Source organism: Heterodontus francisci, chromosome 5, assembly GCF_036365525.1.
Source record: "Heterodontus francisci isolate sHetFra1 chromosome 5, sHetFra1.hap1, whole genome shotgun sequence".
In the NCBI taxonomy this organism is placed as follows: domain Eukaryota; kingdom Metazoa; phylum Chordata; class Chondrichthyes; order Heterodontiformes; family Heterodontidae; genus Heterodontus; species Heterodontus francisci.
In genome coordinates this window covers 24,892,407-25,180,764 of record NC_090375.1, presented here as the reverse complement: position 1 = coordinate 25,180,764, position 288,358 = coordinate 24,892,407, and the positions used below count along the sequence as shown (strand labels likewise).

General features: G+C 44.1%; 5 protein-coding genes and 1 non-coding gene across 17 annotated transcripts in view; 2 read left to right on the top strand and 4 right to left on the bottom strand.

Moving 5' to 3' along the window:
- The window catches only part of LOC137369778 (guanine nucleotide-binding protein G(s) subunit alpha), a 709,287-nt gene extending 665,469 nt beyond the window's left edge, over nt 1–43,818 (top strand). For all 4 annotated transcript variants that reach the window (XM_068031231.1, XM_068031233.1, XM_068031234.1 and 1 more), the window contains exons 6-12: nt 7,173–7,227; nt 20,643–20,716; nt 21,952–22,010; nt 27,241–27,361; nt 34,297–34,427; nt 40,510–40,577; nt 41,911–43,818. In XM_068031231.1, coding sequence (XP_067887332.1) covers nt 7,173–7,227; nt 20,643–20,716; nt 21,952–22,010; nt 27,241–27,361; nt 34,297–34,427; nt 40,510–40,577; nt 41,911–42,057 — 655 coding nt within the window. In that variant the 3' untranslated portion in view covers nt 42,058–43,818. The remainder of the gene's footprint in view (nt 1–7,172; nt 7,228–20,642; nt 20,717–21,951; nt 22,011–27,240; nt 27,362–34,296; nt 34,428–40,509; nt 40,578–41,910) is intronic.
- Nucleotides 43,819–54,961: 11,143 nt separating this feature from the next.
- trnat-agu (transfer RNA threonine (anticodon AGU)) lies at nt 54,962–55,035 on the bottom strand. The gene has a single exon. It is a non-coding gene; the product is annotated as a tRNA-Thr (tRNA).
- Nucleotides 55,036–62,827: 7,792 nt separating this feature from the next.
- On the bottom strand, nt 62,828–166,098 carry mppe1 (metallophosphoesterase 1). 2 transcript variants are annotated; one of them, XM_068031230.1, is made up of 10 exons: nt 165,773–166,098; nt 165,130–165,525; nt 144,308–144,416; nt 123,851–123,954; nt 98,140–98,220; nt 90,742–90,850; nt 82,742–82,813; nt 77,966–78,088; nt 69,057–69,197; nt 62,828–63,242 (listed from the first exon to the last, which is right to left on the bottom strand). In XM_068031230.1, the coding sequence occupies exons 2-10, from the start codon at nt 165,384–165,386 to the stop codon at nt 63,123–63,125; spliced, it is 1,116 nt and encodes a 371-aa protein (XP_067887331.1). In that variant the 5' UTR covers nt 165,387–165,525; nt 165,773–166,098; the 3' UTR covers nt 62,828–63,122. The 2 variants fall into 2 exon arrangements, with proteins under 2 accessions (XP_067887331.1, XP_067887330.1); XM_068031229.1 differs by having other exon boundaries at nt 63,149–65,877; nt 165,773–166,096.
- Nucleotides 166,099–171,352: 5,254 nt separating this feature from the next.
- Nucleotides 171,353–194,457, bottom strand: LOC137369523 (centrosomal protein of 290 kDa-like). The gene is made up of 7 exons (XM_068030793.1): nt 194,256–194,457; nt 188,006–188,145; nt 186,762–186,845; nt 183,747–183,840; nt 175,643–175,817; nt 172,712–172,806; nt 171,353–171,518 (listed from the first exon to the last, which is right to left on the bottom strand). The coding sequence occupies exons 1-7, from the start codon at nt 194,286–194,288 to the stop codon at nt 171,372–171,374; spliced, it is 768 nt and encodes a 255-aa protein (XP_067886894.1). The 5' UTR covers nt 194,289–194,457; the 3' UTR covers nt 171,353–171,371.
- Nucleotides 194,458–210,142: 15,685 nt separating this feature from the next.
- Nucleotides 210,143–256,870, top strand: impa2 (inositol monophosphatase 2). The gene is made up of 8 exons (XM_068031227.1): nt 210,143–210,321; nt 214,995–215,128; nt 224,057–224,161; nt 225,566–225,611; nt 237,155–237,263; nt 249,778–249,886; nt 253,431–253,582; nt 255,509–256,870. The coding sequence occupies exons 1-8, from the start codon at nt 210,235–210,237 to the stop codon at nt 255,649–255,651; spliced, it is 885 nt and encodes a 294-aa protein (XP_067887328.1). The 5' UTR covers nt 210,143–210,234; the 3' UTR covers nt 255,652–256,870.
- Nucleotides 218,819–285,111, bottom strand: LOC137369775 (cathepsin Z-like). Of its 8 annotated transcripts, none has more exons than XM_068031221.1 (7): nt 284,954–285,111; nt 275,380–275,543; nt 273,276–273,455; nt 265,649–265,799; nt 263,838–263,992; nt 249,083–249,178; nt 218,819–218,986 (listed from the first exon to the last, which is right to left on the bottom strand). In XM_068031221.1, the coding sequence occupies exons 1-7, from the start codon at nt 285,088–285,090 to the stop codon at nt 218,910–218,912; spliced, it is 960 nt and encodes a 319-aa protein (XP_067887322.1). In that variant the 5' UTR covers nt 285,091–285,111; the 3' UTR covers nt 218,819–218,909. The 8 variants fall into 8 exon arrangements, with proteins under 8 accessions (XP_067887322.1, XP_067887326.1, XP_067887324.1 ...); XM_068031225.1 differs by lacking the exon at nt 218,819–218,986 and adding an exon at nt 247,446–248,434 and having other exon boundaries at nt 263,827–263,992; XM_068031223.1 differs by lacking the exon at nt 218,819–218,986 and adding an exon at nt 247,446–248,434.
- Between the last annotated feature and the right edge of the window lie 3,247 nt (nt 285,112–288,358).

Below are 288,358 nucleotides of genomic sequence, written 5' to 3'. Positions count from 1 at the left end.
TGCATGAAAGAACACAAACATGTCGGTTAGGCTGTGCAGATCTCGTCATGCCAACCACATGTGATGTGGGTCTTAGAAGTATCACAGAAGCACACCTTCTCCCTGTAAGCCTGCACAGTCTACCTTTTCATATAGCAGTCTAATTCCCTTTTGAATGCTTCAATTGAACCTCTTTCCACCACATTCTCAGGCAGCGCATTCCAGACCTGAGCCACGCGCTGTGTGAAAATGTTTTTCCTCATGTCACTTCTGCTTCTCTTACCAAATACTTTAAATCTGTGCCCTCTCATTCTCGATCCTTTCACTAGTGGGAACAGTTTCTCTCTATCTACTCTGCCCAGACCCCTCATAACTTTGAATCCCTCATAACTTTGAATCCCTCTATCAAATCACCTCTCAGCTTTCTCCTCTCCAAGGAAAACAGTCCTAACCTCATCCCTGGAACCATTCTTGTGAGTCTTCTCTGTACTCTCTCCAATGCCCTCGCCTCTTTCCTAAACTCTTGCTTGGAAACTCCAGTCTCTCCATCTGATATGTCACAGCCACCCTGTGTCCTTTCCAATTCTAATGCCTCTTCCTCAGCTGGGGTGATAGACTAAAGATCCAGAATGCCTCCACCTGTTCGGGATGTCTCCATCCTGTTGTGGGCCCTCTTTGCCTGCAATTGGAAAGATGGAGATATTCATACTTCACATAGAGATCAACGTGACAATTCTGCTAGTGTCAGCCCCTCGTCCCCTATTGTGATATCCTGTATAGCTCATGCTGCCCTCCGCTCTCAGGGGAGTTAATGAGGGTGAGCTGTGAAAGAAGGTGGCCTGTGGTCGAGGTGCAGCCATTCATCTGTCAGGATGAGGTGATACCTAACCCCCTCTACCAGCAGTTGCAGTGCCTCCCTCCCCATGTCCAGCTTCCTCCTGTGTAGCCACTTGCAATCCCTAAAAAGGAGAGAGGTATGGAGCAGTCACCACCATGGCAGAAGGAAGGAAGCCAGTGACCCTCTTGCAGCACTGTACCCATGCCTTGGGGGCTGTTGACCTCCTCAGTGATCTCCATCGAGGCTTGCTTGGTCAGGTGGGAGGACCTCTTCTTGCCATCACTGGGGAAGAGAGGCCCCCCCCCCCTTTCCCTTGCAGCTTGGAGGAGAATCTAGAAGGAGGCATCTTGGCTCTGTCATCCTGCGTGTCTGTCTAGGAGCATCAGCAGGGTGGTGGGTTGTGGTCCAGAGTCATGCAAAACAGGCCATGGTTTTGAGCTGTTAGCAGCAATGAATGCAAGCAGGGCTTTAAATATGGCGCCAGCACATGTTGTGGAGTCACCTGACACTCTATTCAGCGGCTTGCCTCGTGCCCCGGCCATATGATTGGAGGCAAGGCTCAGCGCATCGATTGTGTAAAATGGCCACCAGCCACATGATTGCAGTGGGGTGGCCATCCATGTGACAAATGGGAGCGGCACCCATTTCCGGGTCAGGCTCACTAAATTCAGCCCTTTGTTTATTTTCTCCCCTCCCTCCTTTTGGTGTAGCTACAGGTGTATCTGTTGTAAGAATTAATGTCAGTGTTGCTGAAATTTGATGTGGCCTAAAGTGTACGTATCACCTCTCAGCGTAGCTCTTGGGCCCTACTGAACTGTACAGTCTTTGTGACCCAGTGCTTAGCATCAAACCCCATAACTCATACTCTATATCCAGGACTGCTTGTTTCCACCTCTGGAATTTTGCTTACCTCCTGTACCTTACGCCACTGCCTCCAAAAACCCTGATCCACACTTTGTCTCTCCTGACTTGACCTATCCCACTCCCTCCTTGATGGCTTCCTCACCGCCACCTTCCGTAAACTCAAGGCAACCCAGAATTCTGTCTCCTGCATTTATTTAAAGGTAATTTTTCCCCCCTCGCCCTGTACATTTCCTAATTCAGAATACATTACACGATTAAAGCAATTGGGGTCACATGGCTAATAATTTAGTGTTGTATCTGAAAGAGGCAACTCCACATGTAGCAGGTTTACAGTAAACACAGTTCAGATAAGAAGTGCTCTGTTGCCCTCTGCCGGTTGAACACAAAATAGTTCCAGCATTTTTTGTATTTTTAAAACACTTAAGTAAACTGACAGCAATATCCAGCTCACTGCTCAATTAGTTAAAATAATCCATTCAGTACCAAAGGTTTATTGGGTGTAATTACTTGGCAAGTGTGTGATCATAGGAAGCTGTCATGTTTGTGTTACAAATTGTGTTCACTGTTTTATACAACAGTAATTTATCAAACATATAGTTAGTTGTGTAAAACTAATTTGTGTTACAGTCGTGTGCATTTATGTACCTGCTATTATATGAAGCTATGTATATGGCCATTCCTCCTCAATTGATTTTTCAGCGTTGTGCTGTCAGATCCCTTCCTTAGTGTAGCCATGTTAGAGAAATTGGTGCATTATAACATTAAACAGCAACTTTTTCACAGCATGTGGTGGGTTTCTCGGTGTTGTCCACAGTCGAGAGTGGTCAGCGTGATTACTTTTACAATTGTCTGTACTTATCAAAGTCTAAGTTACAGGAAGCTGGACCTAGATTACAGTGCCACTTAACTAACATTTGAAGGTGCATTATCACAGCAAAGATCACCACATTTTGCAATTCGATTCATTTTTCAATATATTGTGCAGTTTAAACCACATTTGTTGCATTCACCACAACTGCTTTTTTGTGAGAAAAAATTCGTTATTTTATGTACTATTTTGTCAGATGTTTGCGGTTTATTGAACAGAGTAACACTACTGAATGGTCGCTGTATTTGTGGATAGTTTCTAAATTTTTCTCTCAGTGGTGTAACACAGTAAGTTACTTCGAGTAGTGAGAGGGTGATATGCTCTCGTCACTTTTGAGTTCCCATTTTTCGTGTCAGAGGAACTTAAGAACAGGAGCAGGCCATTCAGCCCCTCGAGCCTCTTCTACCATTTAATTAGATCATGGCTGATCTGTATTCAACTCCATCTACCTTGGTTCCATAACCCTTCATACCCTTGTCGGACAAAAATCTATCACTCTCAGTTTTGGAATTTTCAACTGGTCACTCCGAGCTTCAGCAGCTTTTTGGGGGACAGTGAGTTCCAGATTTCCACTGCCCTTTGTGTGACAAAGTGCTTCCTAGCATCTATTATTAGGAAAGTTGTGTACTAGGAAAATCATGATGTGATTGGCCAGAGCCAGCGTAGATTTATGAAAGGGAAATCCTGTTTGACAAATCTGTTAATATTTTTTTGTGGATGTAACTAGCAGTCTAGATAAGGGGGGACCAGTGGATGTAGTATTTCTGAATTTTCAGACAGCATTCAGTAAGGTTCCACACAAGAGGTTATGACACAAAATTAGACTCATGGGATTAAGATTTGGTTAACAGACAGGAAACAAAGTAGGAATAAACAGGTCATTTCCAGGTTAGCAGGCTGTAACTAGTGGGGTACCGCAAGGATCAGTGCTTGAGCCTCAGCTATTTAGAATCTATATCAATGACTTGGATAAAAGAACTAAATGTAATGTATCCAAGTTTGCTGATGATGCACATTTGGGTGGGAAAGTAAGCTGTGAGGGGATGCAAAGAGGCTGTAAAGGGTTATGGACAGGTTAAGTGAGTGGGCAAGAAGATGGCGGATGGAATATAAAGTGGAAAAGCGTGAAGTTATCCAATTTGGTAGGAAGAATAGAAGCAGCAGAACATTTTTTAAATGGTGATAAACTGGGAAGTGTTGGTATTCAGAGGGACCTGGGTGTCTTTGTACATTGAATTACAGAAAGTTAGCATACAAGTACAGTGAACAATGAGGAAAGCAAATTATATTAGCTTTTGTTACAAAGGGATCAGAGCATACAAGTAAAGAAGTTTTACTGCAGTTATACAGGACATTGGTGAGACCACACCTGAAGTAGTGTGTACAGTTTAGTATCCTTGTCTAAGGATGCTTTAAACGGTTCACTCGACTGATTCCTGATATGGAGTGATTGTCCAATGAGGAGAGATTGAATTGACTAGGCCTATATTCCCTAGAGTTTAGAAGAATGAGAAATGATCTCATTGAAACATATAAAATTTTTAAGGGGCTTGACAGGGTACAAAGAACAGTACAGCACAGGAACAGGCCATTCGGCCCTCCAAGCCTGCGCCGATCTTGATGCCTGCCTAAACTAAAACCTTCTGCACTTCCGGGGCCCATATCCCTCTATTCCCTTCCTATTCATATATTTGTCAAGATGTCTCTTAAACGATGCTAAGAGGGTGTTTCCCCTTGTTGAAGTGTCTGAAACGAGGGGACACAGTCTCAGAGTAAGGGGCTGGCCACTTGAAGTTGAGAGAAGCAGAAATTTCTTCACGCAAAGGATTGTGACTGGAGTTCTTGACCCCAGACTGCTGCTGAGATGTTCAGGTCATTGAGTATGTTCAAGACTGAGACTGATAAATTTTTGAATACTAAATGAATAAAAGGATGTGGGGATAATATGGGAAGATGGAGTTGAAGTAAAAGATCAGCCATTGTCTTGTTAAATGATGGAGCAGGCTCGAAGGGCCGAATGGCCTACTCCTGCTCCTATTTCTTTTGTTCTTATGTTCCTGAAGTCGCCCCTGAATGGCCAAGCTTTAATTTGAAGGATATGCTCCATATTTCTGGACCCCAGCAGAGTAAATAGGTTCTCCATCAAGCTGGAGTAAGGAAGATTTCGAGCAAAAGTTGCACAGTTCACACCTCCTCGAGTTCTATCACAGACCAAACCCCTGGATCAAGTCACAAGCTTTTCCTCTTGGCCCAATGTATAGTGCAAGAAGATCTAATATTAGTGAATGAAAAATTAAGAATTGTTTTAATTCTTTTGCCCACTCTCCCTATTTTCCAGTCACACAAACCCCTTTATGAAGTTGTAATCCTTTGCAGTGCATCACAGTAATTTTCTTTAGATGTAAACTAATGGTTGTTGGACTCTTTGTACACTTCCTGATACCTGAGGTAAACTGAATTAGTGAGGTTTTGAAATAATTTTTTGAAGAAAGAATTTAAAGGGAACATCACAATGTTTGTGAACCATTTCAATATGAACTTCTGCACAAACAAAATTCCAGAACAAGAGGTGGAAAACTCAACAATGTCTTTAAATTTGGCAAATGCGGCAGTGTTTACAAACTTTAAGGTATTGATGAAATGGTCACCTATAATAGCCACGTAGAGGTATAATCTGTGTACGGCACGACAAGTGTAAAAGCCTTACAGTTATTGATTCCAAATCAGTGATTTTAAAATCATTGGCAGAAGATCTAGAGGAGAGTTAAGAAGAAAGGATTTTACCTGGAAAGGTGGTAGAACATGATTCCATTAATAATTTTAAAAGGGAGTTGGACCAGGGCGGCACAGTGGCGTAGTGGTTAGCACCGCAGCCTCACAGCTCCAGCGACCCGGGTTCAGTTCTGGGTACTGCCTGTGCGGAGTTTGCAAGTTCTCCCTGTGACCATGTGGGTTTTCGCCGGCTGCTCCGGTTTCCTCCCACAGCCAAAGACTTGCAGGTTGATAGGTAAATTGGTCATTGTAAATTGCCCCTAGTATAGGTAGGTGGTAGGAGAGTTGAGGGAAGGTGGGGATGTAGTAGGAATATGGGATTAATATAGGATTAGCATAAATGGGTGGTTGATGGTCGGCACAGACTTGGTGGGCCGAAGGGCCTGTTTCAGTGCTGTATCTCTCTGACTCTATGACCAATACTTGAGGATGAGGAACTCTCAGGGTTATGGATAAAAAGCTGGGGTGTAGATCTAAACGCAACTGTTCTTTAAAAGAGCCAGTGCAGGCATGACAGTCCGAATGGCCTCTCTTCTGTGCTGTAAATTACCACGGTTATGCGTTGACCCATTTAATGCCGGTGGACTGTTCAAACATGGTATCAAAGGAAAATCCCAATTCTGTCTCATTCAACATCCATTTGCACCAGGGGTCACTAGATAGCAATCAAGAAGATAAACCCCTGGCTGTTTCATTCTTCTCCCCCCTTTCCTAAATTTGAGGCTCAGTTGATCAATTGTAGCAACTCTACCATGACCCCAGCTGAAATCAGCCAACAGCACAGGCTAGGGCTCAAACCCTACTCTGTACCTATATGATTTGGTGCCACATAGGATGGTACCCTTAACCATAAAGCCATGGTAAGGCTGGTTAAAGCAGTTATCATTGCAGAGTGCATCAAACCTCTAGGCCCACAATATCCCAGCCAGTGAGTAATAAGTAGAAGCACAAATATATTTCTGTTGTCTGGGCTTAGTGAGATAGAGTTCTGGGGCTCAATGGTTAGAACTGGTCCCCTGGCCATAGCTAGGACACCTGTGGTAGATAAAAATAGTAAGGCTTAAAGGTGCATTACACCTTGCTATGGAGAAAGTGTTCATTCAAATCTTTGGCTGTTATCAAGGCAAAAAGAAAGACAGCATGGAAATGAGAAACAAAAGGAAATGTAGAGGAGGTCAGTCAGCATCTGAAAGAGGAAAGATTAATGTTTTGGATGTTCTTTATCAGAGCTGAGTCAGCCCACCTGAGACTAATGTACTATTTAAAATTAATGGGAAATGCTGGAATTCTGAAATAAATGCAGAAAATGGTGAAAATACATAGGGCAGTCCGTATCTGTAAGAAGCATGTTTTACCCTCATCAGAACATGCCTAACAAAGTGCTACACACTAGAAGCAGCATGATCAGTCTATGGACTGACTGCTGTGATTTTTAATTTTTACTTTATTGGATTCTTTGTATTCACTAGCCTCATTGGACCCTCCTTAAACTATCGGCTGAGCAGAATTTCCCACCCAGCTGCATGGTTAAGTCAGTAACTGCACAGTTATACAGTCGCTGCAAACATCACCTGCAGTGAATGGGAGGGAGGAGACTTATGTGGAGCATAAACATCAGCATAGACTGAATGGCCTATTTCTGTGCTGTCGATTCTATGTCATCAATAGTAATGCATTGGTAAGCTCCAAGTGACTGACCTAGAGTTTATGTTGAATTTATGTTGCATTGTTTATTTATAATTTGTGCCTGTTCTCTGTCTCATTAAAAAAAAATTATCAAATGCATGTTTTGCTTTCTGGTTTCAGACGGAAAACAAAGAATTAAACTGGTATTTTGTTTTCTCCTTCCAGCTTTTTAGACAGAATTGACCAAGTCCGACAAAATGATTACTCCCCATCAGATCAGGTGAGTGACTTAAGCCTTTAACTAAAGGAGGTGCGCAGTGTACTAAATGCACTCCTCTGTGGGTTCTGTTTTGGAACATAGTTGGGTAAATAAAGTAGTAAACTGTGAAGGTACTGTAAAACCTACATTCATGACTGCTTTATTTAGAGAGATAAAATTTTTCATGCATCCATTAACCACTTAAATCTTAACAAAACAAGCAACTCTGAAATGTGTGATTAAACTGTCTACATGCTAGAATGGTGCCCCCTCCCCACACACGCCATTAGTGACTAATATACAGGTAGGTGCTAATAGGAGGCTCCTCTTGTATTTCTGGCCTGTTATTCTGGTTAACAAACATAATAAATGGCAAACGCCAATATATTGTAGAAATTGTAGTACTGAACACTGTTGCTATATACAGTTACTAAATGCTGAATTTTGTTTTCGTGCCGCTGCTCCCGGCAGCAGGCAAAAAAAAGCCCAGAGGCTCATTATCATATGCAGAGTACCCCCACCCCCACCCCAATCACGTGGCAGGGGCAGCATCAGCTGTTTAGAACCGAAGAAAAGTTATGTCACAGAAAGAGGCCATTGAGCCCATCGTGTCTGCGCCAGCAGAAAAAAAACTAGCCACCCATTCTAATCCCACCTTCCAGCACCAGGTCCGTAGCCTTGCCGGTTACAGCACTTCAGGTGCAGGTCCAGGTACCTTTTAAATGAGTTTAGGGTTTCTGCCTCCACCACCGATCCGAGCAGCAAATTCCAGACATCCACCACCCTCTGGGTGAAAAAGTTTTTCCTCGTGTCCCCTCTAATCCTTCCACCAATCACCTTAAATCCATGCCCCATGGTAATTGACTTCTCTGCTAGGGGAAATGGGTCCTTCCTATCTAGTCCCCTCATAATTTTGTACACCTCAATTAAGTCACCCCTCAGCCTCCTCTATTCTAAGGAAAACAACCCTAGCCTATCCAATCTTTCCTCAGAGCGGCAATTTTCCAGCCCTGGCAACATTCTTGTAAATCTCCTCTGTGCTCTCTCCAGAGCAATTACGTCCTTCCTGTAATGTGGTGACCAGAACTGTACGCAATACTCCAGGTGTGGCCTAACCAGCGTTTTATACAGTTCCAGCATCACATCCCTGCTTTTGTATTCTGTACCTCGGACAATGAAGGAAAGCATTCCATATGCCTTCTTCACTTTATCTACCTGTCCTGCCACCTTCAGGGACCTGTGGACATGCACTCCAAGGTCTCTCACTTCTTCTACCCCTCTCAGTATCCGCCTGTTTATTGTGTATTCCCTCGCTTTATTTGCCCTCCCTAAATGCATTACCTCACACTTCTCCGGATTGAATTCCATTTGCCACTTTTCCGCCCTTTCAACCGAACCATTGATATCGTTCTGGAGTCTACAGCTATCCTCTTCACTATCAACTACACAGCCAATGTTTGTGTCATCTGCAAATTTCCCAATCCCTCCCCCATTTAGGTCCAAATCATTAATATATACCACAAACAGAAAGGGACCCAACACTGAGCCCTGTGGAACGCCACTGGAAACCACTTTCCATTTGCAAAAACATCTATCGACCATTATGCTTGGTTTCTGGTCACTGAGCCAATTTTGGATCCAACTCACCACATTCCCCTGTATCCCATGGGCTTTTCATTTTCTGACAAGTCTGCCATGTGGGACTTTGTCAGATGCCTTACTAAAATCCATGTAGACCACATCCATTGCACTACCCTCATCAATCTTCCTTGTTACTTCCTCAAAACATTCAGTTAAGTTAGTAAGACTCAACCTTCCCTTAACAAATCCATGCTGACTATCCTGATTAATCTGTGCCTTTCTAAGTGACAGTTTATCCTGTTCCTCAGAATTGATTCTAATAATTTGTCCACCGCCCAGGTCAGACTGACCAGCCTATAATTATTTGGCCTATCCCTTGCACCCTTTTTAAACAATGGTACAACATTCACAAACCTCCAATCCTCTGATACCTCGCCTGTATCTAGTGAGGAATTGAAAATAATCCTCAGCGCATCCGCTATTTCCTCCCTGGCTTCCTTTGACAGCCTGGGATATTATCCATCCAGCTTTGGGGATTTATCCACTTTCAAGGATGTCAGACCCTCCAGTACTTTCTCTCATATTATGCTTATCATATCAAATATTTTACACTCCTCCTCTTTAACTACAATGTTTTTTTTAATTCATTCACGGATGTGGGCATCACTGGATAGGCCATCATTTATTGCCCATCCCTGATTACCCTTGAGAAGGTGGTGGTGAGCTGCCTTCTTGAACTGCTGCAGTCCATGTGGAGTAGGTACACCCACAGTGCTGTTAAGAACAAAGAACAAAGAAAATTACAGCACAGGAACAGGCCCTTCGGCCCTCCAAGCCTACACCGATCCAAATCCTCTATCTAAACCTGTCGCCTATTTTCTCAGGGTCTGTATTTCTTTGCTTCCTGCCCATTCATGCATCTGTCTAGATACATCTTAAAAGACGCTATCGTGCCCGCGCCTACCACCTCCGCTGGCAAAGCGTTCCATGCACCCACCACCCTCTGCGTAAAGAAATTTCCTCGCATATCCCCCCTAAACTTTTCCCCTTTCACTTTGAACTCGTGTCCCCTTGTAATTGAATCCCCCACTCTGGGGAAAAAGCTTCTTGCTATCCACTCTGTCTATACCTCTCATGATTTTGTACACCTCAATCAGGTCCCCCCTCAACCTCCGTCTTTCTAATGAAAATAATCCTAATCTACTCAACCTCTCTTCATAGCTAGCGCCCTCCATACCAGGCAACATCCTGGTGAATCTCCTCTGCCCCCTCTCCAAAGCATCCACATCCTTTTGGTAATGTGGCGACCAGAACTGCACGCAGTATTCCAAATGTGGCCGAACCAAAGTCCTAGACAACTGTAACATGACCTGCCAACTCTTGTACTCAATACCCCGTCCGATGAAGGAAAGCATGCCGTATGCCTTCTTGACCACTCTATTGACCTGCGTTGCCACCTTCAGGGACAATGGACCTGAACACCCAAATCTCTCTGTACATCAATTTTTCATTTTCTGTATAGTTCACTCTTGAATTGGATCTTCCAAAATGCATCACTTCGCATTTGCCCTGATTGAACTCCATCTGCCATTTTTCTGCCCAACTCTCCAGTCTATCTATATTCTGCTGTATTCTCTGACAGTCCCCTTCACTATCTGCTACTCCACCAATCTTAGTGTCGTCTGCAAACTTGCTAATCAGACCACCTATACTTTCCTCCAAATCATTTATGTATATCACAAACAACAGTGGTCCCAGCACGGATCCCTGTGGAACACCACTGGTCACACGTCTCCATTTTGAGAAACTCCCTTCCACTGCTACTCTCTGTCTCCTGTTGCCCAGCCAGTTCTTTATCCATCTAGCTAGTACACCTTGGACCCCATGCGCCTTCACTTTCTCCATCAGCCTACCATGGGGAACCTTATCAAACGCCTTACTGAAGTCCATGTATATGACATCTACAGCCCTTCCCTCATCAATCAACTTTGTCACTTCCTCAAAGAATTCTATTAAGTTGGTAAGACATGACCTTCCCTGCACAAAACCATGTTGCCTATCACTGATAAGCCCATTTTCTTCCAGATGGGAATAGATCCTATCCTTCAGTATCTTTTCCAGCAGCTTCCCTACCACTGACGTCAGGCTCACTGGTCTATAATTACCTGGATTATCCCTGCTACCCTTCTTAAACAAGGGGACAACATTAGCAATTCTCCAGTCCTCCGGGACCTCACCCGTGTTTAAGGATGTTGCAAAGATATCTGTTAAGGCCCCAACTATTTCCTCTCTCGCTTCCCACAGTAACCTGGGATAGATTCCATCAGGACCTGGGGACTTGTCCACCTTAATGCCTTTTAGAATACCCAACACTTTCTCCCTCCTTATGCCGACTTGACCTAGAGTAATCAAACATCTGTCCCTAACCTCAACATCCGTCATGTCCCTCTCCTCGGTGAAAACCGATGCAAAGTACTCGTTTAGAATCTCACCCATTTTCTCTGACTCCACGCATAACTTTCCTCCTTTGTCCTTGAATGGGCCAATCCTTTCTCTAGTTACTCTCTTGCTCCTTATATATGAATAAAAGGCTTTGGGATTTTCCTTAACCCTGTTTGCTAAAGATATTTCATGACCCCTTTTAGCCCTCTTAATTCCTCGTTTCAGATTGTGCCTACAATCCCGATATTCTTTCAAAGCTTCGTCTTTCTGCAACCGCCTAGACCTTATGTATGCTTCCTTTTTCCTCTTAGCTAGTCTCACAATTTCACCTGTCATCCATGGTTCCCTAATCTTGCCATTTCTACCCCTCATTTTCACAGGAACATGTTTCTCCTGCACGCTAATCAACCTCTCTTTAAAAGCCTCCCACATATCAAATGTGGATTTACCTTCAAACAGCTGCTCCCAATCTACATTCCCCAGCTCCTGCCGAATTTTGGTATAGTTGGCCTTCCCCCAATTTAGCACTCTTCCTTTAGGACCACTCTTGTCTTTGTCCATGAGTATTCTAAAACTTACGGAATTGTGATCACTATTCCCAAAGTAGTCCCCTACTGAAACGTCAACCACCTGGCCCGGCTCATTTCCCAACACCAGGTCCAGTATGGCCCCTTCCCGAGTTGGACTATTTACATACTGCTCTAGAAAACCCTCCTGGATGCTCCTTACAAATTCTGCTCCATCTGGACCTCTAACACTAAGTGAATCCCAGTCAATGTTGGGAAAATTAAAATCTCCTATCACCACCACCCTGTTGCTCCCACAGCTTTCCATAATCTGTTTACATATTTGTACCTCTATCTCACGCTCGCTGTTGGGAGGCCTGTAGTACAGCCCCAACATTGTTACCGCACCCTTCCTATTTCTGAGTTCTGCCCATATTGCCTCACAGCTCGAGTCCTCCATAGTGCCTTCCTTCAGCACAGCTGTGATATCCTCTTTGACCAGTAATGCAACTCCTCCACCCCTTTTACCTCCCTCTCTATCCCGCCTGAAGCATCGGTATCCTGGGATATTTAGTTGCCAATCATGCCCTTCCCTTAACCAAGTCTCAGTAATAGCAATAACATCATACTCCCAGGTACTAATCCAAGCCCTAAGTTCATCTGACTTACCTACTACACTTATTGCATTAAAACAAATACACCTCAGACCACCAGTCCCTTTGCTTTCATCATCTGCTCCCTGCCTACTCTTTCCCTTAGTCACGCTGACTTCATTATCTAGTTCCTTACAGGCTTTAGTTACTACATCCTTACTCTCTACTGACCTCTTTTGGTTCCCATCCCCCTGCCACATTAGTTTAAACCCTCCCCAACAGCGTTAGCAAAAGCACCCCCAAGGACATTGGTTCCAGTCCGGCCCAGGTGTAGACCGTCCAATTTGTAATAGTCCCACCTCCCCCAGAACCGGTCCCAATGTCGCAAAAATCTGAACCCCTCCCTCCTGCACCATCTCTCAAGCCACGCATTCATCCTGACTATTCTTTCATTTCTACTCTGACTATCACGTGGCACTGGTAGCAATCCGGAGATTATTACCTCTGAGGTCCTACTTTTTAACTTGGCTCCTAATTCCCTAAATTCTGCTTGTAGGACCTCATCCCGGTTTTTACCTATATCATTGGTGCCTATGTGCACAACGACAACTGGCTGTTCACCCTCCCCCTTCAGAATGTTCTGCAGCCGATCTGAGACATCCCTGACCCGTGCACCTGGGAGGCAACATACCATTCGGGAGTCTCGTTTTCGACCACAGAACCGCCTATCTACTCCCCTTACAATCGGATCCCCTATGACTATAGCCCTTCCACTCTTTTTCCCGCCCTTCTGAACAGCAGAGCCAGCCACGGTGCCATGAACCTGGCTACTGCTGCCTTCCCCTGGTGAGCCATCTCCCTCAACAGTATCCAAAATGGTATACTTGTTGTGGAGGGAGATGACCGCAGGGGACTCCTGCGCTGCCTTCCTGCTCTTTCTCTGCCTTTTGGTCACCCATTCCCTTTCTCCCTCAGCAATCCTAATCTGCGGTGTGACCAATTCGCTAAACGTGCTATCCACGACCTCCTCAGCATCGCGGATGCTCCAAAGTGAGTCCATCCGCAGCTCCAGAGCCGTCATGCGGTCTAACAAGAGCTGCAGCTGGACACACTTCCTGCACGTGAAGGAGTCAGGGACATCAGCCATGTCCCTGAGCTCCCACATTGAGCAAGAGGAGCATGTCACGGGTCTGAGATCTCCTGCCATTTTTAATCTTAAGCTTAAACTTAGTTAAATGAAAAATGAACGAAAGGTTTTTAACTAATCACACGATAAAACAAAACGAGAAATAGAAAAAGCCTTACCTTATCTACACACCACCGAGTCCTTTTTTTTTGGTTAGAGGAGGAGGGCGGGTGGGAGACACTACAACTGTAGTGTCTCGGGTTCAGAAACGGCCCAAATATGTAGGGTTTTACTTACCCAGCAGCCCCCTGGTCTCCGCCGAAAACAAAAGGAAATTAAGTTTACTTTAAACTGACCTTCCCAGCGGCTCAGTCGCTCGCACTCTCTGCTCCCGAAAAAGCTGCTGCAGTGAAAGGCAAGTTATTTGAAACGGCCCAAATATATAGGGTTTTACTTACCCAGCAGCCCCCTGGTCTCCGCCGAAAACAAAAGGAAATTAAATTTACTTTAAACTGACCTTCCCAGCTGCTCACTCGCTCGCACTCTCTGCTCCCGAAAAAGCTGCTGCAGTGAAAGGCAAGTTATTTGAAACGGCCCAAATATATAGGGTTTTACTTACCCAGCAGCCCCCGGTCTCCGCCGAAAACAAAAGGAAATTAAGTTTACTTTAAACTGACCTTCCCAGCTGCTCACTCGCTCGCACTCTCTGCTCCCGAAAAAGCTGCTGCAGTGAAAGGCAAGTTATTTGAAACGGCCCAAATATATAGGGTTTTACTTACCCAGCAGCCCCCTGGTCTCCGCCAAAAACAAAAGGAAATTAAGTTTACTTTAAACTGACCTTCCCAGCTGCTCACTCGCTCGCACTCTCTGCTCCCGAAAAAGCTGCTGCAGTGAAAGAAGTTCCAGGATTTTGACCCAGCGACAGTGAAGGGACGGCAATATTGTTCCAAGTCAGGATTGTGTGTGGCTTGGAGGGGAACTTGCAGGTGGTTGTGTTCCCATGTAACTCTTCTCCTTCGAGGTGGTAGAGGTTGTGGGTTTGGAAGGTGCTGTCTAAGGAGCCTTGGTGCGTTGCTTTCAGTGTATCTTGTAGATGGTACACACTGCTGCCACTGTGCTTCAGTGGTGGAGGGAGTGAATGTTTGTGGATGGTTTGCCAATCAAGCGGGACGCTTTGTCCTGGATGGTGTGGAGCTTTTTGAGTGTTGTTGGAGCTGCACCCATCCAGGCAAGTGGTGAGTATTCCATCACACTCCTGACTTGTGCCTTGTAGGTGGTGGACAGGCTTTGGGGAATCAGGAGGTGATCAGAAGGTCAGAACCTTCTCTTGTAGTCACGGTATTTATATGGCTGCTGTAGTTTCTTGTCAATGGTAACCCCCAGGATGTTGATAGAGGGGGATTCAGCAATCATAATGTCATTGAATGTCATGGGACGATGGTTAGATTCTCTCTTGTTTGAGATAGTCATTGCCTGGCACATGTGTGGCGTGAATGTTACTTGCCATTTATCAGCCCATGCCTGGATATTGTCCGGGTCTTTCTGCATTTCTACACGAACTGCTTCAGTATTTGAGGAGTCGAAATGGTGCTGAACACTGTGCAATCATCAGCAAACATCCACACTTCTGACCTTATGGTGGAAGGAAGGCCATTGATGAAGCAGCTGAAGATGTTTGGGGCTGGGACACTACCCTGAGGAACTCCTGCAGTGGTGTCCTGGAGCTGAGATGATTGACCTCCAATGACCGCAACCATCTTCCTTTGCGCTCAGTATGACTCCAACCAGTGAAGTGTTGTCCCCCTGATTTCCATTGACTCCAGTTTTGCTAGGGCTCCTTGATGCCATACTCGGTCAAATGCTGCCTTGATGTCCAGGGCAATCACTCTCAACTCACCACTGGAGTTCAGCTCTTTTGTTCATGTTTGACCCAAAGCTGTAATGAGGTCAGGAGCTGAGTGGCCCTGGCAGAACCCAAACTGAGCGTCACTGAGCAGGTCATTGCTAAGCAAGTGCCTCTTGATAGCACTGTCAATGACACCTTTCATCACCTTACTGTCCGCATCATCCCTCTCCTTTGTGAAGACAGAGACAAAGTACTCATTTAAGAACCCTGCCCACATCTTGTGTTTCCTTGTACACCTCTGATAGGTCCTACCCTTTCCTTAGTTGTCCTCTTGGTCTTAATGTACTGATAAAGTATCTTTGGGTTTTCCTTGATTTTACCTACCAATATTTTTTCATGTCCTCTCTTAGCTTTCCTAATTTCCCTTTTTACTTCACCCTGCACTTTCTATACTCTTCTAGGCTTTCTAAAGTATTAAGTTTTTTGTGACTGTCATAAGCTTTCTTTTTCAGCTTTATCATATCCTGTATGTTTGTGGCTACTCAGGGGCTCTAGATTTGGCAGTACTACCATTTTTTTGTGAGCACATGTCTACATTGTGCCCGTAGAATATTGCTTTTGAATGCCTCCCACTAGTTTGCCACTGATTTTTCCTTCAAGTATCTGTATCTAGTCCACTTTCCGAAGCTCACTTCTCAGCTTCGTAAAATTTGCTTTCCCCCAATTTAGAACTTTTACTCCTGTTCTATCACTGCCTTTTCCATAATAATGCTGAATCTAACTGTATTATGGTCACTATCTCCAAAATGGTCACCCAGTGCTACTTTATCCACTCGCCCAGCTTCATTTCCTAAGACTAAATTGAGAATTGTGCCCCCTCTCGTTGGGCTTGTTACATGCTGGCTAAAAGAGTTCTCTTGAATGCAGTTCAAGAATTTTGTGCACCCGTGCCCTTCACACTGTTCGTATCCCAGTTGATATTAGGCTGGTTGAAATCCCCAACTATTATTGCCCTATTTTTACACTCAGAAATTTGCCTACATATTTGTTCTTCTGTCTCTCTCTCTCACACACACAATTTGGGGGTCTATAGTACACTCCTAGTACACCCCTTTTTATTTCTGAGCTCAACCCATATGGCTTCATTTAATAATAAAAGCAAAATACTACAGATGCTGGAAATCTGAAATAAAAACAAGAAATGCTGGAAATACTCAGCAGTTCTGGCAGCATCTGTGGAGAGAGAAGCAAAGTTAACATTTCAGGTTAGTGACTTTTCATCAGAACTGGCAAAGGTTAGAAATGTAATAGGTTTTAAGCAAATAAAGTGGAGCTGGGGCAAGAGATAACAAAAGGGAAGTTGGTGATAGGACAGGGTCACAGAGAATAACTGGTCTCATTTGATGATTCAAATAGCATATCATCCCTCCTCACAACTGTAACTGATTCTTTAACCAATAATGCTGCACCCCCTCCTTTTTTATTTCCCCCCCCCCCATCCCGTCTGAAAACTCTATATCCAGGGATGTTGAGCTGCCATTTTTGCCCCTCTTTTAAGCCAAGTTTCTGTTGTAGCAATGATATCATGCTGCCATGTGTCTATCTGTTCCCTCAGCTCATCGGCTTTATTTGCTATACTCCTTGTATTTAGATAATTATCTTTTAACACTGCCAAATTCCTGTGCTGTACACTTTTTAACCTTTGCTTCTTCTGTCTTTCAGAGTCACTCGCTAATATTCTGCCTCCCTTTCCCTGCTCTGAATTTGTCCTATCTGAAACTGCCCTCAGCTTCCCATCCCCCTGCCAATCTAGTTTAAACCATCCCCAACAGCACAAGCAGACCATCCTGTAAGGATATTCGTCCTAGTCCTGTTCAGGTGTAGACAGTCCAGCTTGTACAGGTCCCACCTTCCTCAGAACCGGTCCCAATGCCCCAGATATCTGAAGCCCTCCCACCTGCACCATCTCTCCAGCCGTGCATTCATCTGGTGTATTCCCCTATTTCTATACTCACTAGCACATGGCCTTGGGAGTAATCCGGAGATTACTACCTTTGAGGTCCTGTTTGCTAATCTCTTACTTAACTCCCTAAACTCAGCCTACAGGACCTCATCTCTTTTTCTACCTATATCATTGGTATCAATGTGGACCAGGACTTCTGGCTGTGCACCCGCACCCTCCAGAATGCTCTGTAGCTGCTTGGTGATGTCCATGACCCTTGCACCAGGGAGGCAACATACCAGCCTGGAATCACATCTGTAACCATAGAAATGCCTGTCTGTTCTCCTAGAATCCCCCACCCCAACTATTGCTCTCTTGTCTTTTCTCCTCCCTCCCTGCCAATGGTGCTCTGATCATGACTCTCACCGCACTCTTCAGAGGAACCCCCTTTCCCATCAGTACTCAAAACTGAATACTGGTTAGAAAGTGGGATGCCCCCTGGTGTCTCCTGCACTACCTGCCTTGTCCTTCTTGTCTGGCTGGCAGCCGCCCAGTCTCTCTGTACCGGCGCTCTCTTAAGTTGCAGCAAGACCACCTCCTGAACTGTGCTGTCCATGTATCTCTCATCCTCACGACTGCACCTCAGTGACACCAGCTGCGCCTTGAGTTCCAAGATTCAGCGCTCGAAATTTTGCATTCTGCACGTTATTGTCCAGGACATGAGTAGGGTCCTGGAGTCCCCACATGGCTCAGGATGTGCATTTGACGGGTGTGAGCAGCCCTGCCATGCCTCAAATTATTTATTGCGCTAAAATTGGAAGTTAAATAAATACAATAGAATGGTTATAAATAGAACAAACAAATGAGTAACCACCTACCCACTACTGGCATTTTATCTTCCACAGCTGAATGGCCAACTCCATGTTCTGTGCAGTCTTGCTTGGTAGTGCACAGGTGTTGACGTCAGTTGAGGAACCAGACTCTTCTGTGATCATCTCATGTTTAACTAGGTTCTCACTGCCTTGGCCCACACATGGACGAGCTACAGGATAGCTAGTCCTTCAGGGATGTGGGGGGGTGGGGGGTGTGGTGGGTGGAGAGTAGAAATTTTAAGACCCTGCACTCAAGTGCTGATGTAACGTGTTAGAGTTGGCTGTGCACTGATTGAGGGTAATAGTGCTGGGATGCAAGGTGTTCTTCCGTCATCATCCTGAATTATTCAGGTCCAGTACCTTCCCCAGCAGAGGGGCATATTTGGGCTAATTTACTCATTTTACAAGCCACCTGATTCTTTGCTTGCTGAGTCTCTCACCTTGATCTTGCTCCTTTTCTAATGTTTCTGACTCTCCCCTCCCAGTTTTTCTCTTCCTCTCTCTCTCTCCCTGTTTTGTTTTCTCTCTCTCCCTCTCTATCTTGTGTCTTGATTTTCTCTCTCGCTCCCAGAACTGTGCATAGTTATGGTCTCTATAGAAAGATATGCTGAAAGGCTGAGATGAGGTAGCCAGGACGGGAGCAAACTGATGTGGAATATAAATGCCTGCACAGATTAGTTGAGCTGAATGGCCAGTTTTGTAATTGGCCCCAGTCTGCCCATGTTCCCCGCTGGTCCTTTTCTCACACTTTTTAAGTGTGGTTTATACCCTCCCACCTCCTTAACTACTTTAAATCCACATTCACTTCATAGTGAGATTTGCCTGAGTTTGGTTACTTTAGAGTTTTGCAGTGACCTGAGTAGCCTGTTAGGCTTAACTTCGCAGTTCTGGTAGCATACCGAGAAAGATTGAACAAGCTGGGGCACTTTTCTTTGGAAAGGAGAAGGCTGAGGGGGTGACCCGATAGAGGTCTTCAAGATTATGAAAGGGTTTGATAGGGTAGACATAAAGAAGATGTTTCCACTTGTGGAAAAGACTGAAGCTAAGGTCCATAAATATAAGATAGGCATTTGAGGAAAATAAATCTGCAGGGCTACAGGGATCGAGCGAGAGGATGGGACTGACTGGATTGTTCCACACAGAGCTAGCATGTCGAATGGCCTCCTCCTGTGCTGTAATAACTCTATGACTGTAAATCAAATGGGAATTCAGGAGAAAGTTCTTTATCCACAGAGTGGGTAGAAAGTAAAACTCACTACCGCCTGAAGTAGTTGATGTGACTAGCATAGTTGCATTCATGGGGAAGCTAGATAAACATGAGGGAGAAAGGAACAGAAGGATATATTGATGGGGTTAGATGAAGAGGAGGCTCATGTGGAGCATAAACACCAGCATGGACCAGTTGAGCCAAATGGACTTGTTTCTGTGCTGTAAACACATTGTAATTATTACAGCTTGTGACCTGCTTCTCTTGACATGTGGCAGGGTGAGTTTGAACAAACCAGTGCGAACAGTTCCTTGCTGCTGAATGGAGCCGTATCCCAGTCAAGGGCATTTTGTTGTGTCTTCAGGAGCTTTGAAACTCACATTAACGAATGCGAATCCTTGTAAGAGTTTTCAGTTCTCTCAGAAAAACAAATTGAATTGATAGCATGCGACTCCATACAAGGAGAAAGCCAATGTAATTAAAAAGAAACTTAATTTATTCAGTCGCCTTGAACATTGGTCTTGGACACAGTTTTTTATTCAGGCTTGTTTTTTTTCTGTTGTAAGCTGCTTGTTGATTTGTTTGTGTTTTGTTTGTAGTTTGAATTGTCAGTATAGCTGAAGAGAATACAAATCATTTTAGCACCAGGAGACACTTAGATCCCATCTCAACACAGAGTTCATTTGGCCTTCAGCCTTTAATTGACCAGCAATGCATGTCAACATGGTTAAGAATTATTTCAGGAACAGTAAAAAGCCAGTAAGCCCATATGTTTTCAATGGATCAGCCCCATCTTACTTGCCTGCTCACTGTACCCTACAATGCATTCTCTCTCTAGAAACCAGTTTGCCTTTTGAGCCCATCTGTAAGGACGGCATTCAGTGGCCTTCCGAGGTAACTTTGGATGAAAAAGTTTTAAATCTTAGCTTCCTAAGTTTTAATTTAGGAAGGAATATAATATAGAAAGTTTGTTCTTCCTCTCTTTCTCCTACCCACTCACAGAACCAGAATGACTGTTCTCCCAAAAGGTCATCGCCCTCAAATGCTAACCCTGCATTACTCTCTCCACAGATGCTGTTTGATTTCCAGTATCTGCTAGTATTTATATATTTTGGAATGATCATGTCCAATTTCAGTATTTTGATCATTTCAATCAATACTGAAAAAACCTGCCATCACCAATCCTGTTCTGGTGAAGCTTCATGTAGAGGTGTTCATCATGATGACTTCGTCTGGCCTTGATGGGAGTCTGTTGTATAGATATGGTAGCATTTTTATCAGCCAGAAATATTTGTGAATATCCTTCTTGTCCTTCCACCAGGATTTGCTCCGATGCAGAGTTTTGACATCAGGGATTTTTGAAACAAGATTTCAAGTTGACAAAGTAAATTTTCAGTGAGTATGTTTCCAAGATTACTCCTATAATTTCACTGTCACAAGGTCATCGCAACTTCTCTAGTGACAGTTCCTTCAACTGAAATACAAAGAAAATAGGGAGGGAAAACCGACCCAGAGGGAACTCTGTTGAACTATGTTTTAAAGAGTTTTTGCACTGTTGATAGGATTGTTTTACTGAAGATGCCTTAAATAATAATTAGATATTCTGAATGCCGTACTGAGGTATTGCTGCATTGTGGATGATGATGTCTTTTGGATGAGACGCTGATCTCCATCTGTCTGCACAGACACGGATAACTGATCCCATGCCAATGAACAGGGAGTTCTCCACTGTCCTGACCAGCATGTGCCCCTCATCTAATGTCACTAAAAAATTATCTGGTTATCTGTCCATTTGCTGTTTGTGGAATCATTCTATGTGCAAACTGGCTTGCACCTTTGCCAACACTGCTGTGACTATATTTCAAATGAGTGGTTGAAAAGTGCTTTGAGATGTCCTGAGTACATGAAAAGGTACTGTACAAATCCAAGTTATTTTAATAGTTCCTGTTGGAGAAGTACTGAAATTCCACCCTTTACTTCTGTACATTTATGGTGTTAAATGAAGGCACCTTTATACATTTTCTCATTGTTTATACTGTTCTCAATCTCTTTTCCTGGCACACTGGTTCCCAATTGGTTTTCTCCGTCATGGGTGACAGATGTATATAATGCAATGACTTTCTGGTTCTTGCTAATTGGAAGGGACACGTTACAACACCATTATTTTCTGATAAAGAGTAAGGACTGTCCAAAAAGGATACTGCTGATGCTAGTTTGACGGTAGGAAGCAGTGCTGAAAATTCCTGGCTGTTAGTGGGATATGTAGAAATTTTGGTGGAGAGTGGGAATGGCCTTGAAGTTTCAATCATAGAGGAAACTGTTTAAACCCTTCTCTGTGGTTTAATTGTGGATAGCATTCCGCAGCAAAAGATAAGGTGATACATCTTAATTAACAGCATCCAAGTCATTACAAGGACAAGAAAATCATTGCATTATTAAAACACATCATAAAAATGTCCTACCTTCACTGATAGGAAGTCATTGTGTAGTATTCCTTGTAAACTATTTCCCCTGCTCCATTTAACAAGCTACACTTCCTCCCACCTCCTTGCCCAATATCCTGCATTTATTTCACTATCTAGTACACTGAACAAAACTGCTGACAATGTCGTCTTGTCTTTCTCTTCCAGTATGTTTGATGTGGGAGGACAGAGAGATGAACGCCGAAAATGGATCCAGTGCTTTAATGGTTAGTAATCATGGCCTTTATTATGAAAAACTCTCAATTATTCTCCTGGTGCCTCTCTCTTATTAATGCTCCCCAATTACATGATCACCAGTTGGAGCACCCACTAATGAATTTCTTCCTGCCATTTTCTCCCCTTATCTTCCTCTATTTGATACAGTGACAATAGGGTAATTAGTTTACAAAGACCTGTTCAGATTCCAAAGGGGATTAGGTGATGACCATTATCTAATTCCTATTCTTGTATGGGAGAGGTGGTGGCATAGTGGTAATGCCATTGAATGAGTAATCCAGAAGCCCAGGATAATGCCCTGGAGACACAGGTTCAAATCCCACCATGGTGGAATTTAAATTAAATTAATTAATAAAAATCTGGAATTGAAAGTTAGTTTCAGTAACTGTGCCATAAAACTATCATCAATTGTCATAAAAACCCATCTGGTTCACTACTGTCCTCTAGGGAAGAAAATCTGACTTCTTTACCTGGTCTGGCCTATGTGTGACTCCTGACCCACAGCAATGTGGTTGGCTCTTAACTGCCCTCTGAAATGGCCTAGCAAGCTTGTCAAGAACAATTAGAGATGGGCAACAAATGCTGGCCTTGCCAGGGATGCCAACATCCCTTAAAATATATTTTTTTTTAAATCATAAACTAGCTCATTAATCTCCATGCATTCTGCACACTGCACAACTACATGTGAAAATATGCAGGATGTGAATGGAACATGGTTATGTTAAAACCATTGACTTCAGTTCCTTAATCAACTGGTTTTGTAGGAAGTCCAGTGTAGCAGGTAAGTTTGCATGGTGCAAAACGCAGGTGGAGAAATGTCAATTGACACCATTCTGAACCAGGACTTGAGTTACTGGTTAGCTACTACTTAACACATTGCTGTCACTAAAGGGTAGCTCTTCCAGTAAATAGCAAAGGGAGGACTAGTAGAACAATCTGATTCCTTCTTTCAACACAAGCAATAACACACTCTTTGCCTTTGCCCCATGACAGCTTTCTTATTTAATCTCTCCTGCCTTCTGACCTATCACACACCTTCCCTTTTGTTCTTTTCCCCACCAAACCCCAACCCCCTCCACTCCCACCCCCTTCACTTGCTTAAAACCTAATTCTTTTCTAACCTTTGCCAGTTCTGATGAAAGGTTACAGACCTGAAACATTAATTCAGCTTCTCCCTCCACAGATGCTGCCTGACGTGCTGAGTATTTCCAGCACTTTCTGCTTTTATTTCAATCTTGATTCCTGTTGGTTTTTGGGGGGGCGGGAGGTGCGGGTAGATTTAGCCCTGTCGCTCACCCATTTCATCAACGAAGAGGTCAAACCCATTTTGTGGCCCAGCCCTCATTGAACGTGTCGAGGGGAGGGTGGCTGCCTGCCCCAGAACTGCCACATTCATGCAGGTCGGCAGATTCAGGCCAGAGCAATATCAGGGACCGGCAACTGGGTAACTTCTGGAGATGGTGGTGGTCATGGAATGGGGAGAGCCCAGGGCAGCAGTGACACAGATTTATTTTTGTGTGACCTGGAGGATCGTTCCTAATCTTCCTTACCCTGCTAAAATAATTTTGGTGTAATCCAGTAATTGGGGTCGTATTTGCATCATGGGTTCCAATTTGCATATTAAAAAGTGCCTACTGCCTAAAACAATTTGGTTCTTCAGTCATAAAAACAAGAAATGCTGGAACCACTCAGCAGGTCTGGCAGCATCTGGAAGGAGAAGCAGAGATAACGTTTCGGGTCAGTGACCCTTCATCGGAACATCGGACCCTTCATCGGTTCTTCAGTCAGTCAGCAGTAGACCTCCATACAAATGGCATCATCTGCATTACAGATTAGCAGGTCTACTGGCCCCTTTTTCAAGGCCATTACAGAACCACAGAATAGTTACAGCACAGAAGGAGGCCATTCGGCCTGTCATGTCTGTGCTGGCTCTCCGAAAGGGCAATTTACCTCGTGCCATTCCCCTGTCTTCTACCCATTGCCCTAGCCCTGCACATTCTTCCTTTTCAGATAGTAATCCATTTCCCTCTTGAATGCCTCAATTGAACCTGCCTCCACCACAATCTCAGTGTATTCCACGTCCTAACCACTCACTGCGTGAAAAGGTTTTTTCTTTGTGTTGCTTTTGCCAAGTACCTTATATTGCTGTCTTCTGGTTCTTGACTCTTCCACCAATGGGAAGTTTCTCTTTTACCTAACTCTGTCCAGACCCCTCATGATTTTGAACACCCCTATCAAATCTCCCCTCAAACTTCTCTTCTCCAAGGAAAACAGTCCCAACTTCTCCAATCTATCCATGCAACTGAAGTTCCTCTTCCTTGGAACCATTCTCACGAACCTTTTCTGCACACTCTCTAATTCCTTCATGTCTTTCCTAAAGTGTGGTGCCCAGAACTGGACACAATATTCCAGTTGAGGCTGAACCAGTGTTCTATACTAGTTTAACATAACTTCCTTGCTTTTGTACTCTGTGCTCCTATTAATGAAGCGTAGGATACTGTATGCTCTATTAACCACGCTCCCAACCTGTCCTGCCACCTTCAATGATTTATGCACATATACACCCAGGTCCTTCTGCTCCTGCACCCCCTTTAGAATTGTACCCTTTATTTTATATTGTCTCTCCACATTCTTCCTATTAAAATGAATCACTTCACACTGCTCTGTATTAAATTTCATCTGCCACTTGTCTGCCCATTCCACCAACCTATCTACGTCCTTTTGAAGTTCTACACCATCCTCCTCACAGTTCATAATGTTTTCATGTTTCGTATCATCCACAAATTTTGAAATTGTGCCCTGTACACCAAGGTCTAGGTCATTAATATATATCAGGAACAGCCAGAGTCCCAGCACTGATCCCTGGGGAACTCCACTACAAACCTTCTTCCAGTCCGGAAAACACCCATGAACCACTACTCTCTGTATCCTGTCACTCAGCCAATTCACTATCCATGGTCGTACTGTCGCTTTTATTCCACAAGCTATAACTTTGCTCACAAGTCTGTTGTGTGGCACTTTATCAAATGCTTTTTGGAAGTCCATGTACACCACATCAACAGCATTACCCTGATCGACCTTCTCTGTTACCTAATCAAACATCTCCAGCAAGTTCATTAAATATGATTTGTCCTTCACAAATCCATGCTGGCTTTCCCTAGTTAACCCGCATTTGCCCAAGTGACTATTAATTTTGGCCCGAATTATTGTTTCTAGAAGCTTCCCCACCACCGGGGTGAAACTGACTGGCCTGTATTTGCTGGGCTTATCTTTACACCCTTTTTGAACAAGGGGGTAACGTTTGCAATTCTGTAGTCCTCTGGCGCCATCTCTGAGTCAAAGGAAGACTGCAAAGTTATGGCCAGTACCTCTGCAATTTCCACTTTCACTTCCTTCAGTATTCTTGGATGCATCTCATCCGATGCTGGTACCTTATCAACTTTAAGTACAACCAGCCTATCCAATACTTCCTCCTTAGCAATTTTAAACCCTTCAAGTGTCTAAATTACCTCTTTTTCACCATGACCTGCGCAGCATCTTCCTTGGTAAAGACAGATGAAAAGTATTCATTTAATATCTCAGCCATGCCTCCTGCCTCAATGTGTAAACCCCCTTTTTGGTTCGTAATTGGCCACACTCCTCCTTTTACCACGTTTTTACTGTTTCTTTGCCTGGAGAAGACTTTTGGATGCCCTTTTATGTTAGCTGCCAGTCTCTCTTCGTACTTCTCATTTGCTTTTTCATTTCCCCTCTGAACCATTTATATTTAGCCTGGTTCTCGGTTGTGTTAGCTACCTGACATTATTCTTTTTCATCTTTATCCTTTTCGTCATCCAGGATTTGTTTCTCCTACCTTTCCCCTTCCTGGCAATATACTTTGACTGTGCCCAGAACTCCCTCGTCCTTAAAGGCTGCCCATTGTTCAGTTACCGATTTTCCTGCCAACCTTTGATTCCAGTTTATTCGGCCCCAATCCATTCTTACCCCATTAAAGTTGGTATTCTCCCAGTTATATATTTTTACTCTTGGTTGTTCCTTGTCCTTTTCCATAGCTAACCTAAACCATGATTCAATGATCACAGTCCCCTAAATGTTGCCCTACTGACACTTGATCCGCTTGGCCCACCTCATTCCCAAGAACCAGGTCTAGCAGTGCCTCCTTTCCCACTGGACTGGAAACCTACTGCTGTAGAAAATTCTCCCGAAGACACTCTCGGAACTCTTATCCCTCTCTGCCCTTTACACTACTATTCCCGTCGAAATTTGGATAAAGTTCCCCATTATTCTATAATTCTTGCACCTTTCTGGAAATGTCTTTGCAAGTATGTTCCTCTACATCTTTCCTGCTAGTTAGTGGCCAATACACTACACTGAGCAATGTAATTGCACTTTGTTTTTTTTGTTACAGTGCTGTTAACACCCAATTTCGGTGAGTTTTAATCAGTCCCATTGGTGTGTGTTCCTGGACAGAAACAGATAGATAGACCTGTTGGATGGGTTGGGTTGGGTGTGGGGGTTGGGGGGGAGGTGGTGGTGGTGTCACGGTGAGGTTTGATCTTTCAGTAAGAGCAGTGGGCCCAACAAGTTCATCCCTTTTTTGATAGATCACAAAGCTGCCTACCTGCCGCCTTACTGTATCCATCAATCCCCCTTTTTTTCCCCCTCCAAAAACACATTAATTACCTAGTGAGCACATTGATCCTTATAGCCTGGCCTGGTAATTGTTACCTTTTTCTTTAACTGTGAATTAAATTACTTCCCTGAGCTGCTGACCTGTCATTGCACAACAAATTGTCATGACTGCAGTGCATTTAAGTTTGCTTCTTTAATATCACAGCAGAGGCATTCACAGCAAGCTAGAGTTTAATCGGTGCTCAGTTGTAGAAATGTTCAGCTCTGGATGGTCATATTAGGTGCAATCAGTCTGCTCAGCATGCTGCCTGTGCTGGTAAGGCCACTGATATCGCTTCAGTAATCAGTCATCACTGGGTTCTACTAAAGACCAATTGGTTGTATAACTAGCATCAGAGGCAACAAAACAGGTTCTTTGTTACCAAAATAAGTTAATAGGTGAATTCAGCTATCACGGTTTTTATTTTCTGCACCCAATAATTCTGTTGTCTTCTCTTCCTCTGTCTTCTCGCATCCCTATCTTTTTGTCTCCCTGAACTGAACTGAATTGACACCGTTTCCTGGTCTGCAACAACCTATCGCATGTAGATGTGACTGCTATTATTTTTGTGGTGGCCAGTAGTAGCTACAACATGGTGATAAGGGAAGACAACAACACCAATCGACTCCGAGAAGCTCTTGATCTCTTCAAAAGCATCTGGAATAACAGGTAAAAAAAAATCTTGCCTTTTTTTACACACAGACACTCTCTCCGTCATTTGGTTGTCAATAGGTTTTGAAGTTTTCCTGTTGGAAGGACAATTGACGCTCTTTTTAAAAAATGTTTAGAGTCGCACTTGCTGCGATTTTCATTCTCTGTCTGTTCTGATGTGTGGTCATTAGGAATTGGACCAAAGCTTCACAAACTTAATTTGCTTTTGGCATTTTTTTGAGCATGGAGGAGAAGCACCGTTAACTGCAGGTCCCTGGGCTGTGACAGGGTGGGGCCTGGTGCATTTAAATCAACGATATTTAGATCGTTGGACACCCACATTTTTAATTCTGCAGAGTATTATGAATATTTTTTGATCTGCTTTAATGTGGTATTGACTCCTTGTGATTGGGAACAACTTTCAGTTCATTCTCTTCCAGTTTCAATGGGAATTCTGGTGGTAATATCCTTGAGGAACAAGTTGATGTCACCACTGATTATCATCAATACTGTGATCATTTCAGCAGTGCTCCACTTGTTTTAAAAAATATATAAGAATTAAACTATTTTTAAACTACGAGGCACCCTTTTATTCACAATTTATATTAACAATTTAGATTTTGGAGTCAAAAACACAAGTTCTAAACTTGCAGATGACAACACATTGGAGAATATAATCAATACTGAGTAGTGCAACAAGCTACAAGAAGATATTAACATTGCAGAATGGGTATATAATTGGAAAATGAATTTCAACACAAATAAATGTGAGGCATTACATTTTAGTAAGAAAAATAAGGAGGTCATTACTGAAAAATAATCTAAATGGGGTAGAGGAGCAAAGGGAGCTGGGAGTACAAATACATAAATCACTAAAAGTTGTGACATATGTCAATAAGGCCATGATAAATGTCAGCCAAGCACTAGGGTTTATATCCAGCTAGCCACAATTGAAGAGTGAAGTAGTTATGCTAAACTTGTATCAAACCTTGCTTAAACCACAATTTTACTGCAGGCTTCGGGACTCAGACGTCAGGGCAAAAAGCTTGTCCAAGGCAACGGGACTGGCTCGCTGATTTTACTGGAGGCAGCCCATTGTCCAATTAGGAATGGCAGGCGAGCTCCTCAACAGCACCACTGGGAGAGATGGGCACTGCTGAGGCACCTTCCTCAGCTGATGAGTCAGTACTCCTCCATGTTGAACACCATTTGGAGGAAGCACTGAGGGTGGCAAGGGCACTCTGGGTGGGGGACTTCAATGTCTAGACTGGGTGTGCGGCAGGTGCTGGGGGAACCAACACGAAGGGAAAACATACTTGACTTTATCCTCACCAATCTGCCAGCCGCAGATGCTTCTGTCCGTGACTGTATTGGTAGGAGTGACCACCGCACAGTCCTTGTGGAGACTAAGTCCCCCCTATACATTGAGGATACCGTCCATCGTGTTGTGTGGCACTATCACTGTGCTAAATGGGATAGATTTCGAACAGATCTAGCAATGCAAAACTGGGCATCCATGAGGCGCTGTGGGCCACCAGCAGCAGCAGAATTGTACTCAATGACGATCTGGCCCAGCATATCCCCCACTCTACAATTACCATTAAGCCAGGAGACCAACCCTGGTTCAATGAAGAGTGCAGGAGGGCATGCCAGGAGCTGCACCAGGCATACCTCAAAATGAGGTGTCAACCTGGTGAAGCTACAACCCAGGACTACTTGCATGCCAAACTGCATAAGCCGCATGCAATAGACAGAGCTAAGCGATCCCATAACCAACGGATCAGATCTAAGCTCTGCAGTCCTGCCACATCCAGTTGTGAATGGTGGTGGACAACTAAACAACTAACTGGAGGAGGTAGCTCCACAAATATCCCCATCCTCAATGATGGGGGAGCCCAGCACATCAGTGCGAAAGACAAGGCAGAAGCATTTGCAACAATCTTCAGCCAGAAGTGCCAAGTTGATGATCCATCTCGGCCCCCTCCTGAAGTCCCCAACATTACAGATGCCAGACTTCAGGCAATTCGATTCACTCTGCGTGATATCAAGAAATGACTGAAGGCACTGGATACTGCAAAAGCTATGGGCCCTGACAATATTCCAGCAATAGTACTGAAGACCTGTGCTCCAGAACTTGCCACACCCCTAGCCAAGCTGTTCCAGTATAGCTACAACACTGGCATCTACTCGGCAATGTGGAAAACCGCCCAGGTATGTCCTCTACGGAAAAGCAGGACAAGTCCAACCCGGCCAATTACCGCCCCATCAATCTACACTCAATCATCAGTAAAGTGATGGAAGGTGTCATCAACAGTGCCATCAAGCAGCACTTGCTTAGCAATAACCTGCTCAGTGATGCTCAGTTTGGGTTCTGCCAGGGCCACTCATCTGACCTCATTACAGCCTTGGTTCAAACATGGACAATAGAGCTGAACTCAAGAGGTGAGGTGAGAGTGACTGCCCTTGACTTCAAGGCAGCATTTGACCGAGTATGGCATCAAGGAGCCCTAGCAAAACTGGAGTCAATGGGACTCTGGGTAAACTCTCTGCTGGTTGGAGTCATACCTAGCACAAAAGAAGATGGTTGTGGTTGTTGGAAGTCAACCATCTGAGCTCCAGGACATCACTGCAGGAGTTCCTCAGTTTAGTGTCCTAGGCCCAACCATCTTCAGCTGCTTCATCAATGACCTTCCTTCAATCATAAGGTCAGAAGTGGGGATGTTCACTGATGATTGCACAATGTTCAGCACCATTCGCGACTCCTCAATTACTGAAGCAGTCCGTGTAGAAATGCAGCAATCCCTGGACAATATCCAGACTTGGGCTGATAAGTGGCAAGTAACATTTGCACCACACAAGTGCCAGGCAATGACTATCTCCAACAAGAGAATCTAACCATCTGCCCTTGACATTCAATGGCATTACCATCGCTGAATCCTCCACTATCAACATCCTAGGGGCTACCATTGACCAGAAACTGAACTGGAGTAGCCATATAAATACCGTGGCTACAAGAGCAGGTCAGAGGCTAGGAATCCTGCGGCGAGTAACTCACCTCCTGACTCCCTAAAGCCTGTCCACCATCTACAAGGCACAAGTCAGGAGTGTGATGGAATACTCTCCACTTGCCTGGATGGGTGCAGCTCCAACAACACTCAAGAAGCTCGACACCATCCAGAACAAAGCAGCCTGCTTGATTGGCACCCCATCCACAAACATTGACTCCCTCCACCACCGACGCACAGTGGCAGCAGTCTGTACCATCTACAAGATGCACTGCAGCAACACACCAAGGCTCCTTAGACAGCACCCTCCAAACCCATGACCTCTACCACCTCGAAGGACAAGAGCAGCAGATGCATGGGAACATCACCACCTGCAAGTTCCCGTCCAAGTCACACACCATCCTTACTTGGAACTATATCGCCGTTCCTTCACTGTCGCTGGGTCAAAATCCTGGAACTCCCTTCCTAACAGCACTGTGGGTGTACCGACCCCACATGGACTGCAGCGGTTCAAGAAGGCAGCTCACCACCACCTTCTCAAGGGCAATTAGGGATGGGCAATAAATGCTGGCATAGTCGGTGACACCCACATCCCATGAATGAATTAAAAAAAGGTTGGAGATCTCAGGGGCGCCTCCAGGTAAGTAAATTAAAAATTCAGGGGGCCGAGGGTCGGAGGGGAAACCCCTCCAGGGGGGATCGTTGGACAGCCTTCTGTGCCCACAGCTCTTTGGCCCACACAACCTCGGCTGCCTCAGGGAGGCTGCCTCCATCAAGTTGGCGGCTGCTCTGCTGAATGGCCACTAACTGGCATCTTAACGATGCAAATGGGCTGCCCACCTCCATGGAGTGGACAGCTGATCCGCACCCTGGCCCACCTCCTGCCCACCATTGGGGAACGTTCCCAGCGGCAGGACAGAGGGTGCTGGGTGTCTGGAATTCACTGCCAGGAATGGTGGTGGAGGCAGAAACACTCAATTCTTTTAAAACGTACCTGGACCTGCCCCTGAAATGCTGTAACCTGCAAGGCTATGGACCAGGTTCTGGAAGGTGGAATTAGATTGGGCGGCTAGTTTTCGGCAGGCACAGACATGACTGCTGAATGGCCTCCTTCTGTGCTGTAATTTTTCTATGGTTCTGTTGACAGCATCAGGAGCTGTCCCGATGCAGCTCTCTGCTATTTTACTGGCCCCGCCTCCATTCCCGCCACCCAGGGTGCTGGTAAAATTCAGCCCCACATTTGGAGTACTTGAAAAGAGAAGGCTGCTGGATGATCTAATAGAAGTCTTTGAAACTATGAAAGGTTTTCATAGGGTAGACACAGAGATAATGTTTCCACTTGTAGTGAAGAGCAGAACTAGAGGCCATCTATAAATCAAATAGTAAATTCAGAAGAAACGTCTTTACCCAGAGAGTGGTGAGAATGTGGAACTCGCTGCCACTGGGAGTAGTTGAGGTGAACAGTATAGATGCATTTAAGGCAAAGCTGGTTAAACACATGAGGGAGAAGTCTGATATCCAAAACTGCACACCATATTCCAGACTTAGCCTCGTCACTGGTCCATGTTGCCTGGCTTGGGAATGGCCTCCCAATGGAGGGGTGAGATTGGGGTTGATTTTCCTCTTCTGAGCTGGTGGCACACTGAGTTCCCAGCCACCCACCCTAATTCCCTGTTGTATTACTAATTTGGAGAAGTTTCCCAAAAGAAGCAGGTCTTATGGCTTTACATTGTCAACCAGAACCTTCAATCTGAGTGGAATCTGGGTGCCGCCAGCAGGCCTGCCAGAAGCCCCACAGCCAGCCCCCATTACTACTGCTGCAGCTTTCTGTTCCCAATTATGTGTGCAGATCCTTGGCAAAGCTCAGGCCTACGCCTGCAACAATCAGACTAATACCCTGGTGGTCACCCAGTTGGAAGAGCGCCCAGATAAAGCAGACCCTTACTATCTTAACACGTAGAATGCGAGAGAGCTTGAGCAGGGCCTGGGTGCCACAGAGATGCAGGTGAGTTCAGACCATATTGAGCAGAGGGCATTTTGGGTGGGCTCCATCTAATCTGTACCCGGGTGAAGGGGAACCAAGGAAAATTGAGGCCATATGTTTTCAATTTGGAATAGGAATTCAGAAAGATTCCTGCACAATTTACTCATAGTCTGACCTAGAAATAAAATAGAGAAATCGTCGCAATTCTAAGTGAAATTCTCACTTCCACGTGAAGGAAGGAATATTTAACTTTCAGAAATCTGTCCACACATTTTCACATGTAAGCGTCTTTCCGTTCTTATATTTGAAATGTCGGGGAGTTGAGGGGATATGAGGAATGGCACGAAAGAGGAGTTGAGGTCTGGGGCAGATCAGCCATGATCTTATTGAATGGCGGGGCAGGCTTGAGGGGCCGAATGGCCTACTCCTCCTATTTCTTATTTTCTTATTGGAGGGTGGGGAGCGATTGTTCCCTCTGCTTTAGCAAAATATCCTGTATGGACTTATTTCAAATAAATATAAATGAAAAAATATGTCTGGAAAACATTTATTTATTTCCCCATATGTGGTTATAATAGTTTGTGAGTATAAAGTGCTTTTAAATAGCATAATGTTGATGCCCTTTAATGCCTCACTTTGTATTTATGGTAATGAACTACGAAGATAGGAGGTCCGAGGTTTGATATTCTGTCTGTGCTGAGTTAGTTGGTCTCAGCAAAGACAGCAGTGCAGGTGCCAGAATTGGCCTTAGTTTGCCTGGACTAGGAAACAGAGGGGGGGAAAATCAGCTATGGTTCCCACCCTTGCTCATCATCCGGTATATCCTGCTGTGAAGTGGGTGTGTGTGAACTTTAAATGAGGATAGAATTAGGTTTGGCAGTGATACCTTCTATAGTTGAATACCCAGCATTGACTTGTAGCTGAAGAATGGACACATAGACAACATGTTTGAGAATGGTCAACACCTCGTGAGGAAGCATAATCACAGCAGGAGAGGAGTGGGGAAGAAACAGATTACATGACGTAAGTTCAGGTACATCTGTTTATTACATAGAATTTGCAGCGCAGAAACAGGCCATTCGACTCAACAGATCCCCACCAGTCTTAATGTTCCACATGAGCCTCCTCCCACCCTTCTTCATCTAATCCCATCAATATGTCTTTGGCATTTGTTGGACTGCTCGACTAAGAAGCTTTGATCTAGCTGCCTCAGAACATTGCTGTACTGATGCTGTAATCAACTATAATCTCCAAAAGTTAAATGACTGATAAAAAGGTGTGCCTTGTGTAATGCACTTTTTAATCACTCTATTATGTGGGTAGCATCACTCCAGGACTGTCATCCCTTGTGACCAATTTCAGATACAGCATAAAATCTAACTAAAGTCCCCCACCTTGAAAATATATTTAATGATCCACAATCTAAGAGGTCTGGCAGCAGAGGGAGTCTGTGTTTGCAGAGTAGCTGCCTGCAATGCAGTTTGATGGTGCATCTTTTCCATGTCTGTGACAAACCCACTGTTGCCTCACTCCCATCTGCTTGCTGCCTGTGAAGCAAGTTCTGTTTGTGGATGTTTGTTAAGGCACAGGCATGTTGGGCCAAATGGTTTCCTTCTACACTGTATCATTCTAAGGGCCACAATTCTATTCCAGTGCCTTGTTTGAGGGCTACTCAGATTTGTGGCAGCATGCTGTGTACTATGCGGTGGTGAGCCTACACATCCTGTCACTGCTGGAAAGACTCCATAGCATTATCTTCCATACTAGAAAACACCATTAAATTCAAGCTCAGGCAGTATTCCACAGACAATATTGAGTCCAAATGTGCATTGCGCAACAAATCTGATGAAAACCACAAATGGGAAGGGAGTGAGCTGCAAGTAATCCTTAGGCCATGTTAAAAGTGTACAGACAGACTACTTGAGCACTTTCACTGTATACTTACTGTTGTCCCTTTATGCTAGGTGGCTGCGGACCATTTCTGTCATCCTCTTCTTGAACAAGCAAGATCTTCTGGCTGAGAAAGTGTTGGCAGGAAAATCCAAAATTGAAGACTATTTTCCAGAGTACACACGCTATACTACACCAGATGATGGTAATGCTTCTAGTGTCTTATAAGCTGCACAGATCCTTTTTAGGAAACATAGGAACAAGAGTATGCCATTTAGCCCCTCGAGCCTATTGCACCGTTCAGTGCGATCATGGCTGATTTGTGGCCTAACTCCATCTAACTGCCTTGGCTCCATATCACTGCGTACCCTTGGCTAGCAAAAATCTATCGATCTCATTGAAAATTAACAAGTGACCGAGCATCAATTGCCATTTGCAGAAGAGGGTTCCAAACTTCACGGAGAACCAGTGGCGTAGTGGTAATGTCACTGGACTAGCAATGCAGAAGGCCCAGCCTGGTGCTCGGCAGATGGTGAAATTTGATTTCTATTAATAAATTTGGAATTAAAAAGCTAGTCTAATGGTGACCATTGTCAATTGTTGTAAAAAAAAACCCATCTGGTTCACTAGTAACCTTTAGGGAAGCATATCTGCCGACCTTACCTAGTCTGGCCTGCATGTGACTCCAGACCAACAGCAATATGGTTGACTCTTAAATGCCCCTCAGTTCAAGGGCAATTAGGGACGGACGATACATGCTGGCCAAGCCAGCGATGTCCACATCCTGTGAACAAATAAGAAACTTCCACCACCCTTTGCATGAGGAAATCTTTCCTAACCTCATTTTCACTTCCTGAAATTATATATTTTTTAAATTCACAAGATGTGGGCTTCATTGGCAAGATCAGCATTTATTGCACTGCTGTTGTTCATGATTCTGCCATAGACACCACCTCTAGACGCATCTTTTGTTTCTTTACTTGTCCCATTACCACTCCCTTTGGCCTTGCACCATACCATCAACTCTTTTGTCATTTAATTTTTCTTGCATTCCAGCCTAACACAGACCTTCCCTTTTGTTAATTTTCCCCTTTTCACTTGCTTAAAATCTATTACGTCCCGAATTTTTCCCAGTTCTGATGAAAGGCTGTCGAGCTGAAACATTGAATCTGTTTCTCTCCACAGATGCTGCCAGATCGGCTGTGTATTTCCTGCATTTTCTTTTTTTTATCTCTATAAACTAATTGCTCACATGCTGTGATTGCATTTGTAAAGATGAGACATATTTTAAGTGAATTCATTCCTAGTGGAATGTCAGGCTTTTTCCAGTGCATATATTATCATTCATGCCTGCCTCTATCTCAAAGAACAAAGATAATTACAGCACAGGAACAGGCCCTTCGGCCCTCCAAGCCTGCGCCGATCCAGATCCTCTCTCTAAACATGTCGCCTATTTTCTAAGGTTCTGTATCTCTTTTCTTCCTGCCCATTCATGTATCTGTCTAGATACATCTTAAAAGACTCCATCGTGCCCGCATCTACCACCTCCGCTGGCAACGCGTTCCAGGTGCCCACCACCCTCTGCGTAAAGAACTTTCCACGCATATCCCCCCTAAACATTTCCCCTTTCACTTTGAACTCGTGTCCTCTAGTAATTGAAACCCCCACTCTGGGAAAAAGCCTCTTGCTGTCCACCCTGTCTATACCTCTCATGATTTTGTACACCTCAATCAGGTCCCCCCTCAACCTCCGTCTTTCTAATGAAAATAATCCTAATCTACTCAACCTCTCTTCATAGCTAGCGCCCTCCATACCAGGCAACATCCTGGTGAACCTCCTCTGCACCCTCTCCAAAGCATCCACATCCTTTTGATAATGTGGCGACCAGAACTGTACGCAGTATTCCAAATGTGGCCGAACCAAAGTCCTATCCAACTGTAACATGACCTGCCAACTCTTGTACTCAATGCCCCGTCCGATGAAGGAAAGCATGCCGTATGCCTTCTTGACCACTCTATTTACCTGCGTTGCCACCTTCAGGGAACAGTGGACCTGAACACCCAAATCTCTCTGGACATCAATTTTCCCCAGGACTTTTCCATTTACTGTATAGTTCACTCTTGAATTGGATCTTCCAAAATGCATCACCTCGCATTTGCCCTGATTGAACTCCATCTGCCATTTCTCTGCCCAACTCTCCAATCTATCTATATTCTGCTGTATTCTCTGACAGTCCCCTTCACTATCTGCTACTCCACCAATCTTAGTGTCGTCTGCAAACTTGCTAATCAGTCCACCTATACTTTCCTCCAAATCATTAATGTATATCACAAACAACAGTGGTCCCAACACGGATCCCTGTGGAACACCACTGGTCACACGTCTCCATTTTGAGAAACTCCCCTCTACTGCTACTCTCTGTCTCCTGTTGCCCAGCCAGTTCTTTATCCATCTAGCTAGTACACCTTGGACCCCAAGCGCCTTCACTTTCTCCATCAGCCTGCCATGGGGAACCTTATCAAACGCCTTACTGAAGTCCATGTATATGACATCGACAGCCCTTCCCTCATCAATCAACTTTGTCACTTCCTCAAAGAATTCTATTAAGTTGGTAAGACATGACCTTCCCTGCACAAAACCATGTTGCCTATCACTGATGAGCCCATTTTCTTCCAAATGGGAATAGATCCTATCCCTCAGTATCTTCTCCAGCAGCTTCCCTACCACTGACGTCGGGCTCACCGGTCTATAATTACCTGGATTATCCCTGCTACCCTTCTTAAACAAGGGGACAACATTAGCAATTCTCCAGTCCTCCGGGACCTCACCCGTGTTTAAGGATGCTGCAAAGATATCTGTTAAGGCCCCAGCTATTTCCTCTCTCGCTTCCCTCAGTAACCTGGGATAGATCCCATCCGGACCTGGGGACTTGTCCACCTTAATGCCCTTTAGAATACCCAACACTTCCTCCCTCCTTATGCCGACTTGACCTAGAGTAATCAAACATCTGTTCCTAACCTCAACATCCGTCATGTCCCTCTCCTCGGTGAATACCGATGCAAAGTACTCGTTTAGAATCTCACCCATTTTCTCTGAGTCCAAGCATAACATTCCTCCTTTGTCCTTTAGTTGGCCAATCCTTTCTCTAGTTACCCTATTTCTCCTTATATATGAATAAAAGGCTTTGGGATTTTCCTTAACCCTGTTTGCTAAAGATATTTCATGACCCCTTTTAGCCCTCTTAATTCCTCGTTTCAGATTGGTCCTACATTCCCGATATTCTTTCAAAGCTTCGTCTTTCATCAGCCGCCTAGACCTTATGTATGCTTCCTTTTTCCTCTTAGCTAGTCTCACAATTTCACCTGTCATCCATGGTTCCCTAATCTTGCCATTTCTATCCCTCATTTTCACAGGAACATGTCTCTCCTGAACGCTAATCAACCTCTCTTTAAAAGCCTCCCACATATCACATGTGGATTTACCTTCAAACAGCTGCTCCCACTCTACATTTCCCAGCTCCTGCCGAATTTTGGTATAGTTGGCCTTCCCCCAATTTAGCACTCTTCCTTTAGGACCACTCTCGTCTTTGTCCATGAGTATTTTAAAGCTTACGGAATTGTGATCACTATTCCCAAAGTAGTCCCCTACTGAAACTTCAACAACCTGGCCGGGCTCATTCCCCAACACCAGGTCCAGTATGGCCCCTTCCCGAGTTGGACTATTTACATACTGCTCTAGAAAACCTTCCTGGATGCTCCTTACAAATTCTGCTCCATCTGGACCTCTAACACTAAGCGAATCCCAGTCAATGTTGGGAAAATTAAAATCTCCTATCACCACCACCCTGTTGCTCCTACATCTTTCCATAATCTGTTTACATATTTGTACCTCTATCTCACGCTCGCTGTTGGGAGGCCTGTAGTACAGCCATTGTTACCGCACCCTTCCTATTTCTGAGTTCTGTCCATATTGCCTCACTGCTCGAGTCCTCCATAGTGCCCTCCTTCAGCACAGCTGTGATATCCTCTTTGACCAGTAATGCAACTCCTCCACCCCTTTTACCTCCCTCTCTATCCCGCCTGAAGCATCGATATCCTGGGATATTTAGTTGCCAATCATGCCCTTCCCTCAACCAAGTCTCAGTAATAGCAATAACATCATACTCCCAGGTACTAATCCAAGCCCTAAGTTCATCTGCCTTACCTACTACACTTCTTGCATTAAAACAAATGCACCTCAGACCACCAGTCCCTTTATATTCATCATCTGCTCCCTGCCTGTTCTTCCCCTTAGTCACACTGACTTCATTATCTAGTTCCTTACAGGCTTTTGTTACTACCTCCTTACTGTCAACTGACCTCAATTGGTTCCCATCCCCCTGCCACATTAGTTTAAACCCTCCCCAACAGCGTTAGCAAAAGCACCTCCAAGGACATTGGTTCCAGTCCGGCCCAGGTGTAGACCGTCCAATTTGTAATAGTCCCACCTCCCCCAGAACCGGTCCCAATGTCCCAAAAATCTGAACCCCTCCTTCCTGCACCATCTCTCAAGCCACGCATTCATCCTGACTATTCTTTCATTTTTACTCTGACTATCACGTGGCACTGGTAGTAATCCTGAGATTACTACCTCTGAGGTCCTACTTTTTAACTTGGCTCCTAACTCCCTAAACTCTGCTTGTAGGACCTCATCCCGTTTTTTACCTATATCATTAGTGCCTATGTGCACAATGACAACTGGCTGTTCACCCTCCCCCTTTAGAATGTTCTGCAGCCGATCTGAGACATCCCTGACCCGTGCACCTGGGAGGCAACATACCATTCGGGAGCCTCGTTTTCGACCACAGAACCGCCTATCTACTCCCCTTACAATCGAATCCCCTACGACTATAGCCCTTCCACTCTTTTTCCCGCCCTTCGGAACAGCAGAGCCAGCCACGGTGCCATGGACCTGGCTACTGCTGCCTTCCCCTGGTGAGCCATCTCCCCCAACAGTATCCAAAACGGTATACTTGTTTTGGAGGGAGATGACCGCAGGGGACTCCTGCGCTGCCTTCCTGCTCTTTCTCTGCCTTTTGGTCACCCATTCCCTTTCTCCCTCAGCAATCCTAATCTGCGGTGTGACCAATTCACTAAACGTGCTATCCACGACCTCCTCAGCATCGCGCATGCTCCAAAGTGAGTCCATCCGCAGCTCGAGAGCCGTCATGCGGTCTAACAAGAGCTGCAGTTGGACGCACTTCCTGCACGTGAAGGAGTCAGGGACATCAGCCGTGTCCCTGAGCTCCCACATTGAGCAAGAGGAGCATGACACGGGTCTGAGATCTCCTGCCATTTTTAATCTTAAGCTTAACTTAGTTAAATGAAAAAGGAACGAAAAGTTTTTACCAATCACAATAAAACCAGAGAAATCGAAAAAGCCTTACCTTATAAACACCCCACCGAGTCCTTTTTTTTTGGTTAGAGGAGGAGGGCGGGTGGGAGACACGACAAGTGTGGTGTCTCGGGTTCAGAAACCGCCCAAATATATAGTGTTTTACTTACCCAGCAGCCCCCTGGCCTCCGCCGAAAAACAAAAGGAAATTAAATTTACTTTCAAACTGACCTTCCCAGCTGCTCACTCGCTCACTCTCTGCTCCCGAAAAAGCTGCTGCAATGAAAGGAAAGTTATTTTAAACCGCCCAAATATATAGTGTTTTACTTACCCAGCAGCCCCCTGGCCTCCGCCGAAAAACAAAAGGAAATTAAATTTACTTTCAAACTGACCTTCCCAGCTGCTCACTCGCTCACTCTCTGCTCCCGAAAAAGCTGCTGCAATGAAAGGGCATAGTCCTATCCCGTCCCTCTAATCCATCCTGTTTGTTTTACCGCATCTCCTAACCTGTTTGCAGCCCTTCTGGGCTAATTGCCACTTGAAGCCAGTTTTCACTGATAGAATGTCATCCAATACAGTATAATAACGTATTTATGTAGTGGTATTATCTTAGAATCATTCCCCTCCCCTCTTCCCCCATCCCCCCCCCCACCCCACCACTGCCCCACCAAAGTGTTTTGAAGAAGCAATCTGTCTGAAGTTTTATTTTAAGCTTTGTTTTACAATACCTGAATTCATTTAATCTTTGGAGCCCTTCAAAAGCCCGACTGGGTAATAGATGTTTCAATCCTTCAATTCATTGAACAGTTCAGTTCAGTGAGTCTTAGCATTATTGATAGCAAACCAGTAACAACAAACTATTTTTTCACCTGCACATTTGTTTTTAATTCATTGCTTCTTTGTTTTGGGAACAGCGACGCCAGAGCCTGGAGAAGATGCAAGAGTTACAAGAGCAAAGTATTTTGTACGGGATGAGTTTCTTGTGAGTATTTAATTGAGATTGATATAGTGCCAGAAAGAAATCCATGCAACAAAACTGTTGCTCATGGAGCCAAATGGGAGTTTTACAAAAGCAACATACTGTGGATGCTGGAAATCTGAAATAACAACAAAAAGTGCTGGAAATACTCAGCAGGTCAGGCAGCATCTATGGAGAGAGAAACAGAGTAAACGTTACAGGTCAATGACCTTTCATCAGACCCAGAAATACTCTTTCTGTCTCTTCACAGTTTCCAGCATTTTTAGTTTTTATTGGAGTGTTTTACATTTTACTTAGTAATTCAGAAATTGAACAGCAAAGCTTTGGCCTGTAGCACATCCTAGTTTGAAAAGAGTACAAGGGCACCGACCCTACCCAAGCTTTTGCACCTTTGTTACATCCTTTTCATACTTTGGCATGTTTTCTTCCCTCCTCTCCCTTTAGTTCAAGGTGGTTTTTGTCTCACCCCTTCTTTACCTACAATTTTATCCTGAAACTTTTTTTTTAATAGGAAATCAGCAGAGGTTAGTTTGGTCTGTGATATCCCTTTTATATTTTGATTGGGAATGGTACGATAAGAAACTATAGGTAATCCAGACCTTGAGATTAACAGTATAACTTGACTAGCCTGAAACCCTATAAGATCTCTGCTCCTCCGATTCTGCCCTCTTGCATATCCTCGATTTTTGACAGTTCATCATTAGTAGCCATGCTTTCAGCTGCCTAGGGCCTAAGCTCTGGAATTCCTGCCCTAAACCTTCCTGCTCCTCTACCTCGCCACTCCTTAAAACCTATCTCTTTTAATCTCTCCTTATGTGGCTCGGTGTCAGACTTTGTTTTCTCAGCGCCTTGGGACTTTTAATTACGTTAGAGGTGCTGGATAAATGCATTATCATTGGTAGATGGATTAGAGGGGACATGGGGGAAAACCTTTTCACCCAGAGGGTGGTGAGTGTCTGGAATTCACTGTCAGAAACGGTGATGGAAGCAGAAACCTTCAACTCATTTAAAAGGTACCTGGACCGGCACCTGAAGTGCTGTAACCTCAAGACTACTGACCAGGTGCTGGAAGGTCAGCTTAGAATGGGCGGCTAGTTTTTTCAGCTGACACAGACACGATGGGCTGAATGGCTTCTTTCTATGCCATAACTTTGCTATGGTTCTGTTGTTATAGTACTGCAGTAAAGACGGTTTGCATGTTTTTGTAGCTGAAGAATAAGAGGGTCAACATGTAATGCTGCAAAGGATGTATGTACCTTGTATTTCCATACCTGTATCTGAATAACTTGGCAGTGTGGGCAAAAGGGATAGTCACAACTGTTGTTTCTTCCTGCAGAGGATCAGCACAGCAAGTGGAGATGGACGACATTACTGTTACCCTCACTTCACCTGTGCAGTAGACACGGAAAACATCCGCAGAGTATTCAATGACTGTCGAGACATTATTCAAAGAATGCATCTTCGCCAGTATGAACTGTTGTGATGGAGAAACAACCTGAGTTCTTGATTTTTGGACTCCCTGATTCCTTTTTCTTAATGTGCCCACACAGGGTGGAAGAAATACGAGTGAAGTGTGTCAACTTTGCTCTCTAAACTCTCTTTCTTCATTCCTTATTTCTTGTGTTTCACCCTCCATTTTTTTATGCATTGCATTCTTTTTTTTAAACTTTGCTTTTCCCTCTCTGTGGTTCCACTGAGCCCTCTGGCTACCTCTGTGTCTGACAGACGCCTGAGTTCACCTTTGCCTGTCTCCCTGCAGGTTCATAGCTCTACCGTCTAGTCGTCTCTGCCCTTGGGCAGCACATGATGGCACTACCTTCAGACCTCTCCCTGTCTGGGTTTCTTTTCAACACAACACTTGAGAGTACTTGATGGGGAAAATATATTAGAATGAAAATGCACTTTTTGCATCAGGTAATTAAAAAAAACTGTTGAGGAAGTTCACACAATGTAGCAGCACCACAATATTTAATAGTTTCACAGTTTTCAGCATTAAGAAATGCAGGTTGGATGAAAGAAAAGGACCTCGTCTTAAGCCAGTGACGGCAAAGAAGTAAATAAAAAAAGAGGCAGGATGTCTAAGTCCTACAAGTAGGAGCAATTTTCTGAGGTCTTGGGGCTGTCGAGTCTCACCACATCTTAGGTCTTGAACAGGAACTGCTTCGGCCGATACATCTAGGCTGAAAACTACCACACACTAATGTTTGTTCAAGCTGTCCACAATGATCCCTTGGCTTAGATCATAAATGGACAAATAGTCCTACATTTGTTTTTTTGGTTTGTTTTACTGCTGATTATTATCTTGTACAGACTGTAAAATGTATTATTTTGTACAACTTTATTGAAGAAAAATACTTGTAGAAGATCTTTGTGCCTTGATTATGGCTGTACCTGTAAAATGAGCTAAGATGTAAGTATGTTTGATTGCGCTGTACAGCTTTATGTCCAAACTTTATGTCTACAGCAGTGACTGGAGATGGGGAGTTTATCTGTAGAGATTAGTTTTTTTCTGGTTTATAACGAAGGAAAATGCTCTTTAGTAAAAAAAAACTGTATAAATTATGCAAATTAACCACTTACCTTTACAAGAAGAGGTCAGAGGTGACGAGATGTTGCAACATCATGTCTTGTTTTGGATTCTCAGCTTTAACACATCGGAATCCATCCAAGTGTCCAAAATGCAACGTGGAATTATTTCTATGGGAACCAAGGTTTTTTTGCTAGAAGTATACATGTTTGGTAATTCTTCGGTCATTCATAGACCTTCACAAATGCACAGGCATTGTGAATGTGTGAGCACCATTAGATAGGGTCTTAAATCCTTGTACCAACAGCAGCTTTTATTGTGCAAGTAAATAGTAAGAAACGGGAAAAAAAACTAAGGTGTAAACCTTTGTGTCTGGCCTAAGAGAATTACATAATGACATTTTTATTTCTCTTTTAATAAAGAGATATGTTAGAAAAGTTTATTTTAAATATTGTAGAATTTGAGATGTGTGAAAATTTCTCAGACTTGAATAATTTATGCAAATCACATTCTCAGAACAAGTTGTGGTACAATACAGAAAAAAAAAGCAAAAATCGCTATAGCAATAAGGCATGTCCTTTTTAGTAACTATTACACTGCTTTATATTTTATACCTAGGTGTTTTATGTCTCTGTGAGTATATACTTTTCATGTGTCTGAGATAACTTGTACAGTTTGTACAATGTTAAAAATTACAGTTGCAATAACAGAAACCTAGTTAAGTGTTAGTTCTATATTACTTTAAAATGGAGACCTGATATGAACTACTTTTTCCCCTTCTGTGTATAATATCATTTGGAGTTTTATTTTTACATTCTCTACGCTTAATTAAGACCCACCTTTGGAAAATCTAACTACATTTACAAGTAGGAAAGGGAAGGAGAGAAACACAGCCTACCTATAAAATATCAAGTCAAGCCTCCCCACATTTTAATTTTCTATCAATGAATCAGTTCGTCATTGTGTCTATTGGTATAGAGGTGGTGAGATATGCTGTCTTCCTGTCTCCACCGCTGTGAAAATGAAATTTTCAAATTGAGATCTGGCTAGATTAATCAAGACAGACATGAAGGAAAATCGTAGCTTAACATTTATAATCTACACTGCAAAATGCTTTCACAAATCCAGAAATTGTAACTCATATTTTTGAAATCCACAGTACTCCTTTTCTAAGGGTAAATGACAGTTTATCTATTAACTGCAATCAGTTTACTGCCAGATCATATTTGACAACTATTGATATGAAATATACAATTTCAATCCAATGTACTTATAGGGGAATGTGTCCTCACTCTGTAACAAAATCCTAAACAAAGCATTCATAAATGTCTTTATGATTTCATTTCACAGTGTACAGACAAACCCTTCCCTGTCTTTGGGGATTACTAAGTTAAAACAGATTTTTGGGAAGTGTGTGCTGTAGTTGGTAGTCTTTCAGCTCCCTGACCTAGGCTTGGAATTCAGTACAGACTTTTGAGATCAAAATTTCATTTCTCTGCTGGCTGTAAAGATCCGATGTGTGAAATGGGCTTGGGTAATTATAATCCAGTTCATAGTGAGTACAGGTTCAGAGGCCATTGTTTAACACTGCCTCTCCATGACAGTAGTGAAAAAAGGAGTGCTGTGCCCCCGAGTATTGATAGCTTCAACCACAAGGAGTACAAAAACAACACAAAATTGCCAGTTTTAGCAGTTGGAATAAGCATCTTCTGGTGGATAAGTAAGCACATTACCATTTATTCAAGAATCCTGCTTTGGATCAGGTGATCTGTGCTCAAAAAGAGCAAAAAATCAAGTTGTGTCGATACACTAGTGTATATTTTTCAAAATGTTTTTTAATGAGTTGGTTTAATTAAACCTGCACTATGGGATTCGGATGTTTCTAGGATGACCTATTGCTCTTTGGCTCTCTGTAGCAGCAACAGAGGAACCATCTGTCTTCCAGGAAGACAACACTTACTAGGAAAGGCCCTCACTCATATGCACAGGGGCCAACCTGCCCCCCTCTAATTCGTGGCACTCAATTTTTCTGAAAAGAAAATTAATCTTTGTGAAAAGGGGGTTTCTAATGTTCTAGTGTAATGAAATTTCCAAAGAATCATTACATTTGCTGCTCAATTATGTAAATTAATAACTTTTTTGCAATTAGTTGAAGTCACCCACAGTAGGGCCACCCTTGAGAGAAATCAGAGCTCAGTGTGAAGAAGGATAAAAAATATAGATATTTATGAAAGGATCTTTAATGTAGAGTTTTGGTGATTTCAAACATTTTAAGGTATGAAAGTGAACAATTAATGTCCAGAGGTATAATTATTTCAATTCTTTCTGAAATGGAGCACCAACAATGCATTTTCAGATTAATAATGATAATATGGAACATACACAAGTTAGGATAGGTAATTATGTAGAACACAAAGATACTCGCTTGTGACTTGCCAATCGTTAGCAGAGCTGTAGAGATCAAGAGCATCCCAGGTTGAATCTGCAGTCTCTGTTTTGGCTGATCTTAGTTGGGGTAGTATTAGGGCATTACAGTAGCCTGAGCGCACCTTAGTTAGGAACAGGAAAATTAGCCAAGATTCTTGATCCTGATCACACTCCTGGAAATTGAATGGGTCAGTTGGGTGAGGAAGACATTTGGCTAAGCTGATTCCCCTTGTGTTTGAATAGACTATTCATGCACTTGTATGTGAATAATGACCATTGTCTGAAGAGACCTATAAAAAAAGATAATATCAACCATGAAACCTTGCACAGAGTCTGTGTGCCTGCTAGTAGTGTGGGCTTGACTGGTGATGCAAGTTTACCTCTACAGGCAAAGTCTTGAGAAAATTGAAGCTAAAGCCTGTTAGCCTCTCATAGACTAAGCCATACCCAGTTAAGAGTAGGGAAGCCTTTTGGTTATGGTACCAGACTAAAACGGTGAAATTTCCCACCATGTATTGAATAAATCTGGTAAATTGTAAACTGGCATCACAAATGAAAATGGCCATGAAAGCTGCTGGATTGTTGTCAAAGTCCACAACTGGTTCACCAATGTCCTTTAGGAAAAGGTCTGCCATCTTATCCTGGTCTGGCCTGTTGGTCGGTGCTGCCAGTCGCACGTTATGTTGCTGTCTCTGAATGTTATCAGGGAAACTGCAGATGGGCAATGAGTGTTGTGTGATCTCTTGTGTATGCCCCACTTTCATTGTTCTACCATTGGCAGTAATGCCTTGAGCCGCCTATACCCTAAGCTCTGGAATTGCCTTCCGAAACCTCTGCCTCTCCACCTTGCTTTTGTTTATACTTTTAGTCACCTGCCCTCATATCTCCTTTAGCTCTGTTTCAATTCTTGTCTGATTACAATAGTGTGAAGGGCCTTGGGATATTTTCCTACATGAAAGCTGCTATATAAATGCCAGCTGCTGTTGTCTGCCAGTGTTGTCCACTTTCCAAGAACAGTCTTTAGAAAGCAAAATGCTGGTGAGCAGTGCTGTGGAAGGACTCAGTGCCTGCAGGGAAAGACGAGGGGTGAGGTAAATGGGAAAAGAACATTTTGCACAGAGATACATTTTTGAACTGCCTTCACTGGAAGAATTTTTTTGAGGCAGAGACTAACCAATCGAGTGCAAGAGGGTGAGAGGGAGATCAGTTTGCACCAATAAATCAGGTTATAATTCCACAATAGCATTTGACTGTTGAATATACAGGCTGGATTCTATAGACACAGACCCAAAACTGGGCTTGAAATTTGCGACAAATTGTCATCATTTCGTATCTACTTTGTGGTCACAAGTAAAAGCTTCTCTATAAAGGTAATGCTGAGGTGGTTTTTTAACAAGGGAAGCAGGACTGAATGCTGGATGCACATTGTTCAGAATTTATTTGCCTAACTGTTGCCAGATGTGTAGATCTTGCATTAAGCCTCAGGAGGATGTCTGCAATTCTGATGCCTTGAAGCTCATTCCCATAGCTCAGATGCCAGAGCTGCTGCGTACTTGCAGCACTTTCTGCTTTCATTTCAGCATTTTTTCTTCAAGAATGGATTCTGGAAGCTTTCAGCGAACTGGAAGGAAGGGATTGTTATTTTACTCTGTACAAGGGCGATGATGAGGGCATGAAAGCAGAGGCAGCTAAAATGAACTGGCAAATTAGGTAAAGGGATAGATCAATAGAGATGCAGTGGCAGACATTAAGGGGATATTTCAGAATAGATACATTTCAACAAGAAAGAAAAATTCCAAGGGTGACCTGCCATCCGTGATTAACTAAAACAGTTGATAGTATCAAACTTAAAAGAAAAAGCATATAATTGTGCAAAGATGGGAGGCAGGTCAGAAGATTGGACAGAATATTAAAAACAGCAAAGAATGACTAAAAGATTGATGAGGAAAGTAAAATTAGAGTACAAGCGAAAGCTAGCTAGAAATATAGATATTTAAAAAAGAAGAGTTGACAAAGTGAGTGTTCGTCCTATAGAAAGTGAGTTTGGGGAATTGATAATGAGATGGCAGATGTATTGAACAGATATTTTGCTATTGAGGATACAAGTAATATCCCAGTATTAGCTGTAAGTCAGGAAATGGAAGGGAGGGAGGAACTCGAGAAAATTACAATCACCAGGGCAGTGGTAGTGAACAAATTGTTGGAGCTGTGGGCTGACACGTCCCTGGGTCCTGATCGACTTCGTCCTAGGGTGTTAAAAGAAGTGGCTAGTGAGATACTTGACGCATTCATTTTAATTTTTTTTAAATTCCCTAGATTTGGGGAAGGTTCTGTTAGATTGGAAAATACCTTTATTCAAAAAGGGAGGGAGACAGAAAGCAAGAAACTGCAGGGCAGTTAGCTTAACATCTGTCTTGGGGAAATGTGAGAAGTGATTATTAAAGACATTATAGCAGGGCATTTAGACAAATTCAAGGTAATCAGGTAGCGTCAACATGGATTTGTGAAAGGGCAATCATGTTTAACCAATTCATTGGATTTCTTTGAGGGAGTTACATGTGCTGTGGATAAAGGGGAACTGGTGGATGTATTGTACTTAGATTTCCAGAAGGCATTTGATAAGGTGCCACATCAAAGGTTATTGCAGAAAATAAAAGCTCATGGTGTAGGGGGTAACATATTGGTATGGATAGAAGATTGGATAGCTAACAGGAAACAAGTAGGCATAAATGGGTCATTTTCTGGTTGGTAAGATGTAACGAGTGGTGTGCCACAGGGATCAGTGCTGGGGCCTCAACTTTTTACAATTTATATAAATGACTTAGATGAAAAGACTGAAGATATGGTTGCTAAATTTGCTGATGACACAAAGATAGGTAGGAAAGTAACTTGTGAAGAGGACATAAGCGCAGTGGTTAGCACCGCAGCCTCACAGCTCCAGCGACCCGGGTTCAATTCTGGGTACTGCCTGTGTGGAGTTTGCAAGTTCTCCCTGTGTCTGTGTGGGTTTCCTCTGGGTGCTCCGGTTTCCTCCCACATGCCAAAGACTTGCAGGTTGATGGGGCAATTGCTAATGGCCAATTTACCTTAGTATAGGTAGGTGGTAGGGAAATATAGGGACAGGTGGGGATGAGGTAGGAATATGGAATTAGTGTAGGATTAGTATAAATGGGTGGTTGATGGTCGGCACAGACTCAGTGGGCCGAAGGGCCTGGTTCAGTGCTGTATCTCTAAAAAAAATAAGTGGGCCTCAAAGGGATATAGATAGGTTAAGTGAGTGGGCAAAGACCTGGCAAATGGAGTATATGGGCAAAGACCTGGCAAATGGAGTATAAAGTGGGAAATTGGCTATTTTGTCAGGAAGAATAAAAAAAACATTGTTTAAATGGTGAGAAATTGCAGCGTTCTGAGATGCAGAGGGATCTGGGTGTCCTAGTGCATGAATTGCAAAAGGTTAGTATGCAGTTACAGCACGTAATTAGGAAAGCTATTAGAATGTTATTGTTTATCACAAGGGGAATGAATACAAAAGTAGGGAGATTATGCTTCAGCTATACAGTGCATTGATGAGACCATATCTGGAGCATTGTGTACAGTACTGGTCTCCTTATTTAAAGAAAGATGTAAATGCGTTGGAGGCAGTACAGAGAAGGTTTACTAGACTAATAGCTGGAATGGGTGGCCTGTCTTATGAGGAAAGATTGGATAGGCTGGGCTTGTATCTGCTGGAATTTAGACGAGTAAGAAGCAATTTGATTGAAACATATAAGATCCTGAGGGGTCTTGACAGGGTGGATGTGGAAAGGATGTTTCCCCTTGTGGAAGAATCTAGAACTAGGGGTTACTGTTTAAATAGAAGGGGTCGCCCATTTAAGGCAGAGATGAGGAGAAATGTTTTTCTCTCTGAGGGTCGTGAGTCTTTGGAATTCTTTTCCTCAAAAGACGATGGAAGCAGGGTCCTTGAATATTTTTAAGACAGAGGTAGATAGATTCTTGATAAGCAAGGGGTGGAACGTTATGGGGGGGTGGGGGGGGGTTGGTAGGTAGAAGTGTGGAGTAATCAGTTCAGCCATTAACCTATTGAATGGTGGAGCAGGCTCAAAGGGCCGTGTGTCCTACTCCGAATTCATATGTTCATGTAAAGGAACAGTCCACATGCCGATTGTTGTGATTGCAGGCTTATAACTCTGCTTTCTGGTTGTGGAAAGTGTTCATTCGTCCTACTCGCTGAGGCTTCAGCCACTACCGAGAGAACCACAGTCCCCCTGAGCAATCGGTTTCCGACAGTAGCTGTCCTACTGTCTCCACCTATTGTCTGAGATGTAACCGTGAATACAACTGCCCACTGCACGTATGTCAACCTTTCTTAACAGAAATGTTCTATGGAAGGTTATTCAAGGCATCAGCTGTATTGGAACACCCGGTGCCATACATAGTTTGACAAGTTGAAGCAGTATGTTTACCAGGCACTGGTGAATTCTCGAGTGTGAACATGGCTCTACTATAATTGGCATCTACAAAGTGCTTCACGACCTTTTGTGAAATTTGTTTTGATCCTCTGAGATCCTCTACTTAATAATAGCCAGCTTCTGCAGTCCAGTCAGCATTTCTCATTCCTGCTACCTGGCTCTCCAATGACTCTGCCACCCACCAAGCTCGTTGCCACCAACTTCCCCTCTCCTAAATCTCATTTCCATGGCCTACAGTAGACCATGCAGCCAGCAATAGTCCCACAATATCCTGAATCCAGACGTGGGATGATAAAAGTACCAATACACTCCTGTTCATAATTAATGTTTATTGCTGCAAGAACATTGAAACCATTTGAGTCTCAGCAGTTAAACGTTGTTGTGATCCTCCTTCCCTCTCTTTGGAATTCTAGGACTTCTATTTTTATGTACAGACATTACTGTTTATTTTCCTCTAATTCTGTGATTGCCATTGTTTATTGCATCACTCCCCCTTTTCACATAGATTAAAATCTGGTCAGAATATCACAACATTCTAAATGTAATAAGTCTCTTCTCTTTCTGACTGAAAGTTTCAATGTGATGAATTGTGAATATAAATTCAGATTGTGTAATCTGCTATAAGCAGATTAATTTCTGCAGTTAAATACACCTTCCTATAAAGTATCAGCAAAAAATGTTTTCATTAGTTCTTGGATCTGATGGTAAATATATTTTCTTAAGTAATAGGAACATTTAAAAAAAAACACAACAATGGCAGGACGTGGGAGAAAAAGTCTTGGGATTTAAAACTCCGAATAACAGACAAATCGACAGAGACCAAGTTTATCAGGAATTGCTGTCAAGCCAGCTGGTGAATTGTGTAATGCGGGTATTGAAATCCATGACCAATTATACACTTCCAAGCTTGCATTACTCTAGAAATAACTGTATACGGGAACATGATCTAATTATATCTTTAAAATAAAGTGTACAGTCGTTCCCACTGAGAAACCTTGGTCATCTTTCCAATCTCAACCTATCAACATTATCCAGAATTGTTGCTGGCAAATGGATTACTATGTGAATTGGCTTTGATTCTGAAAGCATTTGATTTTGGAAGAAAAATACAAAAAAAGGTGGACCTTATATTGAAAGGTGAATGGAAACAAATTCAAAAATGTTAATTCTAATGACTACACAGTGCTGTGTGTGTGCAGTGTATATAATATAAGCTTTGTGTATTTGAGAATTTCTTGAAGCAATGCTTTCTACTTTGATACTATTAAATGTTGACCATAAAAATTATGAAGTGTTAACATCTTCACTCACCTGCACTTCAATAAAACCAGTGCCATCAACCATGCATGCTGTTGGTGTAATGAATGATGGGTGAGTGAGTGGTACTGAGAAGGGACAGGCACAGCAGTGATGGAGTGCAGTGGCTCTCAAATTGGGGTCTTTAAAGAGCCTTTCCAGGAGGTCCACGGAATAATGTAAGTTGGATTCCTTGGTGTGGTAACAATATTCCAGTTCAGACAGGCCGGTAAACAGTAAAAAAAAAAGCCCGAAAGCACTCAGCAGCTGTGTAGTGAGCAGTCAAGCAGTGAAGAGTCAAACCTGAAACTCCCAACAAGAGGCATCGAGCCTAACCCCACTCCAAGAAGTGCAGGGAGGTGTCCTGGGGTGAAGTATTCAACAGGCGTGTTTCATACAAGTTCCTTTAACAGGACATTGATGAACGTTACATTCAGAAATGTGAATGTGCTGGGAGTTTATATTATAATTTAGATGGTTTTCCATGACTACTAATCCATTTGAAAAGGGCCATTCAACCAAAATAAAGTTTGAGAACCACTGATATAGTGGATATTTTAAAGGTCGGGGATTTTTTCCCCTTGGAGGCATGCCAGTCTGCTCCAGAAAAAAAATATAATTTTGGATGTTTTGGTGTATTTCTCAGCATTTTGGTGTAGACTTTCTTGTGCCTATATTACTTCCTATGAGAGAATATCCCACTAAACTGGACAGAAAACTACAGTGAGGTGAATTATGTATATTGTGGTGAACTATTGAGTAATCAATTATTAATATAATTCAGTTCTTAATTCTTGTTTCTTGCTGTACCACAATTCTTTTATGACCTGTAAATTGTTCTTTGCCCATTTCGGTATGACAGTCCTTTCTGATTTATTGCTGAGTTATGGTCCTGGACTTCTCTACCCCCAGAAGTTATGAATTCAAATCCCATCACGGAAAATTGTAAAATTCAACTCAATCTGGTAATTTGTCAACTGACATCAGAAATGACCATGAACGGATTATTGTAAAAATCTTTAGGGAAATGAAACTGAACTACATTTTGTTTGAGTTCCATAAGGTGGTTGATTGTTAAATGCCCCCAACTCCTTTGCCAGGCAACTGGGATTGACATTAAATACCAAGGTTACCCGTATCCTGAGAACAAATAAAATAAAAGTAATGTATTTGGGGCGGCACAGTGGCGCAGTGGTTAGCACCGCAGCCTCACAGCTCCAGGGACCCGGGTTCGATTCTGGGTACTGCCTGTGTGGAGTTTGCAAGTTCTCCCTGTGTCTGCGTGGGTTTTCTCCGGGTGCTCCGGTTTCCTCCCACAAGCCAAAAGACTTGCAGGTTGGTAGGTAAATTGGCCATTATAAATTGTCACTAGAATAGGTAGGTGGTAGGGAAATACAGGGGCAGGTGGGGATGTTTGGTAGGAATATGGGATTAGTGTAGGATTAGCATCAAATGGGTGGTTGATGGTCGGCACAGACTCGGTGGGCCGAAGGGCCTGTTTCAGTGCTGTATCTCTAATCTAATCTAATCTAAATAGGTTAACATGAACCAGTTTATTATTGGAGAAAAGAATGTCATATGTACATGACAAACATTCACTAATGTTGGCAACAGTAATTTTGAGGCTTTGATCTCAAAATGAATCATGAATAATAGTAAGATTATTAACACTGAGCTTTATTACGACCCGCTTTGTATTATAGTGTGGTAGAAAAATGTAGAAATAGGGCATGATACAAATTGATGCCACAGTACAAGGAGCATGGAAAATGATGTCAGGTTTTAAAACACTTGCAGTAGCTAAAAAACAAAATCTTGTCAAAACTTCAAATTGCTTTCTTGGTTAAGCTAAAAGAGCAAATATGCTGGAGACTCTCTGAGATAAGAGACCACGGAATGTAGCAGCTGGAGATAAGAGGAAGTATAACAATGGTTTTTACGACCAAGTGAGGAAGGTGTCTCAGTCTTCCCCTACCCCACCAACCCCGCCCCCCCCCCCCCCCCCCACCCCCACTCTTTGCCCTTCCTCTAGTTTGGCTGTCACAGAGTTTATTCTTTCAACACAGTGATTTTTAGCTTACCACCTCAGTGAGCCCTTGCTCACTGTTCCTCAAATATAATTACAAATGAACCAATCAGACAGGTTTTCTTGGGTTTAAACAAGAAAGATGTAAGTTTATTAACCTTATCACTCTAAACCGGTTAAAATTACTAAAATCTGAGGTGCATCCACGCTCGCTTGCACACGAGAGGCATGCACATGCAAATTGATACAGAAGGGAAGAAAGAGTTGGGAGGATGAAGTAAAGTCTGTAATAAATGATAGTCAAACATTGAGTTGCAATGTCCTTAATTGAAGTTACAGTCTTGGAATCCTCGCTGGGGCCACGCCACCAATTCAGGCTTGCTTCGCTGGTTCCAGAAGGCCGAAGAGAGGTTTTATCCATCTTCTTGGTGGTCACCTGTAAGGTTCTGTAGTCTTGAGGCTCAGTTGCATGCCACCATGGTTTCCCTAGGACTTTGCTGGAGAGAGAGACAGAGAGAGATGCTTTCCTCTTGGAGTTCAGTTACAGTCTCTTCTTTCTGAGGCACAATTCAAAACCTCAGTGTTACACCAGCAGTTATGTCATGTGACCATCTCTGTTTGATACAGCACCTTCTGGAAGGATCTTTGAAATTCAAGGCTGTTCAGACATACTTGGTAGGGAGGGTTTTGCTCTTTCAAAGTCAAACGGTGTCGATGGCTTTTGATCATCACTATTGACAAAAGCAATCTCGCTAATTGAATCGGGAGCACCCTCCCCCCATCATTGTTCCAGCTAGACGGGATAATTTACCTCTGTCTCCCAGCCAGCCTTTGTCTTCTCATATGCAAATATGCGTGGCCATCTTGAACTTCAGTTCTACTTTTTTAAAGTTATTTGTAATGTCCAGTAAAAATTTTCAAGCAGTATTCCATATGACAAAATTAATATTTCCATTTGGCATATGTGGTTTCCGTCACGTGTGAATATGGAGAACCTTATGTGATCATGTTCAGGGCTAATACTGTTAACGTGGAATGTACATGATTGGTCAAGAAAAGCATGCACAGGGAAAGACCACCACAGGGATGAGCATGATTGGGCACTGGAAGAGGTTAATTGGATAAGAGCCAGGATAAAAGAGATCCTCCCGATTGAGCCCAGGCAGCGGAGAAGAACCGGAGACCAGAAAGCATGAGGTGAGACGAAAAGAGAAAGAAGCCTGAAGACCGCCAACCAAAGTGACAAGAGATGCGTGCTCCTCCACCCAGACTTAATATACGTAGTATAGCTCAAGTGAAACTGTAAATCACTGCCTGAGTTTATTTATTTATACAGCACTGAAACAGGCCCTTCGGCTCACAGTGTCTGTGCCAACCAACAACCACCCCTTTATACTAATCCTACGTTAATCCCATATTCCCCACCACTTCCCCTACCACCTACCTACACTAGGGGCAATTTACCTATCAACCTGCAAGTCTTTGGCTGTGGGAGGAAACCAGAGCACCTGGTAGAAACCCACATAGCCACAGGAAGAACTTGCACACTCCGCACAGGCAATACCCAGAATCAAACCCAGGTTACTACAGCTGTGAGGCTGCAGTGCTAACCACTGCACTGCCCCAAATGCCAACTGCACTGAGGCACCACTGAGATTTGAACTCAGGATCTCCTGTTTACTAAACAGGTCCTTTAACCAACTAAGCCACGGCACCACTTTATTGCCATAGTTTGAATGAAACTTAATAAACTTGTTCTTTTTTCCAAAAAAAATAGTTTCACAACCAAATGTTGTTGCCACGTGCATTCCTGCATTAGTAACGGGGACAAACAAACCTGACAAAACTACATCTGCCGACCGTGGCAGGATGTGGCTAAGTTGTGAAAACTTTTTGAGAGAAAGGAAGTATCTTGAGATTAGCAAGTCTGACCAGCATGTGTCTCGGGAGGGACACCTGATGGGAATGTGAGGATGTTAATCAGCCACCAGCGATTAAAGGCACTTACATGAGAATAGATCTCGTTATGTCGTCCAAAGATGTTAAATGGGTCTTTGAACAGAAACTAGATAAATTTCCTGACAATGAAATAAGGGAACCGATAGATGGATGCCTGAGTATAGGCCATCGAACATCATATAAGGAAATCATAGAGTTTATTCACGATAGGATAAGCCAGAAGTTAAAGATGAAGAAGGTAAGGAAACTTCTGGCTTACAGCACTCACGTTTACACTTAGAGAGATGAGATTATTAACTGAAAAGATCAGGAAACAGAATGGTTGAACCAACAGAGCCAAGAGTCCGTTGACCAAAAACCATCAGATTTGGAACCCTATAACCAGCTTACAACCACTTTGTTGCAGCAGCAATATGTCCTAACCTGAATGCTAGCATAGTCGCAATTGATGCTCGGGAAACTAAAAACCAGTTAAAACATCAAAAGGCTGAGAATGTATGTTTAAAAAGAGAATTGTCAGACATAAGGAGGGCACTCAAAGAGGTGAAGAGTAAACCTCAACAGGAGGCGGATCATTTAACAGTCTGGCACCCCCTCCAACTGTTTGGGCCCCCTCTTGGGCATTATGTGCCCATTTTTCCTGCAATGACGAAAGAGAGGGTGATAAGTCACTGCTGACCTCTGTGGCCAATGGCATCTATTCATTAGAAGCTGCATGTATCAGTGGTTACAGGTCCTCAGCAGCTCTATGGCTCTGACCGATTCTGAGGGTCAATAAGTGCCCTGGGTTCACACTCCTCCCATGTCTAGGAGCCAGAGGGTGAATACCCAGAAACCTGTCCTGAGGGGTAAGGGTTGCACTTACCTTGCCAGAGCATATGAGGTCATTGGACCTTTTCCTTCACTGGATTCAGGATCATCTAACGATTGACATCTTTGTCTGTATGGATGGCCTCCTGCTGCCATTGTTTGGGAAAAGGGCCTCCCTCCTCTCCCTCACATCCTCCAGCATCACTTCTAGGTCATTGTCAGAAAACGGAGAGGCTGCTCTGCCCTGCCCAGAGTTCCAGGTTCCACTCTCCCGACACATTATGGAATAGAGATGCTCCCTTAGACTCGTCTCTGTCGTTTCCCACAGTGAAACAACAAGCACACTAATGGCTGCAGTGATGAGTTTACACACTTCAGTTGTCCCGCCTCCATTCCCACCCCTGCAGCTGCTAACTGGCTGCCAAACCCAACTCCATATCAATTAAAGGGTCACAAGAACACAGGAAATAGGAGCAGGTGTAGACCATACGGCCCATCGAGCCTGCTCCGCCTTTCAATACAATGATGTCTGATCTTGGGCTTCAGTTCCACTTTTCTGCCCAGTCCCCATGTCCTTTGATGCCTGAGAAAAATCTATCTATCCCAGCTTTAAATGTATTCAATGATGGAGCATCCACAACCCTCTGGGGTGGAGAATTCCAAAGGTTCACAACCCTTTGAGTGAAAAAGTTTCTCTTCTTCTCAGTCCTAAATGATCAGCCCCATATCCTGAGACTGTGCCCCCATGTTTTAGATTCCTCAACCAGCAGAAACAATCTCTCAGCATCTACTCTATCCAGCTCCTTCAGAATCTTCTATGGTTCGTAGAAACATAAGAGCAGGAGTAGGCCATTCAGCCCATCGATCCTGCTCTGCCATTCAATACGATCATGGCTGATCATCCACTTCAATGCCTTTTTCCCCACACTATCTTCGTATCCCCTTTATGTCATTGGTATTTAGAAATCTGTCAATCTCTGCTTTAAACATACTCAATGACTGAGCTTCCACAGCCCACTGGGGTAGAGAATTCCAAAGATTCACAACCCTCTGAGTAAAGACATTTCTCCTCATCTCTGTCCTAAGTGGCTTCCCCCTTATTTTGAAATTGTGACCCCTGGTTCTAGACTCCCCAACCAGGTGAAACATCTTACCTGCATCTATCCTGTCTATCCCTTTAAGTATTTTGCAGATTTCAATGAGATCACCTCTCATTTTCTGAACTCCAGTGATTATAGGCTGAATTTACTCAGCCTCTCATCATAGGACAACCCTCTCATCCCAGGGACCAATTCAGTGAACTTTCATTGTACTGCCTCCAGTACAAGTATATCCTTTCTTAAATTTGGACACAGTGAGCTGTATTTTACCAGCCCCTCGACGTCAGGGTTCATAGTTGGGGGGGGCCCCGTAAAATATTTACGGAAGCAGCCCGTCATGACCCCCGATGCTGAGAAGGCCCTGCTGCATATTATCGGTGGCGACGAGGCCTCGGTGCAGCCCCTCCCCCACCCCCCCCCCCTCCGCCAGACAGCAGCGGGGCCTTCATTTGCATATTGTAATGAATGCAAATAAATGGTAAACAACTTACCTCGACTGGGCGACCATCCCATGGCGATATTCCAGCCTGTGGCCGCAAGTCCCCCGGCTTCTGATGTCCGTTTTGGGGGATTCAAGGCGAGATACTGGTAGTGGGGGGGGGGTTAGCGGGAGGAGGTTAATTTTCAGATTGGGAGGGGGGGAATGGGAAAAACACTTTTTATTGGCTGTGGGGATGGTGGGAAGGGGTTGAAGAGCAAAAGTGACGAGGTTGGGGGGGGAAGTTCGGGTTGGTAATTAAAATAAATTTTCTACATATAGGCAAATAAATAATCCATACAGGGGTCGGGAGAGGGTCTCCAGCTTTTAATTATTTTTTGAAATGAAAGTGCACGATAATATCACTCTAAAAGTTAAATTTCTTCCTAAGGGCTTGAAGCCCTTGAAAAATGGCACTAGCGCCTGCACGGTGACACCGGGCCCCACTACCGGGACAGGGCGGCTGCTCCGCCCCCTCCATTTAAATGAGCCCCCGTGCAAAATATCACCAGGCCTCAGTGGCGGCGCTTCCGTTTCTGAAGACCTTCAAAGCGTGCCGCCGTGATGTGCAGCACGCGAATAAAATTCAGCCCAGTTTTCCAGTTGTGTTCCAGTATAATTGTAGCAAGACTTCTTTATTCCCAGCGTCCAATCCCCTTGCAAAAAAGGCCAACATGCCATTTGCCTTCCTAACTGCTCGCTCTTACCTATGTTAACTTTCTGCGTTCCTTGTACCAGCACACCCAAGTCTCTCTGAACATTGACACTTGCAAGTTTCACACCTTATTAAAAATATTCTGCTTTTCTATTTTTACGACCGAGCAACTTCACACTTCCTTACATTATACTCCATCTGTCATCTTATAGCCCACTCACTTAACCTGTCTATATCGCTTTGCAGCCTGTCGATGTGTCCTCCCCTCAGCTTACCTTCCCATCTATCTTTGTATTGCATCCCCCCCGGCCCCCCCCCCCCCCCCACCCCATGAAAATTGTGACTCAATTCTGTTTCCCCCCCCCCAGGGCGGGTTTGGGACCGGGAAACAGTCCTGACTTCCATATCCTGTCCCCAATGCGAAAGTCCAGCCCAATGAGTCAATCAGTTAGTCAGTTAGATGAGAGGCAACTCCCCACAGGACAAGTAAGCCTTCAATCTAATTTAGTATATTGTATTCACTGCTCACAATGTGGTCTCCTCCTCACTGGGGACACCAAAGCAGATGGGGTGACCACTTTGCAGAACACCTCAGTCTGAAAGCATGACCCCGAGCTTCCGGTTACTTGCCATTTCAACACTCCCCCCTGCTCTCATGCTCACATCTCTGTCCTGGTATTGCTGCAGTGTTCCAGTGAACATCAACGCAAGTTCGAGGAACAGCATCTCATTTACTGCTTAGGCACACTACAGCCTGCCGGACTGAACATTGAGTTCAATAATTTCAGAGCATGACGGGCCGCCCTTTTCATTTTTAATTATTTTTTTCTTTTTTATTTGTTTTATCATTCATTTTTTTAACCACCTTTTTCATGTTTGTGCTTTGGACTAGGGCTGTTCAATTTTCTGTCCATTAACACCCTCTCTGCACTAACGCTTTGTCTTTCACCACACCATTAACATACCTTTTGCCTTCGCTCCATGACCTTCTGGTCAGTTATTCTCTGTGACCTTGTCCTATCAACACCTTCACTTTTATTATCTCTTGCCCCACCCCCACTTTATTTGCTTAAAACCTATTACATTTCTAACCTTTGCCAGTTCTGATGAAGAGTCACTGACCTGAAACGTTAACTCTGCTTCTCTCTCCACAGATGCTGAGTATTTCCAGCACGTCTTGTTTTTATTACAAGTAAGCCTTCACCTTGGCTGCAGTATCGCCTAAAGGCTTCTCCAGGGCAGAATGATTGTGCTCAGAATCAAAGACAGGAGGCCTTTGGCCCATCAATTCTATTCCGGCTCTTTCAAAGAGCAACCCAGTTGATCCCACTTCCTTGCTCTTTCTCCATATACCCGGAAATTTTATCTCCATCAAGTATTTATCCAATTCCCTTTTGAAGACCACCATTGAATCTGTATCCCCGTTTCGTTTTTGACATTCATCGTAAAACTGTCCCTCTGATTATTGACCTTTCTGTTAAAATTAACTTTTCACTAACCACCACCCCCGCAGGTCATCAGTTGAACTGTAACTCAGGAATTGTATCCGAAAAAGGGATTAAAATGTCCAGCTGGTGCAGATGAGTGGTTAGTCTGAGGGGCTGGGAAGGGCTGTAATAAAGGATAAGCAGCAAGTTAGCACAGTGAGCAATGACTGCAGACGGATGATAAACCCTCTGACATTAGTTAGATAGTTTACATTTCAATTTGTTAAAGCCAGAAAGTAACACAGTCCCGGGACAGTTTAAACCATTTTCAGCCCTGATGAGTGAAATTCAAAAAGATAATAATTTGAAAATAAATGTATTTGTACTGAAGTAAGACAACGTGTTAGAAACCAACAGATGCTCGGGTAAGATTAGAAAGCTGTAATCTCATCAAGGGTTCAAGACGAGGCCACAAGTTGTCACTGTGAGCACAGACAGATCTCCTGATTGGTTGCCAACAGTGGTTCTAAACTTTTTTGAATGAGCTCAGCAAAAAGCTTTCGGAGTGAATTTTATGCTCTCCCCCCACAGTGACTTCAAAGGCAGGTAAAGCATGTACTTGGGTGGGATAGGGGACCCCGTCACCTTCCGGCCTTCGCTGAAATTAAGTCCTGTGAATGGCCATCCTGCCCACTGCCAATTGAGGCCCTTAAGTGGGCAATTAATGGTGACTTGAGGGCCTCATCCAGCCACAAATAGCCCAGCAGCAGGTGGGCCTCCAGGGATGGGGGGCCCTGATTAAAAGGCACTGAACGAGGGACCCAGCATCGGGAAGTGGGTGCCTGCCGAGAGCCACCCTCTGCTTTTGCTGCCGACTCCCCTACAACCCCCTCCCTCACGAGAACCCTCCCACTCTGACATACCTGTGGCCTGAGTCGTCTGCCGCTCCCTGGCTTCGGGTAGATGTTCCACCAACAGCAGCCACTGCTTCCTCTGATTGGCTAGCAGCTCTCAGCAGACGGGACCTTTATCGCCAGGATCCTTGAACCTTGGAAGGCCCACTGTTGTCCAGTTAGGTGCCTAAATGGCACTTGATTCATTGGGCCTCCCACAGACGGGGCAATGCGGGGTTCTTACTGGCGCTTTTGCCAGACAAAAAGAACCCCATCACCCAGATATAATCCCAGCCACCAGATCAGCTGACGTCCAACTAAGAATTGATAATGGTAAGTGCAAAAAGGCTTGATTAGAGTGTGGAGAACATGTTCCAAGTTTAAGCACAGATTTTTTTTCATCTTTGGCTTTTCTGACTTTCCAGTAAGAATTATTACGAGGAGCTGAGTAAGTGTATTGAATGAGGTTGCATCATTTAATGGATCAGCTGTGCATCAATAATCCTGATGGCCTTTTCCTCACACTTGCATGTATACACAATTTTGTCACTTGACCGAACTCCACACACACAAAGGGTTAAGTGCAAAGTTAGACATAGCAGAGACTACAATGTCTTCCAATGTACCCACATTACATAAAATGCAAGTCTAGTGGGCAGAGGAAGAGGTAATTCTTCCATTATTAAGGAAGAAATCGCAGCACATTTAGAAAGACACAATGCAATCAGAGTCAACATGGTTTTATGAAAGGGAAATCATGTTTGACAAATTTGTTAGAGTTTTCTGAGGATATAACAAGCAGAGTGGATAAAGGGGAACTGGTAGATGTAGTGTATTTGGATTTTCAAAAGGCATTTAATAAGGTGCCACATAAAAGGTTATTGCACAAACTAGGAGCTCAGGGTATTGGGGGTAATGTGTTGGCATGGATTAAAGATTGACTAACACATAGAAGGCCGAGAGTCAGGATCAGTGGGTCTTTTTCAGGTTGGAAAGACGTAACTAGTGGGGTACCACAAGGATCGATCCTAGGGCCTCAGCTATTTACTATCTATATTAATGACTTGGAGGAAGGGAAAGAATGTAGTGTATCTAAATTTGCTGATGATACAAAAATAGGTGGGAAGGCATGCTGTGATGAGGACACAAAGAATCTGCAAAGGGATATAGATAGGTTAAGTGAGTGGGCAAAAACTTAGCAGATGGAGTTCAACATGGGTAAGTGTGAGGTCATTCACTTTGGTAGAAAAATAAAAAGGCAGATTATTATTCAGATGGAGAAAGACAGCAAAATACTGCAGTACAGAAGGATCTGGGTGTTCTTGTACATGAAACACAAAAGGTTAGCATGCAGGTGCAGCAAGTAATTAGGAAGGCAAATGGAATTTTGGCCTTTATTGCTAGGGGGTTAGAGTTTAAAAATAGGGAAGTCTTGTTACAACTGTACAGGGTGTTAGTGAGGCCACACCTGGAGTACTGCGTACATTCGAAGGGTCGAAAGGCTTACTCCTGCTCCTATTTTCTATGTTTCTACAGTTTTGGTCCCCATATTTAAAGAAGGATATACTAGCATTGGAGGCAGTTCAGAAAAGGTTCACTCGGCTGATTCCTGGGATGAAGGGGTTGTTTTATCAAGAATGGCTAAACAGGTTAGGCCTTTATTCATTGGAGTTTAGAAGAATGAGAGGTGATCTTATTGAAACATATAAGATTTTAAGGGGGTTTGACAGGGTAGATGTTGAGAATATGTTTCCACTGATGGGGGAATCTCGAACTGGGGACATAGTTACAGAATAAGGGGTCACACATTTAAAACTAAGATGTGAAGGAATTTCTTCTCTCAGAGGGTGGTGAATCTCTGGAATTCTCTACCTCAGAGAGTTGTGGAGGCTAGGTCACTAATTGTATTTACGGAGGAGGTAGATAGATTTTTGAAATCTTGGGGAGTCGAGGGTTATGCAGAGCAGGCCCGAAAGAGGAGTTGAGGCCTGGGATCAGCCATGATCTTATTGAATGGCGGGGCCGGCTTGAGGGGCTGAATGGCCTAGTCCTGCTCCTATTTCTTATGTGCTTATGTTCTTATGTAAAGCAACAACTGGCCATGCCATCTGATAGGAGAATGCATTGACATTTGTCACCTATTTTGTGTGAGTTTTAAGGAAAACAAGACAAGTTCCTTTTCCAGGTAATTATTTATTTCACTGAATATCTTATTACAGATTCTACCACTTTATTTTATATTGGAGCTGATAATCAACATGGCACTCACCAGGATATCGGAAAATATTCTTCTTGATAAAATAAAGAAGTTTAAATGATCAAGGAGCATCATTGGCTGAGCACATATTTAACTACAGACTAGTGCATGCAGGGCTAATGCTGGTGAATTCCTATTGAGTGAAAGCATCGGAGCTTTGTGCTTCTCTGAAAGTTTCACAACAGCCAATTAAAAACAAAATAAACTTGGACTTCACTCACGGCTTAGTAGGCAATTGCTCCGTGTAGGTCAGTACTGAGTCCTAGAATACTAACAGGTCCACATCTTGATCTGTGCTCGATGCTGGTTTCATCTAAATCCAGGTTACAACAACTGGCTCCACTCTGTAAAGGCAGTAAAGGGAACATTTGCAAGGTTCTGCTCCTGATCAGTGCAGTGAACCTCGCACAGGTAAGAAAAGATCACATTAAGGGTGGTCTGTGTAGCTTCCCACAGATGAGTAGAATGGCCACCTGGCTGAGGAACCAGTCAACACCCATGCCTATGGAATTACAACCCAGCAATAAGGAATTGCTTGGAACTGCCCTGATATTGACCTGAAAATCGTGGCACCTAGCCCAGTCATTTAAATGACTCTGTCCCATGAGTGCCCCCCCAACGTGTTTCAGACCCTTATACATTTAAAATGTTAATACACCTTACACTAAAAAGAAAAGTACAATCGGAGTGGAATTCAATTCGGCAAAACCTTTCAGAAAGGATGTGACTTCTTGTCTCAAAGCTATTGGTCTTTAGCTTACAATGTGCTTCCAGTGAATATAGTCAGGTTTACATTACGGGCCATGTAGTTTGATCAAAGAATGCACTGTTCAAATATTACACCATGACAAAAAATAATGTGCCTTTTTTAAAAGCAAAACTTGAAACATAAGACAGTAATCAAACACATCTGTTAGATGGAATGTTAAAAATGTCCCATTTATATGAAAATATTCCTTATCCAATGTTAAAGCTGTCCAGCTTACATATGGCTGAAACAGACTTAGAAATTTTCCGTTTAAAAAAGGGTTTTACGGGTAAACCGGTGAACAGGTAGGTCACTCACACACTGTGAACCAGTTAACGGGAGCTGTGGAACAAGAGTGTCTGAGACAAAATGAGGAGCAGATTTTCCGGCCCTTGGACTTGTGAACAGATCCAGGCTGTACATCACAGGCACAGTCACAGCTTGTTGTGTAGGGGAACAGCAAGCAGCCTCCTGCCTGGCACTGCTCTGTGCTGACGGGCTTGCTTTACGCTTTGTTTTGCATAAATACAATGATTAAAAGACCTATGCTAAGTCTTTGAATCACTGCCCTCCGGATCGCTACAATTAATAAAGACAGGAATGCAGGATGGTGTGTTCTGAATGATCTCACCCTGATTCTCAAACTCCTACCCTATCAATTTCAGCAACAGCTGCAGGCATCAACCTGCATGTCCAAACCTGTACATCATAGGATTATGAAAGGGTTTGATAGTGAACACAGACAGAAGTTGTTTCCACTTTTGGGGGAGACCAAAACTAGGAGCCATAAACGTAAGACAGTCACTGATAAATCTAATAGGGAAGTCAGGAGAAACGTCTTTACCTAGAGAGTGGTGAGAACGTGGAACTTGTTACCACAGGCAGTGGTTGAGGCAAATAGTCCAGATGTATTTAAGGGGAAGCTAAGTAAGCACATGAGGGAGAAAGGAATAGAAAGATGTGTTGATAGGGTGAGATGAAGTAGAGTGGGTGGAGGGTCGTGTGGAGCAGAAACTCCGGTGTGAACCAACTGGGACAAATAATCTGTTTCTGTGCTCTAGGAAATGTAACTCTATGTAATAATATATTTGGATGGGTGGGAGTGTGGGAAATATTGGTGCGTTTGGATTGGGCGGCAGCAGCAGTACTGACCACCTGAAGTCTCAAGATAGACAGGTCCAGCAATGGGATACTGGGCATATGTATTTGTTTTTGAAACGCACTGTAGTTTAATTTGCAAATTGTATATTATTGTATAAAGAAGTTTCTCCTGAACTCTCTGTTAGCAATACAAGCTGGGCAGGACAGCACATTTAACCACATCAAATTTCATCGAATAAAATTTTAATTAGGCGATTTTATACTAACAACTTAAACATTAGCAAAAGAGAAAAACGCAGTATTAATGAGCATCTGTAAATGTATCTGTTACTAGGGAATAATCATCTGTAAACCATTTATTTTCCACACAGTCTAATGCAATAAACATTAGTTTATTGCCACAATTTAAACGCCAGATAACTGTTTTATGCATACAATTCATTGAGCAACATAACTTACTCAATTACTAACAAATAAAGATGTTTTAGACCAAACTGGTTTCATTTGACTGTACTTCACTGTAACACTGAGATTCAATTAAACAATTTCTTCTTGTAAACACGAAGTGTAGCTGGTGTAGTCATTTGAAGATATTTTAGACTCCTGCTATTGCTTACAATGGATCACACTAATGAGATCAGTGCGATAGCCACTCACTTAGCACAAACTACTCGAGGTAGATCAGCCACATTAATACCGAGTATTGTTTCTGCTTAACTTGTTCGTTGGTACATTTAATGTCATTTATTTAACCAGGGAGACTTGCTCATTGTTCATCAATTCTATTATAACTTGCCGCAATCAGAAGAAATTCTTGTAACACCATTGTATTCAGAATTATTCAAAAAATAGATGCTTTTCTCAAAATACTAAGAAAATCTACACGTCTTCATACAATCTGGAGATCTATACACCAAGACAATAAAGAGGCTGGTGCTCAGGCCAATTCTCTTCTATCAAATGGATTTGTGCTTGTTAATCATGTAGTGCATCATCCATTGCCAGAAATGGAAGTGAAATAATATTAGGTTGACCGCCATAACACCCGCAGTGAGATAAATGGCAACTATGGTACTTTCACGTGGTATAAAACACTTGGCAAGTGTAAAGTCTGTTGCTGTTATACTGGCCTGGAGAAGGAAATGGAGATTGATTCAAAGTTAGTGCTGTCTGAGCTCACTGTGTTTATCAAAATAAGGCAATAAGCAAAAATGGCTACTAAACAACTCAAATATATCTTAAAACTGCAGGAATATTATTTCCTCATCTAAAAGGCTGTTTTATTTGATGGATAAAAAGCATACTTCCACATACAACCCAACCAACTCGTACTCATGGTTGCATTCATTCCAGAAAGTTGTCAGGGTTTGTTTCTGTATTGTGAGACCAGTAGAACTGAAGGTGAATCTCTATACACATCATGAATGTTTTTATCCCCTGCACTGCCGTGCTTTTACAAATAATTTCCCACCAGAAGCTCACACTGAGAATGTACCATTTCAGCACAAAAGCATCTCAAAATCCTGATGTGCAAGACTCAATCGCAACTCCACTTTTCCAACCATAACAAATCCTGCGAGTCTTTCAATCAGTTTTTCTTCTTTTCCTCCATTTTGTAAGGTATTTCCTCAATTACCCCATTCCACGAGAGCAGTTTGGATGGGCAGTTCAGGATTAGGACTAGGGACATAGTCTAAAAATAGAAGCCAGACCTTTTAGGCGTGAAATTCGGAAACACTTCTATATATAAAGGATGGTATAGATTTGGCGTTCTCTTCTGCAAATGGCAACTGGTGCTAGATCAATTGTTAGTTTGAAAGCTGAGATTGATATTTTGTTAACCAAGGGTATTAAGGGATATGGGGCAAAAGGTAAGTTGCAGATCAGCCATGATCTCACTGAATAGCAGAGTAGGCTGCAGACTGAAGCAGGGAAGATGTAAACTTTCTCTGTGGGGCCCAGAGGGTTCTCCTGCTCCCCAGGCCCTACAAAAGCAAGTTAAAAACTTACCTTGAATAGTCTCTTCTGCTTCCCACCCTCTTCTTGGCAGGAAAACTACAGTGGCTTCCCCACTCAGGTCAGCGATAAAATAGCATTTGAAATTAAAATAGCATCAGACCCCAAAATTTAAAGATCGAGACTGAACCAGGCCGGACACTGACAGGTAAGTCACCAGTTTCTGGGTAGAATTAAAATAGACCCATTGACCTTTAAACAAGATAGTGGAAATACCCCGACAATGCAGCGTACTATCACAAGCCATGGCTTTTCACAGAACTGCCAGAAGCAAACTTCACAGCAAAAACTACTTTTTGAAACCTGAGACGGTTTGTTCTATAGAAGCCATCAACTTAAGTTTTACCATTGTTGACCTTCCCTCCACATAAGGAAAGGTCTGCAGCCGAAAGCTGACTACAATATTGGAACGGTCTGTGTGTCAATGGTAGCGTTGTTTTCTTACAGTGCAAATGGGAAGATTTCTCTGCACCAAGGGCCAACGCAAACAGAATCACTTCGATGGAGAGAACAGTTCTGTGCAGTGTAAATTTACAGTTAATCTCAATGTTCAATATTTACTGATTTTTTAGGGCGTTTCTAAAGAAAGAACTAGAATTTATAAAGCAAGTCGCACAGCCTCAGGGCATCCTATTGCACTTTACACACACGTCACTGTTGTCATGTAGAAAATGCAGCAGCCAATTTGCTCACAGCTAAGGCTAACAAACCATAAAGTGATAATAACCAGATCATTTCCTTTTAAGTGTTAATTGAGTGAGAAATATTGACCAGGTCACTGAGGAGAACTACCCCCACTGCTTTTTTCCCCAAATAGTGTCATAGGATCCTTTACATCCACCTGAGAGACATCATCTCCAACAATGCAGCACTCTTTCAGCACTGTACTGTCAGCCTGGACAGTGTGCTCAAATCTCAGCAATGGGACTTGAACCCACAATTTTCTTTATTCGGAGGCGAGACTGCTACTGACTGAGCCACACCTGGCATTACACAGAAGCAGCTGTGGATTAGGAGTATAAATCCAGCTTCTCATTCTTTTACATACATCACAAGTTGCTTCCAATCTATCAATAGTGCTTAAAACAGATCTTTCCAAACTCAAAACCAACAAAATGCAAACTGATTACAGCGTTTCCTGGGCTTCAAGGGACAGATTACTAGAGCCCTCGGATTGGACATCCCTGCCTTAGGTCACATGGCTGAGCAGTAATGGTGCACTACTTAGCTTTCAACATTGCTCAAAGTGTCAGACTGCCATATCTAGGCCTTCTGCCTACAATAGTATAGCAGCCTCACTGTGGCAAGGGGGAAAAAACACTGCATAGTGTCAAGAAAACACTCTATACCAAATGAGAAATATTAATTCATCAGTTGGAAACTTTTTCTTTTATTCATTTGTGGGATGTGGGCATCACTGGCTAGGCCAGCATTTATTTTCCATCCCTTGAACTGAGAGACTTGCTCTGCCCTTCAGAGGGCATTTAAGAGTCAACCACATTGCTGCGGGTCTGGTGTCACATGTAGGCCAGACCAGGTGAGGACAGCAGATTTCTTCTCTAAAGGACATTAGTGAACCTGGTGGAAAGGGATGAGCACAGATACTGATCTCTCTGTCCTCGACCTCCTACACTGTCCGAATGAACATGCTCGAGGAACGGGGCGGCACAGTGGCGAGTGGGTAGCGCCGCAGCCTCACAGCTCCAGCGACCCGGGTTCAATCCTGGGTACTGCCTGTGTGGAGTTTGCAAGTTCTCCCTGTGTCTGTGTGGGTTTCCTCCGGGTGCTCCGGTTTCCTCCCACATGCCAAAGACTTGCAGATTGATAGGTAAATTGGCCATTATAAATTGCCCCTAGTATAGGTAGGTGGTAGGGAAATATAGGGACTGGTGGGGATGTGGTAGGAATATGGAATTAGTATAGGATTATTATAAATGGGTGGTTGATGGTCGGCACAGACTCGGTGGGCCGAAGGGCCTGTTTCAGTGCTGTATCTCTAAAAAAAAAACAGCACCTCATCTTTCAATTAGACACGATGCAGCCTTCCGGCCACTGATGTTCCGGCCGTTGAGAATATCCCTTGGAGTCGGGAAGCCACGGCTTTCTTCCCGATGTCATCTGCTGCCATTTAATAAGACTTCTCCCCTCCCAGCCTGTCTCCAGAGGACTAGTAAAAATCAGCCCGTTAACTCTGCTTCTCTCTCCACAGATGCTATGCCTGACTTACTGAGTGATTCATCAGATATTGTTAAATAGTTCAAACAAAAAAAAAAATGTTCAATTTTCATTTTACCAGAAGGAAGCTGGGATTGTTGCGATTCCTCCAGTTAAAGGATGGTATACTGATCTCAGGAAGGTGTTCATCGTGCAGCACCATACAGGCACTGTGGGTGTGACCACTGAGGATCAGGCGAGGACGGAACCACCAAAGTAACTAGAAACAAACAGAAAGAGTTTAGTTACCACCAATAATTAAACATGTTTGAGCAACAGTGCTGTACTGGGAACCAGTTAGTCCAGGACATCAAAGGACATATCACAAAAAAAAACCCAGAAGCTAAATACAACTGTTGATGGAAATCTGAAAAATAAACTAAATATGCTGTAAAAACACTCAGCAGTTCAGGCACAGCATCTAAGGGAAGAGACAGAGTTAAGGGGGAGTATTTTAACTTGCTTGACCCGCCAGGAGCGGGGGTAGAGAGTGGTGCTAGAGAGCGGGAAAACAGAACGTCAGGGTGTGGAGGTTTAGCACGTGAAGTCACTGACAGCTTCCCTGCCCGGAAGACAACCCTACCGACAGGCTTGGCTCCCAGTCGGGTAGCGAGCAGTCTGGAGGAGGCCACAGGGTCAGGTAAATCTGCACTCTGACCAGGAGCTGAGGCCAGAGATCAGGGGCCAGAGGAACTGGAAGTTGGGGTGGGGTGGGGGAATGGGATGGGGGAGGGGGGAATGTTGTAGGGGGAGATTGGAGGCCTGGGGAGAGATTGGAGGCCTTGGGTGGCGGAGTGGGACGGGTGGGAGGGGGGCGGTGTTGTTGGGGGCCGGAGGCCAGTGGTGGTGAGAGATTGGAAGTCTCTGAAGAGTTGACAAGGCAACATACAAACATACGGATTAGGAGCAGGAGTAGGCCACTCGGCCCCTCGAGCCTGCACCGCCATTCAACAAGATCATGGCTGATCTGATTGTAACGTCAACTCCACATTCTCGCCTGCCCTGCTAACCTTTCACCCTCTTGCTTATCAAGAATCTACTTACCTCTGCCTTAAAAATATTTAAAGACTCTGCTTCCACCACCTTTTGAGGAAAAGAATTCCAAAGACTCACAACCCTCAGAGAAAAAAATTTCTCCTCATCTCTGTCTTAAATGGGTGACTCCCACAGTGATCTCTAGTTCAAGATTCTCCCTCAAGAGGAAACATCCTTTCCACATCCGCCCTGTCAAGACCCCTCAGGATCTTATGTTTCAATCAAGTCGCCTCTTAATCTTCTAAACTCCAGTGGATACAAGCTTAACCTGTTCAACCTTTCCTCATAAAACAACCCGTCCATTCCAGGTATTAGTCTAGTAAACCTTCCAGCAGACTGGACCCAGCAGGTATTTGGAAAGGTAGCAACCTCCTGATTCAGCAGTATCTTGCCTCGGTTACTGGCAGGTTTCCTGAGGCCAGGGTTAAATCTTCAAATGCTGAATTAAAATGAGGCAGGCAGTGTCAAGCCACCCACGCACCATCTCACCTCCATTAAAACCAGAAGTGGGCAGCTTAGCGTCGGGGTCTAGACTTTCAACAGTTTAACCCCATGATGTGACCGACCAATCGTAAGGGGAACGGACAGGCGTTTCTGCGGCTGCTAAAGAGACTCCAGGATGGTATGTTGCCTCCCTGGTGCTAGGGTCAAGGAAGTCTCTGAGCAGCTGCAGGGCATTCTGAGGAGGTAGGGCAAGCAGTCAGTTGTCATGGCACATATCAGTACCAATAACATAGGCAAAAAAGGGATGAGGTCTTTCAAGCTGAATATAGGGAGTTAGGACGTAAATTAAAACGTAGAACCTCAAAGGCAGTAATCTCAGGATTACTATCAGTGCCACATGCTAGCGAGAGCAGAAATAGCAGGATATATCAGATGAATATGTGGCTGGAGAAATGGTGTAGCGGGGAGGGATTCAGATTCCTGGGACATTGGGACCGGTTCTGGGGAAGGTGGGACCAGTACAAGCTGGACGGGTTGCATCTGGGCAGAATCAGGACCAATTTCCTTGGGGTGGGGGAGGGGGGGGGATGGGTGGTGTTTGCTAGTGCTGCCGGGGAGGATTTAAGCTAGAATGGCAGGGGGATGGGAATTTGAGCAGGAGGATGGGAATCTGAGCAGGGAGACAGAGGAGAGGGAAACAAGGATAGAAATGAAAGACAGAAAGGTAAGAAGCAAAAGTGGAAGGCAGAGAAAACAAGGGTAAGAAACAAATGGGGCCGTACTGCAAAATAAAGCTAAGATGACTAACAATGTTAAAAGACAAGTCTAAAAGCATTTTGTCTTACTGCGCGGAGCATTCACAATAAGGTAGATGAATTAACAGCGCAAATAAATATCAATGGTTATGATACAGTTGCGATTACTGAGACATGCAGAGTGACCAAGGATAGGAACTGAACATCCAGAGGTATTCAATATTTAGGAAGGACAGGCAAAAAGGGAAAGGAGGTGGGGTAGCATTGTTAGTAAAGGAGGAAATCAATGCAATAGTGAGGAAGGACATTGGCTCGGAAAATCATGATGTGGAATTGTATATGTGGAGCTAAGAAACACCAAGGGGTAGAAAACATTGGTGGGGGTTGTTTATAGGCCCCCAAACAGTAGTGGAGATGTAAGGAATGGCATTAAACAGGAAATTAGTATTGCATGCAATAGGAGTACAACTGTAATCATGGGTGACTTTAATCTACATATAGACTGGTCAAACCAAATTAGCAATAATACTGTGGAGGAGGATCTCTTGGAGTGTGCACGTGACGGTTATTTAGACCAATACGTTGAGGAACCAGCTAGAGAACAGGTTATCCTAGACTGGGTATTGTGCAATGAGAACAGATTAATTAACAATCTTGTTGTGCGGGTCCCTTGGGGAGAGCGACCATAACATAATAGAATTCTTCATTAAGATGGAGAGTGAAGTAGTTGAATACAAAACTAGGGTCCTGAATCTAAATAAAGGAAACTACGAAGGTACAAGGTGCAAGTTGGCTATGGTAGATTGAGGAACTTTACCAGAAGGTTGATGGTGGATAGGCAATGGATAATATTTAAAGAACGTATGCATGAATTACAACAATTATTCATTCGCATCTGGCGGGAAAATAAAACCAGAAAGGTGGCTCAACCATGGCTTACAAAAGAAATTAGGGATAGTATTAGATCCAAAGAGGAGGCATATAAAATTGCCAGGAAAAGCAACAAGTCTGAGGATTGGGAGCAGTTTAAAATTCAGCAAAGAAGGACAAAGAGGTTGATTAAGCGAAGTATGAGAGTAAACTTGCGGGGAACATAAAAACTGACTAAAAGCTTCTATAAATATGTGAAGAGAAAAAGATTGATGAAGACAAATGTAGGTCCCTTACAGTCAGAAACAGGGAAAATTATAATGGGGAACAAAGAAATGGCAGAACAATTAAACACATACTTTGGTTCTGTCTTCACAAAGGAGGACACAAATAACCTCCCAGAAATGTTGGGGAACCAAGGGTCGAATGAGAGGGAGGAACTGAAGGAAATCAGTATTAGTAAAAAAAATAGTGCTTGGGAAATTAATGGGGTTAAAGGTTGGCAAATCTCCAGGGCCTGATAATCTACATCCCAGAGTACTAAAGGAAGTAGCCCTGGAAATAGTGGATGTATTGGTGGTCATCTTCCAAAATTCTATAGACTCTGGAGCAGTTCCTACAGATTGGAGGGTGGCAAATGTAACTTCATTATTTAAAAAAGGAGGGAGAGAAAAAACAGGGAATTACAGACCAGTTAGCCTTACCTCAGTAGTGGGGAAAATGCTAGAGTCTATTATAAAGGATGTGATAGCAGAACACCTGGAAAGCATAAATGGGATTGGACATGGGTTTACAAAAGGGAAATCATGCTTAACAAATCTACTGGAGTTTTCTGAGGGTGTGACTAGTACAATAGACAAGGGAGAACCAGTGGATGTTGTGTATTTGGATTTTCAGAAGGCTTTTGATAAGTTCCCACATAAGAGGTTAGTGTGCAAAATTAAAGCACATGGGATTGGGGGTAATATACTGGCATGGATTGAGAATTGGTTGACAAACAGGAAACGGAGAATAGGAATAAACGGGTCTTTTTTCGGGTGGCAGGCAGTGACTAGTGGGGTACCGCAGGGATCAGTGCTTGGGCCCCAGCTATTCACAATATATATTAATAACTTGGGTGAGGGAACTAAATGCAACATTTCCAAGTTTGCAGATGAAACAAAGCTGGGGGAAATATGAGCTGTGAAGAGGATGCAAAGAGGCTCCAATGTGATTTGGACAAGTTGGGTGTGTGGGCAAATGCATGGCAGATGCAGTATAATGTGGATAAATGTGAGGTTATCCACTTTGGTTGGAAAAACAGAAAGGCAGATTATTATCTGAATGGTGATAGATTGGGAAAGGGGGAGGTGCAAGGAGACCTGGGTTCCTTGTACATCAGTCGCTGAAAGCAAGCATTCAGGTGCAGGAAGCAGTTAGGAAGGTGAATGGTATATTGGCCTTCATCGCAAGAGGATTTGAATACAGAAGCAAGGATGTCTTACTGCTGTTATACAGGGCCTTGGTGAGACCACATCTGGAGTATTGTGTGCAGATTTGGTCTACTTATCTGAGGAAGGATGTTCTTGCCATGGAGGGAGTGCAAAGAAAATTTACTAGGCTGATTCCTGGGATGGCAGGATTGGTGTATGAGGAGAGATTGGATCGACTAGCCCTATATTCACTAGAGTTTAGAAGAATGAGAGGAGATCACATAGAAACCTATAAAATTCTAACAGGACGAGACAGGCTAGATGCAGGGAGGATGTTCCCGATGGCTGGGGAGTCCAGAACCAGGGGCCACAGTCTCAGGATATGGGGTATGCCATTTAGAACTGAAATGAGGAGAAATTTCTTCACTCAGAGGGTGGTGAACCTGTGGAATTCTCTACCGCAGAAGACAGTGGAGGCCAAGTCATTAAATATATTCAAGAAGGAGATAGATATATTTCTTAATGCCAAAGGGATAAAGGGATATGGGGAGAAAGCGGGAACAGGGTACTGAATTAGATGATCAGCCATGATCCTTTATGAATGGCGGAGCAGGCTCGAAGGACAGAATGGCCTACTCCTGCTCCTATTGTCTATGTTTCTATGTTTCAAACCTTTCTGCTTTCTGGGTTTAAAATTCCCCCAATGTTTCAGGTCAATGACCTTATATTAAAACTGAAATAGGTTAGATATCTAACAGTTTTTAAAGTAAGTACAGAGGCAGGAAAATGGGGAGAGGAGGAAAGAACAAAAGGGTACACTCTGTGATAAGACTGAGAGATTAAATGACAATGCAGAAGGTAGTGGTGTTGGGACAAGTTTATAAACTAGAGAGATAAATAGTTACAGGGCACCCAAGAGAAAATGGGAGTGATGATTAAGATCTAAAGTTTGTTTATATTATCACCTCCTTTGCATTGCAGGCTGATTCCATAGCATTGATGGCAATAAATTATTTTGAAACATCTGCACATGTCCAAGATTGTGACTTTTGTTTCAGGCCCCAGACCTTCCCTCCTGGTTGGGGAAGATATGCGTGATGAGAAGTTTATTTTTGTCTGCATTAGATTATTGAGTGAGCGTGTGAGGGGAACTTAATAACCTCAATTCATACAGAAAAATACCCAGCCATTCAATACAATTCAGCATTGCACCCAGACGGGTTTTCTGGATGGGAATTGATGGGAGTATTGCATACGTATCAGAAGTCACAACTGGTTTCTATCAACTAAACGGTGGTTTTAAATGCTAAAGTCCATAAAATGTCGAGGTGTTTGAGGTTAGCTTCCAGTGTTGTTAGGAAGGGAGTTCCAGGATTTTGACCCAGCGACAGTGAAGGAACGGCGATATAGTTCCAAGTCAGGATGGTGTGTGACTTGGAGGGGAACTTGCAGGTGGTGGTGTTCCCATGTATTTGCTGCCCTTGTCCTTCTAGGTGGTAGAGGTCGTGGGTTTGGAAGGTGCTGTCGAAAGAGCCTTGGTGAGTTCCTGCAGTGCATCTGGTAGATGGTACACACTATGCATCGGTGGTGGAGGGAGTGAATGTTTAAGGTGGTGGATGAGGTGCCAATCAAGTTTGTCCCAGATGGTGCTGTATGAACTGCACTCATCCAGGCAAGTGGAGAGTATTCCATCACACTCCTGACTGGTGCCTTGTAGATGGTGGACAGGCTTTGGGGAGACTGTATTAGATACTTGCTGCAGAATTCCCAACCTCAGAATTGCTCTTGTAGCCTACACTAGATGGTAGCCACTGCAGAGCTGAGAGTGTCAGCTAATTGCAAAAATTTCAGATTAAGAAAGGTGAGAGTTCAGATATCACTGCCAGTGTGTCAGCTGGGTTCAGTCAGAAATGAAGATCTAAGTGAGACAGATAACCCTCCCACAGAGTTACATCTACTCAACACTCCAGAAGAGAATGGCTGTGTCCCAGGGAAGGAAGGAGATTGTCAAGACCAAGCCACTCATGAGAATGAGGTCATGTACGTCCTTAACATTGTTAATCACACATTTGGGCTGGATTTTAAGAGCCCGCCACCGCGATCTACCGCGTGACAGTTCATTTAACTACTCAGGTCGGCCCGCACCGCCCCCACCCCTCCCCCAAATCACTTGGAGGGGGCAGATTGTCCAACGCTGGCAATGGCGTCAGCTGCCTGTGCGCAGGCACTGGTGCCATTTTGGAACGCCAGCCATCCCTACTGGTATATTTACATTTTTAAAGAGACACCACCCCCCCCACCCCGTCCCGCTGTTGCAAACAAAATTCTAATGCCCCTTTCCCACCCCACCAATAACAATAAAGTTAAGTATCTGCCCTTCCCCACCAAAACACTTACCTTACAAATATGACCTTCCCCCCGCCCCCCCAAAATGTACAAAGTTCACAGTTCACCCTTCACACCATCCCCGACAATCATGACGATTATCTGACCCCGTCCCCCCCACTCCTCACACTAAAAATCTTAACTCCCCCTCCCCCCACCAGTGTCACGCCTGTTTTTTCCCGGACTGGGAAGTAAAGGCACGGGAGTGCCGGCCACTGCTCAGAAGATCGCAGTGGTCCCGTAAGAAGGGAGGTAAGTTTATTTAAATGCATTCATGGTACGCATTTCAATATGCAAAGCCGGGTCCCATCGCCCAGCAGCTGGGGGGGGGGGGGGGGGGGGGCGTGGGTGGGGGGGGTGCTGCCACGGAGCCTCACTCCGCCAGGAGGATCGGGCCCAGCCTCCAGGTGTCAGGCTCCATGGCGGACCTCTGCCACTCAGCCACTGTCTCCGATTTTTGGGTTTGGTCAGTTTTGTCAAAAATTCAGTTGACTGTGGTTTCGGACTACCCACCGTATCAGCTATTACATTGTGGTAGCTTACGTGATCATTTGTCAAACTGTGTTTAACAATGTTTTACCACGTGATGAGGTTCCTGACGTTTAGGAGCGAATCTGGAAGCTGCCTCTATGTTCTAAGATAAGGTAAGCCTTTCACCACAGAGACATGTCCACCCAGTCCCACTGAGATGAACTTCAACCTTTTAGGAAGATAAACCCTGCTTTTAATTTTTTTAATCCCAAATTCATAGGAAAATAATTCTTTTAACCTTATAACCCGTTATTATGGCCGGATTCCTGAACACTTTCTCAATGATTTGGCAAGAAAGAGTTAATTTACCTACTGAGCAGGTTGAGGTGAACCAAATCGAGGGTTAAGTAAATAAAATTCATTTTGACTGGGACTAGATTAAATGTAAGACAGTTTACGCAGCTGAACCAGACACTTCGAGACCTCGACTGGGAGGTAAAATCCCAGATAGTTCTTCAGCAAGGACTTAAAAGATGGAAATAAGGATTTGTCTAGTTCTTTGGCATATATTTGTCAGGCTATCAAAACCCAGCTTTCTTACACACTGTGGTAGATATGAGTGAGAAGAGACACAGGATTTTACCAAACTGTATTCACAAAAAACATTATTAAAAAACAGTGAGAAAAGAATGCGGTGTGTTATCTGTGCTCCAAGTATTTATCATCCTGTTAATCTGCAAAAATTTTCACAGGACAGCTATCTGTAGACTTGCTTTGCGATTTATATTTCGTCCCCTTTGAAATATGTTTGTTTTGTTATTTGGATTGTATTAATCTTCAATCACTAGCCTACCAGCATACTTTATACCATATGCACAGAGCAGAATTCTGGGACACTAGATTATGTATCAATTTCTATTAACCAGGTGGGGAAGGTTTGCCAAGATTTCTTCCATTCCATTACAGCAGAATGTACAGTGAAATAAAAAACAGGTAAAACCCGTAAAGAAAGTAAGAATTTCCATTTCTATCAAGCCTTCCACAACCTCAGGACATCCCAAAGCGCTTTACAGTCAATGAAGGTTTAGTCACTGTTGTAATGCAGGAGACATGGCAGCGAATTTGCACAGCAAGCTCCCAGAAACATCAATGTGATAATGATGTGATAATGACCAGATAATCTGTTTTTGAACAGCACTGGTTGACGGACAAATATTGGCCAGTGGATCTCCCCTGCTCGTCTTTTGAGATAGTACCTTGGGATCTTTTACATCCATCTGAGACGGCAGACGTGCTCTTGGTTCAATGTCTCATCTGGAAGACGTCACCTCTGGCAGTGAAGCACTCCTTCAGTACGGCAGTAGCAGTATCGGCTTCACCTATCTATGAAGTCTCAGGAATGGGTCTTGCACCCACAACTTTCCAACTGTGAAGGTAGAGAACTCCCCACTGAGCCTCGGCTGACACACTAACATAGCACTAACTGCAAGGCACTGCTTTACTTCCACCTTATCCGGCTGAAAGAGCATTCAGTGGGGAGCGGCACACTGCCGAGCCCATGTAAAAAGTAGCGTTACCAAACAGACTTGTCTCAAGCTCCTACGCGTCAGTCTTACTTTTTTGGAAGCTTCCAGAGACAGCGTATCAAACTTCTCCCGGAATAGCAACTTCTTTTCCTCAGGAGATGCAGAGTCTTCACCCGTACACTCCGCATCGCTGACACGATAAAGAGGATAATGCTGGAAGAGTCAAATACAAACCGGGAAACTATTAATACAACAACAACCATGACTTGCATCGATATCAGAGTTAGCGAGCAACCCAATAGCGCAGTCAGGAGAAATTCAGAGTGGTTAGAATGGGAAACTGGCTATTTCTTTTACACAGAAAGTAGTTTAGATGCTTTCCAAAGGAAACTAGGCAAATTCGTAAGAGGAACAGAAACAGAAAGATATGCTGACAGGCTGAGATGAAGTAGATGAAATGGGAGGAGACTCGTGTGGATTATAAACACCAGCACAGAGTAATATAAAATAAAAACAGAAAGTGCTGGATATACTCAGCAGGTCTGGCAGCATCTGTGGCGACAGAAACACAATTGACGTTTCAGGTCTGTGACCTTTCGTCAGAACTGACAAAGTTTAGAAATGTAATAGGCTTCGAGCAAGTGAAAGGGGGTTGGGGGGAGAAGAACAAAAAAAGGGAAGGTGTGTGATAGGGCAGGAGAGATTGAATGACAGAGCTATCAGAGAACAAAAGGCAAAGGGAGTGCTAATAGTTGTAATAAAAGCCAAAACAGGAGTCCAGAGAGAGTGTTAATGGCAGAATAATGAACAGCTCTGTCCAAAAGCAAAAATATGAATAAGCAAGTTTAAAACAGGTGCATGATTTAAAAAAATTAAATTAACATTTTTTATAGCATTTTATTTTTTAACCATGTTCCTGTTTTAAACTTGGCTTTTCATGTTTTTGCTTCCCTTTTGTTCTTTTGACCTGAAACGTTAACTCTGTTTCTCTCCACAGATGCTGCCAGACCTGCTAAACTTTTCCAGCACTTTGTTTTTATTTGAGATTTCTAGCATCTGCAGTGTTCTGCTTTTACAAGCACAGACTATAAGATGGTCTAAATGATATTGCAGAGGAAGCTATTTGATCACGGTATCTGTGTCGGTTGTTTCAAAGAACAATCCAATTAGACATACTCCGCTTTCCCCATAATTCTGCAAATTTTTCCTTTTCAAGTATAAAGCCAATTTCATTTTAAGACAGCATTGAATCTGCTTCCACATCCTTTCAGACAGAGCATTCCAGATCCAAACAACTCACTGCATGCTTTTTCTTTCATGTCACCTTTGATAATTGCACCTTTAACATACTAAAACGTCATATGGTGTTTCACATGGGCGATACTGAACAAAATTTGACACAGCCCAGATAAGGACATGTTAGCACAGGCTGCCCGAAGAGGTAGATTTTAAAGAGCACCTTAAAGGAGGAGAGAGAGGTAGAGTCGGTGAGAGGTTTAGGGTGGGAATTTCACAGATTAATTATCTGATTTATAGAAATCCATAAATGTTAAAACGAAACAATTTGCCAAACTGCCTTTGCTATTGCAAGTGGAGTGCTATTGGAGTGCAAGATTGTACCGGTAGCGGCCCGCCACGGAGTCTGACACCAGGAGTGCTGGGCCCAATCTTCCCGGCCACGGCGAAGCTCCGTGGCGGCTTGCCCACTGCTCGGCAACGGGACCCAAATTTAAATATTGAAATAAAGAGCATGAGTACATTTACATGGAATTCTCCGTCATCTTACTGGCTGTCCGCAATCTTGCCTGCAGCGGTTGGCACTCACTCACCTTCACTCTCCTGTCCAGCTGGCACCGAGGTGGGAAGGGGGAAACTTAGGAACTTTAGTGAGGTGGGAGGGGGGGATGAACAGGGTCCAATCAGTAGCGGGGGGGGGAGGGGGGAGGGGAAAGAGGTGACCTTGCACTTTGAACAGCTGGGGGGGTGGAGAGGTCAAATCATCAATGTAAGTGTTTTGCGGGGGGGGGGGGGGCGGGGGGAGAGGGCAACTATTTTATGTAAGTGTTTTTGGGGGGGGGGGAGGCAACATTTTATTTGTGGTGTACTGGGTGGGGGGGAGGTACGGGTTTAAATATTCAAATTTTGCGACAGGTCTGGCTTCCCTTTAAAAATGGCGCCAAGTGCAGCTGACACCATTGCCAGTGTCGCAGAGCCCGCCCCCACCAAATGATTGGAGAGGGGTGGGCTGCCCAACCAGCATATTATAATGAGCCGCCGCACACTAGAAAGCGGCTGCATGGCGGCACGCATTTGTGGGCCGCCATATTTTTCACTCGCCGCCACTCCCAGTAGCGGGAACGTGAAATGCAGCCCAACACGCTGCCCTAGTTAAATATTTATCACTCGTAGTCATTTTCACTTCAATGAAAAATAACGATCATTAATTTCTAGAACTGACAGTTGGGCTTAAGAGGACCACAGCGTGGAAATTAAAATAAATGAGATAATTCCTCTGCTAAATTGAGGACAAAGTAATTTCACAGAAACTTATTAAATAGTCCATGTTAAAAGCCCACAATAGGATATTAGTCTCATATTTCAGTAGTGACAGTAGAACGTGGCCTGCATTATCTGTGCTCCAAGTATTTACCAACACCAGATAGAAGGTGTAAACACATAGGCCGGGATTTTATCCTGGCGACAGGGGTCTCGACATCCGGAAAAAGCAACACCGAGAACCCTGCGCCACCTCTTCTGTGGGCGGCCCGCTGAATCTAGTGCCAATCCGGTACTTAAGTGCAGAGCAGTGTGCCTTTCACAGGATCAAGGATCCCGGCAACAGAAGTCCCGCCCACAGAGAGATGCCAGTCAATCATAGCCTGGCAGCTCTTTCATTAAGCAGCACCACCATGGAGTGACTGCAGCCAGAGGAGCACCTACCCAAGGCCCAGGAATGATGTCCGACCTAGGCCACAGGTAGGTTGAGGGGAGAGGGGTGGGGTTCATGAGAGAGGTGGATGTAGGGTGGTCAGTAGCAAGGGCTGGGTGTGGATTTTATTAGGCCCCTCAGTTCCCGATGCCGGGTCCCTCGTTCAGGCACTAAGTGCCTTTTAACGACGGAACACTGCCACCCCCCTCCCCCCACCGGAGACAAGAAGCAGTCTGCATGGTTTTTATGCCGTGCTTCCCATGTGGTGACAGGGACGGCTGCCGCACGGCTAACTGCAGCAGTGGTGGGATGAGGCCCTTAATTGGGCATTAATTGCTCAGTTAAGGGCATCAATTGGCAACAGGATGGCAAGGCCATTCACAGACCTTCCTGCCACGGACTTAATTTTTGCGGAGGCGGCAAAGTGGCAGGGTCCCTTGTTGCCCACCCCTAATTGCCCTTGAACTGAACGGCTTGCTGGGTCATTTCAGAGGGCATCTAAGAGTCAACCACATTGCTGTGGGTCTGGAGTCATATGTAGGCCAGACCAGGTAAGCACAGCAGATTCCCTTCCCTATTAGTGAGCCAGATGGTCTTTTACAACAATCGATGATAGTTTCATGGCACCATTACTGAGACCAGCTTTCAATTCCAGATTTTTATTTATTAATTGAATTTAAATTCCACCTGCTGCCGTGGTGGGATTTGAACCCCTGTTCCCAGGGCATTAGCCAGGGCCTCTGAATTACTAGTCCATCCTCATGGCCCTGCTCTGCACCACTCTAAGGAGTTGGATATTTTCGTATGCCTTGGTGATTAGGCCTGAATGCAGTTTTCTGGGTGTGGATTAACCAGAGCACCATGCAGCTTTATAACAGTTGCCTCACACTGATAGTTTAATGACTTGTCAAAACTGTTCAGAATCGTTTACTTTATTAATTACTGGTTCACAATGACTGGAATTGGTCAGAAACAGTTGGGGAAAATATGAGAAAAATTCTTTACATGGAGATTGGATAGAATTTGTAATTTTTTGCGACAAACTGTTATTGAAGCAGATTCCACAAATTCTTGTAATAGGGAATTAGATAGTTACTTGACAAAGTGGAGTATTAAAATGGAGTGAGGTTAGACTACATGGCTCGTGTGAAGAAAAACACCATGTAGATGTGATGGGCTGAATGGCCTGCTGTAATATTCCATAATTCTACGTGCCTGCTATCATCTTCAAATCGCTTTCAGATTTTCACCTAGTTCAACACTTTCATAAACGACGTGCTTCCAATGTGTAAGACCGTGCACTTACCTGCTGTAAATTTAATCTACCATAGTTTACACCCACTTGCAAGAATTGTAATTTTGTAATTTTCGAATTCTTTAGCTGCTCGGTCAGAGTCTATGGCCCCTTCAGTTTAATATCTGCAAACTGGACCCACTGATATTGCATTCCTGAATTCAGATCAATTATGAAGGTTGCTAACAGTCGGGGTCCTTACATCGACCTATGACACTCAACTTCGTATACCTCGACACCATCTTTTTCAGACAATTCCTTATCCAACTTGGGTTATCCACCGCCTTAAGCTTGTGCGGAAGCTTTTCTGGAAATCTAGAAGCAAGGGATGTCACTTGCTCAAGAAAAAATAACAACGACATTTGGTCAGGCAGGATCTGCCTCTTCTCAAATTGTGCTGGTTGTCACTTAATAAGCTGTTTTCACACAGGTTCACCTCAAGCTGTTACTGAAGGTTGATACAGCAGAGCAAAGGAAACATTCCCTCACAGCGGAAGTAAAAACAATAAATCTGTTGAAGCCAAAACAACCTATTTTTATACTAATTATCCAAGAACAGAAAGGTCATCAAGATTCAAATGCCAATTTGCACCCTCAACCTTAAAGAAACAAATCAAAAACATAAATGAAACCAGATCCCTACCTGCAGTAAAATAGGAGCAGATGCTGGGAAGATCTTTTCTTTACAATTCTCATGAGAATGGTTTGGATCCAGCTGTTGACAAAAGTATTAGATGAACATTATTAAATAATGACCTTTTCAATTCAATTTTACACCATTTTATGTGCATAATAGAATATTATTTGGTATATGGTTAATGCTCAGTTTTCCTCTACTCATTGGAAAGACAGCAAACTCACGAGTGTCTTACTTCATACATGACCCATCTCCCTGATGATCAAAACCTCAAATCACTAGCCAAACATTTTTAGCATTTTAAACATGGAGTTGGGGAAAAGATAGGCACAGATTTGTGAGGTGAGAATACATCCCCAAGGACATCAGAGCGGAAAGGGAGGTTGAAGATGGGACTGTAGTTTGCAGGGACAGAAGGAGGGGATGACGGCAGGTTTGAAAGACAACCATTTACAAAATCAGCTTGCCTGGGGACCAGGAAGGGAAGTTGAGTCACCAGCAGATTAGTGGAATATATGGAACCAGCAGGAGGTGAGTCTTAAGAGACAAAAACAGCGCATAAGAGGAGATAGGAGAAAAAAATTAGAGAAAGGTGCTGGGCAGGGGGATCCTGGGGTGGGGAGGCAGTTGGGAATATTTTTTTATTTAGAGATACAGCACTGAAACAGGCCCTTCGGCCACCGAGTCTGTGCCGACTAACAACCACCCATTTATACTAATCCTACAATAATCCCATATTCCCTATCACCTACCTACACGAGGGGCAATTTATAACGGCCAATTTACCTATCACCTGCAAGTCTTTGGATGTGGGAGGAAACCAGAGCACCCGGTGAAAACCCACACGGTCACAGGGAGAACTTGCAAACTCCGCACAGGCAGTACCCAGAATCGAACCCGGGTCCCTGGAGCTATGAGGCTGCGGTGCTAACTACTGCGCCACTGGATGGTGGAATTGGCTTGATAGGCAAAGGGAACTTGGTAGGCATGAGGAAGGAGCACAGGTAGCTGAACTGATGGTCTCAGTCTCAATGACAAAGATGTCCATGAGCCCTTTGTATGAGATGAGGATGCAGTCAGCAGATTTGAGGGGTTTACGGGGACGCTCAGTAGAGCAGAGGGTGGGGTGGGGGAGAGGGTGGGGTGGGGGAGAGGGTGGAGTGGGGGAGAGGGTGGGGTGGGGGAGAGGGTGGAGTGGGGGAGAGGGTGGAGTGGGGGTTATCTTTGCTTTCCAGGATAATCCTTAAAGAGTGGATGGTTTTGGCAGACAAGAGTGAGTCTATATAGAGCTTTATCTGGTCCAGACAAATCTGCTGATAGCTAAATAAACCAGTTGTATGTCAGATATGCTGAAGTCTGCATCTCTTGGCCTTTAGAGAGCAAAGATTGCAGCCATATTATTCAGAATGACCAGAATTGGACAGAGTATCCAGATTTTGCTAGATGCAAGGGCAACAAAGATGTCGATGAGGAACATGATGAGAAAATCGATGGCACAAGTATGGTGGCCAATGGAAGGCTAAGGCCTAGGCCAGGGGTCTGCAACCTTTCTGACCTGTAGAACATTTTTTCAAAGAAATTGCCTAAAATAAAAATTATGGGAAGCTGCAAGATGAAAATTCAGCATTTCGAAAACAAATGCTTGACAAATTGCCAAGTATCTCTGGTCAAATGCATAATTTGCATATATAATAAATACAATATGTGTTGAATTTGTGCATCAATAGATAAAAAATCTTCATTAAAATAGACCTAACTCAGAATTAGCATATTTTTGGACTTTTTTTCAAACTATAATTTTGTCAGTAAAGTCATCTTTAAAACAAACTTTAACTTAAGATGCGTAGAATTAAGACTATTTTATCGGCTATTGATTCTCGCGATAAAAAAAGCTTTAAAAAGCTAAAGAAAAGCACATTCAGAATAATTGATCATCTCAGTTATATTAGAAACAATAATGGACCCAAACCGTAAAACCTGTTCGTTGATTCAAAGGCATTATCTCTAACCATCTATAATGGTGTAGCTATACCACTCAAACAGGTTTATTTAGAGAACAATGACATGACTCATTAAAATAATTATTTTAAACCTTAAAGTGCAGCATAATGATCAGCCTTTTATCCCCACAATAAAAACACAGCTATTACTTTTCTTGACTTAATTTTTTTTTAGGCTTTTTTTCAATGATAACGCGATCCAACTGGAAAAGGTTGGGAGCTGCAAATGAGATGTTAAAGAGTTGCGTGCGGCTCTGGAGCCGCAGATTGCAGAGCCCTGGCACAGGCAGCTGAGAGCTGAAACTCCAACTTGTGACTTGAGGAAGGGTTTTTTCCCCCAAGAGTGGACACAGAAGGAAGTGGGGTTGGAAGAGTGCAGGGGATTTGTGTGGTAGGAGATACACGGAAGTGGTCTGGAGCTGATCACAGATATCTATGACGATGTCCACAATAGAAGGGCCATAGGAGACAACAAGTTCACAAGGGTGGCCATGAATATGGGCAGGAGCACAAAGAATTCAGAGGATAGAGGGTACAGCTTTGCGATGGCATTAGAAAACAAGTATTTGAAAGGATAAGTGAGAAGGTTGAAACAAGGTGTGCTGCTCTAAGATAATAGAAGAGTAGGGGGAAAGACGAAGGTGTTGGATTGGTGATATGGGACACTGAACGGTTTGGGCAGAACAAGTAATGGAAAGTACTGCCAGGAGGAGAAATCTCTGTAAAGGGCAATGTCTTACCTAAAAGTCAAGTTTCAGGATGTCAATGTAATCATCCACAACAGAAGTGTAGAGAGTCAGGTCCTTGTTCAGGAATGAGTGAACATTCTGGAGGGAAATGTGGAGGGGGCAGTGAATGCGGCTCCTCTGGCACAGCCCAAAATTGCAATGGTGGATGGGGTGAGTGGGACGAGTAGGAAGTTGGAAAATTTAAGCCGCAGTGGGTCAGAACATCAGCAAAAGAGCAGGAGACAGTTGGAGTGGGAGCACAGAGTGGAGATGACGAGGAATGAGATTGTAACAAAGACAATAATAGTTGTGAGGGACTTTAACCTTTGTTTAGACCGGACCAATCAAATTGGCAAAGGTGTCTGGAAGATGAGATTGTAGAATGCTTCTGTGACCGTTTCCTGCAGCAATATGTCGTGGAACTCGGAATAAAGCTATTTTAGATCTAGTATTGTGCAATGAGGCAGGGTTAATTAGCAATGTCATAGCAAAAGATCCACTGGGAAATAATGATCATAATACAATTGAATTCCACATTAAGTCTGAAAGTTCCAATTAAGTTCCAATCATAAACAAGAATCTTAAACTTAAACAAAGCCAATTACATAGAAATGAGGGGAGAGTTGGCTGAGGTTGATTGGTTAATTAGACTAAAAGAGATGGTGGAAGATAAACAATGGGAAACCTTTAAAGAAACAAATCAAAATATTCAACAAAAATACATTCCATTGAGAAACAGAAACTCAGCAAGATCCATGACTACTAAGGAGGTTTAGGATAGTATTAGACTAAAAGAATAATGTTGCAAAGAATAGGAGGATGTCTGAGGATTGGGAGTGTTTCAGAAAACAGCAAAGGGCCACCAAAAAGTTAATAAAAAGTGCAAAAATAGAATGCGAGAGTAAACTAGCCAGGAACATAAAGGCAGATTGTAAGAGCTTTTACATGTATATAAAACAGAGTAGCTAAAGCAAACGTTGGTTCCTTAGACACAGAGACAGGTGAAATGATGATGGGGAATGAGGAAATGGCAGCGATATTGAACAAATATTTTGTGCCTGTCTTCACAGTAGAATACACAAGTTACATACTAGAAATAGGCAGTAACCTAGGGGTTAATAAGAGTGAGGAAATTAAGGAAATTAATATCAGCAGAGGAAAAGTACTGGAGAAACTCAAGGGACTGAAATGCAACAAATCCCCAGGACCTGATGGCCCACATCATAGGGTTCTAAAAGGAATAGCGGCAGAGATATTGCATATACTGGCTATGATTTTCCAAAATTCCCAATGGTTGGATTTTGTTCTCCCCCAGGCGTCGGGATCTGTGGTGGGGTCCGGGGGGGTGGGGGGGTGGGGTTGCTGAAGATGGCTCCGAATGAGGCCCGCCACGGACCTCGATGGCGGGAGAGCCCTGCCCGATCCACCCGACAACATTCAAGGCTCCTTGGTTACCCACCCGCCACTGGGCGACGGGGCCACAATTTAAATATTCAAATGAATAAAATTAATACTTTTACATCGACTTACCCGTGAACTTGAGGGCCCACCACAATCTTTAGCGCTGATGGGGAGGGGTTAAGTTTATCATTATGAGGGGGGTGGGGTCAAATACACATAATGGGTGGAGGAGATGGTGGGAAGGTTTGAACCTTAAACTTTGTGCAGTCTGGGGGTGGGGGGAGGGGGAGGTCAGATGTAAAAGGTAAGGGTTTTCGGGGTGGGGGAGGAAGGGAAAATAGTTATCCTAAGGTGCGTTATAAATGTATTTATTTAATTTGGGATGTAGGACTTCAGAAATTTAAATTTGCCAGCAGGACTGGCTGCCCTTTAAAAATGGAGCCAGTGCCTGCGCACAGGAAGCTGACGCCACTGCCAGGGACGGACAGCCTGCCCCCTCCACGAGATTGGAGGGGCGGGGGAGGGGTGGGAGGCGGGCCGCCCCTGTTATTTATATGAGTTTGAGATTGCAGCGGCTCTTTAGCCTGCGGCCTGCACAGGTGGACCGCATTATTTGAGCTCACTGTCAATATCGGCTCTTAAAATCCAGCCCATAGATTCTGCAACGGTTCCAGCACTTTAGAAATTAGCAAATGTTACACTGCTTTTCAAGAAAGGAAGGAGAGAGAAAACAGGGAACTACAGGCCAGTTAGTCTGACATCAGTCATTGGGAAAATGCTGGAATCCATTATTGAGGAAGTCTTAACAATGCACTTGGAAAAGCATAGTATGATTTGAACAACTCAGCATGGTTTTACAAAAGGGAAATCCTGCTTGACAAATTTATTAAGTTTTTTGAGGATGTATCTGGTAGGGTAAATAAAGGGGAACCTGCAGATGTAGTATACTTGGATTTCCAAAAGGCATTTGATAAGGTTACACAAAAGGTTAATACACAGGATAAGGGCTCATGAAGTTGGGGTGATATATTCGCATAGAGGATTGGTTAACAGACAGAAAGCAACAATTAGGGATAAATGGGGCATTTTCAAATTGGCAGGCTGTGACTAGTGGAGTGCTATATGGATTACCGGTGAGGCCTTAACTATTTACAATCTATATTAATGACCAAGAGACAGAGAGTAATGTATTTAAGATTGCTGATGATACAAAGCTAGGTAGGAATGTAAGCTGCAAGGGGGACACAAAGAGGCTGCAAAGAGATACAGACAGGTTAAGTGAGTGGGCACAAGATGGAGTATAGAGTGGAGAAGTGTGAAGTTATTCACTTTGGTCGTAAGAATAGAAAAGCAGAATATTTTCTGAAGGTGTAAAACTTGTAAATGTTGATGTTCGAGGACACTTGGATGTAGTCATACAGGAGGCACAAAAAGTTAGCATGCTGGTAAGCAAGCAATTAGGAAAGCAAATGGCATGTCGGCATTTATTGCCAGGGGATTAGAGCACAAGAATAGAAAGAAGTCTTGTTACAATTGTACAGGGCATTGGTGAGACCACACCTGGAATACTGAGTGCAATTTTGGTCTCGATATTAAAGAAAGGATATACTTGCATTGGAGGCAGTACAGTGAAAGTTCACCAGATTGGTCCCTAGGATAAGAGGGTTGTTCTATGATGAGAGGCTGAGTATACTCTCTTGAGTTTAGAAGAATGAGAGGTGATCTCATTAAAACATACAATATTTTGAAGGGACTTGACAGGGTGTCTACCAAAACTCGTTTTCATAGCCACATTTAATCTCTCCTGCCCTCTGCCCTATCACACACCTTCCCTTTTGGTCTTCTTCCCCCCTCTCCCTTTTCACTTGCTCATTTCTAACCTTTGCCTGTTCTGATGAAAGGTCACAGACCTGAAACGTTAACTGTTTTTCTCTCCATAGGTGCTGCCAGACCTGCTGAGTATTTCCAAAATGTTCTGTTTTGATTTCAGATTTCCAGCATCCGCTGTATTTTACTTTTGTTTTAGATACTGAGAGGGTGTTTCTCCTGGCTGGGGAATCTAGACAAGGGGACACAGTTTCAGGATAAGGATTTGATCATTTAGGACTGAGATGAGGAGAAATTACTTCACTCGAAATGTGAATCTTTGGAACGGTGGTTTGGGTTGTGGATGCAAAATCATTGAATATATCTAAGGCTGAGATAGACACATTTTTGGTCTCTCTGGGAATCAAGGGATATGGGAAGTGGGTGGGAAAGTGGAGTTGAAACCCAAGATCAGCCCTGATCATATTGAATGGTAGAGCAGGCTCAATGAGCCATTTGGTCTACTCGTGTTTCTATTTCTTTTGTTTCGATGCTGCTCGTAAAGTGATGGTGACAGATGCCTCAATGAGCCCTTTGGAAAATGTGAAGAGAGACACAGTAGCTGTAGGCCTATTCAAGATAGGTTCAGGTCTGGGTTGGCAGCTTGACAGCGGGAAGGCAGAGGAGGGCAACTGATTGGGGTAGAGAATGCAGAGTGGAGCAAAGTATCTGACAATGAAGAAATTAAAGGTGGCATGACTGAATGACAGAAAGAGAGAACAGGAAAGAAGGCCCGAGCAGAGCCAAGATAACAAAGAGATATAGAAGTAATGGTCTCAGGTCCGGAGTAGCAGTTTCAATTGGACACAGAGGGAATTCAGGTTACACAGGCAGAGTAGAGATTTGGAGATACATGTCTGGTCATAAAGAGGAGAGAGGAGAGAAAATATAAGAGAGAGTCCAAAGTTAAATGTCAATACTGAAATAAGCTGTGAAGTTTCCCTTATTTCCAGAACAAAAGCCTGTCTTTCATCATCTACTAGAATGATCCTTAAAAAACAAGATTTCAATAAAAGAGATATGCATGACTGAGTAAGTGTGCATGCTACAACACAAAAGCAAAATACTGCAGATGCTGGAAATCTGAAATAAAAACCGAAAATGCTGGAAATATTCAGCAGGTCAGGCAGCATCAGTGGAGAGAGAAACAGAGTTAAAGCTTCTGGTCGGTGACCTTTCATCAGAAATATCTGATTTCTAACCGAAAATGCTGACTATTTTATGAAACCATCTTCTGAGAAAGCCTGGGTTAGACTCTTTCGCTCCTTGTGCTGTTAGGTAGGCAGAGAAGTCCAGGAGGAACTTGAAACAAACTAAATCACCTCTGAGCTGAAGAGGCTGTGTGAAGTCTTCTAGTTTCATGATATCTTATGTCATGTATCCACAAAATAGCTCACACTTGCATTACATCTTTAGTGGTTCAGTGGGTAGCACTCTTGCCTCTGAGTTACAGGATTCTGGGTTTAAGATCCACTCCAGGGCTTGAGCACAAAATTCAAGGCTGATACTCCAGGGCACCATTGAGGATGAGGCGACCCCAACAGAAAACCTCTACTAACAATATGCCTTGTCAGTACACAGCAGAAATCCCTCATGTAATGGGAAGAGATGAGGAGGCCTATATCTTACACTGGATAAACACAGTGTAAAATTATAATGATTACACCTTTAATGTAGTTAAACACTCCGAGGTACTTCAGAGATGGACTGATAACACACCAGGCAGGGAATGTGATGTTAGGGAAGTACAAATAGACATGGTCAAAGACATAAGCTTAAAGGAGGCTTCTGAAAGCAGGGAAAAATAGTGAGAAAGGGGCTTTAGGAAGAGAACTCTAGAATGCAAGGCAATGATGTCCCTGAAACTGATTGGGGGAGGGGCAGGGGAGAAAGTTTAATTAGAGTGTAGTTGAGGCTTAGAACAGTAGACAGTGTAAGTTGGAACACGGGTATGCATTGCAGTTAGTGTCTATGAACAGCCCAGCAGTTTTGTAAATGGGGTTTAAATTACCTGTCGGGAGCAATTTAACGCCAAGGAGAGCTGATGAAGATCATTTTCTACTTTCTTGCAGATGGAACAACCATCTCCTTGCAAAGCAATGCTGTTCACCAGAACAAAACTGCAAACACAAACAGCAGTGTAACTCTTCCATCCATCTGCATTTTTAACGAGTAATCTTCCTCAAACATTCAAAAGTACGCTGGAGACTGGAACACTTGGCCTGCTCTGAATCCAGCTCTATTTTAACCCATAAAAACAACTTAATCGCAGCCTCATAGCATCACGCAATGTTCCAGTGTAATGCTTCTAATGCTGCACCAGCTGTCTTCACGATAGACCCTGCCATGGGCACATGTCCATTAGAATTAATTAAAACTGCTGAAACAAATATATGACATTAAGATATGATATTCTCACTCAACAGTTTACATTTGTGCACCAATTTGAAATAGAACCATGGAATAATATAGCACCCAAGGCCATTCAGTCCATCGAGTCTGCGTCAGCTCTTTCGAAGAGCAATTCCAGTTAGTGCCACTCTTTCCCCATGTCTCTGCATTTATTCTTTTCCAGCCATGGGTATAGGGACTCTGATACACGGTTCGGAAGAAGTTTTATTTTAAAGTACTGGTTTTGTTTACAGTATAAAGACTTTGACCATCTAATTTCTTACAAGAGTCATATTGAAAGTATCCCAGCATGTGACCATTTAGCTGAGAGAAGGGTGGTGATACTTGGTCTGTTTCTTTCAATGAAGAAATTCAAACATCTATGTTGTTTTCTTCTGTAAGATCGCCTTTTAATAAATCCAAAAGCACAAACCACAGAAAAGGTTTTTTTTTTGCTGAAAGTTACTGGCATGCTTACTTAGTGCATTGTCTTTGCTAAACTTTTGCATATTTGTGAAATTATCAAAATATTAATTTTGAGAGGGGAAATGGTCAGTTTTGTTTCGTTTCTCACCCAAGATAAGTTTGTTTCTAAATTCATTGGTAAAGGGAGGGCAAAAGGCAAGCTAGGGAGCTCATCAGGCTGAGATCTTGACCCATCTACTTACCAATGGCCCAGAACACTTGCAGGACACCTGTCGCAATTTCGTAACATTGGGATGGGATATCAGTGGTTGCCAAGATTACCATTACCCTAAGCAGTTATGTCTATACTTAATTCCTGGTTAGCACTGCAGTATCAGGCACTGGAATGACCATACATTCATTAAAAAGATACATTGCTCATTGTTACAAAAACATGCTACAAAAAGTTTTTTTATTTTAACTTAGATTTCTAGAATTAGCATATGAGGAGTTAAAGTGGAATTACAAGGTATTTCTCAATGGAAAACTCACCAGTTCAGCTCCAGACTAGACTGTTCATTTTAATGGAAAAGACTTAAGGACAACAGTTAGTTCACACAAAGGTTAGTGGAAATCTGGAACTCTCCCTCGAAAGGTGTTAATTGAAGAAGACTGATATTGTAAGGGCTGGAAGGCGAGGAACAGACGAAGCACTTGAGGAATATAAAGACAGTAGGAAGGAACTTAAGCAAGGAGTTAGGAGGGCTAAAAGGGGTCATGAAAAGTCATTGGCAAACAGGATTAAGGAAAATCCCAAGGCTTTTTATACGTATATAAAGATCAAGAGGGTAACCAGGGAAAGGGTTGGCCCACTCAAGGACAGAGATGGGAATCTATGCATGGAGCCAGAGGAAATGGGCGAGGTGCTAAATGAGTACTGTGCATCAGTATTCACCAAAGAGAAGGACTTGGTGGATGATGAGCCTAGGGAAGGGAGTGCAGATAGTCTCAGTCATCTCATTATCAAAAAGGAGGAGGTGTTGGGTGTCTTGCAAAGCATTAAGGTAGATAAGTCCCCAGGGCCTGATGGGATCTACCCTAGAATACTGAGGGAGGCAAGGGAGGAAATGGCTGGGGCTTTGACAGAAATCTTTGCATTCTCATTGGCTACAGGTGAGGTCCCAGAGGACTGGAGAATAGCCAATGTTGTTCCTTTGTTTAAGAAGGGTGGCAGGGAAACTATTAGAGAGGATTATTCGGGACAGGATTTACTCCCATTTGGAAACAAATGAACTTATTAGCGAGAGACAGCATGGTTTTGTGAAGGGGAGGTCATGTCTTACTAATTTGATTGAGTTTTTTGAGGAAGTGACGAAGATGATTGATGAAGGAAGGGCAGTGGATGTTATCTATATGGACTTTAGTAAAGCCTTTGACAAGGTCCCGCATGGCAGACTGGTACAAAAAGTGAAGTCACACGGGATCAGAGATGAGCTGGCAAGATGGATACAGAACTGGCTCGGTCATAGAAGACAGAGGGTATCAGTGGATGGGTGTTTTTCTGAATGGAGGGATGTGACTAGTGATGTTCCGCAGGGATCAGTGCTGGGACCTTTGCTGTTTGTAGTATATATAAATGATTTGGAGGAAAATGTATCTGGTCTGATTAGTAAGTTTGCGGACGACACAAAGGTTGGTGGAGTTGCGGATAATGATGAGGATTGTCAGAGGATACAGCAGGATATAGATCGGTTGGAGACTTGGGCGGAGAAATGGCAGATGGAGTTTAATCCGGACAAATGTGAGGTAATGCATTTTGGAAGATCTAATGCAGGTGGGAGGTATACAGTAAATAGTAGAACCCTTAGGAGTATTGACAGGCAGAGAGATCTGGGCGTACAGGTCCATAGGTCACTGAAAGTGGCAACACAGGTGGATAAGGTAGTCAAGAAGGCATACGGCATGCTTGCCTTCATCGGTCGGGGCATAGAGTATAAAAATTGGTAAGTCATGTTGCAGCTGTACAGAACCTTAGTTAGGCCACACTTAGAATATTGCGTGCAATTCTGGTCGCCACACTACCAGAAGGACGTGGAGGCTTTGGAGAGGGTACAGAGGAGGTTTACCAGGATGTTGCCTGGTCTGGAGGGCATTAGCTATAAGGAGAGGTTGGAAAAACTTGGATTGTTTTCACTGGAACGACGGAGGTGGAGGGGCGACATGATAGAGGTTTACAAAGTTATGAGCGGCATGGACAGAGTGGATAGTCAGAAGCTTTTTCCCAGGGTGGAAGAGTCAGTTACTAGGGGACATAGGTTTAAGGTGAGAGGGGCAAAGTTTAGAGGGGATGTGCGAGGCAAGTTCAGAGGGTGGTGAGTGCCTGGATCTTGTTGCCGGGGGAGGTGGTGGAAGCAGATACAATAGCGACGTTTAAGAGACATCTTGACAAACACATGAATAGGAAGGGAATAGAGGGATATGGGCCCCGGAAGTGCAGAAGGTGTTAATTTAAGCAGGCATCAAGATCGGCGCAGGCTTGGAGGGCCGAATGGCCTGTTCCTGTCCTGTACTGTTCTTTGATAGATTGTTTTGTTAGATAAGTGTACCAGTGGATATGGAGCAAAGGCAGGCAAATGGAGTAGAGACACTAGTTAGCCATGATCCTATGTTGCTATATTCTGTCAATTGGCCAGAGTTGTCATATTTAATGATAAAATATTGTCAGAGACGTTCTTCATTCAATATTAATAAAAGACTATTTGCTCTAAAGCAATTACGAGTCGTTTGTTGTTATGGTTCAATTTTGTGGTGAGTTTCACAAACCACCTCACTACAGATCAATGGTCAGGTCCCAGCCTGAAGTAGTGACTTTGATTCACAGCTATCTGGGAGACCTATACAGAAGAGGACAGGGTCACTGACTAGCTGGAGCCCACTGTGACAGGCACCTTAAGGAGAGCCAGCACGGATTTGTGAAAGACAGATCGTGCCTGACTAATCTAATTGAATTTTTTGATGAAGTAACAGAGAAGGTTGATGAAGTAACAGAGAAGGTTGATGAAGGGAAAGCAATGGAAGTTGTCTATTTAGATTTTAAGAAATTGTTTTACGAAGTACTACATAAAAGAGCGTTAACAAAATTGAGACTCATGGAACCAGAGGGTCAGTGTCAGCTTGGATAAGAAATTGGGACAGAAAACAGCGAGTCACGGTAAATGGTTGTTTTTCAGACTGGAGGATGGTAGACATGATGTTCCCCAAGGGGCAGTGCTGGGACCACTGCTTTTTTGTGTCTGTGTATATATACATATATATATATATATATATATATATAAATAACATAGATACTGGCAAACAGAGTAATTTTAACATTTGCCACAAATACCAAATTTGGAGGAGCGCCAGTGAGGATGATCCAAAGCAACTGCAACAGGACATAGATAGGCTAGCGGAATGGGCAGACAGGTGGCAAACGGAACATAATACAGAGAAGTATGAGGTGATGCATTTTGGCAGAAGGGATGGTGATAGGTCACATAGACTTAATGGTGCAGTTCTAAAGAGTGTGCAGGGACAGAGGGAGCTGGGGATGCATGTGCATCAATCTTTGAAGGTGGTCAGCAAAGCATATGGGATCTTGGGCTTCAGAAATGGAGGTATTGAGTACAAAAACAGGGAGGTTATGCTGAACCTTTATATAAAGCTCGGGTTAGGCCACAACTGGAATATTGAGTCCAGTTCTGGTCACCACACTTTGGAAGGATGTGAGGGTCCTTGAGAGGGTGCAGAAGAGGTTTAGCAAAATGGTTCCAGGAATGATGCAAAATTCTGACAGAGCTCGACACAGTTGATGCAGGAAGGATGTTCCCCCTTGCTGGGGAGTCAGGGGACACAGTCTCAGAATAAGGGGGAAGGAGGAGACCGTGGTTTGTAGGATTTGCCATTTACCTTGTAAAATGGCAGATTGGATTCAAACTTAAATGGATCACAAGAAACTGGAATAGCCACGACATGAACTTGGAGAAAACTAATGTCAAACAGATCCAAGAAATATTTCAGACTAAAGGTCACAAAAGATAGGAATATCAATACGATTACACAACTTTTTATCCCTTTTGCATTATAAGCTCTATCAGTGGATGTCCTGAAAGAGCTATTTAAAGTTAGGGAGACAGTGGTATAATGGCAATGTCACTAGACCAGTAATCCTAATGCTCCAGGGACATGGGTTCAAATCCCACCACAGCAGATGATGAAATTTGAATTCAATTAATAAATCTGGAATTGAAAAGTTAGCGCAATGGTAACCATGAAACCATTGTTGATTGTTGTAAAAACCCATGTGCTTGCCTGGTCTGGCTTATATGTGACTCCAGACCCACAGCAATGTGGTTGACTCTGAAATGGCCTACCAAGCCACTCAGTTCATGGGCAATTAGGGATGAGCAATAAATGCTGACCTAGCCAGCAATGCTCACATCCCATGAATGAAAAAATACAGTACCTGTCAGCTGGAATAGAAGCTTGGGTTCCAACAGTTTGCAACTTTCAAGAGCTAAGACATCAGCTGGAATATTCCCAGAGTTGGATGCAGTCCTTCACTATGTCCCCAACAAAGAAATTCCTCTTATAAAGCAATGGAACAATTACTGCTGTGATATGCAAGGACCATTGTTTGTGATGCCAATTTGGGGGTTACCAGTTATCAACTTCACTGTTTGTTCATAATTTTGAATTAACCATGGCAGTATGTGAATATCTCTACTCATAGCAGTTTCACCCATCTCCCACAGTGAGGGATGCAAATATAAAGACAACAATTGTATTTATGCAGTGCTTTTAACACATTATGATGTCAAAGGCAATTTGCAGAAGCATTATAGAGCAATATATGACGGCGAGCCACATTAGGAGATATTAGGGCAGACGACCAAAATCTTGGACAAACAGGCAGGTTTTAAAGGAGTGTTTTAAAGGAGGAAACATCAGGTTATGGCTCCTCAGGATAGTTTTCACTATCCCAAAGTCAGCATAGTGTGAAGAGATCCTACAGTAGTCTGTTGTGAGTTAAAACTCCAGTTTCTATTCCTCATTAGGTGCCTGTGTATATGTCGGTCTGACAACCAAAGGATTGCTCACTAGTGTGAGCATGAGTTCCAGAGAATATTTTTTGTTTTGTATTTATATCACAGAAACAGGCCATTTGGCCCAACTGATCAATGCTGATGTTTATGCTTCATACAAGCCTCCTCCCAACCTACTTCATCTATCCTCAACCCATATTCTTCTCTTCCTTTCTCCCTCATGTACCGAGCTAGCTTCCCCTTAAATGCATCAATACTATTTGCCTCAACTACTCCCTGCGGTAGCGAGTTCCACCTTCTCACCACTCTCTGGGTAAAGATGTTTCTCCTGAATTCCTTATTGGGTTTATTAGTGACTATCTTATATTTATGGATGCCAGAATAGTTATTTTCTGGAGGTCTGATGCCCTTAATTGCACCTTAACTTCTTGTGAAACCAGAAACGAAATACAAAAATCATGTTACGCCAGATAAATTAACAGAATGTTTGATATTCCAACATTTAACCTGTTTGTTCCAAACAGATAACAAGGCAAGGTCAGCCACAAGAAGCCAAGGATAAACTAACTGCTGCAATGACACAGGTCCTGATGTTTTATATGGTGTAGCAGTAAGATCCCACTCACCTGCAGTATCATGGAAATCACATGCTTCTGAAGTAGCAGTTACCGTAGAAACCATACAATGCGGGTTGGGCGGGAGTGGGCCACCCACACTCACATACGGGCTACTCGCCACCACCCTGCCCCGATCTTGAGCCAGGTGGGTCATTATCATATGCAGATTGGCCTGCGCCCCCTCCCTCACCATCCCCTGGCCTGGGGGGGGGGGGGGGGGGCGACCTCAGCGACACCGTGAATGGCCTTAACTGATTCTGCGCAGGCGCTGGTGCCATTTTTAAAGAGCTGCCAGCCCTGCGAAGAAACTGCCGAGTTGCCCCTGTCCACCGCCCTGCCCCACCTGCACTACTAATGCAGAGTTGCCCCCTTCCCCACCTTGGTGGTGCCAGCTCTCCCTGGACGGGAAGGTGAAGGCATGTGAGTGTCGCACATTGCGCTGAAGATCCAGAACTGCAGGTATGATTGCTCCAGTTTTCAATATGATTCATGCAAACAGGTAATTTAAATATCTAAAGTCGGCTCCCGTTGCCGAGTGGGGGATGACCCGCCACAGAGCTTCCCCGCCGCTGAGACGATCGGGCCCAGAAATCCTGGCATCAGGTTCCGTGGGGGGGGGCCACTGCCACTGCAATCTTCCAGCCTCCCCCCAACCACAGAGCCCGATGTCGGGAGGAGAACAAGATCCCGGCCACAGTGTGCAGCGGCGACCAGCATTTGACCCCGAAATCGGGCGTCCCGACCCAAACCGCAAAAACCCACCCCACGTTTCAAAGTATTGAAAGACAAATTCAGTAATGTCTCACAACCCCCCCCCACGCCACCCACTACCCCCAGTTAGCCTCCCTACGGAATACCAACTGCACTTTAACCTCTTAAATGTATCAAGCAACACACTTAGAGTTCACTTACTTTATTCCTTTCCTTGTCACCACTTTTGCAGAAGTAAAGTTAAATACTCCCTCAAACCTCTGCAATTTGTACCAATCCATCCTGTAAAAAGGAAGTCAAAAAAACTGGTTCAGCTTGACTAAAAAAAGTCATTTGCATAACATTTTTTCAAGCTAAAATGTCTTGAATATGTTCAACGACTGAGCATCCACAGCCCTCTGGGTTAGAGAATTCCAAGGATTCATAATCCTCTGATTGAAGAAATATTCCTCATCTAAATGGCCAATCCTGCACCCCGAGACTATGGGCTGGATTTTATGAGCCCCCACGCCCCCCCCCTCCTTGGCAGGGTCGGAGGTTGGGGGCGGGTGGCGGGTGGCGGCGTGGGCATCGAATCGCAATGGGTGGCCAGGGCTGAGGGCCTATCACCGTCCCATCACCATGTGATTTTGCCGGGGGCAGGATAGGCTGACAACAGCCTTCCTGCCCAGAGGACAATTGAGGTCATTAAGCAGCCTATTAATAGGTACTTAATGGCCTCTTCCCCCTGTTGCCATGCAGGGCGGGAACCTTGTCAAAACAAGGCACACTCCTCACAGGCTTGGGTGGGCAGGTGGGTCCCTCCTCCATGAGCCATCTGTGGCTGGCAAAACCTCCACCTCCATGGATCCCCTCCCCCTGGACTTCACGCCCAACCACCTTCACCAGGGCCTTCTGTACTGGCCCCTTGACCCTGCCTCATTTACCTGAGGTCCAGGCTCCAGCGCTAGGCCTGGGTCCCAAGCCTCTTGAAGTACCGGCATTGGTCACTGCTCCCAATGGCGCTGCCAATACTGCTGAGCTGCCGGCCCTTTGATTGGCCAGAAGCTCTTGGAGGCGGGATCCCCAACTTTAAAGGGACAGAGATCCCAGCGCCGGAAACCTTGCCTCCGGGACAATGGAGAATTGCGCCACGGGTAGGGGGCACAAAGAGGTTTATCGGCCCGGCACCAGGAACCCTGTCGTCTCCACAAGATCCTAGCCTGTGACTCCAAGGTCTAGGCTCTCCAGCAAGGGAAACAGCCTCTGAGCGGCTAAGAAAACGGAGGAAGAAATTAAATCTCTTATTGGCTAAAGGGAATGTCATGCAGGCCCCCACCTGCCAAGAATGAGTACAATAATTTCACCACATGGACATTAAACTTCAAATTGTTGCTGGGAAGAAAACAGGGCCTATTACAAGGAATTGCCAGGCGCCTCACGGGAAAGACATTTTTTGCATACTAGCAGACAGTGTTGGAACAAAGGAACCAGTCCCTGCTTCCCCAATACACAGCAGAAGTGGTCAGGCCAGTTTAGTCACATGACTAACTGGCTGTTGCAGGTTTTTTTTTAACTCGCCACAGAGAACTTGAACACAGAAAGCTGTTTACTCCTGGACTGAAAAGACCTCTCGTGGCTGGCTCGCCACAGCCTCTCCTGTCTGCTCATCTCTTTCTCATTAGCTTTGGAATCCAATGAAGACACAGAAACTCCAAGAGAGAAAACTCTTCCACAGTGAACAAGGTTTAAGAAGAATACTAGGCCCCAACGAAAAGCAAGATCTACCTACAAGCAAGAACTACCTAGAAATGGACTCTACAATGAGCTCGAAGCACAGTAACAAAAAACTCTTCTGATATTGCCTCAAACCTCTCTACTTTATTTTTCTTCTGCTCTTTTCTGTCTCTATTTGCATGTGTGTATCACGTAAGCATGCTAGCATGGGTCACGGCGTGTATCTATAGGCGTTAACCGAATTAGAGTCCTCAGTTTAAGTTTTAATAAATTTCACTTTTCGTCTTTAAACCTAAGAAGTTCTGTTTGTGCTCATTTCTTTGCCTTATAATTGGAAAGCAGTGAACAAGGATTCACCAAGGGGGAGCTCAAAACACGGTGTGTTTAAAATTAAACCCTGTTACAGTAAGACTAGGTGAAGGCTAAAAGGGAGCCCTAGACACCTTTCGCACCTGGTCGTTAACAGGAAGAAAATTGGTTAAAGTATAAAAGTTCAAAATGGAAGTTAGGAAGAAAGTGTCTTGAATTATTCCTCACAAGATTAAATGGGTGGGTATAGCTCAAGGTCGATAGACATATTGACTCGATGACCACAGACCTGAAATGTTAACTGTGCTTCTCTCTCTCTCTCTCTCTCTCTCTCCAAAGACGCTGCCAGACCTGCTGAGTATTTCCAGCATTTTCTGTTTTTATTTCAGATTTCCAGCATCTGCAGTATTTTGCTTTTATTTGACCTGATGAGCTTTTTCTCAAATGATAACATTCATTCCTGAATTAGCAGAAACCCGTAAGTTTAAATATGTGCAATTACCCTGTTGTTTCACATTTATATTTAAAGCAGTAATCATTCTATCCCTTCAAAGAAAGCAGGGAAGGGTAGAAAAGCATTTCTCCATTAGCAGTGCAGAATTTATAACTAGTACATGAACTAAGGTTTTGAAGAAGTGGGTTTATACTCCTTCTAAAGTTTTAGAAAGAAAAAAAGACTTAAATGTGTTGCAGGATCTAAAATAATTGAATGCAGCGACCTTGCACTAGCGAATAGACCTAACAACAGGTAGGCCTTCGTACAGCATGCCAGATTAATAGTTTATTTTCAGTTCATAAACTGTTTTTCAAGAGGAATAAGAGCAAACCATAAAGTCAGAAAATCTATGAGGTCATCTGAGCTCCACCCTGCTCCAGAAGTCAATTGTAGAGGGAATGAATCACTAGATTTAACTGTTACTTGAGAACTTGCTTAAAAACAATTATACATACCCTGGAATGTGTTACATGGCAGTTGAAGTATTTGGAGGCTGAGATCATGTCATAGGCCACAAGGAAAATCTCAAGTTCTTACTAATGCTCTCTCAATTCTAAAATGCAGCTCAGTTTCAATTTATAACAAACAAATTGAAGGACCTTGTCCCATTTTCTGGATTTCTGTAGCAGCAAAAAGGCTGTCAGTGCTCAGACTTGAAAGGCAGACTGTTATGAATATTACATAATTTGGCTGGCAGTGATCTCAAGACTGATCTTACTGTTACATTAAAATGGAAAGATTTACTGGCCATATTATTACACAGCAACGTTAAATATGGAGGAGCAAATGGATATTGATGTGCAGTTACTATCATTAATAGAAGCTGGCTTCTCAAGTAAAGTCATAAAAGGGACAAATTTAATCCTTGGCTTTGTATGTAAAAGCATAGATTACCAAAGCACGGAGCTTGTACATTACCTTATGTTCCAGTTGGAGTATTTTGTGCATTTCTAGGCCCCACATTATACAGGATATAAAAGCAATAAGAAAGGTACAGTGCAGATGTTACCAGAGATAAGGGGTTACAGTTATGAAGAGAGGGATGAGAAGTTTTTCCACTAGAGCTGAAAAGTGTAAGGGGTAACCTGTCAACGGTGATAGTTGTTTCTACTGGCACGATGGCACAATTTTAAGGTAAAGATCACAAAAAGAACTAAAGGAGGGATTAGAAAAAAAGATCTTTACAGAGGGTGGTTAACATGTGAAAACAGGCACGGAACCTGAGACTGGAATTGAAGTCTAGCTAGGACTACCTTTGCAAACACAAAAGTTGGAATTAGAGTTTCAAAAGGGAAAGGAAGGAAGAGAGACGCAAAAGGAAAGAGAAAGAGAGGCGGCAGAGAGATACAAAGAGAAATGCAAAGGAGAGACAGTTTGAGTTAGACAGGCCAAAGGAGCAAGTTGGGGATGCCAACAGCAATTCAAATATTAACCCCAATTCGGAGTAAAGCTTATCAGACACTCACAACTACTGCTGAAATTTAATGAGGAAGAGATCGAGTCATATTTTATCTCTTTTGAGAAAATAGCTGTCAGGTTAAAATGGCCAAAAGAATATTGGACCCTCTTTTACAGGGCAAGTTAGTGGGGAGAGCTCGGGAAACCTATTCTATGTTGTCGGAGGAAAGTTCTTTTGAGTATGAACAGACCAAAACTGCTATTTTAAAGGCCTACAAGTTAGTCCCTGAGGCATATTGACAAAAATTTAGAAATACTAGAAAAAGACCTGTCCAAACCTTTATCAAATTTGAAAGAGTTGAACACATGGCTTTCGATCCCTGGATTATATCTCTCAAGTTAGACCTTTCATATGAGAATTTGCACGAGGTGATTCTGTTAAAAGAATTTTAAAATAGTATTCCTATTAACATAAGGGCCCATATTGAGGAACAAAGGGCCACAAGGGTGAGAGAAGCGGCTGCAATGGCAGATGAGTATGAGTTCATACATAAATCCTTTTATCAAGGAAATCCTTCCATAATAATCCCCAGAGGTCCGGGATGGCCAGAAAGTGGGATAGTGACAAAAGTGGGGTGCCAGTGAAAGGGAAAAGAGTGAAAACGCAGAAAGCCCTCTGCAAGTCAGGAAAGAAAGCACAGAGGGTAGGAATGTTTTCCACAGACCCATGTGTTCTCATGGTCATAAAACAGGGCATGTGAAAACCAACTGCTGGCAGTTGAAGGGATGCTAGTAGGTTTTGTCAGGATTCAAAAGGCCAGCCCAGGGAAAGGATGCCATAGAAGGTGGCATGGCAGACAAGCCTGTGGCCCTAACCATGGTGATGAATCCCCTCAAAGAATACTGCCATAGCTTGCCTGTGGCAGAAACAGGAAACATTTCTGAGGGTTACCAGGATTTTGTTTTAAATGGAAAGGTGTCCTCGTAGCCCTTTAACGAGACAAGAAAGCCAGTTGTCCTGCTCAGGGATACAGGGGCCACTCAACCCTTAATGCTAAATAAAGGCATGAACTTCCTACCAGAGAGCTCGCTAAAGGCGAAGGTTCTGGTAAAAAGCATTGAAGACGGGTACATGTCCGTACCCCTATATCGGTTCCACAATGTAACCTAGTCTCTGGACCAGTTACAATAGGGATTGTTCCTAGTCTGCCTGTGGCTGGAATAGATTTACTGCTTGGCAATGATTTGGCTGAGGGTAGGGTGGTAGCAGCCCCAGTAGTCTTAGACGAGCCAAATGAGGCCAAGGCGATGGAACAGATACAAGAGGAAGTCCTTGGAATATTCCCTGACTGTGCAGTAACCAGGCCCATGGCTAGACAAGCTCCACCAGGGAGAGCTGAGCCTGTAATTAAGCCAGAGCTCCCAGAGGTCTGTCTGGTTGCAACTTTTTTTGGAGAATCAGCAGAGAAGGTGGTGTACAGTTGATCCTCCTTGGTTGAAGCTCAGCAGGCAGACACTGATTTAAAAAGAATAGCCCAGACCGCCCGTTCTGAGGCGGAAGCAGAGAAAGTGCCTGAATCCTATTAGTTTAAAAATGGGGTAGTGATGAGGAAATGGGACCTCTGCAGCAACCTGCAGAGGAAGAGTGAACAGTGGGCCACCAAATTTAGTTCCCCCCAAATATCGTGGGGAAATCCTGAAAATTGCCCATGAAATCCCAATGGCTGGGCACATGGGCATCTGAAAGATCCAGGCCTGGATCAACTGGAACTTTTATTGGCCTCATCACCACAAAGATGTGCTTAGCTTTTGTAGGACCTGCCATACCTGCCAAGTGGTTGGGAAACCACAACCTTCAATCAAGCCTGCTCCATTAATACCCATCCCTGCTTTCGAAAAACCCTTCAGCACAGTTCTGGTAGATTGCGTGGGACCATTACCCAGAACTAGGACAGGCCTCCAATACCTTGGAACAATCATGGAGACGGACACCCAATTTCCAGACGTCAAACCCTTGAGAAAAACTACAGCCAAAGCCATGGCCAAGGGGCAGACCCAGCTTTTCACCCGATCTGGACTGCCCAAAGAGATCCAATCAGATCAAGGGATCTAATTTTATGTCCAGGGTATTCCAAGAAATCATACATACCCTCAGCATCAAACAGCTAAAATCTTTAGCGTATCACCCACAATCACGAGGGGCTCTGGAAAGATACCACCAAATGCTGAAAACCATGATCAGAGCCTATTGTTGTGAATACCCCCACGATTGGGATAAATGGTTAGCTGTTTGCCACCAGAGACTCACCCAATGAACCCACAGGATTCAGTCCATTTGAATTAATTTATGGGCACGAGGTAAGAGGCCCCCTTAAATTGATCAAAGAAAAACTTTGAGATCAAAGGCAGGAAACCTCATTGCTAAATTACGTCTCAGCTTTTCACAAGTGACTTTTTACAACCTGTGCTGTGGCGAAAGAACACCTTAAAGCTTCTCAGCAGAACATGAAAAGGCAGGCAGACAAAAGTGCTGAAGCTCAAGCATTAAAACCAGGGGACCAGGTACTGGTACTGTTGTCATTACAAGGTGAAAGCAAGATTTAGTGACTCATACAGTGTGGAGAAAAAGATCTGTGAAGTAAATTACCTGATTACCACCCCAGACAGCAGAAAGAAACAAACACACACTATGCCACATAAATATGTTGAAGCGATACCAAAATCAGGAACCAGACAAACCAGTGAATATACGTCAGGCAATCAGAACAGTGGAGGAGAGAAACAATAGTGACAAAGAACTAGAAGAAGGGAACATAACCCTCTACTGTGAAATTGGACAACACAGAAATCTTAGGGAGAATAGAGACAGTTGTTAAAAAAGTGCTTCTATAGTTTTTGTTAAGTATCTTTTTTTGAGGACTTCTATTTAATTTGTGGGGATGGATTTGTGGAGAAGGCTGAAGATTTCATAGAAGTTGGACTTTGCTTTGTTGTTGACAGTTCATTGAAAGGACACCACTGAAAACACTGGAAGAATCAAGGAGTGTTAAAAACAACCTCTATTGGAGACCACCTGTCACCAATTAAGATAAACAACAGGCACCTTGGACTAAGGGGAGATATTTACAGAGAAGTGACTGGTCAAGATTTATAGGGGTCAGGAGGCTTGACACTTGAGATATTGTTTTTGGTTTCGCTTTGGACAGTGTGTTGAGGTGTGAACTGTTTTGGAGGCAGTTGGAGAAAACCAGCCAAGAGAGCAGTCACTATCAGCACCCTCTTCCATCTCTTCCATTGGCTACCAATTTTTCCATGTCTTTGGGAATCAAGTGTAAGAAATAGAGAAACTGATGCCACATTTCTCCTGAAAAGCCTGCCAAACTGATCCTCAACATCGCCTGAAAAGAACTGTTCTAGAAATATCCCAGTGACAGCCGTCTACGTGTATTTGGGAAGCCAAACCAAAAAGGGACAACTGACATCTTTCTATATCTTTACTTTTTTCTTCAAGAATTAGCAAGTATTTGGCCAAAGTATTCTTTTTTGCCCTTTTTTTGTAACAGAGCTCCAAAGAGAAAATCTCTATTTTTCGGTTAACCGATGTGCGTGTGTGTGTGTGGTTAAGGTAAAAAACGAACTTTCAATCTATGTGTGTTGATGCTTTGCTTCCTTACTGGTTAAGTCTTGTTTTATAATAAACTGATAATTTTGTTGTTTATTAAAGAAACTTGGCTGGTGTATTTTATTCTGGGATAAAAATAGAGTCTATTATTGACCGTATCAGTAACTGGGTAAACATTTAAATATATGTTGTGACCTGTGGAGAACTGGAACTAGAAAAACAGTGCACTCCTCCCACCTCAGTCGTAACACAGTATGGAACTATTTGATTAACAAACAAAGAAAGGACCTAGCAACACTGTTAAGAGAATTTGAGGAAGTTGGCAAGGACAAACCCAGTTGAGCATCTTTATTTACAATGTAGATGTAGGAGAAACCCCAGCTATAAAACAACACCCACATAGACTGAGCCCTGACAAATTGGCTCAAATCCATAAAGAAATCTAGTACATGCTGGACAATGATCTAATTGAACTCAGTCAGAGCAGCTGGAGTTCACCCATCGTATTAGTCCCCAAAGCTGACGAATCAAAAAGACTCTGTATGGACTACCACAAAGTTAATGCAGTAACAGGAACATATTCATGATTAATTCCCCAAATAGAAGACTGTATTGACTGTTGAACTACAAGAAAGCCCCCAGCAAGTTAACATCCGTAGCACTTAAAGTAGCCAGAAGCGCTGCACAAAGAACAGCCAGGTGCTGTGCAAATGACTACTGGCAACACCTATGCAGTCGTATTCAGCTGGCCTCTGACACTGGAAACATCAGAGGAATGTATGATGTTATTAAGAGAGCTTTTGGGCCAACAATCAAGAAGATCGCCCCCCTCAAGTCTAAATCAGGGGAACTGATCACTGACCAACGCAAGCAAATGGACCGTTGGGTGGAGCACTACCTAGAACTGTGCTCCAGGGAAAATGTTGTCACTGAGACCGCCCTCAATGCAGCCCAGTCTCTGCCAGTCATGGATGAGCTGGACGAACAGCCAACAAAATCGGAACTCAGTGATGCCATTGATTCTCGAGCTATCTAGCAGTGGAAAAGCCCCTGTAAAGGACGGCATTACCCCTGAAATAATCAAGAGTGCCAAGCCTGCTATACTGTCAGCACTCCATGAACTGCTTTGCCTGTGCTGGGATGAGGGAGCAGAACCACAGGACATGTGTGATGCCAATATCATCATCCTTTATAAGAACAAGGGTGACCATGGTGACTGCAACAACTACTGTGGAATCTCCTTGCTCAGCATAGTGGGGAAGGTCTTCGGTCGAGTCATTTTAAACAGACTCCAGAAGCTGGCTGAGTGTGTCTATCCTGAGGCACAGTGTGGCTTTTCAGCAGAGAGATCGACCATTGACACTCTGTTCTCCCTTCGTCAGCTACAGGAGAAATGCCGCGAACAACAGATGCCCCTCTACATTGCCTTCATAGATCTCACCAAAGCCTTTGACCTCGTCAGCAGACGTGGTCTCTTCAGACTACTAGCAAAGATCGGATGTCCACAAAAGCTACTAAGTATCATCACCTCATTCCATGACAATATGAAAGGCACAATTCAGCATAGCGGCACCTCATCAGACCCCTTTCCTATTCTGAGTGGCGTGAAACAGGGCTGTGTTCTCGCACCCACACTGTTTGGGATCTTCTTCTCACTGCTGCTCTCACATGCGTTCAAGTCTTCAGAAGAGGAAATTTTCCTCCACATAAGATCAGGTTGCAGGTTGTTCAACCTTGCTCATTTTAGAGCAAAGACCAAAGTACGGAAAGTCCTCATCGGGGAACTCCGCTTTGCTGATGATGCTGCATTAACATCCCACACACAAGAGTGCCTGCAGAGACACATCGACAGGATTGCGGCTGCCTGTAATGAATTTGGCCTAACCATCAGCCTCAAGAAAAGAAACATCATGGGACAAGACATCAGAAACGCTCCATCCATCAATATCTGCGACCACGCTCTGGAAGTGGTTCAAGAGTTCACCTACCTAGGCTCAACTATCACCAGTAACCTGTCTCTCGATGCAGAAATCAACAAGCACATGGGAAAGGCGTCCGCTGCTATGTCCAGACTGGCCAAGAGGGTGTGGGAAAATGGTGCACTGACACAGAACACAAAAGTCCAAGTGTATCAAGCCTGTGTCCTCAGTACCTTGCTCTACGGCAGCGAGGCCTGGACAACATATGTCAGTCAAGAGCGACATCTCAACTCATTCCATCTTCGCTGCCTCCGGAGAATCCTCTGCATCAGGTGGCAGGACCATATCTCCAACACAGAAGTCCTCGAGGCGGCCAACATCCCCAGCATATACACCCTACTGAGCCAGCGGCGCTTGAGATGGCTTGGCCATGTGAGCCGCATGGAAGATGGCAGGATCCCCAAGGACGCATTGTACAGCGAGCTCGTCACTGGTATCAGACCCACCGGCCGTCCCTGTCTCCGCTTTAAAGACGTCTGCAAACGCGACATGAAGTCCTGTGACGTTGATCACAAGTCATGGGAGTCAGTTGTCAGTGATCGCCAGAGCTGGCGGACAGCCATAAAGGTGGAGCTAAAGAGTGGTGAGTTGAAGAGACTTAGCAGTTGACAGGTAAAAAGACAGAAGCGCAAGGAGAGAGCCAACTGTGTAACAGCCCTGACAACCAATTTTATCTGCAGCACCTGTGGAAGAGTCTGTCACTCTAGAATTGGCCTTTATAGCCACTCCAGGCGCTGCTCCATAAACCACTGACCACCTCTAGGCGCTTACCCATTGTCTCTTGAGACAAGGAGGCCAAAGATGAAGAAGATTGACTGAGTAGGCAACTCCACTACATCAATAAAATTGATTTATTAAAAAGATACTGGCAAGTCCACATGACCACCCAAGAAGAAATCTCAGCTTTTGTAACACCCGATGACTTATTCCAATGTAAAGTCATGCCATTCGAGTTGCCCCGGCAACATTTCAGAAATTGAGGCATCAGGTGGCAGCTGGTTTAAACAAGTGTGTCGTCTACCTGGGTGACCTGTTGGTCTCTAGTGACACCTAGGAAGACCACCTAAACTATTAAAAAGGACTATTTTAGGGTCTTACCCTAGTGGCCAACTTAGCTAAAAGTGAGTTCACTAAGGCCAAAGTGACTTAATTAGGATATGTTGTAGGCCAAGATAGGGTGTTGTCAAGGACAGCAAAAGTACAAGCCCTAATAGATTTCTCCATTCCCAAGACCAAGAGAGAAATAATGCAATTCCTGTGGATGTGTGGTTTCCCCAGAAAATGTGTTTCCAACTTCAGCACCCTACCTGCCCCCTTAACTGACCTATTAAAGAAAAATGCTAAGATAGTGTGGTCAGAACAGTGCCAGATGGCTTTTGAAAAGTTGAAGGCAATTTTAACAAATGAACCCCAAAGCAACCCCAAATTTCAACAGATCCTTTAAGGTGGCTATTGGAGTCAGCGATGTAGGAGTAGAATAGCAGCAGTCTTACTCCAATATGACAACTCAGGCATTGTCAGGCCAATTGGCTCTTTTTCAAAAAACTGAATTCACATCAACATAAATATCTCACCATTGAAAAAGAAACATTGGGACTTCTGTTGCCCTTCAACATTTCAAAGTTTATGTCAGTAAACAGGGAAATTCTGGGATATGCTGACCACAGCCCACTAACCTTTTTCGAGAAATTCAAAGCTAACAACGCCAGACTGTTCAGATAGAGTTTATTCCTCCAGCCATTTTACTTGAAAATCACACACATTTCTGGGAAAAACACTGTCATCGCAGACGCACTGTCCAGAAGTTAAATACTATGCCACCAGGAAACTGTGAAAGACTAATGACAGTAAATCTGAGGAATGCCTAAGACGAATGCATGTAGAATGTGTGTTCTTACATTCCTTACAAAAAAAATGAACAAAAAGTGAAATACCAAGGAAATTCATTTTTTTTCTCCTTTTTATGGGGGGGTGTCACGCTCAAGGAAGGAACTGTTATGAACGAGAGTGAATTGGAATGAACTGATGAACTAAACTGCAAAAAATTGACATACTTTTACTGCAGGCAAGTTGGAGTAAGAGGTCAGGTGACCTCTCCTGTAATGCAAATACACATCATGACTGTTGTAGACTAAACTCATCATCATGCCTGGACTAGTCCTGGGGGATAAGAACAAAGAACAAAGAAAATTACAGCACAGGAACAAGCCCTTCGGCCCTCCAAGCCTGCGCCGATCCAGATCCTCTATCTAAACATGTCGCCTATTTTCTAAGGGTCTGTATCTCTTTGCTTCCTGCCCATTCATGTATAAAGAACAAAGAACAAAGATGTATCTGTCTAGATACATCTTAAAAGACGCTATCGTGCCCGCGTCTACCACCTCCGCTGGCAACGCGTTCCAGGCACCCACCACCCTCTGCGTAAAGAACTTTCCACGCGTATCCCCCCTAAACTTTTCCCCTCTCACTTCGAACTCGTGACCCCTAGTAATTGAATCCCCCACTCTGGGAAAAAGCTTCTTGCTATCCACCCTGTCTATACCTCTCATGATTTTGTACACCTCAATCAGGTTCCCCCTCAACCTCAGTCTTTCTAATGAAAATAATCCTAATCTACTCAACCTCTCTTCATAGCTAGCGCCCTCCATACCAGGCAACATCCTGGTGAACCTCCTCTGCACCCTCTCCAAAGCATCTACATCCTTTTGGTAATGTGGCGACCAGAACTGCACGCAGTATTCCAAATGTGGCCGAACCATAGTCCTAAACAACTGTAACATGACCTGCCAACCCTTGTACTCAATACCCCGTCCGATGAAGGAAAGCATGCCGTATGCCTTCTTGACCACATTAAAATGCTAAACAGTCCATTCAATGCTAAATGGTCCTATCTTCAAGAATTGGGTCGATAAAGGCCTTTGCAGACAGAGACACTCCGGGTTCAAAGTCAATATAATAGGTGGGACATACACCATTTTATCAAGATAAGCCACATTCAAACCCCATTGTGTAACAATGGTCACACAATCAACAACATTGTATGAACACACCAGGGGAGAGCGTCTATGGTCACCTGTTCGAAACCAAGCCTGATAAGATTTTTTTTAAAGAACTCTCTGAAAGACAGAGACAGAAAGCCAGGAAGCTGAGAAATCCATTCCAGCCAAGATGACCCTGCCTGTAACATCTTTAAACTACAGAGGCAGAGACTGCAAGGTGACCCTAAAAACTCCCCACCATAGAAACTGTAACAGGTTTCTCACTCAGTCTTAATCAAAGGTGTCTGCAATACTTAAGTGAACCAAGAGGAATACCAGGCCTACACCGCTGTTAAAAATTCTTCCCAGAAAACCAAGACGATTTCAAAGTGAACTCTTTTTACAACAATCGGACTTAAATGTATGCTATCCTCTAATCTCTACCTCTTCTTGTGTGTGTGCATATGTGAGAGTGGGTGAGGTTGCAAATATTTTCGGGTATTGCTTAATAAATAATTTATCTTCCTTTTAATCCTACAGGAAAACCTGTTGCTTGTCTGTTATTTGACCACTAAAACATTCAGGGACTTCCTTCTTTGGCCTCCTTATCTCGAGAGACAATGGGTAAGCACCTCGAGGTGGTCAGTGGTGTGTGGAGCAGCGCCTGGAGTGGCTATAAAGGCCAATTCTAGAGTGACAGGCTCTTCCACAGGTGCTGCAGAAAAATTTGTTTGTCGGGGCTGTTCCACAGTTGGCTCTCCCCTTGCGCTTCTGTCTTTTTTCCTGCCAACTGCTAAGTCTCTTCAACTCGCCACACTTTAGCCCCGCCTTTATGGCTGTCCGCCAGCTCTGGCGATCACTGGCAACTGACTCCCACGACTTGTGATCAATGTCACAGGACTTCATGTCGCGTTTGCAGACATCTTTAAAGCGGAGACATGGACGGCCGGTGGGTCTGATACCAGTGGAGAGCTCGCTGTACAATGTGTCTTTGGGGATCCTGCCATTTTCCATGCGGCTCACATGGCCAAGCCATCTCAAGCGCTGCTGACTCAGTAGTGTGTATAAGCTGGGGATGTTGGCCGCCTCGAGGCCTTCTGTGTTGGAGATATGGTCCTGCCACCAGATGCCAAGTATTCTCCGGAGGCAGCGAAGATGGAATGAATTGAGACGTCGCTCTTGGCTGACATACGTTGTCCAGGCCTCGCTGCCATAGAGCAAGGTACTGAAGACACAGGCTTGATACACTCGGACTTTTGTATTCCGTGTCAGTGCGCCATTTTCCCACACTCTCTTGGTCAGTCTGGACATAGCAGTGGAAGCCTTTCCCATGTGCTTGTTGATTTCTGCATCGAGAGGCAGGTTACTGATGATAGTTGAGCCGAGGTAGGTGAACGCTTGAACCACTTCCAGAGCGTGGTCGCCGATATTGATGGATGGAGCATTTCTGACGTCCTGTCCCATGATGTTCGTTTTCTTGAGGCTGATGGTTAGGCCAAATTCGTTGCAGGCAGTCGCAAACCTGTCGATGAGACTCTGCAGGCACTCTTCAGTGTGAGATGTTAATGCAGCATTGTCAGCAAAGAGGAGTTCCCTGATGAGGACTTTCCGTACTTTGGTTTTCGCTCTAAGACGGGCAAGGTTGAACAACCTGCCCCCTGATCTTGTGTGGAGGAAAATTCCTTCTTCTGAAGACTTGAACGCATGTGAAAGCAGCAGGGAGAAGAAAATCCCAAACAGTGTAGGTGCGAGAACACAGCCCTGTTTCACGCCGCTCAGGATAGGAAAGGGTTCTGATGAGGTGCCGCGATGTTGAATTGTGCCTTTCATATTGTCATGGAATGAGGTGATGATACTTAGTAGCTTTGGTGGACATCCAATCTTTTCTAGTAGTCTGAAGAGACCACGTCTGCTGACGATATCAAAGGCTTTGGTGAGATCAATGAAAGCAATGTAGAGGGGCATCTGTTGTTCGCGGCATTTCTCCTGTATCTGACGAAGGGAGAACAGCATGTCAATGGTCGATCTCTCTGCTCGAAAGCCACACTGTGCCTCAGGGTAGACGCGCTCGGCCAGCTTCTGGAGTCTGTTTAAAGCGACTCGAGCAAAGACTTTCCCCACTATGCTGAGCAGGGAGATTCCACGGTAGTTGTTGCAGTCACCGCGGTCACCTTTGTTTTTACAGAGGGTGATGATATTGGCATGGCGCATGTCCTGAGGTACTGCTCCCTCATCCCAGCACAGGCAAAGCAGTTCGTACAGTGCTGAGAGTATAGCAGGCTTGGCACTCTTGATTATTTCAGGGGTATTGCTGTCCTTCCCAGGGGCTTTTCCGCTGGCTAGAGAATCAATGGCATCACTGAGTTCCGATTTTGTTGGCTGTACGTCCAGCTCATCCATGACTGGTAGAGGCTGGGCTGCATTGAGGGCAGTCTCAGTGACAACATTCTCCCTGGAGTACAGTTCTAGGTGGTGCTCAACCCAGCGGTCCATTTGCTTGCGTTGGTCAGTGATTATGTCCCCTGATTTAGATTTGAGGGGGGTGATCTTCTTGATGGTTGGCCCAAAAGCTCTCTTAACGCCATCATACATTCCTCTGATGTTTCCGGTGTCTGAGGCCAGCTGAGTATGACTGCATAGGTGTTGCCAGTAGTCATTTGCGCAGTGCCTGGCTGTTCTTTGTGCAGTGCTTCTGGCTGTTTTAAGTGCTACGGATGTTAACTCGCTGGGGGCTCTCTTGTAGTTCAACAGTGCAATGCACTTAGCGGCTATGACAGGTTCCAGCTCTTCAATATGAGATTGAAACCAGTCTGCATTTCTCTTCACACGTTTGCCGTAGGTGGTCAATGCTGACTCATGGATGGCATCTCTGATGTGGGCCCACTTGGTCTCAGCATCCCCTGTGGGAGTGTTTTGAAGGGCTTTTACAAGTGAATTTAGAAATTTTTGTAACAACTGTGGATGAGAAATTCTGCTTGTGTTGATGCACGGGTGGCCCTTCTGCTTGGAATGATGCAACTTCTTTGGTCTGAGTCTAACCAGGGAGTGGTCGGTGTTGCAATCCGCACTGTGGAAGCTGCACGTGATTTGAACACTGTTTAAGGAGGCTCGCCTTGTGACGATGAGGTCTAGCTGGTGCCAATGACGCGATCTTGGGTGCCTCCAAGAAACCTGGTGACAGGGTTTAGTGTGAAAGAACGAGTTGGTGATGCAGAGGTTATGATAGGTACACAACTCAAGCAGTCTCTGTCCATTCTCATTCATCCTTCCAACACCATAGCACCCAAGGCAAGAGGGCCATGAGTCATGGTCGGCCCCAACCCTGGCATTAAAGTCCCCCAGCAGGAACAGGTGTTCGGTGTTGGGGATGCTACTAATGATATTATGGAGTTCCTCGCAGAACTGGTCTTTAGCTTCAGGTGGGGAGCAGAGTGTTGGAGCATAGATGCTGAGTAGGTGTACTGGACCAGAGGTGGTGAGCAGTCGGATGGACAGTATGCGTTCCGAGCCATTTGAGGGAGGCTCTACCATGCTGAGCAAGGAGTTTCTGATGGCGAAGCCCACTCCATGCTGTCTTGGTTCTTCAGGATCCCTACCCTGCCAGAAAAAGGTGTAGTCTTGCTCTGTTGGAGATCCACTCGCAGGGAGACGTGTCTCCTGAAGTGCTGCAATGTCTACAATGAGTCTGCTGAGCTCATTGTTAATATGGCGGTCTTCCGAGAATCACTGATTTGTGTAAGGTCTTCCGACAGGCCAGGACACATAGTTCTGACGTTCCAGCTCGCAAAGCGAAGGGCTGGTACCTTCTTTCATTTTTTCATGTTGTTTGGTGCGGTGTTGCAGTCCACTTTTCGGGCAATGACCCTGAGCTCCAAGCACCCATTGAAGCAGCTGGACTGTGGCGGGACAGAACCTTCTTGACCGGGGGCTGCCCGGTTTGAGGCGGGCGGTAGCTGTCCAGTGAGGTGCGATGACCTCTCCCACCGACAAAGGCAACCCGTGGCACCCAATCTCTACGCCAATTGAGCTGGACTTATAACCCATAACTGCTGCCTTCCGTGTTGTTTCAGTCGCTGTGAGGCGACTATGGAGTGACCTCTCCATGGCGCATGCCTGGACGGATGTATGGAGGTTGAGAGTTGCCCAAGCATCAAAGCCCCCCTCTCGGCCTTTCTGGTGGGGTCCAAAGGAGTGCAGAGCACAACATTTAGCACCGGTATGGCTGCAGGAACTGCCGGAAACATGCCAAAGGTGACACATGATCGCCTATGGGGTTCCGCTCCAGATTTTCTGTTAGGGTTTACTCCCTTAGCCTTGGTCTCTCCCGAGACGCCCACAGGGCAGTGGGGTTGTTAGGGCCCCTAAACAGGGGTAGGAGGATGCCGGTGGGAGGAGGGGGTGCGAGAGGGAGGGGTGGAGGGAAGGGGATGCGAGGGGGAGCTGGGAAGGGGGCTGTAAGGGGAAAGGGAGGGTGCAGGGGAAGAGGGTGCAGGGGGAAGATGGTGCGAGGGGGGAGCTGGGAAGGGGTTGCGAGGGGGTGGGGGAGGGCGTTGCGAGGGGGGGAGTGAGCCATGAGAGTGGAGCCGTGAGAGTGGAAGGGGGGGACGGGGAAGGGGGGGGAAAGGGGGGAATGGGGGTGCAGGTAATAAACCATTTCATCAGTTCCCACCATCGACGCTGGGAAAGCTCATCCGCGTCCTCCGGGAGGTGAGTGACAGCCTCGGACGCCGGTACCAGCAGTAATTCGCCGACATTGCGCTGCAGATGCTCTCCGAGCCAACTCCCGTGGGCGCTTTGAAGTTGCGGCCGAGGAGCTGTTCATGGCTTTTTGTGTGTTCGGGGCACCTTTTCGCAAGGCTTCCCCTCTGTGATAGACTTATTTCCCTCGGGTTCCGCTGCTCCTTCTTCTCTACAATGGACTTACCGCACGCCGTGGCCGCGGACACTCTGGATGGTGTGGACAGCAGGATCGGAGATCAAAGTATCACCAGCTGTACTTTGTAATTTCATCCGGATTACGTTCAATTTCATTGAGTGCTCAATGAGGAAAACAAAGAGCAGGTATGGCTGGGGGAGGGCAGTAGGCCCAGGTAACATTAAACTAGCTGTTAGCTTGTAGTTAGGGCTAAAATGTACTGAATAAAGAGCCAGGGGAGTTTCAACAGTTTAAGAGGGTAGATTGGGGGAGAAAACACTAAGAATGGGAGCAGATGGCCATGGATAGAGTTGAACAGCAAGGGAGCTTCCTTGGGAGCTTACAGCCCAGGAGCCATCTTGCCCTCTTGGACCCTCTTGGGTGAGGTTGCAAATATTTTCGGGTACTGCTTAATAAATAATTTATCTTCCTTTTAATCCTACAGGAAAACCTGTTGCTTGTCTATTTGTTTGACCACTAAAACATTCAGGGACTATAACAACAGTTTTAAAAACACCTTCTACAGTCAGTTGAGAGGTGAAAAGTGGAAGTTATCCACTCCATTTCCCCCCATTCATAACAGGTTCTCATTCCTTCAGATTTTAATTATTGTTAAAGTTTTTTAAAAAGTTGTTCACATTTTTTTTAACTTTTCCTTTGTCTCCTCTATCTCTCTCCCATATTACCAACTTTCTTTCCCTCTCTTTATTTATCTTTCTGTACATGATTTACACTGTATGCTGTAATTTACACTTCCTGGTTTAGAATCTGTGCCCTTGATCTTGACTGAGTGGGTTCTGAGAGAGGGTGGGGGAGCAATTCTGGTTGAGAACCCGGAATTCCTGGTTTCCCCACACGCTGTGCTGTTTTAATGTCACAGCCTGCGTCCTTATTTCAAGCAAGTTCGCTGCCGGAAGCCAGATTGACAATTGCTTTGAGTTCAAGGCACCCCACCTCAGGAAGGATGTACTGGCCTTGCATGGGGTGCAGCTCAGATTCACCAGGATGACACCAAGGCTTAGAGGGTTAAATTACGAAGACAGGTTGCATAGTCTAGGATTGTATATCATATATTATAGTGTTACCGTTTAGTGTTATCGTATATTATAGTTACAGTGTAGAAGGAGGCCATTCAACCCATCGTGTCTGCACCGGCTCTCTGAAAGAGCAACTCCCTCAGTTCCATTCCCCTGCCTTCTCCCTGTAACCCTGCACATTCTTCCTTTTCATATAACAGTCTAATTCCCTTTTGAATGCTTCAATTGAACCTGCCTCCACCACATTCTCAGACAGTGCATTCCAGATCTTCACCACTCGCTGCATAAAAAAGTTTTTCCTCATGTCACTTTTGCTTCTCTTACCAAATACTTTAAACCTGTGCTCTCTCATTCTCGATCCTTTCACTAGTGGGAACAGTTTCTCTCTGTCTTTCAACACACCATTAACATACCGTTTGCCTTTGTTCCATGACCTTCTAGTCAGTTATTCTCTGTGACCCTGTGCGATCAACACCTTTACTTTTGTTATCTCTTGCCCCACCCCCGCTTTATTTGCTTAAAACCTATTACATTTCTAATATTTGCCAGTTCTGATGAAAGGTCACTGACCTGAAACGTTAACTCTGCTTCTCTCTCCACAGATGCTGCCAGACCTGCTGAGTATTTTCAGCATTTCTTGTTTTTATTACAGATGCAAAGTATTCATTTAATACCTCAGCTATGCCTCTGCCTCCATTTGTAAATCCCCTTTATGGTCCCTAATCGGCCCACCCCTCCTTTTACCACCCTTTTACTGTGTATATGTCGATAAAAAACTTTGGGATTCCCTTTAGAGTTAGCTGCCAGTCTCTTTTCATGCTCTCTCATTTCCTCTCTTATTTGCTTTTTCACTTCCCTGAGGAGTATAGGAAGTGTAGAGGGCTACTTAAAAAAGTAATTAGGAGAGCGAAGAGGGGGCATGAAAAAATGCTGGCGGGCAAGATAAAGGAAAATCCCAAAGCGTTTTATAAGTATATTAAGGGCAAGGGGATAACTAGGGAAAGAGTAGGGCCCATTAAGGACCAAAGTGGAAATCTGTGTGTGGAGCTGGAGGACATAGATGAAGTTTTAAATGATTACTTTTCATCAGTGTTCACTATGGAGAAGGACGATGTAGGTGTAGAGATCAGGGAGGGGGATTGTGATATACTTGAACAAATTAGCATTGAAAGGGAGGAGTTATTAGCGGTTTTAGCGGGCTTAAAAGTGGATAAATCCACAGGCCCAGATGAGATGCATCCTACACTGTTATGTGAGGCAAGGGAGGAGATAGCAGGGGCTCAGACACAAATTTTCAAATCCTCTCTGGGCACAGGAGAAGTGCCAGAGGACTGGAGGACAGTGAATGTGGTACCATTATTCAAGAAGGGTAGCAGGGATAAACCAGGTAATTACAGGCCGGAGAGTCTAACATCAGTGGTTGGGAAAATATTGGAAAAAATTGTGAGGGACAGGATTAATCTCCACTTGGAGAGGCAGGGATTAATCAGGGATAGTCAGCAAGGCTTTGTCAGGGGGGATCATACCTAATACATTTGAATGAATTTTTCGAGGAGGTGTGTAGATGAGGGTAAAGCAGTTGATGTAGTCTACATGGTCCCGCATGGGAGATTGGTCAAGAAGGTAAGAGCCCATGGGATCCAGGGCAATTTGGCAAATTGGATCCAAACTTGGCTTAGTGGCAGGAGGCAGAGGGTAATGGTCGAGGGCTGCTTTTGCGATTGACCAGTGACCAGTGACCAGTAGTGTACCACAGGGATCGGTGTTGGGACCCTTGCTGTTTGTCGTGTACATTAATGATTTAGACGTGAATATAGGAGGTATGATCAGTAAGTTTGCAGATGACATAAAGATTGGTGGTGTCGTAAATAGTGAGGAAGAAAGCCTTAGATTACAGGACGATATTGACGGGCCGGTAAGATGGGCAGAGCAATGGCAAATGGAATTTAATCCTGAAAAGTGTGAGGTGATGCATTTTGAGAGGACTAGCAAGGCAAGGGAATGTACAATGGATGGTATAGAGGGTCAGAGGGAGTAATCCTGAGATTACTGCTTTTGAGGTCCTGCTTTTTAATCTCCCTCCTAGCTCCCGAAAATCTGCTTTCAGGACCTCATCCCCCTTCCTACCTATGTCGGTGCTCTGGCTGTGCACCCTCCCCGAGAAGAATTTCCTGTAGCCGCTCCATGACATCCTCTTGGTGCACTTGTCCATAGATCATTGAAGGCAACAGCACAGGTAGATAAGGTTGTTAGGAAGGCATTATGGGATACTTGCCTCTATTAGCCGAGGCATAGAATACTCCGGTTTCCTCCCACATGCCAAAGACTTGCAGGTTGGTAGGTAAATTGGCCATTACAAACTGCCCCTAGTATAGGTAGGTGGTAGGGAAATATAGGGACAGGTGGGGATGTGGTAGGAATATGGGATTAGTGCAGGATTAGTATAAATGGGTGGTTGACGGTCGGCACAGACTCGGTGGGCCGAAGGGCCTGTTTCAGTGCTGTATCCCTAAACTAAATAAGAGCAGGGAGGTTATAATGGAGCTGTATAAAACGCTAGTTAGGCCACAGCTGGAGTACGGTGCACAGTTCTGGGCACCACACTATAGGAAGGATGTGATTGCACTGGAGAGGGTGCAGAGGAGATTCACCAGGATGTTGCCTGGACTGGAGCATTTCAGCTATGAAAAGAGATTGGATAGGCTAGGGTTGTTTTCCTTAGTGCCGAGAAGACTGAGGGGGACCTGATTAAGGTATACAAAATTATGAGGTGTATAGATAGGGTAGATAGGAAGAAACATTTTCGCTTAGTGGAGGTGTCAATAACCAGGGGACATAGATTTAAAGTAAGGGGCAGGAGATTTGGTGGGGATTTGAGGAAAAAGTTTTTCACTCAGAGGGTGGCTGAAATCTGGAACACACTGTCTGAAGGGGTGGTAGAGGCAGGAACCCTCACAACATTTAAGAAGTAGTTAGATGAGCACTTAAAACACCATAGGCTATCGGCCAAGTGCTGGAAGAAGGGAATAGAATAGATAGGTGCTTGATGGCCAGCACAGACACGATGGGCCCAAGGGCATGTTTCTGTGCTGTATAACTCTATGACTTCCCCTCTGGACCTTCTATATTCAGCCTGGTTCTCAATAGTATTTTCTACCTGGCATCTGTCATAAGCACACTTTTTCTTCTTCATCTTAATCTCTACTTTTTTGCCTTCGGGAGCTCTGGATTTCTTTACCCTACCTTTTCCCTTCGAGGGAACATACCTTGACTGTGCCCAAACTCTCACTTCTTTGAAGGTAGCCCATTGTTAGGCTACTGTTTTTCCTGCCAATCTTTGACTCCAATTTATTCAGCCCAGCTTCATTCTTAACCCCCGTTTGGCTTTCCCCCCGTTAATTATTCTTACTCTGGATTGTTCTTAGTCCTTTTCCATAGTTAGCCTAAACCTTTTTTTTAAATTCATTCATGGGATGTAGGCATCGCTGGCTAGGACAGCATTTATTGCCCAACCCTATTTGCCCTCGAGAAGGTGGTGGTGAGCTGCCTTCTTGAACCGCTGCAGTCCATGTGGGGTAGGTACACCCACAGTGCTGTTAGGAAGGGAGTTCCAGGATTTTAACCCAGTGACAGTGAAGCAACGGCGATATAGTTCCAAGTCAGGATGGTGTGTGGCTTGGAGGGGAACTTGCAGGTGGTGGTGTTCCCATGTATTTGTTGCCCTTGTCCTTCTAGTTGGTAGAGGTCGCGGGCTTGGAAGGTGCTGTCTAAGGAGCCTTTAAGGAACCATTTATATGGTGACTGCAGTTCAGTTTCTGGTCAATGGTAACCCCAGGGATGTTGATCACTGATCAGTGATACAATGATCACTGTCCCCTGAATGATCTCCTACTGATACTTCATCCACTTGGCCCACCTCATTCCCAAGAATGGTCTAGCAGTGCCTCCTTTCTCGTTGAACGACAAACATACAGCTGTAGAAAGTTTTCCTGCACAAGCTAGGAACTCTTGCCCCTCACTGCTATTTACACTACTGCTATCCCAGTCTATGTTTGGATAACTGAGTTTGGATATGTCTGGGTACTGCCTGTGCAGAGTTTGCAAATTCTCCCTGTGACTGCGTGGGTTTCCGTCGGGTGCTCCGGTTTCCTCCCACAGCCAAAGACTTGCAGGTTGATAGGTAAATTGGCCATTGTAAATTGCCCCTAGTATAGGTAGGTGGTAGGGGAATTGAGGGAAGGTGGGGATGTGGTAGGAATATGGGATTAATGTAAGATTAGTATAAATGGGTGGTTGATGGTCGGCACAGACTCGGTGGGCCGAAGGGCCTGTTTCAGTGCTGTATCTCTAAATAAACTTTTTTTAAAATAAAATAAAATAAAAATTGAAGTCCCCCATTATAGCTAATCTATAATTTTTGCACCTCTCTGTAATTTCCTTGCAAATTTGTTTCTCCATGTCCTTCCCACTAGTTAGTGGCCTATAGACTGCACTGAGCAATGTAACTGCACCTTTTTTGTTCCTTAGCTCTAGCCAAATTAATTCTGTCCTCGGCCCCTCTGGGACATCGTTTTTTTCCAGCACTCCAATGCTCTCCTTAATCAATACCGTCACCCCTCCCCCTTTATTCCCATTCCTATCTTTCCTGAACAGCTTGTATCCAGGAGTATTTAACACCCAGTCCTGCCCTTCTTTGAGCCAGGTCTCTGTTAGAGCCACAACATCAGATTTCCACATGGCAATCTGCGCCTGTACCTCACCAGTCTTATTAACCTCACTCCGTGCATTCACATACATGCACATTAACCCTGATTCAGACTTTATTACCTTCTCTCTTACTCTGACCCCAACTAATAACTATTCCCTACTCTAGTGCTATCTATCTCTCTCAGTATTTTGTGCACCTTGGTATTCCTCTGATATTTCCTCCTGGTTCCCACACCCCTTGACAAGTTACCAGCTTTCCTTCCCTCCAATCTGAGCTCCCTCTCGGGTTCCCATCCCCCTGCCAATCTAATTTAAACCCTCCCCAATAGCACCAGCAAATCTCCCAGAGAGGATATTCATCCTAGTCCTTCTAAGATGCAACCCGTCCATCTTGTACAGGTCCCACCTGCCCCGGAACCGGTCCCAATGTCTCAGAAATCTGATGCCTTCCCTCCTACACCAGTTCAATCGCTCAATTCTCCTATTCCTATGCTCACTTGCACATGGGACTGGGAGTAATCCTGAGATTACTGCTTTTGAGGTCCTGCTTTTTAATCTCCTTCCTAACTCCCGAAAATCTGCTTTCAGGACCTCATCCCCCTTCCTACCTATGTCGGTGTTCTGGCTGTGCACCCTCCCCCAGAAGAATTTCCTGTAGTTGCTCCATGACATCCTTCAAAACTGAGATAGACAGATTTTTTGTTAGGTAAAGGTATTCAGGATTACAGAACCATGGCAGGTAGATGGGAGTCAAGATACAAATTAGCCATGATCTAACTGAACGGCAGAACAGACTCAAGAGGCTGAACAGCCAACTCCTCTCCCTATGTTACGAAATCATGGTGTCTACCTACACATCGCTAAACTGGCATCAAGAACAACATTTTACTTTCTTAGTAGAATTACTTTAAAAATTTAATCTTGATGAATTTAATTCATGGTTGATCTCCTGAAACTGCTGAGGTCCTGTGTATTACCTGCCAGATATGGAGCCAATCACCTCCTGGATTACCACACTGCTCTCTCACCCACTACTGTTTAAGTTTAATTCAAACAGGAATTGAATTTTGAAATTCTCAGGATAATGTGCTACTTCTCCTCACTGTGCCAAAATTCTCTTGCAGCCACCCGAGGATTGATTCCCTCCAGCAGTTTTATTTTTTAAATATCAAAGAACAAAGAACAGTACAGCACAGGAACAGGCCATTCGGCCCTCCAAGCCTGCGCCGATCTTGATGCCTGACTAAACTAAAACCTTCTGCACTTCCGAGGACCATATCCCTCTATTCCCATCCTATTCATGTATTTGTCAAGATAACTCTTAAATGTCGCTATTGTACCTGCTTCCACCACCTCCCCCGGCAGCAAGTTCCAGGCACTCACCACCCTCTGTGTAAAGAACTTGCCTCGCACATCCCCTCTAAACTTTGCCCCTCTCACCTTAAACCTATGTCTCCTAGTAACTGACTCTTCCACCCTGGGAAAAAGCTTCTGACTATCCACTCTGTCCATGCCACTCATAACTTTGTAAACCTCTATCATGTCGCCCCTCCACCTCCGTCGTTCCAGTGAAAACAATCCGAGTTTATCCAACCTCACCCCATAGCTAATACCCTCCAGACCAGGCAACATCCTGGTAAACCTCTTCTGTACCCTCTCCAAAGCCTCCACATCCTTCTGGTAGTGTGGCGACCAGAATTGTACGCAATATTCTAAGTGTGGCCTAACTAAGGTTCTGTACAGCTGCAGCATGACTTGCCAATTTTTATACTCTATGCCCCGACCGATGAAGGCAAGCATGCCGTATGCCTTCTTGACTACCTTATCCACCTGCGTTGCCACTTTCAGTGACCTGTGGACCTGTACGCCCAGATCTCTCTGCCTGTCAATACTCCTAAGGGTTCTGCCATTTCCTGTATACTTCCCACCTGTATTAGACCTTCCAAAATGCATTACCTCACATTTGTCCAGATTAAACTCCATCTGCCATTTCTCCGCCCTAGTCTCCAACTGATCTATATCCTGCTGTAGTCTCTGACAATCCTCATCACTATCCACAACTCCACCAACCTTTGTGTCATCCGCAAACTTACTTATCAGACCAGCTACATTTTCCTCCAAATCATTTATATATAATACAAAGAGCAAAGGTCCCAGCACTGATCCATTTTTGAAACTTCTTAAATAATTTTCTATTAACAAAAACAAGGAGATACCAACAGCAACTTTTAAAAAAAATATACAGCAGCTGTGTTGAAACAAACTTAACAGTAGGTGAGTTCGCTTTTAAAAAATAGTCATCTTTAAAGGGGTGTGGGGAGCAAAAAGATACGGCGAAACTTTAATGTATGATAAAAGCAAAATACAGCAGATGCTGGAAATCTGAAATAAAAACTGAAAATGCTGGAACTGCTCAACAGGTCAGGTAGCATCTGTGGAGAGAGAAATAGAGTTAACGTTTCAGGTCAGTGACCTGAAACATTAACTCTGCTTCTCTCTCCACAGATGCTGCCAGACATAATGTATGATAGATCGTTTGAATCTTCTGAGGGGGCTTGGTTCAGGTCAAAAATATTTGAGACTGGTTTGAGGCATTTATCACTTGAGCCCAAGATAACAAATTTGGCATAACTGGGTGAAGTATTTCTGATATGTTCTTATTTATAGACAGTAGATCGACAGGCAAACAGAAACACTGATTCCAATAGCTCCCATCAATTTGGATGCAGTAATTATTGTCTGCAGTTATACTTACTCATGATGAAAGCCAATATCATGATTCCCAACAACCACAAACAACTCTGTGCTGGCTGAACGCCTGAACATCATTTGAAAACGCTTCACATCATCTTTAAAGTCCTATTAAAAGATCAATAGCATCAGTACAGGATTTATAATTTAGCCATTTAATTAAATCTTAGAGCACCAGGATAATCCAGAAACAGAAAGGAAACAGACTGTATGATCTACCCCTACAGAACAAAAATATTCTTGTCCATTCCTGCTACTGACAAGACAGACCCTGCCCTAAAAGAAAGACTTGCATTTATATAGCACCTTTTATGACCACAGGATATTCCAAAGCACCTTACAGTCAATGAAGTACTTTTGAAGTATAGTCACTGTTGTAATGTAGGAAACGCAGCAGTCAAATTGCATACAGCAAACTCCCACAAACAACAATGTGATAATGACCAAATAATCTATTTGTGTGATGTTGATTGAGGGACAAATATTGGCCAGGACACTGGGGATAACTCCCCTGCTCTTCTTTAAAATAGTGCCATGGGATCTTTCATATCCACCTGAGAGCGCAGCCGGGGCCTTGGTTTAACATCTCATCCAAAAGACAGCACTTCCAACAGTGCAGCGCTCCCTCACTACTGCACTGGAGTGTCAGCTTTGATTTTTGTGCTCAAGTCCTGGAGTGGGAACTTGAACCCACAACCCTAAGGAACATTGCTCGATTAAACTAGTTTTCCATTCCTGTAGCCTTGAATATTTGCCAGAACATTTTTGGCCTAAATTGCTATGGAGACTGCAGAGTGAATGAGCAAATTGACTATAGCACCATAGTGCAGGAAGCCAATCAAGAGTGGGGAGTGAAAAGCAATGTGATAGGGGATAGTATCGTCAGAGGGATAGATACCATTCTCTTCAGCATGACCGGGTGCTCCAAAGCTTGTGTTGCCAGGCTTAAGGACATCTGCTCGAGGCTGGAGACAAAGTTGGAGTGGGAGGGGAGGATCCAGTTGTTGTGGTCCACATAGGAACTGACGACATAGGTAAAACTAGAAATGATGTTCTGCTGAGAGCGCTCGAGGTGTGAGGATCCAAATTAAAACCTCAAAGGTAATAATCTTTGGATTGTTACCTGAGCCACCCACCAATTGGCATAGGGTCAAGCATATTAAAGAATTAAACACGTGGCTCAGAGTGGTGTGGGAAGAGGAGGGGTTTCGATTCATGGGGCACTGGCACCAGTACTGGGAAAGAGGGAGCTGTTCCGTTGGGATGGGCTCCACTTAAACCAAGCTTGGATCAGTGTCCTGGAGAATCCTATAACTAGGGATAGGGCTTTAAACTAAAAGGTGGTTGGGGGTGGGGAGGGGTCAGGTGAAGGGAGATTTTGAAATTTAAAGAGTTAATGGAGCAGTAGTAGCGATTTGGGTAAAGACAAGCAGAGTGGGACAGGAAGGGACAGAGAGTTTAACAGTAATTGGGCATCAGTGAAACAAGTCCATGCAAAGAACAGTAGTTAAAAAAATAAAATTAAAGGCTCTTTATCTGAATGCACAAAGCATTCGTAATCAGGTAGATGAACTAGTGGAACAAATTGAAATAAATGGTTTAGATCAAATCGCCATTACAGAGACATGGTTACAAGGTGACCAAGGCTGTGAAATAAAGGACGAGATTTTATTGGCATGATGAAGTCCCGACGTTGGGACGTAAAGCAGGCAGCATGCTTCGTGGGCAGAGGGTGGAAGTGAGACAGCGATATTGTTAGGGCCGTCTCATAAACAAATGGCAGGCAGGGGAGGCAGCCAGTTAAGGCAGGGAGGCGGCCAGTTAAGTCAGGCATGCGGGCCTTCCATGCTGACAGTCCAATCAGAGGGCTGGGAGCTCTGTAACCTCATCAGCACCACCGAGATGGTGGCCGCTGTTGAGGCAGCAAGGAGAACGCAAGGATGCCTCCATTTTGAGGAGCCCTCACAGGGGTGCCAGGGAATCTATTTTGCCAAGACCAAGCAGGCAAGCCCTGCCGATTGGAGGGGTAACCCCTCCAGAGGAAACGTTTGGACCGCGGGAGCCGTGCAGGCCCCCTTCCTTGGGCCATGGAGCCTCTCATTCCAATGGTTATCCCTTCACCCGGGAAACTGCTGGGAGGCCACCTCCATGCAGCTGGCAGTCTCCCCACATAGCAGGGGACTGATCGCTGACGGGGAAAAATAGCCCTTAATCGGGACTTTAATTATTCAAATTGGCTGTCTTTCCTATGGTCAGCAGGCGGCTGAGTCACTGCTGTTCCCGCCGTTGGGAAACTTTCAAAGTGGCATGACTGCATTGGGGAACCACCTGAGGTTGCCCCCCCAGGCATTTTACTGGCAAAGTCACTTCCCAGCACATCGCCCCGGGGTGGGTAAAACCCCAGCCAAATATTCTAGGGTTCACAGCATTTCAAAAAGACAGACGGAATGGAGACATAGGAAGAGTAGCCTCAATAGTAAAAGATGACATAAGGACAGTAGTGAGAAAGGACCTTAGCTCAGAAGATCAGGAAGTAGAATCAGTATGGGTAGAGATTAGGAATAACAAGTGTCAGAAATCACATCGTGGTGGGAGTAGTTTGGAGGCCCACTAACAGCAGATATATCATTGGATAAAGCATTAAGCAAAAAATAATTGGAGCTTGTGCCAAAGGGAATATTTTATGCAGGACTTTAAGCTTCATATAGACTGGACCAATCAAACTGGCAATGGTAGTCTGGAAGATGAGTTTGTACAATGTTTGCATGACAGTTTCCTGCAACAATATGTGGTGGAACCAACTAGGGATAAAGCTATCTTATATCTAGTGCTGTATAATGAGGCAGGTTTAATTTGTAATCTCATAGTAAAAGATCCTCTGGGGAAAAGTGATCATAATACAATTGAATTCCATATTAAGTTTGAAAGCAACATACTCCAATCACAAACAAGAATCTTCAACTTAAACTTAAACAAAGGCAATTACATAGCTATGAGCGGAGAGTTGGCTATCGTTGATTGAGTAAATAAACTAGAAGCTATAGTGGTAAATAAAGAGTGGAAAACATTTAAAGAAACAATTCAAAATGTTCAACAAAAATACATTCCATTAAAAAACAGAAACTCAGCGAGAAAGATCCATCCATTGCTTACTAGCAAAGTTAAGGAGAGTATTAGATTAAAAGAATCTATAATGTTGCAATTTTTTTTTTAATTTATTCATTCATGGGATGTGGGCATCACTGGCCAGGCCAGCATTTATTGCCCATCCCTAATTGCCCTTGAGAAGGTGGTGGTGAGCTGCCTTCTTGAACCGCTGCAGTCCCTAGAATATTTGGGGTAGGTATACTCACAGTGCTATTAGGAAGGGAGTTCCAGGATTTTGACCCAGCGACAGTGAAGGAACGGCGATATAGTTCCAAGTAAGGATGCTGTGTGACTTGGAGGGGAACTTGCAGGTGGTGGTGTTCCCATGTATTTGCTGCCCTTGTCCTTCTAGTTGGTAGAGGTCGCAGGTTTGGAAGATGCTGTCTAAGGAGCCTTGGTGCATTGCTACACTGCATCCTGTAGATGGTACACACTGCTGCCACTGTGCGTCAGTGGTGGAGGGAGTGAATGTTTGTAGATGGGGTGCCAATCAAGTGGGCTGCTTTGTCCTGGATGGTGTTGAGCTTCTTGAGTGTTGTTGGAGCTGCACCCATCCAGGCAAGTGGAGAGTATTCCATCACACTCCTGACTTGTGCCTTGTAGATGGTGGACAGGCTTTGGGAAGTCAGGAGGTGAGTTACTCGCCTCAAGATTCCTAGCCTCTGACCTGCTTTTGTAGCCACGGTATTTATATGGCTACTCCAGTTCAGTTTCTGGTCAATGGTAGCCCCTAGAATGCTGATAGTGGGGGATTCAGCAATGGTAATGCAGTTGAATGTCAATTGGAGATGGTTAGATTCTCTCTTGTTGGAGATGGTCATTGCCTGGCACTTGTGTGGCGCAAATGTTACTTGCCACTTATCAGCCCAAGCCTGGATATTGTCCAGGTCTTGCTGCATTTCTACACGGACTGCTTCAGTATCTGAGGAGTCACGAATGGTGCTGAACATTGTGCAATCATCAACGAATATCCCCACTTCTGACCTTATGATTGAAGGAAGGTCATTGATGAAGATGGTTGGGCCTAGGACACTACCCTGAGGAACTCCTGCAGTGATGTCCTGGAGCTCAGATGATTGACCTCCAATGACCACAACCATCTTCCTTTGCGCTAGGTATGACTCCAGCCAGCGGAGGGTTTTCCCCCTGATTCCCATTGCCCTCAGTTTTGCTAGTGCTCCCTGATGCCATACTCGGTCAAATGCTGCCTTGATGTCAACGGCAGTCACTCTCACCTCACCTCTTGAGTTCAGCTCTTTTGTCCACGTTTGAACCAAGGCTGTAATGAGGTCAGGAGCTGAGTGGCCCTGGCAGAACCCAAACTGAGCATCACTGAACAGGTTATTGTTAAGTAAGTGCCACTTGATGGCACTGTTGATGACACCTTCCATCACTTTACTGATGATTGAAATAGTAGGACTGGGGGTGTTTTAGAAAACAGCAAAGGGCAACCAAAAGGTTGATAAAAAGGGAAAAATAGAAAATGAAAGTAAAACTAGCCAAAAATATAAAAACAGATTGTAATAGCTTTTAAAAGTATATAAAAAGGAGAGTTGCTAAAGTAAACGTTGGTCCCTTAGAGGCAGATACAGGAGAAATTATCATGGGCAATGAGGAAATGGTAAGAGACAGGTTTGAACTCTTCCTTCAGTTCGACATACGACTTCATCAAGTTCACCTTCAATCGAATATGCAACACCCTAAAGCTTAAGCCATCTCTCCGCTCATGGGTTGTTCCCCTTTTACTTCGATGACCACAAATTCTGCATCTACCTTTTCATCACATACTTGCACAACAGCCTTGAAACATCCCACAGTTTGAAGCAGTATCTTGGATGTGTATGGGAACAACTTCTTCAGACATTTCCATGATGTGCACGCAATTCTCTTAATCTATTCTTTCCACAAATCACATCGCCGTCACTCCCAGAATCCACAAGGATGGCCACCTTCACCACACCAATCAGCACTGGAACTTTTCCACATTTCCCATCATTGACTGCAAAAATGTATCCCGCATCATATTCACCATCATTCTTGCCATCATCCTCTACTCAGCATACATTTCTGCCTTGTTCATTCCTCTGTCCTCTGTTTTCCTTTCCAGCCTTTCCTCTCCTCATTTCTGCAAGTCTTGCTTTTAGCAGGGCAGAAAGAATCCTTCCCAAAATGTCCCAAATTTCCACATTTGAAGTGCACTTTCTCCCTCCAACTCGGGCTACTCCTACATTGCTCTCTGGAGGATGTACTTGTTCACTTGGCTTGAGTTTGCTCCAGGATGTCTGCATCCAACTTCATCAACTGGAATTGAGCTTCCTCAGCAACAAACGAAGCTGCCACCCTCAATGTTTCCGCCAATGTTAATGCATCTTTTTCAAGCAATTTGTGCTTCAAGTAGTTTGACCATCAACTTTGTACAACGTGATCCCTGAGCTAATTATCCGAATCATTTCCATAATTACATCCATAGATGCTTGACGCTATCTATTGACAAACTGTGCAACAGTTTCCCCACCTGTCTGCTTTATCTGCCACAAAAATTGTCACTGAAATGTCAGATTCATCTTCACCATATAATGATTGTTTAATGCATCCATGGCCTTGTCATAATCATCCCATTCTTCTGTGCCATTAAGTGTTTTGAATGTTGCTCTCACCGATGCCCCAGGATTCCACAGCAACAAAGCCCTCCACTGCACTCGCTGTGTCGACGTCACCCCATCGAGATACAGGCCCCTGCTGTCCATGTAAGTCACGCACACTCACCACACTGGCTTCACCAGTGGGATCAAACAGATTTACACCTCTAATCCCAGCAGATTCCAATCCTCCAAAAGCCATATCCGACTGTAACGATTCAGTAACCTAACATTTTAGATCTCGTCGCCACTGTCGGATCCTCCGGTAATGACACCTAGCAAGACTGAGATTTAACTTGCCTCACAACATTCATTTATTCAGCCATCTTCACTCTCCAGATACAGTTCTTCAACATGTGCTACCTAACCTTTGAACCCTCAGGCCAGGTGAGCTCCTAACGAGTACAGCATGTACCGTATTGTATGTAATATGCAAGTCCACATAACACTTAGTTATCACCATGACCTTGCCCTATAGCATTGTGTCAGTATTCCAATGCTCTCCTGGCCAGCCTCCCACCCTGCACCCTCTGTAAACTTAAGCTCACGCAAACTCTACTGCCCGCGTCCTAACTCATACCTAGTCCTGCTCACCCATCGCCCCTATGTCGGCTGACCTACACAGGCTCCCCATCTGGCAACACCTCACTTTTACACCTCTTATCCATGTTTTCAAATCCCTCTGTGGCCTCTCCCATCTAGATCTCTGTCACCTCTTCCAGCCCTACAAGCCTCCAAGATAGTAAATGCTCCTCCAATTCCGACAACTTGCACATCTCCGATTTTCTTTGCTCCATCATTGGCGACCGTGCCTTCAGCTGGCGAGGCCCAAAGCCCTGGAATTCCCTTCCTAAACCTCTCCGCTTCTCTTTCCTGCAAGAGCTGCAGTCTCCTGTCCTAATATCTCCTTATGAGGCTCGGTGTCAAAATTTGTTTGATAATGGCTCCTGTGAAGCATCTTGGGATATTTTACTACTTTAAAGGCGCTATACAAATGTAATTCTGTATGCTTAGGCTGGTACAAGGATAGAGGTGAGCTAATTTTTTTTTTTAAATTCCAGCAATGAATAATCCTGAGGCTGTTCCTGCTCACTTTCTATTGGCCAGCTTAACAACATTGATAGAAGGACAAGAACAGGTCTGCTTTCTTGGGTAAGACTGCATTGCTGACTTAGAGGAGGAGAGGAGATATTTAAAAAGATTGTAAATTAAAACAAAGCAGGCAAGAACAGTAAATTAGAATAATTGGATCACATGGTAGTTCTACAGTTGAGAACACCAGAGAAGGTTCAAACTCCATTGGAGGCGTTGCCAAACGGTACGAGGAACTGTGAAAGAATCCGGCATAATGAGAGGTTATAAAGGTTAAAATAATTATTTTCCTATGAATGAAGGATTAAAAATGTTTTTTTTAAAGTGTTTATCTTCCTAAAAGGTTAAATAAAAGTTCATCTCCATGGTACTGGGTGGACATGCCTCTGTGTTGAAGGGCTTGCCTCATTCTGGAACTATACAGGCAGCTTCAGATAAGAACGATTTACTGCTAAAAGTCACAAACTTCAACACACAGAGAAGTGTGCAAGATTATGACAGGCTTAGATAAGTTAGACAAGGAAAAACTGTTCCCTTTAACTAATGGTACAAGGACTAGGGGTCACAGATTGAAGGTTATGGGCAAGAGATGCTGCGGGAATACCAGGCAGCACTTTTGTTACAAAGCGGGTGGTAATGACCTGGAACTCACTGCCCATAAGGCTGATAGAAGTGAAGACGATCAATGACTTCAAAAGGAAGTCGGATGGCCACCTGAGAGAAAGAGACTTGCAGAGCTACTTTTTTATTTTATTTATTTATTTATAGATACAGCACTGAAACAGGCCCTTTGGCCCACCGAGTCTGTGCCGACCAACAACCACCTGTTTATGCTAACCCTGCAGTAATCCCATATTCCCTACCACCTACCTACACTAGGGGCAACTTACAATGGCCAATTTACCTATCAACCTGCAAGTCTTTGGCTGTGGGATGAAACCGGAGCACCCGGCGGAAACCCAGGCAGTCACAGGGAGAACTTGCAAACTCCGCACAGGCAGTACCCAGAATCGAACCCGGGTCCCTGGAGCTGTGAGGCTGCGGTGCTAACCACTGCGCCACTGAGCCGCCAAGATAATACTTGCAGAGCATTGAGCTGGGTAGTGGGACTGACAGCATAGCTCCGTGGAGAGCTGGCGTGGACTCGATGGGCCGAATGGCCTTTTTCCATAAATGACTCTATGTCTCTATAATAGTTAAGATGGTTTCATTTGGACAGCCCTAAACTACAGTAAACTGAATTTTTGACAAAACTGACCAAACCCAAAAAAACTGCATTATAATCTTGAAGCACAAATGACTAATAAATGGGGAGACGATGGAATAGGGGAATGTCACTGGACTAGTAGTACAGATACCCAGGCTAATACCCTGGGACACAGGTTCAAATCCCATCATGGCAGCTGGAGGAATTTAAATTCCATTAATTAATAAATTCAATTAATCAAGTAACATTCGCGCCACACAAGTGCCAGGCAATGACCATCTCAAACAAGAGAGAATCTAATCATCTCCACTTAACATTCATTGGCATTACCATCGCTGAATCTCCCACTATCAACATCTTGGGGCTCACCATTGATCAGAAACTGAACTGGACCAGCCACATAAATGCTGTGGCTGCAAGAGCAGGTCAGAGACTGGGAATCCTGCAGGGAATAACTCACCTCCTGACTCCCCAAAGCCTGTCCACCATCTACAAGGCACAAGTCAGGAGTGTGATGGAATACTCTCCACTTGCCTGGATGAGTGTAACCCCAACAACACTCAAGGAGCTTGACATCATCCAGGACAAAGCAGCCCGCTTGACGGACACCCCATCCACAACCTTCAACATTCACACCCTCCACCACTGACGCACAGTGGCAGCAGTGTGTACCATCTACAAGATGCACTGCAGCAACTCACCAAGGCTCTTTCGACAACACCTTCCAAACCCGCGACTTCTACCAGCTAGAAGGACAAGGGCAGCAGATGCATGGGAACACCACCACCTGCAAGTTCCCCTCCAAATCACACACCATCCTGACTTGGAACTATATCACCGTTTCTTCACTGTCGCTGGGTCAAAATCCTGGAACTCCCTTCCTAACAACACTGTGGGTGTACCTACCTCACAAGGACTGCAGCGGTTCAAGAAGGCAGCTCACCACCACCTTCTCAAGGGAAATTAGGGATGGGCAATAAATGCTGACCTGGCCAGCAACACCCACATTCCCCGAATGAATATAAAAAACCTAATGAAAATCTGGAATTGAAAGCCAATCTAGTCTCAGTAATGGTGATCATAAAACTACCATTGATTGTCATAAAAACCCATCTGGTTCACTAACGCCCTTTAGGGAAGGAAATTTGCTGTCCTTACTCCGTCTGAACTACATGTGACTCCAGACCCACAGCAATTTGGTTGACTCTTAACTGCCCTCTGAAATGGCCTAGCAAGTTAGTTGTACAAAACCGTTACACAGAAGTTGAAAAGGAATTAAAACCAGATGGAACACCCGGCATCGACCCAGGAATAGAAAACAACAAACCCAGCTGTGTTGACCCTGCAAAGTCCTCCTTACTAACATCTGGGGGTTTGTTCCAAAGTTGGGAGAGCTGTCCCACAGACTAGTCAAACAACAGCCTGACATAGTCATACTCACAGAATCATACCTTGCAGACAATGTTCCAGACACCGCCATCACCATCCCCGGGTATGTCCTGTCCAGGACTGACCCACCAGAGGTGGTAGCACAGTGGGGATGTTCGCTGATGATTGTATGATATACGATATCATTCGCAGCTCTTCAGATACTGAAGCAGTTCTCCATATTCAGCAAGACCTGGACAACATTCAGGCTTGGGCTGATAAGTGGTAAGTTACATTCACGCCACACTCTCTGCACTGAGTGTGAAGAGGGGAGTTTGGTAAGTGAGTGAATCTTAAGGGTTAATCTCTCAAGACTAGTTTTTGTTTTGTTTACATCTAGCAATTAATTGAAATTCCTGTTTTAGTTAAGAGGTAAGTTAGTCTGAAGAAGGGTCACTGACGTGAAATGTTAATTCTGCTTCTCTCTCCACAGATGCTACCAGACCTGCTGAGTATTTCCAGCGTTTCTTGTTTTTATTTCAGATTTCCAGCATCCGCAGTATTTTGCTTTTATAATGGAGATAGGTTAGGTTTCTTGCAGTTTTAAACTAATGCTCTGAGAATAGCTGTAGCTAATTAGATAGCTAGCTTAAACTGGTTTCTGAGCTGTAGCAGAGCTCTGGCAGAGGGGACACAGCATTGTTTTCGGAGTATAAATTCAGGGACTCTCAGTGCTGCTTGTCTGAATTGAGTGCTGCTGGAGGGCACAGAGTGTTAAGGGAGTTTTGTAATTGAGGGAGTTTGGTAAGGAGGGAAACATAAATTAAGAAGAAAATAAATTTGAGTACACAAAGTGTAAAGTGGGAGTTTGTTGCATGAGGGAGAGGTCCTTTTCTTTCTTCTACTTTTTTTTAGCCTCCAGTAGCTGCCTCTCTCTTCGGTACAGGGGAAAAAGTTGATTGGTGAGTAACTGGTAAGTTATTTTACTTCTCATTGTAATAAAAAGTTTTTAAAGTTACGGTATAGCAGGTCAGCTTGACCAAGTGGAATGTATGTCCTGCGGTATGTGGGAAGTCATGGACGCACCACGTGTCCTAGACGCTAGACGAGCACATCTGCAGGAAGTGTCACCGGGTGCAGAAGCTTGAGGTTTCAGAACTTGAGCGGCGGCGTGAGTTACTGTTGGGCACCCCACGAGACAGAGGACTAGGTGGATAGCACGTTTAGGAAGGTGGTCATACCGCAGGTTAGGAGCATGCAGGCATAGAGGGAATGGGTGACTGCCAGGCAGTCTGAGAGAACCAGGCAGGCAGTGCAGGAGTCTCCTGAGTCTATCTTGTTTGCTAATCAGTTTTCCATTTTGGATACTGGTGAGAGCGATGGTTCCTCGGGGGAGTGCAGCCAGAGGAAAGTCCGTGGCACCAAGGGTGGCTCAGCTGCACAGGAGGGGAGGAAGAAGATTAGAAAAGCAATAATGATAGGGGATTCAATAGTCAGGAGATCAGACGGGCGTTTCTGCAACAGTAAATGTGACTCCAGGATGGTGTGTTGCCTCCCTGGTGCCAGGGTCAAGGATGTCATGGAGCAGCTGAAGGACATCCTTCCGGGGGAGGGTGAACAGCCAGAGGTCATGGTCCACATTGGTACCAATGACATAGGTAGGAAGAGGGATGAAGACTTGAAAGCAGATTTTAGGGAGTTAGGAAGGAAATTAAAAAGCAGGAACTCCAAAGTAAAAGCAAAATACTGCGATGCTGGAAATCTGAAATAAAAACAAGAAATGCTGGAACCAACTCCAAAGTAATCTCAGCATTACTCCCAGTGCCACATGCTCGTGAGCGTAGGAATAGGAGAACTGATCGATTGAACACAAGGCTGGAGAATTGGTGTAGAAGGGAGGGCATCAGATTTCTGAGGCATTGGGACCAGTTCTGGGGCAGGTGGCACCTGTACAAGATGGACAGGCTACACTTAACAGGACCAGAACTAATATCATCGCAGGGAGATTAGCTAGTGCCGTTGCTGTTGGGGAGGGTTTAAACTAGCGTGTCAGGAGATGGGAACCTGAGGGGTAGTTCAAATTGGAAGGAAGTAAAGCTGGTAACAGGAGGTAGAAAAGTAGCAAGTGACATTAGAAGGCAGGTGAAACAAAGGCGAGCATCAACTAGATTTAGAATGCAGAATGTCAAGAAGACAAGGTTAAGGGCACTCTACCTGAATGCACGCAGCAGTCGTAACAAGGTAGATGATTTAAAGGCCCAAATAGAGGTAAATGGATATGATCTTAATGCCATAATGGAAATGTGGCTACAGGGTGACCAAGACTGGGAACTGAATATTCATGGATATTCGACATTTAGAAAGGACTGGCAGAAAGGAAATAGATGGTGGTGTTGTGCTGATAATAAGGGATGGGTTCAGTACATTAATAACGGAGGATCTCAGATCGGAAGAAGAAAATGTGGAATCTGTTTGGGTGGAGCTAAGAAACAGCAAGAGGCAGCAAACATTGGTAGGAGTTATTTATAGGCCACCAAACAGTAGTGGTAGTGTGGGGCATGGCATTAATCAGGAGATTAGAGAAGCATAGGTAATACAGTAATCAAGGGGGACTTCAATCTGCACAAAGACTGGGGAAACCTAATGAGCACTAATTCTATGGAGGACGAGTTTCTGGAGTGTGTTAGGGATGGTTTTCTAGAGCAGTATTTTGAGGAACCGACAACAGAACAGGCTATTTTAGATCTAGTATTATGTAATGAGAAAGGGCTAATTAATAATTTTGTTGTAAAAGAACCTTTAGGGATGAGTGACCATAATATGATAGAATTTTACATTATGTTTGGAAGTGAGGTAGTTCAATCTGAAGCCAGGGTGTTAAATTTGAACAAAGGAAATTATGAAGGTATGAGGTGCAAATTGGCTGAGGTGGATTAGGAAAATACATTAAAAGCTATGACAGTACATGGGAAATGGATAGTCTTTAAAGAAATATTACATAGTTTACAGCAACTATACATTCCTTCAAAACCTGTACAAAACCCCCAAAAGTAAAGGCAGTCAACTGTGGATAATAAAGGAAGTTAAGGATTGTATAAGATAAAAAGAAAAGGCCTGAAAAGTTTCCAGAAATAGTTGTAAACCTGAGGATTGGGAGGATTTTAGAATACAGCAAAGGAGAACCAAGAAACAGATAAATGGAGAACAGAATATGAAGGTAAGCTAGCACAAAATATAAAAACAGACTGTAAAAGCTTCTACAGGTACGTAAAAAGGAAACATTTGGCTAAGACAAATGTGGGTCCATTACAGGCAGAGTCAGGAGAATTTATAATGGCGAATAGAGAAATGGCAGAGAAGCTAAATGATTACTTTGTGTCGGTCTTCATTGAGGAAGATACAAGAAATCTCCCAGAATTAGAGAACCACGGGATTTGGGGGAACGAGGAATTGAAGGAAATTAGTATTAGTAAGAAGGTTGTATTGGAGAGATTAATGGGGCTCAAGGTTGATAAGTCCCCAGGACCTGATATTCTATATCCCAGAGTGTTGAAAGAGGTAGCTATGGAGATAGTGAATACATTGGTGATCATCTTCAAAAAGTCTATAGATTCTGGAGCAGTTCCTGCAGATTGAAAGGTCGCAAATGTCACCCCACTATTTAAGAAAGGAGGGAGAGAGAAAACAGGGAATTACAGACCTGTTAGCCTTACATCAGTCGTTGGGAAAATGCTAGGATCTATTACAAAGGATGTGATAAATGGACACTTGGATAATAATGATCTGATTTGGCATAGTCAACATGGATTTATGAATGGGAAATCATGTTTGACAAACCTGTTGGAGTTTTTAGAGGATGTTACTAACAGAATTGATAAAGGGGTGTTGGTGGACATGGTATACTTGGATTTTCAGAAGGCTTTTGATAAAGTCCCCCACAGGAGATTGGTTAGCAAAATTAAAGAACATAGGATAGGAGGTAATATACTGGCATGGATTAAGGATTGGTTAACTGGCAGAAAGCAGAGAGCAGGAATAAACAGGTCATTCTTGCATTGGCAGACTGTGACTTGTGAGGTACCGCAGGGATCAGTGCTTGGGCCCCAACTGTTCACAATATATATCAATGATTTGGATGTGGGGACCAAATGAAATATTTCCAAGTTTGCGGATGACACAAAACTAGGTGAGAATATGTGTTGAGAGGAAGATGCAAAGCGGCTTCAAGACGATATGGACAGACTTAGTGAGTGGGCAAGAACGTAGCAAATGGAATATAATGTGGAAAAATGTGAGGTTATCCACTTTAGTAGGAGGATCAGATGTGCAGAGTATTTCTTAAATGGTAAGCAATTAGAAAGTGTAGATGTACAAAGGGACCTGGGTGTCTTTGTCAATAAGTCACTGAAAGCTAACATGCAGGTGCAGCAAGCAATTGGGAAGGATAATGGTATGTTAGCCTTTATCGCAAGAGGATTTGAGTAGTGAAGTCTTGCTTCAATTGTATGGAACCTTGGTTAGACCGCACTTGGAGTACTGTGTGCAGTTTTGGTCCCCGTCCCTGAGGGAGGATATTATTGACATAGAGGGAGTGCAACCATGATTCACCAGGCTTGTTCCCGGGATGGCGGGACTGTCCTATGAAGAGAGATTGGGGAAACTGGGCCTGTAATAGTGAGAGTTTCGAAGAATGAGAGGTGATCTCACTGAAACCTACGAAATACTTCAAGGGATAAACAGGGTAGATGCAGGTAAGATGTTTCCCCTGGTTGGGGAGTTTAGAACCAGGGGACACAGTTTCAAAATAAGGGGGAAGCCACTTGTACAGAGATGAGGAGAAATTTCTTTACTCAGAGGGTGTGAATCTTTGGAATTCTCCAGCCCAGAGGGCTGTGGAAGCTCAGTCATTGAGCATGTTTAAAGCAAAGATTAATGCCAGGGTTGGGGCCGACCATGACTCATGGCCCTCCTGCTTTGGGCGCGATGGCATTGGAAGGATGAATGAGAATGGACAGAGACTGCTTGAGTTGTGTACCTATCATAACCACTGCATCACCAACTCGTTCTTTCACACTAAACCCTGTCACCAGGTTTCTTGGAGGCACCCAAGATCGCGTTGTTGGCACCAGCTGGACCTCATCGTCACAAGGCGAGCCTCCTTAAACAGGGTTCAAATCACAGGCACCTTCCACAGTGCGGACTGCGACACTGACCACTCCCTGGTGTGCAGCAAGGTTAGACTCAAACCAAAGAAGCTGCATCACTACAAGCAGAAGGGCCACCCGCGCATCAACACTAACAGAATTTCTCATCCACAGCTGTTACATAAATTTCTAAATTCACTTGAAAAAGCCCCCCAAAACACTCCCACAGGGGATGCAGAGACCAAGTGGGCCCACATCAGAGACGCCATTGATGAGTCAGCTATGACCACCTACGGCAAATGTGTGAAGCAGAATGCAGACTGGTTTCAATCTTACTTTGAAGAGCTGGAGCCTGTCATAGCCGCTAAGCGCATTGCACTGTTGAACTACAAGAAAGCCCCCAGCGAGTTAACATCCGTAGTACTTAAAGCAGCCAGAAGCGCTGCACAAAGAACAGCCAGGCGCTGCGCAAACAACTACTGGCAACACCTATGCAGTCATATTCAGCTGGCCTCAGACACCGGAAACATCAGAGGAATGTATGATGGCATTAAGAGAGCTTTTGGGCCAACCATCAAGAAGATCATGCCCCCTCAAATTTAAATCAGGGGACACGATCACTGACCAAGGCAAGCAAATGGACCGCTGGGTGGAACACTACCTAGAACTGTACTCCAGGGAGAATGTTGTCACTGATACCGCCCTCAATGCAGCCCAGTCTCTGCCAGTCATGGATGAGCTGGACAGACAGCCAACAAAATCGGAACTCAGTGATGCCATTGATTCTCCAGCCAGCCGAAAAGCCCCTGGGAAGGACAGCATTACCCCTGAAATAATCAAGAGTGCCAAGCCTGCTAAATTCTCAGCACTCTACGACCTGCTTTGCCTGTGCTGGGACGAGGGAGCAGTACCACAGGACATGCGCGATGCCAATATCATCACCCTCTATAAGAACAAGGGTGACCGCGGTGACTGCAACAACTACCGTGGAATCTCCCTGCTCAGCATCGTGGGGAAAGTCTTCGCTCGAGTCGCTTTAAACAGGCTCCAGAAGCTGGCCGAGCGCATCTACCCTGAGGCACAGTATGGCTTTCGAGCTGAGAGGTCCACCATTGACATGCTGTTCTCCCTTCGTCAGATACAGGAGAAATGCCGTGAACAACAGATGCCCCTCTGCGTTGCTTTCATTGATCTCACCAAAGCCTTTGACCTCGTCAGCAAACGTGGTCTCTTCAGACTACTAGAAAAGATTGGATGTCCACCAAAGCTACTAAGTATCATCACCTCATTCCATGACAATATGAAAGGCACAATCCAGCATAGCGGTGCTTCATCAGTCCCCTTTCCTATCCTGAGCGGCGTGAAACAGGGCTGTGTTCTTGCACCCACACTGTTTGGGATTTTCTTCTCCCTGCTGCTCTCACATGCGTTCAAGTCGTCAGAAGAAGGAATTTTCCTCCACACAAGATCAGGTGGCAGGTTGTTCAACCTTGCCCGTCTAAGAGCGAAGACCAAAGTACGGAAAGTCCTCATCAGGGAACTCCTCTTTGCTGACGATGCTGCTTTAACATCTCACACTGAAGAGTGTCTGCAGAGTCTCATCGACAGGTTTGCGGCTGCCTGCAATGAATTTGCCCTAACCATCAGCCTCAAGAAAACGAACATCATGGGACAGGACGTCAGAAATGCTCCATCCATCAATATCGGCGACCACGCTCTGGAAGTGGTTCAAAAGTTCACCTACCTAGGCTCAATTATCATCAGTAACCTGTCTCTCGATGCAGAAATCAACAAGCGCATGGGAAAGGCTTCCACTGCTATGTCCAGACTGGCCAAGAGAGTGTGGGAAAATGGTGCACCGACACGGAATACAAAAGTCCGAGTGTATCAAGCCTGTGTCCTCAGTGCCTTGCTCTACGGCAGCGAGGCCTGGACAACGTATGTCAGCCAAGAGCGAAGTCTCAATTCATTCCATCTTCGCTGCCTCCGGAGAATCCTTGGCATCAGGTGGCAGGACCGTATCTCCAACACAGAAGTCCTCGAGGCGGCCAACATTCCCAGCTTATACACACTACTGAGTCAGCGGCGCTTGAGATGTTTTGGCCATGTGAGCCGCATGGAAGGTGGCTGGATCCCCAAAGACACATTGTACAGCGAGCTCGCCACTGGTATCAGACCCACCAGCCGTCCCTGTCTCCGCTTTAAAGACGTCTGCAAACGCGACATGAAGTCCTGTGACATTGATCACAAGTCATGGGAGTCAGTTGTCAGTGATCGCCAGAGCTGGCGGGCAGCCATAAAGGCGGGGCTAAAGTGTGGCGAGTCGAAGAGACTTAGCAGTTGGCAGGAAAAAAGACAAAAGCGCAAGGGGAGAGCCAACTGTGAAACAGCCCCGACAACCAATTTTATCTGCAGCACCTGTGGAAGAGTCTGTCACTCTAGAATTGGCCTTTATAGCCACTCCAGGCGCTGCTCCGTAAACCACTGACCACCTCTAGGCGCTTACCCATTGTCTCTCGAGACAAGGAGGCCAAAGAAGAAGAAAATAAAAGCAAAGATTGACAGATTTCTAAATACAAACGAGATAAGGGGATATGAGGACAGTGTGGGAAAAAGGTATTGAAGTCGATGATCAGTCATGATCATATTGAATGGCAGGGGATGGGGTGAATGGCCTACTCCTGCTCCTATGTTCCTGTGTTCCACACAAGTGCCAGGCAATGATGATCTTCAACAAGAGAGAATCTAACACATCTCCCCTTGACATTCAACGACATTACCATCGCTGAATTCCCCCTCTATCAACATCCTGGGGGTTAATATTGACCATAAACTGCACCATGGACCAGCCACATAAATACTGTGGATACAAGAGCAGGTTAGATGCTGGGAATTCTGCAGCAAGTAACTCCCCTCCTGACTCCCATTTGCCTGGATGAGTGCAGCTCCAACAACACTCAGGAAGCTCAACAACATCCAAGACAAAGCAGCCCACTTAATCGCCACCACGTCCACCACCTTAACTCCCTCCAGCACCGACGCATATGTACCATCTACAAGATGCACTGCAGCAGCTCATCAAGACTCCTTCAACAGCACCTTCCAAACCCGCGACCTCTTCTACCGAAAGGAAAATGGCAGCAGGCACGTAGGAACACCACCTGCAACTTTCCCTCCAAGTCACACACCATCCTGACTTGGAACTATATCACCGTTCCTTCACTGTCGCTGGGTCAAAATCCTGGAACTCCCTTCCTAACAGCACTGCTGGTGTACCTATACCCCAGGGACTACAGCAGGTCAAGAAGGCAGCTCATTACCACCTTCTCAAGGGCAATTAGGAATGGGCAACAAATGCTAGTCTAGCCACTGATGCCCACAACTCATGAAACTAATTTTAAAAATTGACCACCATGCGATAGCCCAGCTTTCTTTGGAATCAATTTCTAGTTAAGATCCACCTTCTTGAACAGTTATACAGCCTTATTTGGGAAATAAAGTGGAACAAACTTACCTGCAGAAGAGGTAACACCCTCATATATAAGAATTTAGTTATGTAACTTGGAAACAGTACCAATATTGGAAGCACACAATGGACTTTTAGATTTGTTGGACATGCTCCAATGTCTCTCACAGTAAACGTAAGGCTGTTGGAGTAAGGTGATGACAATTCTCCCCTTAAGTGGGACGGGGTATTTCACTAAACTTTGCAGTCTTCTGCTAGATGATTCAAGGTAAATGTTACTTTAATAATACTTAAATATTTTACTGTACAATTGTTATGATCCTGTAGTTTTTTTTTTCCGGGAGGAATGCGGTGTGCCTTTAAGGCTGGAAAGGGAGCCGTACTGCTTTAAGAATCAGGAAGCCTCAGGAGTTAGAGAAAGTGCATTTTGGTTACCGTTGGATACAACCATAAGGAGGGGGAACCAACCAACTTCAAAGAATTCATCCTGGTCACCTGCCAACAGCCATTCAGAGACCAAGGACCGGATATACAATGTTGCAATTATCTTTTGAACTGGCTTTTTAGTTGAGACAGACTGTTCTAACGAGGAAAACAGACAGACAGCTGTCTGGTAGCACCTGAAAGGGGTGCTCTCAGACCATTTAAACAGAAGGAAGAGAATTTAGTCTATTTATTATTCTCTCTCAAAATTCTAAAATGTCAAACCAAAACAGAGATCTCTGATCATTTAAACTGAAGGAAGGGAAGTTAGACTGTGACAACCTTTAATGCCTCAAAAATTCTAAAGCCAAATTGATTCATTAAAAAGTGTTAGCAAGTTGTTAATTGTAGAAATTCATCACTGGAGGAGGAAAGCATCAATTTCAACTTCTGGATTAGACCACGGACTGTTCTACTGTTGAAGAACCTTTTTTTCCCCATCGGACAGCTGTGAGGACTTCAAGCAACCTTGGACTGTTCCACATGCGGCAGGAGTGTAAATCTGAAGGACACTAATTTTTTCTATTTTACATGTTGTTTATATCTTCATAGTGTTTAAAAAATTAGTTTTTCTAATTAAACAGTTAATTTGTTGATTTAAAGACTCCTTGTTTGGTTAGCCTCATTCGGGGGGGTTAATAGATGGTACAATTTGGCTGGGTCTTTCTTTAATTTGGAAAGTTTAAAATGATATGTCAGGCGATCTGTGGAGGGACGGGATTGAATTAACAGTGCATTTCTCCCACCACAATCAGAATCGTATATTTTGATTGCGGGGCTTTGACTGGAGCAGTCGGTCGTAACACAATATATAGATTTAAAAATTGGATTCTCTATTAGAAACGAGATTTTGCTTTCTTTCTTTTCCTAGAACCATTAACGTTGCAACTGACTATCTCATCAATTAAGAAATGCATTTTCGGTTCTTTAAAAAAGTTTTATATAATTTAGAAATTATATTGTCTCTTATAGTCTGCTGTATCGCTAACTCATGAACCCTTTGATGGTGAGGTACATTACTGTGGAGAGATTCCCAGACCCTTATAATATCCAGTTGAAACTTGTTAGAAAGGTTATCTGGAGGACCGTAATATTCTCAGCCGGTTCCTTTCCTTTAGGAAGGGTTAGATCATTTCTTCAGATTCATTCAAGTACCTTTAGGTTCTGTCATAGAGTTATACAGTACAGAAACAGGCCCTTTGGCCCATCGTGTCCGTGCCGGCCATCAAGCACCTAACTATTCTAATCCCATTTTCCAGCACTTGGCCCGTAGCATTGTATGCTATGGCATTTCAAGTGCTCATCTAAATACTACTTAAATGCTGTGAGGGTTCCTGTCTCTACCATCTCTTCAGGCAATGTTTTCCAGATTCCAACCACCCTCTGGGTGAAAAAATGTTTCCTCAAATCCCCTCCAAACCTCCTGCCCCTTACCTTAAATCTATGCCCCCCAATGTCTTTCTCAACTTTAAGTGACAGTGATCATCTGACAGCTATGCCTGATCTGGGATAGCTCCAAAAAGGGGCTAGGGTTATAATCCACCACAGCTGGTACCTCCCAATGAGGAGCGAGGAGACCACATAGTCACTTTTCAATAGGTTTCTCATGCCGTTCTGCTAAATTGAGCGTTAGCAAAGCAGGGCACCAGATCTTCCTCCCGAGTCACAAAAGGTGCAACTCTGAACAGAGCGGGTCAGTGAAAATTATGAGGCGGAGAGGGGTTGCAGTGAAGAATATGTACCCTCAGTAATATACATCAAGTATTGCTTTTACTACACATGGTTCAGTATTTATAACATTTAATCAAAAGTAGCTACCAATTTAATTGTTTCAATTATACCCTAATTGAAATTGGATTGATTGAAAGGTCCAACTGATTTATAGGCCAGACATGATAAAATCACAGTATACTACCTCTGGAGAACTCCACTTCCCCTCGTCAAACAGGTCACCGAGAACGAACACAACATCTGGTTTGAAAAACCACAAAGCAGTCTGAAAAGCCTGTTCCATTTGCCATTCCCTAGAGAGACAGAATAGCCATTAAACAGATTTCAGACATTATTGGTTATAACATAGTGTAAGAAATGTCACAAATGTTGTTACTTATTCACTTCACATTCCTACACAGCAACAACCACTGAACTTTAAAGTAGCTCAGTTGGTGAAGTGCTTTGACGTGTATGAAACAAGGAAAGTTTGCTAGAACAGATATGTTGGAGGAAAGCCCATCTATCTTATGTAAAACTACTCCTGCCTTAGAATGGGTCCCAATCTCCCAAGGATGTGAAAACTACCCTCCCACTCTGTCTCACTAGCCATGAATTTAGCTTCCTTTATTCCTATGTTGACTAGCACATGGCACCCAGAGTAATCCTGAGATTACCACTCTTGTTAAACCTGTTCTTTAATCGATCTGTTAATTGCTGAAATTTTATTTGCAGGTCATAGAGGTTCACAAGGAGGAGGTGTTAGCAATTTTGGAAAGTGTGAAAATAGATAAGTCCCCTGGGCCAGATGGGATTTATCCTAGGATTCTCTGGGAAGCTAGGGAGGAGATTGCAGAGCCTTTGTCCTTGATCTTTATGTCGTCATTGTCGACAGGAATAGTGCCGGAAGACTGGAGGATTGCAAATGTTGTCCCCTTGTTCAAGAAGGGGAGTAGAGACAGCCCTGGTAATTATAGACCTGTGAGCCTTACTTCGGTTGTGGGTAAAATGTTGGAAAAGGTTATAAGAGACAGGATTTATAATCATCTTGAAAAGAATAAGTACATTAGAGATAGTCAGCACGGTTTTGTGACGGGTAGGTCGTGCCTCACAAACCTTATTGAGTTTTTCGAGAAGGTGACCAAACAGGTGGATGAGGGTAAAGCAGTGGATGTGGTGTATATGGATTTCAGTAAGGCGTTTGATAAGGTTCCCCACGGTAGGCTATTGCAGAATATACGGAAGTATGGGGTTGAAGGTGATTTAGAGCTTTGGATCAGAAATTGGCTAGCTGAAAGAAGACAGAGGGTGGTGGTTGATGGCAAATGTTCATCCTGGAGTTTAGTTACTAGTGGTGTACCGCAAGGATCTGTTTTGGGGCCACTGCTGTTTGTCATTTTTATAAATGACCTGGAAGAGGGTGTAGAAGGGTGGGTTAGTAAATTTGCAGATGACACTAAGGTCGGTGGAGTTGTGGATAGTGCCGAAGGATGTTGTAGGGTACAGAGAGACATAGATAGGCTGCAGAGCTGGGCTGAGAGATGGCAAATGGAGTTTAATGCGGAAAAGTGTGAGGTGATTCACTTTGGAAGGAGTAACAGGAATGCAGAGTACTGGGCTAATGGGAAGATTCTTGGTAGTGTAGATGAACAGAGAGATCTTGGTGTCCAGGTGCATAAATCCCTGAAGGTTGCTAACCAGGTTAATAGGGCTGTTAAGAAGGCATATGGTGTGTTAGCTTTTATTAGTAGGGGGGTCGAGTTTCGGAGCCACGAGGTCATGCTGCAGCTGTACAAAACTCTGGTGAGACCGCACCTGGAGTATTGCGTGCAGTTCTGGTCACCGCATTATAGGAAGGATGTGGAAGCTATGGAAAGGGTGCAGAGGAGATTTACTAGGATGTTGCCTGGTATGGAGGGAAGGTCTTACGAGGAAAGGCTGAGGGACTTGGGGTTGTTTTCGTTGGAGAGAAGGAGGAGGAGAGGTGACTTAATAGAGACATATAAGATAATCAGAGGGTTAGATAGGGTGGATAGTGAGCGTCTTTTTCCTCAGATGGTGATGGCAAACACGAGAAGACATAGCTTTAAGTTGAGGGGTGATAGATATAGGACAGATGTGAGAGGTAGTTTCTTTACTCAGAGAGTAGTAAGGGCGTGGAACGCCCTGCCTGCAGCAGTAGTAGATTCGCCAACTTTAAGGGCATTTAAGTGGACATTGGATAGACATATGGATGAAAATGGAATAGTGTAGGTCAGATGGTTTCACAGGTCGGCGCAACATCGAGGGCCGAAGGGCCTGTACTGCGCTGTAATGTTCTAAAAAAAAAAGGATGCCAATTTTATTTACTCCTCTGTCTATATGTCGCAAAATGACTGATCTTTAGATTGCAGATTTATGATGCTCAAGTTTTGATGATGTGCATTGCAATAGCTACTTTGATGTTTTGTGGCAGTTTTAATGTTCTGGTGTACTGTTTCATTAAAATTGTTTAATTTGCATGACTGGATCCTTCAAGTGAGCAGAAAAACGGATTTGAATTTGGAGTATGTTATATTGCTGAGGAAGAGATTTATGCCCGGAACATTAACCTGACTTTTCTTTTCAAATGTGCATTTCATCATTTTCTGCATTTTAGTGTTGCATATCACTTACTTAATTCTACATGTGTGCATGTTTGCATTATCATTAGAACTTTGTGTTCTCATTTTGGTGAGTGTTAAGAACATACTTTAATCATTTTGTTCTTGAACATGAAGTAACTATTACAATTTTGAAACCAGGATATGTTACATTATACAATTTACCTTGATTTAAAAATGTTGCTTGTTTATTAAAGGCACATGCAAGGCATGTATTATGGCAAATCGTATTCTGTGTAGCAGCAATAAAAAGGGGAGTTAGCAGGATCTGAATGGCATTCTGAGCCACTAATGGGCCTGACAGATTCTTCAATTTTTCTGATAGCAAAAATTAGTGGCATAAATGGTGAACAGAAACATGGAGGCCCAAAGAGACTTAGCAGTCCATGTACATAGATCATTAAAATGCAATGGAGAGGAACAGAAAATAATCAAATGCAATGCTGGCCTTTATATCTAGAGCAGTAGGAGGTAGCTGAGTTTCCAGAAAGACTCATGGACTGTCTCTCCTGCCCTTGCAAGTTGTTCTCCACTGATGGAGAGGCAGTGGCATAGTGGTATTATCACTGGACCAGTAACCCAGAGACCCAGGGTATTGATTTGAAGACATGGGTTCGAATCCCACCACAGCAGAAGATGGAATTTGAATTTAATTAATAAATCTGGAATTAAAAGTGAGTCTAATGATGACCATGAAACCATTGTTGTAAAAACCCATCTGGTTCACTAATGTCCTGTAGGGAAGGAAATCTGCTGTCCTTACCTGGTCTGGCCTACATGTGCCTCCAGGCCCTCAGCAATGTGGTTAACTCTTACATGCCCTCTGAAATGGCCTAGCAAGCCACTCAGTTGCACCTAACCGCTACAAAGTCAATAAAAAGGAATGAAACCGGACGGACCACCCGGCATCGACCGAGGCACCGGAAATGACAACGGCAAACCCAGCCCTGTCGACCCTGCAAGGTCCTCCTTACTAACATCTGGGGGCTTGTGCCAAAGTTGGGAGAGCTGTCCCACAGACTAGTCAAGCAACAGCCTGACATAGTCGCACTCACGGAATCATACCTGACAATGTCCCAGACACTGCAATCACTATCCCTGGGTATGTCCTGTCCCACCGGCAGGACAGACCCAGCAGAGGTGGCAGGACAGTGGTCTACAGTAGGGAGGGAGTTGCCCTGGGAGTCCTCAACATTGACTCCGGACCCTAAGAAGTCTCATGGCATCAGGTCAAACATGGGCAAGGTAACCTCCTACTGATTACCACCTATTGCCCTCCCTCAGCTGATGACTCAGTACTCCTCCATGTTGAACACCACTTGGAGAAAACACTGAGGGTGGCAAGGGCACAAAATGTACTCTGGCTGGGGGACTTCAATGTCCATCGTCAAGAGTGGCTCGGTAGCACCATTACTGAACGAATTGGCTGAGTACTAAAGGATATAGTTGCTAGACTGGGTCTGTGGCAGGTGGTGGGGGAACCAACACGAGGGAAAAACATACTTGACCTTGTCCTCACCAATCTGCCTGCCACAGATGCTTCTGTCCATGACTATATTGGTAGAAGTGACCACCGCACAGTCCTTGTGGAGACGAAGTCCCGCCTTCACATTGAGGATACCGTCCATCGTGTTGTGTGGTACTATCACCGTGCTAAAAGGGATAGATTTCGAACAGATCTAACAATGCAAAACTGGGCATCCATGAGGCGCTGTGGACCATCAGCAGCAGCAGAATTGTACTCAAACACAATCTGTAACCTCATGGCCCGGCATATTCCCCACTCTACCATTACCATCAAGCCAGGAGACCAACCCTGGTTCAATGAAGAGTGCATGAGGGCATGCCAGGAGTAGCACCAGGCATACCTCAAAATGAGGTGTCAACCTGGTGAAGCTACAACACAGGACTATCTGCGTGCCAAACTGCTTAATCAGCATGCGATAGACAGAGCTAAGAGATCCCATAACCAATGGATCAGATCTAAGCTCTGGAGTCCTGACACATCCAGCCATGAATGGTGGTGGACAATTAAACAATTAACTGGAGGAGGTGGCTCCACAAATATCCCCATCCTCAATGATGGGGTAGCCCAGCACATCAGTGCGAAAGGTAAGGCAGAAGCATTTGCAACAATCTTCAGCTAGATGTGCCGAGTTGATGATCCATCTTGGCCCCCTCCTGAAGTCCCCAGCATTACAGATGCCAGACTTGAGCCAATTCGATTCACTCCGCGTGATATCAAGAAACGACTGAAGGCACTGGATACTGAAAAGGCTATGGGTCCTGACAATATTCCGGCAATAGTACTGAAGACCTGTGCTCCAGAACTTGCCGCACCCCTAGCCAAGCTGTTCCAGTACAGCTAAAACACTGGCATGTGGAAAATTGCCCAGGTATGTCCTGTACACAAAAAGTAGGACATGTCCAACCCGGCCAATTACCGCCCCATCAGTCTACTATCAATCATCAGTAAAGTGATGGAAGGTGTCATCAACAGTGCCATCAAGCAGCACTTGCTTAGCAATAACCTGGTCAGTGATGCTCAGTTTGGGTTCCGCCAGGGCCACTCAGCTCCTGACCTCATTACAGCCTTGGTTCAAACATGGACACAAGAGTTGAACTCCAGAGGTGAGGTAAGAGTGACTGCCCTTGACATCAAGGCAGCATTTGACCGAGTATGGAATCGAGGAGCCCTAGCAAAACTGGAGTCAATGGGAATCAGGGGGAAAACTCTCTGCTGGTTGGAGTCATACCTAGCGCAAAGGAAGATGGTTGTGATCATTGGAGGTCAATCATCTGAGCTCCAGGACATCATTGCAGGAGTTCCTCAGGGTAGTGTCCCAGCCCCAAACATCTTCAGCTGCTTCATCAATGACCTTCCGTCCACCATAAGGTCAGAAGTGGGGATGTTCGCTGATGATTGCACAATGTTCAGCACCATTTGTAACTCCTCAAATACTGAAGCAGTCCGTGCAGAAATGCAGCAAGACCTGGACAATATCCAGGCTTGGGCTGATAAGTGGCAAGTAACAGTCATGCCACACAAGTGCCAGGCAATGACCATCTCCAACAAGAGAGAATCTAACCATCCCCCCTTGACATTCAATGGCATTACCATCGCTGAATCCCCCACTATCAACATCTTAGGGGCTACCATTGACCAGAAACTGAACTGGAGTAGCCATATAAATACTGTGGCTACAACAGCAGGTCAGAGGGTAGGAATCCTGCGGCGAGTAACTCACCTCTTAACTCCCCGAAGCCTGTCCACCATCTCCAAGGCACAAGTCAGGAGTGTGATGGAATACTCTCCACTTGCCTGGATGGGTGCAGCTCCAACAACACTCAAGAAGCTCAACACCATCCAGGACAAAGCAGCCCGCTTGATTGGCACCCCATCCACAAACATCCACTCCCTCCACCACCGATGCACAGTGGCAGCAGTGTGTACCATCTACAAGATGCACTGCAGCAGTGCACCAAGGCTCCTTAGCCAGCACCTTCCAAACCCGTGACCTCTACTAACTAGAAGGACAAGAGCAGCAGATGCATGGGAACATCACCACCTGCAAGTTCCCCTCCAAGTCACACACCATCCTGACTTGGAACTATATCGTCATTCCTTCACTGTCACTGGGTCAAAATCCTGGAACTCCCTTCCTAACAACACTGTGGGTGTACCTACCTCACATGGACTGCAGCGGTTCAAGAAGGCAGCTCACCACCACCTTCTCAAGGGCAATTAGGGATGGGCAATAAATGCTGGCATAGCCAGTGATGCGTACATCCCATGTATGAATAAAAAAAAAAGAAAACCATGGTCATGGGAAAAGGTGTTACATCTCCGCCCCTGATCAACTAAATAACACACCATTGTTAACACATTATGCCAACTTGGTGACAGATAACCTGTCCCTTGATGCAGAGCTCAATACACGCACAGGGAAAGCAAATACCACCTTTGGCCGTCTTGCAAAACGCGCATGGGATAACACCAAGCTGACCCTTAAGACCAAGCTGATGGTTTATAAGGCCTGTATTCTCAGAATCTTGCTGTATGGCTGTGAAACATGGGCGTCTTAGTTACCAGGAAAAGAAGCTCAATAATTTCCATCTTTGCCATCTGCGGTGTATTATGGGTATATCCTGGCAGGACAAAATCACAAATGTGGCAGTCCTCTCAAAGGCACAGCTCCCAAGTGTGTTGGCACTAATCAAACAGAAGCGGCTTCAGTGAATCGGACATGTCCGCAGGATGGAAGATGGTCGCATACCCAATGTATGGTGATGTAGCCGGGACCAGATGACGAGTGGGGCGCCCAAAGCTCTGCTTCAAGGATGCTTGCAAGCATGACATGAGGCCCTAAATGTCGACTATCGCACCTGGAGTCACCAGCTAGCAAAAGAGGGAAATGGCGACACATCCTGTGGACTGGTGTGCACTACCATGATGACCAGTTGCTACAGCAGCTTGGCAACAAGCTCCAACATCAAAAACAACAACTCACAGAGTCACTTGGCAGCTTCACGTGCAGCACTTGTGGCAGAAACTACCTCTGAAGGATTGGCCTTCACAACCATCAGCAAAGACATCCCACTTAAATGGACTGTTTGCTGAGTGTCCATCATCTTTCGTAGATGGAAGGATTCCAAGCAATACAAGGGGGTAGAAATCAAGCTTCAACTATACAAAGCCCTGGTTGAACCGCACCTGGAGCACTGTGCTGTCTTCTGGGCACCACACCCCAGGAAGGATATAGTGGCCTTGGAGGGTGTGCAGCTTAAATTCACCAGCATTAATACTGGGGTTTAAAGGGTTAAAGTATGAGACCAGGTTGCATAGACTAGGTTTGTAAATAGAAGATTAAGGGTAATCTAATTGAGGTGCTTAAGATGATTACTGACCACCTCCAGGCGCTTACCCATTGTCTCTTAAGATAAGGAGGCCAAAGAGAGAGAAGATGATTAAAAGATATAAAAGCAAAATACTGCGGATGCTGGAAATCTGAAACAAAAACAAGAAATGCTGGATTCACTCAGCAGGTCTGGCAGCATCTGTGGAAAGAGAAGCAGAGTTAACGTTTCGGGTCATTGACCCTTCTTCGGAACTGACAAATATTAGAAAAGTCACAGATTATAAACAAGTGAGGTGGGGGTTGGGCAACCCCCACCTCACTTGTTTATAATCTGTGACTTTTCTAATATTTGTCAGTTCCAAAGAAGGGTCACTGACCCGAAACGTTAACTCTGCTTCTCTTTCCACAGATGCTGCCAGACCTGCTGAGTGAATCCAGCATTTCTTGATTAAAAGATATGGTTGTTTTTCTCTACACTATTTCCTCTGGTGAAGGGGATCAGAACAAGAGGACATTTTCTTAAGTCCTGTGTTCAGGTTTCTGGGCACCACTCCTTAGGAAGAATGTATTAGCCTTGGGGGAAGTGCCATGTAGTTTTACCAGAATAATACCTGGATTCCAAATTACATGAAGAGATTTTAGGTTTAGAATTTAGGTTAAGGGATGATTGATTGAAGTTTACAAACTGATAGTGTAGGGCAAGAAGCTATTTCCGCTGATTGGGAAGTCTAAGGTTAGGCAGCATTGCAAAAAATGTCATTCCTTTCAGGAGTGAAATTAGGAAACACTTCTACACGCTAATTGTGGTAGATGTTTGTAACTCTCTTCCACAAATGACAGTTGAGGCCAGGTCAAAGGGGTGGTGCAGTGGTTAGCACTGCAGCCTCACAGCTCCAGTGACCTGGGTTCAATTCTGGGTACTGCCTGTGCAGAGTTTGCAAGTTCTCCCTTTGACCGTGTGGGTTTTCGCTGGGTGCTCTGGTTTCTTCCCACAGTCAAAGACTTGCAGGTTGATAGGTAAATTGGCCATTGTAAGTTACCCCTAGTGTAGGTAGGTGATAAGAGAATTGAGGGGATGTGGTAGGGAATATGGGATTAATGTAGGATTAGTATTAATGGGTGGTTGATGGTCAGCACAGACTTGGTGGGCTGAAGGGCCTATTTCAGTGCTGTATCACTCTATGACTCTAAATGTTAATTTGAGATTGATAGATTTCTGTTAACCAAAGTTATTAAGGCATATGGGGCAAAGGCAGGTCTATGGAGTTAGTCCAAAGATCAGCCACGATCCCATTGAATGGCAGAACAGGCTTGAGGGGCTAAATAGCCTACTCCTGTTCTTATGTTTCCTATAAATCCCTTATTACAGGCATCTCCAGTTGCAAAACTAATCATAATTTCCAACTAGTCATTTACAGTAATCATATTTCACTGCTATTCACAAAATAGTCTCTGTATTAAGCTTTAAGCACATGTACAGGATCACAGTAAACCAATGTATCAAAAATTCATGGCTCTGCAGTATACCTTCTCCAGTGCAATACTGAGGAATGCTGCACTGTCAGTGGTGCGACATTTCGGATGAGACATTACCCGAGACTCCTTCTGCCCGCTCAGCTGAACATAGAAGATTCCCTGTCGCTATTTCACAGAAGAGCAGGGGAGTTCTCCCTGGTGTCCTGGCCAATATTTATCCCTCAATCAACATCACTAAAAACATTATCACATTGCCACTTGTGGGAGCTTGCTGTGCGCAAACTGGCTGCCACGTTTCCTCCATTACAACAGTGACCACACTTCAGAAGTGCTTCATTGGCTGTAAAACACTTCGGGGTGTCCAGAGGTCATAAAAGGCGCTACATAAATGTAAGTCTTTCTTTCTAACATGCAATACAAACTTATACACATCGGCAGAATACAGGCACTTACTATTATCCTGTAAGTTGATTTCCAAAGTATGACACCAGTCGTATAGGATGTGGGTCCTATTAACACAGTATCCAATCTCATGCAGAACAAGGTGAAAATATGATGGTTTTCCTCCAGGAGAGAAGCAAGCTCTGGTACCAAGTTAGCCAATGCATCTTTGGCCATCGATGTATAGGGTATAGTAATAGGTCCCTCACACATGGTCAGGGACAGTTACTGGAATACCGGAGGTGCCTAAAATAGGTAATACACTTAAATGATTGATCTCTGCCGGGACCAACGCTCTGTGAGCGATGAAGGTATTGCTGGAAATGCGCACAAGGTGTCTTTACTACTCACGGCTGTAGGTGGCCCATTGTAGGAGCATTTCTTGAGCAATGCTCCAGGTTGGGTATGAGTAAGAGCGTAGAGCCAATATCAGCTGAATATTGTCAACAGACAACACACGTGAGCATTGAACTCGCTAAACTGGAATTGATGAAAGTGATATGGAAAACCTGCCTTGCCTGTTGCCAAGTTTTTTTTTCTTGTGCCCGGCAACCACCAAATTAGCAAAGCAATGTTGTCTGAGTTTCTTCAATTATCCTTAGGGCTAGGGGGAATTTCACAGGTACTTTGACTATTTCCTCTTTCAGGAGAATAGTTTCAGTGATGGAGGATTTTAGTTACACGGTTAGGCTGGAAAAGCTGGGTTTGTTCTCCTTAGAACAAAGGAGATTGAGGGGATTTAATAGAAGGGTACAAGATTATGACAGGCTTAGATAAGTTAGACAAGGAAAAACTGTTCCCATTAACTAATGGTACAAGTTCTGGGGGACACAGATTGAGGGTTTTAGGCAAAAGATGCAGGGGGAATATGAGGAAGCAGTCTTTTCTACGCAGAGAGTGGTAATGACCTGGAACTCGCTGCCCACAAGAGAGGGGGAAACGGAGACGATCAATGGCTTCAAGAGGAAGTTGGATGGCCACCTGAGAGAAAGAGACTTGCAGGTCTACGGGGAAATCAAGATGGGGAGTGAGACTGACTGCATAGCTCCGTGGAGAGCCGGCATAGACTTAATGGGCCAAATGGCCTCCTTCTGTGCCATAAATAACTATAACTGAAATATGAGCTACCATACATAGTCTATAGAAAGAATATTCAAAGTGGAACGTAACAGGACAGGTCCTTTAAGCTGACTTCAGCATTTTCTACAAGTAATTCATGCTGGCATCGAGACTGGCATGTCGCCACAGATAGTTGTTGCTTTGTCTTCACGGTCTTCCCCTGGAGAACAGTGTGAAGTGAAGTAGTGGAGGAATGTGCAAGCTGATTAACAGTCTGGGACATGAACACTCCTTCCATGGCCATAACCAACTATATACCAGCCGATTGGGTGGTTAAGTCTGATATGGCAGGAGCGTCTATCAGCTCCAACAACTCATATGAAGGGGGTGGGAGCAGTCATCCACACCAACTGGACGCAAGTAAGCCAGTGGGTCACAACTTAGCTAATCTACTAAGTAGAAGCTAAAATGCCAGTAGTCGGTAGGGGGATACTCGTTTGTTCATTCTCTTATCACCATTTTATTGTGTTTATTCAACTTCCAATTTTAGTGCAGTAAATAAATAATTCGAGGCATGGCAGGGATGCTCGCACCCATCGAATGCACATCCTGTGTCATGTGGGGACTCCAGGCCACTACCTATAGCCTGGACAACTACATGTGCAGAAACTGCCACCAAATGCAAAAACTCGAGCACAAATCTTGGAACTCAAGGAGCAGCTGATGCCACTAAGGTACATTCACAAAGATGAGAGATATGTGAATAGCACTTTTCAGGAGGTGGTCACCCTGCAGCTTAAGAGAGCGCAAGCAGAGAGGGACTTGGTGGCTGCCAAACAGACAAAAAGGACAAGATAGTGCTGGAGTCCCCGGAGAGAATCCTACTTTTTAACCGGTATTCAGTTCTGAGTACTGATGGGAGAGACGGTTCCTCTGGAGAGTGCAGTGAGCAGAGCACCATGGGTGGCTCAACTGTGCAGGGAGGTAGGGAGAAAAGACAGGAGAGCAATAGTGGTAGGGGATTCTATAGTTAGGGGAACAGACAGGTGTTTTCCGTGATTGAAAACATGATTCCAGGATGGTATGTTGCCTTCCAGGTGAAAGGGTCATGGATATCACCAAGCAGCTACAGAGCATTCTAGAGGCCAAGGGTGCATAGCCAGAGGTGGTGGTCCACATTGATACCAACGATATAGGTAGAAAAAGGGATGAGGTCCTGCAGGCGGAGTTTAGGGAGTTAGGAAAGAGATTAGCAAACAGGACCTCAAAAGGTAGTAATCTCCAGATTACTCCCAAGGCCACGTGCTAGTGAGTATAGAAATAGGGGAATACACCAGATGAATGTGTGGCTGGAGAGATGGTGCAGGAGGGAGGGCTTCAGATTCCTGGGGCATTGGGACTGGTTCTGGGGAAGGTGGGACCTGTACAAGCCAGACTGTCTACACCTGAACAGGACCGAGACGATTATCCTTGCAGGAAGGTTTGCTAGTGCTGTTGGGAATGGTTTAAACTAGATTGGCAGTTTCAGATAGGACAAATTCAGAGCAGGGAACAGGAGGCAGAAAATTAATAAGTGACTGAAAGATAGAAGGAACAAAGGTTAAAAAGTGTACAGCACAGGAATTTGGCAGTGTTAAAAGATATTTATTTAAACGCAAGGAGTACAGCAAATAAAGCAGATCAGCTGAGGGCACAGATAGACACATAGAAATGTAGAAACATAGAAAAGAGGAGGAGTAGGCCATTCAGCCCTTCCAGCCTGCTCCATCATTCATTATGATCATGGCTGATCATCCAACTCAGTAACCTGTTCCCACTTTCACCCCATACCCTTTGATCCCTTTAGACCCAAGAGCTATATCTAACTCCTTCTTGAAAACATACAATGTTTTGGCCTCGACTTCTTTCTGTGTAGCGAATTCCATAGGCTCACCACTCTCTGGGTGAAGAAATTTCTCCTCATCTCAGTGTTGAAAGCTTTACCCCGTATCCTGAGACTATGACCCCTGGTTCTGGACTCCCCCACCATCGGGAACATCCTTCCTGCATCTACCCCATCAAGTCCTGTTAGAATTTTATAGGTTTCTATGAGAATCCCCCTCACTCTTCTGAACTCCAGCGAATATAATCCTAACCGACTCAATCTCTCCTCATACGTCAGTCCCGCCATTCGAGGAATCAGTCTGGTAAACCTTCGCTGCACTCCCTCGATAGCAAGAATATCCATCCTCAGATAAGGAGACTGAAACTGCACACAATATTCCAGGTGTGGCCTCACCAAGGCAATGTGTAATTGCAGCAAGACATCCCTGCTCCTGTACTCAAATCCTCTCGCTATGAAGGCCAGCATACCCTTGCCTTTGCCATCAAGGCCGCATTTGACCAAGTAGGGCATCAAGGAGCCCTAGCAAAACTGGAATCACGGCATGATATTATTGCTATAACGGAAACTTGGCTTAAAGAGGGGCAAAAATGGCAGCTCAACATCCCTGGATATAGAGTTTTCAGGCAGGATAGAGAGGAGGATAAAAAGGGAGCGGGGTGTAGCTTTATTGGTTAAAGAATCAATAACAGCTGTGAGGAGGGATGATATGCTAAATGAATCATCAAATGAGGCCAGATGGGTGGAGCTCAGAAATAAAAAAAAGGGGCAGCCACACTACAAGCAGTGTACTATAGACCCCCAAATAGTGAGAGGGAGGTAGAAGAACAAATATGTAGGCAAAGTTCTGAGTGCAAAAACAATAGGGCAATAATAGTTGGGGATTTCAACTACCCTAATATCAACTGGGATACAAACAGTGTGAAGGGCACGGGTGCACAAAATTCTTGAACTGCATTCAACAGAACTTTTGTAGCCAGCATGTAACAAGCCCAATGAGAGGGGGTGCAATTCTAGATTTAATCTTCGGAAATGAAGCTGGGGAAGTGGATGAAGTAGCAGTGGGTGACCATTTTGGAGATAATGACCATAATATAGTTAGATTTAGCATTATTACCGAAAAGGCAGAGATAGACAGGAGTAAAAGTTCTAAATTGGGGGAAGACAAATTTTATGAAGCTGAGAGGTGACCTTGCGAAGTGGACTAGATACAGCTACTTGAAGGAAAATCAGTGGCAAACCAGTAAGAGGCATTCAAAAGCGAGATTCTACTGGCACAATGTAGACATGTCCCCACAAAGCAAAAGGGTGGTACTGCCAAATCTAGAGCCCCCTGGTTATCTAGAAGCTTACAGGGTAAGTTAAAGCAGAAAAAGAAAGCATAAAACAGTCACAAAAAACTTAATACTTTGGAAAGCCTGGAGGAGTATAGAAAGTGCAAGGGCGAAGTAAAAAAGGAAATTAGGAAAGCAAAAAGAGAGGACATGAAAAAATATTGACAGGTAAAATCAAGGAAAACCCAAAGATGTTTTATCAGTATATTAAGAGAAAGAGGATAACTAAGGAAAGAGTAGGGCCTATCAGAGATGTATAGGGGAACTTTTGCATGAATGCAGAAGATGTTGGCAGGGTTCTTTATGAGCACTTTGTCTCTGTCTTCACAAAGGAGAGGGATAATGCAGTCATTGTAGTTAAAGAGGAGGAGTGTGAAATATTAGATACGATAAGCATAATGAGACAGGAAGTACTAGAGGGTCTGACATCCTTGAAAGTGGAGAAATCACCAGGGCCGGATGGAGCTGTTAAAGGAAGCCAGGGAGGAAACAGCAGATGCTGTGAGGATCATCTTCAAATCCTCACTAGATACAGGAGAGGTACCAGAGGATTGGAGGTCTGCAAACATTTAACAATTGTTTAAAAAGGGTGCAAGGAATAGGTCAATTAATTATCGGCCAGTCAGTCTGACTCAGTGGTGGGCAAATTATTAGAATAAATTCTGAGAGATATGATAAACTGCCACTTAGGCATGGATTAATCAGGGAGTCAGCATGGATTTGTTTAGGGAAGGTCATGTCTTACTAACTTACTTGAATTTTTTGAGGCAGTAACAAGGAGAATTGATGAGGGAAGTGCAGTGGATGTTGTCGACATGGATTTTAGTAAGGCATTTGACAAGGTCCCACACAGCAGACTGGTCAGAAAAGTAAAAGCCCATGGGATACAGGGGAATGTGGGTGAGTTGAATCCAAAACTGGCTCAGTAACAGGAAACAAAGGATAATGGTCGACCAATGTTTTTGCAAATGGAAGGCGGTTTCCAGTGGTGTTCCACAGGACTCAGTGCTGGGTTCCTTGCTGTTTATGGTATATCTTAATAATTTGGACTTAAATGTGAGATGCATGATTGGGAAATTTGCAGATGACACAAAAATTGGCCATGTAGTTGATAGCGAAAAGGATAGTTGTAGACTCCAGAATAATATCCATGGTTTGGTTGAGTGGGCAAATGGAATTCAATCCGGAGAAGTGTGAGGTAATGCGTTTAGGGAAGGCAAACAAAGCAAGGGAATACACAATAAACGGGAGGATATTGAGAGGGGCAGAGGAGGTGAGAAACCTTGGAGTGCATGGCCACAGGTCCCTGAAGGTGACAGGACAGGTAGATAGAGTGGTGAAGAAGGCATATGGAATCCTTTCCTTTATTGGCTGAGGTATACAAATCAAAAGCAGGGATGTAATGCTGGAACTGTATAAAACACTGGTTAGGCCACAGCTGGAGTATTACGTACAGTTCTGGTCACCGCATTACAGGAAGGACATAATTGCTCTGGAGACAGTACAGAGGAGATTTACAAGAATGTTGCCAGACTTGAAAATTGCAACTGAGGAAAGATTGGATAGGCTAGGGTTGTTTCCCTTAGAACAGAAGAAGCCGAAGGTTAACTTAATTGAGGTGTACAAAATTATGAGGGGCCTGGACAGAGTAGACAGGGGATACCTGTTTCCCCTAGCGGAGAGGTCAATCATCAGGGGGCACAGATTTAAGGTGATTGGTAGAAGGATTAGAGGGGACATAAGGAAAAACTGTTTCACCCAGAGGGTGGTGGGTGTCTGGAATTCACTGCCCAGATCAGTGGTGGAGGCAGGAAACCTCAATTCATTAAAAGGTACCTGGACCTGCAGTTGAAGTGCTGTAACCTGCAAGGCTATGGACTAAGTGCTGGAAGGTGGGATTAGAATGGGTGGCTAGCTTTTTCAGCCGGCGCAGACACAATGGGCTGAATGGCCTCTTTCTGTGCCATAACCTTTCTATGGTTCTCCCACTGGACGAAGAATCTAAATTGTTGACAACATTTATAACACATTTGGGAGATTTTGTTTCGACAGGTTACCATTTGATATAACATTGGCACCCGAGATCTTTCAGAGAATGATGTCAACAATCCTGGAAGGCTTAGAGGGAATAACCTGGCATGTGGACGATGCCCAAATTCATAGAGCAAACCTGAAGGAACACGGCACACAGGTAAGAGCTGTATTACAAAAACTAGAAGCAGGTCTCAGGTTAAATGAGAACTGTGGATTTTCGCAGACAACAATAACGTTCCTTGGTCATAATATTGATGGGTCAGACATCAAGGCAGATCCACAGAAGATAGATGCAACAAAAGATTTCCCTGAACCAAAGAACATAACAGAACTTCAAAGATTCATGGGAATGGTGAATCAGGTAGCAAAATTCTTACTAAATTTAGCTACTATAAACGAGCCCTTGCGACAACTGCTAAAAAGCAGTTATATGTAATATTGGGGAGACAGCCAGAAATAATCCTGTGAGAGAATCAAAGAGATGTTAACTTTGCCAGAGGTGTTAGCACACTATGAAGCAGAGCTATCAACCATAATAGCGGCAGATGCATTAGCAACAGGATTAGGTGCAGTCTCGTTTCAAGTCCAGAAGGATGGAAGACACAGACCGGTATATTTTGCTTCTCGGTCGTTAACTGAAACCGAACAGAGATATGCGGTCATTGAAAAGAAGTGCTGGCAGCAATGTGGGCATGTTCTGACTACGTATTGGGCCTTAAGTTCAACATTGAAAACGACCACCAATCACTTGTGATATTGCTGAATTTCAAAGAGCTTGCAAAGTTACCTCCAAGGATACAAAGGTTTCGACTAAGACTAATGAGTTTTAATTAGACGACCGAATACGTTCCAGGTAAACAGCTGATAGATTATCAAGAGCAACAATTGGAAGACCTGAAGAAAGAGATGTCTTATTTCTGGAGGAAGTAGCAGTCTTTCCTTTAACAGTAACTGAGAATTTACCAGCAACAGCTAAAAGATTGAATGAAATCAGAAACTTGCAGAAAGAAGATGAGGTAGGCGGTAGAATAAGAGAATATTGCCAAAATGGTTGGCCAGCATATATGCCACATAACCCAGTTTTAAGGAAATATCATGAGCAAAGAGGACATCTGAGTATTGTGGATGATTTGCTAGTCCACAACAAAAGAATGGTCATCCCAAGAACTTCAAGCTTGGACATCTTGGAGAAATTACACCAGGGTCATTCAGGAATCACTAAATGTAGAGCAAGAGGCAGAAACTCAGTACGGTGGCCCGGGATATCCAAAGGTATTGAAGAAATGGTGTCCAGATGCATCACATGTGCTACTACCAGACAAGAGAGAGCCACTTACGTCATCTTCGTTTTCATCCAGACCATGGGAGTGTTTAGGAATAGATAAGGGCATTTAAGTGGTCATTGGATAGACATATGGATGAAAATGGAATAGTGTAGGTCAGATGGTTTCACAGGTCGGCGCAACATCGAGGGCCGAAGGGCCTGTACTGCGCTGTAATGTTCTATGTTCTATAGCTTTGAGCATAAAGGAAGATGTTCTTTATTGTCATTGACTATAATTCGAGATGGGTTGAAGTTAAGCTACTACATGGCCAGAGTTCAGAAGCTGTGATCAAATCTTTAAGAGAAGTTTTTCTACGCACGGCATTCTAGATATTGATATCGGACAATGGGCCACAATGTAGGAATGATAGTTTCAAAGAGTTTACTGAAACATATGGATTTGTTTGTCAACAGTTCACTGAGATACCCTCAAGCCAATGGAGAAGCAGAGAGAGGTGTACAAACTGTGAAGATGTTATTGAGGAAAAACAAAGATTTTCAACTGGCACTGTTATCGATCTACACCAATTCAGAATGGGTTACCCTCATTTGAATTATTAATGGGAAGACACAACTTCTATTCTCCCAGGTAAATTAAAACTGCAAATTAGTGCATAAGACTTAGAAAAAGTGTGGGAGAGAGAGGATAGAGAGCGATCAATTCAAGTGGAGAATTATGATAGATGCTACAGAGTGAGAAACTATCAGATATCCAACCTGGAGAATCGGTTTGGGTTAAAGACCAGAATAGATAAAGAGAAATGATAGAGAAATCACCATATCCAAGATCATACATTGTCCAGACCGAGCAGGGGATGATAAGAAGGAACAGAAAATCATTGGTACCAGTTCCACAGAAGAAAGAAATGGAAGAAATGCAAGAGAATCAGTTACAAGAACAAAAGAAATAGGAGCAAGTGTAGACCATACGGCCCATCGAACCTGCTCTGCCATTCAATATGATCATGGCTGATCTTGGGCTTCAGTTCCACTTTCCTGCCCGCTCCCCATATCCCTTGATTCCCTGAGATACCAAAAATCGATCTATCCCAGCCTTAAATGCATTCAATGATGGAGTATCCACAACCCTCTGGGGTAGAGAATTCCAAAGATTCACAACCCTTTGAGTGAAGTAATTTCTCCTCATCTCAGTCTGGAATGATTGGCCCCAAAATAGTGCCATAGGATCTTTTGCATCCACCCAAACAGGCAGATGGGACCTTGGTTAAACATCGCATCCAAAAGAACTCACCTCTGTGTTAACTTGAATGTTGTGCTTAAGCCCCAGAGTGGGACTTGAACCCAGAACACTGTGACTCAGAGGCAAGAGTGCTACCAACTGAACCACAGCTCATACCCTAGTCATCAGAGAGAGTTGATGAACCAGTGATCCGACAATCAGCAGACAACCCAGAAGGCAACCAAGATAGAGAACTGGAGTCACCGAACAGTTCCACTCAAATACAAGAAAGTGAAGAGAAAGAACTAAGAGGCACTAAACCCTAAACGTCTTCAAATGAAAGGAGAACGCGTTGCTCCACAGTTGTGAAAAGTTAATGAATGAAGTCAGAGACATTGGGGGGAAGATGTAATATAATGTGATGTAGATTGATGCTAGGTAGATATGTAAATAGACTGTAAGCATCATTACAGAATGTGATGTCACAGATGTAAAGACTGCACTCAGGTTAAAACCTCCCTGTACATGGATGACGTCGCCGTCTTCTGTTCGGATCCGCTGTCTGTGCGCAGACTGATGAGCATCTGCGACCTCGGGAGCCAAAGTTAACCACGGCAAGAGCGAGGCCATGTTCTTTGGGAACTGGGCTGACCGATCCTTTGTCCCCTTCACCGTCAGGTCAGACTACCTGAAGGTGCTGGGGATATGGTTCGGAAGGGCCGGGGCGGGCACCAAAACCTGGCAAGAGCGAGTAGCCAAGGTACAACAAAAGTTGAGCATGTGGGGGCAGCGATCTCTCTCCATTGTGGGTAAGAACCTGGTCATCAGGTGCGAGGCTCTCACGTTGTTGCTGTACGTGGCGCAGGTCTGGCCCATACCCCACTCCTGTGCTGTGGCGGTCACCCGAGCCATTTTCCGCTTCATCTGGGGATCTAAAATGGACCGGGTCCGGAGGGACACGATGTTCAAACCTCTGGATAAGGGCGGGAAAAATGTACCCAACGTGGCCCTCATCCTTCGTGTGCGGCCGCATCAAGCTGTGTGTAGACCTCCAGTACGCAAACTCCAAGTGTCACTACGTGCTGAGGTTCTATCTGTCCCCGGTGTTGCGAAGGATGGGCCTGGTCACATTGCCGCGGAACGCTCCATGCAGTTGGACCGTGCCATACCACCTATCCTTCGTGGAGCAGTTTCTGCGGGAAAACACCTTTGACCACCGATCCATCAGGCAGTGGTCTGCATGGAATGTTCTCAAGGCCCTACGGGAAAAGGAGACGGGGGATCCTGTCGGATGGTTCCCCGAGCAGACCGCCAAAGTCATTTGGCGGAATGCCTCATCACCAGAACTTTCAAACAAGCACCAAGATGTAGCTTGGCTGGTGGTGAGAAGAGCCCTCCCCGTCAGATCCTTCCTGCACGCCCGAACTCTTGCCCCCTCCGCACAATGCCCCCGCGGTGGCTGTGGTGGGGAAGAGACAGTTGCCCACCTCCTCCTGGAATGTGTCTTTGCAAAGTAGGTGTGGAAAGAGATGCAGTGGTTTTTGTCGAGGTTCATCCCAAGCAGCTCTGTAACACAGGAGTCTGTGCTCTACGGGCTGTTCCCAGGGACGCACACCGAGACAAACATCAACTGCTGCTGGAGGACTATCAATTCGATGAAAGACGCCCTTTGGTCTGCCCGAAACTTGCTGGTCTTCCAGCGCAAAGAGTTGTCCACGACCGAATGTTGCAGACTGGCACATTCCAAGGTCCAGGACTACGTGCTGAGGGACGCACTAAAGCTTGAGGCAGCCGCAGCAAAGGCTCAATGGGGAAAGACCACAGTGTAAGGTCCCCCCACCAAGCTGAACTGAGGGGCTGGATCCATGGGAAACCCTCGAACTGTATCCGGAAAATCTTTGTTTGCTGTAAAATGTAAAAATGTTAATGGCATGACAATGAAATGGAAGAGTTGTGAGGCAACTCATGATTGTATTGAAGGAAACTGATCTCCCTTGCAATGTTTGTATTTTTTGGTGCTGTTTGAAACTGTTTGGCAATGTAATTTTTCACAGATTTTTATGAATAAAGTATATTTTGGAAATTAAAAAAAATGCCTACCAGTGCCTGTGCGCCTTAGAAAATGAGCACAATTGGAAGTATTCCTGAACCAGTGTAATGTGGACCTGGAAGCATGGCCAGTTTTTTGAGCAGGGCCTGATTCTGAGAACTTCATCTTAAACCAGTGTAAAAAGATTACGGAAAACACAACGTAAGTGATTTTGGATGTAAATCGCTTCCGTTTAAAATTCCTCAATCTTTAGCGCTGGTTTGGCTGATTCTGCCCCGAATACTATATTACCAGCGGAAACTCAATGCCCACCTATTCTGAGGGAATATATTCCGGCCAATAATCGCAGATCCATATGTTTACATCAGTTTACAGGCCTATTTATTCACCATAAACTTCAGTGTTATCAATTTTCTCACTGTTAACCACTTAAACAGCCGCCTACGTAGTCTAAAACATCTAGATCTGTACTTAATCTGGACCTAGCTGCTTTTTTCTCATTTTATTACTTTCTTGTGTTACTATCTGTCCCTTGTTGCAGTTGTTTCTGCTTGCATTTGGTAAAAGGAAACAGAACGTATTTCAAAACTGGTCCAGAAAATTTAAGGCAGACACTTGCAGAGTCGTGGCATTCCTTTCAGCAAAGAGGGACTTAACTAATTCAAAGCCATGATACTAACTTATGCTCCTCCCCAGCTCAGTAAACAGAAATGAAATTTGACATATTTTATATCAATGTACCTCACCTTCTCAGCTTGTCGAGCCAGTGTCCTCTCAGGGCTCCCAGCAGATGTGGATCAGCGAGGAACAAAGCCTTGAGGACTGGTGGAGTGGAGCCTTCATACCCCTGCTCGGCTGCAGCTTTAAACTGAGGCCAGTCACATCCCAGTATCACTGCATAGTAAATGCCCAGCTCGCAGAACAAGGCCACCGCGCAGAACAGAGACAGCAGCTTGAGCAAGAACCACACAGGCAGCTCCTGGTGCAACCATCTCCTGACCATTGTCCGAGGCCATGCGGGATGGACACAGCCGAAACATCAACTCACTTGCTCCGCCAGAAGAAACCATTCAAGCTGTGTTGGTTTGCTCAGCTCCGCTCTGCGCTGCTCTCCCCAGGCATTCAATTCAAGCCTCGCACTTCTAAATTAACCACAGAGATTAAAACACGATACAACAATCCCTTGCAATGGGATAAGAATCAAAGCAGCAAATACGTTACGATGCAATGCAAACAAAACAAAATTTAACCTTATGAGATTTAGAGTGATTTTTACGGATTTAAAAAAATTGTATTGAAATTACCCCACAATTTGCAAAACCCGTTCAAGACACTCACGTCGTTAGAGGTCGCAATCACAGTTCTTTTGCAAAAAAAAAAGTCACTTACTTTCATTTATGTATCACGTTTTACTAGTTACCCCCACATTGCATTTTGGATTTCACTGATGTAGAAACAAAATTTCCTTCTGTTGGCCTGGTTTTATCTATCTTACTAGACAAAAATCTAACATCTGCACACACTTTGGACTAAAAGTTGGCCTGCACCCATTTTCCAGCGAGGCGGGTGGGAGGGGAGGTTGTCACGGTTCGCGACTTGCCCGTGCCCGTTCCCCTTCAAGCAGGCAGCGTGCAAGCTTGGTGTTGACTTCTCATTTGCCTGGTCGTAACGTGCTGCCGATGGTTGCAGATTCAACAGGGGAACAAAGTGCATGTGGTTAGTCCCAGTTCTTAATAGAATCTGCCCTCCTTAAAGAGGAGCTGCACTGATTGAAAGGAAACTGCTGCCAACTGCGAATACTGCAATTGGATACAAAATACAGTGACAGGGCAGAGAGAGGGCACCCAGGTTCAAAGGATGCGACACTGGAGGCCTTTAGTGATAGAGGTTGACAGGAGGAGAGGCCATGTTTCAGCAGGGAGGCCCTCAAGGAATGCTCTCCAAAGAGAATGGGTGTAGGTGGCAAGGGAGGTCAATGCAAAGAAGTCTGGTGCTGAGGACTTAGGAGCAGTGCCACCAGAACTTCAATGGCATTACTATCACTGAATCCCCCACTATCAACATCCTGGGGGTTACCATTGACAGAACCCATAGAAGAAGCATAGAATCACAGAAAAGTTACGGCACAGAAAGAGGCCAGTCAGCCCATCGTGGCTGTGCCGGCTTAAAAAAACTAGCCACCCAATTTAATCCCACCTTCCAGCACTTGCTCCGTAGCCTTGCAAGTTACAGTACTTCAGGTGCAGGTCCAGGTACCTTTTAAATGAGTTGAGGGTTTCTGCCTCCACCACCGATCCGGGCAGTGAATTCCAGACACCCACCACCCACCGGGTGAAAAAGTTTTTCCTCATGTCCCCTCTAATCCTTCTCTCAATCAACTTAAATCTGTGCCCCTGGTAATTGATCTCTCCGCTAGGGGAAACAGGTCCTTCCTGTATACTCTAGCTAGGCCCCTCATAGCTTTGTACACCTCAATTAAGTCACGCCACAGCCTCCTCTGTTCTAAGGAAATCTTTCCTGATAGCTGCTACTTTCAAGCACTTGCAGCATTCTTGTAAATCTCCTCCATACTCTCTCCAGAGCAATTATACCATTCCTGTAATGTGGTAACCAGGACTGTACACAATACTCCAGCTGTGGCCTAACCAACGTTTTGTACAGTTCCGGCATTACATCCCTGCTTTTGTATTCTATGCCTCAGCCAATGAAGGAAAGCATTCCATATGCCTTCTAACTATCCTGCCACCTTCAGGGACCTCTGGACATGCACTTCTACCCCTCAAAATCCTCCCTAAACTGGACCAGCCACATAAATACTGTGGCTACAAGAGCAGGTCAGCGGCTGGGAACTCTGTGGCGACTAATTCACCTTCCACCTCCCCAAAGCCTGTCCACCATCTACAAGGCACAAGTCAGGAGTGTGATGGAATACTCTCCACAGATACAGCTCCAACAACACTCAAGAAGTTCAACACCATCCAGGAAAAAGCAGCTTGCTTATTTGGCACCCCATCCACCATCTTCAACATTCACTCCTTCCACCACCAATGCACAGTGGCAGCAGTGTGTACCATGTACAAGATGCACTGCAGCAACTGGATCACCGTTCCTTCATTGTCACTGGGTCAAAGTCCTGGAACTCCCTTCCTAACAGCACTGTGGATGTACCTACATCCCAAGGACTGCAGCAGTTCAAGAAGGCAGCTCACCACCACCTTCTTAAGGGCAATTAGTGATGGGCAATAAATACTAGCCTAGCCAGTGACACACACATCCCATGAACAAATAAAAACAAAATGACAGTTCTGCTAGTGGCAGCCCCTCGTCTCCTTCTGGGGTATATAACTCATGCTCCCGTCTGCTCTCAGGGGAGTTAATGGAGTGAGTTGTCCTGTCCTGGGATTGCTGCAGTGTTCCGGTGAACATCAACGCAAGCTCAAGGAACAGCATCTCATTTTCCAATTATGCACACTACAGCCTGCCGGATTGAACACTGAGTTCAATAATTTCAAAGCATGACAGGCCCCCATTTTACTTTTATTTTTAGTTATTTTTTTCTATTTCCATTTTAAAAATTTTTTTTGTGTTTATTTTATTTCATCTTAGTTTGTTCAGTTTGCTTACCCATTGTTTTCTCATGTTTGTACTTGCGGCTGTTCGATTTTCAGTCCGTTAACACCCTATCTGTACTAATGCTTTGTCTTTCAACACACCATTAATATATTGTTTGCCTTTGCTCCACAACCTTCTGGTCAGCTATTCTGTGACCTTGTCCTATCTACAGCTCCTTTGTTATCTCTTGCCCCACCCCCGCTTTACTTGCTTATAACCTTTTACATTTCTAATATTTGCCTGTTCTGAAGGGTCACTGACCTGAAACGTTAACTCCGCTTCTCTCTCCACAGATGCAGCCAGACCTGCTGAGTATTTCCAGCATTTGTTTTTATTTCAGATTTCCAGCATCTGCAGTATTTTGTTTTTATTATATATGTGAAAGAAGGTGGCCTGGTCGAGATGCAGCTATGCATCTATCAGGATGAGGTGATGCCTAACCCCCTCTGCCATCGCTGTTTCAGTGCCTCCCTCTCCATGTCCAGCTTCCTCCTACGTAGCCACCTGGAATCCCTAAAAGGAGAGGTATGGAGCAGTCACTGTGGCCGAATGAAGGAGGTCATTGACCCCCTTGCAGCATTGTACCCATGTCTGGGTGTTGAGGGGTGACCCATAGCTGCTGACCTCCTCAGCCATCTCCATCCAGGCTTGCTTGGTCAGGCAGGAAGACCTCTTCTTGCCATTGCTGGGGAAGAGAACCTCCTGCCTATCCCTTGCAGCCTGGAGGAGAATCATAAGGAAGGCGTTGCTAAACCATGGGATCACTCGGTGTCTTGCCGTTGCTATCCTGCGGCATCTGACTCCAGCAGAGTGAGTGGGGGGGTCCAGGTGTCACAACTGCAATGGCTTCACCAGAAGCACTGCAAATGAGTTCAAAGCAGCAGTGCAAATAGGAATGGCAAGCTCTTAAAGATGGTACCAGTACCTGCTCCGGAGTCATCCAACGCCATATTTGGCATCTCGGATCCCACTTTCGTCATGTAATTGGCCTGGCCCTAAGCCTCCATTATTATAATTGGCTGCCCACCGCATGATTGCAGCAGGCCAGCCCCCCATGCAACTAGCGGGGACAGCGCCCATTTCTGGGTCCACCGCCTGCGATGGGCTTATTGAATTCAGCCCCAAAGTACAACCAAAAAGGCTGATGGGAATCAGATTTGATGATCACTCTGTTAAGCTACCAATCTCAGCCACACTATTGCAGGAATGTGAAATGGAAGCCTAGTGCTGTTGATAATATTGCAATAAGAAGATATCTGTGGTAGCACTCTTAACTTTGAGTCAGAAGGTTGTGGGTTCAAGCTGGACAATGTGGGCACATAATATCGGTTGGCACTCCTGTGCAGTTCTGACTGAGTGCTGCACTGTTGGAGGTGCAATCTCTTGGATGAGACATTAACTTGAGACACTGTCCGTCCTCTTAGGTGGATGTAAAAGACCCCATGACACTATTAGAAGAACATGGGAGTACTCCCGGCTAACTTTGTTCTCTCAACCAACACCATTTAAACAAATCTTCGGGACCGTTATCTTATTGCTGTTTTGTGGGACCTTGCTGTGCACAAATTGGTTGTTGTATTTGTCTACATAACAGCAATGACTACATTTCAAAGGGACATCTGAGATTGTGAAAGGTGCTACGTAAATGCAAGTTTTGTCTCTTTCATAGAAAAAAATTACTGAAGATGATAGCTTTGGCCATTCTCACATGTTTGTTATCTTCATTTTTAAAATGGGGACAGAGGGAGGTGATGTTGAGAATGCTGCAACAATGAACTTGACTTTTTCAACTATTATTTACACAGAAATATATGAAGTAACATGTTTACAACATGAAACTTAAAATAACCCAAATTACTTACTTAAACATTTTATTATAAAAAAAAGCATAAAATTCTCCCAACATTAGTTTTCGGCAGCATGTAGTGACATCACTAGTCCAAGCCAGAGTGGAGTCATAAACTCGTAACGGCACAGAAGGATGACATTCGGCCAATGGGGTAATTCCCCCATCAATCACACTGCGTAAGTGACTGGGATTCATTTTACACACCTAATTTGTATTATGTAACTATCCTCCACTCACTGCATTTTGCTTGAGAAATAATTCTTTTATCAGGAGACTCTGCTCCAGTTGTGGTCATGAGGTCTGTTTGCTGTAGTTTACATAGATTCTTTAAATAGACTATGCGAAATAAATAAATGCTATTTGCTGCAAAATAGACTTTGCTATAAGTCCTGCCCGCTTGGCAGACTCTGTTTGCTTTGTTTGGTTCCTCTACATATTTCCCTGCAAGAGGGTGGGAAAGTAATTAGTCTCAACATTTCAAAGGAGGTACCCAACCACAAAGTGGGTTGAATTGTCCTTTCCTCTCTCCAATGTGGAAAAAAAATCTAATTTTTGCTTAGTGTCTTCTTGCAGTCCAGTCAAGTAGCTTTCCATTAGTATAAATTGTTTGACAGTGGTCATACTACATAGCATGTCCACACACCAAAATGGTACGCCTCCTTAAATACCATGGAATAGAAGTTTTATTTTGGGCGCAATTGGATATTCCAGTATAAATTGTGCCCAAAGTTGCACTCGTTTTGAAAAATGAACCATAGAAAGATAGAACCATAGAAGCGTTACAGCACAGAAATGTGCCAATCAGCTCATCGGGTCTGCGCCAGCTGAAAAAAATAGCCACCTACTCTAATCCCACCTTCCAGCACCTGGTCCGTAGCTTTGCAGGTTACAGGTAGACAAAGTGCAACCCCCTCCCCACCCAGAGTTTCCTCTCAAACTAATTTTCTTTTAATTGTTTTAAAAAATATTCCTTGCTATATTTAAGAGTGATAACTTGGTAAAGTTTAATTAGTTCAGCTGAAAACTGGTTCATCACAAAAAAAGTATTTTAAATCATTGTCAATCCACCACCTGTGAGTATCCCAATCTTAAACTAGGAATGTAACTTTTAAAAAACTATCTTCTAGTTAGACTGGGGTGCAGTAGTCAGTTCCTTAGTAAATTTAAAAAATTCTAAACCTTTCAAAATGTGCCAATTGGTGCACTTGCACCCAAAAAAATCCATCTTAATTTTTGGAGCTTCCTTGAAGGCCTGTAAATGAGTGCAATTAGCAGAAATTCCCACTGGTGATTAATTCATCCAAGGGCATGGCCAGATTTGTGGGCAGGGCTGGTTTCAGACTGCAATTTGAGCTTAAAATTCCACGATCTTTTGCACTGGTTACGCAGATATTGGGTGAATTGTGCTGGAAAAAGCAACACAACAAAACAGATACTCTAGGCCCTTGATTTGAAAAATTCTAAAAATATGATCATTTTTGTGGGTAACAAGGGGTTAACCTCATTAATTATGAATTCAATATTTTTTCATTTATTGGCCATTGGACATAATGGCTGTGGAAATGGAAGTCCATATTTTTCACAAATTTTGCGTAAACACTTTTCATACTCTTTATTGAGTTTAGCAGATTCTTGCAGAGCATACTTTAGATCTTCAATTTCTTCAAAGAAGCCCTATGATACACAAGGAAACATAAAATTAGTCTAAGAAATATAATAATCAGGAAATCACATTAAAATGTAAGTCTTAACATATTTATGCACTTAACATGAAGTAATGAAAAAAAAACCCTTCCAGGCTGAAATTCCAGCATCACGGTTTTGTATATTAAAATTAACTATATCTTTATGCCACATAATCCTTGTTCCAACACAAAATGAAACGTAAATGATATTCTATTGGGATCAATGTGAATTGCAATTTGATTAGAAGTGATAGTCAGGCAGCAAATTCTCATGCCCTACTAAATACCACCCACGGAATGCAATGATATCCAGGCAATTTATAGCCTAACAATGTTTATAGAAACAGCTGAACTACAAGGTGACTCATTATTGGATTAGATGCAGTAGTAAGTGCTCAACAGGGTACTTATTTCATCATTTATACCTTCATAAAAGCTATAGAACAAAAGTAACTTCTAACAGTTAATTTTTTTTAAAAATTGGGTAGCCTAAGAATACAGAAAAAATGACAGAAAAGGTTAAGTCAAGAAGTACTGATTATATAATGCCAAGCTTGGGTTTTAAAAACAAAAAATTATAGAAGGAAGTAAAACGGTTACTTATATAGATTGCAGGAGCAGTGGATCACTGAGCACAGGCAGTAATATTCATTTCATGAGTGTAACTCACGTACTTGGATTGGTATAATGCATTGTAGTCAAGTTAATTATGAACTATGTCAATAGCAGTTTGCTGCATCATATTCCCTTTAACCTACATTCCAAGAGGTGAAGTCTACTCTAAACCACTATCCATAAAGTGATGAGTTTTATTAGTTCTGATGAAAGGTCACTGACCTGAAACATTAACTCTGCTTCTCTCTCCACAGATGCTGCCAGACCTGCTGAGTATTTCCAGCATTTCTTGTTTTCATTTCAGATTTCCAGCATCTGCAGTATTTTGCTTTTATTTTAGAGTTTCATTAGTTCTCAGCCACACTGCTGGATGGGATATCCACTTTCATGTATGTCATCACCAAACCCAAGATTTCAGTTATTTTACATCTGCCATTGATCTATGCAATTACTGGGCTGAAGCAGTGATAATGGCCAACTAAGACAGGGTGTCAGTAAGATAACCAGATGTGGAAGACTGCTCAACTAAATCATGCTTACAGCAAATCACTTGCAAAGCAACAGTACCTTGTCTAGTCCAGCCAGCTCATTTTTCAGGCTTCTTTTCTCCTTCGTCAGTTTGTCCCTTTCCTTTTGTAGCCTTTCGATCTCAAACAACAACTCTACAGAAAACCATAAATATTAAATGTAAATTACAGTTTTGCAAACATGGAAGGTATAAGCTGTTACAGCCTGAAATTTTCTTTGTCTTCAGTAGATGGCTTCTGTTAGTGGTTGCAATCATGCTGATTGTATTTTTTGCAAAGTCCCTTTTTTAAATGTTTTCCTCAGCTCTTTTGCTGGTACCTGTCAATTCACACACCAAGTGAGAGCAAGACCTACTCTGAACTGGTCCTATGAAACACGAGAGCATTGCACAAATGAGTGTCCCTGAGATCTCTTCTCTAAATAGCAGTGTCTGACCACCTCTTGGAGCTCTGCTATGTCAAAGTTGGTTCAGATCAAGAATTCAGCAATGGGGAAATTTAATTTTGTATCTCACTTAAGTTTCTAAACTTATTTTGGTATAAGGTGAAAGATATCAGAGTTGGAAGATCGAATGCAATGTCACCATCAGCCAGCAGAATGGGCAGGCAAGTTGCAGATTGAATTTAATACTGACAAGCGTGAGGTGATGCATTTTGGCAGAAGGAATAGGGAGAGGTAATATATACTTAAGGGCACAGTTCTAAAGAGTGTAGAGGAACAGAAGGACCTGGGATGCATGTGTATCGATCTTTGAAAGTGGCAGGACATACTGAGAGAGTGGTTAGTAAAGCATGAGATCTTGGGCTTCATAAATAGAGGCTTTGAATACAAAATCAGGAACCTTTATAAAGCTCTGGTTAGGCCCCAACTGGAGTACTGCAACCAGTTCTGGTCACCACACTTTAGAAAGGATGTGAGAGTACTTGAGAGGGCACAGAGGAGATTTACCAAAATGGTTCAAGGTATGGGGAACTTTAGTTAGAAGATTAGGTTGGAAAATTAGGATTGTTCTCCTTAGAACAAAGGAGATTGAGGAGAGATTTAATAGAAGTGTACAAGATTATGACAGGCTTAGATAAGATAGACAAGAAAAAACTGTTGCATTTAATAATGGTACAAGGACTAGGGGACACAGATTGAAGGTTTTGGGTAAGAGATACAGAGGGAATGTGAGGAAGAACTTTTTTTATGCAGCGGGTGGTAATGACCTGAAATTCACTGCTCACAAGGGTGGAAGTGGAGACAATCAATGAATTCAAAAGGAAACTGATGGCTAGGTGAAGGTAATAAACTCACAGGGCTACTGGGATTGAGTGGGCAAGTCAGACTGACTGGATAACTTCATGGAGAACCTGCATGGACTCGATGGGCCAAATGTCCTCCTTCTGTGACATAAATAATGCTATGACTTACAAGTTAGTTGTACAGGAAACTTTTCACCAACAATGTGCCTTTAATCCAACCTCAGAAAGCCACAGTGCAACATTTCCAATTTCTGCACCAGATATCCTTACAGTTATTGAAGTGGATTGGATAGAGATGCAAGGCCATTAGGACCTGGTTTCAAAGTGCCTCAAAATGTTGTTTCATTCAGGCAGAAAAAAGGAACTTTCACCCCTCCATTGTGTGTTAGATTCATCAAGACCTAAGAGATGTAGACAGTGTTCTAACTGAATGCACCAATCAAAAGTGGAAAAATGGGTACATCCTAATGGATACATATTCCAGAATTTTGTTCAATTACTGTTGCTGATAAGGGAGAAATTAGATAGAACTTTTCCTCAAGTTAAATGCTGGGGTGGATCAGAGACACGGGGCTGAATTTTATGGGGCCTGCAAGAGCGGGATAGGTGGGGTGGGAGAGGGGGCGGGGCTGGAAAATGTGAGGGAAGGTGGGGGGGGGGGGGGAGGGGGGTGGAGTGCCCGTCACCTTCCCGCCAGCACAGCATTCTGCCAGCAGTGGGGAAGGTGGTGGACGGCCCCTGCAGAGTGGCCTTAAGTGGCCAATTAAGGGCCTCTTCCCACCACCACTGGCATTTTACCACTGGCAGATGGGCCCTCTGACACGTGGGGAGGCTGCCAGATAAACCCTCCCAGCCTTCGTGCTGGCTCAGGAGGCAGTGAGCGGGGGGGGGCCTCTGTGGCCGACAGAGAGGCCTCCCTGGCAGCAATGGCCCACCCCTTGCAGGGGCCTGCCTGACTGGCCCCAGCGACTTCCAATCCCACTTACCTTGCCAAGAGGGCGGTGTCCATCACTGCAACTCTTAGCTGGGTGCAGTCCCAGCAGTGGCCACCGCTCCCAGTGACACTGCTGAAACAGAAGAGCTGCCAGCCCTCTGATTGGCCAGCAGCTAATGGAAGCGGGCTCTCATTCCTTAAAGGGATGGGAACCCCAACGGCAGCTCATTAGCTGCACCCTGGGCCTAAAATCCAGCCGGGGCTTCCCCAAACGACTGAAGCGGGGTACCCACAGTTTTCCAGCCTGTCGTCAGGGCTGCTGCCACCCTGTCAAAATCCAGCCCATGGTCTGCAGGAAAGTAAATAAATCTGCAAGTCACATAAATTGCACAGTTAATCTTTATAAAGGTTCAATTCAGCATAATTGATTGTGGATTAATGTGCTTCTCAGCCGTATAGATCAGAAAAGTCCAAGGCTCAGTCCATGGTCTATGCTGTTAACTGATCGCAGCCTGGGTCATAATGGGGTGTCACAAATGGCATCAGTGCTCCTAAGGCTTGAAGGGGAAGGGGAAGTGAATTCTCAGCTAGTATTCCCATTCTTGATAACCAATTAAATGACCTGCACCAGAAAATATGGATGTCATCAGGTAAAGTCAGGAGGAGACCTTCCCCTTCACAGCTGAAAAGTTTGCCAGTACTCCGTCCATACATGAAGAATGCAAGTCAGTGCATGAGGAATCACATCATAACACAAGCTGCAAGAGGAAAAACATTCAGTTGAAGCCTTACCAATGTGAATGCAGTCTGGTGAGCAACCTTTCTTGCCACCAGACCTGCGTTTGTAAGATGCAGAGCCCCGGTCTGGTGTTGGAGTCCTTCGTCTTCTCCCTGTGAGAGTGTTTTCCAGTTGCTGAATCCTTTGTTTTGATGTCACAAGCTGTAATTCTAACTCATGAATGTTCACCTGGAAGATGCAAGAGTGAGAAGCCATTTTTTTTTTTAAATGTCCAGACTGCAAGTATAATTGAAATGAAGGATCTAGGTATTAGTGATGAAAGATGAGCTTTCTTTTCTATGAGGTATCATTTTATGTTTCTTGGGTTGCAGCAGCACACTCAGAGTCAAAACCACAAAAAAGAGAAAGAACAGGTTTTTTGATACAAACCATTTCCAGAATCAGATTATGTCTGATACATAGATCTGTAAATTGGACTCAGTACCTGTTTGCCAGACCTAGTGCTTTCATAATGATTTTAATAATAAGCATTCGGATGCCACAAGATAATGTATTTCCCAGGTAGATTCCAAGCTATTAAATTTACATATAAACATTCTTTGTACCTTTTATGATGCATGCTTAATTGGCATCTATGATTGAAATCAACAGATACTTTTTAAAAATTTCTTTTATATCTTCAAAGCAACTTGAACAGTCTGAGGCTGACTTACTCCAAGACAACAGTTATTCTGAAAGCATTGGAAAGCAGAGCAATGACACTGTGGTGACATGTGGGGTCCGGTAGCATATAGTTAAGTTACTGGACTAGTAATCCAGAGGCTGGGACTAATGATCTGTCTCTATTTGCATGTGTGTCTCACATATGCATGCTAGTGTGGGGCGCGTCATGTATCCGTATGGCACTGGATACTGCAAACACTATGGCACTGACAATATTCCGACAATAGTACCTGTGCTCCAGAACTTGCCGCACCCCTAGCCAAGCTGTTCCAGTACAGCTACAACACTGGTATCTACCCAGAAATGTGCAAAAACTGCCCAGGTATGTCCTGTACACAAAAAGCATGACAAGTCTAACCCAGCCAATTACTGCCCCATCAGTCTACTCTCAATCATCAGTAAAGTGATGGAAGGTGTCAATTGACAGTGCTATCAAACGGCACTTGCTTAGCAATAACCTGCTCAGTGTCGCTCAGTTTGGGTTTCACCAGGGCCACTCAGCACATGACCTCATTACTGTCTTGGTTCAAACATGGACAAAAGAGCTGAACTCCAGAGGTGAGGTGAGAGTGACTGCCCTTGACATCAAGGCAGCATTTGACCAAGTATGGCATCAAGGAGCCCTAGCAAAACTGGAGTCAATGGGAATCAGGGGGAAAACTCTCTGCTGGTTGGAGTCATACCTAGCACAAAGGAAGATGGTTGTGGTTGTTGCAGGTCAATCATTTGAGCTCCAGAACATCATTGCAGGAGTTCCTCAGGGTAGTGTCCTAGGCCCAACCATCTTCAGCTGCTTCATCAATGACCTTCCTTCAATCATAAGGCCAGACGTCGGGATGTCCGCTGCACAATGTTCAGCATCATTCGCGACTCCTCAGATACTCCGTATAGAAATGCAGCAAGACCTGGACAATATCCAGGCTTGGGCTGATAAGTAGCAGGTAACATTCACGCCACACAAGTGCCAGGCAATGACCATCTCCAACAAGAGAGAATCTAACCATCTCTCCTTGACATTCAATGGCATTACGATCGCTGAATCCCCCACTATCAATATCCTAGGGGTTACCATTGACCAGTTCTACGAGAAACTCCATAACATCATTAGCAGCATCCCCAACACTGAACACCTATTCCTGCTGGGGGGACTTTAATGCCACGGTTGGGGCCGACCATGACTCATGGCCCTCCTGCCTTGGGCGCTATGGCGTTGGAAGGATGAATGAGAATGGGCAGTGACTGCTTGAGTTGTGTACCTATCATAACCTCTGCATCACCAACTCGTTCTTTCACACTAAACCCTGTCACCAGGTTTCATGGAGGCACCCAAGATCGCGTCGTTGGCACCAGCTAGACCTCATTGTCACAAGGCGAGCCGCCTTAAACAGTGAGCAAATCACACGCAGCTTCCACAGTGCGGACTGCGACACCGACCACTCCCTGGTGTGCAGCAAGGTTAGACTCAGACCAAAGAAGTTGCATCATTCCAAGCAGAAGGGCCACCCGCGCATCAACACGAGCAGACTTTCTCACCCACAGCTGTTACAAAAATTTCTAAATTCACTTGTGTCAGCCCTTCAAAACACTCCCACAGGGGATGCTGAGACCAAGTGGGCCCACATCAGAGACGCCATCGATGAGTCAGCTTTGACCACCTACGGCAAAAGTGCAGGGACAAACGCAGACTGGTTTCAACCTCATAATGAAGAGCTGGAACCTGTCATAGCCGCTAAGTGCATTGCACTGTTGAACTACAAGAAAGCCGCCAGCGAGTTAACATCCGTAGCACTTAAAGCAGCCAGAAGCACTGCACAAAGAACAGCCAGGCACTGCGCAAACGACTACTGGCAACACCTATGCAGTCATATTCAGCTGGCCTCAGACACCGGAAACATCAGAGGAATGCATGATGGCATTAAGAGAGCTCTTGGGCCAACCATCAAGAAGATCGCCCCCCTCAAATCTAAATCAGGGGACATAATCACTGACCAATGCCCTCAATGCAGCCCAGCCTCTACCAGTCATGGATGAGCTGGACATACAGCCAACCAAATCGGAACTCAATGATGCCACTGATTCTCTAGCCAGCGGAAAAGCCCCTGGGAAGGACAGCATTACCCCTGAAATAATCAAGAGTGCCAAGCCTGCTATACTCTCAGCACTCCATGAACTGCTATGCCTGTGCTAGGACGAGGGAGCAGTACCTCAGGACATGTGCGATGTCAATATCATCACCCTCTATAAAAACAAAGGTGACTGCAACAACTACCGTGGAATCTCCCTGCTCAGCATAGTGGGGAAAGTCTTTGCTCGAGTCGCTCTAAACAGGCTCCAGAAGCTGGCCAAGCGCGTCTACCCTGAGGCACAGTGTGGCTTTCGTGCAGAGAGATCGACCGTTGACATGCTGTTCTCCCTTCGTCAGATACAGGAGAAATGCCGCGAACAACAGTTGCCCCTCTACATTGCTTTCATTGATCTCACCTTTTGACCTCATCAGCAGACGTGGTCTCTTCAGACTACTAGAAAAGATTGGATGCCCACCAAAGCTACTAAGTATCATCACCTCATTCCATGACAATATGAAAGGCACAATTCAACATGGTGGCTCCTCATCAGACCCCTTTCCTATCCTGAGTGGCGTGAAACAGGGCTGTGTTCTCACACCCACACTTTTTGGGATTTTCTTCTCCCTGCTGCTTTCACATGCGTTCAAGTCCTCGGAAGAAGGAATTTTCCTCCACACAAGATCAGGGGGCAGGTTGTTCAACCTTGCCCGTCTAAGAGCGAAGTCCAAAGTACGGAAAGTCCTCATCAGGGAACTCCTCTTTGCTGACGATGCTGCTTTAACATCTCACACTGAAGAGTGTCTGCAGAGTCTCATCGACAGGTTTGCGGCTGCCTGCAATGAATTTGGCCTAACCATCAGCCTCAAGAAAACAAACATCATGAGGCAGGACGTCAGAAATACTCCATCCATCAATATTGGCGACCACGCTCTGGAAGTGGTTCAAGAGTTCACCTACCTAGGCTCAACTATCACCAGTAACCTGTCTCTAGATGCAGAAATCAACAAGCGCATGGGAAAGGCTTCCACTGCTATGTCCAGACTGGCCAAGAGAGTGTGGAAAATGGCGCTCTGACACGGAACACAAAAGTCCGAGTGTATCAAGCCTGTGTCCTCAGTACCTTGCTCTACGGCAGCGAGGCCTGGACAACGTATGTCAGCCAAGAGCGACGTCTCAATTCATTCCATCTTCGCTGCCTCTGGAGAATACTTGGCATCTGGTGGCAGGACCGTATCTCCAACACAGAAGTGCTCGAGGCGGCCAACATCCCCAGGTTATACACACTACTGAGTCAGCGGCGCTTGAGATGGCTTGGTCATGTGAGCCACATGGAAGATGGCAGGATCCCCAAAGACACATTGTACAGCGAGCTCGCAACTGGTATCAGACCCATCGGCCGTCCAAAACTCCGCTTTAAAGACGTCTGCAAACGCGACATGAAATCCTGTGACATTGATCACAAGTCAGCTGCCAGCGATCGCCAGAGCTGGCGGACAGCCATAAAGGCGGGGCTAAAGTGTGGCGAGTCGAAGAGACTTAGCAGTTGGCAGGAAAAAAGACAGAGGCGCAAGGGGAGAGCCAACTGCGTAACAGCCCCGACAATCAAATTTTTCTGCAGCACCTGCGGAAGAGCCGGTCACTCTAGGATTGGCCTTTATAGCCACTCCAGGCGCTGTTCTACACACCACTGACCTCCTCCAGGCGCTTACCCATTGTCTCTCGAGATAAGGAGGCCAAAGAGAAGAGAACCATTGACCAGAAACTGAACTGGAGTAGCCATATAAATACCATGGCTATAAGACCAGGTCAGAGGCCAGGAATCCTGCTGTAACTCACTTCCTGACTCCCCAAAGCCTGTCCACCATCTACAAGGCACAAGTCAGGAGTGTGATGGAATACTCTCCACTTGCCTGGATGAGTGCAGCTCCAACAACACTCAAGAAGCTCGGCACCATCCAGGACAAAGCAGCCCGCTTGATTGGCACCCCATCCATAAACATTCACTCCCTCCACCACCGACGCACAGTGGCAGCTGTGTGTACAAACTACAAGATGCACTGCAGCTCCTCACCAAGGCTCCTTAGACAGCACCTTCCAAACCCACAGCCTCTACCAACTAGAAGGAGAAGGGCAACAGATGCATGGGAACACCACCACCTGCAAGTTCCCATCCAAGTCACACACCATCCTGACTTGGAACGATATCGCCATTCCTTCACTGTCGTTGGGTCAAAATCCTAAACTCCCTTCCTAACAGCACTGTGGGTGTACCTACCTCACATGGACTGCAGTGTTTCAAGAAGGCAGCTCACCACCATCTACTCAAGGGCAATTAGGGGTGGGCAATAAATGCTGGCCTCGTTAGCGACGCCCACGTCCCATGAATGAATCAAAAAAAACGAATCAGAGTTTAAGTTTAAGTTAAATAAATTTCAATATTTCTTCTTTGAACCTAAGAAAGCCTGTTTGTGCTGGTTTCCTTGCCTTGTAATTGGAAAGCGGTAAACAAGGATTCACCAAGGAGGAGCTAAAAACATGGTGTGGTTAAAATTAAACCCCGTTACAGTTAGACCAGGTGATGGCTGAAGGGAACCCTAGACCTCTCCCTCACCTGGTCGTGACAAGTGTTTATTCTTCCTCCTTTCTGAAGAGGAAACAACACGGTGGTCAAAATACAATGATAGAAGCCCTCTATTTGACTTCTGGGCTCATTACATTTACCCAGATACAAGATCTTTGCGCTCATCCAATTCTGGTCTCGAGCACATCCCATATTTTAATTGTTACACCACTGGCGGCAGGGCCTTCAGCTGCCTCAAAGTAAGCTCTGGAACTCCCTCCCTAAACTTTTTCATTTCTCCACCTCTCTCTTTTTAAGATGCTCCTTAAAACCTACCTCTTTGAGCAAGCTTTTGGTCACCTATCCTAACATGTCAGTGTAAAAGTTTATTTGAAAACAAACCTGTGAAACACCTTGGGATGTTTTCTACATTAAAGGCATGGCATAAATGCAAGTTGTTCTTGAGTAAGAGCTCACAGGAGCGATCGATGATGTTGAACCTAAACAATGTACTCCAACCTAAATATATAACGTGGCAGGAGCAAAGACTGGGTTACAATATCACTTGCAATCCAAAGGTTATTCCAACAGACTCAATTTTACATAAACAGATAGTAGTAAATAGCAGTGTTCAAAAATGTCTAAAAGGGCTCAGAGAAACTTAAAGCAAGCAACAATTAGCAGCACAGGAAAAAGACAAATTAGAAGTACAGAAGCTCACTGAGAAGCAGGAACACAGCAAAGGCCGATGGCATTTCCTTCCCAATATTTAGCTGGGGAAGGTTCTGCTCATCACGTAGTCTTGGATAAGTAGCATGACAATTGAGACAGTGGAGGGAACATTGTCTTTGGTCCCTGCCATAAAACTGATCTGTAGCCACCAACACCATCCCTCTCCCTGGCAACTGCCTGAGGCTGAACCAGACTGTTTGCAACCTTGGTGTTGTACTTACCCTGAGATGAGCTTCCAACTACATATCTGTACCACCAGCAAGACTGCCCACTTCCACCTCCATAACATCACCCAACTCCACCCCTGCCTCAGCTCATCGCTTGCTGAAACCTTCATCCATGTCTTGTTACCTCTAGACTTGACTGTTCCAATGCACTCCTGGTTAACCTCTCACATTCCACCCTACATAAATTTAAAAATCATCCAAATCTCTGCTGCCTGTATCCTAACTCATACCAAATCCTTATCACCCATTATTCCTTTGCTGACCTACATTAGCTCCTGGTCCACCAATGCCTCAATTTTAAAATTCTCATCCTTGTTCTCAAATACCATCATGGCCTCACTTCTGCCCTATCTTTGTAACCTTCTCCAGCTCTCTTCCACATCCCTAATTTTAATTGTTCCACCATTGGCAACTGTACCCTCAGCTGCTGAGGTCCTAAGCTCTGGGATACTCTCCATAAACCTCTCAGCCTCTCTTTCCTCCTATAAGACGCTCTTTAAAACCCACTTCTTTGAATATTCCAATATCTCCTTATGAGGCTCAGTGTCAAATTTTGTTTGATAATGCTCCTGCAAAGCACCTTGGGACATTTTACTACATTGTTACAACCATGTGAGAAAGGGGTCTAGGGTTCCCTTTCAGTCTTCACCTGGTCTTACTGCAACAGGGTTTAATTTTTAAACACACCATGTTTTTAGCTCCTCCTTGGTGAATCCTTGTTCACTGCTTTCCAATGATAAGGCAAAGAAACCAGCACAACAGGTTTTCTCTGGTTTAAAGAGGAAAAGTGAAATTTTATTAAACTTAAACTCTAATTCGGTAACGCCTACAGATACATGACGCGCCCACGCTAGCATGCACACACGATACACCCATGCAAATAGAGACAGAAAAGAGAAGAAAATTAAAGTGGAAAAGTTTGAGGCAATATCTGAAGAGTTTTTGTTATGGTTCTTCGAGCTCACTGTAGAGTCCTTGATGGTAGGTAGATCTTGCTTTTCGTCGGGGCCCAGTATTCTCCTTAAACCTTGTTCACTGTCGGAGACTTTTCTTTCTTGGGGATCATGTGTCTTCAGTGGATTCAGTTCCGTAAGAAAGTGATGGGAGTAGGCAGACAGACAGGAGGTCTTCTTCAGTCCAGGAGCATTCCGCTTTCTGCGGGTTCTCAGTTCAAACTGAACAATTCAGAAACCGCCAGGTTGCCAAGCAGGATGGTCATGTGACTAACTGGTCGGACCACGTCTTGGCTCTGCGTATTAGCTGGGAATGGAATGTGCTTCCCTGCCTTCAATGTCTGTTAGTATGTAAATCAGTTTTTTCCAGCCAAGGTCTGGCAGTCCTTCTTACAGGCCTTCTCTTCTTCCCAGCAAGAATTTGAAATTTAATGTCCATGTGGCAAAATTAATATGCCTCATTCTTGGCAGGTGGGGGCCTGCATGACAACATTAACTTATAAATATTGCTATATGAATACAAGTTGTTGTTATTGTTGTTTATAGAAAACCCTTAATGTAGAAAAAACATTCCAAGATGCTCATAAAAGAAAGATAATGAATGGTTGGAAACTATGATTTACACACATTTTTTTATATTTAACTCACATTATTCATATAAAGAATTCCATCTGTAAGTTCAGGCTATCAGCCAAAAGTTTCTTTGAACTGGCATATTTTTTATCCATAGGAAAAATAAAAGGCCGTCATAACTAAGCTTGTAGTGTCTTTTTAGATCAAATTCATGTGTTGTACATTCTATGCTCATCTCAAGCCAACAACATTTCATGTATACACATTCACTGGACAAAGAATGAGTTGTGATGCAGTTGTGACACAAGCATTTCCAAACTTACAGTGACTTTTGAGATGGTTTCACTCTGCTCCTTGTTGGTTTTAATTTCTTTTTCATAACGTTTCTGCAGTGCATTGTACATCTGTAGCAGCCGACTAGGAAAACAAAGACACTATGTTTAGTTCCAGATCAGGATCAACATTTCTAAAATAATACATTCTGCTACCCTCAGGGCATTAAGATTCAACCATGTCATATGGAACTGGTGTCACACGTAGGAAACACTGGGTAGGTGTGGCAGGATATTAGTGATTAATTGGTACTAACCAATAAATTGCCAGACTTTTTAAAATGTAGTTCCACAAGTGGCCATAGTGGGAGTTTAACTCATGTCTCATGCATGGACTGCTAGTACAGTACCATAATCATTAGGTTAACCGCATGTTAGTTCCAGTACTTGGGGGCATCCGAAAGGACTCCTGGCACAATTCAAATAAGAGCAGCTAGCTCACCTGCTGTCCTGACCAACATTTGTCCCTCAAACATCACCACCAAAAGCTGGTCATTGGCCATTCATTTCATTGCTGCTTTTGGGATGTTGGTGGCACAGAATGGCTGCTGTATTTCTCTATACAAGTCATTGCGCTTCCAGATGGTTAAAATTATCTTCAGTTTGAGACACTACTGAATGACCATGCAACACAATTTTCTTCCTAGCACGAAAGATCTTTTCAAAAATTCTGAGAACAGCCAACTTTAAAAAAAAGGCCATTCGGCCCTTTGAGTCTATTCCATCATTCTAATAGACCACAGATGATCTGTACCTTAACTCCATTTTCACATCTTCTTTCCATATTCCTCGTCACCTTTACCCAACAAAAATCTATCAGATACAAGCAAAATTCTGCTGGAAATCTGAAATAAAAGCAGAAAATGCTGGAAATACTCAGCAGGTCTGGGAACATCTGTGGAGAGAGAAATCGAGTTAACATTTCAGGTCTGTGACCTTTCATCAGAACAGGCAAAGGTTAGAAATATAATAGGCTTTAAGCAAGTGGAAGGGTGGTGGGGGAAGAAGAACAAAAGGTGTGTAATAGGGCAGAGGGAGGAGAGATTAAATGACAGAGAGATCATGGAATAGGCAAAAGGAGTGGTAATAATTATAGTAAAAGATAAAGCATTAGTCAGGAGAGAGTGTTAATGGCAGAATAATGAACAGCTCTGTCTGAAAGCAAAAACATGAAAAACAAGTTTAAGACTCTAATTTTCTCTACAACTATTACCACTCACTTTGCCTTTTGTTCCGTGACACTTGTCATTTAATCTCTCCTTCCCTCTGTCCTTTCAGAACTTCCCCTTTGTTTTTCTTCCCTCCTCCCCCCCTTCTACTTGCTCAAAGCCGATTATATTTCTAAATTTTGCCAGTTCTGATGAAAGTCACAGACTTGAAACGTTAACTCTGTTTATTCTCTCCACAGATGCTGCCAGACCTGCTGAGTATTTCCAGCACTTTCTGTTTTTATTTCAAAAATCTTTCAACCTCAGTTTTGAACATTTCAATTGTCCCAGCATCCACAGCCTTTTGGAGGAGCCAGTTGCAGATTTCTACTCTTTAGTTTAACCATAATTGAAAGGTTAGCAATTGAGAGGTAATAAGTAGCCCCCTTCTTAAAAGGGTTTCACTAATAATCTGACAAACAAAAATTAAAAGGAAACACAACATGTCAAATTAGAATTCGATTATGGCTCACGATAAAGCACTCCAGTCCCCCCATCGGTGCTGGAGATTTCTCATACCCTTTGTGTAAAAAAAGTGCTTTCATATTTCAGTCCTAACTGGCCTTGCTCTAATTGAAAGGGAGATTAACAACTATTAACTAATTCTAGTTAATTTACTTGGTGGCAGAAAAGTTTTTCAGCTGCATTTCATGGCGCAATTTTAAAACATAACCAATAGGCTCGCCAAGTATCATTCCTTGTGAAGCATTGTAAAATAAATATGCAAAGAATGAGAAATTGCACTGGCAGACTACAATAAAAATCAAATTGCACAACACAGCACTGAAGTATTTTAAAAAATGGCTTTTTATTTTAAAAAATTTACATCAGACCTCCTCATCCAAAAAGGGTCTTGGGCGGCACAGTGGCGCAGTAGTTAGCACCCCAGCCTCACAGCTCCAGCGACCCGGGTCGCAGTACCAATTCTGGGTACTGCCTGTGCGGAGTTTGCAAGTTCTCCCTGTGACTGTGGGTTTTCTCCGGGTGCTCCGGTTTCCTCCCACAGCCAAAGACCTGCAGGTTGATAGGTAAATTGGCCATTATAAATTGCCCCTAGTATAGGTAGGTGGTAGGGGAATATAGGCAAGGTGGGGATGTGGTAGGAATATGGGATTAGTGTAGGATTAGTATAAATGGGTGGTTGATGGTCGGCACAGACTCAGTGGGCCGAAGGGCCTGTTTCAGTGCTGTATCTCTAAATAAAAATAAAATAAATAAAACAGTGCACTCTTATTATCCAAGCAGTATGTGGCCTCCTTATTCTTTGAACCAAAATTTAACATTTATACTTATACAACAAGTAAACACATCATCTCATTTTTCCTCAATTACTACTTGTCTGAAACAAGCAATTACTCACACTAGATTTCACAGACACAGATCCAGATAAATTTGTAATTTATTTTGTGGCTATCAGCACTAATGCCTTCAAGGTTTGGCCTTTCTTTTAGAAGTTTCTTGCAACTTCAGAGACTAGTAAAAAAAACAATTGTCACTGTGTTTTATTCATACTGGAGCTAACATTTATTCCAGACGTTAGTGAAGAAAAGGCGATGGTAGTGGTAGGGGAAGTAAAAGAAATGCTGGATTACAACATGAAATCAGAGCAATTGTGCATGGACTTTCTGGCTAAAACCTTGCATCGATTCTAATTCCTTTAAAGAGAAAACGATTCCTGGCCTCTTTTGGATCACTTTTCTCTCATTCTGCTTTGATTCCATTTGCTCTAATTTAAGACTAAGTTTTTCTTTCTGCTCAATACACAAGTATTTTTGAAAACAATAATTAAAATACTTACTTGCTTCTTTCATCTGCCTTTGAAGCATTGCCCTCTTTAAGACCTGCCCTCTGCCATGGTTGAGGTTCTGTCTGTATTTGAGCACTTGAAAAACATTTAAAATTGTGACATTTAGTATTCATTTTTTTAATGTCTTCTATATCACCTCAATCTTCCCTAACAATGATTAGGACAAGACTGTGCCCATACTTTTCTCATTAACATTTTATAAACAGATAGTAACGAATGCACATATGCAATCTGAGGTAATAGAACTTCCAATTTCCTCTTGTAGATATAAATTCCTGGCCTATTCCTACTATATTTGGTATATTAGAGACTCACTATGTACATAATTTGCCCCTCATCACTTCAAGGCACTCATATATTACAATTAAACGCAACCTTTACAAAAGGATAAAACTCTTTAAAAGGCAGATGCAGTAACATCATTTGTTGCAGGCATGTGAATTGTTTAAACCTTCAAATGGGACATTTATTATGTCATCTAAACCTCATTTAAACCAATCAAGAATACAAAAGTGCTGGCTGCAATAAGAAAAAAACAGAAGGAAAACAAACTTGGGGATCCAGCCAACATTAAAAGCAAGAGTTTTCTTTTTAATTCATTCACAGGATGTGGGCATTGCTGGTAAGGCCAGCACTTACTGGCAATCCCTAATTCCTCAAGAAGGTGATGGTGAGCTGCCTTTTTGAATGCAATTGAATGGCGTGCTAGGGCATTTCAGAGAGCAGTTAAGGGTTAACCACATTGCTGTGGGTTTAGAGTCACACATACGCCAGATTAGGTCACGACAGCAGATGGACACTAGTGAACCAGGCGGATTTTTACAACAATCGGGAACTTTCATGGTCATCATTACTGATAATAGCTTTTTAATTCTGGATTTAATTAATTAATTGAATTTAAATTCTCCAGCTGCCATGGTGGAATTTGAACTCATATCGAGATCATTAGTCTAGCCTCTGCATTACTTGTCCAGTAACATAACCACTATGCTATACCTCCAACCTGGGCAGTTGGAGTTTTATAACATGGCTGACATCTTATACAACAGTCACCAGTTTTTTTTTCTTTTTCCTGGATAGAATTTTGAGGGAGCTGTATTATATGCGAGTTAACTTATACACAAGGTATATCTGGTAATGTAGCACCAAAAATGTAACTGCTTAAGGATTCCTACAGTATGTTTGCACAGGTATAGAAAAAGCAAGATTTTTTTGGATGCCTTTCAGGCTCTTACTCTCTGGTAGTCACAAAGTCCCTCATCAGTTGTTGCAGTTGGAGTTTTCCCTGGATTTCTGCTAGCTCACTCTCCAACTGTTCATTCTTCTGCCGAAGTTTCTTCAATTTTCTCTGCACATGCTCATTTTCAGCACAAAGCTACAGAAACACATGAAAGCAGGGTGAGCGTAATTCACAATAAAGCTTACTTCTATTGGCACCTTTTTAACTTTCTCAATACCATCAGGAAAAGGAATCTTCAGCTCCAATAGTGTGTCTGTAAATTTCTTGTTTTGGTGGTATGAAACCCTCTATTTTTCCTTCCCACTCAGGGTCTCCCTGAGTGACATCCTGCCTATCACTAAGAAGGCAGGCAAGTCTAGTCCTAGGCCCCTATCAATGGCATTTTGAGCCAGCCCCTAGAAAAATTGTAGCAGTGACCCTGGGATACTTCCTACTCTCAACTTGAAGATAAAGTTTTGCACCAACAGTCCATTTCATCAATCTCAAAATGAACTCAATCAGGGCTGTCCCAAAGATAACAGTTCAGAGTAGAGAGATAGTGAGGAAGAGAGAGAATGAAATCTGCAGACACAGGTCTCACAACAGATTGGAGAGAGTGGGTGTTTCAATTACTAGAGGACACGAGTTCAAAGTGAAAGGGGAAAGGTTTAGGGGGGATATGCGTGGAAAGTTCTTTACGCAGAGGGTGGTGGGCACCTGGAACGCATTGCCAGCGGAGGTGGTAGATGCGGGCACGATGGAGTCTTTTAAGATGTATCTAGACAGATACATGAATGGGCAGGAAGAAAAGAGATACAGAACCTTAGAAAATAGGCGACATGTTTAGAGAGAGGATCTGGATCGGCGCAGGCTTGGAGGGCCGAAGGGCCTGTTCCTGTGCTGTAATTATCTTTGTTTGTTCTTTCTTGGAAGCAGGTCAGGGGTATCCAAACTTCTGGAGCAGTGGCAGGATCTACAAGGCACAATCATTGAGTGGGCCACAAGTGACCAGAAATTCATTCCGAAACCAAAAATCCAAGTATCCCTTGTTAAAAATCCATGTCCAACATATACTAAAATTTATTCCTGCCATACACAAAAAAATCTAACACCTCCCTCCCCTTTCTTTCACACAGTGACTGCACCTCACATCATTTTGATGTCCCCGAGCTGGTATGTTCTACTTTCCCAAACCCTCTTCCACTACCTAGCCTGCCTGCCTGCTGCTCTTTCACTCCTCAGCTCGGGAGCTTTGTCCACTACATCTCCATCAGAGTATATCATCCTGTTTAAACTTCTTGGGACAAGAGGCTGCTACCTGTTTGGCCCAATTATGAATGTAGGAATGTCAGGAGGCCCCTCAAGCTTGTTCTGCCATTCAATGAGATCATGGATAATCTGTGACCCAATCCATATACCTGCCTTTGCCCCAAGTCCCTTAATACCTTTGGCTAACAAAAATCTATCAATATCAGCTTTAAAATTGCTATTTGCGGAAAAGTTCCAAACTTTTACCATCCTTTGCGTGTACAAGTGTTTCCTAAATTTACTCCTCAAAGAACTGACTCTAATTTTTAGACTATGCCTCGTAGTCTGAAACTCTCCAACTAGAAGAAATATTTTCTCCCAATTTACACTCAGTTTCCTTTACTATCTTGAAAACATTGATCAAATCACCTCTTAACTTTCTAAAGTCTAGAAAATACAATTCTAGTTTGTGCGATCTCACCTCAGAACTTAGCCCTTGGAGTCCAAGTATATTTTGAGTAAATCTAGTTCCTATGAAAGCTGATTGGATGATTCTTGACTGTCATTCAACGCAACCTTTTCCCATCTGCAATATTTTTTGAATAAACAAAAGTGTTCAAAGAAAATAAAAAAACTTCTTGTATTCTACTCCCCTAGATATAAAGGACAGCATTCCATGAGCTTTTTGATTATTTTCTGTACCCATTCATGACTGTTGATAAAAACTTCCAATGTCAATATTAAGCAGAGAAAGGAAACAGAGCAATCATGGGCAATGTTGAAAGATCTTGTGGATTGGGTTTGGCCCATAGGCCATGTGTTGCACATTGCCAAATTAGTCGAACCTGGGCTTTTGTTAGAAGGGACAGAATAATCTAAAAGCAAAATACTGCAGATGCTGGAAAATCTAATCTCTGTCACTTGCTTCGATAAAGTAAACCCATCGTCTAGTTATTAAATCAGTGTTATTACCTGTATTTTGATTAAGCATAGAAGTCAATGTGTAAAATTTTCATACTATATCCATTTGAACTGAGAAACATCTAGGTGCAATTATAGATTTGTCCTACTAAAGTTGGATTGTAGTTGGGAGTACATTTACACTGTGAAGTAGTTCTACACTGATCTCCCACAGAGTAGCTCAAGGTGACTCAGAGGATGGACTGTATGCAGTGACATACTGTATGACTGTGACTGTGGTACAATATCCCTTCTTAACCTCCCTGTGGCTTTTTACATGGTCGACTACAACATCTCTTCTATTGTCCAGCTTAGGAGGAACCACCCACCCTTGGTTTCACTCTTACCCCAACTTGTCCATCCTCTCAGGTTAAACCAGGCCGTTTATAACCTCAGCAATGTATTTGATCCCAAGGTGCAACTTCTGAATCTACATCCTCACCATCACAAACACCGCACACTTACACCTCCATAGGGCCATGTGCCTTCACCTGAGTCAGCCTATCTGCTGCTGAAACCCTCAATCATCCTTTTTCAACACTCAACTATTCCAATGCTCTCCTGGCTGGGTTCCTATCCTCCACTGTTTCTAAAGTTTAGCTTCTATTCCACACCAAGTCCTGCTTACCTATCACTCTTGTCCTTGCTGACCGACATTGGCAACCAGTCCCCAGCACTTGGAATTTAAAATTCTCAGCCTTGTGTTTAAATCCTCTCCTATCTATGTAATATGCTCTAACCGTACAACACCTTCCCCTCCAAACTGGTTTCTCTGACTCAGGCCTTTTGCACATCCTCTCTTCCTTTGCCCCACTATGGATGGCTGTGCCTTTCGCCGCCTGGACCCTCAGCACAAGAATTTACTGCCTATAGCAGTGACAACACCTCAAAAGCACTTCATTGTCTGTAAAGCACTTTGGGGTGTCCTAAGGTTGTGAAGGATGCTATAGAAAGAACTCATTTATATAGCGCCTTTAATGTAATAAAGCATCCCAAGGCACTTCACAGGAGCATTATAAAACAAAATATGACACCAAGCCACATAAGGAGATATTAGGTCAGATAACAAAAAGCTTGGTCAAAAGGGGAAGTTTTAAGGATTGTCTTAAAGGAGGAAAGCAAGGTGGAGAGGTGTAGAGAGGGTATTCCAGAGCTTAGGGCCTAGGCCACCAATGGTAGAGTGATTAATATCATGGATGCATAAGAGGCAGGAATTAGATGAGAGCAGATATCACAGAATTCAATATCTCGGAGAACTGTAGGCTGGAATAGATTACAGAGATAGGGAGGGGTAAGGCTATGCAGGGATTTGAAAACAAGGATGAGACCTTTAAAATCAAGACGTTGCTTGACCAGGAGCCAGTGTAGATCAGCCAACACAAGCGTGATAGAGCAACAGGACTTGGTGTGAGTTATGACACAGGCAGCAGAGTTTTAGATGACCTCAAGTTTACAGAGAGTATATTATGGGAGACCAGCCAGGAGTGCATTGGAATAGTCAATTCTAGAGGTAACAGACATGAATGAGGGTTTCAGCAGCAGATAAGCTGAGACGGGGGCAAAATTGGGCAATGCTACAGAGCTGGAAATAGGTGGTCTTAGTGATGGTGGGAGTACGAGGTCTGAAGCTCATCTTGGGGTTAAATGTGACACCAAGGTTGCAAACAGACTGGTTTAATCTCAGTCTGTTGCCAGGGAGAGGAATGGAGTCAGTAACTGGGGAACAGAGTTTAGAGTGGGGGCCGGAAACAATGGCTTCAGGCTTCCCAATATTTCATTGGAGGAAATATCTGCTCACCCAGTACTGGATGTCAGATAAGCAGTCTGATAATTTAGCAACAGTTTTATCTTTCTTGCTTTAACCACCTATTTCTCTCAGCCTCCCTCTCCTCCTTTAAAATCCATATCTTTGGTCAAGATTATAGTCATCCCTCCTAATACATCATTCTTTTGCTCAGTATCCAACTTTTTTAATTACACCTCCAACATTCCATGAAGGAATTTAGGAATTTATAAATCCTTCCACCTCAGCCCCCATTTCGCTAAGGAACACATAGAATCAACAACACAGCCTATCAAGCCTGTGCTGGCTCATTGAAAGAGTTATCCAATTAGTTCCACTCCTCAGCTCTTTTCCCATACCCCTGCAATGTTTTTCCTTTTCAAGTATATATCCAATTGCCTTTTGAAAGTTACTACTGAATCTGCTTCCACCTTGTCAGGGTGCACAACTCGCTATGTAAAAAGAATTCTTCTCTTCCGGTTCTTTTGTCAATTACCTTAAATCTGGGATCGGTGCTTGGGCCCCAGCTGTTAACAATAGATATCAATGATTTGGATGTGGGGACCAAATGTAGTATTTCCAAGTTCGCGGATGACACAAAATTAGGTGGGAATCTGTGTTGTGAGGAAGATGCAAAGCAGCTTCAAGGGGATTTGGACAGACTTAGTAAGTGGACAAGAACGTGGCATATGGAATATAGAAAAATGTGAGGTTATCCACTTTGGTAAGAGGAACAGATGTGCAAAGTATTTCTTAAATGGTAAGAGATTAGAAAGTGTAGATGTATAAAGGGACCTGGGTGCCCTTGTCAATAAGAAAGCTAACATGCAGGTGCAGCAAGCAATTAAGAAGGCTAATGGTATCGCAAGAGGATTTGAGTACAGGAGTAGTGAAGTCTTGCTTCAATTGTACAGAACCTTAGTTAGACCTCACCTGGAGTACTGTGTGCAGTTTTGGTCCCCTTACCTTAGGAAGGATATTATTGTCATAGAGGGAGTGCAACAAAGGTTCACCAGACTTGTTCCGGGGATGGTGGGACTGTCCTGTGAAGAGAGTTTGGGGAAACTGGGCCTGTATTCTCTAGAGTTTCGAAGAATGAGACGTGATCTCATTAAAACCTACAAAATACTTAAAGGGATAGACAGGGTCGATGCAGGCAAGATGTTTCCACTGGTTGGGGAGTCCAGAACCAGGGGACACAATTTCAAAATAAAGGGGAAGCCAATTAGGACAGTAATGAGGAGAAATTTCTTTACTCAGAGGGTTGTGAATCTTTGGAATTCTCTACCCCAGAGGGCTGTGGAAGCTCAGTCATTGAGTATGTTTAAAGCAGAGATTGACAGATTTCTAAATACCAAATGACATAAGGGGATACGAGGATAGTGTGGGAAAAAGGCATTGAAGTGGACGATCAGCCATGATCATATTGAATTGTGGAGCAGGCTTGAGGTGCTGAATGGCCTACTCCTATGTTCCTATCTGTGTCCTCTGCTTACCGACCCTCCTGCCAGTGGAGAGTTTCTCCTTGTTTATTAGAAACCTTCATAATTTTGAACAACTCTATTAAATCTCCCTTCAACCTCCTCTGCTTTAAAGAGTCCCTATTTCTCATCTCTTTAATCATACGTTCCAGCTTGCATCAGTCTGCTGCTCACTCCCAGGCCTCTCTATTCTCTCACCAGAGCTCTGGAAATCTCTTCCTAAACTACTTTTGTCTTGACTCTTTTCTCCTAATCATCAAAAGTCTCTTAAGATCCTTGCTCTTGGACTCTACCTGTCGTCTCTTCCCTAAATTCCTTCCCTCCCTGCTCCAAGCCCATCTCTCCCTTCCCCCTTATGATGGGAAGATAGGAACGGGAGGAGGCCATTCAGCCCCTCAAACCTGTTCCAACATTCAATGAGATCAATGCTGATCTGCATCTTAACTTCATCTATTGGCCTTGGTTCCATAATCATTAATAAATATCCTTGCATAATGCTGAGTATCCTGTTAATGTGAACACACTACAATATAAATTACTGAGGAACTGTACAACACTTTGGTCCAATAACATACTGATGGGTGTCCATAGATTTGCCTTTGAGGTTGTGCCGCTGATAAAGGTTTTATTTTTAAATGCACAGCGGTTGCTATCAGGGAAATGCCAAATGGTGCTGTAGGGAGTATAACTCTGATCCAGGGGACCAGTCTCAGGCCCCGGCGGTGCAGAGTAACCGCACCGGGGGAGAGGCAACGAGGGCCCGCTGTCACTTTAGGAAAGTCCTCCTTACTCACTTGCAGGCACCTGTGTATAGGCGGGATGTCCATAATAACCGGCACAGAGTGAGATTAAAGCACAAGCGGCGGTTTTAATAAATGTGACTACGGGCCTCAGGCTTCAGTTGTTGGTGGCCCCAGACCTTGGCATCGCTAAACGGCCGCGACATCAGCACGGAGAATCCAGAGCGCCCCCGCACGACCGGAGGACCAACCGACGCGCCGACAATCACCCCCTCCCCTCAACTCAGCTCGACAGGAGGATCCACCAGCGCGCGGCGCCCGGGCGCCATCTGTCGGTGTGGAGGGGAGATGTTGTCCGATCACTCAGCGCCATCTGCCGCTAGGAGGACCAAATTGCTTGGTGGTGGTGGGTGGCGGGGTCGGTGGTGCAATTTTAACATAATTAACTGTCTGGAAGTGAAAGAACACGAAAACAGAAAATGCTGGAAATACTCACCAGGGTCCAGCAGTATCTGTGGAGGGGGAACAAGAAAAAGTTAACGTTTCAGATTCATGACCTTTTGTCATTCACTATATTTTTATTTTGAATTTTTAGCATCTGCAGTATTTTGCTTTGTTATTAGGGAAATTGAAGAGTTCTGGGGGATTGCTGATTTTATGCTGCCATCTGATGTTGCTCTCCATTAAAGTCTGTGGAGAGTAAGGCAGGGTGCAAAAACCCAAGTTCCATCAAATTCTGCGAGTTATCTGTCGGGCAGGTTAAATTAAAATTACTGCCATAGAATCTACAGCACAGGAATCAGGTCATTCAACCCAACTGGTCTGTGCGGATTAGGATTGCCACGTCTCCAGGATTGTCCTAAAGTCTCCAGGAATTAAAGGTGCACTCCTGGCTGGTTTCCCACATTCTGCCCTGCTTAAACTTGAGGTCATCCAAAACTCTGCTACCCACGCCTTAACTCGCACGAAATCCCACTCACCCATCATCCCTGTGCTTATTGGCTCCCAGTCAAGCAACGTCCAAATTTTAAAATTCTTATCCTTGTTTTCAAATCCCTCCATGGCCTTGTCCCTTCCTATCTCTGTAATTTCCTCGAGCCCTACAACTCTCTGAGATATCTGTGCTCTTCTAATTCTGGCCTCTTGAGCATCCCCAATTTTAATTGTTCCACCATTGTTGGCCGTGTCTTCAGTCCGCTAGGCCCCAAACTCTGGAATACTCTGCCTATCCTCTCCATCTCTCTTTCCTCCTTTACAACACTACTTAAAACATGCCTCTTTGACTAAACATTTGGTCATCTGGCCTCATATTTATTTTTATTATTTATTTAGAGATACAGCACTGAAACAGGCCCTTCGGCCCACCGAGTCTGTGCCAACCATCAACCACCCATTTATACTAATCCTGCACTAATTCCATATCCCTACCACCTATCTATACTAGAGGCAATTTATAATGGCCAATTTACCTATCAACCTGCAAGTCTTTGGCATGTGGGAGGAAACCGGAACACCCGGAGAAAACCCACGCAGACACAGGGAGAACTTGCAAACTCCACACAGGCAGTACCCAGAATTGAACCCGGGTCGCTGGAGCTGTGAGGCTGCGGTGCTAACCACTGCGCCACTGTGCCGCCCCATATCTCCTTATGTGGCTTGGTGTCATATTTTGTTTTATAATGCTCCTGTGAAGCGCCTTGGGACGTTTTATTACGTTAAAGGCGCTATATAAATATAAGTTGTTCTTAATCTCCAGGACACTGCTGCAAGCAACCCAGGAGAACAAAAATCATAGAGGGATTTTTTTTAAATTTTCTGTGAATACGTTAGTTTATTAGCTATAAATATATTGGAAATGGAGAGAAAAAAGACAGTCGAGAATCATCTAATTGGATAATGAAGAGATTGTTTGCTTTCCATTTGGCGTGGGAGGGTGCTTTGACCTGAGGAAAGATGTGTTGGTCAGTCATTAGCGGGAATGAGGGGGGCAGGGCAGTTGGAGATGGGAGGTAAAGTTGCAAAAACTCCTATATTGTATCCATAGAACCATAGAAAAATTATGGCAAAGAAAGAGGCCATACAGCCCATCGTGTCTGCGCCTGCCAAAAAAAATAGGCGCCTGATCTAATCCCACCTTCCAGCACTTGGTCCATAGCCTTGCAAGTTACCGCACTTCAGGTGCAGGTTCAGGTTCCTTTTAAATGAGTTGAGGGTTTTTGCCTCCACCACCGTTCCTGGCAGTGAATTCCAGACACCCACCACCCTTTAGGTGAAAAAGTTTTTCCTCATGTCCCCTCTAATCCTTCTACCAATCACCTTAAATCTGTGCCTCCTGGTAATTGACCTCTCTGCTAGGGGAAACAGGTCCTTCCTGTCTACTCTATTTAGGCTCGTCATAATTTTGTACACCTCAATTAAGTTACCCCTCAGCCTCCTCTGTTCTAAGGAAAACAACCCTAGCCAATCCAATCTTTCCTCATAGCTGCAACTTTCAAGCCCTGGCAACATTCTTGTACATCTCCTCTGTACTCTCTCCAGAGCAATTATGTCCTTCCTGTAATGTGGTGACCAGAACTGTATGCAATACTCCAGCTGTGGCCTAACCAGTGTTTTATACAGTTCCAGCATTACATCCCTGCTTTTGTACTCCAATCAGAGTTAGTCATCCTGGTGCCAGTGAGCTTCCTAATTACCTCTGCTCTAGCATTACATATTGTAGGATGTCATCTATGTTACACTTGTAATCTCTAGAGAAATATTAAAAATATATTTAAGCATTATAATGCTAAAACTAAATGACATATATAGAATTACATAGACACTATAGCACAGAAACAGCCCATTCGGCCCATCTGGATTACTTATACTCCATATCAGCCTCCTTCCACTCTTCCCACACATCCTCATATGCCTTTATTTCCTTCTCCTTGTGACACAACATTTGCAAATAGAGGAGCCATGACACCCAAGTGCAATGCCTGTTATGCGATGAAGAAAATGTGCATCGTGTGCAAGGTTTTTGTGTAATGAGCACAGGTGCACATGGATTTCCTATGGTGTTCCTACTGACAAGTTGTCAACTTGTGATTTTAAAAGGACTGGAGGCGCGTGCTTTGCACTGCATAATGTAATATTCTGCTTTGGCCGAGCTTCATTCCTTTAAGGCTACAAAATATTATTGTTGCTTGTAAACAGAGTTTCAGATTACTCAAAGCGTAATTGCTGTTCGAGCAGGGAACTAGGCTGACACTCCAGTGCAGGGAGTGCTGCATTGTCGGAGGTGCTGTCTTTCAGATGAGATGTTAAACCGAGGCCTTGTCTAACCCGGCAGGTGGATGTAAAAGCTGCTGTGTCACCATTTTGAAGAGCATAGGAGTTCTCCCTGGTGTTTGGCCAATAATTATCCCGCCACTAACATAATTAAAATACAGATTATCTGGTCATTAACACATTGCTATTAGTGGGAGCTTGCTGTGCACTAATTGGCTGCCACATTTCCTACATTACAACAATGACTGCATTTCAAAAGTACTTCATTGGCTGTAAAGTGCTTTGGGATGTCCCAAGGTTGTGAAAGGCACTAGATAATACAAGTCTTTCTTTTTGAATGTACTTGTCAATATCAGGCTGCAGTTGAGAAGCACCCAGCATTTATACAATTAACTTACAATTCTAACAAAGTGTGATATCAGAGTGTAATGTCTGAGATTGTGAGAACTAGCACTTTTAATACATTACTAGCAGATCTCCTGTGATGCTGATTATGGTGAATCGGATTATGCTGTTAAAAGGGACAGTGCTAGATCAAAAAGGGAAGCACATCTCTCTATCCAAGGAAAGACCTTTTTAATACATCTATACAGAAATGAGGAACATAGGAACAGGAGGAGGCCACCAGTGATGTACCACAGGGATCGGTGCTGGGACCCTTGCTGTTTGCAGTGCACATTAATGATTTAGACATGAATATAGTATGATCAGTAAGTTTGCAGATGACACGAAAATTGGTGGTGTCATAGATAGTGAGGAGGAAAGCCTTAGATTACAGGATGACATAGATGGGCTGGTAAGATGGGTGGAGCAGTGGCAAATGGAATTTAATCCTGAGAAGTGTGAAGTGATGCATTTTGGGAGGACTAAGAAGGCAAGGGAATATACAATGGATGGTAGGACCCTAGGATGTACAGAGGGTCAGAGGGACCTTGGTGTACTTGTCCATAAATCACTGAAGGCAGCAGCACAGGTAGATAAGGTGGTTAGGAAGGCATATGGGATACTTGACTTTATTAGCCAAGGCATAGAATATAAGAGCAGGGAGGTTATGATGGAGCTGTATAAAATGTTAGTTAGGCCACAGCCGGAGTATTGTGTACCGTTCTGGGCATCACACTATAGGAAGGATGTGATTGCACCGGAGAGGGTGCAGAGGAGATTCACCAGGATGTTGCCTGGGCTGGAGCATTTCAGCTATGAAGAGAGACTGCATAGGCTAGGGTTGTTTTCCTTAGAGCAGAGAAGGCTGAGGGGGGGACATGATTGAGGTATACAAAATTATGAGGGGCACAGATAGGATTGATAAGAAGAAACTTTTTCCCGTAGCGGAGGTGTCAATATCCAGGGGGCATAGATTTAATGTAAGGGGCAGGAGGTTTAGAGGGGATTTGAGGAAAATATTTTTTTCACCCAGAGGGTGGTTGGAATCTGGAACGCACTGCCTGAAGGGGTGGTAGAGGCAGGAACCCTCACAACATTTAAGAAGTATTTAGAAGAGCACTTGAAATGCCATAGCATACAAGGCTACGGGCCAAGTGCTGGAAAATGGGATTAGAATAGATAGGCTTGATGGCTGGCACAGACACGATGGGCCAAAGGGCCTGTTTCTGTGCTGTATGACTCTATGACTCTATGATTCCTACTCCTCAAGCCTGATCTGGCATTGAATGAGGTCAAAACTAATCTGAACTTTAACTCAATCCACCCACCTTGTCTCCATTTCCTTTTATACCCCTGGCTAGCAAAATCTATTAATCTCAGATTTAAAATTATTAATTGAGCTAGCATCTACTGCTTTTTGTGGGAGAGAGTTCCATACTCTTTCATTCTTTGCGTCATAAAGTGTTTCCTAACTTCTCTCCCAAATGGCTTGGCTCCAATTTTAAGGTTATTGACCCCTTGTACTAAACTCACCCACCAATGGAAAAACATTCACTATCTACCCTATCAACTCCTTTCAAAATTCAAAAAACCTCAATCAAATCACCCCTTAATCTTCTCTATAATCTCTCCTCATACTCTACCCCTTGGACCACTGGTAACATTGTGTTGAATCTGTGCTACACTCCTTCCAAGGCCTTGTTAAGGTGTCCTCGCCCCAACCATCTTTAGCTGCTTCATCAATGACCTTCCCTCCATCATAAGCTCAGAGGTGGGGGTGTTCGCTGATGATTGCAAAATGTTCAGCACCGTTCACGACTCCTCAGCTACTGAAGCAGCCCATGTCCAGCTTCAGCAAGATCTGGATAACATCCAGGCTTGAGCTGATAAGTGGCAAGTAACATTCGCGCCACACAAGTGCCAGGCAATGACCATCTCCAACAAGAGAGAATATAATCATCTATGATGGAATACTCTCCACTTGCCTGGATGGGTGCAAGTCCTACAACACTCAAGAAGCTCGACACCGTCCAGGACAAAGCAGCCCGCTTGACTGGCACCCCATCCAGTACCTTCAAGATTCACTCCCTTCATCACTGATGCACAGTGGCAGCAGTGTGTACCATCTAAAGATGCAGCAGCTGACCAAGGTTCCTTCAAAAGCACCTTCCAACCCCGCAACCTCTACCACCTGGAAAGATGAGGGCAGCAGATGCATGGGAACACCATCACCTGCAAATTCCCCTCCAGGTCACATACCATCCTGACTTGGAACTACATCACCTTCCTTTACTGTCGCTGGGTCAAAATCCTGGAACTCCCTTCCTAACAGCACTGTGGGTGTACCTACCCCACATGGACTGCAGCGGTTCAAGAAGGCAGCTCACCACCACCTTCACAAGGGCAATTAGGGATGGGCACTAAATGCTACCTTAGCCAGCGATGCCCACATCCCACAAACGAATAAAAGAAACTGTACACAGTACTCCAGATGTGATCTAACCAGTGCTTTGCATAGCTATAGCAAACTCTTCCCTTGATGTGCTAACATCCCATATTAGCCTTTTTGATTATATTTTGTACCTGACTACTATCAACGAAACATAACACTTTGATGTGGCATCAAGTAATTGTTCCTTTTATCCATGGAAGGTGAGATTAGATTGGGTCTATGTTTTTACAGCCGGCGCCAACACAATGGGCTGAAAGGCCTCCTTCTGTGCCGTATCTTTTCTATTGCAGCTAGATAAATAAAAAGCTAGCCTGGTTTCTTAATTAAATTGTGCCATGAACAATTATTATTTATTATTTCCATTATTATTATTTTTATATTTTCATTCTAATGTAATCAACCCTTTCTTGTCTCTAAACTAAGCTCTCTTTCTGAAGCAATAAAAAACAGTTTATTATGATTTGAATGTGTCACTTCACTTGAAAAAAACTTTCTAAATTCATTCACCAGTCTGTTTTCAAATCATTGGGGAAAGCAAAGAAATGAAGAAATCCAGCTACACGGAGAAAATTGTAGTGATGCATGTAGAGAAATGTGGCACACCGAACATGCTTGGATTGTACCACCCTCAGAGTTCCTAATCCAGGTACAGGTTCTGACTTCTTTCACTTGCTCTGACTAGTGTCAGCTGTAGCTCAGTTGATAGCATTCTTATATCAGAGATCACGAGGTTCTGGGTTCAAGTCCCACTGCAGGGCTTGAGCATAAGCATCACTGTGTACAGTACTGAGGGAGTGCTGGACTATCAGAGGTGCAACCTTTTGGATGAGATGTTAAACTGAGGCCTGCTCAGGTGGATGTAAATGATCCCATGGTGCTATCTTGAAGAAGAGCACGGAAGTTATTCCTGGAAGCCCAGCTAATATTTATCCCTCAATCAACATCACAAAAGAACAGATTATTTGGTCATTATCACATTGCTGTTTGTGAGAGCTTGCTGTGCGCAAATTGGCTGCTGCGTTTCCTACAACATTGCCTACACTTCAAAAGTACTTCCTTGGCTGTAAAGCACTTTGAGACGTCCAGTGGTTGTGAAAGGTGCTATATAAATGCAAGTCTTTCTTTTTAGTTCTGCCTAATGCTTCCAGGATTGCAAGTGCAAGATGCAAGACATAAATCTATTTAATGGTGCAAGTAGACTGGCCAAAGGTCACGAATTTAACTTAAGCTGATAAAAAGGTTGGGCTGTTTCATAATGTGCAGCCTGACGCTGCGTTGAGGACCTGCACTGGTTTCTGGGTGCATTATACTGGAGACAGTGTAGTGCTACTCCAGTTTCTAACTGCCCAATTGGTAGGTCTCATTATTTGAGTAGCAGCCAAATTGGTCAGTCAATAGCTCTATAAGCGGATTGTCGGGCCAAATCATGTTGCAACTGGTGCAACTTTTATCTGAAGGACCTAGATTTATAGCAGTTAGTTTTATAACAAGCTTACTTGGTTGCTTTTATCAGAAGGAGCAAAGGGCAGTTAATTGGTTTGAAGATTTGCAACAATATCATATACACTCACGTTTTGAGTGTTACTGAGAGTGATGATGCAAGAAAGCTGAATTAATACATGAACTTGATGCTGCATCGTTCCTGGGTATGACAGTTAATTTCATCTGCAGTCAGCCTCAGCGACTCCTTCGGGAGACAGAAGACATTTTTTGACGGAATCTGTAAGCATTACATTGCCAACTCCCACTGACCAGTTATCTTTTGAGAGATACTGGTAAATTAGGATTAGATCATGGAGGGGCTTTTAAGGATTGCAAAACTAAGTGAAAATATCATCTAATATTTTCCCCAGGCTTGCAGCATATGTGTTAACAGCATGGCAAACATTTCTGGCAATGTAGTTCCTACCTTTATATATAAAATGGATGAGATACATAAAAATGTGAAACAAGGCATTGCACCCAGTCTGTCTGCGAGGGCACTTTCTTTAAAGGCTGGTAATCTAACGTGGCAGTGCCCATGGTGGTGCCCATGCTGAGTAAGTGACTATGCAAGGTAGCAATGCATCCATAGAAGTTACAATATAGAAACACGCCATTCAGCCCAACCAATCCATGTTGGCATTTATCCTGCAGATGAGCAAATAGTTCGGATCAATAGTTAGCCACCCTGTTCCTGTATCACTTCAACTCCTTTTGCATCATCCACCTATTCAATCCATTGAAGGTTGACAGTTTCTGTCTCCACTACTAGCCCTGGAAGTAAATTCCATACCCTTGCAGTTCTCTAAATGAAGACGTTTATCCTGCCCTCGGTCCTAAATCTTTTGCATTTAATCATGTAACTGTGACCCCACATCCTGACCTCAATTATTGGATACGGTCTGTTCTATCTTCCATATCTGTTCCGTCCTTTCATAATTTTAAACTTTTATATCATATTTCTCAATAATCATCATTTGTGGGCAGCACAGTGGCGCAGTGGTTGGCACCACAGCCTCACAGCTCCAGCAACCCGGGTTTGATTCTGGTTACTGCCTGTGCGGAGTTTGCAAGTTCTCCCTGTGTCTGCATGGGTTTCTGCCGGGTGCTCTGGTTTCCTCCCACAGCCAAAGACTTGCAGGTTGATAGGTAAATTGGCCATTGTAAATTGCCCCTAGTGTAGGTAGGTGGTAGGAGAATTGTGGGGATGTGGTAGGGAATATAGGATTAATGCAGGATTAGTATAAAATGGGTGGTTGATGGTTGGCATAGACGCGGTGGGCCAAAGGGTCTGTTTCAGTGCTGTATCTCTAAATAATAAATAAAATAAAAATCATTCTAAATTATAGAAGACCCAATTTTTCAAATCTTCTGTCGTATTTATATTCCCCCATATGAGGGAGCATCCTATTGTATCCTTTCTACAGCCTCAATATCCTTCCTATAGTGTGGAGTTCAATACTGTACACAGTACTTCCACTGAGGATTTATTGAAGTTTTATATAGCCTCAGCATGACCTCTTGACTTTTATATTCTCTTCTCTTGTGATGAAACATAGAATTCTTTAGCTTTTTTACAGCCTTATTAATGTGAGGTGCTGCTGTTAATGTCCAAATCCTTTAGTGCTTCCAGACCAGCAAGCCTACTTCAATTCAGAGTATAATATTGTTGCTTTTCTTCAACCAAAAATGCATCACCTTACACTTCCATTGAATTCACAATCCATTATTTTTCCTTTAAAATGCATGTGACAGTCATTAACAAAACTTCAAAAGTCCTACAGCATTCAAATAGCAAAATGCTGATATTTCTTCCAGATGCTAATATGCCAAGTAAACGAAATCATGACTGAAATTTTATGCCCCCCTCTCCCCGCTGCAGGAGCGGGCTGGAGGTGGGGGTGGGGGTGGGGTTAAAATTGAGTGGGAGGTGGGAGGGCTGTTGCTGTCGCCTTCCCACCCCGGCTGCAATTTTATGAGAGGCAGTGGCAGAAAGAAACAGCCCGTCAGCCCCAGGCCAATTGAGACCCTTATGTGGCCAATTAACTGCCACTTAAGGGCTTCCTCCCGACGATGATGGTATTTTACCAGTGGCAGGCAGGCAGTGAAACCTGGCGGCCTCCTTGTAGGCTGGGGGGCCCTCCTGATCAGACACCCTGTGCCGCACAGAGGGTCCCCTCATGGTCCAACCACCCCCACTGCACTACATTCCTCCCCCCACCCCCGCTAAATGACGCTCCTTGCCTTGCCAGGGCCCAGCTGATTGTCCCTGGCCAGGCCCCATATACTTACATTTTTTCCGGGGCCAATGTCCCTCTTGCTCCACTCCCTGGCTGCAGTCCCAGCAGTGGCCAGTGCTGTCCCGGTGGTGCTGCTGGGACTGATTGACCAGCAGCTCTTGGAGGCAGGCCTGCCTCAGAGGGGAGGAGGTCCCAACCGAGGCCAATTCAAGACCTGGGCCAGATAAAGTCCTGGTGTGGCTTCCAGGCCCAGTGGAGGAGGACTCACCCCCGACTTTTTAGTTGGTGGGCAAGGCCTCCCGCCCAATGTAAAATTCTGGTCCATGTTCATGATTAAAACGGACTTTAGTTTCGTCCTACTCTCTCATCCATAGGTGGTACATGCCACCATGAAATGCATACAGATGGGAAGGAATTAAAATTTTAATAAGAGATTAAATTAAACGTTTGACATATTTATGACTGCATAGGCAAGTTGCATTTCCCATATGTACCGCCTTTGTCAACAGGTTCCGCTATCATTCAAACAAAACACATAATATGTGGAATTTGAATTTCTTCAACCAGTCTGCCTTTTTGGCTGACTTTGCATTCAATGGATGAATTGCCTTGATGATGCAGCAGTAAAGCAGTGTGGTTGACACACAACTATAGGTTAAGCAACAGCATTAATAGCTTTTAAACCTATATCAATAACACATTTAAATTAATGATACTGTATGGTAAATATATGATCTGAAAGTGTCAGAACATGATCTTGTCATTATATATCTCATCATTAGATTGTACAAACATGGATATTTAGATTCAGTAGGACATGGATACTGATTAAAATATACTAATATAAATTTTCCAAGATAGTGATGGGTTTTAGACAGACTCAAATGAAAATGTATCGTTTCCACCCAGTTTTCTGAGGGCAGTTTATTTGCGTAGCTTCACGATGAGTGTAGGGAGCACAAGTGGTTTCAGCAGAAAATTGCATGCAAGTGAAATATAAGGGGAACAACTAAAGGGAGGTTTCAGGATAGGGGGACAAAACCTCAAAGCTTTTGAAGAAGCTCAGACGATATCTCAACCCATTAGCAGCTTTCGCCAAGGTGGTGGGGATGAGGCGTAGTGAAATTAGGTGAAAGAAAGTTCAAGGTTGAAATGTTTGTCTCAGGAAAGTGACAGAGCAACCCACTTGACCAACCGCACCCTACATCTGCCAACTGCTCCCCCTCCCCACCCCACTTTCTCCACCTTTTTGATGGCTACTCAAGTGGCAGTAGTTCTACAATGCACTCTATATCATTCAACAACAACAACAACTTTTTTATTTCATGGAATGTGAGCGTAACTGGCAAGAGCATCCCTAATTGCCCTTGACTAGTTGGTGGTGAGCCACCTTCTTGAACTGCTGCCGTCCATCAGCTGTGGGTATACCCACAATACTGTTAGGGAGGGAGTTCCCGGATTTTGACCCAGCAATAGTGAAGGAATGGATATATAGTTCCAAGTCAGGATGGTGTGTGGCTTGGAGGGGAACTTGCATGTGGTGGTGTTCCCATGTGTCTGCTGTCCTTGTCCTTCTAGTTGGTAGAGGTCATGGGTTTGGAAGGTGCTTTGGAAGAAGCCTTGGTGAGTTGCTGCAGTGCATCTTGTAGATGGTACACACTGCTGCCACTATGCGTCAGTGAGGGAAGGAGTGAATGTTTGTGGATGGGGTGCCGATCAAGTGGGCTGCTTTGTCCTGGATGTTATCGAGTTTCCTGAGTGTTGTTGGAGCTGCACCCATCCAGCAAGTGGAGACTATTCCATCACACTCCTGACGTGCCTTGTAAATGGTGGACAGGCTTTGGGGAGTCAGGAGGTGAGTTACTCGTCGCAGGATTCCTAGCCTCTGACCTGCTCTTGAAGCTGCAGTATTTATGTCGCTACTCCAGTTCAGTTTCTGGTCAATGGTAACCCCCAGGATGTTGATAGTGGGGGATTCAGTGATGGTAATGCCATTGAATGTCAAAGGATGATGGTTAGATTCTCTCTTGTTGGTGATGGTCATTGCCTGGCGCTTGTGTGGTGCGCATGTTAGTTGCATTTACTCAGCACCTTTAGCATAGTAAAATGTCCCAAGGTGTTTCACAGGATCATAATCAGACAAAATTAGACACCAAGCTAAAGTGTTAAAGATGAAGGTTTTAAAGAGCATCTTCAAGGATGAGAGAGCGCCAGGTAGAGAGGAAGAGAGGTTTCGGGAGAGAATTCTGGAGCTTAGGACCTGGACAGCTGATGGTATGGTTGCCAAAGGTGAATGATTAAATCAAGGAGACACAAGGGCCCGAATTGCAGGAGTGCAGAGGTCTTGGAGGGTTGTGTAGCTGGCAGAGGCTACAGAGATAAGGACGGGCGATGCCATGGAGGGATTTGAAAACAAGGATGAGAATTTTAAAATTGAGGCATTGTCGAACTGGGAGCCAATTCCACATCACTGTCCCCAAGGTTTAGAATTGCAGCATGTGTACAAGAATGCAGAGCCAAATTTCAGGCAACAATTGATTGCTACTATCACTGAATGTACAAGTCCTATGTTCCACAATAGCTGCAGATGTCCTTGCAACAGATGTTATGGCTCTGCATTTGATTGTCTGCTGACCTGAATCAAGTGGTTACACACATGCTAATGTTAAAACAAAGATGATATTTGAAACCTTTAGGAGCACTACACCTTAGCAAGGAGAGGGTGCAGAGGATATTTACTCGAATGTTAACTGGGATGCAGGACTTTAATTATGCAGAGATTCTTGAGAAGGTGGGATTGTTCCCCTTACAGCCTCCCCTTGAAGGCTCATCAGAGATGCCAATCTTCAGCCAATTAATTCGCTCCATGTGATATCAAGAAACGGCTGAAGGCACTGGATACTGCAAAGGCTATGGGTTCTGACAACATCCCAGTTGTAGTACTGAAGATTTGTGCTCCAGAACTTGCCGCGCCCCTAGCCAAGCTGTTCCTGTACAGCTACAACGCTGGCATCTACCCGGCAATGTGGAAAATTGTCCAGGTATGTTCTGTACACAAAAAGCAGGACAAGTCCAACCCGGGTAATTACCGCCCCATCAGTCTACTCTCAATCATCAGCAAAGTGATAGAAGGTATCATCGACAGTGCCATCAAGTGGCACTTACTCAGCAATAACCTGCTCACTGATGCTCAGTTTGGGTTCTGCCAGAGCCACATAGCTACAGACCTCATTACATCCTTGGTCGAAACATGACAGAAATGCTGAATTCAAGAGTTGAGGTGACAGTGACTGCCCTTGACATTAAAGCAATATTTCATCAAGTGTGGCATCAAGGAGCCCTAGCAAAACTGAAGTCAATGGGAATCAGGAGGAAAACTGTCCACTGGTTGGAGTCATACCTAACACAAAGGAAGATGGTTGTCATTGTTGGAGGCCAATTATCTCAGCCCTAGAACATTGCTGCAGGAGTTCCTCAGGGTAGTGTCCCATGCCCAACCATCTTCAGCTGCTTCATCAATGAATTTTCCCTCCATCATAAGGTCAGAAGTGGGGATGTTTACTGATGATTGCACAATGTTCAGTACCATTTGCAACTCCTCAGATACTGCAGTAGCCCATGTCCATATGCAGCAAGATCTGGACAAAATTCAGGCTTGGGCTGATAAGTGGCAAGTAACATTTCCGTCACACAAGTGCCAGGCAATGACCATCACCCACAATCTCCAATAATCTCCCTTGATTTTCAATGGCATTGCCGTCGCTGAATCCCCCAACCTCAAAATTCTAGGCGGTCACCATTGAGCAGAAACTTAACTGGATCAGCATATAAATACTGTGGCTACATGAGCAGGTTAGATGCTGGGAATTCTGCGGCAAGTAACTCACTTCCTGACTCCCCAAAGCCTGTCTGTCATCTACAAGACACAAGTCAGGAATGTGATGGAATACTGTCCACTTGCCTGGATGGGTGCAGCTCCAACAACACTCAAGAAGCTCGACACCATCCAGGACAAAGCAGCCCGCTTGATCGGCAAAATATTCACTCCCTTCGCTGCCGGTTGTCATGGTCTAGTAATTTTTTTTCTGGGAATATGCGGTGTATCTTTAAGGCTTGCAAAGGATCAGTACTGCTTTAAGAACCAGCAGGCCTCCGGAAGGTGCATTTTCGTTGCCTTGGACGCAGCCTTTCGGAGACTGTGATTCGAAGGGTACATTCTCGTTACCGTGGATACAGTCACTTGGATTGAGCATCATGCGATACATTTGTTACAATTCAATTTTGAACTGGCTTTTAGTTGAAGACAGTCTGTTCTAACAGAGAACACAGACAGATAGCTGGTGTTAACATCTGAAAATAGAGCTCTCTAAACTGAAGGAAGAGAAATTTGTCTGTTTAATTATTACTATCTCTCAAAATTCTAAAAAAGGTTAAGCCAAAACAGAGATCTCTGGTAATGTAAACTGAAGGAAGGGAAGTTAAACTGTGACAATCTTTTATCCCTCAAAAACTCTAAAGCCGAATTGATTCATTTAAAAAGTGTTTGCAAGTCATTAATTGTTGCAATTCTCTGAAGGAAGGAAAGCATCACTTACTGCTGGAATTAGACTATGGACTGTAAAGGCCTGCTACCCGACCTGAACCCGACAGGACCTGACAACATGTTCGGGTCGGGTTGGGTCGCTCTTCCAGGTCCGGCTTTCGGGCTCAAGTTGGGCCGGGCCGGGTCGGGCCGGGTCCAGGTTGGACACAGTCCCACAGTATTACCTTTTGCTCTGTTGGGAAGTTGAGTTTAGTAAGTGTCAAAAGTTGAAAAGCCTGCCTGAGCTGGGAGTCCGGGACGTCAAGGAGGGAAACTCTGAGTCTGTGCAGTGAGTGACTCTTTTGTTGCTTATTGGAGCTGCACCCATCCAGGCAAGTGGACAGTATTCCATCACACTCTTGACTTGTGCCTTGTGGACAGGCTTTGGGGAGTCAGGAGATGAATTATAATATAAACACAAGAAATGCTGGAATCACTCAGCAGGTCTGGCAGCATCTGTGGAAAGAGAAGCAGAGTTAACGTTTCGGGTCAGTGACCCTTCTTCGGAACTGGAGATGAATTACTTGCTGCAGGATTCCTAGCAGCTGACCTGCTCTTGTCACCACAGTGTTTATATGGCTACTCCAGTTCAGTTTATGGTCAATGGTAACTCCCGGGTTGCTGATAGTGGGGGATTCAACGATTGTAATGCAATTGAATGTCAAGGGGAGATGGTTAGATTCTTTCTTGTTTGAGATAATCATTGCCTGGCACTTGTGTGGTGCAAATGTTACTTGCCACTTATCAGCCCAAGCCTGGATATTGTCCAGGTCTTGCTGCATTTCTACACAGTTGACTCTTAAAAGTCATCTGAAATGGTTTAGCAAGCCACTCAGTTCAAGGGCAATTAGGGATGGGCAATAAATGCTAGCCTAGCCAGCAAAGCCCACATCCCACAAATGAATAAAAGATTTGAGCCCATCTGGTGTAAACTGACAACAGACTTTGCCCTTTCATGCATGACAGTGACCCTTGATGCAAGCAAAACATTACCACAGTCGCTCTATGTCAATGTGTCTAGTTTTCTGTCACCCAGTCGGATCATGTTTAAGGGTACACAAGAAACATTTTGCCAAGGGATCAGAAACTGGAAACCCAACGGTATCCTCGCTGAAGGATTAGCTGTGCTTCAGTTATTCAGCAGTTACCAGAATTTAACCTGCAGTGGATTGCAGGAACACAAGGCTCCCCTCAGTCCTGATAAACACAGATTTTAGTGATGAATGGGGCGCCTCACATCTATTTACAAACGACCAGCTTTCAGTTGAGTTTAGCTGACAGTTTTAGCAATCCAGATTCCAGTTTCACTGCAAAGCTGTCTCTCACTTTGAGCCCTGGCGTGCCTTCAATAATGAACTGAATGAGGACTTGATGGCAAATGCAAAGTGGGAAGTGGGGGGTGGTTGGAAATACTTGGAAGGGGGGCAAACATGACAGCTGTGTAGGTGTGGAGCCGCATTTTTTTTTCCTGATTGAGCAGTCAGTGTGCAGGGAGGTGGGCTGATAGCTGGGAACACACACTAGAGAGCAGCAGAGAGACTGTGTTAAGTGTGTGAGTTGGAGAGAGACCCGGTTCAAGCCGTCCAGACACCCAGCCGCACTGAAGCAGCACAGGAGAAGGCGATGGCAGGCTCAGGGCAGAGGAGCTGCCAGCAGCCGCTGGAAGAGTGTCTACAAGCGGCGGTACAGGTGGCGCTGGATGCCGGCCAGGTGAATGAGCGAGTGGAAAGCCAGGAGCTGTCAGAGGCATCAGGCGAGGCTGTGTGGAGCTGATACCCAGCTTTCCCCTCCGGGCCGATCAGCCGGGCAGGGGAGGTCGCCTTGGCTGTTTATTGATGTTTACTGGCACTTTGAGTCCCGCTGCTTTGTAGCGAGTCGAAGTGAATTCTTTCTGCATTTGTGCGGTGGGGGAGTCTGTCTATTTATATTAGAGATCAACCAGGTTCACAAATGATATAAAGCGCCAGAATTGGCTTCTGGCCAATTTTCAGGCCGGCTGCTGGCTTAATGTTTTTTTTAAAAAAAGAACTATGTTAAACACAAAAAGCATAGCATTTAATAACCAACTGATAGGTCAAGAAAGGGGGTTGGGGAGTTTGTTGAAGTAAATACAATTGCATAGAGCATTGACATTTCGAATTCAGTCGAGATACTCTTGGTGATTGGAGGGGGAGGCGGTGTTACAATGATTCTGCACATCTTAATGCAATGTTCAGAGATCTGCAGCTGCCCTGCTGTCTGCATTTGCCTCTATATTTGCAGAAGGTTCAAACATTTGAACAGGAAGGAGTTAGCACTACCTGGTTAAAAAAAAACTGGGCGCGACAGCCGAGTTCTGTTGGCTCAAACCACAGGCAAAGCTTGAGCACTTGGGCAATGTCAGTGAGACCTTGAAATTCAACTGTAGCCTTATATAGTTTGTATAATAGATATTATACCCTGATGAACTCACACCAGTGACGTTCAAAAGGGTTGCATCAATATTCATAATTAAAGTCTTAAAGAAGATTAGACCACACTTGGAGAACTGTACACAGTTCTGGTTTTCATATTCTAAAGAAGATATGGAGACATCGGAGAAGGTGCAAAAAAAAAAATAAGGATAACATCAGAACTGAGAGATTATAGCTATCAGGAAAGACTGAGCAGGCTCTTCTCTCTAGGAAAGAAATGGCTTAGGGAGAGCCTTTCAAATGATGATAGGGTGAACATAGAGAATATGTTTCCACTTGTGGGAGTGCCCCAAACTAGGTGCCATAAATAGAAGATAAATCCAGTAGGGAAATCAGGTTATTGAGAACTGTTAGCGTGACATCGGCCGTCTCAATTTCTCCTCTCCATTCGCTCACTCTGAACTTGCTGCACTCAGTTCTCTCAGGTTCAACATTATGATCAAACCTGCAGACAAGGGTGGTGCTGTTGTTGTCTGGTGTACCAACCTCTACCTTGCAGAGGTTGAGCACCAACTCTCAGACACTTCTTCCTACCTCCCCCGGACCATGACCCCACCACCAAACGTCAAGCCACTGTCTCCAGGACAGTCACTGACCTCATCTCCTCTGGAGATCTTCCCTCTACAGTTTCCAATCTTGCAACCCTGGACAGCCCGCTTCTACCTCCTTCCCAAAATCCACAAACAGGACCGTCCTGGTAGACCCATCGTTTCAGCCTGTTACTGCCCAACTGGACTTATTTCATCCGATCTTGACTCTATCTTTTCCCCCCGGTCCAGTCTCTTCCCACTTACATCCGTGACTCTTCTGACGCCCTATGTAACTGCGGCAATTTCCAGTTTCCTGGCCATAACCGCCGCCTCTTCACATGGACATCCAATCTCTCTACACCTCCATACCCCACAAGGATGGTTTGAGGGCTCTCTGTTTCTTCCTTGAACAGAGGCCCAACCAGTCCCCATCCACCACCACCCTCCTCCACCTGGCTGAACTTGTTCTTAAATTAAACAACTTCTCCTTGAACTCCACTCACTTCCTTCAAATAAAAGGTGTTGCTTATGGATACCCACATGGGTCCTAATTATGTTGGTCTTTTTGTGGGATATGTCAAACTCGAGTCCTACTCAGGCACCCTCCCTCATCACTTTTTCCGGTACATTGATGATAGTCGTGGTGCCACTTCCTGCTCTCTTATTTAAGGAAGGATGTAAATGTGTTGGAGGTGGTTCAGAGGAGGTTTACTAGATTGATACCTGGAATGAGCAGGTTGTCTTATAAGGAAAGGTTGGACAGACTGGGCTTGTTTTCAGTGGAGTTTAGAAGATTGAGGGGAGACTTGATTGAAGTTTATAAGATCCTGAACGGTCTTGACAAGGTGGATGTGGAAAGGATGTTTCCTCTTGTGGGTGAGTCCAGAACTAGGAGGCACTGTTTTAAAATTAGGGGTCGCCCTTTTAGGACAGAGATGAGGAGAAATTTTTTCTCTCAGAGGGTTGTGCGACTTTGGAATTCTCTGCCTCAGAATGCGGTGGAGGCGGGGTCATTGAATATTTTTAAGGTGGAGGTAGATAGAATCTTGTTAGGCAAGGGGATCAAAGGTTATTGGGGGTAGATGGGGGTGTGGAATTCGAAACACAAACAGATCAGCCATGAATGGCAGAGCAGGCTCTAGGGGCCGAATGGCCTACTTCGCCGAAATTGTATGTTCTCACCCTGAACTGGAAACTTTAGTATACTGTATCTGCTGCTCACAATGCGGTCGCGTCTACATTGGGGAGACCACACATAGATTGGGTGACCGCTTTGCGGAACACCTCCGAAAGCATGACCCCGAGCTTCCGGTCGCTGGCCATTTCAACACCCCCCCCTGCTCTCATGTCCACATTTGATTCCTTGGCCTGCTGCAGTGTTCCAGTGAACATCAACACAAGCTTGAGGAACAGCACCTCATCTTTCTATTAGGCACTCTACAGCCTTGCGGACTCAACATTTTGTTCAACAATTTCAGAGTATGACTGGCCTTTTTTAAATAATTTTTTTATTATGCTATTTTGTATTTTTTAACCATCCCCTGTTTTTCATGTGGTGTTTTGAGACAGAGTTGCTCATTACTCTGCCATTAACACACTCTGGACTAATGCTTTGTCTTTCACTGCAAGCATTAACACTCTCTTTGCCTTTGTCCCATGACATCTTTGTTACTTAATCTCTCCTGCACTCTGCCCCCCTTCGCTTTTGTTCTCTTCCACACCAAACCTATTTCCCCCTGTCACTTGCTTAAAATCTAATACTTTTTTTTACCTTTGCTTGTTCTGATGAAAGGTCACTGACCTGAAACGTTAACTCTGTTTCTCTCTCCACAGATGCTGCCTGACCTGCTGAGTATTTCCAGCACTTTCTGTTTTTATTAGGGAATTCAGGAGAGTGGTTAGAGTGTGCAATTTGCTACCACAAGGAGTAGTTGAGGCAAATAGCATTGATGTATTTAAGAGGAAGCTCAATAAGTACGTGAGAGAGAAAGGAGTCGCAGGCTTTGCAGACAGACTGAGATAAGTAGGGTGGGAGGAGTCTTGTGTGGAACACAATTCATTATTTCTCTTTCTGTACCTGATTTGACATTGCACTCACCCACGTGAACTTACACTTCCCTCTCAGTCCTTGCGCTGTTAGTTTACCAACCCTTTAATCTGGTTAAGGAGATAAAGCATTTCTTGTCCTGTTCATTCAGGCCCCAGATACCCAGTTTTCTTCTCTGTTGTGATATCAGCTCGCACTTTCAGCAACCTGCCACACAAAAATTTTTAAAATCTAAATATGAAAGTCTAACTAATAGAAGGCACCATTAGAGTCACTACTGCAGCAAATTATGGCCCAGTATTTTCAGACAGACAACAAACAACTGCAATGGCCCAGATGGTGCTGCAATAGGACATCTAACAGCCTCTGCCAATGGTTCGACTTTCCTTTGAACATTTAGGTTTTTAAACTTTTTGCATGGCAAGTTGCTGAAAGTGCAAGCTGGTAATGACGTAGTGAGGATTCTGAAATTGAAGTGCAAGTGCAGTGCAAGGACTGAGAAGGAAGTGTAAATTAGAGTGGATGAATTCAATGTCAAATCAGGTACAGAAAGAAATATAGAGGAAAAGAAAGATTGGATTAAGGCAGAAAGGAAAAGCTATTTTTTTAATTAACATTTCAAGTTTTAAATCTCCAACAGCAATTAAAACATGGCAGAATTAGACACTTGTAATAGTTAATTTTCAGTGCCAGAGAGGTTGACTGGTAGTAATTAACATTTATCACATTATTAAATGGGTAGTTAAACTGAAATGTACAAGACAACTTTATGTGGTGAGTTTAGCTTGTATCTGAAATGTGAATACAACGACTTCATGCTGTTCAATGCATGTCAATGGTGAGTCAGATAGTGAGGTTCCTTTTTCTTGAAGCTAATGGCAGCGGGGTGCATCTCCATCAGAAACCTTTGGATTTCCATGTTTAACTGCATTTGCCCTTGCTTGAAGTCATTGTAGCATTTGCGCATCAATAACAGTGAACGCCATTAGCCTCACTGTTATTTTGACAACAAATTATAGCCCATTATCTTTGCAGCAGCTTCCTGAAGATCTGCCACTTCACATCTCTAGCTCCCTCTTTTGATTGTTCCATGAGGGGATCTACATGCATTTCAGCGCGAGTCCATGGACAAGCCTGGGAGTCATTCGAAAACTGCCTTACTCCAAGAAAACACTCAGCATGGCTGATAACCTGATGTTGAGTGTCTGGTGCCCATAGAAGACATTCTCTATGTGAGAATCTTCAGAGGTGGGGGAGGAGCAGAATAGGAGGGAAGTAGTCAATGCAATTTAATGTAACAGTTAAAGAAAGTGCCTACAACAATGTTCATGTATACTTTATCTTTGTTCCAAGATAATCAGGGAAGCGTTAAGGATTGAAAAGCGAGTGCAGACAAAATCCTCAGCAGCAGACCTTGTAACTGAAACAGACCAGCTCGTTGAAAACCTAATCATCTCTACTCTAAGCAAAAAGTTTCCTTCACACAGGTGGGTGGTTTTTAATGGCAGCTGTAGGCTCAACAAATGTTATCATTTAACCTCTTTTTCACCCTTCCCCACTTTATATGCAGATCATTATCTTACCAATGAAGATTGGGAATGCACTGACCAGTAGCATGCCTTTACCAATGGAATGAGTGGTCAGTAAATTTGAAAATAGCTGAGATAGTTTGCTAATATCTAAATGCTGTGCCTTGCTTCTTAGCCTCTATCCCATACATAATGCCAATGAACTGGAAACCTAAATAGAATTGTTGGAAAGACATTATCTGAAAGGATTGCAATCTAAGGTTTTATTTTGTAAACGTGCAGCTAATGATAAATGTGACAGTCACTCCCTGTCGGCTGCCATTAGGAATGTTCAGTGGGCTTCGTTCAGGTGATGGGGAGAACCACTGTTTTTTTTTATATATAAAGACTGTCCTCAGATTTGACAGCTCTGCCTCTGTTCCAATGCTGGATGGGGATCACTGCCAGATGGAAAAGGAAATAAGAACATTAAAGAACAGGCGCAAGAGGAGGCCATACCATCCCTCCAGTCTGCTCTGCCATTCAGTAAGATCATGATTGATGTTCCAACTCAACTACGTTTTCCCACCCTATCCCAATATCCTTTGATTCCCTTAGTGTCCAAAAATCTATCAATCTCAGTCTTGAATATACTCAACGACTGAGCATCCCAGCACTCGGGTAAAGAATTCCAAAGATTCACAATCCTCTGAGTGAAGAAATTTGTCCTCATTCCAGTCCTCAGTGTCCAATCTCTTATGGTGAGTCTATGATCCTTAATTCTAGACTCTCCAGCCAGGGAAAACGGCCTCTCAGTATGTACCCTGTCAAGCCTTCTCGGAATCTTGTACATTTCAATGAAACCACTTCTCATTCTTCTAAACTCTGGCGAGCATCGGCTCAATCTCTCTTCATAGGACAACCCTCTCATCCCAGAAATCAATCTAAATTGGGTGGGGTGGCGGGGGAGAATGGCAGAGGGAGACCACATCTATATTGCATAATAATTGAAAGCCAGCAGAGCAAAATATCAGTGCCTTTTGGTCGCTTGGTGCTGCTTGATGTTGGATTCAACAAATGGACATTGAAGTGGCCAAGCCCAAATCAGTGGGGAATGGTTTAGTTAGTGGCATTGGGCGATCATCACACTACAGAATTGGGAAGGTAGTTAAATGTTTTATTTATATATTACAATGCTGCTTATAAAGTCATATAATATATAAGTGAAGCAGCATTACTGGCGGCACTAAGACCCACCTCGCAAGCTGGGCTTCCAAGGTGGCAGTGACGGCAAACTTAAAATACCAGCCTCTGATGGCAGAAGCTGCCACTCGCCACCGTTATCCTGGCTACTGCAGCCCTGAGCTATTGTCTCATCTGTACAGGACTGCAGTGTATTTTGTTTCTCAGTGCTTGCTTGTATGGAGCTTCCCCCAACATGGAGATTAGGCTCACAACCAGATACAAAAACAGTATAAATGTAACTTTTGAGCAAGGTGCCATGCAGTTATTTCTTGTTTCAGTGTTACCCCGGGCGGCCCAGAAAGTAAACAGGACAAATCCCTGAGCCTGCGGCTGCCTCACCATACTGTGGGATATCTTTCTCTGGAAGTGGCTCTGCTTACAAATATATCAAGAGAGTTAGTGGGAGAGCAGGTGGGACAGATATGTTCATTCAGTGGCACTCTATAATCATGCTATTTTACGTTTGCATTTTTGTCTAAGTGTCCTGTACAAAATTAACTTTTACTTGAAGCAGCTTGTGTGAATGTTGAAGGCCTGTCATTTATGGATTCTAATTCTGTCAAGATGTGTAGTACTATGTACTCCTGTTACGACCTTTCATTTCTTTCATTTCCAACCATACTGTCTGTTTAAAGAAATTTCATTCTTGGGCTGGCAAGGCTGACATTAGTTGCCCATCCTTAGTTGCCCCTGAAAAGGTGGTGGTGACTTTCTTGAAGCAGTCCGTGTGGTGAAGGTACTTCCACAATGTTGTTACACTTATTAGGAGAGTGTAAAATGGGTGATAGCGAATCAGCAGCTTCTGAACCCCGCTGTCAGGCTGAAATGTGGGTCCGAAACCCGCACTGTGTGGGAAACAGTAACTCATTGTGATTTTCCCCAGGGTAGACAATTAATGGCCAGAGGGCGTCTCACTATCCAATTAAGGATGGTAGGTGGGCTCCCAAAGCTGGAAGGCCAATCAGAGGCTTTCCTGCTTGAAAGGAGCAGCGGGATGCAATGGAAGATAAGTAAGGGAGAGGGCGCTTCAAAATGGAGGCAATCTCTCTCCAACTTCTGTAACGTTTAAATTACAAAATGGGTTTTGCAGCCAGGCCACCACTGTTCGGGGGGTGGGAGGTGTGGGCAACGCCTCTACCCGGCGGCCTGTGGCTGCTGCAGTGCCCAGGCAGGCAGGGAGGACCTCTAGGTCTGCCTGGAGAACTGGCCCTCCTGTTCTGCCACCAGACCACCTCCAGGCAGCTAAATTGACCCCCACCGCCTGGGGGAACCTGATGGAAAATCCCACTCGGCCTCCTTTAATTGGCCTTGTGGTCCCTACCCGCCTGAAACTATCCCAATGTATAAAACCCATATTTTGATACAGTTCTGGATCGTAAACCCATCTGCTTCTATATGATTTTCGCAAACTAGTTATATTTTTTAAAGGTATTTGATTTTCCGTCCTTGCCCTGTATGGTGTCATGACACACACATTGTCCTCAGCCACAAGTGAACACAATCCCGATACCCAATGTTGCAATGTCAGTGACTGCCGTGAGGTGACTACGGAAAGCCCATTGTGACTCACTGTAATATTCTTATCCTCTTTGGCCTTTCTTTAGCACTCTCCGATACAGCATGGCATGGTGCAGGGCATTGAAATTGACGCATTGAACCACCTCCTGCACTTTGTTTGTCAGGACTTCAACATTTCTAACTGCTATCTCTCTCTCTCTCTTCCCTTCATCTTAGAATTGACATTCAAAAACCAAACCTGTTGACAGCTAACCATTACTATTTGATACGCTTTCTTCATACTCTTTCATCATGATTGTGTCTGGTCTATGGGGCCTGACCCTTCATTGAAGTTTCACAGTGCTGCAACTTTGGTCCATAATCAAAGCTACGTGATTCCACAATTTTTCTATTTATTTTTGAATACCCAGCTTAAATTAAATCAGAATTTCCGATAAAATGTTCTTCCCTTACTGGGCAGTGACATTGGGACATTCAACTTTTGTTTGCCTTTTGCGAAACTGTGGATGTCAGACTGGAGCTAGTAGTTCAAGTGAGAGTCATTTTTCCAATGGTGTGTGTTACAAACCTTATAGTTATTCATTTCTTAAAAGAAGATTGGATCGCAAATCATGCTCCTTTAGCATAGTTGGAAATAAACACTTGAAACAAAATTGTCTCAGAGCGGTAAGGCCAAGTTTGCATCCACACTTCCCCCAGCAATTAATATATGATATTGCTAATGAAGGTAATTAATAGACACTTCGGCTAGGGGGAGCAGAATGTTAACCTTCCCCTCCCTCCACACAAATGTCCAGCTACAAAGCAGCACAAGTCATTCTTATTCTGCGAATAATGCACACTTGGGTGGGCTACAAAGAGGAAAACAATACAATTTTGTAGTGGGTAAATACACTACTGGTAGGCATGTTACCGAGCCATTCAAAGAAAATCCCATGTTTAAATTGCAGTCTTTGCCTCGTGAGCTGATCTAAATCAGAGCAGTAGTTGGATTATTTCATCTGGCCTTAATTCTCTGGGCTGGATAGAAAAAAATCAGCGTAGGTTTCCATTGCCAACTGTCATCAGTGGCCCCTGTTGAAAAGAGCTTGCATTAGAACAGAACTGAGCATTTCTGTGATGTCCCACATATTTTATAGCTACTCATTGTATCGGCCCACACTTGAAGAATGGTCACCCGGTTAAAATTTCAGATGGCTGCCATATCTTGGCAGGTCTCAACATCTTCAGGAAAGCAAATGAATGGAAATAAAAGTTTGGGTAAAAGCCAAAATGATCAGTTTTAGAATATTGAACCCTTCAAGACGCACAATGAATCCCAGGTAAATGCTAACTTGAATCAATTGAGTTTTCGTTTTTGAATTCAGTCAGAAATCTCCTCTTTAAATGGCGGTTCTATATTTGGATCTGAGTTTGATTAGGCTTGAGTCCAAATGATTGATTTCCAAAGAAACAATGCCTTAGTGGGTAAATATATTACTGATAGGCCTTGCTTCATAATAACACCAGCAACAGAATATCACTACACTTCCAAGCTTTTCTAGATCTGTTCGTGCTTAGTACAAATAGTTTATTGGGCAGTGGAATTGGATTACTGTCAACTTAACAGGATCTTACACTGGGAGAGTAGTGTTTTACTGCTCAATGCTATGTTTTATATATTTATTTTTGAGATGTGGGTGGTATTGGCACAGTTAACTGAGCTTTACAACTGAATAGCTTTCTAGGTCACTGTCAAGGGCACTAAGATTCAATTCCTTGAAGGGCATTAGTGAACTAGTTTGTTTTTTTACAACAATCTGGGAGATTTCGTGGTGATTTATTATATAGAACACAGAAACTTTATGGCACGGAAGGAGGTCATTCAGCCCATCGTGTCTGTGCTAACTGCAAAAGAGCTAACCAGCCTAATTCCACTTTTCAGCTTTTGTTCAGTAGCCCTGCAAGGTACAGCACTTAAAATTCATTTCCAAGTATTTTTTCAATGCAATGAGAGTTTCTGCCTCGACCACTCTTTCAGGGAGTGAGTTCCCGATCCCCACCACACTCTGGGGGAAAAAAAATTCTCAACTTCCGCTAATTCTTCCACCAATTACCTTAAATATCTGGCCCTGGTTATTGACCTCTCTGCTAAAGGAAATAGTTCCTTCCTATCTGCTCTATCTGGACCCCTCGTAATTTTGTACACCTTAATTGAATCTCCCCTCAGCTTCCTCTGCTCCAAAGAAAACAACTCCAGCTATCCAATCTTTCCTCTTGGCTAAAATTCTCCATTCCTGGCAACATCCTAGTAAAGTCTCCTCTGTACCCTCTATAATACGATCACATCCTTCCTGTAATGCAGTGATCAGAAATGTACATAACACTCCAAATGTGGCCTAACTAATTTTTATACAGTTCTAGCATAAGCTCCCTGCTCTTATATTCTATGCCTCAGCTAATAAAATAAAGTGTGCCATAAGCCTTCTTAACCACCATATCTGCCTGTCCTGCTACCTTCAGGGATCTGTGGACATGCACTTCAAGATCCCTCTGTTCCTCTACACTTCTCAGTAACCTACCATTTATTGTGCATTCCCTTGCCTCGTTTGCCCTCCCCAAATGCATCACCTTCCACTTCACCGGATTGAATGCCCACCTGACCAGTCAATTGATATCTTCCTGCAGTCTACAGCTTTCTGCCTCACTATCAATCACATGACTAATTTTTGTGTTAGGTTCAAACTTCTTAATCATGCCGCCTACATTTAAGTCTAAATCATTGATACATATTCCCTGAAAAGCAAGGGACTTAGTACTGAGCCCTTTGCTTCCTGACACTGTGCCAATTTTGGATCCAACTTGCCATTTGCCCTTGGATCCTATGGCCTCTTAATTTTCTAAACAAGTCTGCCAAGTGGGACCTTGTCAATCTGCTGCTGGCCTACAATTACCAGATTTAATGAATTCATTTTCACAATTTAACATTGGTGGAATTTGGACTTTTGACCTCAAGGTTGCTTGTTTCGTGTAACATGGATCAGCAGCAGGTAAATGAAGTTGAGGTACAGATCAGCCATGATCAAGTTGAGTGGTGGGACAGGCTCAACGGGCTGAATTCCTGTTCCTACAACCACTACACTTAGAATCCATACTGTCCTATCTGTACATGAAAAAATGGCTTAAATTTGTTTAGTGTAAAAAGGAAGGAATTCTGTTGCTGTTTGGAGTATATTTACTGGAAGCTGTGTAGTTGATTAACAGTTGACCCAGAGTTGATAAGTTTTGAAATTAAATGAGCATGTTGATGAAAATGATACTGGGAAAATATGATTAAATCCGAAAATGAAATTCTCCTTTTAGAAGGAAATAAGCTTTCAGTTTGGTGCCTTATCAGTTTACAACATTGAGTAACCAATTTCCTTTCTGCCCCAGTGACTTTAATCTGAATGTCTTAAGTATCTCTCCCCTGCAATGAGGTATCCCTTTCATTAATTGATACCAACTTACATTGTAAAATATTTACTAATATGAAAGCAACAAAATAAGGAAGTTACATTTATAATTAAACTTCCTGTATGCGTTAGCAGCATTTCTGAACCCTAGTTCCAAAAATAATCAGTTTTTTCCCTTTCCTCTGCTAGCTTTTAGAATCTTTTTCTCCACCCAACTCCATTCCCTCATGCCGTGCACAACTGCCCACGGTTCTCTGATCAAAGGATTCTGCAATTGAACATTGTTGTGGTTTTGTGAACTTAATTAGGAAGCAAAATTACTTCTACCTCCTTCTCAAATAAGTTTCAATTCCATATCCACATCTGGGACCCCTGTGGTGAAGCAGAAATATGTATCCTTGCATGTCACACTTCTATGATACCAATATATAGGCAACCCTAAAAGATGTAAAGATTGTATAATACTGGGGTGAAATATTTGCTGAATAGTCAAACAGTATAACTGACCTCATTATATAAACACTGTAGTGAATGTAGGAAGGTGGGACCTTGAAAAACTTACTGCTGTTGAAGTTACATTATCACCTTTGCATTGCTTCAAAAGTGATAGTATAAATCCACAGAGACATGTCCTGGCCTGACATTGAAAGGGCGCAGTGTAAGACTCCTTGGAAGATACTCTTTTGCAATACTTTGCCCTCATTCCTTATGGAGTAAAGCTTCATTGTGGTGTCAAGCCCCATTGAAAAAGTCCATTAAACCATCAGAACATTTCATAAACTGATGAACTTATAGTGTGGTAGGATGTCTTACTGCAGCTATACAGGGCCTTGGTGAGACCACATCTGGAGTATTGTGTGTAGTTTTGGTCTCCTTATTTGAGGAAGGATGTTCTTACCATGGAGGGAGTGCAAAGAAGATTTACTAGGCTGATTCCTGGGATGGCAGGATTGGTGTATGAAGAGAGATTGGACCGACTAGGCCTATATTCAGTAGAGTTTAGAAGAATGAGAGGGGATCTCATAGAAACCTATAAAATCCTAACAGGCCTAGACAGGCTAGATGCAGGGAGGATGTTCCCAATGGCTGGGGAGTCCAGAACCAGGGGTCACAGTCTCAGGATACGGGGTATGCCATTTAGAACCGAGTTGAGGAGAAATTTCTTCACTCAGAGGGTGGTGAACCTGTGGAATTCTCTACCGCAGAAAGCAGTGGAGGCCAAGTCATTAAATATATTCAAGAAGGAGGTAGATATATTTCTTAATGCCAAAGGGATCAAGGGATATGGGGAGAAAGCGGGAACAGGGTACTGAATTAAATGATTAGCCATGATCTTTCTTGAATGGTGGAGCAGGCCCGAAGGGCCGAATGGCCTACTCCTGCTCCTATTTTCTATGTTTCTATGTTTCAGCTTTGGGCACAATGGGGAAATTTTCAGGTTCTGTTTTATTAATACAGCTGAAAAGGGTTTCTCATCAAAAATAAGCATTTTTAATAAGTGTCCAGTCATCCACTTGTGAGTAACCTGATTTAAAATTATTGAAAATGATTTTGCAAAAGTCAGTTTCTTAGTAAATCAAAAATTTTTTGGTATGAAAAACTTTGAAAACGTGCCTGCTTGTGCCTGTGTGCCTAGGAAAAATATGCCCAAATTGAGAAACTTACTGAATCAGGGCAATTGGCAGAATCCCTTAGTTTTGACCAGGGGGAGGGCGTGGCCTGTTTTGTGGGTGTGGCCTGATTTGGCAGATTAAATATTAAATCAGTGGAAAATACAAATGTTAGTGGATTTAGGCGTAACTCACTCACGTCAAGGGATATGGGGAGCGGGCAGGAAAGTGGAATTGAAGCCCAAGATCAGCCATGATCGTACTGAATGGCGGAGCAGGCTCGATGGGCCGAATGGGCGACTCCCGCTCCTATTTCTAGTGTTCTTGCATGTTTAAAGTGCTGGTTCGGGCAACTCTGCCCAGATTGTGCTGATATTATTAGCATAAACCAGCGGAAACTCAGCCATTGTATTTGGAAAGTGTGGACCCTGCTGCCTGGAATTTCAAAACATTTAAAACTTAGCCACGGTGATTGGAGCTTTGGTGAGGGCAGAATTCGAGCTAAAGAATACAAACAGGGAGCAATTGACTGCAAATCAATTCCATGGTTATCTCTATGACTTGGAGTTATAGCTACTGTATAACCATAGCCCCAATATGTTTGCTTTCCTCGCAATCTATATTATTAATTTTACCTTCATTACGAACAGATCATATTAATTGCATCAAGTGGTTGCCAGGCACCACAGGGCTTCAACTGAATATTTCTAGCTTAATTGTGGAGATGCAGCCTTGTTAAAAACATCAGGGAAACTATGCATTTTCAGCTTTTATTTAAGGAACCCTGTCAGGTTTTGACTTCAATATTGAATAAACATATCATCCTACTACAGTACAGTACAGTAAACTGTGCCAGATCAGAAATGATACTGCTAATTGAAAGCAATAATTATGTAATAAAATAATTAAAAATTTTAGGTTGACTTGAATTCTCAATTTGGTGATCATTTAAAGAGGAAGAAAAGTCTAAGGAGGAGTCATTTTCACTCAAAGCGCTGCCCCATTCAGTCCTGAGCAACTATGGTTCATACAGTTTGTAGTTAAATAAAAGTATAGAGTATAGCTGATTTTCTTTAATTGAATCAGGCTTGTCGTTGCAGATTTATTGGTGAAGAATCGGTTGCAGCTGGTGAAAAGTGCATTCTGACCGATGATCCCACTTGGATAATAGACCCCATCGATGGAACCTGTAACTTTGTACACGGGTATAATCTGTGCTTCAGAGGATTATTTCCAGTCCTTCCTTTCTAAAGAAACAGTCTCCTTACGTGCAAAACTGCATTATACATCCATGATTAAATCAAATATTGTACAAGGAGTATTATGTCATTATATAATGACCATAATTCCACTTAAAAGCTTAGTGTTCTGTACTTTAGGAAATATTTACTTTTGAATGTGTAAAAGAACAAATGTTGGTAGATTTTTGGGGGATGATTATCAAGCTTGTGTTTTAAAGGGAGTTTTTCGCTTTCCTAAAATGGGCCTCCACAAACTAAAATCACTGCTAAAACTTGGAAGCAGATTTTAATCCAGTGGCTCATTTCCCATGGGAAGGGCTACGTCCATAATAGTTTCTCTGCAACATTAGTACAACAGATTGGGAGTGGCAGTGTGGTCAATTCTGAAGAAGGCAGTTTAGGTTCTGTGTTGGATGCCAAGACTCTTAAAGGAGAAGATAACTCTCTATTACGCAGCTGCTGTTAATGATGTGTACATACAGTGGAGCTGCCTTCTCCTTTAACAGAGTATTGTCTGTATTGCTGCTCTACCATGGAGAATGGTGAGTGGTTATTACACTATTTGTTATTTGTACCAGGACGAACATCATTGTCAAATACAAGAAGTTGATTCCACAGAGGCTATGAAGAAGTAATTGTAACATCGAGTGAGAAAAGTGCTTGCATTTATATAGCTCCTTTCATGATCTCAGGGCATCCCAAACCACTTTACAGCCAATGGAGTACTGTAGAAGTGTAGTCACAGTTGCAACATATGTAATGTGACAGCCAGTTTGTGCACAGCAAGGTCCCATTAATAGCAGTGTAGTATGGACCAGATACCTGTTTTTGGAGCATTGGTTAAGGGATAAATATTGTCCAGGACACCAGGGAGAACTCCTGCTCTTTGAAGTAGTGCTACAGGATCTTTAATGTCCATCTGAGAGGGCAGTTGGGCTTTGGTTTGATGTCTCATCCAGAAGACAGCACTGCAAACAGTGCAACATTCCCTCAGTACTGCACTGGAGTGTCAGCTTAAAATTTGTGCTTAAGTCCCTGGATTTAGTGACTTTGAAGTGAAAGAGCTACCAACTGAGCAACAGTTGACATAGTCTGAAAAGAACAATGGATTAAATTCTTAAGCAGTTAACAACTATGAAACAAGCTTGGGCATTTTAAAGCTGCATGTTCTTGCAATTTTATTACTAGCTGTTTAATTACACAGCAAGAAAACAGGCATTTTCCCATTTTCTATTGAGATGAATTTCATGATCCAAGTATCAGTTATATCAGTTTCTCATTAGGCTAACAATTGTTTTTCTCGCTTTTAATATCTAAAGCAACATTGCTACATAAACCTGAATTATGACAATGACTTCTCTTTTTTAGAGCACCAGTGGTGGCAGTTTCTATTGGACTTTCTGTCAAAAAAGAGGTAAAGAATATTGTGTGATGAACTAACCTCTTTTTACTGCATTTCAATTTCATCAGTTTCCGTCCCTCCCCAATTTCCTCTCCTTAAGAAATTAACTTCTTCCTGTGTTACAGTTCCATCGTCACAGCCTACCCTTTTGTACTTGCCCCAAATAGCCATTCTTCATGTCTGAGAGCGGATGGTGGGTGTTGCTAGGCCACTTGACCATGGGAGGCATCACAACCAAGCCTGATTTGAAAACTTTGGGGGATGAGGGGAGGCCCTCCTGATCAGACACCCTGTGGCCTACTGAGGGCTCCCCCATGTGGCAAGGCTGCCCCCGCAGAAAGACATCCCCCCAGTCCTCACATCCCCCCAACCCCTAGCTGGGGCATGCCTGATTGGCTCCGGTGAGCCCGAACCGATTTACCTTCATTCCGGGGCCTCCTCCATCATGGCTGCACCGGGCCTGCTGCAGTCTCAGCAGTGGCCACTGTTCCCTGTGGCGCTGCTGGGACTGAAGAGCTACTGGCCCTTTGATTGGCTGGCATCTCTTGGGGGTGGAACTTCATCCCTTTAAGGGATGGAAACTCCGATGACAGGCAATAATTGCCTGAGGGACTAAAAGCAGGGCTTCCATAGCCAGCCGAGGTGGGGTTGCCGCCAACATTCCGGCCAGTGGATGGGGCCACCGGCACCCCATAAAATCCAGGCCATGAGTTCCAATTCCACCATGGCAGCTGGGGAATTTAAATTCAGTTAATTAAATAAATCTGGAACAAAATATTAATATCAGTAATGGTAACTATGAAACCGAACTGGTTCACTAATGTCATTTAGGGAAGGAAATCTGCCACCCTTACCTGGTCTGGCCTACGTGTGACTCCAGTTCCACAGCAATGTGGTTGACTCTTAACTTTCCTCTGAAATGGCCTAGCAAGTCACTCAGTTGGCAAGAAGATGGCTCACCACCATCTTCTCAAGGGCAATTAGGGATGGGCAATAAATGGGCGGCACAGTGGCGCAGTGGTTAGCACCGCAGCCTCACAGCTCCAGGGACCCGGGTTCGATTCCAGGTACTGCCTGTGTGGAGTTTGCAAGTTCTCCCTGTGTCTGCGAGGGTTTTCTCCGGGTGCTCCGGTTTCCTCCCACAAGCCAAAAGACTTGCAGGTTGATAGGTAAATTGGCCATTATAAATTGTCACTAGTGTAGGTAGGTGGTAGGGAAATATAGGGACAAGTGGGGATGTTTGGTAGGAATATGGGATTAGCGTAGGATTAGTATAAATGTGTGGTTGATGTTCGGCACTGGCTCGGTGGGCCGAAGGGCCTGTTTCAGTGCTGTATCTCTAATCTAATCTAATCTAATCTAAAATGCTAGCCTTAGCAGAGAGACCCACATCCTGTGAATGAATAAAAATAATTAATAGGATAGTGTCAGAAGACAGCTATGAGGAATGATCTAAGATGTATTTATTTGAACATTGGGAGAAATAAAATAGATTCAAAGTGATAGCTAGGGAAGTAATATCAATCATAGGAGCTTCTGAGGCCTGCCTTAAGGAAGAGAATGAGTGGAGAACAAATCTGTAGGGTTATATGTTCATCAGAAAGGAGAGAACAGGATTGAATGGAGGTCTGGTGGTATTGTTTGAGAGAAGGTTTAGACACTACTCAGAGTAAAGAACTAGGTATTGGGACAGAGTCTGTTAGGGGAAATCTAGAAAATAGAAGGAAGTAGAGAGTTGTAGGGATTTGTTACAGGCCACTGCAAAATGAAAATATACTACCGTGGAGGATCATAACGATTATTGCTATGTCCTAAGTTGCAATCTTGGGGCATTTCGATCTTTCTGACACAGACTGAAATTTGCAACAACAACTTTCATTTATATGGCACCTTGAAGGTAGGAAAGTATCCCGAAGTGCCTCACATAGCCATAATCAGACAAAATTTGACACTGAGCCAAAGAAGGAGTCAGGTGACCAAAAACTTGGTCAAAGAGATAAGTTTTAAGGAGTGTTTTAAACAAGGAGAGAGCAATTGAGAGGCGAAGAGGTTTGAGGAGGGAATTCCAGAGTTTGGGGCCTAAGCAGCTGAAGGCATGGCTACCGATGTTGGGGTGAAGGAATTCAGGATATAAGAGGCCAGAATTGGAGCTACGCAGAGTTCTTGGAGGGTTAAAGGGCTGGAGGAAGTTACAGAGATATGGAGGGACAAGTCCGTGGAGCGATTTAAACACAAAGATGAGAATTTTTAATTTGACGCACGAGTGGATTGGGAGTTGACGTAGGTCGGCAACACCGGGGTAATGGGTAAACGAGACTTGGGTAGCAGAGTTTTGAATGAGCTCAGGGTTATGGAGGGTGGAATATGGGGACCAGCCAGGAGAGTGTTGGGATAATAAAAGCAGATGCTAGAAATCTGAAATAAAAACAAGAAATGCTGGAAATACGCAGCAGGTCTGGCAGCATCTGTGGAGAGAGAAGCAGAGTTAACGTTTCAGGTCAGTGACCCTTCATCAGAACTGGCAAATATTATAAATGTAATAGGTTTTAAGCAAGTAAAGCAGGGGTGGGGCAAAGGTAACCAAAGAGAAAGTGTTGATAGGACAAGGTACAGTGGCGCAGTGGTTAGCACCGCAGCCTCACAGCTCCAGCGACCTGGGTTCAATTCTGGGTACTGTGGAGTTTGCAAGTTCTCCCTGTGTCTGCGTGGGTTTCCTCCGGGTGCTCCGGTTTCCTCCCACAAGCCAAAAGACTTGCAGGTTGGTAGGTAAATTGGCCATTATAAATTGCCCCTAGTATAGGTAGGTGGTAGGGAAATATAGGGACAGGTGGGGATGTGGTAGGAATATGGGATTAGTGTAGGATTAGTATATATGGGTGGTTGATGGTTGGCACAGACTCGGTGGGCCGAAGGGCCTGTTTCAGTGCTGTATCTCTAAAAAAAATTTTTTTAAAAAGGTCACAGAGAATAACTAACCGGACGGGCATGGAGCAAATGGTATGTAAATGGTGTGTTGAAAGATAAAGCTTTAGTACAGAGACGGTGTTAATTGACAGAAAAATGAACAGTCTGGCCCCAAGCACAAATATGAAAAAAAAAGTGGGCAAGCATAGCAGAAACAAACTAAACAAAACTACAATAAAATAAACAAATAAAAAATACAAAAGAAAAAAGAAAAAATAACTAAAAATAAAAAGGGGGGGCCCAATATGCTCTGAAATTATTGAACTCAATGTTCAGTCTGGCAGGCTGTAGTGTGCCTAATCGGTAAATGATATGCTGTTCCTTGAGCTTGCGTTGATGTTCACTGGAACACTGCAGCAATCCCAGGACAGAGATGTGAGCATGCGAGCAGGGGTGTGTGTTGAAATGGCCAGCAACCGGAAGCTAGGGGTCCTGCTTTCGGAGTGTTGGGATAGTCGAGTCTGGATGTAATGGAGCATGGATGACAGTTTAGACACAGTGTATGTGCAAGGTTGTTTATTGAAGCCCTTCAAGAATCTTTTCTTTAAAAAAAAATCAGGTAACAAAACTCTCAAGTGGGACATTTGTAAAGGATTTGCTCCAAACTAATGAGGGATTAATAAGACAAGTTAAATTGGGGAAGCAGTTAGGGTCTATTGATTATGAAGTTGTTCAATTAAAAGTTTGAAGAGAAGATGGAACAAATAGTAAAAAACGCTCGGTGTCAAATTTTAGGAACATAGGAGCAGGAATAGGCCATTCAGCCCATCAAGCCTGCTCCTATTCAGTTAGATCCTGGCTGATCATCTGCCTCAGCGCCACTTTCCTGCATTATCCCCATATCCCTTGATGTCATTAGTATCCAGATACCTATCGATTTCTGTCTTCCACAGCCCTCTGGAGTAGAGAATTGCAAAGATTCACCACCCTCTGAGTGAAGAAATTCTTTTTCATCTCAGTCTAACCCTTATTCTGAGACTATGTGCCCTGGTTCTAGACTCATCAGCCAAGAGAAACATTCTATCTACATCCTTCCTATCACACCCTGTAAGAATTTTGTAAGTTTCAACGAGATCACCTCTCATTCTTCGAAACTGTAGAGAATACAGGCCCAGTCTCTTCAATCTCTCCTCATAGGACAGTCCCGTCATCCCAGGGATTAGTCTGAAGAACCTCCATTGCACTGCCTCTATGGCAAGTATATCCTTCCTTAAATGAGGAGTCCAAAACTGTACACAGTACTCCAGGTGCAAAGCTCTATACAGTTGCAGCAAAACTTCTTTATTCCTGTATTCAAAACCCCTTGCGATGAAGGTCAACATACCATTTGCCTTCCTAATTGCTTGCTGCACCTCCATGCTAGCTTTTAGTGACTCATAATTAAGGATACCCACGTCCCTTTGGACATCAACACTTCCCAACCTCTCACCATTTAAGAGTTACTCTGACTTATTTTCTACCAAACTGGATAACGTCACAATTATTCCTCATATATTCCATCTGCTATGTTCTTGCCCATTCACATAGCCTGTCCATGTCCCCTTGAAGCCGCCTTGCATCCTCCTCACAACTTACATTCCCACCTAGTTTTGTGTCATCAGCAAATTTTAAAATATTACATTTGGTCTCCACATCCAAATCATTTATATAGATTGTAAACAGCTGTGGCCGCAGCTCTAATCATTGCGGTACCCACTAGTAACAGCCTGTCATCCTGAGAATGACTCCTTTATTCCTACTCTCTGTTTTCTATCTGTTAACCAATTCTCAATCCATACCAGTATATTACCCCCAATCCCATGTGCTCTAATTTTGTTTACTTACCTGTGTGGGACCTTATCAAAAGCCTTCTGAAAATCCATTGGTTCTCCTTTATCTATGCTACAAGTGACATCCTCAAAAAACTCCAACAACTTTGTTAAACATGATTTCCCTTTCATAAATCCATATTGTCTCTGCCCAATCATATTATTTCGTAAGTGTCTAGTTATGACATCCTTTATAATAGATTCTAACATTTTCCCTATTACTGACTTCAAACTAACAGGTCGAGAGTTCTCGGTTTTCTCTCTCCCTCCTTTCTTAAATAGTAGGGTTACATTTGATACTTTCCAGTCTGCAGAAACCTTCCCAGAACTTATAGAATTTTGAAAGATAACCACCAATAGAGTCATAGAGTTATACAGCTCAGAAACAGGCCCTTCGGCCCATCGTGTCTGTATCGGCCATCAATTCTAATCCCATTTTCCAGCACTTGGCCCGTAGCCTTGTATGCTATGGCGTTTCAAGTGCTCATCTAAATACTTCTTAAATGTTGTGAGGGTTCCTGCCTCTACCACCCCTTCAGATAGTGCGTTCCAGATTCCAACCACCCTCTGGGTAAAAAAGAAATCCTCAAATCCCCTCTAAACCTCCTGCCCCTTAGCTTAAATCTGTGCCCCCTGGTTATTAATCCCTCCGCTAAGGGAAAAAGTTTCTTCCTATCTATCCTATCAATGCCCCTCATAATTTTGTATACCTCAATCATGTCCCCCCTCAGCCTTCTCTGCTCTAAGGAAAACAACCTTATCCTATCCAGTCTCTCTTCCTAGCTGAACTGCTCCAGCCTGGGCAACATCCTGGTGAATCTCCTCTGCACCCTCTCCAGTGCAATCACATCCTTCTATAGTGTGGTGCCCAGAACTGTACACAGCACTCCAGCTGTGGCCTAAGTAGCGTTTTATACAGCTCCATCAGAACCTCCCTGCTCTTATATTCTATGCCTCGGTTAATAAAGGCAAGTATCCCATATGCCTTCCTAACAACCTTATTACCTGTGTTGCTACCTTCAAGTACACCAAGGTCCCTCTGACCTTCTGTATTTCCTAGGGTCCTACCATCCATTGTATATTCCCTTGCCTTGTTAGATCTCCCAAAATGTATCACCTCACACTTCCATTTGCCACTTAAATTCCATTTGCCGCTGCTCCGCCCATCTTACCAGCCCATCTATATCGTCCTGTAAACTAAGGCTTTCCTCCTCACTATTTACGACACCACCGATTTTTGTGTCATCTGTGAACTTACTGATCATACCTCCTATATTCAGGTCTAAATCATTATTGTACACGGCAAACAGCAAGGGTCCCAGCACTGATCCCTGTGGTACACCACTGGTCACAGGCTTCCACCCACAAAAACAACCCTCGACCATTACCCTCTGCCTCCTGCCACAAAGCCAATTTTGGATCCAATTTGCCAAATTGTCCTGGATCCCATGGGCTCTCACCTTAAACATAGAAACATAGAAAATAGGGGCAGGAGTAGGCCATTCAGCCCTTCAAGCCTGCTGTGCCATTCATTATGATCATGGCTGATCATCCAACTCAGTAACCTGTTCCCACTTTCGCCCCATAGGCTTTGATCCCTTTAGACCCAAGAGCTATATCTAACTCCTTCTTGATAACATACAATGTTTTGGCATCAACTGCTTTCTGTGGTAGCGAATTCCACAGGCTCACCAGGCTCTGGGTGAAGAAATTTCTCCTCATCTCAGTCCTGAAAGGTTTACCCCGTATCCTTAGACTATGACCCCTGGTTCTGGACTCCCCCACCATCGGGAACATCCTTCCTGCATCTACCCTGTCAAGTCCTGTTAGAATTTTATAGGTTTCTATGAGATCCCCCCTCACTCTTCTGAACTCCAGCGAATATCATCCTAACCGACTCAATCTCTCCTCATATGTCAGTCCCGCCATCCCAGGAATCAGTCTGATAAACCTTCGCTGCACTCCCTCTATAGCAAGAACATCCATCCTTAGATAAGGAGACCAAAACTGCACACAATATTCCAGGTGTGACTTCACCAAGGCCCTGTATAACTGCAGCAAGACATCCCTTCTCCTGCACTCGAATTTTCTCGCTATGAAGGCCAACATACCATTTGCCTTTTTTACCACCTGTTGCATCTGCATGCTTACCTGCAGCGACTGGTGTACGAGAACAGGTCTCACAGCATATTCCCCTCTCTCAGTTTATAGCTGTTCAGATAATAATCTGCCTTCCTGTATTTGCTACCAAAGTGGATAACCTCACATTTATCCACATTATACTGCATCTGCCATGCATTAGTCCACTCACTCAACTTGTCCAAATCACTCTGAAGCCTCTCTCCATCCTCCTCACAACTCGCCCTCCCACCCAGTTTTGTGTCATCTACAAATTTAGTGATACTACATTTAGTTCCCTGATCTAAATCATTAATGTATATTGTGAACAGCTGGGGTCCTAGCACCGATCCCTGCGGTAACCCACTAGTCACTGTCTGCCATTCGGAAAAAGACCCGTTTATCCCTACTATTTATCCCTACTCCTGTCCGCCAACCAATTTTCTATCCATCACAATACTCTACCCCCAATCCCATGCACTTTAATTTTACATGCTAATCTCTTATGTGGGACTTTGTCCAAAGCCTTTTGAAAGTCCAAATAAACCCCATCCACTGGCTCCCCCTCATCAACTCTATAGTTACATCCTCGAAGAATTCTAGTAGATTTGTCAAGCATGATTTCCCTTTCATAAATCCATGCTGACTGTGCCCGATTCTACCACTGTTCTCCAAGTGCTCTGCTATAATATCTTTGATAATGGACTCTAGAATTTTCCCCACTACCGACGTCAGGCTGACTGGTCTATAATTCCCTGCTTTCTCTCTACCTCCCTTTTTAAATAGTGGGGTTACATTAGCTACCCTCCAATCTGTAGAAACTGTTCCAGAGTTTATAGAATCTTGGAAGATGACCACCAATGCATCCACTATTTCTAGGCCACTTCCTTAAGTACTCTGGGATGCATACCATCAGGCCCTGGGGATTTATCGGTTTCAATCCCATCAATTTCCCCAACACCATTTCTCTGCTCATACTGATTTCCTTCAGTTCCTCTCTCTCAGTAAGCCCTGTGTTCCCCAACATTTCTGGTATGATATTTGTGTCCTGCTTTGTGAAGACAGAACCAAAGTATGCATTTAGTTGGTCAGCCATTTCTTTATTCCCCATAATATATTCCCCTGTTTCTGACTGTAAGGGACTTACATTTGTCTTCACCAGTCTTTTTCTCTTCACATACCTATAGAAACTTTTACAGTCAGTTTTTATGTTCCCCGCAAGCTTGCTCTCGTACTCTATTTTCCCCTTCTTAATCAATCCCTTGGTCCTCCTTTGCTGAATTCTAAACTGCTCCCAATCCTCTGTTGTTTTTCCTGGCAAATTTGTATGCCTCTTCCTTGGATCTAATGCTATCTCTAATTTCCCTTGTAAGCCATGGTTTGGCTACCTTTCTCGTTTTACTTTCATGCCAGACAGAGATACACAATTGTTGCAGTTCATTCACGCGCTCTTTAAATGTTTGCCATTGCCTATCCACCGTCATCCCTTTAAGAAACTTTTCCCAATCCATCATAGCCAACTCGCCCCTCATACCTTTGTCGTTTCCTTTACTAAGATTCAGGACCCTAGTCTCAGAATCAACTACATTACCCTGCATCTTGATGAAGAATTCTATCATGTTATGGTCGCTCATCCCCAAGGGGTCTCGCACAACTAGATTGTCAATTATTCCTCTCTCATTACACAATACTCAGTCTAGGATGGCCTGTTCTCTGGTTGGTTCCTCAACGTATTTGGTCCAGAAAACCATCCCGTATACACTCCAAGAATCCCTCCTCCTTGGTATTGTGACTAATTTGATTTGCCCAATCTATATGCAGATTTAGGTCACCCATAATTACAGATGTTCCTTTATCGCATGCGTCTCTAATTTCCTGTTTAATGCCATTCCCAACACCACCACTACAGTTTGGGGGTCTATATACAACCCCCACTAATGTTTTTTGCCCCTTAGTGTTTCTCAGCTCTACCCATACAGATTCCACATCATCAGAGCTAATATCTTTCCTCACCATTGCGTTAATTTCCTCTTTAACCAGCAATGCAACTCCACCGCCTTTTGCTTTTTGTCTGTCCTTCCTAAATACCCCTGGATGTTCAATTCCCATCCCTGGTCACCTTGCAGCCATGTCTCCGTATTCCCGACTATATCATACCCACGTTTACATCTATTTCATGATTAATTCATCCACTTTATTGCAAATGCTCCATGAATTAAGGCACAAAGCCTTAAGGCTTGTCTTTTTAACATTACTTGTCCCCTTCCCACTATTTTTCACTGTGGCCCTGTTTGATTCTGGCCTTTGATTTCTCTGCCTGTCACTTTTCTTATCCCCCTTACTGTCTTTTGTTCTTGCCTTTGATCCCCCCTCCTCTGACTCCTTGCAAAGGTTCCCATCCCCCTGCCATTTTAGTTTAAACCCTCCCCAACCACTCTAGCAAATACTCCCCCTAGGACATCAGTCCCGATCCTGCCCAGGTGTAACCCGTCCAGTTTATACTGGTCCCACCTCCCCCAGAACCAGTCCCAATGTCCCAGGAATCTAAAACCCTCCCCCTCACACCATCTCTTCAGCCACGTATTCATCCGATATATCCTGCTATTTCCACTCTGACCAGCACATGGTACTGGTAGTAATCCTGAGATCACTACCTTTGAGGTCCTACTTTTCAACTTACTTCCTAACTCCCTATATTCTGCTTTTAGGACTTCATCCTGTTTTTTACCTATGCCGTTTGTACCAATGTGTACCATGACCTCTCTCCCCTTCAGAATGTCCTGTAACCGCTCTGAGAGATCCTTGACCCTAGCACCAGGGAGACAACATACCATCCTGGAGTTTCTTTTGCGGCCACAGAAACACCTATCTATTCCCCTTACAATTGAATCCCCTATAACTATTGCATTCCAACACTTTTTACTCCTCCCCTGTGCAGCAGAGCCAACCGTAGTGCAACGAATTGGGCTGTTGCTGCTTTCCCCTGAGAGGCCATTCCCCCCAACAGTATCCAAAGCAGTATACCTGTTTTGCAGGAGAATAACCACAGGAGATTCCTGCACTGCCTGCCTAGTCCTTTTGCTCTGCCTGCTGGTCACCCATTCCCTTCCTGCCTGTGGAGTTTGAGCCTGCGGTGTGACCACCTCTCTATACGTGCTATCCACGATACTCTCCGCCTCGTGGATGCTCCCCAGTGTCCCCAGCTGCCCCTCCAGCTCCGAAACCCGGGCTTCCCAGGCCCTGGAAATGTTCCCGTACTCGGAGCTGAAGTTCCTCGAGCTGTAGACACTTACTGCAGACCTGGTTGTCGCCGATCACATTGGTGTCCACAAGTTCCCACATACTGCAGCTGCAACACATCACCTGCCCTGTGTCATCCTTATTGTGTTTTAAATAACTATTTAAAATTATTTACTTAATTAATGTTTTAATTAATGCCCCTTCTCACCAGCACTTACTGTACTAATTTAACCCTGGTAATGCAGTAAATCTTAGCGCTTAAAAATAAAATAGTGGACTCACCAGCTTCTTACTTCCCTTCTCCTTGCATGTCTTAATTAATTATAAGGTAGCTACTTCAATTTTAATTGTACGATTTTCTAATTTCTAATTTGTTGCTAATGCCCCTATGGCGAGCTTTGTTAAAGGAGCTGTAGAAATGCACATTGTTGTTTAATCGGATTTAAAGAGTGAAGACTAGACAGTGATGAAGTGCAATGTGAAAGGAATAAAATGGGAAGAAATATTTGAAGGAAAGGACAGAGTGGGAAGATGGGAAAACTTCGAGGAGATTTCTTTGCATCGTTGATGTAGTTTATCCCAAAACAGGAGAGTGAAACCAATATGGGGAGAAAAAGCAAATTCATTGAAAACATAGAAGAAAACACTATTAAGCTTATATAAGAAAAGCAAAATACTGCGGATGCTGGAAATAAAAACAAAGTGCTGGAAGTACTCAGCTGGTCTGAGAAACAGAGTTGACATTTCAGGTCTGTGACCTATTAAGTTTATACCTTTACAAATCATGTTCATTTTACCCTCTTGTGAATTCTAACCAGGTTCATGAATCTCCTGAATGATTTTTGTGCTCAAGCCCTGGAATGGGATTTGAACCCCAAAACTTGTGACCCAGAGGCCAGAGTGCTAGAGGGTGAAGGAGACGTGGTGAGGGGTTTAAGAGGACGGTTTGCAGAGGAGTAAAGCAGCTGGGATTACCTTTGCATTCCAAAGTTCCCACCCTTATTTTCAAGTCCCTCCATGACCTCGCCCCTCCCTATCTCTGTAATCTCCTCCAGATCCACAACCCTCCAAGATATCTGCGTTTCTCTAATTCTGGCCTGCTGAGCAACCCCGATTTTAATTGCTCTACCATTGGTGGCCGAGCCTTCAGTTGCCTAGGCCCAGAGCTCTGTAATTCCCTCGCTAAACTCACCACCTCTCTTTCCTCCTTCAAGATGCTCCTTAAAACCTGCCTCTTTGATCAAGCTTTTGGCCATCTGACTTAATATCTCCTTATGCAGTTCGGTGTCGTATTTTGTTTTATACTGTTCCTGTTAAGTGCCTTAGGATGGTTTATTATTTTAAAGGTGCTATATAAATACATGTTGTTGAAGGACCCCAGGATGCTGATGACATTATTTTCCCCCATTTCTTTTCTCCCAATAGCTTGAACTTGGTGTAATTTATAGCTGTGTTGATGAGAAGTTATATACTGGCAGAAAAGGTCATGGAGCATTTTGTAATGGGCAGAAACTTCAGGCATCTAATCAGACAGGTTTGTTAACTTTCTCTGTCTCCTGTTTTCAGATGTAATTGTGAAATGGCCATTTAAATAGAGTTTGAGTTCATGGCACAAGATAAAAGAAAGTAATTGAATTGCCTTTGACAGTGGGTTTTCTCCGCCCTTTATTCCCTTTCCCACCCCATTCTTGTGTATTACTCCAAGTGATGTAGGATATGAAATGTTATCTTAGTACATCTCACATGGTAAGACATTTCCGAGCACTGCAGAGGGGTGGGTGGAGAAAGATTGGCATGGACAGAGATAAAATGGCTTTTCGTAACAGAGACTTTTAGAAGGGGAGCAGTAAAAAGGTGCGGTTTCTTTGGGAATGAGTTCTAAATACCAGAGGACATTGCAACTGGAGCATCAGCTTGTGACAGTGGAGTGTAAGATGAACAATAGAGCCAGAGATGGAGGTGTGCTGGCTGCAGGCTAGAGAGAATGAGTCAGATAAATTGAAATGACGTGATGTTTTGAAGCAGAGGAGCTTGAAGATAATACTCTAACAAACAGGAGAGCAGTCAGCATGGCACTGGCAAGAGTGAAGGGTGTGCAGGATTCTGTGCAACAACAACTTGCATTTATAAAGCACCTTTCACATAGTAAAACAGCCCAAGGCACTTCACAGGAGCGTTACCAAAAACAATTTGACATATGGGGATATTAGGACGGGTGACCAAAAACCTGCTCAATGATGTAGGTTTTAAGGAGCATCTTAAAGGAGGAGAGTGAGGTAGAGAAGCACAGAGGTTTAAGGGTGGAATTCAAGAGCTTAGGGCCTAGGCAGCTGAAGGCATAGCCACCAAAGGTAGAACAATTAAAATCGGGGATGCAGAAGAGGCTAGAATTGGAAGAGTGTAGAGATCTGGGAGGATTGTAATGCTGAGGAGGTTACAGAGATAGGCAGGGGTGAGACCATGAAGGGATCTGAGGACAAGGGTGAGAATTTTAAAATGGTGACACTGCCCGACCAGAGGCCAATGTAGGTCAGTGAGCATATGGGTGATAGATGAACGGGACTTGGTTCAAGTTAGGATTTTTTAAAAAATTCATTCTTTGGATATGGACGCCACTGGCAAGCCCAGCATTTATTGCCCATCCCCAATTGCCCTTGAACTGAGTGGCTTGCTAGGCCATTTCAGAGAGCAGTTAAGAGTCAACCACACCATATGAGCAGCAGAGTTTTGGATGAACTCAAGTTTATAGAGGGAGAACAAGATATTGTCCCGAATCTGCTAATGTAAGTGTTTAACTAGTCATTAGAAGAATCTAACATTGACGCACGCTGACTTTCCACACTTCAGAGAGAGCAGGGAGGGAACTTTCAATCACCTGATAACATGGGAGGCTGGCAATTCACTACATCACAAGCACAACAGGTATTACGACAGTGTGTGCTGGCAAATTGACACCTCAAACCACTGCACAACACGTTTGTGAATGGAAAGGTTAAGGTATGCTGTTACCTCCATAAAGGTAACAATCATCAAGTCAGGCATTTGAACATGAGCTAAAAATCCCACTGAATATTTCTGTTACTAAACATCAGATGAAAGGGAATAATAATGCTGCAACTCATAGCTAGCATCGCTTATGACAACATGCGTAGCTACTAGTGTACAACTGTGCTTTCCTATTTCAGCATTCGTTATTGTAAGAGAAGATTTTAAGCATTAAAGTGCTCAAAGCTAAATGACATACACAGAATCTACAGCACACAATCAGACCACGCTGCACAACTGGTCTCTTCTGGTCTTTATAATCCACACTAGCCTCCTCCCACTCAAATTGCCTCTTTCCATTATCTATATCTCTCTCAGCCATTATCTCCAACGTAGTATTCGCTACTCCATCGATGTTCTCCCACACTTGACCCAGCTCATTCCCAGTGACTACTCTGATTATGTTGTTTCTGATTAACACAGCCACACCATTACATTATAGCCTGCAATATTTAATTGCAATCTTATATTGTCTGCAGCCATGTTTCTGTTATCCTCATTACCTATATCCTCATTTTAGATTATTACCACTAATTCCCTCATTTTGTTGCTGATTCTCTGTAGATTGCTAGAAGGGCAATTTAATATGCCCATATTTTTCATCACTCCTTTATTTAAGTCAGGTGCTTTTATGATGAACTCATATAACCTTTTCTGTTCCCTGAGTATTTCTGTCATCATAGAACATAGAACATAGAACATAGAAAATACAGCACAGAACAGGCCCTTCGGCCCACGATGTTGTGCCGATCCTTTGTCCTCTGTCAAGGACAATTTAATCTATACCCCATCATTCTCCTTTATCCATATACCTATCTAAAAGCCGTTTGAAAGTCCCTAAAGTTTCTGACTCAACAACTTCCCCAGGCAAGGCATTCCATGCCCCGACCACTCTCTGGGTAAAGAACCTTCCCCTGACATCCCCCCTATATCTCCCACCCTTCACCTTAAATTTATGACCCCTTGTAACGCTTTGCTCCACCCGGGGAAAAAGTTTCTGACTGTCTACCCTATCTATTCCCCTGATCATCTTATAAACCTCTATCATGTCACCCCTCATCCTTCTCCGTTCTAACGAGAAGAGGCCTAGAATGTTCAGCCTTTCCTCGTAAGACTTATTCTCCATTCCAGGCAACATCCTGGTAAATCTCCTCTGCACCCTCTCCAAGGCTTCCACATCCTTCCTAAAATGAGGTGACCAGAACTGCACACAGTACTCCAAATGAGGCCTTACCAAGGTCCTGTACAGCTGCATCATCACCTCACGGCTCTTAAATTCAATCCCTCTGCCAATGAACGCTAACACCCCATATGCCTTCTTCACAGCCCTATCCACTTGAGTTGCAACTTTCAACGATCTATGCACATAGACCCCAAGGTCTCTCTGCTCCTCCACATGCCCAAGAACCCTACCGTTAACCCAGTATTTTGCATTCGTGTTTGTCCTTCCAAAATGGACGACCTCACACTTTTCAGGGTTAAACTCCATCTGCCACTTTTCAGCCCAGCACTGCAACCTATCCAAGTCCCTTTGCAGACGACAATAGCCCTCCTCGGTATCCACAACTCCACCAACCTTTGTATCATCTGCAAATTTACTGACCCACCCTTCGACTTCCTCATCCAAGTCGTTAATAAAAATCACAAACAGGAGAGGACCCAGAACTGATCCCTGTGGCACGCCACTGGTAACTGGGCTCCAGGCTGAGTATTTACCATCTAAGACCACTCTCTGCCTTCTATCAGTTAGCCAATTCTTAATCCAACTGGCCACATTCCCCACTATCCCATGCCTCCTGACTTTCTCCATAAGTCTACCATGGGGGACCTTATCAAATGCCTTACTAAAATCCATGTACACCACATCCACTGGTTTACCCTCATCCACTTGCTTGGTCACCTGCTCAAAGAATTCAATCAGGCTTGTGAGGCAAGACCTACCCCTCACAAAACCGTGCTGACTGTCCCGAATCAAGCAGTGTCTTTCCAGATGCTCAGAAATCCTATCCCTCAGCACCTTTTCCATCAACTTGCCTACCACCGAAGTAAGACTAACTGGCCTGTAATTCCCAGGGTTGTTCCTATTCCCTTTCTTGAACAGGGGCACAACATTTGCCACCCTCCAATCACCTGGTACCACCCCCGTCAACAGAGAAGATGAAAAGATCATTGCCAGCGGCTCTGCAATTTCATCCCTTGCTTCCCATAACATCCTTGGATATACCCCGTCAGGCCCGGGAGACTTGTCTATCTTCAAGTTATTCAAAAACCCCAACACATCTTCCCTCCTAACGAGCACTTCCTCGAGCTTACCAGTCTGTTTCACACCGTCCTCTTCAGTAATACACCCCTTCTCATTCGTAAATACCGAAGAGAAGTACTCATTCAAAACCTCACTTATCTCTTCCGGCTCAACACACAGTCTCCCGCTATTGTCCTTGACCGGACCTACGGTCCCCCTAGTCATCCTCATATTTCTGACATACGCGTAAAAGGCCTTGGGGTTTTCTTTTATCCTACCCGCCAAGCATTTTTCATGCCCTCTCTTAGCTCTCCTAATCCCTTTCTTCAGATCCTTCCTGGCCATCTTGTATCCCTCCAGAGCTATGCCTGTGCCCTTTTTCCTCAACCTTATATACGCATCCTTCTTCTTCCTAACAAGACTCTCAACCTCTCTTGTCAACCACGGTTCCCTCACATGACCATCCCTTCCCTGTCTGACAGGGACATGCTTATCAATGGCCCCTACTATCTGCTCCTTGAAAAAGTTCCACATTTCGACCGTGCCCTTCCCTGCCAGCATATGCTCCCAACTTATGCTCCTCAGTTCCTGCCTGACAGCATCATATCTACCCTTCCCCCAATTGTAAACCTTGCCCTGTTGCACATACCTATCCCTCTCCATTACCACAGTGAATGCTACAGAATTGTGATCACTATCTCCAAAGTGCTCGCCCACCAACAGCTCTATCACTTGCCCTGGTTCATTACCTAGTACCAAATCCAATATTGCCTCCCCTCTGGTCGGGCAGTCTACATACTGAGTCAGAAAAGCTTCCTGGACATACTGCACAAACACTACCCCATCCAAACTATTCGATCTAAAGAGTTGCCAATCAATATTTGGGAAGTTGAAATCCCCCATAATTACTACCCTGTGACTTCTGCTCCTTTCCAAAATCTGTTTCCCAATCTGCTCTTCCACCTCCCTGCTGCTATTGGGGGGCCGATAGAAAACTCCCATCAAGGTGACTGCTCCTTTCCTGTTCCTGACCTCAACCCACAGTGCCTCAGTCGGCAGATCCTCCTCGAAAATTCTTTCAGCAGTTGTTACACTATTTCTAACTAACAATGCCACCCCCCCACCTCTTTTACCACCATTCCTAATCTTATGAAAACATCTATAACCAGGTACCTCCAAGAACCATTCCTCCCCCTCACCTATCCACGTTTCAGTGATGGCCACAACATCGTAGTCCCAAGTGCCCATCCACGCCTTCAATTCACTCACCTTATTCCTGATGCTTCTTGCGTTGAAGTATACGCACTTTAACCCTTCTCCGTGCCCATCTGTCCTCTGCGACAGTGCTACCTTCCCCAATACCTCACTACACTCTTTGTCTTTCTGAGTGGACCCACTGGTCCCTGGACTACAAGTCCGGTTCCCATCCCCCTCCCAAACTAGTTTAAAACCTCCCGAACAGTACTAGCAAACCTCCCTCCCAGGATATTGGTGCCCCTCTGGTTCAGATGCAGCCCGTCCTGTTTGAACAGGTCCCATCTTCCCCAGAATGCAGTCCAATTATCCAAGAACTGGAAGCCCTCCCTCCTACACCATTCCTGCAGCCACGTGTTCAGCTGTGCTCTCTCCCTATTCCTAGCCTCACTATCACGTGGCGCCGGCAACAAACCAGAGATAACAACTCTGTCCGTCCGAGCTTTCAGCTTCCAGCCTAACTCCCTAAACTCACTTCTAACATCTGTGCCACCCTTCCTTCCTACGTCGTTGGTGCCAATGTGCACCACGACCTCTGGCTGCTCCCCCTCCCCTTTAAGGATCCTGAAGACGCGATCACAAACATCACGGACCCTGGCACCAGGGAGGCAACAAATCATCCGTGCGTCTCGCTTGCGCCCACAGAACCGCCTGTCGGTACTCCTCACCATCGAGTCCCCGATGACTAGTGCTCTCCCGTTCTCCCTCCTTCCCTTCTGAGCCACAGTGCAGGACCCCGTGCCAGAGGCCCGTTCACTGCAGCCTGCCCCCGATCTCACCTCGACTGTCAACCTTTTCGTGTCTTTAGTTTGCTAGTATATCCACCCAATCCTACATGTAACCACCTTCCCCCCACCTTTACTACTTTAAAGACCTTTCTACAGTCCTATTTCAGTGAGGATCTTGGTTCCAGCCCGGTTCAAGTGTGACCTGACCCAGTGGTACAGCTCCTTCCTATCTTATTACTGCTGCCAGTGTCTCATGAATTGGAACCAATCCTTTCCACACCAGTATTTCAGATGCTTTCCTGATCTGTTTGTCCCTATGTCAGTTAGCACTTGGCTCAGGCAATAATACAGAGATTACAAACCCTAAGGTCCTGCTTTTTAGTTCAGCTTCTAGCACCTGATACTTCCTCAGCAGGACCTGCTCCTTGTTCTTGCCTAATTTATTGGACCCGACATGGGCCATGACATCTGGCTCTTCTCTCAACTCCAAGTTCTTGTCCAGCTGTTTACGCTGGCATGAGTGGGGGGGGGGTTGGAGGGTGGTTAGCTCAGTTGGCCAGACAGCTAGAACATGATGCAGAAAATCACCAACAGCATGGGTTCAATCCCCATATCAGCTGTGGTATCTCATGGCAGCTTGCCCCCTCACCTTGCCCCATGCTTGAGGAGTGGTGTCCCTCAAGTTATACATTAGCAACTGTCTCTCTAATGGAGAGAGATGCCAATGTTCCTTTGGGACTATGGCTACAACAACCCTGGCACAGAGTAGGAAACGTGGCCTTCTTGATTGTTACTGCAGAGGATACATTCGACCCCCTAATTAGCAAATCCATAAGACTGTGATATTTCTGCTCCAGGGGAGTTGGAAACCCTACTTTAAATGCATCTATTCTGTTCGCTTCAACCACTCGATATGGTAGAAAATTCCACATTTTTACCACTCTCTGAATAAAGAAATTTCTCCTGAATTTTTTATTGGATTTATTGAGGAATATCTTATATTTATGGTCCTTATTTTTAGATTCCACACAAATGGAAACACCTTCTCCACATCTACCTTATTGAACACCATCATAATTCTAGAGACCTGTATCAGGTCACCTCTCACTCCTCTGTTTTCCAGTTATTAGACAAGGCCAGTTTCTGAGTTCCTCCTTCTCTGCCTCCACTGTAGGTTTTCCCTACCCTGCTCAGTATCAGTCAGACACTCCTCTTCCTACACCTGTTTCTCTCTATATGGGGAGATTATATTCTGGAATAATCTATACAGATATTAATCCCACACCACCCTCCCTATGTTGGAGTGTGTCTATCCAGCTCCAGCTTTGAGATTTTGAGGAGGAGTGACTCGACTTAAAGATAATTCTCACAGATGTGGTCATCCGTGACAGTTTCACTGTCCGCAAATTCCCATGTACTGCCGGAGCATGTATCCTTAGACAATGACCCCTGGTTCTGGACTCCCCCACCATCGGGAACATCCTTCCTGCATCTACCCTGTCAAGTCCTGTTAGAATTTTATAGGTTTCTATGAGATCCCCCCTCACTCTTCTGAACTCCAGCGAATATAATCCTAACCGACTCAATCTCTCCTCCTACGTCAGTCCTGCCATCCCAGGAATCAGTCTGGTAAACCTTCGCTGCACTCCCTCTATAGCAAGAACATCCTTCCTCAGATAAGGAGACAAAACTGCACACAATATTCCAGGTGTGGCCTCGCCAAGGCCCTGTATAATTGCAGCAAGACATCCCTGCTCCTGTACTCGAATCCTCTCGCTATGAAGGCCAACATACCATTTGCCTTTTTTACCGCCTGTTGCACCTGCATGCTTACCTTCAGCGACTGGTGTACAAGAACACCCAGGTCTCGCTGCACATTCCCCTCTCTCAGTTTATAGCCGTTAAGATAATAATCTGCCTTCCTGTTTTTGCTACCAAAGTGGATAACCTCACATTTATCCACATTATACTGCATCTGCCACGCATTAGCCCACTCACTCAACTTGTCCAAATCACCCTGAAGCCTCTCTGCATCCTCCTCACAACTCACCCTCCCAAACAGTTTTGTGTCATCTGCAGATTTGGAGATTTTACATTTAGTTCCCTCATCTAATCATTAATATATATTGTGAACAGCTGGGCTCCTAGCACCGATCCCTGCGGTACCCACTAGTCACTGCCTGCCATTCAGAAAAAGACCCATTATCCCTACTCTTTGTTTCCCGTCCGCCAACCAATTTTCTATCCATCACAATACACTACCCCCAGTCCCATGCGCTTTAATTTTACATGCTAATCTCTTATGTGGGACTTTGTCGAAAGCCTTCTGAAAGTCCAAATAAACCCCATCCACTGGCTCCCCCTCATCAACTCTACTAGTTACATCCTCGAAGAATTCTAGTAGATTTGTCAAGCATGATTTCCCTTTCGTAAATCCATGCTGACTCTGCCCGATTCTACCACTGTTCTCCAAGTGCTCTGCTATAAAATCTTTGATAATGGACTCTAGAATTTTCCCCACTACCGACGTCAGGCTGACTGGTCTATAATTCCCTGCTTTCTCTCTACCTCCCTTTTTCAATAGTGGGGTTACATTAGCTACCCTCCAATCTGTAGGAACTGTTCCAGAGTCTATAGAATCTTGGAAGATGACCACCAATGCATCCACTATTTCTAGGACCACTTCCTTAAGTATTCCTGGATGCATACCATCAGGCCCTGGGGATTTATCGGCCTTCAATCCCATCAATTTCCCCAACACCATTTCTCTACTAATACTGATTTCCTTCAGTTCCTCTCTCTCACTAAGCCCTGTGTTCCCCAACATTTCTGGTATGATATTTGTGTGCTCCTTTGTGAAGACAGAACCAAAGTATGCATTTAGTTGGTCAGCCATTTCTTTATTCCCCATAATAAATTCCCCTGTTTCTGATTGTAAGGGACCTACATTTATCTTCACCAATCTTTTTCTCTTCACATACCTATAGAAATTTTTACAGTCAGTTTTTATGTTTCCCGCAGGCTCACTCTCGTACTCTATTTTCCCCTTCTTAGTCAATCCCTTGATCCTCCTTTGCTGAATTCTAAACTGCTCCCAATCCTCAGGTCTGTTGTTTTTCCTGGCAAATTTATATGCCTCTTCCTTGGATCTAATGCTATCTCTAATTTCTCTTGAAGCCATGGTTTGGCTACCTTTCCCGTTTTACTTTTGTGCCAGACAGGGATAAACAATTGTTGCAGTTCATCCATGCACTCTTTAAATGTTTGCCATTGCCTATCCACCGTCATCCCTTTAAGTAACATTTCCCAATCTGTCATGGCCAACTCGCCCCTCATACCTTCGTAGTTTCTTTTACTAATATTCAGGTACCTTGTCTCATAATCAACTACATCACTCTCCATCTTGATGAAGAATTCTATCATATTATGGTCGCTCATCCCCAAGGGGTCTCGTACAACTAGATTGTCAATTATTCCTGTCTCATTACACAATACCCAGTCTAGGATGGCCTGTTCTCTAGTTGGTTCCTCAACATATTGGTCCAGAAAACCATCCCATATGCACTCCAAGAATTCCTCCTCTACGGTATTGTGACTAATTGATTTGCCCAATCTCTATGCAGGTAGACTTAATTTGATTTCTATTACTTACTTTGGTTGCTGAGTTTAGTATATTTAGCCTATTACATTTTTATTTAATGATTTACTTAATTATACCCATAGTTAAATTATTGTTGTTTTATCTTAATTTGTTTAAAGTTAATTAGCCCTTTAATCTACTATTAATCTCAAGACCTTGTTGATGGTGGACAGGCTTTGGGGAGTCAGGAGGTGAGTTACTCACCACAGAATTCCCAGCCTCTCAACTGCTCTTATTGGCACAGCATTTATGTAGCTGGTCCAGTTCAGTTTCTGGTCAATGGTGACCCCCAGGATGTTGGGGGATTTGGCGATGGTAATGCCTTTACAGCTGGCGGGCAGCCATAAAGACAGGGCTAAATTGTGGCGAGTCGAAGAGACTTAGTAGTTGGCAGGAAAAAAGACAGAGGCGCAAGGGGAGAGCCAACTGTGCAACAGCCCCGACAATCAAATTTCTCTGCAGCACCTGTGGAAGAGCCTGTCACTCCAGAATTGGCCTTTATAGCCACTCCAGGCGCTGCTTCACAAACCACTGACCACCTCCAGGTGCGTATCCATTGTCTCTCGAGATAAGGAGGCCCAAAAGAAAGAAAGAAAAGAAAGAATGCCTTTGATGTCAAGGGGAGGCAGTATGATTCTCCCTTGTTGGTGATGATCGTTGCCTGACACTTGTGTGGCATGAATGTCACTTGCCAGTTATCAGCCCAAACCTGAATGCTGTCCAGGTCGTGCAGAATGCAGGCACGTACTGCTTCATTATTTGAGGAGTTGCGAATCTCCCAGGACTTTTTCCTTTTTCTCCCCCAAAAATATAGTTTATTCATAACATTTCTAAAAACATATTACAAAACAATTCAAATTGGACATTTCATAAAGTGCCATACAGTTCAGTTTCTTTCAATACAGAACACTGCCCTTGCCATTTTAGGTTACATTTACAATGTATATTTGCATGACATACCAAAAAATATTCTCTGGTGCATGCAGCCCGCAGAGTTTTACATGGGTTCCAGGGCCTTACACTGTGGCCTTTCCCCATTGAACCTTTGCAGCAGCTGCCCCAAGCTTTAGTGCGTCCCTAAGCACATAGTCCGGGACCTTGGAATTTGCCAGTTTGCAACACTCGGTTGTGGACCAATCTTTGCGCTGGAGACCAGCAAGTTTCAGGCAGACCAAAGAACGTCTTTCACCAAGTTGATGGTCCTCCAGCAGCTGTTGATATCTATCTTGGTGTGTGTCCCTGGGAACAGCCCATACAGCACTAAGTTCTGCGTTATGGAGCTGCTGAGGATGAACCTTGACAAAAACCACTGCATCTTTTTCCAGACTCGCTTTACAAAGGGGTGGACAATGGTCTCTTTTTCCCACCACAGCCACCTCGAGGGCAGCCTTTTTTTTCACTTTTTTTCCCAAAAATATACTTCATTCGTAAAAACTTGCAAAAATACATTACAAAACAGTTCAAATTTCACATTTTGTAAAGTACAATAGAGATCAGATTTCTTCAATTCAGAATTCTTGCCATTCCATTTTAAATGCAATGTACATTGGCATTACATAGGAGAAAACATTTCGGGGTGCATACAGCCCGAGGGGTTTTTTATAGGTTCCAGCCCCTCGGTTCACTATGGCAGGAGGACCATACACCGTGGCCTTTCTGCATTGAGCCTTTGCAGCAGCTGCCCCAAGCTTTAGTGTGCCCCTCAGTACGTAGTACTGGACCTTGGAATGTGCCAGTCTGCAACATGTATGTTTTTTTTCTTTTTTTTCCCCAAAATATACTTTATTCATAAAAATCTGTAAAAAATACATGACAAAACCATTCAAAACAGCACCAAGTCGACAATACAAAGAGTGCAAAGGAGATCAGTTTCCTTCAATACAGGAGTGAGTTGCCTCACAACCCTTCCATTTCATTTTACATGCCATGTACATTTTGCAACAAACTCATATTTTCTGGATACAGCCTGAGGGCTTTTCTATGGATCCAGCCCCTCAGTTCACCTTGGTGGGGGGACCTTACACAGTGGGCTTTCCCCATTGAGACTTTGCCGCGGCTGCCCCAAGCTTTAGTGCGTCCCTCAGCACGTCGTCCTGGACCTTGGAATGTGCCAGTCTGCAACATTCGGTCGTGGACAACTCTTTGCGCTGGAAGACCAGCAAGTTTCGGGCAGACCAAAGGGCGTCTTTCACCGAATTGATAGTCCTCCAGCAGCAGTTGATGTTTGTCTCGGTGTGCGTCCCTGGGAACAGCCCGTAGAGCACAGACTCCTGTGTTACAGAGCTGCTTGGGATGAACCTCGACAAAAAACACTGCATCTCTTTCCACACATTTGCAAAGACACATTCCAGAAGGAGGTATGTCTTTCTTCTTCACTGGGCGAAGAAACCATCCAATAGTCAATTGTAGATGTTTTACAATGAAAAAGATGTCAGCTGCCTTACCTGTTAACACTTCTAACTTGTGGTAACAATGTATGAAAATTAATAACATTGAATATTGAAGAAAATTCCCGCCTTTCCTCCATTCTGGAATCCAATCTGTGTATAAAAATAAATACTGTATTTACCCTGCCGATAGAAATTCTTTTTGATATTTGATTGGCATTGAATATTTTTATATAGGAGGGTTACGTTGATGGAATTAGAGGAAGAAGGGTGAAAGGAGGCTTGTGTGGAGCATGAACCTGTGGGGCTGAATGGCCTCTTTCTCTGCTGTAAATACTATGTAATATGTTACCGTATATGCCTTAATTTAAAAAAAAAAATCAACATAAGAGATGTGAGCGTTGGTAAGAGAGCTTTCTTCACATTTTGCGCTCCCCAGTTCAGATAAAACCCAAGTTAGATGCTGGGGGAAATGGTAATCTGAGAGGGAGATTTTCATCCCAACACATCAGGTTGTATTTAATCTCTACTGCAGAAATGTAAAGGTCAGTGTTTAAATTTACTGTGGTCCCCAGGCCCCATATGATTCCATTGTTACGCCTAATGTTTAGACAGTACACCTCACCTGCATGTGCTAGCAATGTGGAGAGGATGCTGCAGTGCGAAAGGACCTTGGAGCTAATTTCTGGCTATGCTCCTTCTGACGAGGGTCAATGTAAGTTCACTGAACAATTTGATGTTTTCTCTTCCAGAGTTGTCAAAGGCCCTGATATTAACTGAACTTGGCTCAATTCGTGATCCTGTGGCATTAAAGATGCTGTTTAATAACATGGAGCGGTTACTGAATGTGCCAACACATGGGTAAGAAGATCTAAATAATGCAGATATTAACTAATCTTCACAAGAGCCCTAGAGTCATTACAGCACAGAAGGAGGCCATTCAGCCCATCAAGTCCATGTCCGCTTTGTGTAGAGCAATCCAAACACTCGCTGCTCTAACCCTGTAACCCTGCAAGTTTATTTCCCTCAAGTGCCCATCCCATTTCCTTTTGAAATCATTGATCGTCTCTACTTTCACCACCCTTGTAGACAGCGAGTTCCAGGTCATTACACATGCTGTGTAAGAAAGGTCTTCCTCACATTCCTCCTGCATCTCTTGTCCAAAATCATAAATCACTGAAGTGCTTTTTTTGCAATTACTTGCTGCTGATACAGTAATTGACTTGGATTATCAGAAAACCGTTTAAGTGCAGAGTAAAACCTGTAACTGCTTAAAATCCGAGATGTGTGGGCATGAATAATAAAACTGTAATTTATTCAATAGGTTTAGAAAGTCTCAATGAGAATTAAGCTCTTTTAGTCTAAATATGACTTAAACAGCCCCCAGATTAAATTCCAAACTTTTATTGACTCTCCATTATTTGCTGCTTTTCTTTTGTAGAACCATAGAATTGTACAGCAGAGAGAGAGCATCCATTTGCCTCATGATACCGGTGTCACCTCCCCATTCCTTACCTTTTTTCCATGTATTTTTATACAAAGGCTAATCTGGACTGATTTAACAGAAATAAAAAGCATTGTGGATGTTAGAAATCAGAAATAAAAACAGCAATACACATTAGGTCAGCAGTTGCCTAAGAAAGGAAGACAGACAAGATTATGATCCAAAGCAGTAACCTGTCTTTCTATTTCAGAGGTTGATTAACCTGCTGTGTATTTCCAGCACTTTTTGTTCTTATTTCTTGACATGTTAGTGCTGATTTCTTTGTATTGCTTCTTTTTCTATTTTCTCTATTTTCCATCAGCGCTGTCCAAGCTCACCTTGTTCTCGGCCTCTTGACCACACTCCCATTAAACTGTTGACCACCTGGCTTTCCTTCCTGGCTCCCATGCTAACATTGTAAATGGCTCTCTCTCCTTAGGTACTGTCGCCATCCCTTTCAACACTCGGTAATGCATCTTCACCCCCTCTTCAAAAAGCAACCCTGGATATCCTCCGTCCTTGCAAACTACCACCTCATCTCCAACCTCCCTTTACTCTTCAAAGTCGTTGAATGTGTTGTCGCCCAGCTTTCCTGCAACTCGTTGTTTGAATCCCTCAAAACTTTCGCCCATGTCACAGCCCAAAATAGCTGTGCTCAAACTTGCAAACGACATCCTGTGTGACTGTCTTCCTTCCTCATCCTTCTTGATCTCTCTGCAGCCGTTAACATTCTCGACCACATCATCCTCCGATGTGCAGATCAGTTGGACAGCCTTTTCTTAGTTCTATTCTTACCAAGCAAGTTTTAAAAAAGGAAAAAAACAAGACTTGCATTTAAATAGCGCCATTCATGACCCCTGGATGTCTCAAAGCGCTTTACAGCCAATGAAGTATTTTTTGAAGTATAATCACTGTTGTAATGCAGGAAATGGGGCAGCCAATTTGCACACAACAAACTCCCACATAAACAGCAATGTGATAATGACCAGATAATCTGTTTCTGCGATGTTGATTGAGGAATAAATACTGTCCGGGACACTGGTGAGAACTCCCCTGCTATTCTTCAAAATAGTGCCTTGGGATCTTTTACATTCACCAAGGAAGCAGATGGGGCCTCAGTTTAACATCTCATCCAAAAGACAGCACCTCCAACAGTGCAGCACTCCCTCTGTACTGCACCAGAGCCTTGACTTTTATGCTCAAGCCCTGGAGTGGGACTTAAACCTGGAACCTTGTGACTCAGTAGCAAGAGTGCTACCAACTGAGCCACGACTGAGACAAATTAAAACAGAACTTGCTGGAATACTCAGCAGGTCTGGTAGCATCTGTGGGGAGAGAAGCAGAGTTAACGTTTCAGGTCTGTGACCTTTCATCAGAACAGCTGACACAAGTTGGAGCCAGACTATCTGCAGCTTCCAAAACCCTTTGTTATCTTCAGACTCGGCTGGTCTTACTTCCTCCACCCTCTATAAATCTCAGCTTATCAAAAATTCTGCTGTCCATATACGTACCACTGGCTTATCGCCAATGTGCTTACTGATCTACATTGGCTCCCAGTTCCTCAACGCCTCAGATGTTAAATGCTCATCCTCATGTTCAAATCCGTTTATAGTTTTGCCCCTCCCTATGTCTGTAACCTTCTCCAGCCCGACAATCCCTCTGCCAACGCTGCATGCTTCCCACTTTGACCTCCTGTGCATCCCCCCCACTCCCTTTGCCTGATTATTGATGGATGTGTCTTCAGCATCTCGGCCCTAAGCTCTGTAATTCCTTCTCTCAGCCTTTATGCCTCTCTACCTCCCTCTCCTCCTTTAAGACCTTCCTTAAAACACACCAGTTTGAGCAAGCTTTTGGTGACCCAGTATCTCCCTCTTGAGCTCAGTGATGATTTCTCTCTGATTACACTTCCCTAAAGGCATTGGGGTGCTTTTTCTACACATAAAAGCAAGTTGTTGTTTGTTGAGTTATTTGGCTTCATGGAGCCAGTAATATATTTTTCAGAAACAGTCTCAGGCCAAAAATAGCCTTTATGTATAATTCTGTTCTTAAGATCCCACCTCCCCATCCAGTGCTTTGAAACTGTGGGGAGTCTGCTGCACATGTATATCCACGCAGGAGAGCACTTCAAATACCCTGCTTTTTGAATGGAAGGAGCTTCAATTTATCAATAACTTGCAAACAAGAATATCCCCACCTGAGTAGAATCACCCGATTTTGCCCGTCTCAGCTCATGTGCTGCTGAAACCCTCGTTCATGCCGTCATTACCTCGAGACTTGACTATTCCAATGCACTCCTGGCTGGTCTCCCACAATCTACTCTTTGTAAACTTGAGGTCATCCAAAACTCTGCTGTCCGTGTCTAACTCGCACCAAGTCCCATTCTCTTATCACCCCTGTGCTCGCTGACCTACATTGGCTCCCAGTCAAGCAACGTCTTGATTTTAAAATTCTCATCTTTGTTTTCCAATCCCTCCATGGCCTTTCCCCTCCCTATCTCTGCAATCTCCTTCAGCCCCACAAACCTCCAAGATATCCGTGCTCCTCTAATTCTGGCCTCTTGTGCATTCCCGATTTTAATCGTTCCACCATTGGTAACCGCCCCTTCAGTTGCTTAGGGCCCAAGCTCTGGACACCCTCCCATCATCTCTCGAACTCACTTTCCTCCTTTAAACTCCTTAAAACCTACCTCTTTGACCAAGCTTTTGGTCACCTGACCTAATATCGCCTTTTGTGGCTCAGTCTCATACTGTGTTTGATAATGCTCCTGTAAAGCAGCTTGGGACGTTTTATTACGATAAAAGTGCTATATAAATATTTGTTGTTGTCCTTAAAGTCTAGTGGACAGGGAACACAATCACTTTGGTGCAGATTTTTGACAATAATTCCACTGATTTCTTTTTCACCCTTTTCTCTGACTCCTAGGATCAGGATAGTTGGAAGCGCTGCTCTTGACCTGTGCCATGTGGCGGCTGGTGACGTAGAGGCCTTTTACCAGTTTGGCCTACACTGCTGGGACATGGCTGCTGCTGCTGTTATTGTAAAGGAGGCTGGTGGGATCATGATGGATACAACAGGTAGAGGTTACTATTAAATTCTGCCTAATAATGGCATTTCATTTTTATGGGCTCAAATCCATCTGAGGATCCAATAGCCTTCTTTCCTATGCAGTTTGCATCTTGGAGCATTCCGATCCCAATCTCAAAGCCCAATTTAAGTTTGTTTTACCAGGTGAGCAGGTTACTTTTTCCTGAGGGTATCTTTTTACAGTGTTTTCTCACCTACCAGGCTTCTGATATCCGTGGCCCACACGCAACTGAAAATAGGTGACTGGCATGAACTCGATGGGCTGAATGGCCTCCTTCTGTGTCATAAATAACTATGACTATTCCCAGGTCACCCTCCTAATGCTGTGTTTAAGCCAGCCCAGAGGACCTGCACTGAGAACAATAGCCTAGTGATGAGAGTCCCTCCACTTAATGCCACAACTGAGTTCAACAACTCAGTGATACAGTGGGGGGAATTTTAATCCTGATAAAGAGGCAGGCCTGGGTTAGGTGGGTGTTATGATAAGAATTGAATCCAATCCAGTTTTAAAGGAGGTGGAGCGGAGTTGGCGGGCAACCAAGCTGCTCCCACGAAGCGGGTTGGCAATTTAAATATCATATTGAGGCATGATCTCAAAGATGGGGAAGCCTCTCCGTTTTCCAGCCGCAGCCAGCCAGATGGAGAGGATGGCTGGCTGTCGGCACGGGGCCGCAGTCGTGGAGGGGAGGGATCAGAATCCTTGTGTGCCGATTGGAATGTCTGGGGTGGAGATCGGAAGGGCCGTTGGCCTAGTATCGAACCACCATTTTAAATGGAGCTTTGGCCGGCTGAATTTTCCAGGCCTTGGGAAGCCTGGTGAAGGAAAGTACCTTTCCACTTCCCTACTGGATCCAGTTTACCTGCTTCACCCCAACGGCCCTTCCGATCTCCACCCCAGCCCTTCCAATCGGCACACAAGGACTCTGATCCCTCCCCTCCACTCCCCGACTGCGGCCCCATGCCGACAGCCAGCCATCCTTTCCATCTGGCTGGCTGCGGCAGGAAAATGGAGAGGCTTCCCCATCTTTGAGGATGTGGATATTTGTGGAGCTTCCTTCTCCTGTTAGTTGTTTCATTGTCCACCACCATTCACGACTGGATGTAGCAGGACTGCAGAGCTTAGTTCTGATCTGTTGGTTGTGGGTTCGCTTAGCTCTGTCTATCACATGCTGCTTATGCAGGTTGGCACGCAAGTAATCCTCTGTTGTAGCTTCACCAGGCTGACACCTCATTTTGAGTTATGCCTGGTGCTGCTCCTGGCATGCCCTCCGGCACTCTTCATTGAATCAGGGTTGGTCTCCTGGCTTGATGGTAATGGTAGAGTGGGGGATATGCTGGGCCATGAGGTTACAGATTGTGGTTGAGTACAATTCTGCTGCAGCTGATGGCCCACAGTGCCTCATGGATGCCCAGTTTTGAGTTGCTCGATCTGTTCGAAATCTATCCCATTTAGCATGTGATAGTGCCACACAACACGATGGAGGGTGCTGGCTTTCTCCCCCCCCAGACCTGCTGAAGAAATGAACTGTGCCACTTAGAGAGTAAACTGTTTGCTCTTGGGTGACTTTGTGGGAAAACAAACAGCTAAGGAAGAAAAACAGAATGGAGAGAATGGGATGAATACTAGAATAAATACCGAGCCAACATTCGGTCAAATTCTTGACCCAGCTGATTTTGCAGCAGTATCATTTGCATCTGTTTCTTCTTCACCCCTTCCCAGTTTTTCTGTTCTTGATGTCACTGTTTTGTGGAAGTCATCAAGATTAATTAAGCTGAGCGTTAACAAGCAAACATGTTGATATCTGAACGAGTGTAGTCTTGTCAAAACTTATGGACATCCAATTTTTATATGGATTTATGAAAAGTTGAATCTACTTTTACGGAGCTGACTTCAGTTGTGGTTATCTCGTTTCTAGGAGGACCACTGGACATCATGTCACGTAGGGTGGTGGCAGCTGGCACCTCCGAGATGGCTAGTCAGATTGCTAAGGAGCTGCAGCCAGTGGCGTACGAGAGGGATGATGGCACTAAAGGTGCAAATGAGTCACTGTCCAAATAAGGACAAGTTCAGAATATTCGCTGGTGGAACCATAGCAGATTCACACTGTTGAATCTTAAAGTAGCTTACAGTGACAAGCTTCCATGATGTCCGCACTGCACCCTGAACTGTGATTTACAGCAAAGAATCTAACACAATGAACCGGTCGAATAATGTCTCACTCTCCTCGCAAGAATCAATAATGTGCATCTTCTATGAGTTGCGTTGGTCTAATTTTCTACTGTTATCATTTAGTGTTTGGACAGACTGATGATGGGGATAATTGTAACCTGACTCGCTGACGGTGGGGGGACCCATGGGATTAGATGGTCCAGCGGTTTTACACTGACTGCAATGGATAGTGACATGAAGCAGGGTGTAAATCCAGTATTGCACCCAGTCTCATCAATTCCTTGACAAACAGGTCAAGATAAAACTCAGCCACCTGTGGCCCCCCCCATCCCCCACATAGTCTGTTAAAATATGCTAGGTTGGAGCTGACATCGGAACTTAGTGAAATGTGATGGGACTGTGCAAGAACCTGGAACTCTTACTGTGGGTCTGTAAAAAATTTCAGTAAAACATTTCCAAAATCTAATACATTTATGTAACAATCACTTTCAAGGTTTATGTCCAGATTAATCGCCCACCTTTTATCCAATTTCAACAACTTTAAAAAATATTCCATTACTAATAGAGAAAAACAGGGCAGGTCCAAATATGTTTGTTTTTTCACTTAAACTGTTCCCTGTTTAGTTGCAGTGCCATCCATGTGTTTTAATTTGTGAAAACTGGATGAAATCAGATGTAAATGGGGTAGAATGGGTCTTCAGTAAGAGAACAAAGTGGGTGATGATGAACATGCAACCTGGTATCAGTTGTAAGGAGCATTGGGCAGGGTCTACGACAGGCTCCTGATTGGTTAGCGCCTGTGGTACATTGCTGCTAAAGATCAATATCACCCCCGCCCGCCGCCCCCCCCAGAATGTTTGAATCCAAACCCAAATATCTTTGCAACTGGTTTTCATTTTAATTCCATCAAGTGCAGCAACTTTCACTGCACAGTCTAACAGTCCTGTAAACAGACAGAGAGATCCTCAAGACTACTTTTTTTTATCAAAGTCCTATTTTTTAAACAATCTTATATTTCAGGGTTTTATTAAGTTTACTGAAAATACATTGTTGGCATAGAAATAAAATTTTAACTGAACCGTTCATTAATAAATAGTTTTAAATTCTTGCTCTGTTTCATATCTCGAGCTCATTTGGATACACAGTTCTACTCTGATACATACAGATTCTGGAATTAAACCAATTTAATTCAAATGAAAGATTTTGCAACTTGAAATATCTTAAGCTTCTAACGCTTAGAAATCAGACTGAGCATCAAATGGTTAAATTCCACATTGTCCAGGCGAAGTAACTTGTACAATGGTTGTCTCTACCACTGGAAATGCAGTTCATGTGACCTGTTTGTCGTGGGAGCGTGTATGTGTATCTTTGTCACCTATTTCCACTTCCATAACATTGTCCAACTTCACCCATCTCAGCCCACCTGCTGCTGAAACCCTCATCCATGCCTTTGTTACCTCTAGACTTGACTATTGCAAAGGACTCCTGACAGGTCTCCCTCATTCAACTTTTCGTAAACGTGAGGTCACCCAAAACTCTGCTGCCCGTGTCTTAACTCGCACCAAGTCCTGTTCCCCTATCACCCCTGTGCTCGCTGACCTACACTGGTTTCCGGTCAAGAAACGTCTTGATTTTAAAATTCTCATCCTTGTTTTCAAATCCCTCTGTGGCCTATCTCTGTAATCTCCTCCAGCCCCACAACCCTCCCAGATATCTGTGCTTCTCTAATTCTGTCCTCTTGTGCATTCCTGATTTTAATCACTCCACCATTGGTAGCTGTGCCTTCAGTGCCTGGGGCCCAAACTCGGGAATATCCTTCCTATACCTCACCACATCACTTTCCTCCTTTAAGATACTCCTTAAAGCCTATCTCTTTGACCAAGTTCATGATCAAATGACCTAATATCTCCTTTTATGGCTCGGTGACATATTGTGTTTTATAATGCTCCTGCGAAGCGTCTTGGGATGTTTTATTATGTTAAAGCTGCTATATAAAGAAGTAGTTGCTGTTCATTGGTTATATTTTGTTCTCCTTTGAGCAGAGAAGGTTAAGGGGAGATATGATAGAGGCATTCAAAATCATAAAGGATTTTGATAGAGTAAATAAAGAGAAACTGTTTCCGATGGCAGAACAGTCAGTAACCAGAGGACATCGATTTTTAAGATGATTGGCAGAAGAACCAAAAGCAACATGAGACTTTTTTTTGCACGAGCTCTTGTGATCTGGGATACACTACCTGAAAGGGTAGTGGAAGCAGATTTAATAGCAACTTTCAAAGGGAATTGAATAAATATTTGAACAGAAAAAAATTACAGGGCTATGGGGACAAACCAGGGGAGTGGGATTAATTGGATCATTCTTTCAAAGATCTGGCACAGGCATGATGGGCCGAGTGGCCTCCTTCTGTGCTGTATTATTCTATGAGTCTATATATATCCAGGAGGCTGCCTTGACACTTCAGCTGGAGGAGGTGGGCATTGTGTTTCTGGGCTCTGAGCTTCAGACAGCTCAACGGCTGCCTCCAGACTCATTCATTACTCCGCTGAACTATTGCAAGCTGGGATCCAGCTTTCCACCCTTCTCTCACCTTTGCATGGTCCATCTCTGACACTTCCCTTCCCTTCCTCGACTTCTCTGTCTCCATCTCTGGGGATAGGTTGTCTACTAATATCCATTATAAACCCACCGACTCCCACAGCTACCTCGACTACACTTCTTCACACCCTACCTCCTGTAAGGACTCCATTCCATTCTCCCAGTTTCTCCGTCTCCGACGCATCTGCTCTGATGATGCTAACTTCCATGACGGTGCTTCTGATATGACCTTTTTCCTCAACCAAGGATTTCCCCCCCACTGTGGTTGACAGGGCCCTCAACCGTGTCCGGCCCATTCCCCGCACCTCTACCCTCACCCCTTCCCCTCCCTCCCAGAACCGCGACAGGGTTCCAATTGTCCTCACTTTCCACTCCATCAGACTCCATATCCAAAGGATCATCCTCCGCCATTTCCGCCACCTCCAGCGTGATGCCACTACCAGTTGCATCTTCCCCTCCCTTCCCCTGTCAGCATTCTGAAGGGATCATTCCCTCCGCGACACCCTGGTCCACTCCTCCATTACCCCCACCACCTCGTCCCCGTCCCATGGCACCTTCCCCTGCAATCGCAGGAGGTGTAATACCTGCCCATTTACCTCCTCTCTCCTCACTATCCCAGGCCCCAAACACTCCTTTCAGGTGAAGCAGCGATTTACTTGTACTTCTTTCAATGTAGTATACTGTATTCGCTGCTCACAGTGTGGTCTCCTCTACATTGGGGAGACCAAGCGCAGACTGGGTGACTGCTTTGCGGAACATCTCCGCTCAGTCCGCAAGCAGGACCCTGAGCTTCCAGTTGCTTGCCATTTCAACACTCCCCCCTGCTCTCATGCTCACATTTCTGTCCTGGGATTGCTGCAGTGTTCCAGTGAACATCAACGCAAGCTCGAGGAACAGCATCTCGTCTACCAATTAGGCACACTACAGCCTGCCAGACTGAACATTGAGTTCAATAATTTCAGAGCATGACAGCCCCCCATTTCACTTTCATTTTTAGTTATTTTTTCTTCCTTGTTTTTACATTCTTTTTTTGCATTTATTTCATTTCATCTTAGTTTGTTCAGTTTGCTTACCCACTGTTTTTTTTCAGGTTTGCACTTGCTGCTGTTCAATATTCAGTGTATTAACACCTAATCTGTACTAATGCTTTGTCTTTCAACACACCATTGCCTTTGCTCCGTGACCTTTTGGTCAGCTATGTGGCCTGGTCCAATCTGCACCTTCTCCTTTATTATCTCTTGCCCCACCCCCACCTCACTTGCTTATAACCTGTGACTTTTCTAATATTTGTCAGTTCCGAGGAAGGGTCACTGACCCGAAACGTTAACTCTGCTTCTCTTTTCACAGATGCTGCCAGACCTGCGGAGTGGTTCCAGCATTTCTTGTTTTTATTCCAGCTTTCCTATGTTTACTTCTGCAAGTATCATTATTAGGTCAAGTGTGGGCTTTTTACTCCAGACGTATTAAAGGCAATGTATTCGAGTCATCATCAAGTTCGACAATTTCAAATCATAACCACTGCTCCCATTGTTTCCAGACAGCAGGAGAATGGTAAATGATTCGACGGTCACCATTTACAGTTCCTCTGGACCCATCTTTTGTTGCATTACTTGTCCCATTACCACCCTCTTTTCACCTTGCACCACCATCCTGCCAGCTTTCCTTCCTTCCAGCTTGTGAACTGCAATCTCCCCATCCCCCGGCCCCCAACACCCTTTAATGACAGCTGTACTCACGGACATCTGAATGCTGGAATAAACCAGGTTTAAAAACTTAATTCGTCCGGGAATCATTCTTAATTTCAAATAAGACACATGGAGAATAATATACCTTCAAATATCTTGGGCATGTAACTCAAGTCAATTATCGTAGCATATGAATTGGTGTCAGAGCACAGATAGGAAAGCCCCCTTTTGTCCTTGTGCAGATTTTCTTTGCTGGAATTGAGAGGATGAATTTCACAATATTTCATTTTGTAAGATGAGTTAAAATAAGCTTATGAAGGAAATGGCAGTAGAAATAACAATGGTGGGGCTATTCATGTTATATAATGTACTCACAATTAGACTAAACACATTATCACCAACCAGAATATAAAGCCTGTCTTCTATCTCTTCAATGTCGAAACACACATTTTCTGCTGAGTTACAACCCATTTTCATCCCCTCGGTAACACCGACTGCAGTTACCGGTGGGTCAGAGGCCCCGCTGCTGTGATGCCACAAAGACCGTAATAACTCTGCATGGTTCACTTCCTGACCCCTGCTCAACCAGCTGACCTCAGTGCAGCCACAGTAGAGGGGCTGCAATCTGCTTTAGTGTTTCTCTTTAGAGAGGAGAGAAAAAAAATTAATCTTGATCACTAATGCGTTGCTCCTGCTGGAATGTGTACATGGTGAATGTCAGATGAGGACTGTGAACTGTGAAACCCTGTGAACAACCTACCAACACTCATTGACTAAGCGTGAAAACAAAGAATGACCAATTAGGTGAGGCAATCAAGTGCTAATGGAACCAGAAAAAGGCCACGTTTTTAGGAGAAGGGGAGGAAACGTGGTGGTAGGGGAATGACAAGCGTGCGATTGACCTGAGCATACAATGGTGCACTGCTGCATGCAGAGCTGTTCCATGCAGTGGTGCAGTGTTTCATGCAGAGCTGTTCCATGCAGTGGTGCAGTGTTTCATGCAGAGCTGTTCCATGCAGTGGTGCAGTGTTTCATGCAGAGCTGTCCCATGCAGTGGTGCAGTGTTTCATGCAGAGCTGTTCCATGCAGTGGTGCAGTGTTTTATGCAGAGCTGTCCCATGCAGTGGTGCAGTGTTTCATGCAGAGCTGTTCCATGCAGTGGCGCAGTGTTTCATGCAGAGCTGTTCCATGCAGTAGTGCAGTGTTTCATGCAGAGCTGTCCCATGCAGTGGCGCAGTGTTTCATGCAGAGCTGTTCCATGCAGTGGTGCAGTGTTTCATGCAGAGCTGTTCCATGCAGTGGTGCAGTGTTTCATGCAGAGCTGTTCCATGCAGTGGTGCAGTGTTTCATGCAGAGCTGTTCCATGCAGTGGTGCAGTGTTTCATGCAGAGCTGTTCCATGCAGTGGTGCAGTGTTTCATGCAGAGCTGTCCCGTGCAGTGGTGCAGTGTTTCATGCAGAGCTGCACCTTGCAGTGGAACACTGTCTTACATCCCAAGATAAGCAGAGCAAGTCTCAATTCACACTAATGCAAGAGAAGGCAGAAAAGATTGGAATACACACAGGAAACCCTCCCAGCTTCTTTTCACAACCTACAGTGACCACAGCAAGTGGAGCAGAGCACAAGGCGGGGTGACATCTCTCCGCTCTGTCCTGACTGAGAAATACAGCAGGGTACAACAGGGTCAGGGAGAGATCCACGATAAAATACTTATGTCACAAGAAGCTGCTGTGGCGAGGTTCCTTAGCATTGCGGTAAAGAGGAATTCTGTCCTGTTCGCTACCTGGTGACCATTGCTGGGAAGTGCGTCTCAGGAGTCATTAGTCGAGAACAGGAAAGGGTCTTATTTGAATTATCAGTTTACCCCTAAAGGTGAATAGCCTCTTAGCCCAGGCTATCTCAACTCATACATGAAAAGCACTGACTTGGATGGTTACACGTGACTGTGGAATTATACCCCAGCAAGGAGTTATGAGAGGTGAGGGAGGAAAAAATACTGCAATCGAATTGTCTTAATACTCTTTGAAAGGCGAAAACAGAATTGCAGTTTCAGTACAATCATCCAAAAGAACAAGTCACAAATCAATCTTATTCCACAGCATTATACAATGACTCGATGGTTATATTAACATCCACTTCAATTTTATACAAAGATAAAATATGGCTCCTCTGTTCTACAAGTTCCTTGTGGTTGCAAAGACAGCTCCTCATTATAGTATAGGATCTCCATAGCCACACAACTGCTCAATGGCAAGGTTATAATGATTGCCCTTCCCACCTTTATAGGCACTAGTGACAATCCGTAGCCACCCAGACTCTCCCTGTGGGGATTATAGACAGAAACAACAAAATCAATCTTTCCAAATTACTCAGATGTTTTGTATCAATACTTGTAGAAGCTAAACGTAAGTTGTCGAATGGATTTGCTCTGTGGTGTCATCCATCAATAAATTTACAGTTCCAGCTCTCAGAAAGGCAATTCTAGTTAACCATCATTTAGAAATAGAACTTGCCGAAAAATAAATTACAATGGAGTCGCTTAATGCATGTACCCTTTGCTTAGCAACACTGCTGCTTCATCAAAGGGTTTGCATGTCAAGGAGACTGCATCATAGAAAAGTACCATTTCTTTAACATTAGCATCCTGCTATCCAACAGGAATTAATCATTTTAAATTTGAGAGCAATAGATTTTTCCTCGCCAAGGCTTATTCAGGATATGGAACCAAGGCGAGTGGATGCATTTAGGATACAGATCAGCCATGATTTCACAATGGCAGAACAGGCTTGAGGGGCTGAACGGCCCACTCCAGTTACTGATAGCAGATATCAATGTGGAAGAGATCAGATTTAATAATAAAAACAATCCGCTTAATTTAAATTCATAATTTACACTGCCCGACATTCTGTCTCAGTAATATAACAGGCATAGGCTGTCTATTCTTGGGTAGTGTAGGCCTAGAATTAAATTTACATTGCAGACAAGCAACTCCTTCCTCCAATAAGGGACTCAGAACAGAAGGACATGACTTTAAAATGAGAACTAAGTAAATGTGAATCCAGAAAAGCATTTCTTCTTAGGGATGAGAATATGGAATACGCTGACATAGAAACCTTGGGTGCAGAATAAATGGTGCCCTGGCAAATATTTATCCATCAATCAACATCACTAAAACAGATTGGTCATTATCACACATTACTGTTTGTTGTGTGCAAATTGGCTGCTCTATTTCCTACATTATAACAGCGACTACACTTCAAAAGTACTTCATTGGCTATAAAGTGCTTTAAGGCGTCCTGAGATTGTGAAAGGCACTATGTAAATGCAAGTCTTTTAAATGAGAAAGACTCTTGGAAAATTAAAGTATTAAGGGATATAAAGATTAAAAAAGTAAGAGTGCTGTCGTACCTAACAAAATGGCAGAGAAAGCTCGATGGGCCAAATGTTCCAAAAGATTCACCTTTCAACAACTTTCTATTGTGGAAATAATATTTAGAAATGACTTTTACTGGCAAGCACATTGGAAGAATGTGCTAGAGTGTACAGGTTGAATTAAAGTGGGTTAAGTAGCCAGGTTTTACATTGCACTGTTGGGAAAAGTATTCCCTCTCGACATTGTATTCTAGATAGAGTCAGTGCCATTCATTATCTGCAGTGGTTATGCCCCTCTCCACTCCCCCACGCAATGGGCTCAACCACTTTCTTCCAAATGGACTTTGTGACCCTGAAAATATTTACCCTGCAACACACAGAAATACATAACACAGCAAGCTGCACACTCACCCATGGCTCACCCCAAGAGTTCCGTACTATCCAGTACTCGGTTCCATCTTCGTCCACACCCCAACCTGCCACTGACACAATGTGATTGACTATAGCCAGCGGCTCATATTCCGCAAACACTCCTCCACGGTAAGCATCCAGTTTCTTCGTTGCCATGATACCACAGCTGGAACCGAAGTAAAACACAGCAGGTTAAATTTGCAGAGAGGTCTTGATAGAGTAGACAGATAGGGAGAAATTGTTCCCAGTGCCACACGGTCGATAACCAGAGGGCACAGATTTAAAAACAATTACTAAAAAAAATCCAGAGGGAAAAAAATTGAGTTTCGATCTGCAAAGCCCTGCCTGAAAAGTTGATTGGAGCAGATTCAATAGTAACTTTCAAAAGGGAATTGGATAAATACTTCAAAAGGAGAAATTTGCAGGGCTATGAGGCAAAAGAAGTTGGATAGCTCTTTCAAAGAGCCAGCACAGATACAATGGGCTGAATGGTCTCCTGTGTGCCTGCGATTCTATGTTAGATGTGCCAAATTACTTTTAATCTGAACTTTCTTCCTTTTCCATAAATCTCAGCAAGTGGCCCTAGTGACACAGCTGCATTCCCTTCTCTCCTTTCTCTCACACCTTCCCGCTACCTTAACTGACCAAAAGGATGGACAAGGGACTTGCTCGATGCCCAAGCTTTGCCAATATTATCTTGATGCAAGCTTTGGGGCAGGTCAAAGGGCTGGTGTGAGTGACAATGGTGCTATGACGAGGCTCATTTTTCTTTTTGATAAGGAAATGCTTTTGTGAAAATCGCACATGATCCAATACAATTTCACACTGTCGTAGCTCAACACTCGAACTTGCCAATGTCAGTGATAGATCAGTAAACATCAAAGAACTCAAAATGCTTGCTGCAGAAACAAAATATATTGGTGTTTTTCAGTTCAAGTGTACCCCATACAATAAATTCATATATCTATTTAATCCACTGAACGACAAATCTTGTTATTCAATTCGAATTGGAAAGCTTTATTCATCTCCACTATACATGCCAACATGAAGCAGGCCGTCTGTCCTCTCACTCCTTTGCTAGACTGGGTGGGTTTCTTCATGATCAATCCCTCCAGTGGCTTCATCCCTCCCTATCTCTGTAACCGCCTCCAGTCCTACAACCCGGTGAGATCTCTGAGCTCCTCCGATTCAGGCCTCCTGTCCATCCCCAATTTTAATCACTCCACCATTGGTGGCCAGGCCTTCAGCTGCCTTTGCTGTGGAATGTCCTCCCGAAATCTCTCTATCTCTCTCACTCTTTTCCTTCAAGATGCTTTGTAAATCCTACCTCTTTGACCGTGCTTTTGGTCACCTGTCCGAAAATCAGCTTATCTGGCTCAGGGTTAAATTTTGTTTTATAATTTTTCTTAGGAAGCACCTTGAGATATTTTACTATGTCAAAGAGGCTATATAAATGCAAGTTGTTGTTGTGTCATAGGTCAACCAACAGGATTCTTGCCAGATAGTCCGGGCGATCCTTGCTTCCCAAATGGTTCAATCGAATAGTGAAAAGAAATTGGAGCCCAAGGGTGGGAGAGGGTGGGAACAAGTAAACAAAAAAAGCTTGGGAAAAAAATCCGGCATTTTCAAGCAGCAGAACTAATATCTGGCCTTTAATCAAATCCCTAATAAAGGCACCAATAACTGGCATAACTTAAATCATTCTTTTCTCCTGTCATCCAATCCCATCACCTACCACCCAAATTTGAGTTCAGATAAACAATCAGTACAAGATAATAAAATACAACATGTGGGACAAGCCAATAACAACCCAGTCCATTACCTAACAGGTCCATTGGTGTAGATTTCTGTCATCATCTGTTCACGTCTGCTAATCTCACCATAATCCCCAACCTTCCACAGGGTATAGTTCTTAATCACATTGCAGACACCAAAGGTAGTGCATGTGCCACACTGGTTAAACAGCAGACACTCTACAGCAAAGGAATTCAATAGTATGGTTAATAGTCAAGAATTGCATATCAGAATCTAAATGACCAAAAATGACCTCTCTTAAAAGCAGCCCTAGTAACCAGAGGTCTGTAAATCATGAGTGGAGGATCTGGAGGCCATTACTGGGCGCTCTGCCAGTTGGCACAGAACGAGGGGGCAAAAAAAAGACCATTAAGCCCACACAGCTTGCTTCACCTAGTCAATAGTGTAACCATGTACACGATTCACCTACTCCCTAACAACACCAGAGCTGACAACTGCACGTAGATCCAAAGCAATTGTTAAACTATCTAGTGTTACAGACTGGCACTATTTGAAGCTATTTACCAACGCAGCACAATCATTGTTTGCTTCAACTTCCCAGCTTAAGCGGCTTTTAACCTTTCTGGCACTGTACAGAAAATATATAACATTTATTATTAAAATTGCCAAGTCAGTCACATCTTCCATTGAAAATCTCTATGTAAACGCCTCTATGGGATTTTCTATTTTAAACGTATCCACACCTGTAACCTTTGTAATAGCAAATCTGATAGTCCATGAAACGAGAATACTTCAAGATTTGCTTTGGGTCTGCATGCAGTCACCAGGTCAGGCCACTGGGTGACACTGTGGAACACCTTTTGATCAGCTCTCATTGCTCATGTTAAATTTCTGGTGCAGAAGGGGACTTTTTTTCTTAATTTTAACCTTTTAAATTTATACTTTATGGATATAAATGGCACTGAATTTTCTTATTTTCACATTTCAGGTGATAACTGCACCACAAATTTATGTTCAGCCACTCAATCTCACAAGTTTATAACAATCTCAAACCCCCATCTCTTAATTGTCAAGCAGTTAAAACCAAATAACTGTAACAAAACCTCTTGTCTATTTAATCAATTAACCCCATCCATGAATTATTTACTTGCTTGCTATTTACTTTCAAGTGTTGCTAACCATGATTCCAAGCTGGCACGGACACAATGGGCCAGAATGGCCTCCTAGGTGCTGGAACCACCCCTATGATTCTAATAAACGATTATTAGTTTATGACATCGCTGTCTGACATTTTCTTTGATAATTTGCAAAAAAAAAAGCATTTGTGGATCCTGATGGGAGGTAAATACTAACTTTTTTTCATTCATTCGGGGCATGTAGGCGTTGCTGGCTAGGCCAGCATTTATTGCCCATCCCTAATTGCCCTTGAGAAGGTGGTGGTGAGCTGCCTTCTTGAACCGCTGCAGTCCTTGTGGGGTAGGTACACCCACAGTGCTGTTCGGAAGGGAGTTCCAGAATTTTGACCCAGTGACAGTGAAGGAACGGCGATATAGTTCCAAATCAGGATGGTGTGTGACTTGGAGAGGAACTTGCAGGTGGTGGTGTTCCCATGCATTTGCTGCTCCTTGTCCTTCTAGTTGGTAGAGGTCGCAGGTTTGGAAGGTGCTGTCTTAGGAGCCTTGGTGAGTTGCTGCAGTGCATCTTGTAGATATTGCCGCCACTGTGCGTCAGTGGTGAAGGAGTGAATGTTGAAAGTGGTGGATGGGGTGAATGTTTGTGGATGGGGTGCCAATCAAGCAGGCTGCTTTGTCCTGGATGGTGTTGAGCTTCCTGAGTGTTGTCGGAGCTGCACCCATCCAGGCAAGTGGAGAGTATTCCATCACACTCCTAACTTGTGCCTTGTAGACGGTGAACTGGCATTGAGACAGGAGGTCAGTTACTCGCCACAGAATTCCTAGCCTCTGACCTGCTCTTGTAGCCACAGTATTTATGTGGCTACTCCAGTTCAGTTTCTGGTCAATGGTAACCCCCAGGATGTTGATATTGGGGAATTCAGCAATGGTAATGCCATTGAACAGCAAGGGGAGACAGTTAGATTCTCTATTGTTTGCGATGGTCCTTGAGTGGCACTTGTGTGGTTCAAATGTTACTTGCCACTTATCAGACCAAGCCTGGATATTGTCCAGGTCTTGCTGCATTTCTACACAGAGTGCTTCAGTATCTGAGGAGTCACAAATGGTGCTGAACATTGTGCAATCATCAGCGAACATCCCCACTTCTGACCTTATGATGGAGGGAAGGTCATTGATGAAGCAGCTGAAGATGGTTGGGCCCAGGACACTACCCTGAGGAACTCCTGCAGTGATGTCCTGGGACTGAGATGATTGACCTCCAACAACCACACCATTTTCCTTTGTGCTAGGTATGACTCCAACCAGTGTAGAGTTTTACCCCGATTCCCATTGACTCCAGTCTTGCTAGGGCTCCTTGATGCCATACTCAGTCAAATGCTGCCTTGATGTCAAGGGCAGTCACTCTCACCTCACCTCTTGAGTTCAGCTCTTTTGTCCATGTTTGAACCAAGGCTGTAATGAGATCAGGAGCTGAGTGGCCCCGGCGGAACCCAAACTGAGCGTCACTGAGCAGGTTATTTCTGAGCAAGTGCTGCTTGATAGCACTGTCAACGACCCCTTCCATCACTTTTCTGATGATCGAGAGTAGACTGATGGGGCGGTAATTGGCCGGGATTGACTTGTCCTGTTTTTTGTGTACAGGACATACCTGGGCAATTTTCCACATTGCTGGGTAGATGCCAGTGTAGTAGCTGTACTGGAACAGCTTGGCTAGGGGCACAGCTAGTTCTAGAGCACAAGTCTTCAGTACTATTGTCGGAATATTGTCAGGGCCCACGGGTCTTTGCAGTATCCAGTGTCTTCAATCATTTCTTGTTATCAAATGGAGTGAATCAGATAGGCTGAAGACTGGCATCTGTGATGCTGGGGACCTCAGGAGGAGGTCAAGATGGAGTCCCGCAGGGGTCTGTGTTGGCGCCTCAACATTTTACAATTTATGTCAATGACTTAGATGAGGGGAGTGATGGCATGGTAGCTAAATCTGCAGATGACACAAAGATAGGTAGGAAAGTATGTTGTGAAGAGGACATAAGGAGCTTGCAAACCAATATAGATAGGTTGAGTCATTGAGCAAAAATCTGGCAGATGGAGTATAATATGAGAATATGTGAAGTTGTTCACTTTTGGCAGGAAGAATAAAAAAGCAGAGTGTTACTTAAATGGAGAATGACTGCAGAATTCCGAGGTGCAGAGGGATCTAGGCATTCCAGTGCAAGAGTCACAAGAAGTTAGTACGCAGATACAGCAAGTAATTAAAAAGGTTAATGGAATGCTATTCTTTATTACGAGAGGAATTGAAAATAAAAGTAAGGATGTTATGCTTCGGTTATACAGGGCATTGGTGAGACCACATCTTGAATGGTGTGTGCAGTTTTGGTCTCCTTATTTAAGGAAGGATGTGAATGCATTGGAGGCAGTTCAGAGGACGTTTACTAGATTGATACCAGGAATGAGCGGGTTGTCTTATGAGGAAAGATTGCACAGACTGGGCTTGTATCCGCTGGAATTTAGAAGACTGAGAGGACACTTGATTTCTCCAGTAGCTGACGAAGGGAGAACAGCATGTCAATGGTGCATCTCTCTGCTCGAAAGCCACACTGTGCCTCAGGGTAGACACGCTCAGCCAGCTTCTGGAGCCTGTTTAAAACGACTCGTGCAAAGACTTTCCCCACTATGCTGAGCAGGGAGATTCCACGGTAGTTGTTGCAGTCACCGCGGTCACCTTTGTTTTTATAGAGGGTGATGATATTGGCATCGCGCATGTCCTGTGGTACTGCTCCCTCGTCCCAGCACAGGCAAAGCAGTTCATGGAGTGCTGAGAGTATAGCAGGCTTGGCACTCTTGATTATTTCAGGGGTATTGCTGTCCTTCCCAGGGGCTTTTCCGCTGGCTAGGGAATCAATGGCATCACTGAGTTCCGATTTTGTTGGCTGTACGTCCAGCTCATCCATGACTGGTAGAGGCTGGGCTGCATTGAGGGCGGTCTCAGTGACAACATTCTCCCTGGAGTACAGTTCTAGGTAGTGCTCCACCCAGCGGTCCATTTGCTTGCATTGGTCAGTGATTATGTCCCCTGATTTAGATTTGAGGGGGACGATCTTCTTGATGGTTGGCCCAAAAGTTCTCTTAATGCCATCATACATTCCTCTGATGTTTCCGGTGTCTGAGGCCAGCTGAATACGACTGCATAGGTGTTGCCAGTAGTCATTTGCGCAGCGCCTGGCTGTTCCTTGTGCAGCGCTTCTGGCTGCTTTAAGTGCTACGGATGTTAACTCGCTGGGGGCTTTCTTGTCGTTCAACAGTGCAAAGCGTTGTTTAAAAATCACTTTTAAAAATAAGAGGTTGCCAATTTAAGACAGAGATGAGCAGAAATTTTTTCTCTGAGGGTCGTGAGTCTTTGGAATTCTCTTCCTCAAAAGGCAGTGGAAGCAGAGTCTTTGAATATTTTTAAGGCAGAGGTAGATAGTTTCTTGCTAAGCAAGGGGGTGGAAGGTTATCAGGGGTAGGTGGAAATGTGGAATAATCAGTTCGGTCATGAAGTTACTGAATGGCGGAGCAGGCTCGAAGGGCCGAGTGGCCTACTCCTAATTCATATGTTCGTATATTGTGGGGGAGTCCAGAACTCGGGGGCCCTGTTTTAAAATTAGGGGTCGCCCTTTTAGGACAGAGATGAGGAGAAATTTTTTTCTCTCAGTGGGTTGTGCGAATTTGGAACTCTCTGCCTCAGAATGTGGTGGAAGTGGGGTCACTGAATATTTTTAAGGCGGGAGTAGATAGATTCTTGTTAGGCAAGGGAATCAAAGGTTACCGGGGGTAGATGGGAGTGTGGAATTCGAGACACAAATAGATCAGCCATGATCTTATTGAATGGTGGAGCAGGCTCGAGGGGCCGAATGGCCTACTTCTGCTCCTAATTTGTATGTTCGTGTCATCCACTCGGCACTTCTGGCTGAAGATGGATGTAAATGCTTCAGCCTTGTCTTTTGCACTGATGTGCTGGACTGCCCCATCATTGAGGATGGGGATATTTGTGGAGTCTCCTCTTGCTGTTATTTGTTCACGACTGGATGTGGCAGGACTGCACAGTTTAGATCTGATCCGTTGGTTATGGGATCGCTTAGTCCTGTCTATCGCATTCTGCTTCCGCCGTATGGCATGCAAGTAGTCCTCTGTTGTAACTTGACCAGGTTGACACCTCATTTTGAGGTATGCCTGCTGCTGCTCCTGGCATGCCTCCTACACTCTTCATTGAACCAGGGTTGGATGCTCAGTTTTGAGTTACTAGATCTGTTTGAAATCTATGCCATTTAGCACAGTGACAATGCCACACCACACGATGGTGGGTAGCCTCAATGTGAAGGCAGGACTTCGTATCCACAAGGACTGTGCGGTGGCCACTCCTACCAATAGTGTCATCGCAACTAATTGACGTTCAAAAGTTCAATGAGCCAAACTTAAGTCATCATTAACTGCGAGGTGCAGACTGGCTGGTAAACGGCAGACAGTTCCTTGGCAGTTCCTGAGCAAGCAGTTCAGGTCAAAAGGTTCCCTTCTGGTGCCCTTGAATATTCTTGTTGGAGCATCGCACCCCCTGTTCTTACACAGGGAAGGGGATCCACTAGAGATGTTCACAATTATAAGGAGATTTGATGAGGTAAATGGACAAGAATTATTTCCATTGTTTGGTGAGTCTGTAACTGGAGAATATTCATTTAAAACCATTTCTAAAAGAATGAAAGGAGGGATTGGAATATTTTAACCAAGAACATGGAATACTGTACCAAAAACAGTGGGAAAAGCAGATCTCATGGTAACTTTTAAAAGGGGAGTGAATAAAAACAAAGAGTATGGGGAAAGGACAAGAAAATGGGACAAAGTGGACAATTCTGTTGGATGAGCCTAACCGTTTCCCTCTGTGCTATAAAATTCTATGGCCAGAATTTACAGCCGCTCACATGAGCTGGCTGGTGGCGGGGGTGGGAGGGAGAAGGCCATTAAATTGAGTGGGACGCGGGGTGGGCCGTTCCCAATGCCTTCCCACCCCCACTGCAATTTTACGCTGGGCAGTCACAGTGAGAAACGGCCCGTCCACCCCAGGCCAATCAAGGCCCTTAAGTGGCCAATTAACTGCCACTTGAGGGCCTCCTCCCACCGCCGCTGGTAATTTACCAGCAGCAGGCGAATGGCTCAGGTTCTCCAGGAGGCCGGCAAGTTAAACCTAGTGACCTCTTTGTGGGCTGGGGGGGCCCTCCTGATCGGGCACCCTGTGTCCCAAGGAGGGCCACCCCAATGGCCCAACCACCCCCAGTGCTCAATACTACCCCCCCTCATCCAACTTCCCCCCCTTGCCTCGCCAGGGCCCGGCCAATTGTCCCCAGTGGGACCCCAAAAACGTACCTTCTTTTCGGGGTCGTTGTCCCTCTTGCTGCCGTTGGCTGGGTGCAGTTCCAGCAATGGCCACTGCTCCCAGTGGTACTGCTGAGCTAAGAGATGCCGGCCCGCTGATTGGTCGGCAGCTCCATTAGACGGGACTTCCTGCCTCAAGGAGGTGGAAGTCCCGCTCAAAACCAATTCAGGGCCTGGGAGCAAAAAATCCCGGTGTGGCTCCCCAGGCCCGGTGGAGGTGGGCTTGCCCCCAACCTTTTGGCCAGTGGGCAGGGCCTCCCACCCAACATAAAATTCTGGCCTATGTGGCAGTTGGGGGAGGGGTACAAATCCATCAGATGGGTTTCCCACTGCCCAATTTCAGGAAAATCAGGCTGGGTGTATAACAGCCTGGGAGGCAAGTGGTGGCGTAGTGATAATGTAATGGACTAGTAAACAGAGGCGCAGCCTAATGCTCTGGGCATATGGGTTCAAATCCCACCATGGCAGATGGCGAAACTTGAATTCAATTGATAAAAAAAACTGGAATTAAAAAGCTAATCTAATGGTGACCATGAAACCATTGTCGATTGTTGTAAAAACCCATCTGGTTCACTAATGTCCTTTAGGGAAGGAAATCTGCCGTCCTTACCTGGTCTGGCCTACATGTGACTCCAGACCCACAGCAATGTGGCTGACTCTTAAATGCCCTCTGAAATGGCCACTCAGTTCAAGGGCAAATAAATGCTGGCCTAGCCAGCGACGCCCACATCCCATGAACGAATTTTTAAAAATGGTCAATCCACCACCGCCTGTTTTGCAGCCCCAAAGGTTACATTGTATTGCAAACACAAAGAGGTCATTCATTAAGAAAGCAATAGAGTGATACATTGATAGGGTTCGATGAAGTGGCGGGGGTGGTGTGGGGGGTGGGGGTAAGGAGACTCATGTGGAGCATAAACCCCAGCATGGGCCAGTTGGGCCAAATGGTCTGTTTCTGTGCTGTAATCTGTGTAATTCTATGTAACATTTGTATGGACTTTCTTAGTTTTCAGCTATGGACCAAGAACAGCTACAATAAAACATCGAAGTATTAGTAATACTGATATTTTAAGTCAATTTAAAAATACTTGTGTACCTGTGAAGGAAATTCAGGCTTTTTATTCAAAGGAGAGTTGAGAGGGGCCCAGAACGTACCTTGGTCCTTAGCCTGGTAGTTATTGCAGGTTTCATCTGGTATTCCGTTATCATGAGCGTACCTCCAAACTGCCAAATGGTCTCCCCCATAGCAAGAGCCAGAATTACCACAGTCTAGGACATTCTGGACAGACAAGTATGCAGATGGCCAAGCACCTTTCCTCTTGATATTTATACGATCTGTGGAAACCAAGTAAAAGCAGACTCCTGCATCCCAAAACTTTTTTCTAAGACGAATCCATTACGTTCCTACATTACAACACAGACTGCACTTCAAAACGTACTTCATTGGCTGTAAAGCACTGAGACTTCCTAAGGTTGTGAAAGACGCTACATAAATGCAAATCTTTCTTTTTATTAGTGTATATTGTCATGCAGCTCCCCCCCCCCTGCCAAGAATGAGGCATATTAATTTTGTCATGTGAGCATTGATTTTAAACTGTTGCTGGAGTGAAGAAATGACTGTTGAAGATCACCAGACACTGGGCTGGAAGGACATTTGCATACTAAGAGACAGTGCTTGTGGAGACAAAGAGCTATTCCCTGCTCCAATGAACCCAAATGGATTTTGATCACCAGATACTGAAGGTGTAAGGAAGTGCATTCCTAGCCCTGCTAAGATGATACAATCCACAGAGCCAGGACTGGTTAAACCTACTGGTCACATGACTAACTGGCTGGTCCAGGTTTTTTGAACTAGCCACAAAACAGTTTGAATTCAGAAGGCAGTGTGTAACTGAGGCTGGAACAAGGAAGCCTCTCTGTCTCTCTCTCTCGCACTCTCTGTCTCTCACTTTCTCCCAAACCACCAGACCCACGGAAGACACATAAACCTCAAAAGAGAAAAGACTCCTACATCGGAACAAGTTGAAGCGTGAACTGGGCTCCAACGAATTGCAAAACGTACCGGCAACCAAAGACTCCACATTGAACTTAAAAGGACTGTAACTACCTCAAACTTTTCCCCTTTGTCCTTCTACTTTTTCTATCTCTATCTGCGTGTGTGTTTATCGCGTATGCATGCTAGTGTGGTCACATCACATATTCGTAGTTGTTAATCGGATTAGAGTTTAAAATTAATCAACTTCCACCTTTCTTGTTTAAATCTAGGGAAACCTGTTTGATTTTGTTGCCTTACAATTGGAGCAGTGAACAAGGATTCACTAAGGGGGAGCTAAAAACACCGTGTATTCAAATTAAACCATGTTACGGTTAAACCAGGCAAAGGCTGAGAGGGAACCCCCCCCCCCCCCCACCCCCAGACCCCTTCTCACCTGATTGTAACAATATTATTAAATACTTAATCTCCAGGGTCAGGGTACACAGAAAAATCAGGATACCTCATGCAAGATATCCACAGTGGAACACGCTGCTATCGGCTATATGAAATACACTGCAGTGTACATCCTCTGGACTCCAAACCCAACGGTAAAGGATCTCAATCTTCACATTTCATAACTCCCTTCAACTAAATTAAATATTTCATGGGATACAGCTTGAAACATGTGTCCTCCAATTACTGATCTATCATAAAATGATCCAATTTCATCCCCAAGTCTTCAGTTATCCTCTCTTCTAATTGCCATCATGTCACAGTTTAATGTAAGCTCGAGGAACAGCACCTCATCTTTCGATGAAGCATTTTACAACCTTCTGGACTCAACATTGAGTTCAACAATTTCAGATCATAACCTCTGCTCCCATTGTTTTAGACAACAGCTACTATTACTGTCATTTACAGCTTCTATAGACACATATTTTGTTTCTTTACTTGTCCCATTACCATCTCCTTTTGCCTTGCACCATTGTCCCTTTGGTTATTTAATCTCTCCTGCTTTCCATCCTATCACTGATTTTCCCTTTTGTTCCTCCCTTCTCTCCCCCTTTCCCTGCCTGTATACTTGCTAAACATCAGTCACATCTCGAATTTTTTCCATTTCTGAAGAAGGGCCATCGATCTGAAATGATAATTTTCTTTCTCTCTCCAAAACGTATTTCCAGCATTTCTGTCTTTACTTCATATCACAGCTGCTTACTTTAATAAATAGTGAGGAGAGCTGGGTGGGAAAACAGATACTGGGAATGAGTTGCAGCTTAGACTCACCTGCAAGTGCACTAGTTGTTCCCATGGCCCAGCATGAGCCACAGTATTGGGGAATATGCTGGTTACGGGTGATACCGACATAGTTTGTGTTATTCACATTGCGCCAATCCCAGACCTTTGGCAACTCGGAGACGTTAAGATATTCATAAGGACGAGCATAAGTCCTGGAAAGAGATATTTTACACAAGAAAGCATGAAACACAGAAAGCCCATTCAACCTAAAAAAAAACATTAATTCAAAAGAGGAACAATAATCTAACCATACCTATTTAATCCCTCCCCACCACCGGAACAGTTCTTATAAGTGCTGTCTTACCAAGAACATTCATCTATCCCACAATTCTGTCTTTTTAATTTTGGACTGTCACAAAGGAACTGGAAGTAGTCGGATTCCTAGCAGTCAGGTGGTGGGAGACAAACCAAGCTTATTGTGTATACAGAGCCACTGAGAGCCTAGAGGTTGCATAGAGTGTAAAAAAAACAGAGTAAGCGAGATATCAGGTGCCCAAAGTGTAACCAACACACGTTGTAAACAATGAATAGGCCAAGGTAGCAATTATAAAATTAAAAGACAGCAGGCCATGTGGAATGTTACAATGAGATCTGATGCATTCCTACAGCCAGTCCTAATAAATTCATAAACAACTGAAGGACAAGTGTTACACATCAGTGATTATACCTCAAACGTAATTTGTTGCCTGTGGCGCACGATGGGATGTTCTGAGGTCAGGAAAATCGCTACATCTATGCAAGTCCTTTTTCGACTGGGCATATCCTAAAATTGGAACAATCACACAACCTACTTGACAACCAATACTTAAGGTGGATGACAACCCACATTCATAATCCTACTGGGTCAGCTGATCTACCACTGGTCAATGGTAGGGGACCACTTAGATTGGGCACAAAGACATATTTCTGAACTCCAGCAAATATAATCCTAACTGACTCAATCTCTCCTCATTCGTCAGTCCCACCATCCCAGGAATCAGTCTGGTAAACCTTCGCTGCACTCCCTCTATAGTAAGAACATCCTTCCTCAGATAAGGAGACGAAAACTGCACACAATATTCCAGGTGTGGTCTCACCAAGGCCCTGTATAATTGCAGCAAGACATCCCTGCTCCTGTACCCGAATCCTCTCGCTATGAAGGCCAACATACCATTTGCCCTTTTTACCGCCTGTTGGACCTGCATGTTTACCTTCAGCAACTGGTGTACGAGAACACCCAGGTCTCGCTGCACATTCCCCTCTCTCAGTTTATAGCCGTTAAGATAATAATCTGCCTTCCGGTTTTTGCTACCAAAGTGGATAACCTCACATTTATCCACATTATACTGCATCTGCCACGCATTAGCCCACTCACTCAACTTGTCCAAATCACCCTGAAGCCTCTCTGCATCCTCCTCGCAACTCACCCTCCCACCCAGTTTTGTGTCATCTGCAAATCTGGAGATATTACATTTAGTTTCCTCATCTAAATCATTAATATATAATATATATAGGGACGGCACAGTGGCGCAGTGGTTAGCACCACAGCCTCACAGCTCCAGCGACCCAGGTTCAGTTCTGGGTACTGCCTGTGCGGAGTTTGCAAGTTCTCCCTGTGACCACGTGGGTTTCCGCGGGGTGCTCCGGTTTCCTCCCACAGCCAAAGACTTGCAGGTTGATAGGTTAATTGGCCATTGTAAATTGCCCCTAGTGTAGGTAGGTGGTAGGAGAATTGTGGGGATGTGGTAGGGAATATGGGATTAATGTAGGATTAGTATAAATGGGTGGTTGTTGGTCAGCACAGACTCGGTGGGCCAAAGGGCCTGTTTCAGTGCTGTATCTCCAAATAAATAAATGAAATATATATTGTGAATAGCTGGTGTCCTAGCACCAATCCCTGTGGTACCCCACTAGTCACTACCTGCCATTCAGAAAAAGACCCAGTTATCCCTACTCTTTGTTTCCTGTCCGCCAACCAATTTTCTATCCATCGCAATACACTACCCCAGTCCCATGCGCTTTAATTTTACATGCTAATTTCTTATGTAGGACTTTGTCGAAAGCCTTCTGAAAGTCCAAATAAACCCCATCCACTGGCTCCCCCTCATCAACTCTACTAGTTACATCCTCGAAGAATTCTAGTAGATTTGTCAAGCATGATTTCCCTTTCGTAAATCCATGCTGACTCTGCCCGATTCTACCACTGTTCTCTAAGTGCTCTGCTATAAAATCTTTGATAATGGACTCTAGAATTGTCCCCACTACCGACGTCTGGCTGACTGGTCTATAATTCCCTGCTTTCTCTCTACCTCCCTTTTTAAATAATGGGCGAACATTAGCTACCCTCCAATCTGCAGGAACTGTTCCAGAGTCTATAGAATCTTGGAAGATGACCACCAATGCATCCACTATTTCGAGGGCCACTTCCTTAAGTACTCTGGGATGCATACCATCAGGCCCTGGGGATTTATTGGCCTTCAATCCCATCAATTTCCCCAACACCATTTCTCTGCTAATACTGATTTCCTTCAGTTCCTCTCTCTCACTAAACCCTGTGTTCCCCAACATTTCTGGTATGATATTTGTGTCCTCCTTTGTGAAGACAGAACCAAAGTATGTATTTAGTTGGTCAGCCATTTCTTTGTTCCCCATAATAAATTCCCCTGTTTCTGACTGTAAGGGCATTTGTCTTCACCAATCTTTTTCTCTTCACATACCTATGGAAACTTTTACAATCAGTTTTTATGTTCCCTGCAAGCTTACTCTCGCACTCTGTTTTCCCCTTCTTAATCAATCCCTTGGTCCTCCTTTGCTGAATTCTAAACTGTTCCCAATCCTCAGGTCTGTTGTTTTTTCTGGTGAATTTGTATGCCTCTTCCTTGGATCTAATGCTATCTCTAATTTCCCTGTATGCCATGGTTTGGCTGCCTTTCCCGTTTTACTTTTGCGCCAGACAGGAATAAACAATTGTTGCAGTTCATCCATGCGCTCTTTGAATGTTTGCCATTGCCTATCCACCGTCATCCCTTAAAGTAATTTTTCCCAATCCGTCATAGCCAACCTATAAAATTCTAATAGGACTTGACAGGGTAGATGCAGGAAGGATGTTCCCGATGGTTGAGGAGTCCAGAACGAAGGGTCATAGTCTAAGGATACGGGTAAACCTTTCAGGACTGAGATGAGGAGAAATTTCTGCACCCAGAGAGTGGTGAGCCTGTGGAATTCGCTACCACAGAAAGCAGCTGAGGCCAAAACATTGTATGTTTTCAAGAAGGAGTTAGATATAGCTCTTGGGTCCAAAGGGATCAAAGAGTATGGGGCAAAAGCAGGAACAGGTTACTGAGTTGATCTGCCATGATCATAATAAATGGCGGAGCAGGCTCGAAGGGCTGAATAGCCTACTCCTGCTCCTATTTTCTATGTTTCTATGTTTCTAGAACTATCCATCCTGGTACCTTTTGAGGATCTTTTGTGCCATGATTTCAATAATGGGAACACCTAAACCAGTTTAGCTAAGAAAGCTTTAATGGTGACTCACAGGCAGGTGAAGGCTGCCAAGTCAAGTTGGTTCAATTTAGTGGTACTACGGCCAGGCCTTGGGGGTAAGGAGACTGCCACGACATAATGTTGATGTCAAGCCATGTAACTTTATGAGAAAAACACTTCTGCATGCAATATTTTATGAGAAGCAGTCAACCAGGAAAACCTAGGTAATTCTAGACCACCAAGAGTTGGCAGAGGCTTAGCAGACTGACTAAAAATTACAAGGGGTACAAGCTCAAGCCTTTGACAGCACCTGAGACACAGAGCCTGAACCAACAGGCTGGACAATTATGAGGACACCTTTAGTCTGGCTTTGCAACCCCAAACCTGTGAGGGGCAGCAACTGTAAGAGTTATGACAAATAATGGTGCCAAAAGCACATCAAAAGATTTACAAAAGGTTTGATTATCATATCCTTCTTGCAGGGGGTAAAATGTACAAAATACAGGTTGCTAAGCAGTTTCACTCTCCTACAATCTCTAAAGACACATGTTGAATTTTGTTAAGATGTGAAAAATGTCAAAGTTCATGTAAATCTAGAACTGTGACAAAGCTCCATTGTAGCCCATACCTATTATTTAATGAGTGTTTCAAAAGAGTGACCTTTGATATTTTAGTTCTATGTTCATTAAAAGTCAATCAGGGAACAGTACACATTAACCACTGGAGACTACATTTCCAGTTATCCAGATGTGGTAGCCTTCACATCCAGGCATGCAGATGTCACATTCACTTGCACTGAATTCCCAGTAGAAATTTTGTCTGATCAAGGAACTAATTTTGCTTCATACTTAGTCTCCCAATAATGGCAACCGTGCCAAATAAAAACGTCGATGAAATCCATACCACCCTCTGATAAACAGGTTGATACAGGGGTTTAACAGCACACCAATTCATATGCTACACTCTCCAGCATGAAGCAGAATCTCAAGAACTGGGATGTTAAACCGAGGCCCCATCAGTCCTCTCAGGTGGACCTATTTCCCTTAGCAGAGGATTTAATAACCAGGGGGCATAGATTTAAAGTAATTGGTAGAAGGATTGGAGCGAAGTTGAGGAGAACTATTTCACCAGGAGGGTCGTGGGGGTATGGAACTCACTACCTGAAAGGGTGATAGAGGCAGAAACCTTCATTGCATCCAGAAAGTACTTAGATATGCATTTAAAGTGCTGTAACCTACAGGGCTATGGACTAAGAGCTGGAAAGTGCAATTGGGTGGATAGTTCTTTTTGGTCAGCACAAACATGATGGGCTGAATGGCCTCCTTTAGTGCTATAATTTTTCTAAGTTTCTATGGATGTAAAAGATCCCACAACGCTATACACTTAAAGGTAGGATGTTTTCCCAATGTCCTGATCAAAATTTATCTCTTAAGAAACATCATTGAAAAACAGGTTATCAGATCATGAATCGAATTGCTGTGTGTGGGAGCTTGCTGTGTGCACATTCGCTGCATTACAACAGCGATTACACTTCAAGAATACTTCATTATTTGCAAAACACTTTTGGATGTCCTGCGGTTGTGAAAGGCTCTATATAAATGCAAATTCTTTCCTTAACCTCGTCTGGTCCATTGAGGCAAAAAATGATTTTGCAAGTCTGACAAATGCCATGTGCAGAGCCCAGTACTCTCTAACATTCACAGTTCCCACTGACCTATCAGATAGAGACATCAGAGCTTTGATGAGCCAGGGTATTGACCTAGGGTGGAACATCCAGTGGTTTATATAAGTCACCAGCTACAACCATAAAGGAAAGCTTGTTATAGTATGAAAAAGGTGTTATGTGAGTACTAATGAAGCAACACCTAGTGATAAAGAAATGCATTTGCTGACTACAATCCCTTAAAAACTTGAAGAGGATAAAATATAAAAGCAGAAATTTGTAGGGTTATGGTAAACAGCAGGGGAATGGGGCTAATTGGATAGCTCTTTCAAAGAGCTAGCACAGACACAGTGGGCCTGCATCACTGTGCTGCATCACTCCGTGATTCCCTTTTATGATTACAGTCAACTTGAAAAGTGTGCTTCTGTTGCAATGGAGCATTGTCCTTCACGGATAGAAAATGATCATCGTGGTTTCCAAAACGGAAGTGGTGATGCACTGTCATCTGAAGAATGAATATAGCTTTGATCACCACAAGCTCCACTTCAGTGACACTCATTAGGATTGAGTTCAAAATTGCAGTACTTCTGGCTTGATTGTCCTCTCTTTAAATCCAGTCACAAGACCTCAAAGCCAGCTGTAATTCAAAGAAACACAACCCCATTTCCCAGCAAAATTTGGACCAAATGCTGCAAGACCGCTCAGATTGCAGGTTCGAAGGCAAAAGGCAACATACTTTCGATCAAACAAAAGCTGTGAGATTTGTTCAGTTAAAAATATGACAACCAATTATTTTTGAATCTGGGTGTTAAGTTAGGAAAATTCAAACCAGCCAGAGCAACCGGTGGAAGGTATTGTAGTGATAGGATCCGTTCATTGAGCAGGTTTGCAGTTGATAATCTACCACATTACCAACTTCATAGAAAAAAAATCATAGAATCATAGTTTCATGCAGCACAGAGGAGACCATTCGTTCCACTGTGCTTGTGTCGGCTCTTTGAAAGATCCAATTAGTCTCACTCCCCACTCTTTCCCCGTGCAATAGACTTGCTTGATCTCTCCATCACAAAAGTTGTCAAGAAATGGAATATGTCGATATAAAAATACACTATAGTAGATAAACTCACCATTAGATTGTGACTCTCTACTTTCAAAAATAGACTTTCTACAGCGAATAGATAATTGTGTTTCAGTCTATTAATTGTCTGTTTAATATATTCACTTAATAGTTTATGTTCTACTGTTGTAACAGCCCTTCAAAACACTCCCACAGGGGATGCTGAGACCAAGTGGGCCCACATCAGAGACGCCATCTATGAGTCAGCTTTGACCACCTACGGCAAACGTGCGAAGAGGAATGCAGACTGGTTTCAACCTCATACTGAAGAGCTGGAACCTGTCATAGCCGCTAAGCGCATTGCACTGTTGAACTACAAGAAAGCCCCCAGCGAGTTAACATCCGTAGCACTTAAAGCAGCCAGAAGCGCTGCACAAAGAACAGCCAGGCGCTGCGCAAATGACTACTGGCAACACCTATGCAGTCATATTCAGCTGGCCTCAGACCGGAAACATCAGAGGAATGTATGATGGCATTAAGAGAGCTTTTGGGCCAACCATCAAGAAGATCGCCCCCCTCAAATCTAAATCAGGGGACATAATCACTGACCAACGCAAGCAAATGGACCGCTGGGTTGAGCACTACCTAGAACTGTACTCCAGGGAGAATGTTGTCACTGAGACTGCCCTCAATGCAGCCCAGCCTCTACCAGTCATGGATGAGCTGGACGTACAGCCAACAAAATCGGAACTCAGTGATGCCATTGATTCTCTAGCCAGCGGAAAAGCCCCTGGGAAGGACAGCATTACCCCTGAAATAATCAAGAGTGCCAAGCCTGCTATACTCTCAGCACTCCATGAACTGCTTTGCCTGTGCTGGGAAGAGGGAGCAGTACCTCAGGACATGCACGATGCCAACATCATCACCCTCTATAAAAACAAAGGTGACCGCGGTGACTGCAACAACTACCGTGGAATCTCCCTGCTCAGCATAGTGGGGAAAGTCTTTGCACGAGTCGCTTTAAACAGGCTCCAGAAGCTGGCCGAGCGCATCTACCCTAAGGCACAGTGTGGCTTTCGAGCAGAGAGATCGACCATTGACATGCTGTTCTCCCTTCGTCAGATACAGGAGAAATGCCACGAACAACAGATGCCCCTCTACATTGATTTCATTGATCTCACCAAAGCCTTTGACCTCGTCAGCAGACGTGGTCTCTTCAGACTACTAGAAAAGATTGGATGTCCACCAAAGCTACTAAGTATCATCACCTCATTCCATGACAATATGAAAGGCACAATTCAACATAGCGGCACCTCATCAGACCCCTTTCCTATCCTGAGTGGCGTGAAACAGGGCTGTGTGCTCGCACCCACACTTTTTGGGATCTTTTTCTCCCTGCTGCTCTCACATGTGTTCAAGTCTTCAGAAGAAGTGGGGATGTGGTAGGAATATGGGATTAGTGTAGGATTAGTATTAACGGGTGGTTGATGGTTGGCACAGACTTGGTGGGCCGAAGGGCCTGTTTCAGTGCTGTATCTCTAAATAAAAATAAATAAATAAAATAAGAAGGAATTTTCCTCCACACAAGATCAGGGGGCAGATTGTTCAACCTTGCCCATCTAAGAGCGAAGTCCAAAGTACGGAAAGTCCTCATCAGCGAACTCCTCTTTGCTGACGATGCTGCTTTAACATCTCACACTGAAGAGTGTCTGCAGAGTCTCATCGACAGGTTTGTGGCTGCCTGCAACGAATGTGACCTAACCATCAGCCTCAAGAAAAGGAACATCATGGGACAGGACGTCAGAAATGCTCCATCCATCAATATCGGTGACCACGCTCTGGAAGTGGTTCAAGAGTTCACCTACCTAGGCTCAACTATCACCAGTAACCTGTCTCTAGATGCAGAAATCAACAAGCGCATGGGAAAGGCTTCCACTGCTACGTCCAGACTGGCCAAGAGAGTGTGGGAAAATGGCGCACTGACACGGAACACAAAAGTCCGAGTGTATCAAGCCTGTGTCATAAGTACCTTGCTCTATGGCAGCGAGGCCTGGACAACTTATGTCAGCCAAGAGCGACGTCTCAATTCATTCCATCTTCACTGCCTCCGGAGAATACTTGGCATCTGGTGGCAGGAACGTGTCTCCAACACAGAAGTCCTCGAGGCGGCCAACATCCCCAGCTTATACACACTACTGAGTCAGCGGCGTTTGAGATGGCTTGGCCATGTGAGCTGCATGGAAGATGGCAGGATCCCCAAAGACACATTGTACAGCAAGCTCGCCACTGGTATCAGACCCACCGGCCGTCCATGTCTCCGCTTTAAAAACGTCTGCAAACGCGACATAAAGTCCTGTGACATTGATCAAGTCGTGGGAGTCAGTTGCCAGCGTTCGCCATGAGCTGGCGGGCAGCCATAAAGGCGGGGCTAAAGTGTGGCGAGTCGAATAGACTTAGCAGTTGGCAGGAAAAAAGACAGAAGCGCAAGGGGAGAGCCAACTGTGTAACAACCCCGACAAACAAATTTTTCTGCAGCACCTGTGAAAGAGCCAGTCACTCTAGAATTGGCCTTCATAGCCACTCCAGGCGCTGCTCCACACACCACTGACCACCTCCAGGCGCTTACCCATTGTCTCGCAAGATAAGCAGGCCAAAGAAGGAAGAAGAAGGACTGATTTTGAGAAGCGGAGAGAGACTCATGGAAGAAAACCACAAATTCCAGGAGTTTTACAACAGCTGACAGACAGGACTTTCTAAGCCAGGTATATTTCTGAAAGCATACTTAGAACTCAAAGCTGGGATAGACACTGTTGAAAATATGAAATAAAATCAGAAAGTGCTGGAAATACTCAGCAGGTCAGGCAGAAATAGAGTTAATGTTTCAGGTCAGTGACCTTTCATCATCAGTTCTGGAAATGAGGGTGTGAGTGGATGAGTGAGCAAGTGTGAGTGACTGAGGGAATGTGTGAAGGGGTGAGGGAGAGGAAAGTGAGAGTAACTGATTGAGTGGGTTAGTGAGTGAATGAACAAAGAACAGTAGATTGTCGCTCTGAATCTGGAGCTCTCCCCGTGCTCGCGGGATTAAAACACGGCTTCCCTTCACGGGGAGGGCCCGGGACAAGGAGCTTGGATCCGCCTCACATGCACCTAATTTTGCTGGAGCAGGAGCGCGGGAGGTGAGTGAGTGAAGTCCCTGTTACTGCAATGCAGCAGCTGAGTGAAAGTCCCGCCAACAAACTCCTCGCCCCGCCAGCGGGCTCCCCGGCACCACATTCTCCGCCCCAACACCGCGCTCGCCGCCCCCGGTTCCTTTGGGACCAGACTCCCCGCCCCCGCATCAGCGACGATCACAATCGGCATGTCTTCATTCGCCTTACTTGACACTGCGGGTTGTCCCTGCTGCTGCCAGCGGTTTGTGACATGGTAGATCAGGGTTAAAGAATCGCTCCGCTGTCCCAAGCAATAAGTACAGAAAGAGAATCAGAGAGAAAAACTGACGACCTTGAGACGCCATAATAATATTCCTGATGGAGAGGAGGAGGAGAGAGGGAGTCACATGGAAATGCAGCAGATCAGCTGATGGAGAAGGAAAATTGGAGAGGAGCCCAGGAATCATAGGAGCAGGATTAGGACATTGAGCCCTTCAGACTTGCTGCGCCATTCCATACGATCGATAAGGTCTCAACTTCACTTTCCTGTCTGCAACCCTTGACTCCTTTGTTTCTCAACAATCTATGTAACTCAGCCTTGAATAAATTCAATGACCCACCTCTGCTACTTTCTTGGGAAGAGAATTCCGCAGACTCCCAACCCTGTGAGGGAAAAGATTCCTGCTCATCTCTGTCTTAAATGGTAGACTTCCTTCTTAAACTGTGTGCTCTAGTTCGAGTCTCCCCAGCATCCACTCTATCAAGTCCCCTCAGAATCTCAGTTTCAATAAAATCACCTCTCATTCTTCTAACCTCCAATGGGTATGGTGCTGCTGGCCCAGAGATCAAATTGATAAAGTTTCCAGTGACTTGGAAAATGATACAGCACAGAAGGAGACCATTTAGCCCATTTGTCTCTGTGCAGGCTTTTTGGCAGAGCTTTCGAAACAGTCCCTGCTCTTTCCCCAAAGCCCTGCAACCCTTTCCCCATTTAAGTACATATCCAATTCCCTGTTGAATCTGCTTCCATCGCCCTTTCAGGCAGTGCATTCCAGATCATAACAATTCACTGTGTAATGACATTTCTCCTCGTTTTATCTCACCTCTGCTCCAGCCTGAAGTTACTGGGTTTTACTGGGCTGAGATTTCGCAGGTGCTGCAACCTTCAGCACCTGTCACAAATATTCATCCAGCATATGAGCCATGACATTGAGTGCAACAGGTATTCCACCTGAGAAGCAGCAATCAGGCTGAACCCAACCCTTCTCTCACTTGACATCTCCATGTGTGCACTTTAGTGCAGGGGTTGTCATATAGCAATTAGGAGCAGGAACCCTGCTTGTTCTTTTGACATGCTTCTATCACAGGGACATTGACACGGGTTATTACAGCTCTATTGTCATCCCAGCTGAGATCTGTCAATGAAGCATGGATTGGACCTCCCTGGTCTGAGTGGCACGATAGCACCTGAGGCATTGTGTTTACCCCCAAAGCATCAGGAGATCTGCACTGTTAATCTGCCACTACACTGTACTCACCAAGAATAAGGAGCCTTGTGTCAAATCCAAAAACTCCTGTTACACATGTTGACCCAGTCATAGTCAACACAAACTGGGGCATTTTGGGAGCACTGTAAAAGTTCATGCTTTCCTACAATGACAAAGGTCAACTTCCATAAGGGGCTGAGTCTCCTATGAACTAAAACTGGCTTCTTTATATGATTAATAATTACCCTCTAAACACTGGAGATCATATGGGATGTCCAACAAATTCATCTGCCTCAATGAAGCAAATGTCACGTCACACCAGTTTTCACAAGCTAAAACTAAGTCAGATTTATTTTCAGATTGAATAATACGTAGAAGCTGTAAGATTCAGCAAGATACTGAGAATGCAATTGTAAGATTTAGAACCTTACTTATAATTTGTTCTTGGGCCAGACAATAAGAATTTGGACAAGGAGACTCCTGATATACTGATATCAGGATGGTTTATTAAGGCAAAATGCAATACTTAACAAATCCAAGGCAGTTGATATCATGGTCCAGGTGGCCTTTACTCTCCACCAGCTCGAGTGGCACAGGCGGCTCATGACTCCTCTTGTCTCTCCCTTAGTCTTCTTCAGATCTGTGCACTGAACCTCTCCGGGTCTGTCCTTTTAATCTTCATAGCCAGTGGCTCCTCCTGTGCACTGATTGGTTAGCTCATACATATCGCTGTTCCAGTTGGTCCTCCCATTTCATTTGTCGATGCTGCCGTATTTGCACAAAACAATGTGCCCTTGGCGCACAAACAGTCCATACTAACCTTGAGGTCCATTAGTTCATACATTTCCAACTAGGTTCATCCTGCTTTTCTGTTACATTTTGATCACAACGTGTTACATAGTTTTCGATATCTGTTCTTTTCTTTCCCTTTATCTGGTCATGTTATTAGTTGGCGTTACAATGTGGTTTTGGTTGACTCAGACTGTGCAGGCAGCACTTTTATTCAGTAAGGCACACATATACAACTAACTCAGCAGGTCAGGCAGCATCTGCAGAGAGAGAAACAGGTCTGTGACCTTTCATCAGAACTGGCAAAGGTTAGAAATGTAATAGGCTTTAAGCAAGTGGAAGGGTGGTGGGGGAAGAAGAACAAAAGAGGTGTGTAATAGGGCATAGGGAGGAGAGATTAAATGACAGAGATGTCACGGAATAAAAGGCAAAGGGAGTGGTAATAATGATAGTAAAAGACAAAGCATTAGTCAGGAGAGAGTGTTAATACAGCAGCTGGTGGAATTTAAATTCAATTAACTAACAAATAATCTGACATTGAAAGCTAGTCTCAGTAATGGTTGTAAATCATTAATTGTTGTAAAAACCCATCTGGTTCACTCATGTCCTTTAGGGAAGGAAATCTGCCGTCCTTAGCTGGTCTGGACTACATGTGACTCCAGACCCACAGCAATGTGGTTGACTCTTAACTGCCCTCTGGCTTAGCAAGCCACTCAGTTGGTCAAGTGCAATTAGGTCTTGTCAGTGACACTCACATTCCAAGAAAGATTAAAAGAAGGAGCCAAAACATAAACTCTGTTTCTCTTTCCACATATGTACCCAGACCAGCTCAGTAGTTCCACCATTTCCTGTTTATATTACAGAATTCATAGTGTCTTCCTTTTGTAATAGATCATTATTGAACGATACATACAGATCCATGCAGCAGTTTACCATAAATGAAAGAGTCAGTTGGAACTTGTTTATTAGCTGCAAAAGAGTGTACAGTGCTACAAACACTAGTTAAGTCTATAACTTTCTTCTGTGGTTTGGTTGCATCTACAGAATGAGCAGCCAGAATGTGTATGTGATAAAATAAGCACTAGTCAGCAAAGTGAATTGGCTCCATCTTCAATTTCATGCCCTAGAGCAGTGGGTCTCAAACTGGGGTCCAGGGACCCCCAGACTCTCTGGGAGTGTCTGTTGAATAAGTTCAGTCATTAGCAGCATGTCTGCAAGCCTGTGAGTTAAACCATTATTGCAGTGACTGCCCATCACTCCCATGAGCACCTCCTCACTCACAACCATCACTGCACTTACATTCTTTCAGAAAAGTTTTGCTAAGGACAGATAAGTTCCTCATCCAATCACCGTACAA

Bases quoted from the DNA above. Each gene is read 5' to 3' on its own strand.
- LOC137369523 (XM_068030793.1), bottom strand. From the start codon at position 194,288: ATGGACATCCCGCCTATACACAGGTGCCTGCAA. The intron at 186,846-188,005 runs GTAAGAGCCTGA...ATGTTTTTCAAG, and splicing joins GACTTTGTGACTACCAGAGA to TGCTCAAATACAGACAGAAC. The intron at 175,818-183,746 runs GTAAGTTTGGAA...TGCATCTTCCAG, and splicing joins AAACCATCTCAAAAGTCACT to GTGAACATTCATGAGTTAGA.
- mppe1 (XM_068031229.1), bottom strand. From the start codon at position 165,386: ATGGTCAGGAGATGGTTGCACCAGGAGCTGCCTGTGTGGTTCTTGCTC. The intron at 78,089-82,741 runs GTAGGGATCTGG...TGACTCTTCCAG, and splicing joins CTGCTCCTATTTTACTGCAG to CATTATCCTCTTTATCGTGT. The intron at 65,878-69,056 runs GTAAAATGAAAA...TTCCTTCTCCAG, and splicing joins ACAATCCCAGCTTCCTTCTG to GCCAGTATAACAGCAACAGA.
- impa2 (XM_068031227.1), top strand. From the start codon at position 210,235: ATGGCAGGCTCAGGGCAGAGGAGCTGCCAGCAGCCGCTGGAAGAGTGT. The intron at 225,612-237,154 runs GTAAAGAATATT...TTCTCCCAATAG, and splicing joins GACTTTCTGTCAAAAAAGAG to CTTGAACTTGGTGTAATTTA. The intron at 237,264-249,777 runs GTTTGTTAACTT...TTTCTCTTCCAG, and splicing joins TCAGGCATCTAATCAGACAG to AGTTGTCAAAGGCCCTGATA.
- LOC137369775 (XM_068031219.1), bottom strand. From the start codon at position 285,090: ATGGCGTCTCAAGGTCGTCAGTTTTTCTCTCTGATTCTCTTTCTGTAC. The intron at 265,800-273,275 runs GTACGTTCTGGG...CCTTTGCTGTAG, and splicing joins CTACCAGGCTAAGGACCAAG to AGTGTCTGCTGTTTAACCAG. The intron at 249,179-263,837 runs GTGAGCCATGGG...TTTTATACACAG, and splicing joins GATAGTACGGAACTCTTGGG to ATTGGATTCCAGAATGGAGG.